The 288,358-nt window shown below is 41.9% G+C and overlaps 4 protein-coding genes, 1 non-coding gene and 2 pseudogenes across 10 annotated transcripts; 2 read left to right on the top strand and 5 right to left on the bottom strand.

Annotated features, from left to right (window-relative positions):
• Nucleotides 1-24,628: 24,628 nt before the first annotated feature.
• Nucleotides 24,629-25,442, bottom strand: LOC136315054 (calmodulin-like; annotated as a pseudogene).
• Nucleotides 25,443-58,048: 32,606 nt separating this feature from the next.
• LOC136315100 (zinc finger and SCAN domain-containing protein 4-like) lies at nucleotides 58,049-59,220 on the bottom strand (annotated as a pseudogene).
• Nucleotides 59,221-67,226: 8,006 nt separating this feature from the next.
• YES1 (YES proto-oncogene 1, Src family tyrosine kinase) lies at nucleotides 67,227-143,564 on the top strand. Of its 3 annotated transcripts, XM_066246291.1 has the most exons (13): nucleotides 67,227-67,466; nucleotides 87,735-87,896; nucleotides 118,062-118,333; nucleotides 121,825-121,924; nucleotides 125,059-125,157; nucleotides 126,841-126,944; nucleotides 127,048-127,197; nucleotides 129,228-129,383; nucleotides 129,955-130,134; nucleotides 136,177-136,253; nucleotides 137,236-137,389; nucleotides 140,730-140,861; nucleotides 141,709-143,564. In XM_066246291.1, the coding sequence occupies exons 2-13, from the start codon at nucleotides 87,871-87,873 to the stop codon at nucleotides 141,915-141,917; spliced, it is 1,659 nt and encodes a 552-aa protein (XP_066102388.1). In that variant the 5' UTR covers nucleotides 67,227-67,466; nucleotides 87,735-87,870; the 3' UTR covers nucleotides 141,918-143,564. The 3 variants fall into 3 exon arrangements, with proteins under 3 accessions (XP_066102388.1, XP_066102389.1, XP_066102390.1); XM_066246292.1 differs by lacking the exon at nucleotides 87,735-87,896; XM_066246293.1 differs by lacking the exons at nucleotides 67,227-67,466; nucleotides 87,735-87,896 and adding an exon at nucleotides 103,005-103,141.
• A 10,552-nt stretch (nucleotides 143,565-154,116) lies between these two features.
• On the top strand, nucleotides 154,117-204,785 carry ENOSF1 (enolase superfamily member 1). Its single transcript, XM_066247181.1, is given in 20 exon segments — nucleotides 154,117-154,218; nucleotides 165,509-165,620; nucleotides 171,172-171,287; nucleotides 174,161-174,247; nucleotides 174,576-174,602; nucleotides 176,948-177,026; nucleotides 177,141-177,185; nucleotides 185,408-185,489; nucleotides 186,422-186,469; nucleotides 189,643-189,730; nucleotides 195,579-195,713; nucleotides 199,958-200,002; nucleotides 201,011-201,104; nucleotides 201,107-201,151; nucleotides 201,404-201,457; nucleotides 201,460-201,511; nucleotides 203,861-203,880; nucleotides 203,883-203,941; nucleotides 204,678-204,708; nucleotides 204,711-204,785. Coding segments are annotated over 20 exon segments (1,371 nt in total). The 5' UTR covers nucleotides 154,117-154,134; the 3' UTR covers nucleotides 204,779-204,785.
• A 777-nt stretch (nucleotides 204,786-205,562) lies between these two features.
• Nucleotides 205,563-215,517, bottom strand: TYMS (thymidylate synthetase). The gene is made up of 7 exons (XM_066247182.1): nucleotides 215,176-215,517; nucleotides 213,063-213,136; nucleotides 211,468-211,642; nucleotides 208,543-208,644; nucleotides 207,676-207,851; nucleotides 207,245-207,316; nucleotides 205,563-206,126 (listed from the first exon to the last, which is right to left on the bottom strand). The coding sequence occupies exons 1-7, from the start codon at nucleotides 215,372-215,374 to the stop codon at nucleotides 205,989-205,991; spliced, it is 936 nt and encodes a 311-aa protein (XP_066103279.1). The 5' UTR covers nucleotides 215,375-215,517; the 3' UTR covers nucleotides 205,563-205,988.
• A 10,341-nt stretch (nucleotides 215,518-225,858) lies between these two features.
• On the bottom strand, nucleotides 225,859-278,678 carry CLUL1 (clusterin like 1). 4 transcript variants are annotated; one of them, XM_066247598.1, is made up of 9 exons: nucleotides 278,613-278,678; nucleotides 277,224-277,342; nucleotides 275,290-275,438; nucleotides 268,260-268,427; nucleotides 265,648-266,080; nucleotides 251,292-251,429; nucleotides 248,012-248,226; nucleotides 240,075-240,260; nucleotides 225,859-228,963 (listed from the first exon to the last, which is right to left on the bottom strand). In XM_066247598.1, the coding sequence occupies exons 2-8, from the start codon at nucleotides 277,327-277,329 to the stop codon at nucleotides 240,081-240,083; spliced, it is 1,389 nt and encodes a 462-aa protein (XP_066103695.1). In that variant the 5' UTR covers nucleotides 277,330-277,342; nucleotides 278,613-278,678; the 3' UTR covers nucleotides 225,859-228,963; nucleotides 240,075-240,080. The 4 variants fall into 4 exon arrangements, with proteins under 4 accessions (XP_066103695.1, XP_066103696.1, XP_066103697.1 ...); XM_066247599.1 differs by lacking the exon at nucleotides 225,859-228,963 and adding an exon at nucleotides 234,228-234,684; XM_066247600.1 differs by lacking the exon at nucleotides 225,859-228,963 and adding an exon at nucleotides 235,290-235,391.
• Nucleotides 231,998-232,126, bottom strand: LOC136315819 (small nucleolar RNA SNORA31). Its single transcript, XR_010727598.1, has one exon. It is a non-coding gene; the product is annotated as a small nucleolar RNA SNORA31 (small nucleolar RNA).
• Nucleotides 278,679-288,358: the final 9,680 nt, after the last annotated feature.

Here is a 288,358-nt window from a genome sequence, read left to right as displayed (position 1 = left end):
ACACATGATGGAGAAAAGAAAGCCTCTTCAATAAATGGTGCTGGGAAAATTGGAAAGCCACATGCAAAAAAAAAAAAAAATGAAACTTGACTCCAGTTTGTCCCCCTGCATAAAAATTAATTCTAAATGACCTAAATATAAGATCCAAAACAATAAATTACACAGAAGAAAACATAGGTACTAAGCTCATGGACCTTGGCCTTAGAGAATAATTTATGAATTTGACCCCAAAGGCAAGGGAAGTAAAGGTAACAATAAATGAATGGGACTATAGCAAACTAAAAAGCTTCTGCACAGCAAAAGAAACTGACAACAAAACAAATAGGCAGTCAACTAAATGGGAGATAATATTTGCAAACAACAGCTTTGATAAGAGGTTAATATTCAAAATATATAAAGAGCTCACAAAGCTCAGCAACAAACAAGCAAAAAATACAATTAAAAAATGGGGAGATGACCTAAACAGACACTTCTCCCAGGAGGACATACAAATGGCCAACAGATATATGAAAAGATGCTCATCTTCACTAGCTATTCAAGAAATGCAAATCAAAACTACAATGAGATACCGCCTCACACCTGTTAGATTGGCTTTTGTCCACAGGACAGGTAATAACAAGTGTTGGAGAGGCTGCAGAGAATAAGGAACCCTCATTCACTGCTGGTGGGAATGCAAATTAGTACAACCAGTATGGAAGAAAGTATGGTGGTTCCTCAAAAATTTAAGACTAGAATTACCCAGACTTTAATTTAAATTTAAGAATAGAATATGACCCAGCAAACCCTCTACTGGGTATCTACCCCCAAAACTTGAAAACATTGGTGCATAAAGACACATGTACCTTCATGTTTATCACAGCATTGTTCACAGTGGCCAAAACATGGAAACAACCAAAGTATCCCTCGATAAGAGGATTGGATAAAAAGGATGTAGTGCATATATACAATGTGAAATGAGTAAATCAGAAAAAGCTAAGAACTGTATGATTTCACACATACTGGTAGGTGGGATATAAAACTGAGACTCATGGACATAGATAAAATAAAGTGGTTACCAGGGGGAAGGAAGTGTGGGGGAGGAGAATGGAGGATGTAGGGGGAAAGGTATAAAGAAGAATAAATATAAGGTGACAGAGAATGATTTGACTTTGGGAGATGGGTATACAACATAATCAACAGTTCAAACGGTATAGAAATGTTTACCTGAAACCTATGTAGTCTTATTGATCAATGTCACCGTGTTAAAGTTAGTTTTCTAAGTAAAATTAAAAATAAAAAAAGAACAAACTAACTTAGTTTTCAAATTTTTCAGCAAAGTCATTTCACCTGGAAGCATCCACATATGATTGTCATGTTGAGGCAAGATTTGTTTAAATGATGTTTTATCCCCCCCAGTAATGAATCTTCTATTATGTTTTTAAGATGGAATGTTATTAAACAATTTTATTTTTAACATGAGCATTGGGTAATATATCATAGGATCCGATGTTGAACATGTTTTCTTTCCTCTAAAGTTTACTGATGAATTTGATTTTTCTGAAAATCCAGCAATTCATGGGTTTATGGTGAGCTCAGTATATTTTTTACAGTGGGCTCTATACTTATAGGTACTTAGAATAAAAGACAGAACATACATTTATTATTTCAAGTGTACCATATATATCATCCAAACTGGTTTCTAAGTTTATGATAACACTAGTGCATATTTTTTCATATTGAGAAATAATCTTTATAACCATTTTTTTATTTCCATAGTTAGGTCATTTATAAATTCTTAGCAGCATTAAACCAATTCAGTTCCTAGAAGTTTCCTAAGATATTTATTCTAAATTGCTACTTTCAGCCAAAAGGTCTTTTAACACATCATCCTGATAAGCAAGCTGAGCAAATTCAGAAAGCATGGCATTTAGTTTAATCTCTCCATAAAAAGGCTTATTATCTCTGTTATGAAAATGAAAGTGTTTCTCACTTAACCCAGGAACAGGCCTGCCCCATCCTTACTGCCACTGCATCACTCACAATATTAACTCTCACTTTGAAAAATTGTATTCATTACATTACTAAATGAGAAAACAGAAAATGAATCACCAAAAAATGATACTTTAATGCATAATTTATGGTTCTACAAATAAATGAAACACTCCTTGTGCCTCAGGTACATGAATTTCAAGCACAAATATCAACAAATTTCCTAACTTGGGTTCATATTTGAAGTAATAATCATGAGGATTCTATAGATAACATGCTCAAAATACCTCCCCAAAAGAATAGTGAAATTACTTTTCCTGTTAAAAATTCTATAATTTCTCTTCCTTCTTCTAGCCACTATTAAAAATAACTAATTTAAATTTTTATAAAATAACTCAAATCTAATTTTCCAAAGCTCCTAAAGAGGTTAAAAAAGCATATTCAACTTTGAATATACTTTACTTAATTTTATTTATTGATTGATCTGAGAGAGAGAGAGAGAGAGAGAGAAACATCTATTCATTGTTCCACTTATTTATGTATTCATTGTTGATTCTATTATTATTATTATTATTATTATTATTATTATTATTTTCTGAGTGAGAGGAGGGGAAATAAAGAGACAGACTCCCACATGTGCCCCAACCGGATCCATCAGGCAACCCTCATCTGGGGCTGATGCTCTGCCCTTCTGGGGCCATGCTCGCAACCGACCTACTTTTAGTACCCGAGGTGGAGGCTACACAAAGCCAACCTCAGAGCCTGGGCTGATGTGCTCAAACCAGTCAAGCCACGGCTGTGGGAGGGGAAGAGAGAGAGAGAGAGAGAGAGAGAAAAGGGAGAGGAAGGGGTGGAGTGTTGTGGACCGTTAATGGCAAAAAGCCATTAACGATTCGAGGCTTGGCAGGGGGCTAAGTTCTACCCCCTCCATCTCCATATTTGGCTTTGATGCTGAGTGTTTGCACCCACTCCACTTCCTTCCTTGGGTTGCAGGAAGCAATATACATACCCTTCCTCTGACTCTGTTTGTTTCAGATGTTTGTAGATTTCACTAATGTATCCTGTTTTTGCCTTGGGAGAGTTCCTGTCTTAGCCTTTGATGTGCAACTTTGTATCAGGGTCCTTGATTTGCATAGGTTCATATAATAAAGCGAACTGGGGCTGTGAGGCACTCAGATGCTGCCAGGCAGTTTGAGGAGTCCTCCCGGTCCCATCGGTTTTGTTCTGACAAAGTGTGTTTCCTTAATTCCGCACCGTTATTTGGAAGCTGCGCTGGTCCACGGCAAGTGGCGCCCGAACAGGGACTTGAGTACGAGGAAACTAAAACTGAAGGAAGGTAACGGAACTCCCCAAAGTGAAGTGCGCACAGTGAGTAAAGAAAGTTTTTGGGGAAAGTGTAGTTGGGAGTAAAAGAATATGGGACAGATAGGGTCAAAAATAAGGGACCTTTTTGTAAAAATGTTTCCATATGAAGACAAATCATTGTCTGAAGAGTATCAGGGTAAGCCGGAAACAGAGGGATGTGAATATGAGGATAACTTGAAGTCTGAGGATGACAGGGGGGATGAAAAATCCGTGGCTATGGCTGCCTTAGCCGCGAGGCCTCCACTGCCCTCAGCTCCTTCCTACATTCAACCCTCTGCTCCTCCGTTCCCTTATCAGGCTGATTCCATAGTCTATAGCTCAAAATCTGGGAAATCTCCTCTCCAACAATCTATAGACCAGGCTCGAAATATAGGGGAAACAATAGATGGCTTTGCCTGTTTTCCTATTGTGGAAAGACAGGATGATACAGGGAGACTAGTGTGAGAACATGAACCTGTACCTTTTAAAACTCTGAAAGAGCTTAAACTTGCTTGTGTTCAGTATGGGCCTACTGCCCCTTTTTCACTTGGTTTATTAGATACTATTAGGGAAAAGGCTCTTCCCCCAAATGACTGGAAGGTGATTGCTTGTGCTTGGCTCTCTGGGGGTGATTATTTGTTGTGGAAGTCAAACTTTCATGAAAAGGCTATAGAGCTGGATGAGAAAAATCAGCAAGAGGAGGTTGCTGTTACTGTAGATATGTTAACTGGAGAAGGACAGTATGCCCATACGGCAACTCAATTAGAGTATCGACCAGCTATTTATGATATAATTAATCAGCTAGCCACACAGGCATGGAAATGCCTGCCTATTCCAGGGACCAAACCAGAAGAATTTGGTAAAATTAGGCAGGGTGCAGACGAGCGATTTCAAGACTTTGTCTCACGGCTAATTCAAGCAGTTGAAAGAATAGTAGGGGATAAAAATGTGGCAAAGGTTTTAATAAAACAACTAGCCTATGAAAATGCTAATTCTGCTTGTCAGGCTGCACTTCGGCCTCACCGCAAGAAGGGAGACAGAGAGGATTATATTAGAATATGCGCCGATGTTGGGCCTTCATACATGCAAGGTCTTGCCTTTACCACAGGTAATAAGGCAAGATTTCCAGGACAAAACTTTGATAAAGGACAGAACAAGCGAAGGAAGGAAGGTCAGGGAAGTACTTTTGCCCATGGAAACTGTTTTCAATGCGGGGGTTCGAGGCATTTTGCTAAAAATTGCCCTGCTTTCCCCGGATATTGGTCTCTGCCTCTCCCTCAAGGACAGCCAGCTCTTAAGGCTCCAGACCTCTGCCCACTTTGTAGACAAGGGAAACATTGGAAGAATAAGGGGAGGCCTAAATGTACTACTGCAGGGCAGGGAAACAGACAATGGGGCCCTCTCCGGCCCCATCAAACAATAGGGGCAATGTCAGTGTTTCCTCAGCAAATTCAGATTCCAGCAGGCCAAACATTGCCCAACTATCCCAGGCAACAACAGGCAGTACAGGACTGGACCTCAGTCCCACCTCCCAATTCGTATTGACTCCAGAGATGGGACCTCAAGCCATACCCACTGGAATTTTTGGGCCACTTCCCAGTAACACAGTAGGAATCTTGTTAGGCAAAAGTAGTTTAACTATGAGGGAATTCTTTGTTCTTCCTGGAGTGTTAGACTCTGATTATACAGGGGAAATTAAAGTAATGGCTCACACTTTGAGGAATATAGTCACTATCTCCCCTGATATGAAAATTGCTCAATTAATCCTTTTACCTCTTTTAAGACAAGGCCAAACCCTGCTAAAGGGACCCCAAGAGAATCAAAGATTTGGCTCCACTGATACTGCCTATTGGATTCAAAAAATAGGCCAGGAACGCCCTGAAATGGAACTAACAATACAAGGGCGTAAATTTAAAGGGCTTTTAGATACTGGGGCTGATGTATCTGTTATTGCAAAGCTACATTGGCCTCCTTCCTGGCCCACTCATGCAGCAGCCACAGAATTACAAGGTATAGGGCAGAGTAAATCCCCTCAACAAAGTTCTAGTTTTTTTACAATGGAAGATAAAGAAGGTCATTCTGGACTTTTTCAGCCTTATGTGCTCCCTGGATTGCCAGTTAATTTGTGGGGTAGAGATGTTTTGGAAAATATGGGGGCATTGCTAGTCAGTCCTAATAGTTTAGTTAGCACTCAAATGCTTGATCAGGGATTTTTGCCCACTAAGGGTCTAGGGAAAGAACAGCGAGGAATTCTCACCCCCATAGAAGTGGCACCCAATACCAGAAGGCATGGATTAGGATATCAAAAATTTAGCATAGGGGCCTTGGTAGCTCCTGCTACCCCAATAATGCACTGTGCAGACCCAATTACTTGGAAATCAGATAATCCTGTATGGGTAGACCAATGGCCCCTTTCTCAGGAGAAACTTAGGGCAGCTGCTCAATTGGTACAGGAACAGCTACAGCTTGGGCACACTGAACCATCTAATAGTCCATGGAATACGCCTATATTTGTTATTAAAAAGAAATCAGGAGACTGGAGGCTATTACAAGATTTGAGAGCAATAAATAAGACTATGGAAATTATGGGTCCTCTCCAGCTAGGACTTCCTTCTCCTACTGCCATTCCATGGAACTATCACCTTATAGTTGTTGATTTGAAGGATTGCTTTTTTACTATTCCTTTAAGCCCTCATGATTGCAAGCGTTTTGCATTCAGTGTTCCTTCACTTAATTTTCAGGCTCCCATGGAGTGATACCAGTGGAGAGTTTTGCCTCAAGGTATGGCTAATAGTCCTACCTTGTGCCAAAAATATGTTGCTCAAGCCATCTCTCCAGTACGAAGGCAACACCCTAAGGCATACATAATTCATTATATGGATGATATTCTTATTGCTCATCCAGATAAAGACACTGTGTTGACCATTTTGCAACAACTAGAATATTCTCTGAAAAAATCAGGACTTTATATAGCTCCTGAAAAGGTACAGCAATCTTTACCTTTTTCTTATTTAGGACAAATTATGGAGGGACAACAAATTCGCCCACAGAAAATAGAAATCAGGACAGATCATTTGCAAACTTTAAACGATTTCCAGAAACTGTTAGGAGACATTAATTGGCTTAGACCTTCCTTGAAATTAACTACTGGAGAACTAAAGCCACTTTTTGATATTCTTAGAGGCTCAGCTGAACCAGCTTCTCCTCGGCTACTTACACCTGCGGGACAACAAGCTTTAAAGCTTGTAGAAAAGGCCTTGCAGCAAGCACAACTAAAATGCATAAATCCTGAGGAATCAATTGCCCTACTAATATGTCCCTCAAGTTACACTCCAACAGGACTATTGTGGCAAGCTTCAGGTCCTATTGAATGGATTCATTTAGCTGTTACTCCTAAGAAAGTTTTATCTCCATATTTTGATCTTGTTGCCTCCTTGATTATCAAGGGGCGTAGGCGACTCTTGCAGCTTATAGGTTTTGAGCCACAGACTATTGTTGTTCCTTTTTCAAAGGATCAACAACAATGGCTCTGGGAAACTTCCACAAAATGGCAAATCGCTTTTGCAAATTTTACAGGCCAAATTGATTCTCACTACCCAGCTGATAAAATAGTTCAATTTTCATTAATTATTACCTTTATATTTCCTAAGACAATTGTTAATGAGCCCATTCCTGAAGCACCTACAATCTTTTTTTTTTTTTTTTTTTTTTTTTCATTTTTCTGAAGCTGGAAACAGGGAGAGACAGTCAGACAGACTCCCGCATGCGCCCGACTGGGATCCACCCGGCACGCCCACCATGGGGCGACGCTCTGCCCACCAGGGGGTGATGCTCTGCCCATCCTGGGCGTCGCCATGTTGCGACCAGAGCCACTCTAGCGCCTGGGGCAGAGGCCAAGGAGCCATCCCCAGCGCCCGGGCCATCTTTGCTCCAATGGAGCCTTGGCTGCGGGAGGGGAAGAGAGAGACAGAGAGGAAGGCGCGGCGGAGGGGTGGAGAAGCAAATGGGCGCTTCTCCTATGTGCCCTGGCCGGGAATCGAACCCAGGTCCTCCGCACGCTAGGCCGACGCTCTACCACTGAGCCAACCGGCCAGGGCAAGCACCTACAATCTTTACTGACGGATCCAACTCAGGAATAGCAGGCTTAATAATCAATGGACAGCTTTATACTGAAACAGTCACCTTAAAATCAGCCCAAAGAGTAGAATTACATGCCATTATCATGGCTTTTCAGCATTTGCCATACTCCTCCTTTAATTTATATACAGACAGCAGATATTTACTTATGGTTGTTTCCACTATAGAGACTGCTGTCTTAGGGACAACTGCTGATGAGGAACTATTTCAGCAGTTCCTCCTTCTTCAAAGACTTGTACATCAACATACAGCTCCGTGTTTTATAGGACATATTCGAGCTCACTCCATGCTCCCTGGAGCTTTAGCGCAAGGGAATGCCCTTGTTGATCAAGCTACCCAAAAGAAAATTATTGGAGCAACCATGACAGATCAAGCAATTCAGTCTCATACTATCCACCACCAGAATGCTACAACCCTGCGTAAACAGTTTCAACTTTCTCGGGAAGCAGCACGGCAGATTGTTAAATCTTGTCCAAGGTGCCCTATATTACAATCTGTCCCTTCGTTTGGAATTAACCCTCGAGGACTCCTACCGGGGCAACTTTGGCAAATGGATGTTACTCATATACCTTCATTTGGCAAACAATCCTTTGTCCACGTTACAGTAGATACTTATTCTGGATTTATAGTAGCCTCTGCCAGAACAGGAGAGGCTGCTAAACATGTTATAGCTCATTGCTTGTATGCATTTTCTATTATTGGACTTCCTAAACTGATTAAAACTGACAACGCTCCTGCATATGTAGGAAAAGCATTTACTACATTTTGTCAGACCTTTGGACTTGACCTAAGGACGGGAATTCCTTACAATCCCCAGGGTCAAGGCATTGTAGAGCGTGCACATCAAACACTTAAAAACCAATTGGAAAAAATTAAAAAAGGGGAATTATACCCTCAAACTCCTGCAAATCTTCTTTGTCATGCTCTTTTCACTTTAAATTTTTTGAATACTGATGTACAGGGTCATTCAGCAGCAGAGAGACTCTGGAACCCTGCAAGGAAAGCCTTCCCTGAAGTGCGATGGAGGGACCCACTCACAGGAATCTGGCAAGGGCCAGACCCTCTTCTCTTATGGGGCCGAGGATATGTGTGTGTTTTTCCTAGGTCTGCTGAAGCTCCTCGGTGGATCCCTGAATGACTGGTGAGACACCATGATTCTAGATGAGAGACCCACTTTACAAGAGCAATTGCATAAGACTTACTATGCTCTCTTCCCTTTCTCAATTATTATCTAATTTTTTTAATGTTTTAGATCATTTTATTTTCCTGATCCATTGCTTGAAAAGAGGGCGAAAGGGGGGCCTGATTTGGGTATTGCTGAATAGAAATCTCATACGGCCGTCTTGAGATTTTTCGAGAGAGATCTCTGTTTAGTATATATCCTTATTACGTTCCTATTAAGATAGCCCTACTTAAGATCAAGCAGGCCATAGTTTAATCTCTAACACCCGGGTTTCACTCTTGATTTCGTGATTGTATGTGAAGTCTTTGTATAATGTCTAAGTGTTTTTGTTTATAAGGCCTGAATTAAGTCCTTACATGAAAAGTAATGATGATAATACTTTTGGAAGTGCCGGCTGTAGTATTGAAAACAAAACGGGAATAATTTCATTTCCCTATATAAATATAATTTTGTTTGGAATAAGTAGAGCACGCTCATTTTGGATCCAAAAGACTTGCTGGTTTGGCCAGGCTGCTCCAGGCCGCAAGTGAAAGGCTTGAAGCAGCATAGATTTACATAATAAAGGTGTAAAGATTTTTTTGCTGTAGAAGAATAATGAAGATCACAATGGGATTTTTCAGTTTTGATATGTACTCTCTAAAATGCCTGTTAATTAATGTTAAGGGGGTGTTTTGATAAGTGTGGGAATGTTGTTTGGAGGTGCTTTTACTCTATTTTTGTTAAAAGTTAACAAAGTCAAAAATTTCTTGCAATAGAAGTCAAAATATTGTAAAGTGTGATTCAATTGTAAATAATATAAAAAGAAAGGGGGGGGAGTCATGTCCTGGAGCTCCTGCAGGTATACCCTGTTACGCTTTTTACTTCAAACAGTTTATCTTGAATGCTGATGTACAAGAGATGCCCAAATTTTTGTCCCGCAAACTACTACCCTTTTTTTACTTTTATTTGATTCCAGCTAATGACACTGTTTTGTTCTTTTCTGAATAGCTCCAGATATATAGGCAGATAGGGACTCTCAAGCCCCTCAGCGAGATCTTCTGAGCATGGCTTTTAAGGTACCAAGAGGCCGAAAAAGCCCAAAGGAGATCAGGTAAAATACTAGCTCTTAGCATACGCCCTCAGAGGCTCCAACGCTCCAACTAGAACTTCATCAGGGCCCTGCTTCAATAGTGGAAAGGATGGTCATTTAAGCCAAAGCCTGCCAGGCTTACATGCCTTTGCTGTGAGGACGAAGGGACACACTGGAAGGTAGGCTTCCCCCTCACTCCTCCAAGGGAGGGTTCAGTCTCTTCCAGCCCTGCTCCAGCCACCTGTGACCTAACCTTGCCCAGAATACTGGGATTTGCCACTGAAGGCTAAAAGGTGCCCAGGGCCTTTGGCCCCATCTTCGACACTGTGGACGAGCCTGGGGTATTTCTTCCAAGTAGCTGGTAGACTGGTCTCATTTACACAAGGGTCATTTAACTAGGTCTTGCCTGAATATTCAGGTTTTTTATTCTTCCCTCGAAGATCTCTGTTGTGGGTATTGATAGTCCTGTTTTCTGCTGCTTTGATTAATATATAGTCTTTCTTTTATTCCTCCTGCCTCAATGCCCCACTCATAGTTTAGGCTAGGACCTACTCCTAATTCAGAGCTCCTTTTTTCCTTTTTTTGCCAATTTACAAATTTACCTCTGCCACCCAGCTTAGTGTATCCCAAGGTTCTCCTCACCACTCCATGGCTGTAAAGCTCCAGTATAGGACCCCTGGGTTCATCTTTCCAGTTTAAAGAAAAGGGAAGCTCCGTCTTCATGCGTGCTGCAGATGGCTTTTCCAGTCTACCTGGGTCATTGCCAGCTGGGAAGCAGCGGTCATTGGGACTTTGACGCTAACTGCAGAGTGTGGAAGTGTGACGGCAATTCCAGTGCCATGAGGACTTCTCCTGAATGTGGACTTTTCCTGGACTCCTGCTCCTGTGACAATTTTTGATGGACTGAACTGGGGTTGAGTTGCATTTGCAGAGATTTGGAATGGTGTTGGTGCCAACTTGGACTTGGTGAACACTTTAAGGACATTACTCTTTGATAGATTCTTGTTGTATTAGCTTAAAGAGTTTGCTTAAAGGCTTTGATCACTGTGATGTATTGGTATACTTGTTTTGGGTATCTGTTAGCATTGGCTATACTAATTTTGTGTTTGTTTTGTATTTTTTCCATCTGCCTCCAAATTAGAAAATCAGATGAGTGCAAATCTCAGCACAAATTAAAAAGAAAAGGGGGATATGTTGTGGACCGTTAATGGCAAAAAGCCATTAACGATTCGAGGCTTGGCAGGGGGCTAAGTTCTACCCCCTCCATCTCCATATTTGGCTTTGATGCTGAGTGTTTGCACCCACTCCACTTCCTTCCTTGGGTTGCAGGAAGCAATATACATACCCTTCCTCTGACTCTGTTTGTTTCAGATGTTTGTAGATTTCACTAATGTATCCTGTTTTTGCCTTGGGAGAGTTCCTGTCTTAGCCTTTGATGTGCAACTTTGTATCAGGGTCCTTGATTTGCATAGGTCCATATAATAAAGCGAACTGGGGCTGTGAGGCACTCAGATGCTGCCAGGCAGTTTGAGGAGTCCTCCCAGTCACATCGGTTTTGTTCTGACAAAGTGTGTTTCCTTAATTCTGCACCGTTATTTGGAAGCTGCGCTGGTCCGCGGCAGTGGAGAAGCAGATGGTCACTTCCCCTGTGTGCCCTGACCAAGAATAGAACCCGGGACATTCACACACCAGGCCAACACTCTACTACTGAGCAAACCGGCCAGGGCTCATTGGTTGATTTTTGTATGTGCCCTGACTGGGAATTGAACCCAAACCCTTAGCATATCGGGACAATGCTCTAATCAACTGAGCTACAAGCATATTTAACTTTGAATGAGAAAACCTAATAAAAAGTTATTCATCTGTATAATTAAAGGGCAACCAAATGTCTGACACAAGCTCGCTCTTGGCTCCAGCTGTCAGTCCTACCCTGAAAATAGGGCACAAAGACCTTGACTTTATCCTAATCCTAATCCTCCTGACTTTACTGGGGGGTCCTTTGCAAATATTCTTACTCCATTCTGTTCAGTACTGCACTTTCTCAAAGGGCCCAGACAATAACAGTTAAGAAAGTCTGATATGTATTCTTTATAAATACAAATGTGTTTATGGAATAGACAGAAAACCTGTTGTGGGTTAACTAGCAAGAAGAAATTTTATATAAGGAGAATTCTGAGATGGCCCCAAGATTCCTGCTGTGCATGCTCTGTACAATTTCCTCCTCTTGGTGTTGGTGTGAATTGTGACTACAATGGGATTATTCTCATGACTATATTATATCACATAACAGAAGGGATTTTGCAGATGTAATTAAGGTCACTCATCAGTTGGCTTTGAGTTAAGCCATTTTAGGTGACCCTGGCCTAATCTGACAAACTTTTTTTTTTTTTGTATTTTTCTGAAGCTGGAAACAGGGAGAGACAGTCAGACAGACTCTCGCATGCGCCCGACCGGGATCCACCCGGCAAGCCCACCAGGGGCGACGCTCTGCTGCGACCAGAGCCACTCTAGCGCCTGGGGCAGAGGCCAAGGAGCCATCCCCAGCGCCCAGGCCATCTCTGCTCCAATGGAGCCTCAGCTGCGGGAAGGGAAGAGAGAGACAGAGAGGAAGGAGAGGGGGAGGGGTGGAGAAGCAGATGGGCACTTCTCCTGTGTGCCCTGGCTGGGAATCAAACCCGGGACTTCTGCAAGCCAGGCCGACGCTCTACCACTGAGCCAACCAGCCAGGGCTAATCTGATAAACTTTTTAAAATCACTAGACAAGAGTCCCAGATACCCTACCCTGCTGGGCTAGGTTCCACAGGGGGAAGGAAGAGAGGCTTAGAGCATAGACATTCACAGTGTGAGTTCCTTGGAGCTTATTGTTGGGACCGGTTGAGATTCTTAGCCACCTTCTAGAGCAGGGGTCCCCAAACTACGGGCCATGGACTGCATGCGGCCCCCTGAGGCCATTTATCCGGCCCCCACTGCACTTCTGGAAGGGGCACCTCTTTCATTGGTGGTCAGTGAGAGGAGCATAGTTCCCATTGAAATACTGGTCAGTTTGTTGATTTAAATTTACTTGTTCTTTATTTTAAATATTGTATTTGTTCCCGTTTTGTTTTTTTTACTTTAAAATAAGATATGTGCAGTGTGCATAGGGATTTGTTCATAGTTTTTTTTATAGTCCGGCCCTCCAACAGTCTGAGGGACAGTGAACTGGCCCCCTGTGTAAAAAGTTTGGGGACCCCTGTTCTAGAGGGTGCACAATCAATGGAAGACTCTCTCAATCTTCTACCCTGAGACCAGGGACTCCCCAGCTGAAAGAACTTCTGCAGAGGGGACTGTTGACCCCACACAATCTGTACCTGCTGCTCACCTCGCTAGGGAGAAATAGAATTGGAGTATCCAGCAGTGCCTGAGGGATTAGGCTTTGGAGTAAGGACCACTTTCCCCATACTGAGCTCCTGACCAAGAGACCCACTAACATTGTCATCTTGATCTCAGCTGCCCTAACCCACTAAGCTTGCAAATTGTGAAGGGGTTAGTGGGGTAAAACCAGTCTGTGCCCACTCTATAGTCTTTCTTTTTATTTCTTTTTTTTTCTTTCTTTTTTTTATTATTCAGTGAGAGGAGGGGAGGCAGAGAGACAGACTCTGCATGCACCCCAACCAAGATCCAGCCAGAAAGCCCACTAGGGGTGATGCTCTGCGTATCTGGGGCATTGCTCTGTTGCTCAAACCAAGCTCTTCTTAGCACTTGAGGCAGAGGCCAAGGAGCCATCCTCAGTGCCCAGGGCCAAATTGCTTCAATCAAGCCATGGCTGCAGGAGGGGAAGAGAGACAGAGAGAGAAGCAAGAGGGTGAGGAGTGGAGAAGCAGATGGGTGCTTCTCCTGTGTGCTTGGACCAGGAATCTAACCCAGGACATCCACACACCAGGCTAATACTCTATCACTGAGCCAACTGGCCAGGGCCTCTAAGGAAGGCTCTGCACAAAGACCAGGCAGCTGCAAGAGGAGGTGGAACAGCTGAAAAGTGGAGGCAAATCTTAAGGAACTTGGGTTCTTTTACAGAGCAGCTGTCAGCTCTAAGCAGGAAGAAGCTGATCCTTATACACAGGTTGGCCCCCACACACACACATCCAGGCACAGAAAACACAAACACTAACAGGAAACAGAGCAGTATCTGCAGACAGGTAGCCCACGGTGAGTTACAAACAACATCTGACATCAACATCAACTCGTGGCCTGACCTGTGGTGGCGCAGTGGATAAAGTGTTGACCTGGAAATGCTGAAGTCGCCGGTTCGAAACCCTGGGCTCGCCTGGTCAAGACACATATGGGAGTTGATGCTTCCAGCTCCTCCCCCCTTCTCTCTCTCTCTGTCTCTCCTCTCTCTCTCTCCCTCTGTCTCTCCCTCTCCTCTCTAAAATGAATAAAAAATAAATAAATAAATAAATAAATAAATAAATAAATAAATATCAACCTGTACCCAAACCCCACCCAAGAGGACCCAGGTGCAACACAACTAGTAGTAGGTGGCAGACCACACCAAAGACTTAACTAGCCACACAAGTGGCATGCCCAAAGGAGGAGTCCAGCAGGAACCAGACACTGCTGAGAATAACTATGCCCCATTAGACAGACACTGCACAATGTCTAATACATGGGATCAACCCTTACAGCCAGCCAGCCTAGACAGTTAACTCCACTCCATGGAGGGCTAACAGCATTCAAGACTCACATAGAGAGAGTAACATAACCCTCAAGAAATATTCATAGAGCAAGGAGCTCACGTGGCCTGGAGATTACTACCACTGAACCCATCTTCCTCATAAAGACATCACAACAAATTTGGGAGTCAGAAAAGAGCTACCTAATATACAGACAAAATGGGCAAAGAAATATGACCCAAATGAATCAACAAGAGAAATTCCCAGAAAAAAAAGAATTAAATGAAATGGAAGTAAACAAGCTACCAGATGCAAAATTTAAAATAATGGTTATCAGGAAGTGTGTTATCTCTCTCCTTTACTTGATACAAGTAAACAAAACTACCTTGAGACAGCCACATCTCTTTTTTTTTTTTTGAAGATTTTATTTACTGATTTGAGAGAGAGAGAAAAGGGGGGTTAGAGGAGTGGTAAGCATCAACTCATAATTGCTTCTCATACCTGACCAGGAAAGCCCAGGGATTTTGAACCAGTGACCTCAGCATTCCAAGTCAATGCTCTATCCACTATGCCACCACAGGTCAGGCACATCTCATTTTCTAATTCCAAAGGTGAACCCTTGGAATTCAGCAAAACTATACTGCAGTCTCCTTGCCCTCCAAATGAGACAAACTTGAGCTTCATGTTTTATACTGTTTCCTAGTTCCCTGGGTAGGAGTAAGCACACTCATTGACTTATTTTTCTTCTCTGTCTCACATCTACATCCCCTACCAGTATTTCCTGAAATTATTTCCCATCTCAGCAACTTACACTTGAATCTTCATCCTGGTTCTTCTTCTGGGGAAATCCAAATGAAGACACTAGAGAAGATTTACGACAAAACTAACAGGATCAGCATCGCAACCCTCACTGGCACAGACCCCTTCGTGGGCCTGGAAACAGCCCGGTCAAAGTATTCACACCATTATATGTTTTTGTAAAGTTCACCACAAAAGTAATTTTGTTTTTATTTTCATAATGAATGCTCCAAATGTGAATAAGCTCCTAGCCTCATAAAACTTGGGCACACCCCTGATTATCCAATATTCCATGTATACTGTTCACTTGTTTATCATTATTTTCTTCCCTTACTAAATGTAAGCTCCAAGTGGGCAGGAATTTGGACCACTTTGTCCACTCCTGAATCCCCAGGACATTTATCAATGCCAAGCACATAGTAGATACCAATAATTTTTGTTGATAAATGAGTAAATCCCAAAATAACAAAGCTCTGTACTGTTTCCATCTCTCTGCATCTGCTCTATCCTCTGATTAGGATACCTTCTGCTCTCCCTTCAGTGAATACCCCTTCAAGACCTATCCTAAATATCCCAGAACGGTATGGGTAAAAGTGCAGACATGAACTTAGGGACACAGGTAGAGCCACCCAAATGCCTACTTTCCTCCCAAGGTATAATTTCTCCTATGTGCCCATTTTAATTTTTCATTTAAAAATTTTCACACACACAGGCAATAGAAATAGCACCATAAATAATCATATATCTGCTACTTAAATACAATTGTTAACTTTTCACAATATCATGTCACCAATCTGTATTTTTATTTAATTAGATATCAATTTTAGTATCATAAAATAACTCAATACGTCTCATGATTAGGGAGTTGGCTGAGCATTTCTTCTGCTGGTGTCACCTGAGCTTGCTCTTATGGCTGCAGTCACTGGGCTGAAGGTTCAACATGAACTCACAACCAGGTGCCATGGTTTGAGCTGGCCTTTGGCTGGATGCCTCAATTCTCCACACAGTCTCAGGGCAGGGTTCTGTAGCTGCCAGGTCTTGAACTCTAGGCTCACACAACATTACTTCTGCTATATTCTTTTTGAAATCAGTTTTACGGGGGTATAATTTGTATATTACAAAATTCACTGCTTTTAAGTATGTATCTTAATTATTTTTAGTAAATATATGGAGTTGTGCAGCTATCACCATAATCCAGTTTTAGAATATTTTTTTATCCCCAAAAGTTTCCCTCATGACATTTGTATCAAATTTCCATTTCTATCCCCCAGTCCCTGACAACCAATAACCTGCTTACCATCTCTATAGAGTTGCCATTTCTGGACATTTTGGATCGGTGGAATCACATAATATGCAGTCTGTTACATCTGGCTTCTTTTACTTAGCATATCTTTTAGTTTCATTCATGTTGTAATGAAAGAGGAGAAACCAGAAGAATGCAGGAGAGGGGGCCTGCAGTGTCTGTGATCTTACACTCAAACCAGTGACCTCAGGCTTTCAGACTAAGGGAGGAAGAGCTGACCGAGAAAGTTTGAAAAGTAACAAACCACAGCTATAGCCCCTTTATCAGTTCTCTGAAATAAACTTGCAGCATCAGCAAGAAAAATAGAATATGTGAATAGTCAAGGACAGACAGTCCAAACCTCCCCTTTTAACCCTTCCTCTCCCGGAGACACAAAAGTCATGTAGGTCTGCAGACAAAGAAGTCAAAAAAATCAGGCACTTGTCACATGAAAACTAAAGCTATAAAGGTATATAAGATTCAGAAAAACTAACTTTGGGGAGCTCATGCTTGGTGCTACTAGCATCATGTGCTCCGTCAGCTACTAATAAATTCTTCTTCCTCCATCAAGTTGTCTGGACATCTATTATCCTCCGTTTGTAGGCCATTTTCTGCTGCAGTAACACGAGACAGTAGTTCGTCTCTTTTTATGGCTGAGTGACATTTCATTGGCTAGATCACATTTTGTTCATCCATTCACCAGTTGATGTGGATTTTTTCCAGTTTGGGGTTATTACACATAATGCTGCCTTGAATGTTCATATATGAGTCCTTGTGTGGATATATATTCTCTTGGGTAGATACCTAGGAATGGAATTACTGAATCACATAGTAAATTTACAATTCACTTGTTAACTGTTCTCCAAAGCGGCTGCCCGTTTTCACATGCCCCCCGCTAATGACTGCTGACCCAGCTCTGTGCATCCTTCCATCACTTTTAGTCCACCTCTCCCATGATTTCCATGAAACTTGGTTTTATAAGAGGCCTGATCAGTTGTACTGTACAATTTCCCACATTCTAAATTTCACTTTGTTTCTTTATGATATTGTTTAAATTGTATCTCTAACTACTATATTTCCAGGAACTAGAAGTCAGAGCAAAAGATTTTATTACATTCAGTTTAACATTTTGATAAGTGGTAAAATTTTCAATAGCATATTGCATAGATCAGAAAGCACATAATGTCTGATTGTCCTACATTAGTAATTTTTAAAATTGATCACTATGTTGGGATGCTGAAAGCATATCTATTCATTTTTTTATTTACTTTTTTAGATTTTATTTATTCATTTTTATTAGGGAGAGAGGGGGGGAGATAGAGAGAGAACAGGGGGAGGAGCAGGAAGCATCAACTCCCTTATGTGCCTTGACCAGGCAAGCCCAGGGTTTTGAACCTGCGACCTCAGCATTCCAGGTCGACACTTTATCCACTGTGCCACCACAGGTCAGGCCCAGATCTATTCTTTTTTTTTTTTCCTTTGTATTTTTCTGAAGCTGGAAACAGGGAGAGACAGACAGACTCCCGCATGCGCCCGACCGGGATCCACCCGGCATGCCCACCAGGGGCCACGCTCTGCCCACCAGGGGGTGATGCTCTGCCCCTCCGGGGCATCGCTCTGCGGCGACCAGAGCCACTCTAGCGCCTGGGGCAGAGGCCAAGGAGCCATCCCCAGCACCCGGGCCATCTTTGCTCCAATGGAGCCTTGGCTGCGGGAGGGGAAGAGAGAGACAGAGAGGAAGGAGGAGGGGGGTGGAGAAGCAAATGGGTGCTTCTCCTATGTGCCCTGGCTGGGAATCGAACCCGGGTCCCCCGCACACCAGGCCGACACTCTACCGCTGAGCCAACCGGCCAGGGCGATCTATTCATTTTTAAAGGTATCTTTGCCCTTGGCAGTTAGCAAGTAATCATGGGCTAATTCTATGCCTATAGTCAAAAAGGTTAATTGGGAGGAAATGTAGCTAACTTACAAAATATTAAAACACAATTAAAATTTTAAATGTAATATTATAAATAACAATATGTGTACTTATCATCTGAAATGAATTAAGCAGTATAATTGAACACTCATTTGGCCATGAGTTTTCTAGTAACCAAAACAATAAAGCAAGGATGTTTAGTAAGAGAATTTCCAAATAGAGCACATAAATATTTCTGTAGAGGCAAACTGGCTCCAGCAGGCATTTCTCACAGGGATGTTTATATAAATACATTGAACAATGTAGTGTGTAATTATTTTAATGAGGGTGAAAGCCCACATGTTGGTATACCTTGACGGAAGAACCAGACTTCTATATCTAAATAAAAAGATATAAAGTCTTCCTCCATCAAAAATCCAATTTTACGAGACAGACCCTTAACAGTGAGAAAAGAAAGGGACACCTGTCATTCCTTCAAGTTTAATTAAAGCAGCCCTAGGAATTGATAGATATGTGTATTCCAAACTGCCCTCTTGATGTTCTGCTTATCTGTCAGACCTCACCCTTACTGGACTATCACCCCTGAGACAGAGGAATGCCAAAAAGCTGACAAGGAGGGGCTCCGGACATACCAGGACTTTTGATTCAACACCACATGCTCGAAATTCTTCTTGACCCCATATAATTTGTCCCCCAAGCTTGTACTGGTGCTCTTTTCCCCAGAGAAGTTCCCGGCAGGGTTCCTTTCTTTCTTTCAATAAAGCCTGTTACTCTGGTCTTTTCGGACTCCCATGGATTCCAACAGGAATTAGTAAAATGACAAGTTAACTTAACAGTATTGTTTTGTTACTGTTATAAAGGTGTTTCTAAGAGAACTATGAACACACACACACAAGCACATGGTCAAGAACATCGTTTTCTGATCACCTAATATAATACAGTCAAATAGAGACACTGGAAGAAGAGATAAACATAACTGCCACCAATCTTTTTTCACATTCTTCCTTTCTTTCTGTCTCTCTCTCCCTTATCAGATTTTACAAGCAAACATATGGCAAGTCTTGAATGACAATCAATTCATACTGACAAATGACTGAAATGCTAGTTTTCTGTGTTGTTGAGGGGAAGAAAATACATACGTTTTAGATCCCAGACATGCAGATGGTATAGCTAAAAGTGTGGGGAAATTTTCGGAACTTCATTTTTATCCTTGCCAGAAACAGAGCATATACTACTTTCTCAGGGAAGCTACCAAAACCATGTAATTTTTTCTCAAAAAAAAAAAAACAGCTTTGGCCTGACCAGGCGGTGGCGCAGTGGATAGAGCATCGGACTGGGATGCAGAGGACCCAGGTTTGAGACCTCGAGGTCACCAGCTTGAGCGCGGGCTCATCTGGTTTGAGCAAGGCTCACCAGCTTGGACCCAAGGTCGCTGGCTCGAGCAAGGGGTTCTTCAGTCTGCTGAAGGCACACAGTCAGGGCACATATGAGGAAGAGATCAATGAACAACTAAGGTGTCGCAACAAAAAACTAATGATTGATGCTTCTCATCTCCCTCTGTTCCTGTCTGTCTGTCCCTATCTATCCCTCTCTCTGACTCTCTCTCTGTCTCTGTAAAAAAAAAAAAAAAAAAAAAAAACAGCTTTGGATCTACTCATAAATTAAAAAAGAAAAAAAAGTGCTTTGTGATAAATCCATATCATCAAACATGGAGGAAAATGCTTTGTTTTTTTAAGTGCCTAAAGTGTCATCTTTGGAGTCCAGAAAACCATTTTAATTCCAATTCTAGTACCTAATAATTACCATTATTCCCCATGTATAAGATACACCCTTTTTAAAAAAATTTGAGGTCTAAAAACTAGGTGCATCTTATACAGTAATTATAGATCTTTTTACTTGCATTTCCCGCTTTTTCACGCTTGTTTTTGCGCTCATTGTTGAAGACAGTGATTCGTCATCAGACACAGATGAGGACAAAGCTAATGGATGGGAGTTTTGACAGTGATGAGGAGTTGTATGAATTTTATGATAAATAAAACTTGAGTTCAGTAACTTTATGTAATACATTGTCTTTTCAAATTTCGGGCCCCAAAATTAAGGAGTGCCTTATACATGGGGAAATATTGTAAATAGCCCTGGAAAAGTTACTGTCTCAGAGCTTCATCTTCCATGTCAGGAATAATACCCATCTCTCAAAGTTGTTTTGAATAAAGGAAATGTATATAAAGTGTTCAGCATAGTGTAAGCACCTCACAGATGGCAGCTACTATTGATGATGAATGTGCTTGAGGGTCAGCTTCCCCCCTTCTCCAGCTACTCCCCTTTTCAGCCCCTTCTTTCCACAGCTCTCTTTTCTGCAGAACCCTCTTCCTCTGTGCACCCCAGCTCCTTTGGGCCAGCTGACGGACAGAATATGTGCAGTGGGAAGAAACACAGAAGGGAAGGCAGTGGCTCTTTGTTCGTAGCTGCACAATCCCTCCACATAGATTCTGTTAAAAACGGGTCTGGAGAAAGGCTTAGGCCAGAGGGTAGAGTGGAGCTTCTTGCCTGGTTCACCTGCCATTCCCAGAGTAGCTGGAATTATTGCCTCCCAAGGAAAGACCAATCCAAAACGCATTCGTGCCTGGCCAGGCAGTGGCACAGTGAATAGAGCGTCGGACTGGGGTGCAAAGGACCCAGGTTTGAAACCCTGAGGTTTCCAGCTTAAGTGCAAGCTCACCAGCTTGAGCGTGGAGTTGCTTCTTGAGTGTGGAATCATAGGCATGACTCCATGGTCGCTAGCTTGAGCCCAAAGGTCACTGGCTTGAGCCTAAGGCCACTGGCTTGAGCAAGGGGTCATTGGCTTGGCTGGAGCCTGCCACTCCCCCATCAAGGCACATATGAGATAGCAATCAATGAACAACTAAGGGGCCACAATGAGAATTGATGCTTCTCATCTCTCTTCTTCCTGTCTTTCTGTTTGTATATGTCCCTCTGTCTCTTTCACAAAAAGAAATAAAAACTAAAAATAAATTTTAAAAAAAAACACATTCCCTGGTAAGCATTTGAGATCTCACTCCCAACTATAAGTCCTCATATTGGTTCAGATAAACTCTTATAAAAATTGTCCATGGGTTTAGACATTTTTTACATTGACAGAATTTACCATATCCTTGACAAGATTATTATTTGAACTTATCCTTAGAATTATTCTAGGCAAGTTCTCTGGCTAATTTGGGATTTTTTTAAAGCTTTTTATTAAAACTGAGGTAAAATTCACATATCACATTAATTTTAGGTGTACAACATCATGATCTGATATTTGTATATATTGTGAAATGATCACAGCAACAAGTCTAATTAACATTGTAGGGACAAAGAAATCTTCCTCTATCCTCAAGGTTCTAATAATCAAGTGGACATGAGACAGATTAGCAAGAGAAAATAACCAAATTTAAGGCATACATATATAAGGGAACCCTGCATGCATGAAAGAGTCAGAGACCCCATTTGATCTTGGTGTATAATCATTTTAATGCATTGATGAATCTAGTTTGTTAGTATTTAGTTGAGGATTTTAGCATTATGTTCATCAGGGATATTGGCTTATAATTTTCTTTCTTTATAGTGTCTTTATCTGGTTTTGAAATTAGGATAATGCCAGCCTCATAAAAAGAGCTGGGAGTCCTCCCTCTTAAATATTTCAGAAAAGTTTGAGAATGATAGATGTTAGTTCTTCTTTGAATGTTTGGTAAAATTCACCTGTGAAGCCATCTGGTCCAAGACTTTTGTTTTGGGGGAGCTTTCTTTTATAACTTTAATTTCACTAGTTGTAATTTGTCTATTCAGATTCTCTGATTCTTCCTAATTCAGATTTGGAAGATTGTATGTTTCTAGGATTTATCCATTTTGTCCAGATTGTCCAATTTGTTGGCATATATACTGCTCACAAAAATTAGAGAATATTTCAAAATGAATATGAAGCTATAAAATAGCTCCTAATCTTTGGCACTGCTCCACTATGCCATAAATTTTGGGTTCTTTTTTTCTCATTTCATTTGTTTCAAGGTATCTTTTGATGTCTTCCTTGGTTTCATTGTTAATCCATTCATTGTTTAGTAACATGTTATTTAGCCTCCATGTCTTCATGTGTTTTTCAGTTTTTTTCTTGTGATTGATTTCTAATTTCATACCATTATGATCAGAGAAGATGTTTGATAGGCTTTCAATCTTCTTAAATTTATTGATATTTGTTTTGTGTCCTACATGTGGTCTATTCTAGAAAATATTATATGTGCACTTAAGAATAATGTATATTCTGCTGCTTTAGGGTGAAATGCTCTAAACCAATCTACTAAATCCATCACTTCCAGTGGTCATTTAAGGCCACCATTTTCTTCTTGAATGTCTGTCTAGAAGATCTATCCACTAACATCAATGGGGTGTTAAAATCCCCTATGGCCCTTGCCGGTTTGCTCAGTGGTAGAGTGTCGGCCTGGCGTGTGGGAGTCCCGGGTTCAATTCCCAGCCAGGGCACACAGGAGAAGCACCCATTTGCTTCTCCACCCCTCCCCCTCTCCTTCCTCTCTGTCTCTCTCTTCCCCTCCCACAGCTAAGGCTCCATCAGAGCAGAGTTGGCCCGGGCACTGAGATGGCTCTGTGGCCTCTGCCTCAGGTGCTAGAATGGCTCTGGTTGCGACAGAGCAATGCCCTAGATGGGCGGAGCATCGCCCCCTGGTGGGCATGCCTGCAACAGAGCAACACCCCAGGTGGGCGGAGCATCGCCCCCTGGTGGGCATGCCTGCGACAGAGCAACACCCCAGATGGGCAGAGCATCGCCCCCTGGTGGGCATGCTGGGTGGATTCTGGTTGGGCACATGCGGGAGTCTGTCTGACTGCCTCCGTGTTTCCAACTTCAGAAAAATACAAACAAAAAAAAATCCCCTGACTATTACTGTCAGTCTTTCCCATTATATCCATCAAAATTTCTTTACAAGAGATTAGGATTTCCAGGCAAGATGGGTATAGGTAAACACAATACTCAGCTTCTCACAAAACCACCTCAAAACTGTAACTAAATACCAGAACAACCATCATTCAGAACTGGCTGAAACCTTGCTGAGTGGAAGTCCTAGAACTAGAGAATTAAAGAAGAAGCCACATTGAGACTGGTAGGAGGGGCGGAGATTTGGAATGGACTGGTCCCACACCCATGTGTGCCAAATAAAAATCAGTAAGGAATCTTAGCTATAGAGGTTCCCCCTTGAAGAGCAAGGGATCCCAGCTGCACATCAGGACCCAATACCAGGGATCCAGTGCCAGGAAGAGAAGTCTCAGTAGCACAACTTTTAAGTGTATATTGTTGATTGTTCATAGTCCATGCAATTATAACTCTGCATTTCAACAACATGCTGACACTCTTAAAGAAAACCACTTTTAAAAAGGTATAATCCAGGCCCCGGCCGATTGGCTCAGTGGTAGAGCGTTGGCCTGATGTGCAAGAGTCCCAGGTTCAATTCCCAGCCAGGGCACACAGGAGAGGCGTCCATCTGCTTCTCCACCCCTCCCCCTCTTCTTCCTCTCTGTCTCTTTCTTCCCCTCCTGCAGCTAAGGCTCCATTGGAGCAAGGTTAGCCCGGGAGCTGGGGATAGCTCTGTGGCCTCTGCCTCAGGCGCTAGAATAGCTCTGGTTGTGACAGAGCTACGTCCCAGATGGGTGGAGCATCACCCCCTGGTGGGCGTGCTGGGTGGATCCCAGTTGGGCGCATGTGGGAGTCTGTCTGACTGCCTCCCTGTTTCCAACTTCAGAAAAATACAAAAAAAAAAAAAAAAAAAAAAAAAAAAAAGGTATAATCCAGATGTTTCCCCATTTGGCCAACTCTGTCTAAGTTTAAATGTGCAAAGAGGATTAGATATATCCAGAGTAACCCACATGCAACATGATTCTTGATCAGTTTTCTTAAAAAAGTTTCAGGACAGTGATAGTAAGATAAGGAAAGAAAACATGGAGAAATAAAGTCTTAATTACTGTACATGCTATTTTTTTACCATAGAAGAAACATTTTACAGATTAGTTACAAAGAAAAGGAAAATAAATGATTTATACAAGAAATTTAACCTAGGCTTGACCTGTGCAGCACAGTGGATAAAGCATCGACCTGGAACGCTGAGGTCGCTAGTTCAAAACCCTTGGCTTGCCTGATCAAGACACATATGGGAGTTGGTGCTTCCTGCTCTTCTCCCTTTTTCTCTCCTCTCTCTAAAATAAATTGAGATTTAAAAAAAGAAAGAAATTTAACCTATTCAGTACAACGGCTCCACCTTGCTGTCACCATTTGTCCAAATTCTTCATACTTTACTTGACCATCACCATCAATATCTGCTTCCCTGATCATTTCATCAACCTCTTTATCTGTTAACTTCTTCTCTCCAACGCTTGTCATCACATGATTAAGCTCTGCTGCACTGCCTGACCAGGTGGTGGCGCAGTGGATAAAGCGTCAGACTGGGACGCAGAGGACTCAGCTTAGAAACCCCAAGGTCACGGCCTGAGTGCGGGTTCATCTGGTTTGAGCAAGGTACACCAGCTTGAGCCCAAGGTTGCTGGCTTGAGCATGGGGTCACTCCGTCTGCTGCAGCCCCCAGTGAAGGCACATGTGAGAAAGCAATCAATGAACAACTAAGGTGCCACAACAAAGAATTGATGTTTCTCATCTCTCTCCCTTCCTGTCTGTCTGTCCCTATCTGTCCCTCTCACTGTCTTTCTCTCTTTGTCTCTGTTACAAATTTTAAAAAAAATCTCTGCTGCACTAAGATTAGTATTAATAATAAGAATGCCATTGCCTTTCTTATCAACCACACAGATGCTTCTCTATTTTCTTCTTCACTATCTGTGTCTTTCAACTTTATTGCTATCATTGTCAGAAATCCCTGGAAGTCAATTGTACCATTACCATCAGCATCCAGTAACCTGCTTCTGTGTGGGATTCTACCCAAGAGACTTCATTACAGTGTCCAGTTCTTCTGTTGTTATAGTTTCATCATCATCCTTATCAAATAGTGAAAAACTTCTTTGAATTCTACAATCTGCTCTTCAGTCAGTTGGTCAGCCATGCTGCAAGTGCTACCTACCAGTCTCTGAGACACAACCACACAACCACTCAGCTGGCTTGCTCCACTCAGATTCCAATATGTACTTCTTAATCCCTTCGCCTTTTTCACCCCGCCCCAAGCACCCTCCCCTCTGTCAACTGTCATTCTGCTCTCACATCCGCGAGTCTATTTCTATTTTGTTTGCTTGTTTTTTTGTTTTGTTCTTTAGATCCCACATATAAGTGAAATCATATAGTGTTTATATTACTTTGTCTGACTTATTATACTTAGCATAATGCCCCTAGGTCCATCTATGCTATTGCAAATGATAAGATTTTATTCATGACCCTGGCCAGTGGCTCAGTGCATAGAGCATCGGCCCAGCGTATGGACGTCCTGGGTTTGATTCCAGTCAGGGCACACAGAAGAAGCAACCACCTGTCTCTCCCCTCCCTCCCCTTCCCTCTTCTCTCCCTCTTCCACTTCCACAGTCAGTGGCTCAATTGGTTCAAGCAGGGCCCCGAGTGCTGAGGATGGCTCCGTTGGAGTGCATCAGCCTCAGGCACTAAAAATAGCTTGGTACTCGAGCATAGGCCTTTGATGGGGTTGCCAGGTGGATCCTGGTTGGGGTGCATGTGGGAGTCTGCCTCACATATTTCTTCATAAATAAAATGACCCTAAATGTAAAGGAATAGGAGCTCTTCTGAACAATTTTTGAAACTAGTTCTTTAGTCTGAAGCTTTGCTGAAACAGACAATACACACAAGTAGGATTTAGCCTAGGAAGTGGGTGGGTATATGCAGCCCAAAACTGGAGTCACAGGTCTCATTCCTCAAGGGTTCAAGGATTAGCACAATGGCAGAAAATCTCCCTCTGACTTCTGCTCTGTTTTCATTTTACTGTATTTGTTTCCCAACAGCCTTTGTTTCAGGCACCCTCTCCACCTACGGGTAGGAAATTTATAATCCAAGGCCATTCCCAGAAGCTTTTTTTTTTTTTTTTTTTTTCCCCAGAAGCTTTTGATCCAGTAACCTTCTAAAATTGTACCTGGATCTCAAATATTACTAATCAGTCATTTTAAAAACACTTTAGGGACAAAGAAGCCATTGCAGCTCGTTGTAAAGTGGCCTTGACTTTATTTCAGCTCAAAAGTGCAGTGACATGACCAGCACACCACGGAGCAGTTTTACCGCTATCCTGGGAAGCTCATGAGATCGGCCTGAATATGAAGATGGGGTCATTTTCAAGGTCACTGCTTAAATAAAGAAACATCGAATTGAGGTAAGCAGATCCCAAGTAAGTTTTGACTGTTATTGGCCTTCCTTCTCTTTCCAACAGGCTGAGCATGTCATAAATTATTCACATGTGTTGAGTTATTCAGGTTGCCACAATGAGATGCTGGCTACTGCTCCATATCCAGTTTATCCTCAATTTATTCTAACAAAAGAGCACTCTTGGCCCTGCAGGGTAAAGTGTCATGGATCGTGTGTATATCCCAAGTTCCAATTCCAGTCAGGGCACATAGGAGAAGCAACTGTTTACTTCTCCACCCTTCCCTCTGCCCCTCCTCTCTCTCTCTCTCTCTCTCATTCTTACCCTCCCACAGCCATGGTTTGCTTGGTTCCAGCTCATCGACATGGGCGCTGAGGAGGGCTTTGTGGGGCCTCCAACTCAGGTGCTAAGAAAATCTGGTTGTGAACAGAGCCCCAGATGCGCAGAGCATTCGCCCCAGACGGGGGTTAGTGGGATCCGTGGGGGAACACATGCGGGAATCTGTCTCTCTGTCTCCCCAACTCTCACTTGGAAAAAAAAGAAGAAGAAAAAGAGCACTCTTGATCCCTGTCCTTGAAGAGATTTTTCTGTATATAAATAAAAGCCCAACTAGAAAGCTTCCTGGGTCTCTGGGTCTTCAGTCTAGCCTAGCCCGTTGACGGCACTATCCGCTTCTACCACAAGGTGGCGCAGGCAAACCTCCAAAAACGCCACACGGGGCTCTATGCTGTTTAATCCCAGCCCTCAGAGAGCCAGCAGGAGGGGATGTTAGAACTCCATGGGTCAGTCATCTTCTAGTGCAGCCCACTGGTTTCACAAATAAGAAAACTGAGACCCAAAGAAAGTAAGCGACCCAGCCGAAACCACGCGGCTGCTTTGGCTAGGGCAGGATCAAAGTCCATGTTTCCACATTGTCAATTCCCGTTTTAGGGATGTATGGGGGGGGAGCTTGAAATTTATTGAGTCCCTACTAAGTGCCAGACACTGTGATTGTTTGTACACATTATCTCATTTAATCCTTAGAACAACTTTATAAAGTAGGTGTTTTTAATTCTCAATTCAATCCCAAATTCATCCCACCGAAGGGCAGTGTGTTTCAAACCAAAACAAACAAGCAGGCAAACCACAAAGAAAACCTTTATTTTCCAACAAAATTTTACAAAAAATAAATACTTCTTCCTCCCCTCTACACCTTTTTCCCCCAACTCTTCCTTGTGTAAACCAATGCAAATAAAGACTCTGGTTGAAAGAATTATCCCTGAGGCGTCTTTGAAGAACCACCAGACTGGATGAGTTTGAAAGCAGTTGATAGGGTGAAATACACTTTGAAGCAGGAGCCCTAAAACGTGACTATCCTGTTGAATTTCTCCCTCAAGCCCTAGCTCTCTCTCCGGCTGCATTCCTACCTCCTTACAGCCACTAATCTCTTGGACCTTTGCCTGGATGATTCCTTCCTTTGCCTCCTCCTGCTTCTGAATGCCAATGAACTCCTAACTGATTTGAAACTCTCTTCAGCTCCTGTCGGCATCTTTTCCCATTCCCCTCATCGGGGATCCTGCCATCAAGCCTTATCCTCGCCTCCACAGTTGTTAACAAATCTGAGTTCTTACTGTGTGCCAGGTGCTGGCTTAAGAACATTACCGCAGTAACTCATTCTGTCACAATAACCCTACAGAGCAGAAAATAGTATTTAAAGATCCCCACTGACAGATTAGAAATCTGAAGCATAACGGTCACAGGGCAGGGAAATGACAGAGCCTGAATTTGAGACTCAGCAATCTGGCCCCAAAGCCTGTGTTGTTAATCCCCAAAGCTGAGGCCTCCCACGAGTTTGCCTGCAGCTTTGCTAAGAAAATTGCAACTAGCAGATATCCAGTCTCTCAGTTGGCATCCTTTTTTTAATCTAATTTATCTGCATCTCCACTCATCCTGAAGCCTTTCCCTTTCTTTCTTTCTTTCTTTCTTCCTCCCTCCCTCCCTCCTTTCTTCCCTTCCTTCCTTCCTTCCTTCCTTCCTTCCTTCCTTCCTTCCTTTCCTTCCTTCCTTCCTTCCTTCTTTCCTTCCTTCCTTCCTTTCCCTCCTTCCTTCCTTCTCTTTCTTTCTTTTTTTTAATTAAGTGAGCAGATGAGAGGGGGCAAGGAGGCAGAAAGACAGACTCCCACATGTGCACTGTTGGTCAAATAAGTTTGTAAATATGATATATAGGTTTGCTCGCTTATAGTTTGCATTGGGTGTGGGGGACAGACTGTAAGCAGGCAGGGTTTTATACCCTAAGGCTTAGTCTTAAAACTTAGTTTAAAACTTAGTTTTAAGACTAAGCCTTTCCCATCCTAAGTGACTTTGTATCAGAGACTTCCTTGTTTGTATATTGGATTAAAGGTTTTGATTTCTACACTATAAAATGGGGCAGACCGGGAGCTTGCTCTCTCTCGGTTCCTGAGATTAGCATTAGAGAGGAGAGTAGAGAAAGGCCAGGTGGAGGAGGGAAGCAGCCAAGATGGTGGAGTGCTGAAGGAGAAGCCAGTTTGTGCAGGGAGAAGGAGATGGGGAACAGAGGTGCATAAGGCTGGCAAGGTAGAAAACTTTGATTCTAGGAAACTCGGATAAGTCAGTGGCTTTCGGAGCCCTGAATGGAAAGAGAAGTGTTTTCCCAGTGTGTGTATTTCTTGCCCGCCAGGTGCAAGCTAGGATAAAGATGATAGCCCACCAGTTCTTGGCTCCGTTGTTTCATTACCATCTATCCAAATCAAAAGTGAACCGCACGGGCCAGGCAGCTGTGATGGTGGCCGTGGCTACTGGCCATACATGCCCCAACCAGGTGTTGTAAAGCACCTAATCCACAATTCCATGGGTGTTTGTAGAGGCACATAGTCCAAATAAGTTTTTGAAAAGTTTTATTAAAGGAGGAAATGTATTAAGTATGCTGGCCGCATATGGCTGACACAGGGCAACAGACCCAAATTGTGCAGACCCCCAAAATAGTTCAGGGGCTGTTCATATACTCCTAATTTAACATGGGAAGGGAGAAAACCTGACATCACGGCAAAAGTTTATACCTTTTGTTTAGAGATGCATACATTAACTACATGCTTTCAGAGGGGAGGGGTAGTTTCCATAGGGACAAATGCCTGTAAATGGTTCATCAGTATAAGAAAAGATTTTAATTTAATCTTTTTCTTCCTGTACCTGGCTAGCTATTCACGCTTTTCTCCATAGGTATGTGGGAAGGTCAGAGAATCCAAGTCTCCTTCCTCTTCTGCATTTACAACACAATGCCATCAGCCATTTTAGTTTTATGCTAATCACACAAGTACAGAGAGGTCATCCACAAATCCTTTCTGTATGCCCAGCTCAAATCAACAAAATGTTCTTTAAGCTTCCTAAAATATTAATATTAGTTCTGTAGCTTTTGGCACTTTACAACACAGGTATCTACCCTGCCAGCCCCCTACCCAGAGATGCTCTGGCCATCTGAGGCTACAGCTTGGTTGCTCCACAACCAAGCTATTTTAGCACCTGAGGCAAGGCCATGGAGTCATCCTTAGTGCCCAGGGCCAACTTGCTGGAACCATTCTGAGATAAGAAAGCCCCTTTTACTAAGAGGCTGAAAAGGCATTTTATGATTTAGGCCAAGCATTCAAAGGGATTTTGTAAATAGGATTTTTATACTTGTATGTGATTTACACCAGCTCAAGATGGCTGATCGCATTCCTGCTCAGGAAGGGCTGTTATATAGTAAATGGAGAGGTTTTCCTACTAGAAGGTTTTGAATGAAAGAAGGAAGGAGACTCGGACCCCCTTCCTTCCCCACACCTGTGAGGAAGAAGGTAAACAGTCAGGAATGTGAGAGGAGGAAGGGAGATTTGAGTAGCCCTTTCCTCTCCCCTTTCTTTCTCCTTAATGGGCAATTTACAAACACTTTTCCTCTGACATCATGTAAGCCCCCTCCCATCCTGAAATTGTGTGATTGACATATGTACCTCTAGACAAAGGAATCATGAAATCCATATATGTGAACTTGTGTTCTGTAAAGAGTATATAAGATGTAAGAAATCTAATTTCAGGGAGCATGTGTCTTTGGAGCCACAGGCCCTGCGTGCTCTGCCAGCTTTAATAAATTCTCTTTTTCCTCTTATACAGTTGTCTGAGTGTCTGTCCTCTATTAGATTGCTTTCCTGCAACAATTTGAGCCATGGCTCTGGGAAGAAGAAAGAGAAGGGGGAGGGAGAGGGGTAGAGAAGCAGGTGGTTATTTCTCCTGTGTGTCCTGACCAGGCATCAAGTGGAGAACGCTCTACCACTGAGCCAACCAGACAGGGCGGCCTTCCCCTTTCTATCCATAAATTTGATCCTGATTTCTCCAATGTCCCAGAAGACTTTGTAAAGCCACGGCCACCATCACAGCCGCCTGGCCCGTGCAGGTTCGCATTTGATTCAGACAGACAGTAATGAAACAACAGAGCTAAGAACTGGTGGGCCATTAGCTTTAATCCTAGCTTGCACCCAGTGAGCAAGAAATACACACACTGGGAAAACACTTTCCTTTCCATTCAGGGCTTCCAAAGCCACTGACTTATCCAAGTTTCCTAGAATCAAAGGTTTTTAACCTCAGCAGCCTTATTCACCTCTGTTCCCCATTTCCTTCTCTCTACACAAACTGCACAAACTGGCTTCTCCTTCAGCACTCCGCCATCTTGGCTGCTTGTCCTCTCCTCCACCTGGCCTTTCTCTACTCTCCTCTTTAATGCTAATCTCAGGAACCGAGAGAGAGCAAGCCCCCGGTCTGCCCAATTTTATAGTGTAGAAATCAAAACCTTTAATCCAATATACAAACAAGGAAGTCTCTGATACAAAGTCACTTATCTGAGGCATGATAGGATTCCTCATAAGAGTGCACCATCCCTATCATGCAACAGTCAAGGGTGTGGGGAAAAGCTTAGTCCTAAAACTAAGCCTAAGGCTATAACAACAGCCTGTAAGCAAACTATAAGCGAGCCAACTTATATATCATATTTACAAACTTATTTGACCAACAGACTTGTTCCACCAATTATCCTTCCTTATCACTCTAGTGAAACAGCTCTGTCAAGGCTTCTGATGAAAATTTGTTTGGCTAACCCATTGCTGCTAGGAGTCCTCTTCCTTCTAACCCTCTTGCAAGGCATTTTTTTGGTATTGCCACTCTGCTAGCCTTCAGCCTCTCTTTCATTAAGTTATAGGACTCTATTCTCTTCTGGTCCTCTCCTTCCACAGCAGGTGTTCGCACTTTTTTTTTTTTAATGCAGAAGTTTGGCCCTCTACCTCAGACCACATGACTCAGAATCTCTCATTTTGGGGCCCAGACATTTGTACTTTTTCAAAGCTCTTCAGGTGATTTTGCTGCACAGCCAGCATAAGAACTAGAGCTCTTAGCCAGCCAGACATGGCCGGTGACATGCATGATCCCACTCGTGCTGTATCCAAATAGTCAAAATAGTGGAGACAGAGAGTGGAACAGGGGTTACCAGGGAGCATGCAGGCTCCATGCCACCACTATTTCCTTTGCCTGCAATGTCTTATCCTGCCTTCCTGCCTGATGAATCCCAACCCCTCTCTGGGGCTCAGCTCAGGGCTGGCGCTGGGCTGAGTGGGCACTGCATTCTCGCTCTCTCCTTAGCAGCCTCAATTGTTCCATGGCTGCAGCTCTTCCAGGCTTATTATTCAGTCCCAATCTATCCCCAGCCCTGGCAGTGCTCCTGACTTCTCACTCAAATTCATGTTTCCCACCGGCTGTCTTCCATGAGACACCCTCTGTCCTCTGGTATCTCAAACCCAACATGTCCAAAACTTGAGTTATTTATCATTTTCTTTCCTTCTAACCAGCTTTTTCTCCTGTGTTTTATGTTTCAAAAACTAGCATCATCATGTGTTGTATGTATCAAATACTTAGAAGGGTGTCTAGTAGCTACTGTGATTATGCAAAGGTTAGTAATATTATTAGCAAGAGAATTATAATAGAAATATGAGCCTGACCTGGTGGTGGCACAATGGATAGAGCAGTGGACCGGGACACAGAGGACTCAAGTTCGAAACCCTGAGGTTGCCAGCTTGAGGGTGGGTTCATCTGGTTTGAGCAAGGCTTACCAGCTTGAGCCCAAGGTCACTGGCTTGAACAAGGGGTCACTCAATCTGCTGTGGCTTTCCGGTCAAGGCACATATGAGAAAGCTATCACTGAACAACTAAGGAGATGCAATGAAGAATTGATGCTTCTCATCTCTCTCCCTTCCTGTCTGTCTGTCCCTATCTGTCCCCCTCTACACACACACACACACACACACACACACACACACCATATATATATATGATAGCCCTGGCCAGATAGCTCAGTTTATTGGAGCATCTTCAAGCACAGAGATTGCTGGTTCGATCCCTGGTCAGGGTATACACATGCAGCAATAGATCAATGTTCCTGTTTTTCTCTCCCTTCCTCTCTCTAAATCAATAAAATAAACATTAAAAAAAGAAATATGATAAAGACATTTAGAAACACGGTAAAACTGGTGATAAAGTGCCTACCACTCCACAGCATCTCCATACTTAAAATAAGTTTTAAGAAATCAATCTTTTAGCAAATCAAGGTAGAAAAGGGAAATTTTAGTAATGTAACTGGAGGCCAAATTCTGTAATTGATTATTCCCAGAGCACCACTAGGTACAGTAAAAAACTTTTTTTAAAAAGTGGAACTTTGCCTGACCAGGCAGTGGTACAGGGGAGAGAGCCTTGGCCTGGGACGCTGAAGACCCAGGTTCGGAACCCGAGGTCACCAGCTTGAGTGCGGGCTCATCCAGCTTGAAGGCATACTCACCAGCTTGAGCACAGAGTCACCAGCTTGAGTGGGGGATTACAGACATGACCCAAGGGTCGCTGGCTTGAAGCCCAAGGTCACTGGCTTGAGCAAGGGGTCACTGGCTTGGCCAGAGTTCCCCAGTCAAGGCACATAATGAGATAGCAATCAATGAACAACAAAGGTCCTACAACTATAAGTTGATTCTTCTCATCTCTCTCCCTTCCTGTCTGTCTATCCTTGTTCATTCCTCCTTCTCTCTCTCTCTCTCTCTCTCTCTCTCTCAATCTCTCACTAAAAATAAATAAATAAATAAATAAATAAATAAATAAAGTGGAATTTTGCCTGACCTGTGGTGGCACAGTAGATAGAATGACAAGCTGAAATGCCAAGGTCACCGTCCAAAACCCTGGCCTTGCCCAGTCAAGGCACATATAACAAGCAACCAATGAACAGCTAGAGTGAAGCAATTACTTCTAGTACCCCCCATCCTCTATAAAATCAATAAATAAAATCTCTTTCAAAAAATATTAAAAAGTGGAGCTTTGCCAAAAAGTGTAATGAAAAGAAGAAATTGTAACATATATATATATATGATATATATATATATCAGCTATATATACTAAGAAGACACAGACAATTGTGGATTGAGCACTTTGATGTTTCTCTAAGATGTTCTATAGATTATAGAAGACTTTCAAAATATCTATTAAGATTAACTGACTAAAGAGGCATACAGATCAATGGAATAGAACAGAGAACCCAGAAATAAATTCATGCCTTTATGGTCAGTTGATATTTGACAAAAGAGGTAAGAGCATACAATGAAGTAAAGACAATCTCTTTAATAAATGGTGATGGGAAAATTGGACAGGTACATGCAAAATAAATAAATAAAAATAGACCACCAACTTACACCATTCACAAAAATAAACTCAAAATGGATAAAAGATTTAAATGTAAGCTGAAAAACCATAAACATCTTGGAAGAAAACATAGGCAGTAAACTCTCCGATATCTCTCGCAGCAATATTTTTGCCAATTTATCTCCACAAGCAAGTGAAATAAAGAACAAGATAAACAAACGAGACTATATCAAACTGAAAAGCTTATGCACAGCAAAAGACACCATTAACAAAATAAAAAGACAACCTACACAATGGGAGAACATATTCACCAATACGTCTAATAAGGGGTTAATAACCAAAATGTATAAAGAACTTCTAAAATTCAACACCAGGAAGGTAAACAATCCAATTAAAAAATGGGCAAAACCTGGCCGGTTGGCTCAGTGGTGGAGCATCGGCCTGGCGTGCGGGGGTCCCAGGTTCAATTCCTGGCCAGGGCACACAGGAGAGGCGCCCATCTGCCTCTCCACCCCTCCCCCTCTCCTTCCTCTCTGTCTATCTCTTCCCCTCCCGCAGCCGAGGCTCCATTGGAGCAAGGATGGCCCGGCGCTGGGGATGGTTCCTTGGCCTCTGCCCCAGGCGCTGGAGTGGCTCTGGTTGCGGCAGAGCGACGCCCTGGAGGGGCAGAGCATCGCCCCCTGGTGGGCGTGCCGGGTGGATCCTGGTCGGGCACATGCGGGAGTCTGTCTGGCTGTCTCTCCCCGTTTCCAGCTTCGGAAAGATACAAAAAAAAAAAAAAAAAAAAAAAATGGGCAAACGAGGGCCCTGGCCAGTTGGCTCAGTGATAGAGCGTTGGCCCAGTGTGTGGAAGTCCCAGGTTCAATTCCCGGTCAGAGCACACAAGAGAAGTGCCCATCTGCTTCTCCACCCATCTCCCTCTTCTTCCTTTCTATCTCTCTCTTCCCCTCCCGCAGCCAAGGCTCCACTGAATCAAAGTTGGCCTGGGCACTGAGGACGGCTCCATGGCCTCTGCCTCAGGCACTAGAATGACTCCGGCCTCAACAGAGCAACGCCCCAGATGAGCAGAGCATCATCCCTTGGTGGACATGCCAGGTGGATCCCAGTCGGGTGTATATGGGAGTCTGTCTGACTGCTTCCCTGCTTCTAACTTCAAAAAAATATGCCTGACCAGGTGGTGGCGCAGTGGATAAAGCATCAGACTGGGATGCAGAGGACCCAGGTTCGAGATCCCGAGGTCTCGAACAATATATACAATATATACAATTATATATATTGTATATATAGATAATACAAACGTGGGCTCATCTGGTTTGAGGAAAAAACTCACTAGCTTGAATCCAGCAAGGGGTTACTTGGCCTGCTGAAGGCCCGCGGTCAAGGCACATATGAGAAAGCACTCAATGAACAACTAAGGAGTCCCAATGAAAAACTGATGATTGATGCTTCTCATCTCTCTCCCTCCCTTTCTATCCCTCTCTCTGACTCACTCTCTGTCTCTGTAAAAAATAAATAAATAAATGAAAGAAGAAAAAAAAATGGGCAAAAGAACTGAATAGACACTTCTCCAAAAGAGGACATACAGATGGCCAATAGGCATATGAATAAAATGTTCAACATCACTAATCATCAGAGAAATACAAATTAAATCCACAATGAGATATCACCTCACACCAGTCAGAATGGCGCTCAGTAACAAAACAACACATAAGTGCTGGTGAGAGTGTGGAGGAAAGGGAACCATCCTGTACTGCTGGTGAGAATGCAGACTTATGCAGCCACTGTGGAAAACAGTATGGCGTTTCCTAAAAAATTAAAAACAGAACTGCCTTTTGACCTAGCTATCCCACTTTTAGGAATATATCCTAAGAGTACCAAATCACTGATTCAAAAGAAGATATGCACCCCATGTTTATTGCAGCATTGTTTACAATAGCCAAGATCTGGAAACAGCCCAAGTGTCCGTCAGTGGACAAGTAGATAAAAATATACATATAATGATAAATATAAACAATGGAAGAGTACACAGCCATGAAAAAAGAAGGATATCTTATCTTTTGCGATGGCATGGATGGTCCTGGAGATTATTATGCCAAGTGAAATAAGCCAGGCAAAGACAAAGATTATATGATCTCACTTATATGTGAAATCTAATGAACAAAGTGAACTGAGGAACGGAATAGAGATAGAGGCAGGGTCACAGGAAGCAGAGGGACAGCTGTCAGAGGGAAGGGGGAGAAGGGGATGGGATCAAAGAAGGTGAAGGGATTAGTAAAATTACATATACATAACACATAGATACAGATAACAGGACAGCAAATCCCAGAGGGAAGGGGGGAGGGAGTTAGGTGGAGGGGGGCAAAGGGGATATAATGGGGAACACAAGGGTGGGAGTGAGGGTGTTATATTGAGTGGGACTCTTAAATCCATGTTAACACAAAAAAATTAAATTAATAAAAAAAATTTTTAAGGTTAAAAAAAGCTTAACTGATTAAACAAAATAAATGTAATTTTATTCCAAAGATAAAACAACATGAATAAATAAACAAAATGGGAATATACAAACAATGAAATATTATTCAACCTTAAAAAGGAATGAAATTCTGACAATGCTGCAACATGGATGAACCTTGAAGACATTATGTTAAGTGAAATAAGCCAGACATAAAGGGACAAACACAGTATTATCCCACCTCTGTGAGGTAACTCAAGTAGTCACATTCATAGTGACAGAAGATAGAATGGTGGTTCTCAGGGGCTAGGGGCATAGGGAGAGAGGAATGGGAGTTAGTGTTTAATGGATACAGAGTTTCATTTCAGGAAGATAAAAAAAGTTTCAGAGATGGATAATTGTGATGATTGCACAATGATGTCAATGTATTTAATGCCACTGAACTGACACCTAAAAATGGTTAAGGTGGTAAATTTTATGTTAAGATCCATTGAGTTCAACAGTTAATAGATAACTATAAAAGCTTCCGTAAGTATAAATATTATATATATAATACAAGGGTGCAGCAAAAGTAGGTTTGCAGCTGCAAAACACATTTATTCTTTTATTATTATTATGTAGTAATTATTGTATGATTTTCCATATAAACAGCTGTAAACCTACCCCATCCTGTAAACCTGCTCCACCCTGTATTTCCCTAGTCATAGATATAATTTGTAAACTTTCACAAATATATGCGATATACTTCTGGAGAATGGATTATCAGTAAGGAGAACAGTTTGGGGAACAGCATTCAAATATATCCAACTTAAAGTTGGAAAGAAATAATTAAAAATAAAATTGTAACTTACATCTAAGAAATAGATGCAGGAGGTGGATAGTTCTCTTAAAGAACAGGGAAATAAGGGACACTCTATTTTAATATAAAAGTCAGAACAGAAATTGGTACAAATTTGTACATATGGTACAAATATGTTTCTACACTTCTGCCATTATACAGATCGATATTTAATTTTGGGTGTTGGGTGTCATATGAAAAAATGAAGAATTATGAACATTAAAATTGCTATTGTACTGACCTGTGGTGGCGCAGTGGATAAAGTGTCGACCTGGAAATGCTGAGGTCGCCGGTTCGAAACCCTGGGCTTGCCTGGTCAAGGCACATATGGGAGTTGATGCTTCCAGCTCCTCCCCCCTTCTCTCTCTCTGTCTCTCCTCTCTCTCTCTCTCTCTCTCTCTCTCTCTCTCTCCCCCTCTCCTCTCTAAAAAAAATGAATAAATAAATAAAAATTAAAAAAAAATTGCTATTGTAGTCTCTTTCTAATTGAATACCCCTTCTACTAGAAAACTTCAAATCAATAATGTTTCCCAAAATAATAAAGTTAGAATGTCCAATATGTTCTTCCACAGCTGCTCTTATAGAAGAAGCCTTAGTCGAAGCAGTTCGTGTCCCCAAAACATTCCTGTGCTTCTCCACGTTCTCCAGGCTCCCTTGTTTTTGGGCTGGAGCCATGTGACTAGTTCTGGCCAGTAAGAAGTAGCAGGGTAGCATGTGTCAGTTGAAAACCAGTGGCTGAAGCAGTTGAAAGCCAGTGTGACTCATCCATCTACAGCAGGGGTCCCCAAACTACAGCCCCCTGAGGCCATTTATTGCCCCACCACCACACTTCCAGAAGGGGCACCTCTTTCATTGGTGGTCAGTGAGAGGAGCACATTAACCATCTCATTAGCCAAAAGCAGGCCCATAGTTCCCATTGAAATAATGGTCACTTTGTTGATTTAAATTTACTTGTTCTTTATTTTAAATATTGTATTTGTTCCCATTTTGTTTTTTTACTTTAAAATAAGATATGTTCAGTGTGCATAGGGATTTGTTCATAGTTTTTGTGTGGTGTGTGTGTGTGTTTTTTAAATACTGCTTTTTATTTATTCATTTTTGAGAGGGAGAGAGAGAGAGAGAGAGAGAGATAAAGGGGAAGGAGCAGGAAGCATCAACTCCCAAATGTGCCTTGACCAGACAAGTGCAGGGTTTTGAACAGGCGACCTCAGTGTTCCAGGTCGACACTTTATCCACTGTGCCACCACAGGTCAGTGTTCATAGTTTTTTTTATAGTCCGGCCCTCCAACGGTCTGAGGGACAGTGAACTGGCCCCTGTGTAAAAAGTTTGGGGACTCCTGATCTACAGTATTTCCCTTCCTGGTGACTTTGGCAGGTTAGAAGGGAATAGAGTTGACAAAATACAGGAAGTCCAGAGCCCCCTCCCCCTCAAGGTTGCTTGTACACAGACACAGCAGCAGCCTGCATGACCTTCTGAGAAATAAAGTTTTGTTTTTTAAGCCAATGAGATTTGGAGGTTTAATGGTTATCATAACATAGCCACACACACTAGCAGAGTGTGGGTAACCTATGGATGATAAAGTGGGAATCATTAGTTTCCTTACTCATTGGAAGAGTTAGTTTTAAACTCCAAAGTAGCCTTCATGTAAAACTACGAACGCTAGAGGGCACAATAGTTCTGTGGAAAACCTTGGTCTTTATTGTAAGTGAAGCGAGGTATGGAATCTTTGTAAATCTGTTAGCTTCATTTTGCCATTTGAGATCATTAAATTAAAACAGGATTTACAACACTTTAACACCAAGCCAATAAATTCTAAAAACACCTAATACATATGTATATATATATATATTAACAAACATGAATACTTACATCAGGAAACTGGCAGGAGTGTTCTCTGAGTTTGCTTTCCATTTGTTTTTGTTTTTGCTTTTTTTTTCTTCAGATAGGCCTGTCTACTGGCAATGGCTGTCAGACCATGCATCCATACATACTCTAACCTGATCACTTGAGAAGGCTGAAGTTTCCAGGGTCTCATTAAAAAGGCAACCAGATGTTCCAAACATCAAGCTGAGACAGGAAGCTCCCCACCCATTGCAAATGTCATGCTGAGTTCTGAGCAGACTTCCTTTTCCTGTTTCCTTTTTCCCCTCTCTCTAATTTTTTTCTTCAAAGTCTATTCAAAAGCTGCTGCCAAAACTGTCTTCCTCTATTGTTGTTCTGATGACATCATTCCCTTCCCTAGCCGCCCTTGTCTCATGGTCAGTTTGTCTTCGTTTCCTCGGACTGCCTCTGTCCCTGCCTCTATGTTGTTTTCCCCTTATACCTGCTTCTTGTCACCAATTGCCACACAGGGTTGCCATTTCTGATGTCTCACTCTTGAGGTATCTATTCATCTGTACTTTGAACAGAGAGAGTATTCCCATTCCTCTATCCCAGACTTTTCCAGGTCTCTTCCAAATCAACTTCTTGTATATATTCATTGCTCTAGAACATATTAAGCATCTTCTACAGGTATGGCATTGTTCTGGGTACCGTAAGAGAGGGTATAATAGAAGTAAAAGACATGATTGTTAAACTCAAAATTACCAGGAAGCCATTCAGTTTGGGGCTTTGGGAAACCAACTGGAATTTAGTCCTCTTTAGAGACTGAAGAAATAGGAGAAAATTATTCAATGATGTCAAGTAACTACACCATCAGAGTGGCAGACTTGGGGTAATTCTAATTATTTCATCATCTTATCAAGATTATTACTTCAATTAAAAAAAGATTTGAGTCTTAAATTGGCCTTAAGGATATGAATCCTACACCAAATTACAAAAATTCTTATTTTCAATGCACATCTCAGTCCTTTAAAAATACTTTTTGAGTGAGTTTAAGACAATACAGTAAATAGTATCATATCAACAGGAAAAACTGCACCATAGAAAAAGGCAGTTGTATCAAACCCAAGACTCTAACTTTAATATGAGGAAAGCTAATATCTAGAGTATATGATATTATTTAGTGAACCAAATCCAAAAGTATAAAATAAGTTATTGTGATTATAATCTCCTGGTGTTGATGCAATATATACAAGATCCATTTTGTATTTTCATTCATGTAAAATTTTGAGATTTTAACATGGGCTAGATACTGCCTAACAATCACATGTATTTAAAAAAACACTTCTTAACTGACAAACTTGCTGGTATGTTTTACTTAGGAGTTTGGAATTCAGTCTAATTAGATATGGTATATTAGAAAGTATATTGAGCTGGCCTGGCCTGTGGTGGTACAGTGGATAAAGCGTCAACCTGGAACACTGAGATCGCCGGTTTGAAACCCTGGGCTTGCTTGGTCAAGGTACATATGGAAGTTGATGCTTCCTGCTTTCCCTTACCCTCTTCTATTTCTCTCTCTCTCTTTCCTCTCTAAAATGAATAATAATAAAGAAGAGTATACTAAGTTAAAAGTTTCTAGTTCAGTCATTAATGTGATACCTGGTGCTTGATAAATTAGTCTGAATCTCTTGTTCCTCACTTTCCTCACTTGTAAAATGGGGATAGTGACATCTACTTACCCACTTATCCACTTTTTAAGATTGTTGTAGGAATCAAATGTGACAGTATATTCAAATAATTTGAAAAGTATAAAGTGCCCTGGCCAGTTGGCTCAGCGGTAGAGTGTTGGCCAGGCTTGTGGAAGTCCTGGGTTTGATTCCTGGTCAGGGCACACAGGAGAAGTGACCATCTGCTTCTCCAACCTTCCCCCTGCCCCCTTCTTTCTCTTGCTCTCCCCATCCCACAGCCATGGCTCATTTGAGCAAGTTGGCCCCTGGTGCTGAGGATAGCACTATGACCTCCACCTCAGGCACTAAAATAGGTTGGTTGCCAAGCTACAGAGCAACAGCCCCAGATGGGCAGAGCATCCCCAAGTAGGGGGCTTGCCAGGTGGATCTTGGTTGAGGCACATGTTGGGAGTCTGTCTCTCTGCCTCCCTGCCTCTCATTTAATAAGAAAAAAAAAGTATAAAGTATTAGTCGGCATAAGGCATTATTATTATATTTATGCCATTGAGATTTAAAGATGCTGTAATACAAACAAATTATATTTAAGATCTACCGGAAAGTTCTGTTCGTTTCTATCACAAGTTTCAACACATAAGCACATGTTTATTTGGCACATGTGTGCCTCTCTATTTTTATCACTTAATGTATACATACTGACGTAGCAAATTAACTAAAACAAAGTTGATTCACGTTAGTCTTATATGTGAAGCGATAGTGTACCCATGGCTACTGATAAAGTTCATTTACGCCACTGTAATTTTTACGAATTTCAACAAGGAAGAAATGCTACAGAAGCATGTCTATTCCATCCACCATATTCCCTGGACTTAGCACCCTCCAACTATCACTTGATTTTGTCCTTACAAAATTTTTTGAAGGGCAAAAAATTCAAAAATGAAGAAGATATCAAACAAGCACTGGTTCAATTTTTCGCATCAAAAGATAAAACATGCCTGAACAGGCGGTGGCACAGTGGATAGAGCGTTGGACTGGGATGCGGAGGACCGAGGTTCAAGACCCCGAGGTCGCCAGCTTGAGTGCAGGCTCATCTGGTTTGAGCAAAAGCTCACCAGCTTGGACCCAAGGTCGCTGGCTCGAGCAAAGGGTTACTCAGTCTGCTGTACCCCCACGGTCAAGGCACATACGAGAAAGCAATCAATGAACAACTAAGGTGTCGCAATGCGCAACGAAAAACTAATGATTGATGCTTCTCATCTCTCCGTTCCTGTCTGTCTGTCCCTGTCTATCCCTCTCTCTGACTCTCTGTCTCTGTAAAAAAAAAAAAAAAAAGATAAAACATTTTTCAAAAATGGGATATACAAATTGCCCTCACGCTGGCAAGAAATCATTAATAATAATGGCAATTATATTATTTAATAAAGTTTATTGACGGTAAGAAAAATTTGTATTTTGTTTTATTCCAAAAACGGACAGAACTTTCCTGTAGACCTTATACTTTATTGATTGAACCAACTAAAAGTTCACATCATCTTTAGTTGTTTATGAAAACTATCTTAGACTTACAAGTTTACAAGGCAACATAATTAACAAATATTAAGTAAATGAAATGATCTGCTTCTGCTATTAGAACTTCTCCAAATGTTTCATTTCAAATCAAGTTAATATTTATGCATAAGAAAAAAACCAATTATTTGCAAAAGTTGTATATTCTTAGGATTACAGAATTCAAATATCTTAAGATATTTTTTCCTGACAATAATATTAAGTATTCTTAAATTTTTTATCATTAAATTAAGCATTAAACTAGGAATTAAAAGGTAGAAATATAAATAAAGAGCACCTGCCATGGAAGAGCATTATTATTTTACTTGAGTGCTTAAAATTAACATCATAACTTGATATTTAAAATGAATATTTATGTGATATAATCAAATAAATAGTAGTGGTATGCCACATTTATTAAATTTTTATTAATATTTCTTATTAGACATAATAACCTAAAAATAACCCACAGTGAGAGGTAACAGGCATTTATTTGAGATTTTAAAAATAGTTATTCAAGAGGCACTGTAGAAGAAAGGCATTTCTATTGGCACAGATAAGCTAACTTAATGATGTTAATTCTAAGCAATAATTTTAATTTTCACTCCGTCGTCATTAGTCCTGTAGTCATAATATCTCCTTTCCTGTTATCCTTTCAAACATTTCTTTGAGACACAGTGTTACTTTCGGCTCAATTCAAAGTTTTGGGTTGTTGTTTTTTTAAAGATTAAAAAAAAATTGTTTTGTTTTGTTTTAAGAGAGGAGAAAGAAAGAAAGGGGCAGAGGAGGAGCAGGAAGCATCAATTGGCAGCTGCTTCTCGTATGTGCTTTGACTAAGCAAGCTCCGGGTTTTGAACTTGCAATGTCAGCATTCCAGGTCAACGCTTTATCCATTGTGCCACCACAGCCCAGGCCAGTCAAGGTTTATTTTACCTCATTTTAACATCCCAAAGGGGCCTGACCTGTGGTGGCGCAGTGGATGAAGCGTTGACCTGGAAAGGATGAGGTCGCCGGTTCGAAACCCTGGGCTTGCCTGGTCAAGGCACATATGGGAGTTGATGCTTCCAGCTCCTCCCTACCTTCTCTTTCTGTCTCTCTCTCCTCTCTCTCTCCCTCTGTGTCTCTCTCCCTTTCTCTCTCCTCTCTAAAATGAATAAATAAAATAAAATAAAAAAAAGAATCTATTAACATTCCAAAGGTTTGAGGCATAGTATGTGCAAGACAGTTCTGGGATGGCAGCTCTGACTCCATTGTATAGTAGCTCCATTTCCTTTTTTTTAAGTAGTAGCCAATTTTTATTCCCAATTTATAGATAAACTGTCACTAAGAGAAGTAACATTATTTTCATACATCTGGTAACTGGAATTTGAACCTAAGAAGAGGTTTGACCTTGAGTAATTCACTTAATGAATGAATTAAATTCATTCATTCAACAAATATAGAGAATGCCTTTTCTGTTCCAAGCCCTGAAAGCACTGATGCAGGCATTCTGAAGGTCTGGAGACCCGAAGGTCTGCAACGCACTGTGGGTTCTTAGCTTTGCCCTCGAAGCAATTCAAATATGACCCTGCATAGAGTTTAAAGTGAAAGAGAGTTTATTAGTGAAGCAGTGAGACAGAGAATGGCTACTCCACAGACAGCGCCTCTCGAGTGGGATTTACTTCTTTACTGAGGCTCATTTAATCAAAGTGTAGGGCATTCAGTAAGGGGCAAGAATATTCAGGATTCTTCTGCAAGAAGAGTGGAGACTTCTTGGAAGAGTCCTGTCAGCCATGTTGTGTCCATATGCTAATACATTACAATGAGTGTATAATGACGCAGGGGTAACTGTAAGATGAAATTAGTTGCCATGTTGGATTGAGCTGGTCTTTTGTGAGTTCTAAGCCATAAATCAATTTAGGGATCAGTCTAATTATTTCTTTGATCTGTAACCTTTATCAGTTTGGCACCATACCCTATCTCAGTACTGTGTGCGAGATAAAGGCCCCACCCTTAAAAATTCAGCAGAATAAGAGCTGGAGGCGTTTGACAAAAGAATTCATGTTCACAAGAGTTGTAAATGTTGAGACTGGGTCAGGGGGACAGCAAACACATAATATGGTTTACAGAGATGTGTTGTAGAACTGGGCGCCTAAAACATAATTATGTTAACCAGCGTCACCCCAATAAAATCAATTTTTAAGAAAGATGTAAATGTTGGATTATCAGACATCTTTATCTCCTAATCTGCCCTAACACAAACCCTGTACAGTGGTACCTTGAGATATGAGTTTAATTCATTCTGTAACCAAGCTCGTAAGTCAGTCAACTCGTACATCAAACAAATTTCTCCCATTTAAAATAACTGAAATAGATTTAATTCATTCCAGCCCTGTGAAACATCCCCAAACCATCCAAAATTATGAAAAGACATATTTTTAATTAAGAAACACACATGTATACTTTACTAATGCATAAAAAATATATGAAATAAAAGAAAAAAGTGTTATTTAATACTGTATGTATTCTTTTTTTTTAATAAATTTTTATTAATGGTAATGGGATGACATTAATAAATCAGGGTACATATATTCAAAGAAAACATGTCTAGGTTATTTTGTCATTAAATTATGTTGCATACACCTCGCCCAAAGTCAGATTGTCCTCCGCCACCCTCTATCTAGTTCTCTGTGCCCTTCCCCCTCCCCCTAACTCTCTCTCTCCCTCCCTCCCATGTCCTCCCTCCCCCCACCCCTGGTAACCACCACACTCTTGTCCATGTCTCTTAGTCTCGTTTTTATGTTCCACCAATGTATGGAATCATGTAGTTCTTGTTTTTTTCTGATTTACTTATTTCACTCCGTATAATGTTATCAAGATCCCACCATTTTGCTGTAAATGATCTGATGTTATCATTTCTTATGGCTGAGTAGTATTCCATAGTGTATATGTGCCACATCTTCTTTATCCAGTCTTCTATTGAAGGGCTTTTTGGTTGTTTCCATGTCCTGGCCACTGTGAACAGTGCTGCAATGAACATGGGGCTACATGTGTCTTTACGTATCAATGTTTCTGAGGTTTTGGGGTATACTGTATGTATTCTTACCTTGGAGACAGACGAGTGTGGCTAACAGAGGTGAATGGCAGAGGAGGAGGGAGGGAGGAAGGGATGCAGGCACTGTAGACATGTAAACTAAAACTGCACTTTCTTAACACTAAATGTAAACTAAAACTGCATTTTCTTGACTTTAAACAAAACTATAACTGCACTTTCTTTACTTAAAATGAAACCACAAAAACTTAATTGTAAAAAAAATGCATTTTCTTAACTTTAAACTTAACCTAAGCTAAACATTATGTATTTTTAATTTAATCATCACCTGTTTTTGCCTTTTTGGCTGCACTTTCAGCACTTTCACTTACAGGACTTTCGAATAAAAATCTATCCAAAGAGGTTTGCTTTTGCCTGCCTTTTAAATATGTTACGGGGCCCTGGCCGGTTGGCTCAGCGGTATAGTGTCGGCCTAGCGTGCGGAGGACCCGGGTTCGATTCCCGGCAAGGGCACACAGGAGAAGCACCCATTTGCTTCTCCACCCCTCCGCCGCACTTTCCTCTCTGTCTCTCTCTTTCCCTCCCGCAGCCAAGGCTCCATTGGAGCAAAGATGGCCCAGGCGCTGGGGATGGCTCTGTGGCCTCTGCCTCAGGCGCTAGAGTGGCTCTGGTCGCAACATGGCAACGCTCAGGATGGGCAGAGCATCGCCCCCTGGTGGGCAGAGCATCGCCCCTGGTGGGCGTGCTGGGTGGATCCCAGTTGGGCGCATGTGGGAGTCTGTCTGACTGTCTCTCCCTGTTTCCAGCTTCAGAAAAATGAAAAATAAATAAATAAATAAATATATATGTTACGGAAATGTGACAAACAAGTGTCATTAAAAAGTGCTGAAGCACAACCAGTTGAAACTTTTTCTGGGTGTTTCTTTTCAAGGAAACTTGGAAGCTTCTCCCACATTGCCAGCATGTCTATAATTTCAGTTGTAGAAATCACTTCCTCTGACTCTACGTCTTCCTCACTACTAATCTCTTGCAGAAGCTCCATATGTTGCATCATCTGTAGCTCCTTCAACTCCTGAGTTGAGAGTTCCTCCTCTTGTTCCTCGATGAGCTCATTTACGTCACCCTCATCTACCTCCAGACCCATCGATTTTCTGAGGGACACAGTCTCCTCCAACACTTCTACCTCGGTCTGGTCTCTGGTTCGAATCCTTCGAAGTCTCTGTCTGCAACAACATCAGGCCATAACTTTTCCATACCGAGTTCAAGGTTATTCTTGTAACCTCTTGCCATGCCAAGTCAATAATGCATAAACATATCACGATGTTGTAGTGATCTTTCCAAAACTCTCGAAGGGTTAGAATTGTATTCTCAGTCACCTCAAAGCAGCGGCAGAACAAGTGCTTTGTGTAAAGCTTTTTAAAGTTAGAAATGACCTGCTGATCCACAGGTTGCAAGATTAAAGTTATGTTGGGTGGGAGGTAAAGGACGTTCACGAATTCGAACTCATTGAGAAAGTCATCTTCAAGACCAGGTGGGCGGGCTGGAGCATTTTCAAGGATTAGTAATGCTTTCATTGGGAGTTTATTTTCTTGAAGATATTTCTTCACTGCAGGACCAAAGACGAGATTTACCCATTCAATAAAAAACTGCCGTGTAACCCATGCCCTAGCATTGGCGCCACATAACCTGCAGTTTTTCTTGAGAATCTTGTGAGTCTTAAAGGCTCGAAGATTTTCAGAATGATTCACTAGCAGTGGCTTTACTTTACAGTCACTGCTAGCATTTGCACACAATGCAAGGGTCAGACGGTCCTTTATGGGTTTATGGCCTGGCAGCTTCTTCTCCTCTGTGGTGATGAAAGTCCTATAGGGCATTTTCCCCCAAAACAATCCTGTTTCATCACAGTTGAACACTTGTTGGGGAATGTAGCCTTCCTTTGTGATAAGCACAGCAAAATGTGCGATGTACTCCTCAGCTGCCTTAACGTCAGCACTCGCGGCTTCACCATGCCTCACCTCCGAGTGGATGCCAGATCTCTTCTTGAAATTTTCAAACCAGCTGTGACTTGCCTTAAACGTATCTTCTGCTGCCTCTTTCGGGGTTAATGGTTCTTTCTTCTTCAAGTCGCCGTAAATAATACGTGCCTTTTCGCATATCACAGTCTCCGTCACTGTATCTTCTGCCAGCTCTCTTTCACCCACACCAGCAGAAGCTTCTCCATTTCTTCGTGGATATTTGTCCTTAATTGGGGCAGAATTGTAGTTCCTTTCACTGGATTTGCACTTTTGATGGCATCCTTTTTTTTAAGGATGGTACAAATTGTAGATGTATTGCGGTTGTACAGCCTTGCCAGTTCAATCACTAGTACACCACGCTCATGTTTTTCTATTATTTCTTGATTTACTTCTATCGACATCATTCTCTTCTTCTCACCACTGTCCTTTACACTCACTTTCTTCGGTCCCATGATAGCACACAAAAAAAGTTAGTAAAAAATGCAAAAATGATGCAAGAATGAGTACAGCGCACGAGATTCGACTTGATTCTGTGGGTAACACTGAGAAAGAACAAGATGCTGGTGTTGTGCTGCCAATACTGGACCCATGCGCCAACACGCCGACTAGCCACAGCTTCCCGAATCACAACTCGTATCTCGGAATTTCACTTGGATCTCAAACAAAAATACAGACGGGCCCTGGCCGGTTGGCTCAGTGGTAGAGCGTCGGTCTGGTGCGTAGAAGTCCCGGGTTCGATTCCCGGCCAGGGCACACAGGAGAAGCGCCCATTTGCTTCTCCACCCCTCCCCCTCTCCTTCCTCTCTGTCTCTTCCCCTCCCGCAGTTGAGGCTCCATTGGAGCAAAGATGGCCCCGGCTCGGAGGATGGCTCCTTGGCCTCTGCCCCAGGCGCTAGAGTGGCTCTGGTCGCGACAGAGCCATGCCCCGGAGGGGCAGAGCATCGCCCCCTGGTGGGCAGAGCGTCACCCCCTGGTGGGCGTGCCGGGTGGATCCCAGTCGGGTGCATGCGGGAGTCTGTCTGACTGTCTCTCCCGGTTTCTAGCTTCAGAAAAAAAAAAAAATACAGACGGAGTTGCAGCTCATATCTGAAGAGAAAAAAATTGTATGTTGGTCTGCTCATATCTCAAGGTACCACTGTACTGCTGACAGTAAACTCTGGTGGTCTGAGGGCAACCCCTCTTGCCTCGTGCGCAGAGACAGGGTAAGTATGGGGTGGGGACCCAGTTTTCACAGAGAGGATGAAGCAGTTGTATAGCAAGAAGCAAGGATATGAGATAGTAGGTCCCCAAAGCTGAGACTCTAGTTGCGTTGTGCCACATGTAAGACCCCAAACCTAGAACGGAGCTGGCACGTTGATCCCTCTGTTACTGAACTCAAAGGATTCACTGCTTGGAGTGTTCTATTCAAGAACAAGACATGGTTGTTACAGGTAGTTTTATTTACTTGCAGCAAATAAAGGAGATGGGATTTACATCCAAAACTCTGTCCCTCAGAATGGAAGTTTAGCCATTGCTATATATGTTATTTGGTTAACTATACTTTGATATCTTCTTTGCAGTCGGCTGCACTTCACTTGTTGAGTTCCTGTCGAGTTTATCCTATATACAGCTGCATCTACAAAAGGCTGTCCTACATTTAGCAAAAAAATAGCATTTAGTGAGAACTGCCCAGAACTTTAGACCTTTGTCCTGTCTTAACACCTTCTGCATCCCCAGGGAAGTTATTGTTTTTATTTATTTTATTTTATTTTATTTTTTTACAGAGGCAGAGATAGACAGGGACAGACAGACAGGAACAGAGAGAGATGAGAAGCATCAATCATTAGTTTCTCGTTGCACGTTGCGACTTCTTAGTTGTTCATTGATTGCTTTCTCATATGTGCCTTGACCGTGGGCCTTCAGCAGACCGAGTAACCACCCCTTGCTGGAGCCAGCGACCTTGGATCCAAGCTGGTGAGCTTTTTGCTCAAACCAGATGAGCCCGTGCTCAAGTTGGCGACCTTGGGGTCTCGAACCTGGATCCTTCTGCATCCCAGTCTGACACTTTATCTACTGTGCCACCGCCTGGTCAGGCAGTTGTTGCTTTTAAATCACAGTATAGGCCCTGGCCGGTTGGCTCAGCGGTAGAGCGTTGGCCTGGCGTGCAGGGGACCCGGGTTTGATTCCGGGCCAGGGCACATAGGAGAAGCGCCCATTTGCTTCTCCACCCCCCCTCCTTCCTCTCTGTCTCTCTCTTCCCCTCCCGCAGCCAAGGCTCCATTGGAGCAAAGATGGCCCAGGCGCTGGAGATGGCTCCTTGGCCTCTGCCCCAGGCGCTAGAGTGGCTCTGGTCGCGGTAGAGCGACCCCCCCCCGGAGGGGCAGAGCATCACGCCCTGGTGGGCAGAGCATCGCCCCTGGTGGGCGTGCCGGGTGGATCCCGGTCGGGCGCATGCGGGAGTCTGTCTGACCGTCTCTCCCCATTTCCAGCTTTAGAAAAAATACAAAAAAAATAAATTTTAAAAATAAATAAATAAATAAATAAATCACAGCATAGTACACATTCTTTCTCCCAGAGCACTAACTCAGTCCTCATAATTCTCAATACAACAATTCAGGCAGCAAACACCTAAAATTAGTCTTATATGATATTGAAACCCATTTGCTATAGCTTTGTAATTTCCACCCAAGACACGTATTTGCAGTTTCTATAGCCATTACGAAGTGTTTGACCTTTACTTTTCTGATATATTAAACTGATATGTAGTCATAATTTATCAGTGTCTCTGACATTGGGTTTAAACACCACCATTTAAAATTGCTACCAGATTGCTACTTCCTGGAAATCTTTACAACTGGGTTATGAAAAGTAGACCATAACTTTGCTTGAAGGCAAGAAGTTAAAGTTAGAATGTTTACCTACATCAAAGGTTTAGAAAAGAAACCATAAATCAGTCATGCTTTTATCTTTTAAGTTAACTGATGTCAGGTCATGAAATATAAACAGTTGGTAGTAAAGAACTTTTTATTAGTAGATATTTTGCAAGCTAACATGGCTGGGGTTTAAAGAAATATGTTTAGAATAAACCTTTTTTTTCTTTTTTTTAGAGAGAGAGGAGAGTGTATAGAGAAAGAGAGAGAATGTGAGGGTGGAAGGAGCGGGAAGCATCAGCTCGTAGTAGTTGCTTCTCCTATGTGCCCTGACTGGGCAAGCCGGGGGTTTCTAACTGGCATCCTCAGCATTCCAGACACTTTATCCACTGCGCCATCACAGGTCAGGCTAAATCGTTGCTTTTGAAAACCTGTCTAATTCTCTTTTTTAATTTTTTTTAATTTATTTTTTATTTTTATTTTTTTACAGAGGCAGAGAGTGAGTCAGAGAGAGGGATAGACAGAGACAGACAGGAATGGAGAGCGATGAAAAGCATCAATCATCAGTTTTTCATTGCGCGTTGCAACACCTTAGTTGTTCATTGATTGCTCTCTCATATGTGCCTTGACTGCGGGCCTTCAGCAGACTGAGTAACCCCTTGCTGGAGCCAGCGACCTTGGGTTCAAGCTGGTGGGCTTTTGCTCAAACCAGATGAACCTGCGCTCAAGCTGGCGACCTCGGGGTCTCGAACCTGGGTCCTCTGCATCCCAGTCCGACACTCTATCCACTGTGCCACTGCCTAGTCAGACTAATTCTCTTTTTTAAAGCTAAACCTTTTTGTATTTTCAGTGGAATAGAATAGATCATTATTATTCAGTGATATAGGTCACATATATATGTAAACAAATTAAAATCTGACCAGATCTTGTTATGTAGTGTAAATCATAATGCATTTAATTCTTTAGCAGTGTGTACTATGTTTCTTTGACTTGTGTATGAACAGGAATTAGGATTACTTGATACAGTTACCTAATTTGTCTTCCTTCTCTTACCAGAAGGAAGGCACCAGGGAGTCTCCCCTATTGGCCAAGATGATGCAGGCAGAGGTCTTGCACAAGCGCACCAACATCCAGAAAGATGAATGGATAGGTCCTGAGCTCGCCAAAAGCTAGAAAAATGAATGGACAGGGCCCTGATTTCCAAAAGCTAGAAGGATTAATGGACAAGTCCTGAGCACCAAAAGCTAGCAAGATAATAGGGTAAGGGGGAAAACCCTCCCTTCCTTATCCCTGCAGAAAGAGTGGGCTTTAGCAGGAAGAGGGTATGGTGTTTGAGAGATGAGTCTACCATTCTCCCAGGTCACGGCACCTAAATAAACCTCTTCCCTTTGCACCAGCATTTGTCTTACAAGCTTGGTTTTTGTTGCAACAGATAGCCGAAGCTGCATTTTGGCAACCCAGATGGACAGTGTGGACCTCGACAAGTCCCGGAGGTTCTAGGCTGGGGTCTCAGCTGCCTGAGAGTTTTTGTGCTTGTTTGTTTTTAGAGAGAGAGAGAGAGAGAGAGAGAGAGAGAGACAGGGGTGGGAGGATGGGGAATGAGAAGCATCAACTCATAGTTGCTTTATTTTAGTTGTTATTGATTGCTTCTCAGATGTGCCTTGACCGCGAGCCAGTGACCCCTTGCTCAAGCCAGTAACCTTGGGCTCAAGCCAGGGACCTTTGGGCTCAAGCCAGTGACCCGGGGATCATATGGATGATCCCATGCTGAAGTTGAGTACCCCACTCTCTAGCCGGAGACCTTGGAGTTTCAAACCAGGGCCCTCAGCATCCCAGGCCAGCTCTCAATCCACTGCACCACCACTGGTCAGACTACCAAAACCTTTTCTAGGGCATTTCCCTGCACTCCTTCTCAAGGCGTCAGGCACCTGAAATGCTTGGCTAGGGAAAGGAAATGGGTTTCTGGGGAGTAGACAAACTCCAAGACTGGGTAAGTCAAACCAGCATGCATACTGCAGGTCCTCTATCACTGCCACTTGGGTCCAGTTAGTACCACTTGCAGTACTAGTTAGTAGAATATCTCTGCCACTCGGGCTTTGTTTCATTTGGGTCTGGTCAGGACAGCTTATTGGTTGGCAGAGATAAGACTTGCTTGAGAGCGCTCGTTTGGACTACTGGAATTATGGATCCAAATTTTGTTTATGTGCTCCCATTTTGTCTGGGGTCTTTCTGTGGCTATGGTTTTGTGTCTTTATTTTCATGCCATCAGGGGTTGCTCTGTTTTTACTCTTGAAGGGAGCCCACTGGGCCAGATTTTAGCAGATTGGTCTATGTACAGCTATGATCCAATGACTAAGAAGAATTGGTTTTCTATTATAAAACTGCTTATCCTGTGTGTAGTTTTTAGACTGTGGAGATAAATGGCCCCTAAATGGCTGCCTGAATTACCACACCACCATATACTTGGAACTGTTTAGCCAACAGTCAAGGAAATGGGACGGAATTCCTTTATGTCCACGTGTTTATGTCTTTACGCAATAAGGATTCAGTTAAAAAAAAAAGGGGGGGGGGACAGCCTAAAGATTCAGAAAAGGGAATTGCCTGACCCGTGATGGCCCAGTGGATAAAGCGTCGACCTGGAAATGCTGAGGTCGCCGGTTCGAAACCCTGGGCTTGCCTGGTCAAGGCACATATGGGAGATGATGCTTCCAGCTCCTCCCCCCCTTCTCTCTCTCTGTCTCTCCTCTCTCTCTCTCTCTCTCTCTCTCTCTCTCCCTCTCTCTCTGTCTCTCTCTCCCTCTCCTCTCTAAAAAAAAATTGAATAAATAAAAAGTAAATTTAAAGAAAAAAAAGAAAAGGGAATTGGCTTCAAAACTCTTTCCTGATAGGAAGACACAGGTAAATGAGGAGATGAGTCTCTTTAATGCCCTGAACCCAGGGGACCCAGGATTAACAGCAAGATACCCTTGAAATAAGGCCCAGAGGGGTATGAAGAAAGAATGGTTTCCTCCTCGAAGACCCGTCAGGGTACCAAATTTGGCTGGGGTATATCCCTACCCGAAGCAGGACAATTCCCTTTGAAACAATATCATAGGTGGAATGAACCAGGAAGGCCAGCCCACATGCTACTACTGGGCCCAAGCTCCATTTACCACAGATTTACTGAATTGGAAGAATTCCAAGCCCTCAGAAAATGGCAGATCTTATCACTTTCATTTTTGCCACTCACCATTCAAACTGGGCAGACATGTGGGTTCTCCTGGCAGATGAAAGGCGGCTAGTCATAAATGAGGCTAGTGAAGAGGCTCATCACCTCCATCAAGAGAATTCCAGTGGGACCCCAAAGCCAGCCAGGATGATTCCTTGACAGAGCCTAACTAGGACCTGAATGACAAAGGACCTGGCCTTCCTAGAACATTACAAAAGATGCATATTGAAATGGTTTAAGAAGGGGGTGTCTAAACAAAAGAGCCTGAATATGATACAGGCTGTTCAACAGAAACAAATAAAGATCCTTCTGAATTTTCAGAAAGGAGCTATCAGGCCTATCCAAAGTACACTAATGTGGCCTGACCTGTGGTGGTGCAGTGGATAAAGCGTCGACCTGGAAATGCTGAGGTCACTGGGTCACTGGTTTAAAACCCTGGGCTTGCCTGGTCAAGGCACATATGGGAGTTGATGCTTCCAGCTCCTCCCCCCTTCTCTCTCTCTGTCTCTCTCTCCTCTCTCTCCCTCTCTGTCTCTCTCTCCTCTCTAAAAATGAATAAATAAATTAAAAAAAAAATTTTTTAATTAAAAAAATAATAGCCTGACCTGTGGTGGCGCAGTGGATAAAGCGTCGACCTGGAAATGCTGAGGTCGCCAGTTCGAAACCCTGGGCTTGCCTGGTCAAGGCACATATGGGAGTGGATGCTTCCAGCTCCTCCCCCTTCTCTCTCTCTCTCTCTCTCTCTCTCTCTCTCTCTCCTCTCTAAAAATGAATAAATAAAATAATTTAAAAAAAATAATAATAAAGTACACTAATGTTGACCCATAGGCACCAGAAAGTGTCCAGATAGTAAACAGGACTTTTATTGGGCAAAGTGCCCCAGCTATCAGAAGGAAACTCCAATGTTCAGGTGGAGCATTGGGAATAAATCCCTCCCAGCTGGTGGACATCACCTTTAAAGTTTATCATGGCCGGGAAACAAGGATATTAAAACAGGCCACCATTTTCTGAGAAACAATGGGGATACCAGAGAGAGAGGTGAGACCTGAAAGGAAAAGGAAAAATTCACTAGGCACCGATCAATGCACCTATTGCAAAGAGATAGGCCATTGGAGGAAGGACTGCCCAGAACTCAAAAAAGAAAAATAACGCCTGACTAGGTGGCACAGTGGTAGCAGGGGTCTCCAAACTTTTTACACAGGGGGCCAGTTCACTGTCCCTCAGACCACTGGAGGGCTGCCAAATACAGTGCTCCTCTCACTGACCACCAATGAAAGAGGTGCCCCTTCCAGAAATGCAGTGGGGGCTGGATAAATGGCCTCAGGGGGCCGCATTGCGGCCCGCGGGCCGTAGTTTGGGGACGTCTGGTAGAGCATCAGACTGGGATGTGGAGGACCCAGGTTGGAGATCCCGAACTCACCAGCTTGAGCCCAAGGTCGGTGGCTTGAGCAAGGAGTCACTTGGTCTGCTATAGCCCCCGGTCAAGGCACATTTGAGAAATCAATCAACGAACAACTAAGGAACCACAACGAAGAATTGATGTTTCTCATCCCTCTCCCTTCCTGTCTGTCTGTCCCTATCTGTCCCTCTCTCTTTCTGACTCTCTCTGTCTCTCCCACAAAAAAAAAAAAAAGAAAAATAACAAGAATAGAAACCCTCTCTGAAAAATTTTAGAAAGGAATGCAGCTGTGATGTCGGTTACTGAAGTGACCAGACAATACAAAACCAGGCATTCCTTCAACCTCTAGAAAACCAGCTTGAAGATCAAAAATTTCCTCATAGTTTGCTCTATATGCCAGACTGTCCCATTTCATTGTTGGGCTGAGATTTACTTTGTAAACTGCATGCACAAATAACTTTTTCCCCTGAGAAGCAGCAAATATGTTCAGGAGTCTCAGAAGAACATGCTCTCCAGCTCCAGGTGCTCCTGACTTGCCTGGAAGGACCTGGAGATAAACCCTTCCCTGAAGCTCACAGGAATCAAGTCTTGGATCCACTACATAGGGATAAGGCAGGTGCCCCTGGAGGAGGACTCCGACCTTGCTGCTGCTGTTGATACTGCAAGGGAAAGCTGAACCTGCACTCCTGAAGGCATTTAAAATTTTCTTCTGGGAAGGGACAGTGCCTCCCAAAGCTAAGTGACAATGTTACTTTTTATTTTACTATATATTTTTTGACAGTTGCTATAGTTTATGCCCATGTTTGGACTGATAAAGTCTTTGTCTGCATTTCCCAGAGAGGGGTTTCCTTGGCAAACTTTTCCCACTGGTGGGTATGCCACCCAAAGACCCGCTCAAGATTAGATCGTGGGTATTCTTTAGTCTTTCCAGTTTCGGATTTCACCACAATTCCCCTGCATTACTAGGCATACCCGTCCCTAAATACTTGATTGTCTGCAGAATAGGTCTCAGTTTGGAAGCCCATCTGCAACACTGCCTGTGAAATATGAAGCAGTCTAGCAGCATCGCTTGTTCAGCAGTGCCATCCTCTAGACACCATGTGCATCGCCTTCTAAAGACAACAATCCTTCTCCTTCATGTAGACTTCTCTCCATTCTTTTTTTCCCCTCTCCATTCTTTTTTTTTTAAAAAATTTAATTGCTTTTTAGTTTATTCATTTTTAGAGAGAAGAGAGAGAGGAGAGAGAGAGACAGGGGGGAGGAGCTGGAAGCATCAACTCCCATATGTGCCTTGACCAGGCAAGCCCAGGGTTTTGAACCGGCGACCTCAGCATTTCCAGGTCGACGCTTTATCCACTGCGCCACCACAGGTCAGGCCCCCCTCTCCATTCTTAACCCCCTTCTTCCTACAGTGGATAGCAAGGATTTCTGGACCCAGGGATAGGTAAGACTACACCCCTTGACAGCAGGAAAGAACTATGGAAGATGAGACCTCCATCCATGTACTCAGAGTTTTGAAGGGGGTAAGTGCTACCATAGACAGTGACATGAGGGAGTCTTCCCATTGGCCAAGAAGGCTCCAGGCGAGTACACAAGTGCGCCAAAAGCTAGAAAGATGAACAGATAGGGTCTGAGCATGCCAAAATCTAGAAAGATGCTAGCAAGATAATTGGATAGGAAAAAAATAACCCTCGCCTGACCTGTGGTGTGGCACAGTGGATAAAGCATTGACCTGGAATGCTGAGGTCTCCGGTTCAAAATCCCAGGCTTGCCTAGGTCAAGGCATATATGAGAAGCAACTACTATGAGTTGAGGCTTCCCGGTCTCTCCCACCCCCTGCCCTTTCTCTTCTCCTCTCTCTCTAAAATCAATCAGTAAAATCTTAAAAAACCAACACCCTTACCTCCCTATACCCATAGGAACTGTGAGCTTGAGCATGAAGGAGGTATAGTCCACCATTCTCCAGGTCAGGACACCTGAATAGACCTCTTCCCTTTGGCACCAGCATTTGTCTTACAAACTTGGCTTTCATTGTGGCAGGCAGCTGGACCTGCGTTTCAGGTATGGCATAACATAGCAACAAATACAGTACTCACACACATTAGGGGATCAGGCAGATACTCCAGTACTTCCAACCTTTGTTGTTTTTTTTTTTGTTCTGTTTTTTTTTTTTTTTTTTTTTTTTACAGGGACAGAGAGGTAGATAGGGACAGACAGACAGGAATGGAGAGAGATGAGAAGCATCAATCATCAGTTTTCCGTTGTGACACCGTAGTTGTTCACTGATTGCTTTCTCATATGTACCATGACCGCAGGCCTTCAGCAGACTGAGCAACCCCCTGTTTGAGCCAGTGACCCTGGGTCCACGCTAGTGAGCTTTTTGCCCAAGCCAGATGAGCCCGCGCTCAAGCGGGCAACCCTGGGGTCTCGAACCTGGGTCCTTTTGCATCCCAGTCCGACGCTCTATCCACTGCGCCACCGCCTGGTCAGGCGCTTCCAGCCTTTTGTATAGTGCATTTTCACAATGAAATAAAAGTTGGTTTTGCATCATTTGCATAACCAAACAACTTTCTTTGACTTGTCATTTGCTTTTCTGATGTTTAATAAAAAAAATGTAAATGCTTTTTTTTATCACTTCATATTTATTTTGAAATATCCCCTAATGTTTGTGAGCAGTATATTTAACATAAGATCCATGCTTTGACAAAACATTTTAGGTCATCTGAATGAATGAACAAAATTTGTAATGTAGAACTAGGATCAATAGTAACAACAATGGCTATTTTTTCTTGAGCCCTCACCATCCAGGTGCTTTACCTACATCATTCAATCAAACCTCATAATTCTGGGGTTGGTAGAACTATCTTCATTTACAGATTGAATTCCTTAGAGTTCGGAGAGGTTAAATATTGAAAGTCATTGTGATTATAGAAAATAAATTATTTTAAAGTATTTTCAATGGCCATGTGAAACAGCATCTATTTGTCCAAATTCTGATACTTTGGTGTACAAAACAGAAATTCTCTGCCCTCTTTGCCCTTTTTAAATTTATATTTTAATGAGGGGGACAATAAAGGGAAAATATACTGAGGAAATTATAAAGTATGTTCTTAATAGAGAAGTACTATATAAATATACATAGACATATTTATATGCATTATGTCGAGGAAGCTTCTGGTGTGGAAGAAGCATGTCTGAAGGCAGGTCTCTGGTGCATCCTCAGATGACGGTGGCAGGTGGATGACTGGTGGTAGCATCTCTGGCACACGGAACACACATAGGGCTTCTTGCCCGTATAGATTCTCTCATGAGCCAAGGCTGGTTCTATGGCTGAAGGACTGGCACACAAGGCTGGGTCTGAAAGACATTTTTCCTGCCTGAATCTTTGATGCATGTGTAGGTCTGAGGCCTGGAAGAAGCCTTTGTCACACAAGGCGCAAATAAGTGTCCTCTTATTATTGTGTCTTCCCTGATGGACTTTTACTGAGAGAAATGCCTAAAGACCTTGGGACACTTCTCACGTTGGTACGACTTTTGGGCTCAGTGGAATCTTTCTTAAGTGTCCCCCACGTGTGGTTTCTTGCATTGCTTCATTGGGTAGGAAGAGGCTCAGGGGTGACCTTGGGTAGGCCTGGAGAGAAACACTGGTCCCACGTCCATAAGATCTTGGACCCTTCCTGGGACTTAGAGGTACCTAGAATTGTTCTTCTGGATCTGAGTGGATGCTGTTAAGAAATACCTCCCCCTTCAGACTAGGACAGTTCTCTCCCTAGATAATGAGTAGGGAAGGGATTTAATTGCCTTGACTAGTAATGCTAGTCATTTAATAGTTTTCAAAGAAATGTTGCCACCATTTTCTTTATTTTCATCTCCTTGTCCTGTTTGTAGGGAAGTATTCTGGGGAGTCCAGGAAGGTGTCCCAATGTTTACCTCTTTTGGGGGATCCTATTGACAAATGTTTAGTTAGGTGAACAATGACTTCTCTTAAGGGCATATTCTCAAAATAGGGCTTCCTTTCCTTGTAGGAGACAGAACCAGTGGGATGAACTTAGTGTGACTAGTGACATACAAGTTTTCTGGCCATTTATTTTCTAATGTACCATTCGTTTCACAATTACTAAGTGCCAGGCAAATTATCAGTACTTTATATCATCATAACTAATCCCTCACAACAAGCCTAAAATTTAGGTATTATTGAAGTTAGAATCTGCTGAGAGTCAGAAATAGTCTTTTGTGATGAACATCCATTTCAATTTGTACCAAATAAAAAGATAAAAAATAAAATTCTAACAGGATGAAAAAATTGAGACAGCAAGGCTACTATTTCCAAGTTTGGGTGGTGTAACAGGTGGCATTACGATTTTAATCTGAATCTCTTTCATAATCATTTTCCTTTTTTGCGTCCTCAAATAAAAAAAGGTGCTCCCAGCCCTGCAGTCTTCTCAAAGAGCTCAGCTCCTTAACCATATGTAAATAAGTTTCAAGGCCATGGCTGGTTGCCCAGCAGGTGGTAGTCCCGGCTATGATTCCTGGTCAGGGCACACAGGAGAAGCAATCATCTGCTTCTCCCCCCCCCCCCTTTTTCCCCTCCCACAGCCATGGCTCAAATGGTTTGAGCAATTTGGCCCCAGGCACTGACGATGACTCGATGATCTCACCTCAGGTGTTGAAATACAGTGTGTCTGTAAAGTCATGGTGCACTTTTGACCAGTCACAGGAAAGCAACACAAGACGATAGAAATGTGAAATCTGCACCAAATAAAAGGAAAACCCTCCCAGTTTCTGTAGGATGATGTGGCAGCATGTGCACATGTGCAGATGATGACGTAACACCGTGTATACAGTGGAGCAGCCCACGGCCATGCCAGTCGAGATGTGGACGGTACAGAGGAAAGTTCAGTGTGTTCTGTGGCTCGCTAAATTCGAATCCGTGACCAAAGTGCAACGTGAATATTGGCGCATTTATGACGAAGCGCCACCACATAGGAATAACATTACTTGGTGGGATGAGCAGTTGAAGGAAACCGGCAGTTTGGTGGAGAAACCCCATTCTGGTAGGCCATCAGTCAGTGACGAGTCTGTAGAGGCTATACGGGATAGCTACCTAAGAAGCCCTAAAAAAATATGTGCGTGAGCCTGACCTGTGGTGGCACAGTGGATGAAGCGTTCAACCTGGAATACTGAGGTTGCTGGTTCAAAACCCTGTGCTTGCCCAGTCAAGGCACATACAGCAACCAAGAAACAATTAAAATGAAACAATTATGAGTTTATACTTCTCATAATACTCCCCACCCCACCATAAAATTCATAAATAAAATCTCTTTTAAAAAAAAAATCTGTGCGTGAGCCCACATTGAACTGCACTGAATAGGTATGAAACTGGAAGAGTTTTCCTTTTATTTAGTGCAGATTTCACATTTCTAACGTCTTTTGTTGCTTTCCTGTGACTGGTCAAAAGTGCGCCATGACTTTACGGGCACACTGTAGCTTGTTCAGAACAACAGAGCAGCAGCCCCAGATGGGCAGAGCTTCACCCCTTAATGGGCTTGCCGGGTGGATCCCTGTCAGGGCACATGTAGGAGCCTGCCTCTCTGCCTCCCTGCCTCCCCCCCCCCCACTAAATAAATAAATAAATAAATAAATAAATTTCAACTGCAAATTGTATATGGCTTAGACATTTTTTCAAAGTTAGAATTTAATTATTGATTATAGATTAGAATCCTTACTGTTGAAGTAAGAAACATCCAAACCTGTAGAGAATTTTGATAATTTTATTTGAGCCAAACTGATGACTATTGCTGGGAAGCAAAATCTCAGCGGATTGGGAAAACACTCTGGATGGCAGTTCTGCAGTTTATCTAATAACAGTACAATCGAAGGTGGAGAAGTAAGGAAGGTTACAGTAAATCCACTGGTGGAAGATTAAGGGGGCAGGAGAAAGCATAGCAGGTAAATCTCTGGGATTGGATAACTAGTAAAATAGAGGACATATACTCCTTTTACATTGGTGGGTACAAGATAGTTAAAAACATTAATAGCACACAGATATGGTACTTGAGAGACAGATAGCAATGAGGAGTTCTGTAGTCTCTTGCTCTGATGTGCTGGTTATATCCAAAGGGGTCTGGAAAAGGCGATTACTCTGACATTTCAATCGTTTATTATCTTAGATGCAAAAAGACAACAGACAGGCTCAGTTATGATAAAGACTGACCTTTGTCAAGGAAGCTACAGGCCTAGGATGTGACTATTCCTTCCCCTTGACTCACTATTAGTTAGGAATTTCTATGTTTAGACCATCCTGTGTGGTTACTTTTGGTCTCTGAGTTTGTAAGGTCTGTTACGCAGGCCTCCCCTGAGTGTGAGCGTGTCAGGTTTATTCTTTGAACCCCTTTTCATCTACATTACATAATAGAGTACTTTTGCATACTTGTCATGAACAGAAAATATTTAATCTCAGTAATAGATGTTGATTAATTTCCTTATAATGATATTATCAACAAATAACACCAATTTCATAACATTAGAAACAAACTATTATATTTGTAACTTATTTGATCTTAGTTTACCACTTGAAAACTGAAAATATTTTACACAAAATTTTCACTATCAAGTATTTTCTTCACTGTGTAACTTAACTTATGAAAAATCAGAACAATGAAAATGAGAGAAAAGTGAAGAAACAAAATGGAGTTACCATAGCTGATAAAATTACTTAAATCAGAGTAGGCTGAAACAGGAGGAATTTATTTTACCGTAACTAGCCTGAGGACTTAGACTCTTGCATAATGCCTGGAGTTATCAATCCTACAGATAACCCTCTGGAGAACTTAGAGAAGAATGTTCTTGTAGGCAGAGCAGCAGATATCTGGAGGATCACCATATCAGACCATTCTAGAAGCTAAAAATGCAGGACTGATTCTTCTTATGAATGTACTTTTTACTGTAAGAACTCTCAACTTTTTTCTTTGGAACACTGTGTATATTACCTGGTACTGTTGACAGGTTTGCAAATCTTAAGACCCCTGAATAAAACTTTGTCATTTTATTCTAGGAAGGCCTCCTGAGTCATTTACTCTCCGTCAATGAAATGAATTGATTTTCCAGTTTCTCTTACTGAGTCAACAGTGGTAATCCTACTGTTACTCACGTAATGCTTACTGAACTGAGTCTAACAAAGAAGCATAAGAATATATCCTTTTAGAAGCTATGTAAAGATTAATAAGAGCTCATCTTCAGTAAATGCTAATAAAGAGCAGAGAAAATAACATATTTGGAAATTTAGATTAAAGGGCAATATTAGTAGGCTGAGGCAGTTGAAAGAGCTTTGAAAAGTTAGTGGGACATAATTGGGAAAGACAATTTCATAAAAGCATTTATCTAAGAGAAAGTGCTAGCTTAGGCAGTTTCAGAGCCCAAAATATCTCTGAAGGTAAAATGCTAAATGAATGCCACAAGTACATATAAGTAAGACGCAGGAACTAAGTAATGGTTCTCATTTGCAAGGAAAGAGATGGTTTTTACTAAATTCAAACTGAAAAAGAATTTAATGGGGTTCAGAGAACTGACAGGAAGATTGGTGGAGCAGGCTCAGGCAGGAACCAAGGCAGGCGAGTAGAGGCCAGGTTCTGCCACAGGGATACAGGCTTAGATACAGGCACCATCAGCACAGAACACTTGTTGGCTGCTGCCGCTAGACTCCCCTACCCTGGACAGTCACCAGGGCCTCTCAACTCCACCTAAGCCACCATGAATAATCTGAGTGACTTTTGTGTCATTCCCTTAAAATTCAAAATTCCTGGGAGTAGCAGAACTCAGACCATAGGGCTACAATCTAGCTATTGGTAGAGGATAAATTCTCAGAAAAGAGGAACTTGGGTTAAACAAACACCTTCAAAAGGTGCTATATTCTGCTAGGGCAGAGAGCATGTGAGAAGATGCTTGAGTATCATCCAGCTTAGAAACTGCTGTCCCAGAACAGAATGAGAAACCAAGCTAAGAGTATGAAAGTTTCAATTTATGGGTAAAATTACCAAGGAATAGGCAAATAGATACAATGAAGAGATAGAACTGAAATCAAGGACTTAGCCAGATAAAACTGGCTTGGGACCAAATTGCAGAACCAGAAAGAATTGAAGATATGACCGCAAAGGAGTTTTCAACAGCAAACACTAGACTTCCAAAATATAGTACAGGAAGCCCAGGCCAGTAGTTCAGTTGGTTAAGAGGGTCGTCCCAAAACAACAAATTTGCAGGTTCAATCTCCAGTCAGGGCACATATGGGAAGCAACCAATGAATGCAGGACTGGGTGAAACAAATGAATGTTTCTCTCCCTCCTCCCCTTTCTCTCTTCCTCTCTCTCTCTGAAAATCAACCAATAATAATAATAATAATAATAATAAATGTTAAGCCCTGGCTAGATAGCTCAGTTGGTTGGAGTGGTCCCAGAGCACAGAGGTTGCCAGTTCTATTCCCCAGTCAGAGCACATTAAGGAGCAGCTTCATGTTCCTGGTCTCTCTCCCTGCTTCTCTCAAAAAGAAAAAAGTCCTGGAGCTAGGGAGGCATACCAAGCACATGTGAAAGTCTAAGATTGGAGACCAGATATCCATAAGCTTAGCGGACACTAGAGATAGTGCCCTGGCTGGATAGCTCAGTTGGTGAAAGCTCATCCAGAAGCAGAGAGGTTGCAGGTTTGATCCCTGGTCAGACACACACAGAAACAGATGTTTCTCTCTCTCTCTCTCCCTTCCTTTCTAGCTAAAATCAATAATTAAATAATAATAATAATGAAAACTAGAGAGTGCAACAAAAATGAGCAAAAAGATGGGCTGTATTTGCCAAAATTCATTTAAGATTGCCATTTGTCATACGTATTAATTGTAGGATATGTCCTTATACATCCAACAAATTGGTTGTGTTAGACAGTCCTTGCCCTTGAGAAAGAAGTAAAAACTATAAGTATCAGCCCTTTTGCGTGATCCTCCAAACCTTTGCTTAGAGAGGTCCTTATATTCTTGCTCTGTGGTCTTACCAGCAGTTTTGGCCAGGTGTGGTAGGGGGGAAGGCTACCCTGGTGCAGATACCTTTAGGCACTGAGGGGTGTGAGGAGACCCAGGCTTTGAATGGTCACAAGTCTGGCTAGGCTTGTTGGGGGTCTGGTGTGGTAGTGGGATGGTTGAGAGCAGAGACCAGTGTGTGCACCCTGTGTAGGACTGCAGGCTTTCTAGTTACCAGAAAGAGGAAATCATCATCACAATCTCAGTGATGAAAGGAGCAGCAGCCGATTACTGACAGCAGATAGGAGAGGTTTATCCTAAACACAAACATTTTCTGGCAAAATCACATGTTCCAGGATTAAAGCAAATATGCCAGAGCTCAACTCTAGGTTTTGCAAACTTTCAAAAAGTTGTAAGCATTAAAATGATGTATTTCACTTTTGTAAGGACAACTTGTTCCATTCCTTTTGTTTGTTTCAAGCTTTCCCGAGGCTTTGTCACCCTGCTGATTCCCCCAGGGATTCCAAAGCTTCGGTTCTTTACCACTCTTTAACACATACATCCCAGACCTCAATGCTGTGATGCCGCGTGGGACTAACATGGGTGTGCTTCTTTCGTCCATTTCTTGATGAACAGATTTCCACTTAAAAGCAATTACCAAACTCAGCAAGACTTTAAGACTTTCTCTAGGTTTTGTTTGTTTGGTGTTTTCCATGTCCCTGGAAATAAGTGAGCCATGGAGTCTAAGACTGAAAAGTCTCCAGGTTGTTTACAGACTGAAGTTTGGGATTGCACAATGAATATTCAAAAAAAAAAAAGAAAAAAAAAGAAAAAAGAAAACAGGGAATGAGGTAATGAAAAGAATCAAAATGAAACTGGAGAGAACTCTTGATGATGAGTGAACATAACCTATAGCACGTAGGAGAGATTTTGATAGCTTCTCCTATTATTATTTTTTTAAACTATTTGCTTATTTATTTATTTACTTCAAGTAAGAGGAGGGGAGATAGAGAGACATACTCTTTCCTGCATGCACCCTGACCAGGATCCACCTGCCAACCCATCTGGGGCTGATGCTCTAATCAACCGAGCTATCCTCAACACCTAAGGCTGACGCTAGAACTATTCGAGCCACTGGCCATCAGAAAGAAGGGGGAGAGAAGGAGATGGTCACTTCTGTGTGCTCTGACTGGGAATTGAACCCAGAAGGTCCATACGTGGGCGGACACTCGCTATCCACTGAGCAAACTGGCCAGGGTTCTGCTTATTTTTTAATCTTTAAAATTTATTGATTTCAGAGAGAGAGAAACATTGACTTTTGTTGTTCCACTTATTTATGCATTCATTGGTTGACTCTTCTCTGTGCCCTGTAGGGATCGAACCCTGGCATATAGGGACCATGCTTTAACCAACGGAGGTACCTGGCCAGGGCCCACCCTATCCCACCTTTAAAACTATACATGGAACATCTTCAAAGCTACTTCACCCTTAAACTGGGGTCGAGTTAATGAGTATTATAGTTGATTTTTTGAGGCCGAGTTTAGAACAAAATATTAGGTTCTAGTTATTAGTTTGGAAAAGACACAGCCCAAGGGGTTTATTTTCTAGTAAAAAAAAAAAAGGCTGAATATAAATCTACAAGAAAATTTTAATGTCCAAGACAGACAATGGCAAGTGGAGTTTTAGGAACTAAATCAAATAAAGCATCTTCCTATGTTATGTGTACCTTTTCATTAACCTGAAAGCCTGTGCCTTCCTTTGGTTCATTTAGTGAGCTGAAGAAAAGTATCTTCAAGTCTATATATGCATTTCTTGAGTTTCTACAATACCACAACACTGACAGATAACGATTATACTATTTCTTATCTGTGTAAGATGACTGAATTGCGCTTAAATACCACAAAGGAAACCAACAGTACCACATTAACAGTTCTGATAACCCCACCAAAGAGGAAATAAAAAGAGGAAGTTAATCTCCGAGTGTGGCAGAGCAGAAGTGATTTCAGCAGAAAAGCCTCAATAATCAGCCTGTTCCGATTTGACTAACCCTCATCTTTATAAATTTCCTTCTGGATTCTGTCCCTTCTCCAGCGACTGGATGTGGGTGTGTGTGTGTGTGTGTGTGTGTGTGTGTCTTGGATTCACGTAAGCAGGATTCTAGTTCTGTCTGCCGCATTTCCAGGGTCGCAGCTTCCGTCCCCATAGCTGTTAAACAGGATAGTAACTGCCCCAGTTCCCTCCCTGGGATGTTGCCAGGATCGTGTCCAAGATAAGCCAAACCTACCATCACCGGGACCGTCGCCAACAAAAGTCAGCTTCGGCTCCCTCTCCCGACAAGGCTGGTCAACAGGAAGCTCCTGGGGTTGGGACAAACACGGAAGGAGGCCGGACGCGAGTGTTTTTCGACGGCGGTCAGGCGGGAGAACAGGGTGTTAATAACGGCCCCCCACCCCTCGTCTCACCAGCTGAGCCGAGATTTTACTATCAGCGACAATGGGTGCGGAAGCGGGGTACGCAAGCAAACTGCCCACCACGAAACCTCAACCCTGTCCTCCCCCACAAAAACAAACGAAGCCCCAGAGCCCTGGGCACTAGAGAGCAGGGCGAAGGGAAAGGGGAAAGACCGAAGCGATGGGATCTGCACCCCCAGTTCCAACTCCCGCGGCGGCCGAGCCCCGGCCGCAGGGTCCGCGGGTGGGGAGCGGCGCTGTGGGTCTGCTCTCCGCGTGCAGAAGAGCCTCCTCTTCACGCCCCCTCAGCCAGCGCCGCCTCGGGAATCCGCCCCGGACCCCGCCGCCATGTTGGGTCGAGAAAAGTGACTTGGCTTCGCCACCTAGGTCGACCACGACAGGGAGGTCGGCCGCCCCAGCGCGCGCGCGAGCGCCGGAAGGCTGGGGGCGCCGGGAGCTCGGGGGGCGCGGCGCAAGTTCCGGTGAGCGGCCGGCCGCGCGCAGGTAGAGGCAGCCCCGCCCCGCCCCCGCGCGGGGGGCGGGGCCAGGAGTGAGGGCGGGCGCGGCGGTGAGAGGTGGCGAGCGAGGGCCGCGGGTGGGGGAGCCCGGGAACTCCCTCCTCCCGTAGTAACGAGTTGGGGGACCGGTGTGCCGTGGTCGCCACGCCGGGCGCCCGAGACCAGGAGGTGGAAGTAGGGGGAGGGCGTCGCGGTCCTCGCCTCCGCCCGCCGCCCCCTCCCCACGCCCCGAGCCGCAGCGGCAGCGACCCATGTGAGCGCGACCCGAGGGCAGGTGAGTACCCGACGGAGCCCGCGGGCGCAGGCGGTCGGTCCCGGCCGGGCAGTGCTAGGCCCCGGCGCCCGCCTGCGCCCCAGGCGCCGCCGCTCCCAGCCCCCGCCGGCTCCGAGTCGGGAAGTTGAGGAGAAACTTCTCCCCTCCCCCGACCCGGCCCGTCCGGCGGGCGTGTCTCCTTCCCGGAGCAACCTGCTCGGCCCCTGACTCGGTCTCCGCCCAGCCCCTTCCTTCCCGGTCCCGTCCGGGTCCGACTTAAGGTCCTGGGAGCGTTCGGACCGCCCCCCCCCCAGTCCCGTGGCCGCAGGGCGAGGCGGGGGCGAAGCGGGGTTTTACTTTGGCTCGCACCCCGAAGCTAGCGGCGCGGGCAGCCGCCCCTCTGTCCCGGAGGTTGGGGATCCAAGTGTTGACTTAAGCCGGTGGCAGCTGCGCTGGGCGAGCGGACCGGGGTGTGCGTGTGGGGCGACTGAGGGAGCCTCTCGCTATACTTGGTTGATTGAAAACCACAACATGTTAAAGTTTTCCTTTGTTTTGTGTTGGGGGTTGGGAAATATGCCATTCAGCATCCACTTTCACAGTGTTATGCCACTCCACGTCCCATTTGGTTCGATTCTCTGTCCACATGTGTTACAGACAATTTTGTTTGCAAGTGTGTTTTTCTTCTCGGTAATTGCTTCCAGCTCTTGCTGGGGCATGGGGCAGCGTTGTTTTGAGAAGCTCTGCGAAAATCAAGTCCGATGTAGGGACTGCTTTAATTTCGTTTTGTTGTGAGTGGGACCCAACATTCAGATTTGGTTGAATTATTTCCTGCATAATTAGTTGAAACAGGCTTGGAAGAATCCACTAACAGTTTATGTTATCAAAGAAATGAAAAGCCTCTAGTGAAATCACAACTTTATATTTATGCCCTTTATTATGTATATATGTTCCACCGATGTGTTTTCACATAGATGCTTTCACATATGCGTTTACATGATTGTGGTATATTTGTGCATTATAACTGTAGGATTACAGCGCTGAAGTTGCCTTGATAATTCTAAGTGTATTTAAACCATCTTGTTAAATTTCTCATATTAAATTACACACTAAGGAAAATATTACTAAATGTATGCACTTGACTGTGCATTTAAGGTAAGTATGTGGTAAATCTAGTGCTTAGCACACAGTGAACAGGAAACATTTTGAATGGAGAGGTAATGAAGGAGCCCCTGTATTAGAAGCCAAGCATCTTGTATACATCATATATGATTTTCATATATTGTTCTGTTAGGAAGTTGTTTTTCACTATATCATACATTTGTTTTGTTTTGCTAATATATGAGACCCCTGCCGTAGTTGACATTTAAGAAAAAGAAGTTTCAAATTGCGTTTGATCTGAATCTGAATACAAGACAGTTCATATCCATGTTTCCAGAATAAAAGATAAAAGGGGTTCTTAAAATATGTACTCTGCTATAACAACCATAATGTTATATTAACTTTAATTTTGCAATATGTTTTTACTGACTTCATAAACCACAAAATTGACGACTTTCTGTTCAACTGAAAGTGAAATTACAGCGTTGACCTATCTTCTGGTATAGGTGGAATGTCTTATGGCTGAAGTATAATACACTGCTTACAAAAATTAGGGGATCAGGGAACATGCAGATAGTCCAGTTCTTTCAGCCTTTTGTATAGTGCATTTTCACCAATGAAATAAAAGTTGGTTTTGCATCTTATTTGCATAATCGAACAACTTTCTTTGACTTGTCCGTTTGCTTTTCTAATGTTCTTGTTTAATAAAAAAAATCATGCTGCTTTTTTTAAATCGCTTCATACTCATTTTGAAATATCCCCTAGTTTTTGTGAGCAGTATATTAATACACAGTTTAAGGATTTTTTTAAAATTCAGTAAATTCTCAAGCTGCAAAATCAATGTCCATGCAAATAAATCTCCTTCGTAGTATGTAATGTTAGAAGAATAAATATTCTAAAAGAATAGCAATGATCCAATATAAGGGAAATATTACCAGCCCATAGAGTAAGAGTTGTTTGATACAAAGTTCAACTTTGCATCTTTTTAGGCAGTAAATAATTTATTAATGTGAGTAATTTTTCTTTTTAATTATATTTAACTCTCAATGTCATTTTCAGTGTAGACATCATTTATTACATCCTATTAGTGTTATACTAAAACGAAGCCTAATATAAAAAAATGTTTAAAGAGCAATACTAAACTCTTTCTAAGAATGCAAACTTGAGTAATAAAAACTACGTTAAAAAAAAAAGCCTTCAAGGAAGTGATTTCTACAAAAGTAAAGCTATGGGAGGAGAGAGGAAGTTGTGATTGGGACCCAGCTTCTTAACTGGTGGCAAAGGTCTTTTAACCTGGTGGTGGTTACAAAGGTGTTGTCCTTAGTAATCATTAAGCCATACATATGGTCTATGTGCTTTTCTGCGTCTGTGTTGAAGTTTAGATAAAATGTTTTTTTCTTTTTAAAGAAGCCTGTGTATAATGTACTATATTAGGTACTTAAATAAAGAACTTAACATTTGGTGACTGACTTTAGAATACTGCTTGGATTGTCCTTTGCAAACAGGATTAGACCTATTAAATAATAATTATCATATATATCAGCTAGTACATGTAACTACTTTGACATATAAGTAATATGTTAATATTTTGAGGGAAGACACCAGGTTTTTACTAACTTTAAATCCTCTTCACCTTTTATATTGTAAGTATAAATTAGTAGGTAATCAAAATACCATTATGTTTATTAAACTAATTCATACAGTTCAGTCATTATGTTTAAAATATACTCTATTTTACAGAATATTATGTAACACAAGAGTTGAAACTCAAAATTAACTATGGCATCAAGGTCAAGTCTTGACTTTTAATCCATTTTCAGTTTTCTGGAACAGTAATTCTTTAGATCAGTAATTTCAGCCTTAGTTTGGATATTCTTAAAGATGTCATGAAATTTTGAGCATAAAATATGTTTTTGTTTACTTAAATTTTTGAAGATGTGTAATATTTTCCTAAAGGAAGAGTATGTTTTGTTTCAAAAGAAAGCAAATGACAGTATGGCGTTAGAGTTTCAAAAATACTGAGCATTATGCTACTTTTCTTGCTTTATGTAATAGTTGCTGTTTTAGTTGTTCATTGCTTTGCATTTCATAATATAGTTGAAAAAGAGATCACATCTGTGCCAAATTCTTTTTTTCTTATGAAATTTTTAAATTAAAATTTTTATTGGTTTTAGAGAGTGTGAAAGGGAGAGAAACATTGTTTTGTTGTTCTGCTTATTTATGCATTCATTGGTTGAATCTTGTATATGCCTTGACTGGGAATCGAACCCACAACCTTGATGTATCAGAATGATGCTCCTAACCAGGTGAGCTATCCAACAAGAGTTATGCCAAGTTCTTATATCACAGACTTTCAGTCATGTTATAAAGGTGATGTTCGTGGTGCTGGTTTTGTTAACATGAATATTTATAGGAAGTTTTAGTTAGGATCTTCCATTGTTCAGAACCCTATATGACTTAGGTCACTTTCAGTTTATATTTAAATAGGTCTTTAATACAAGTACAAGTTCCTCTAGCAAAGTATAACTGTCTTTCTTTAAAGGAAATAATCTGTTCCTATTAAACTATCTTGGTATCTTATTGCTTGTGTGTATGGCGGTTTGTGTGTGGCTATGGCAGGGTGTGTATTATCTCTTTTCTTCCTCTCAGCTGCTTCAGTGCCACAATTAGACTGAGTATTGCTCAGCTGCAGCTGCTGGGTGATTATGAACCATCTAGCTCCTGTCTAAACTCAGGCAGATTTAGCAAAAGGAGCTCTAGTAACAGCAGCGGGTGAGACACAAGAGCCAGTGCTGCTGCCAATATAATTTTAACATGTCTGTATGCCAAGTAATCGTTGGCTGTAGCAGCACCCCTGTTGTCTTGGAATTAGCAGACTTGATGGTAACATATCTTGGTCTGGATTGGGTTTACCTGGTGTTACTCTTTTAAGATCTTGAAGCTCACTCCTGGAAAGAGGGTAATTTCAGAGTACAGGAGGATCTGTCAATGAGGTGCTGCTGGACTGTTACAATCTGTGCCCAGGATAGCAGTGCCCTTTGAGTTTGCCTTGTTTGAATATAGATAGGAAACATATACCGTATACTTCATGCTCTTTAAGCTGTGTCTCTTAGAAGTGCTGCTGCTGTTACTCTTGTTTGGGGGTAGCAGGAGAGCTTATGGAGCAGTTTCTTTGGACTCCCTACTACGTATTTCCCAGGAAGCGGAAGACCTTCAAGAGATCTGGAACTATTAATAGCTGAGGATGGCACATTACCTTGTGGCTATCAGAATTTTGCAAGTAGGAACCCTAGGTTTTTTTTTCCTGTTGTTCTTTCTTTATTCCTGAGGTGTGAGAAGATGGACATCAATAAACACAGATACAGTATCATCTCAAGCCCCAAACTGGAAGATGCCATAGGCCATTTTTGCTGCTTCTATAATGTGCTGAGTTTATAAACATGCCAACCAAAGAACTGCAGCATCTTGTCCTCTTTTAGCACAACTGTTGGAAAATCTACAAAGACAATGCCTATACTAATCTTGTCTCTGAAACTTGGCCGTTCAGGATATGGCTAATTTTGAATGGAGGATATAGAGTATTAGGAAAAGCAGCACTCTGACTTGTATAATCAGAAGGAAGCAAGAGATACAGAAGACTGTACTCCTGAACATTAATGGATATACCTTGTCATTATGGTGCATGCTTAGCAATACATTAGTGTATTGACTCCCTTCTTTGTGCTCCCACAAAACTTCGATGTAAAAGCGCATTTCTCCTTGAATTACAAATTTTTCTTTCCATGACAGGTATACTTGATCTAGTACCCACTGTGGCAAAAAACATTTATATGAATCTTTAAGAACTGTCCTCAGTAGAATAAAGACTCAATACTTTTCTTATTGTATACCAGAATGTGGTTCTGCATATATTTACTTTTTTTTCTATTTAGATTTTATTCATTTTAGAGAGAGGAGACAGGGAGGGACAGAGAGACAGAGAGAAAGAGAAGGGGGGAGGAGCAGGAAGCATCAACTCCCGTATGTGCCTTGACTAGGCAAGCCCGGGGTTTTGAACCAGCGACCTCAGCATTCCAGATCAACGCTTTACCCACTGCGCCACCACAGGTCAGGCGGTTCTGCATATATTTATATGACTTTATATATACAGCTTTCTTCCACACACAAGCACCTCTACTAATATTTTAAAAACTAGCTTAGTGCTTTTTATAAACGAATGTTAAATCAAAATTCTTTAGATTTTTTTTTACCCTCAAACTTTTGTTTTAGAAAATGATTTTATGCCTAATCAGGCAGTGGCGCACTGCATAGAGTGTCGACCTGGGACACTAAGGACCCAGGTTTGAAACCGCCAGGTCGCCAGCTTGAGCACAAGGTCACCAGCTTGAACATGAGATCACAGACATGACCTCATGGTCTGGCTGGATTCCAAAGGCCGCTGGCTTGAGCAAAGGGTCACTGGCTCAGCTGGAGCCCCCTGGTCAAGACACATAAGAGAAAGCAGTGAACAACTAAGGCACCACAATTATGAGCTGATGCTTCTCAAAATCTCTCTCCCTTCCTGTTTGTCTCTGTCTCTGTCTCACTAAAAAAAAAGAAAAGAAAATGATTTATAAAACTGTTTAAACACTTGCAAATGTGAAGTTAAAGGCTATTTTAATAAGGTTTATTTTTTTAAATGAGTTCACTGTATTTAGTGAATATAGAAAGCCCTAGCTATGCAAAAAAAACAAAAACAAAAAACACACCTAGATTTTTTAAAAATACATTTGGCATCCTGTCATGTTACTAGTGACAATCAATATTATATCTTATGTCCATATCTTCCAAGGACAAGAAGGAAAAGAAGTTATTAGGGGTGAGGGACAGAAACAGGAAAGTCCTGATCACTGAAACTTAAAGATTGTCTGGTTTCAGCTTCTATTCCTAGTAGTATGTAAACTCGAGGTTTTCTTAACCTACAGAGGCAGGTCACTTAATTTTTTAATACAACTTTCAGTTGTTTTAGTATTAATTAGAAATTGGGTGGGTTGGAGAAAGTTGGTGGCTTTTGCTGTATAAGTAAATACATATAATTGTTCCATGGCAAGTTTATTAATTTCTAAATTTTATTCTGATGTAGTTAGTATTTTATGGATGTTTACTTTAAAAATAATAGGCATTTAAAAAGGAGTAGAGAAGGCAACTGTAGTGTAATAAGAAAAATTCTAAAAGGTAGAAGACCATCTGTATTTTAATTCTTTTTTTTTTTTTTTTTTACTGAGAGAGAGTCAGAAAGAGAGATAGACAGGGACAGACAGACAGGAACGGAGAGATGAGAAGCATCAATCATTAGTTTTTCATTGCGCGTTGCAACTTCTTAGTTGTTCATTGATTGCTTTCTCGTATGTGCCTTGACCGCGGGCCTTCAGCAGACCGAGTAACCCCTTGCCGGAGCCAGCGACCTTGGGTCCAAGCTGGTGAGCTTTTTTGCTCAAACCAGATGAGCCCGCACTCAAGCTGGCGACCTCGGGGTCTCAAACCTGGGTCCTTCCACATCCCAGTCCAACGCTCTATCTACTGCGTCACCTCCTGGTCAGGCTGTATTTTGATTCTGACAAGAGCATATGAAGCAATGAAATATCCCAATTGATTGATTGATTGATTGATTTTTTTACAGAGAGAGAGAGGAATAGACAGGGACAGACAGGAATGGAGAGATGAGAAGCATCAATCATTAGTTTTTCGTTGCGCATTGTGATACTTCAGTTGTTCATTGATTCTTTCTCATATGTGCCTTGACCAGGGGCCTTCAGCAGACTGAGTAACCCCTTGCTCAAGCCAGCGACCTTGGGCTCAAGCTGGTGAGCTTTGCTCAAACCTGATGAGCCTGCAGTCAAGCTGGCGACCTCAGGGTCTCAAACCCGGATCCTCTGCGTCCCAGTTCGAAGCTCTATCCACTGCGCCACCGCCTGGTCAGGCTAGGCAGGCAGATTTGATCTGATGTTTTCCTAGATATTAATTCATTACACAAGTGTTTGTGGCTCACATACACAGGCTCCACAACACCTATGTAGAAGTTTTACTATTAGAAGACATATTTGAAAGCAAGGCTTTTAAAAAACATCAAAATCCCTTGCCAGCTGGCTCAGTGGATAAAGGGTCATCCCAGCACCCTCAAGGTCTCAGGTTCAATCCTTCCCTGGTCAGGGCACATAGGAGAAGCAACTAATGAGTTGCTAAACTAAAAATGAAAAAACTAAATGTAGCAACTACAGTAGTTGATCTCTCTCCCTCCTTCCCTTCCTTCTTCCCCTCCCTCTGTATCCTTCCCTCTCTCCCTTTCCCCCTCTCCCCCTCCTTCCTTTCCTCTTTCCCTTTCTCTCTCTCCCTCTCCCTCCCTCTCCCTCCCTTTCTTCCTCTCTCCCTTCTCCTATTTCTCTCTCCCTTCCTCTTTCTTTCAAATCAATGGAAAATAAATTTTTAAAAATTCAAATTAATTTTGCAGTAATATTAGAAAAACAAGATTTGATTATTCATTGAAGCAGATAGTTGTGATATCACTTAACAGTAATAACTATTTGCTAGCTTTGCCACATTGTAACAGGAAAATATCCACATTCACATTTTAATTGATAAAAGTGTATAATTGTCATGTATATTTTTCTTAACATATGTCCGTGAATACTTAGAGTAAGCATGGGCAATTGAAAATGGTTAGCTTTTTTAAGGTTTGCAAAATAATTTTGTAAAAACTAAAACTATAAGTAGATTGTATTCCCAAAGTTTGTCAAACATTTATTTGAAAATCAAAGTCTTTTCTCAGAAAAAGTTTTTTCTATGAAGTTAAGCTTTGGGTTAGATTTCTAGGTAGCCCTTTAGAGTTTACCCTCAAAAACCTAACAAGCATAACTGTTTCAGTGGTAAATGTGTTCTAATTGGTTTTCAGGTTTTGTTTTGTTTGTTCTTTAGAATCTGCTGCCTGACCAGGCAGTGGCGATGTGGATAGATCATTGGCCTGGAACTCTGAGGACCCAGGTTTGAAACCCCGAGGTCTCTGTCTTCAGTACAAGCTCACCAGCTTGAGCAACGGGGTCACAATTTTAAATGTAGGATCATAGACATGACCTCATGGTCACTGGGTTTAGCCCAAAGGTTGCTGGCTTGAAGTGCAGGGTTGCTATCTTGAGCAAGGGGTCACTGGCTAGGCTGGAGTCGCTCTGGTCAAGGCCCGTATGAGAAAACAATCAATGAACAGCTAAGATGCTGCAATTATGAGTTGATGCTTCTCATTTCTCTCCCTTCCTCTGTCCCTGTCTGTCTCTCTCTTAAAAAAAAAAAAAAGAATCTGCTGAGCTCTTGAACAGATGATATTTGGCCTACTTGATGCTGTGATTCTACAGTGTGTAGCCTTTCCTGTCGCCATCCCTCCCTGCCTTCCTAGTTCCTCACTCTAAAAATCTCCATTAGGAGTTCTCTTTTGGGATGCTAGGACTCTCACAATGAGGTGTTGCTTTTAAGCTGAATTTAAGTACAGAAGCTTCCCTACTTTCTCCCACCTGCTTACTAGACACTGAAGCCTGCCTCCTACTCTAATCCTATACAACAGTGTGAGGAATGGGGAAGCTTTAAAAGATTAGTAATGGGAAACAAAAATGGGGAAAGTAGAGAAGGGCTAGGGAAAAAGTGGAATGGATGGAATATGGAATTTGTAATTTTTCCTTTTGTGTCCTTTTTTCTATTTCTCATCTACTTCACTCCTTTTAGGTGTTAGGGAAGAAAACCTGTTCTGTGATAGGTGGTATGGTACACATTCATATGCATCATCAGGTTAACTTAAATCTTTAAAATGCCTTTTCAAAATACACAGAGTCTGACCAGGTGGTAGCACAGTGGATAGAGCATCGGACTGCGATGCAGAGGACCCAGGTTTGAAATGCCGAGGTCACCGGCTTAAGCAAGGGGCCACTCGCTCTGCTGTAGCCCCCCAGTCAAGGCACATAAGAGAAAACAATCATTGAACAACTAAGGAGACAAAGGAGCTGCAATGCAGAATTGATGCTTCTCATCTCTTCCCTTCCTGTCTGTCTGCCCCTATCTGTCCCTCTCTCTGTCTCTCTTCTGTCACAAAAAACAAAACAAAAAAACCCCAGAAAAATCGTGGGTGAGTTAGATGTTTATTATAGCTTAAAAGACTGAAGATCAGAAAGTATGTGTAATTTGTCAAGGTCATATGACTAAATGATTGAAGAACTGAATTTGAATCTAAGGCTAACTGACAGCAAGCCTGTTCCATATAAGACAACTTCCTTAGGAATAAGAACAATGATAAAATGGGGATTTATCCTTTTCCTCCAACCTTTTGTATTGGAGCTGAGAATTTTCGGCCACTTACACTTTTCTTTTTTAGTGGGAATAGCTTTCTGGTACATATTTTTTAATAGGTATCAAGGTCAGGTATTGTATGAACTGAAAAAGAAGGGTTATTACACTAACTAAACTAGTAAATGCTGTCCTTTTGTAGGTTTGGGTAAGTATACACTGTATATACATACCATATTTCCCCATGTGTAAGACACACCTTTTTTCGAAATAATTGGGGTCTAAACACTGGATGCATCTTATACAATGGTTGTAGATTTTTTTTTACATCATTTCCCTCTTTTTTGCGTTTGCTTTTGTGTTCATTGTTGTAGATGAATACAACAATGAGTTCAGGCCCTGGCTGGTTGGCTCAGCGGTAGAGCGTCGGCCTGGCGTGCAGGAGTCCCAGGTTCGATTCCGGGCCAGGGCACACAGGAGAGGCGCCCATTTGCTTCTCCACCCCTCCCCTTCTCCTTCCTCTCTATCTCTCTCTTCCCCTCCCGCAGCAAGGCTCCATTGGAGCAAGGATGGCCCGGGCGCAGGGGATGGCTCTGTGGCCTCTGCCTCAGGCTCTGGAATGACTCTGGACTCAACAGAGCGAAGCCCCAAAGGGGCGGAGCATCGCCCCCTGGTGGGCGTGCGGGGATCCCGGTCGGCGCATGTGGGAGTCTGTCTGACTGCCTCTCCGTTTCCAGCTTCGGAAAGGTGAAAAAAAAAAATTGAGTTCAATAACTTTATGTAATACATTTTTTTTTCAAATTTCAGGCCCTGAAATTAAGATGCGTCTTATACATGGGGAAATACGGTAGTCTCCCAATCCCCTTGCTCAATTCTGTGTCTTCTTGCTCAAAAGCTAGCTCAAACTTCTGTACAATACTGTTTTCATTTCTACTAATTACATCATTTATTCCTAGATGAGTTAGGAGGAATAGATGGAAGGTCTGCATTGGCTATATGGTCCATTGTCACATTTCATACTCATGCTATAGAAAGCACACTTTCTAATTTGCCCTGTCAGTAGGAAGGAATTTCCTATACTTTGTTACTGACTCACCCAACTATTTAATGCTTCACTTCCTTCTGGAGGAAACAGTAGGTTTCTTCCATTCCTATAAATCAGGGGTCGGGAACCTTTTTGGCCGAGAGAGCCGTGAACGCCACATATTTAAAAATGTAATTCCATAAGAGCCATACAACGACCCGTGTACGTTACGCATTATCTGATAAAAATTTGGTGTTGTCCTGGAGGACAGCTGTAATTGGCTCCAGCCACCCACAACCATGAACATGAGTGGTAGGAAATGAATGGATTGTAATACATGAGACTTTTATTTTTTATATATTTTTTTGTATTTTTCTGAAGCTGGAAACCGGGAGAGACGGTCAGACAGACTCCCGCATGCGCCCGACCGGGATCCACCCGGCACGCCCACCAGGGGCCACGCTCTGCCCACCAGGGGGCGATGCTCTGCCCCTCTGGGGCATCGCTCCGCCGAGACCAGAGCCACTCTAGCGCCTAGGGCAGAGGCCAAGGAGCCATCCCCAACGCTCGGGCCATCTTGGCTGCGGGAGGGGAAGAGAGAGACAGAGAGGAAGGGGGGGGGTGGAGAAGCAAATGGGCGTTTCTCCTATGTGCCCTGGCCGGGAATCGAACCCCGGTCCCCTGCACGCCAGGCCGACGCTGTACCGCTGAGCCAACCGGCCAGGGCTAACATTATTTTTTTTTATTAAAGATTTGTCTGTGAGCCAGATGGCAGCCATCAAAAGAGCCACATCTGGCTCACGAGCCATAGGTTCCCGACCCCTGCTATAAAATCATTGTTACATGAAATTCTTCATCCTCTGGATGAAAAGCCTCATCTAAAGCTCCAAATGGAACTTTTGTTTCCTACTCTTGTCACTGCATCATGCTTCATTGACAGTGATTTCCTTCACTGTGTTAGAAGCTTTTTCTTCTTGGTTTTCTTTTATTTTTTTCAGTTGTATCTAAGAATGTACCGTTTGTCCTCTCTAATAAGCTGAAGCATTGTTTTCTAGTGGGAATATTAGCTTGATTTTGTAGCATTATTATCCCATATAGAATATCTACAGTACTGCCTCTTCACACATCAGTCCAACAATTCTGTCATTACCCATGTTTACTGAGTCTACAAAAAAGGTTGACACATACCTTTAAAACTGTTGTGCTAAGTCTAAATGATGGGAATGCCTACTTAAATGTAAGTTTCATGAGGGCTGTGATCTTTGTTTCAGTTACAAAAGTTATTCCAAATATCTGGAATAATTGCACATAGTAGGCACTTGATAAATATTTTTAAATGTAAGAAAGTGTAACAATCTGTTGGTAGTGTTTATCTACCACGGGCATGAAAAAAGGAATGTCAACAAATAAATAGCTAGCTCCTCACTAAGAACTCTTGAAGTAACCATAGATGCTTTTGACTCAAGACTCTTTGGAATGGCAGGCCTAATGCTAAACTGGTGGCATCAACACTTTGGATGAATTCACATAAACCTTCTACTTTAATATGATGGAAATACTGAGGTTTTTTTTAAGAATTTTTAAAAATTATTTTTTTTTTTACAGAGACAGAGTGAGTCAGAGGGATAGACAGGGACAGACAGACAGGAACGGAGAGAGATGAGAAGCATCAATCATTAGTTTTTCATTGCGCATTGCAACACCTTAGTTGTTCATTGATTGCTTTCTCATATGTGCCTTGACCGCGGGCCTTCAGCAAACCGAGTAACCCCTTGCTGGAGCCAGCGACCTTGGGTTCAAGCTGGTGGGATTTTGCTCAAACCAGATGAGCCCGCACTCAAGCTGGCGACCTTGGGGTCTCGAACCTGGGTCCTTCCACATCCCAGTCCAACGCTCTATCCACTGTGCCACTGCCTGGTCAGGCAAAATACTGAGTTTTGATTTGACAGTGACTTGTAAATGTTAAAGAGCAGTAAGGAAAGTACATATTTAAGAGGGTTCCTTTTTTTTTTTTTCCTTCAGTGAGAGGAGTGGAGGCAGAGAGACAGAATCCTGCATGCTCCTCCAACCAGGATCCACTTGGCAAGGCCTATAGGGGGTGATGTTCTGCCCATCTGGGGTATTGTTTCATTGCTCAGCAATTGAGCTCTTCTTAGTGCCTGAGGCAGAGGCCATGGAGCCATCCTCAGCACCTGGGGCCAACTCACTCTAATTGAGCCATGGCTGCAGGAGGAGAGGAAGTGGGGGAAATGGAGAAGCAGATGGGCGCTTCTTCTGTGTGCCCTGACCTGCAATTGAACCTGGGACATCCACATGCCAGACTGGTGCTCTACCACTGAGCCAACCGGCCAGGGTTTCTTTTCTGTATATATTATTCTCTAAATATATCTCCAGCAATCACGCTTCTTAAAAACTCTGGCACACATCAGTTCTTACATGGTATTGATGTAAACAAGTCATATGGATATACCTGGTTGTAAGTAGGGTTGGGAAAATAGTGTTTGGCGGGGCAGCTGCTATCCAGTGACAACCATAGAAGGGGAGGATGACTTTTTTGTGGAAAAGTAGCCATCTCTTTCACAGAAGGGAAGAGGAGGTAACCTAATAGTTAAATAAGTTAGACATATACTGTATTTTTCCACATATAAGATGCTCACATGTATAAGACGCACCTTAATTTTGGGGCCCAAAATTCGAAAAAAAAATGTATTACATAAAGTTGTTGTACTCAAGTTTTTGTTTGTTTTTTATAGGGACAGAGAGAGAGTCAGAAAGAAGGATAGATAGGGACAGATAGACAGGAAGGGAGAGAGATGAGAAGCATCAGTTTTTTGTTGCGACACCTTAGTTGTTCATTGATTGCTTTCTCATCTGTGCCTTGACCGCGGGCCTTCAGGAGACCAAGTAACCCCTTGCTTGAACCAGTGACCTTGGGTCCAAGCTGGTGAGCTCTTTTTGCTCAAGCCAGATGAGCCCACACTCAAGCTGGAGACCTCGGGTTCTTGAACCTGGGTCCTTCCACATCCTAGTCTGACGCTCTATTCACTGTGCCACTGCCTGGTCAGGCGAACTCAAGTTTTATTCATCATAAAATTCATACAACTCCTCATTGTCAACACTCCCATCCATTAGCTTGTCCTCATCTGTATCTGATGACAACAAATCACTGTCTTCATATATTGCCTCGTCCTCAGTTCCACCTATGGCATTTGAAATGCCACACTTCTTAAATGACTTGACAATGATCTCAATCTTGATACTATCCCAGGATCTTTTCACTCAGGTACAAACTTCTATAGTTGATTTCTTCTCTCTTCCTGCTAGTGTCAGATTGTCCCTAAATAAGTAAAAAAATCTACAACAGTGAGCGCAAAAACAAGTGCAGAAAAGCGGTAAATGCAAGTAAAAAAATCTGCAACCACTGTATAAGATGCACCCAGTTTTTAGACCCCAAATTTTTCAAAAAGGGGCGCATCTTATACATAGGGAAATACAGTATATGGAAATACACCATTTGATTGTATAAATATGGTTAGACTATTTATTTGAACAGTGTGGACATAGGTAGTATCTTCTTTTAAGGCAACAATATCTGAACATAAAATGTCAGATATTCCGACACCTTCTGGGAATTTGTGTTTTATAAGCAGAATATCTGGAAAAGTTTAATTTCGTAAAGGAAGCTTAGAGATATTTGCTATTTAAAATAGACATGTCTCCAAAGTAGGCATACCAATAGCCAACAGACACATGAAAAGATTGTCATTATCATTAATCATCAGGGAAATGCAAATTAAAATGACAATGAAATATCACCTTACACTTGGCAGAATGGCTATTATCAAAATAAGAAATAAACTTCAATGTTGTTGAGGATGTGGAGTAAAGGGAACCCTCATACACTGTTGATGAGATTGTAAATTGGTGCAGCCACTATGGTAAACAGTGTGGAGGTTCCTAAAATAATTCAAAATAGAACTACCATATAATCACAATTCCACTTCTGTATTTATCTACAGAAATAACAAATGCTATTTTTAAAAGATATATGCACCACAATGTTCATTGCAGCATTATTTACAGTAGCCAAGATACAGAAGCAACCTACGTGTCCATCAACAGTTGAATGGGATAAGAAGATGTGGCATATGTCTATACAATGGAATATTATTCGGCCATAAAAAGAATGAAACTTTGCCATTTGCAACAACATGGATGGATCTAGAGGGTATAATGCTAAGTGAAATAACTCAGAGAAAGACAAATTCTGTATGATTTCACTTATATGTGGAATCTGAAGGACAATGCAAACAAGCAAAACCAAACAAATTCATAGAGACAGAACAAATTGATAGTTGACAGAGTGGAGGTGCTTTGGGGATTAGGCAAAAACGGTAAAGGGGATCAAGAAGTCCCAAATTTCAGTTATAAAATAAGTCACAGGGATGTGAGTAGTAGGGAGTATAGTCAATGATATTGTAATAACTATGTACAGTGACAGAAGGTTCTTAGACTTGTGATCACTTTGTAAGGTATATAGATGTCCAGCACACTGTTGTACACCTAAAATTAATATAGTATGTCTGAAATTAATGTAGTATGTCAACTATACTTTTAATATAAAAAAAGATCTAACTACCACCACCAACAACAAATTATTTCCTATTTTGAACTAAATTAGGACAAATAGAAAAAAGATAGTGATATGTAAATTTTAGAACCTTTGGAGATAGGAATCATATTGTCTTGGGTTTGTATTAAAAGTAACAAGAAAGGTAATTCTGGACTTTGAGATGTGTATCCTGTACTTAAGGAAACATATTAGAAAACCGGTAAGAACCTATGGTTTAAGATTCTAATGGACAGCCTGACCTATGGCAGTGAAGTGAATAAAGTATCAACCTGAAATGCTGAGGTCGCTGGTTCAAAACACTGGGCTTGCCCAGTCAAGGCACACAAGAGAAGCAACTATAGTACTACTGTTGATGCTTCCTGCTCCTCCCACACTTTTTCTTTCTCTCTTCTCTCTCAAAAAAAAATCCAAAAAAAAAAAAAAAAATCAAAGATTCTAATAGACAATATGCTACCTAAAAAAATGTCTAAAATTTCCTCATACATTTTATTATTAAAAGCTTGGGAAGCATTTTTAAGGAAGGGAGTCAGGGTAGAATGGGGATTGTAGTATCTGTATTTCTATATCACCGTTAGTGATTGGGAAAAGACAATAATTAGCCATATGAAAGAATTTGGTAGGGATAGTGGCAGGTGGAAATTATGATGGCACTAAAGCCCACCCCTTCGTCAGATCTCATACCTTCCTTCACACCCTCTTAGCCGCTCCTACTGTGGCTTAGTTTCTGTTTACTTTTTTTGTTGTTTTCGGTTTTTTGGTGGAGGGCTAACTAGTAGAACTTAAGTCAAAAGGAGGAATGTGTAGTAAAGGTCAGGTAGAAGAGAGGGTGAAGAACCTCTTTGGATATTGTCAGAGGATGAGTAGGATTTTCAGTGATTGATGCTTAGTAGGAAAACCTAATGAAAACATAAATGATTTTTAGAGATAAGCTTACATCTAGAGGTAAGAAGGAAGCCACAGATCCATAACTTAGGAAAGTTGAAATAGTATATAACAGGGAACATCTAGTATGTCTTCTTTTTATCTCCTAATTGCTGTACAAGAGGATGCTCTTTAAGTTAGAAAACCTCTAAAATAGAATAAGAAAATAAATAGTAAGAGAGCATATAGCTGTCATTGAGTTTAACATTTGGGTCTAGAAGAATTCTATCTGAAGGCTCTGAAAGACATTTCTGATATTCCCAGGCCTCACCAGTAATAGAAAAATCATGGAGACAGGTAGACATCTCAAAAAAAGTAGTAAATAATGCCTTAGAATAACAGTTTTCAACCGGTATGCCATAAAGAATTTTTAAAACATGCAATACCTGATATTTAGTCAGGGGCACTGACCTCTTTTCCCTTAGATTGTCAAATAAAAAATGCCAACAGCCAACATAACAGTAGTTGTCTGGTGTGAATAATCAAAATTATACTTTTTTTTTTGTCATATTGGCAGAAAGTACTGTATACTCACAAAAATTGGGATATTTCAAAATACACTTTCAGGATCAGGGAACTTGCAGATACTCTATTACTTTCAGCCTTTTGTATTGCATTTTCACCAATGAAATAAAAGTTGGTTTTGCATCTCATTTGCATAATTGAACAACTTTCTTTGACTTGTCGTTTGCTTTTCTGATGTTCTTGTTTAATAAAAAAAATCGAGTCCTTTTTTTTAATCGCTTCACATTCATTTTGAAATATCCCCTAATATTTGTGAGCAGTGTATATTTTGGGGTGTGCCGCAAAGTTTTAGTAGTTTGTGTTCCATGAGATGAAAACGATTGAAAATCACTGCCTTAGAACATGAATTTTAATATAAGCAGACACTGAAAGTTGCTTTTGATTTCTGACAGAATTCTATAACAGTTTATTAATTACCATTTATAAATAGTTAGAAAGTTATAAGGAACTAATTTTTAATAGCCAGCAGTGCTTTATTGAATCTTCGAACCACCTGGGCTGTTGGTGTAAATGCTGGGTTTAGATGATCTATCAGTGTTACTACCTTCCTGTGCTGAGTGGTCGGGCCTGATGAGCTTAGTTTTCTTCTAACAGTAAGGGTCAGTGATTCCTTTTCTACTTTTTTTGTTTTGTTTTAGTTTTTAAGTCCTCTAATCATTGGCATGGTGAACATTGCTTTATCTTTTTGATGATATTCAGAACCAGGGATGTTAACAGGTTCAGAGCCCTTTTTTGTATTTTCAGATTTTTTAAAAGGATGATTGAAATTTATAAGCATACCTTTTTATCCCAAAATATCTGCAAACGTTTGTTTTTGTTATATATATGATAAAGATACCTTAAAATTACTGTTTGCTTTTCAATTGAAGGCTACTATGCATTTTTCTATGTTGTGAACTGCTTGATCAGAACCTTTGCCACCTTGCTATTAGGTTTATTTTCTTACAGATTTTTCTTTTTTTTTATGTTACAAACAATTTTCTCCATATCTCTGCTTGTCTTTATTTTATCTGATATTTTCCTTTTATTTTAAAAAAGTATAAATATTTTTCTTTTATAACTTCTGGATTTTGTGTTTTAAGAATACTTTTAATAGCTAAAAATCATTTTAAAAATGCTGTTTACATGTTTTTGTTTTGATTTATATTGCAGCTAATTTAGCTGTTTACTCTGGAATTAATGTTTACTCTTTTTTCTTTAGATGATATAGTTCACCTGTGCTATTTATTAAATCTAACATTTTCCACTGATTCAAAATGCCACGGTTAGCATTTACAGATTCTTTTATTCTCTGGCCTGTTTCTAGGCTCTCTTTCGTTTTTCGTTGGTGCTATGTGGTGGTGGTGGTGGTGGTGGTGGTGATTTTGTTTCACTTTGGTGCTATGTGGTGGTGGTGGTGGTGGTGGTAGTGGTGGTGATGATGATGATTTTGTTTCACTTTGGTGCTATGTGGTGGTGGTGGTGGTAGTGGTGGTGATGATGATGATTTTGTTTCACTTGGTGCTAGGTGGTGGTGGTGATGATGATGATGATTTTGTTTCACTTTGGTGCTATGTGGTGGTGGTGGTGGTGGTGGTGGTGGTGATGGTGATGATTTTGTTTCACTTTGGTGCTATGTAGTGGTGGTGGTGGTGGTGGTAGTGGTGGTGATGATGATGATTTTGTTTCACTTTGGTGCTATGTGGTGGTGGTGATGATGATGATGATTTTGTTTCACTTTGGTGCTATGTGGTGGTGGTGGTGGTGGTGGTGGTGGTGATGGTGATGATTTTGTTTCACTTTGGTGCTATGTAGTGGTGGTGGTAGTGGTGGTGATGATGATGATTTTGTTTCACTTTGGTGCTATGTGGAGGTGGTGGTGGTGGTGGTAGTGGTGGTGGTGATGATGATGATGAAGAAGAAGAAGAAGAAGAAGAAGAAGATCGTGCTATGTGGTGATGGTAACAGTAACGACCAGATAACAATAGAAAAAGGAGCAGCTAATGTGTATTGAGTATTGCCTGCTTGCCAGTTAAAGAGTGATATATTTCACCTGACCTGTGGTGCCGCAGTGGATATATTGTGGAACTGGAATGCTGAGGTCATGAGTTCAAAACTCCAGGCTTGCCTGGTCAAAGCACATATGAGAAGTAACTATGAGTTGATGCTTCCTGCTCCTTCCCATCCTCCCCCGCCTTTCTCTCTCTCTCTCAAATCAATAAATTTTAAAATGTGATGCATTTCAGGCAAGGTCACCTTAAAAGAAGTTAAGGGGTTTTATCAGGTTGGTTTTCTCACTGGTGCTGACCAGGAAATTTGAGACTGATTAGTTTAAAATTCCAATCCTGGGGGGAAGCTGAAGATGGTGGGACTTAGCAAAAATGACTCCAGGTAGTGCAGTGGATAAAGTGTTGACCTGGAATGTTGAGATCACTGGTTTGAAGCCCTGGGCTTGCCCAGTCAAGGCACATGTGACAATCAGTGAACAACTAAAGTGAAGTAACTATGAGTTGAAACTTCTCCGCTCCGTCCTCTCTCTGTCGTCAGTAAATAAAATTTAAAAAAACCCAAAAATCTCGTGTACCATTTTTTTTAGGTATTATATAGCATATATTCTATTGTCAATACTTATGGTAAACAACATGAGTAAATTCTCTCAAGTGAGAAGTAATTTATGTATGTAAATTATGCATGTAAATTTATAGGTAACTTGCTTCATGGAATTTTTTTTTATAAATAAATTTTTATTTTAATGGGGTGACATCAATAAATCAGGGTACATATATTCAAAGAAAACATTTCCAGGTTATCTTGTCATTTAATTCTGTTGCATACCCATCACCCAAAGAGAGATCGTCCTCCGTCACCCTCTATCCAGTTTTCTTTGTACCCCTCCCCCTCCCCCTCCTTCCCTTCCCCCACCCCCCGTAACCACCACACTCCTGTCCATGTCTCTTAGTCTCGTTTTTATGTCCCACCAATGTATGGAATCCTGTAGTTCTTGTTTTTTTCTGATTCACTTATTTCACTCCACACAATGTTATCAAGATTCCACCATTCTGCTGTAAGTGATCCGATGTCATCATTTCTTCTAGCTGACTAGTATACCATGGTGTATATGTGCCCCATCTTCTTTATCCAGTCTTCTATTTTTTTTTACAGTGATTAAAAGCCTTTAAGCAAACTCTTGGCCAATACAGCAAGAATCCATAAAAGAGTAGTGTCCTTAACATGTTCACCAAGTCCAAGTTGGCCCCATCACCATGTCAAATCCCTGAAAAATGCAACCCAACCACAGTTCAGTCTGTTAGGAGCTGTCACAGGGAGCAGGAGTCCAGGAAAAGTCCACATCCAGGAAAAGTCCACATGGCACTGGAGTTGTCACCATTCTATACTTTGCAGCTCATGTCCAAGTCCCAATGACCGCTGCTTCTAGCTGGTAATGATTCAGGTAGACTGGTGAAAAGCCATTTGCAGCATGCGTGGATATGGAGCTTCTGTTCTCCTCTGCCAGTCTCGGTGTGGCTTTTTCAGTGTTCCTTGGTTGAAGAGTCCTCTTAGTTTTCGCTTCATGGAATTTTAAATACCTATTTCCCAAATAGGTACTATTATAAAATGAGGGCCTTAACAATACAACAAAGGTTGATATAGTTGACTTCAACAAACTTTTTTCTATATTTGGCTCTGAGCAAGCAAACAGCTAATAGTGCTGTAACATTCTGTTGGGTAAAAGCACAAAATAGTATCAGAATCACAAAATTCTTAATCTGTTGAGGGTTTTTTTAAAGATTTTATTTATTTATTTTAGAGAGAGGAGAGAGAGATGAGGAGAAGGAGAGAATGGTTAGCATCAACTCGTAGTTTCTTCTTATATGTGCCTTGAGTGTATGCCTTGACTGAGCAATCCCAAGGCTTCGAACCGGCAACCTCATCACTACAGATTGATGCCTTATCCACTGTGCCACCACAGGTAGGCCTGTTGAGTTTTAATACAGTTTTCCACAGAATATTGTGGAAATTTTCACTCTTATATATGATAAAACTTAATCAAATGTGTTCTTTTAATTTTTAATAAGACTTTAAAATTTTTACTTTTATATACACATAATTGTTATACACATGTTTTAAAAGGACAGAAACAAGGAACAGTTCTGAAATATTGTGCCAAGGTCTGGCTTGAATTCTTAGGATGTGCTAAGGAACTGGAGACTAAGTATGTAAAAGTCTCCGCCTCTAATGAAAGGTAGAAAGAAAGAAAAACATCAGCTTTGATTAAAAACTTTGTCTCCTCTTAATGTGACAGCTTCAATGGACTAGAATAAAACCATTCACGCTATTTTCACATTAAGTTTTTACTCCAGAAAACCAAAGCAAGCAAATTCATATTTTTTGGAGATTCATATTATAATGGAATAAAATCCTTGAGAACATATACATATATATTTGATTTTTTAAATTTAGATGTGGTCCTTGGAGCTCAATAAAAATTTAATATGTACCAAACCCTGTTTTCCATGCCTTTTTATTTATTCAAGTATCTATAAAAGTTCTCAGCTATTTCCAAGATGAAATGTAACAGTTAATAAGTAATAAGTAATGCAGGAAACTGATATTAATTGTTGCCACCCTAAATTGATAATTTCAGAAATGGTCAACATGCATTTTGTCTTAGTCATGGAGCTGCTGTTTTCTTGTCACCCACCTTATATATATGGACATTTTGAGGCTAGAGCAATTGTTGAAGTTGTAAGTATTCTGAAGTTGTCACAGCTTAGAGGAGATGTAGATAACTAGTAAATTAATTTGATATGTTAACTTACTATAGATTAAATTTATTTTGTCTTTTCCCACTCCATTCAGTTAAAGAAGCCAGGTTCATATATTAATTTGTTGACTTAATATTTATCTTTTAGGTCAAGTCGTAAATATTGATGGGTAAAAGGATTTGTAATTCAATTCTTTAATTCAACCTTTAAAAAACACTGCATCTATTCTAGGCAGGTACCATGTAAGGAGGTGAAGAGAAAACTGTCCTCTCTTGCTTATCAATTAAATATACTACTTTTAAAATAGCATAAGAGAAATCTTGTATAGGAGTTTAAAGTTCAGTGACAGATCAGAAGAAGAGAGAAATGCACATTCAGAAAAGGCTTGGTGGGATCAAACTTTGAGTAGGTTTTGAAGGATAAATATAATGGGCATTCCAGAGTAGCTGATAATATAAACAAAGATACAAAGAAGATGCTTCCTGGTTATAGTCAATAGGTGTGTGTTAAGTATAGGAATAAGGGTCAGTCATATACCTTAAAAGTGGTGGCTCTCAAACTTCACTGTGGCTCATGAGATGTCTATTATATAGGCTCCTAAATTCTACCTCCAGAAATTATAATTCAGTAAGCTCGGACTGAGAGCCAGGAGTCTTCATTTGTAATAAATACCTCAAGCTGTTAGAGACATATTTCTATAACTTGAAGCTTTAAAAGGTGTTCAGTTTGACACAGTAGAACCACTGGAACTCTGGAGTCTTAACTGTCTCACTTGTTGTATGACCTTGGATGAGTTACTTAACCCTCTGTGTGTCAGGTCCTGCATCTGTAAATGAGGAAAGTAACAGTAATTGGTTTTCAGAGTATTTTGAAAATTAAGTGAGATAATACATTTTAAGTGCTAAACACAGTAGCTATACTGTTATAACTGCTCAGTAAGTGTTAGGTGTTGTTTTTGTAGTTATTATTGCCATCTAATTAAAATAAATGTAAATAAATAATTCATTTCATTAGTTGTTTACATGCTTAACCAGACTATCTCTTGGTATATTACTTTGAGTTTAGTTACTTTACTCACTTATTCATCAAAACATTTTATTTATTTATTTTTTAATTTTTCTGAAGTTGGAAATGGGGAGGCAGACAGACTCCCGCATGCGCCTGACCGGGATCCACCCGCATACCCACCAGGGGGCGATGCTCTGCCCCTCTGGGACGTTGCTCTGTCGCAACCAGAGCCATTCTAGCTCCTGAGGCAGAGGCCACGGAGCCATCCTCAGCACCCGGACCAACTTTGCTCCAATGTAGCCTTGGCTGCAGGAGGGGAAGAGAGAGACAGAGAGGAAGGAGGAGGGAGGGGTGGAGAAGCAGATGGGCGCTTCTCCTGTGTGCCCTGGCTGGGAATCGAACCCGGGACTCCTGCACGCCAGGTCAGCACTCTACCACTGAGCCAACCGGCCAGGGCTTCATCAAAACATTTTGAAATGTAGTGAATGCACAATATTAGATATATAAAATATGAATGTCATAACTACTTGTTTTCAATTTGCTCACATTGATTTTTGTTTTAATAATAACTATATAGTTAGCGAATTCAATACTTTTTTTGGCTTTGTTTTTGTTTTGAGAAAGAGAGAGACAGGGAGGGAGAGAGACACACAGGAGCATTGAGCTGCTCCTATATGTGTCCTAACCAAGGAATTGAACTTGCAACCTTCACACTCCAAAATGATGCTCCAGTCATCCGAGCTGTCGGCCAGGGCTTAATTTTTATTGATTTTAGAGAGACATGGGGAGGGGGAAAGAAAGCATTCATTTGTTGTTCCACTTAGTTGTTCATTCTTTGGTTGCCTCCCATGTGTGCCCTGACCAGGGATCAAGCCCACAACCTTATTTCAGGACAATGCTCTTAACCAACTGTTTTAACCATTCTGGGCTCAATACTTTTCTATTCGGGGCAAAACAATAGATTACATTTTATTTGAATGAATTTTAATTCACTTTTTCTTTAAAGTAAGAGGCAGGAGGCAGAGAGACAGACTCCCGCATGCGCCCCGACTGGGATCCACCTGGCAAGACCCGTGCCAGGCATTGCTCTGCCCATCTAGGGCAGCTGCTCTGTGGGGCCACCAAGCCATTCTCAGCGCCCTAGACCAACTTGCTCAAACCAAGCCATGGCTGTGGGAGGGGGAGGAGAGAGAGAGAGACAGGGCAGGGGTGGAGAAGCAGATGGTTGCTTCTTCTGTGTGCTATGACTAGGAATCGAACTAGGGATTTTCACATGCCCAGTCACCGCTCCACTGCTAACCAACTGGCCAGGGCCAAAAAGGTATACTTTTGAAAACATTTAAAAAGCACATTTAAATTTTTCTTTAAAAATTTCTTTTTAGCCTGACCAGGACGTTGCGAAGTGGATAGAGCATTGGCCTGGGGTGCTGAGGACCCAGGTTTGAAACCCTGAGGTCACCAGCATGAGTGCAGACTCGTCTGTCTCAAGTGCAGGCTAACTATCTTGAGTGCAGGGTCACAACTTGAGCATGGGATCATAGACATGATCCATAGTCACTGGATTGAGCCCAAGGTTGCTGGCTTGAGCAAGGGGTCACTTGTTCTACCGGAGCCCCACCCGGTAGGCATGAGAAAGCAATCAATGAACAACTAAAACCAAAATGAAGAATTGACACTTCTCATCTCTCTCCCTTCCAGTCTGTCTCTCACTAAAAAAAAAAACCAAAAACCTTTCTAGAGGGAAATTTGACAGTATATATCACAATTTTCAAAAAGCAAACTTTAACTTGCTTATAGAAATTTTTTACATAGAAATATTCATATATAGTCAGTTCTCATTATTTGTAGTAGTTATGTCAGCAAGTCACTTATGAACACTGAATTAGTGAATACTGAACCATTATACCTAGACAAAAGCAAGGTCGGGTTTCTGCAAGCCTCCAGTCACAACAGTTTGGTCAGTTGTCCAATACATAATTTTGTTTTATTTGTCCTCCGCATCCCAGTCCAACGCTCTATCCACTGCGCCACTGCCTGGTCAGGCGCGGGGGGGACCATTTTAAACAGTCACATCACCAACGAAAAGCACAAAAGTACAAGAGAAAAAAGAAGTGGTATTAGATATATAGATCGTAGGAAGGACACATGTTTACAGTATGAGAGCTTTGTTTGACCTGAGCTGAGGGTGTGTGGATCTAGCAACTCAGATTTTTTCACAGCTTTGTGCAAATGACCATAAAAATGCCATGACCATTGATTTGGGGGCGGGAGGAGGGATTTACAAATAAATGTTAACAAGCTAATTTGCAAATGCAGAATCATGATAATGAAGATTTGTTAATGATATTCTTATATAGTGAATGTTGCAAAATGTCTTCTGGGCTAAATATGAAAACATGGTGCATATGAGGCTCTCAAAGAAATTCATTATGCAGGTAGCATAGAATAAATACAAGATGAAAGGAAAGAGATGAGCCAAGAAAGGGAATGAAGCAAATCATGTAGGGCCTTCTATTTCATATTAAAGAGTTTGGACTTCATACTGGGAGCAAGAGGGGACAAGGACATTGAAGCCCCTTAATCAGATTTTCTTTTTAGAGAAAACAAACATGGCCCTGGCCAGTTGGCTCAGTAGGAGAGCATCTGCCCAGCCTGTGGGTGGATGTCTCAGGTTCAATTCCCAGTCAGGGCACACAGGGGAAGTGCCCATCTTCTTCTCCACCCCTTCCCCTCTCACTTCTCTCTCTCTTCTCCTCCTCAAGTCATGGCTCAATTGGAGTGAGTTGACCCCGGGCACTGAGGATGGCTCCATGATCTCTGCCTCCAGAGCTGAGAAGAGCTCAATGCCCCAGCTGGGCAGAGCATCGCCCCTTAGTAGGCTTGCCAGTGGATCCTGGTTGAGGCGCATGTGGAAGTCTGTATCTGCGGCCCCTTCTCTCGTTGAATAATAGTAAAAAAGAACACAAACGCTCTTCACCCTAGAGAAAAGACTAGAGAAACTGTAACACTAGAGGCATAGAAATCAGTTAAGAAAGCCTTTTCAATAATCCAAACAATAGATTATTAGTAATCAAAGGTAGTAATTAGTTGAGAAAGAAGTGGAAGAATTTTGGAAATTATAGGGTGATATGATCAGGTCTTAGTGACTGACTACATATATGGGGCATGGGAGGGTTAGGAGTTAGGAATGACTCTCAGGTTTCTGATTGAGGCAGCAAAGTAGATGGGAGCCCTGTACTTACCATTCACTGAGACATGGGTGTCAGAGAAGAAAGAATAGATTTTGACAGGAAAGTAAATTTGAGGTTCCTTGAAGATGTTCTAGTGCAGGAGTAGGGAACCTATGGCTTACGAGCCAGATGTGGCTCTTTTGATGGCTGCATCTGGCTCGCAGACAAATCTTTAATTTTAAAAAGTAATAACGTTAAAAATATAAAACATTCTCATGTATTACAATCCATTCATTTTCTACCACTCATGTTCATGGTTGCAGGTGGCTGGAGCCAATCACAGCTGTCCTCTGGGACAACACCAAATTTTTATTGGATAATGCTTAACGTACATGGGTCGTTGTGTGGCTCTCACGGAATTACGTTTTAAAATATGTAGCATTCATGGCTCTCTCAGCCAAAAAGTTTCCCAACCCCTGTTCTAGTGAATGCCCAGTATAGATAGCTGCATCAGCTTAAAGAGACTCCTGTAGTGAGTGGATATTTTGCCAAAATGAGATCCTTCATCTTCAACTTTTATGTTTCTGGAAGAGAATGCCTGTAGATATCTAATAAGGTGATATTTTAAAAAGTCTAAGAAACTTCGCCCAATTTAAAAAGTAAAATCATGTTCTCTTCCAACAAATTGCTAGAAGGTATTGCTTGTCTTTGCCATTCTGTTGTGTAATTACCATTATTCTGTAGACTTTTATTTTTAGAAGAAAAACAGGCCTATTTAAAGGTAAAATTGGTATTTTATCTTTTTATGTAGTAGAGTTCTATTGGCATTGGTTTTAAATTAAACAGAAGCTAAGAAAATTGAGTAATAAACATTTAAGAACCTAGTGCATACCAAAACAATATATTTTTTTATTAATGACAGGATAGAATTTTTGTTATGAAAGGTAAAAATTAAAATATATATAGTATTTGGCAGTACAAACTTCGAAGCAGTTATTGTAAAACTTTGTATTAGCCTGACCTGAGATGGTGCAGTGGATAAAGTGTCAACCTGGAAAGCAGAGATCGCTGTTTCGAAACCTCAGACTTGCCTGGTCAAGGCATGTATAGGAGTTGATACTTCCTTCTCCTCCCCTGCCCCCTTCTGTCTCTCTCTAAAATGAATAAGTAAAAAAATATAAATAAATAAAGCTTTGTGTTAAACTCAATAAAACCAAAATAAACTATTTACTTCATGTTGTAATATAACATATTGCTTGAGAAAGGATATTAAGTAGCAAAATAACCTAGAAAGAACTGTTTAAAAATAAATGGTTATAACCTTTTTATACATCTAAATTTTTTTTAATTAGGTCTTTTATAAGTGGAAAAAATAAAGTTTTAAAAATACATAATCTGTGCAAAGTATAGTTAAATTCTTGGATACCAATCAAAACTTATTAAAATTTTTTTTCTTATTTCTATTACTAGAAATATTGAGTGTGAAAAATAAGAATATAGTTTCTGCTAATTACTGAGAAAAGGCTAATGGTGTAACAGAATAAAATAACCTGCACAAAGGTATAAAAAAACAGAAAGGTTCCTAGTCTCAGAGCTGTAACAGATTAAACTGATTGACTTCTTGCCTTGCTTCCCTACTCATCTCTAGCCATGCTCCCCATCACGTGACTTTTTTTAAAAAAAATTATTTATTTATTTTTTACAGAGACAGAGAGTGAATCAGAGAGGGATAGACAGGGACAGACAGACAGGAACGGAGAGAGATAAAAAGCATCAATCATTAGTTTTTCATTGCGCGTTGCAACACCTTAGTTGTTCATTGATTGCTCTCTCATACATGCCCTGACTGTCGGCCTTCAGCAGACTTTAGTAACCCCTTGCTGGAGCCAGCGACCTTGGGTTCAAGCTGGTGGGCTCTTGCTCAAACCAAATGAGCCCGCCCTCAAGCTGGCGACCTCAGGGTCTCGAACCTGGGTCCTCTGCATCCCAGTCCAACGCTCTATCCACTGCGCCACCGCCTGGTCAGGCTTATTTTGGTTTTTGAAACACTTGATTATTCCTTGTTTGTTGCTCCTATTGCCAAAAGCTTCCTCGCCTCAAATATTCTGTATTAATTTCATGTTTGGAGTTGTGTATTTGATTTATATAAGTTAAACTTTTAAGTTTTAAATTTGTTGGCTAGTTGGTTCAGTGGTAGAGCGTTGGTTGGCCTGGTCTATGGAAATTTTGGGTTTGATTCCCGGTCAGGGCACAACACAGGAGAAGCAGCCATCTGCTTCTCTATTTCCCCTCCCCTTCTCTCTCTCCCTCCCTCCTTCTCTCTCTTCCCCTCCTGCAGCCATGGCTCGGTTGGAACAAGTTGCCCCGAGCACTGAGGATGGCTCCATGGCCTTGCCTCAGGTGCTAAAACAGAGTAGTGGCCCCAGATGGGCAGAGCATCGCCTGGTAGGGGACTTGCCAGGTGGATCCCAGTCGGGGCACATGCAGAATCTGTCTCTGCCTCCCCTCCTCTCATTTAATATAAATAAACAAATAAACTAAAACATACATTAAAACTTGAGAGATTGTTACAGCAGAAGTATGGTAGAAATAAATAGCACTGGAATTTGGGAAAAATCATAGAGCTTTGGGTTAGTATTATAAATTAGTATTTCTAAAAATGTGTGTATGCATCTTATTTCTTCTGCTATTTCATCTTAAAGAGTTCTGAAAAACAAAACAAAAAACCTGAAGGAATACATACATTATTAGAGAAATAGTTGTATGGTATATTTTTAAGGTTTAAAACCCTAACTAAAGATCCATAACAGTGTCAGAGGAGTATTTAATTGACACAAGACTTGAAAGTAATATCTAATTGTTTATTGTAATTTGCAGGTCAAAAATCTTGATAAAGGTAAAGTGTAAAAATCTGAGGATAAAAATTATTAAAATAGGTATAAAATCAGTTTATTTTTTCAAGAGGTGACTGAATTTGTATGGGAAATGATGCTTAATAACTATTCTACAAATGCCTATCTACAAACTTTTTAATAATTGCCTATAGTGGCCAAAAGTAATTGACTTTTACCTGGGATTTTCATAATTCAGATCTATTCTATGTTGGCGAGCTACTGCACCTCCCCAGCCTTTTCTATATAGTCTCTCTCTTGTTTGTTGTACAGAAAATGGTCTTATGTAGAGGGAACCTCTGGGCTTTATGTGTTGGGTAGTTTGGAGAAGCCAGTTGGAGCTTGGCAGGCACTTGCTGAATCTGAGGCACTAGTCTGCGTGCTTGGAGTGGCACCTGACAGGGAGGCCAGGTGCCTGCAGTGACACCCTGTTTGTTGTCCTGCTTACTCCATTTGTTAGGAGATAAAAGTTCCCAGGCAGTGTAGTAGAGAACACTGCGGTGATCTTACAGATAGGCCAACACAGGAGAAAACACTCCTGCCTGCCCTATGGAAGTGGAGGGAATCAGAAACAATGCTGCTCACCTGCTTCTCTGACCCAGCTAGATCCTGCAGTTCCAGGAGAGCTTCTGTGAATCAACTTTACCTGAACCCCACCTAAGAGCACCCAGAACCAACATAACCAGCAGATGGTGACAGACTGCTGCAATGCTAGACTTAACTAGCCACACAAGCAATTTCCCCAAAGGAAGAGTACTGCAGACCCTACTAAGAATAACTATTCCCTGTAGGACACTGCACAGCATTTAATACACATGGTCAAAATTAACCTTTAGAGTCAGCCAGCATGAAGGGTTAACTCTACCCACAAAAGGACTAGCAGCATTCAAGACTCACATACAAAAGGATAACTATAACTCTCAAGAAACATTCTTAGAGCAAGGAGCTCAGGTGGCATTGAGGTTAGTACTACTAAGCCCACCTTCCTCATAAAGACATCACAACAAACTTAGGAGTCAGAGCAGATCTACCTAATATACAGACAAAATGGGCAAAGTAATATGCCCCAAATGAATCAGCAAGAGAAATCCCCAGAAAAGTAATTGAGTGAAATAGAAGTAACCAAACTAACAGACACAGAGTTTAAAGTAATGGCTATTAGAATGCTCAAGGCTCTTAGAGTAAGAATGAATGATCAGAGAACTTAGTAAGCATTAAAAAGGACACTGAAACCATAAGAAAAGAACCATTCAGAAATGGCAAATACAATATCTGAAATGAAAACTGCACTAGAAGGAACCAATAGCAGGTTGGACAAAGCAGAGGATTGAATCAGCAAAATAGAGGACAAGATAAACATAAACATAGAAGCAGAGCAGCAAAAAGAAAAGAGGCTCAAAACGGCTGAGGAAACGCTAAAAGACCTCTGTGACAACATGAAGAGAAACAACATTTGCATGTTAGGGGTTCCTGAAGGAGAAGAGAATGAACAAAGGGTAGAGAACTTTTTGAAGAAATCATAGCAGAAAATTTCCCTAACTTGATGAAGAAAAATGTCACACCAGTTCAAGAAGCACAGAGAGTCCCATTAAAGATGAACTCAAAGAGGCCTACACCAAGACACATCATAATTAAAATACCAAATATAAGAAACAAAGAATATTAAAAACTGCAAGAGAAAAGCAATTAATTAGTTACAAAGGAGCCTCCATAAAGCTAACATCTGACTTCTCAACAGAAACTCTTCCTGCCAGAAGGGTTTGGCAAAAAATACTTCAAGTGATGCAAAATAAGAACCTACAACCAACACTACTCTATCCAGCAAAGCTATCATTTAAAATCGAAGGAGAAATAAAGAGCTTCCCAGACATTAAGAAAGTCTTAAAGAGTTCATTACCACCCATCCAGTACTGCAAGAAATGTTAAAGGGCCTTCTATAGGAAGAGGAAAGAAAAAAAATAAAAAGAAAGGGGATTATAGGTTTAAAGAATAAAATGATAATAAGTATATATCAATAATAACCTTAAATGTAAATGGGTAAATGCTCCATTCAGAAGACATTGGGTAGCTGCATGGACTTGAAAACAAGGCCCATATATATGCTGTCTCCAAGAGGCACACTCCAGAACAAAAAATACACATAGACTAAAAGTTAAGGGATGGAAAAAATATTTCATGGAAATGGAAATAAGAAAAAAAAGCTGGGATAGCAATACTTATATCTGACAAAATAGCCTAGAAAACAAAGTCTATAGTAAGGGACAAAGAAGATCACTACATAATGATAAAGAGAACAATCCAGCAAGAGGATATAACCATTGTAAATATTTATGCACCCAATATTGGAGTACCTAAATAGATAAAATAGATTTTGATAGACATAAAGGAAAAGATCAACAGGAATACAATAATAGCAGGGGATTTAACACCCCATTAACATCAATTGATAGATCCTCCACACACAAAAATCAAAGAAATAGTGGCCTTAAATGACACGCTAGATAACTGATTGGTATCTTTAGAATGTTTCACCCCCTAGAAGTAGAATATACATTCTTTTCAAGTGCTTATGGTACATTTTCTAGGATAGACCATATGTTAGGACACAAAACAAGTCTCAATAAATTTATAGATTGAAATCATATCTGGCAACTTCTCTGACCACAATGGCATGAGACTAGAAATCAACTATCAATACAATTGAGAAATTGTAAAATAGACAAACACTTGGAAGCTAAATAGAATGTTATTAAATAAAATGGATTAACATTGAAATCAAGAAAAATCAAAAATTTCTTTGACACAAATGGAAATGAACATACAACAACCCAAGATTTATGGGACACAGTGAAAGCAGTCCTGAGAGAGGAGTTCATAGCACTACAGCCATACCTTAAGAAGCAAGAAAATCTGAAATAAATGATCTAACCCTGCACCTAAGAACACCAGAAAAATAACAAACTAAAAGCCTGGAGGAAGTAGAAGGAAGGAAATAATAGATCAGAGTGAAAATAAATGACATAAAGGCTAAAATAAAAAATACAAAAGTTCATTGAAACCAAGAGCTGGGTCTTTAAAAAGGTAAACAAAATTGATAAACCTTTAACCAGACTCAACAAGAAAGAGAGAGGACCCAAGAAAAATAAAATTGGAAATGAAAGAGTTAAAGTAACAACTGATATCACAGAAATACAAAACTCCCAGCAAACCAAAGTCCTTTATCAGATGGCTTCTCTGGTGAGTTTTGCCAAACATTCAAAGAACTCAACCTAACCTTCTCAAACTATTAGAAAAAATTCAAGAGGAAGGAAGATTCCTGAGCTCATTTTACGAGGCCAGCATTATCTTAACTCCAAAACCAGATAAAGGCACTACAAAGAAAGAAAATTATAGGCTAACATCTCTGATGAACATGGATGCTAAAATCCTCAACAAAATAGTAGTAAACCGGATCCAGCAATACATTAAAAAGATCATACACCATGATTAAGTGGTTTTATTTCGAGTATGCAAGGTTGGTACAATATCCATAAACCAATAAATATATCCCACAAAGACAAAATGAAGGAGAAAAACAACAGGATCATAGTAATAATACAGAAAAAGCATTTGGTAAAATTTAGCACCTATTTATGATAATAACTCTCAGGAAAGTGGGAATAGAGGAGGCATACATCAATGTAATAAAGACCATATATGACAAACCCACAGCCATCATACTCAATGAATAAAAACTATAAGCATTTCCCTTAGTATCGGGAACAAGACAGGGATATCCACTTTCACCACTCTTACTGAACAAAGTACAATAAATCCTAGCCATAACAATGAGACAAGAAAAAAGGAATCTAAAATGGAAAAAAGTAAAACTGTCATTATTTGCAGAATGCATAGTACAATACACAGAGAACAATAGATTCCACCAAAAAAACTGCTAGAACCAACAAATGAATTCAGTAATGTAGCAGGATAAAAAATAAACATCCAGAAATCCATTGCATTTTTAGATTTTTTTTTTTTTCTGAAGCTGGAAACGAGGAGAGAGTCAGACAGACTCCCGCATGCGCCCCACCGGGATCCACCCGGCACGCCCACCAGGGGCCAGCTCTGCCCACCAGGGGGCGATGCTCTGCCCCTCTGGGGGCGTCGCTCTGCTGCGACCAGAGCCACTCTAGCGCCTGGGGCAGAGCCCAAGGAGCCATCCCCAGCGCCCAGGCCATCTTTGCTCCAATGGAGCCTTGGCTCCAGGAGGGGAAGAGAGAGACAGAGAGGAAGGAGGGGGGGGGGTGGAGAAGCAAATGAGCGCTTCTCCTATGTGCCCTGGCCGGGAATCGAACCCTGGTCCCCCGCACGCCAGGCCGATGCTCTACCGCTGAGCCAACCGGCCAGGGCCCAGAAATCCGTTGCATTTTTATACACTAATAATGAGAAGGAAACTAAGACAGTAATCTTATTCACAATTGCATTACAAAAAGTACGTAGAAATAAATTTAACCAAGGATGTAAAAGACCTGCACTTGGGAAATTATAAAACATTGAAGAAAGACATTCAACAAGACACAAGTAAGTGGAAACTTAATTTGTGTTCATACATAGGAAGAATTAACATAATTAAAATGTTGATATTGCTCAGAGCAATCTGTAGAGTCAATACCATTTCACAGAACTAGAACAAACATTCAAATTATTTATATGGAATCACAAAAGATCCTGAATACAGCAACAGCAATCTTGATAATGAAGAACAGAGTTGGGGCAATCACGCTACCTGATATCAAACTGTGCTACATGGCATTCGCAGGCATATAAATCAATAGGACAGAATAGAGAACCCTGAAATACCATATTTCCTCATGTATAAGACACTCCCATGTATAAGACGCACCTTAATTTTAGGGCTCAAAATTTGAAAAAAAAATTACATAAAGTTATTGAACTCAAGTTTTCTTCATCTACAACGAGTGCAAAAACAAGTGAGAAAAAGCAGGAAATGTAAGAAAAAATCTACAACCACTGTATAAGACACACCCAGTTTTTAGACCCCAAATTTTTCAAAAAAGGTTCTTCTTATATACATGGGGAAATATGATAATCCCACACCTTTATAGTCAATATTTGACAAGGAGGCAAAATAATGCAATGGGGTTAAAACAGTCTATTCAATAAATGGTTTTGGGAATATTGGACAGATACATACAAAAAAATGAAACTAGACCACCTACTTAAAGCATACACAAGACTAAATCCAAAATGAATTAAAAACTTAAATGTTAGACTCAAAACCATAAAAAGCCTAAAAGGAAACAGGCAATAAAAACTCAGACATTTCTCTTAGCAATATTTTTTCAGATATACTCGGGCAAGGGAAATGAGAGAAAATATTAAAATCATGGGACTACATCAAATGAAAAAGGTTTTGCATAGCAAAGGAAACCATCAACAAAATGAAAAGACCACCCACAGAACAAGAGAACATACTTCACCCATATATATGGTAAGGGATTAATAACCAAAATTTAAAAAACTTCTAAAACTCGACACCAAAGGAACAAAACAATCCACTTAAATGGGCAGAGGACCTGAATAGACACTTTTCTAAAGAGGACATACAGATGGCATATATATATATATATGAAAAGATGCTCAGTGTCACTAATCATCAGAGAAATGCAAATTAAAACCATAATGAAATATCACTTCACACCTGTCAGAATAGCTATCATCAATAAGTCAACAAACAATAAGTGTGAGGATGTGGAGAAAAGGGAACCCTGGTACACTGCTGGTGGGAATGCAGATGGTGCAGCCACTATGGAAAGCAGTATCGAGTTACCTCAAAACATTAAAAGTAGAACTGCCTTATGACCCTGGGTTTCCACTTATGGGAATTTATCAAAAGAAACCCAAAACACTATTTTGAAACACTGTATGATCTTCTATGTTAACTGAAGCGTTATTTACAATAGCCAATGTGTGGAAGCATCTGAAGTGTCCATCAGTTGATGAATGGATAAAAAGGCGATGGTACATTTACACAATGGAATACTACTCAGCTTTAAAGAAAAGAAGGAAATCTCACTGTTTGCAAAGCATGGATGGATCTGGAGAGTATTATGCTAAGTGAGATAAGCCAGTCAGGGAAAGATAAGTACAAGATTTCACTCATGTGGAGTCGAATGAACAAAGTGAACTAACAAACAAACCAACATTCATGGAGAGACAGCAGGCTGACAGCTGTGGACCTGGGGGAAGGGTAGGGAGATAAAGGGATTAGCAAAATAGAAAAAAAAAAGAATAATAATTTACAGGGATAAGAATGTAGAGACTGCTGGGGGCAAGGTGATGGGGGGAGAAGTATAAAATGAAGACTTGGTGAATACACAGTACAGTGTACAGATGATTTATAAAATTGTGCACCTGAAACCTGTATAATTTTATTAACCAGCGTCACCCCAATATGTTCAGTAAAAATGGGAAAATGTGAATAATATAGTTCTTTTTGTTTGTTTGAAGTATTTTATGATTTAATACATTTTTAGAATAGTATGGTGGGAATAAAGAGGCAGACTTTCAGGAAGAAAATGGCTAATAATATTGAATACCAAAACAAAGTCAAGTGACATTTAAACTGGTTTTTAAAAGCCAGCTGATCAGTTACCAAGAGCTCACTGTTAACTTTGGCAAGAGCATTTCTTTTTTTTTTTTTCATTTTAATTTTTAAATTATTGTGTTGACATGGTTTCAAAAGTCCCACTCAATATAACACCCTCTACCCACTGATTCATGTCCCCCCTTCCCCATGCAAAGTCTCTTTCCATCCCTGCTTCACACCTTTTGTCCCCCCACCCCCTACCTCCATGCTCCCTTTCCCTCTTGGAATTGCTACCCTGTTGTCTGTATCTATGTGTTATGTTGTTGGTCAAATAAGTTTGTAAATATGATATATATGTTTGCTCGCTTATAGTTAGCATTGGGTGTGGGGGACAGGCTGTAAGCAGGCAGGGTTGTTATAGCCTAAGACTTAGTTTTAAGACTAAGCTTTTCCCCACACTCTTGACTGTTGCATGATGTGGGGTGGTGCACTCTCATGAGTAATCCCTTTATGCCTCAGATAAGTGACTTTGTATCACAGACTTGTCATTTGTATATTGGATTAAAGGCTATAAAGGAGAGCAGAGAAAGCCCACGTGGAGGAGATGAGAAGCAGCCAAGATGGTGGAGTGCTGAAGGAGAAGCCAGTTTGTGCAGAGAGAAGATCCTGAGATGGGGAACAGAGGTGATGTGAAGCTAGTGGCTGCAGCCACCATCACAGCCGCCTAGGCCATGCGGGCTCACATTGGATTCGGACAGATAGTAATGAAACAACGGAGCCAGGAACTGGTGGGCCATTATTTTTAATCCTAGCTTGCACCTGGCGGGCAAGTAAAAACACACTGGGCTCCAAAACCCACTTATGCGGTGCTCACAAAGCTACTGACTTACCCGAGTTTTCTAGAATCAAAGGTTTCTAGCTCACCAGCCTTATTCACCTCTGTTCCCCATGTCCTTCCTTCTCCCTGCACAAACTCTGCACTGACTTCTCCTTCAGCACTCCGCCATCTTGGCTGCTTCTCCTGGCCTCCTCCATGTGGCCTCTCTCTGCTCTCCTCTCTGCTCCCTCTTCTAATGCTAATCTCAGGAACTGAGAGAGAGGAAGCTCTGGGTTTGCCCCACTTTATAATGTAGAAATCAAAACCTTTAATCCAATATACAAAATAGGGAAGTCTCTAATACAAAGTCACCTATCGGAGGCATGATGGGATTGCACCACCCCACATCAAAAAGGGTGGGAAAGGCTTAGTCCTAAAACCAAGCCCCAGGCTACAAGGATCCTGCCTGCTCACAGCCCACCCCTAACACACATTAATATCACCTGGGCGACAAACTTCCATATGGGCAGCACCATCTTTAACAAAGTGAGCATAATATATTTTATCTGCCCAACAGGTGAATAAATCTGGTGAGGTAGAAACTTTTGATTCTAGGAACCTCGGATAAGTCAGTGGTTTTGGGAGCTCAGAATGGAAAGGGAAGTGTTTTCCCACTGTGTGTATTTCTCACCTGCCGAGTGTGAGCTAGGATTAAAGGTAATGGCCCACCAGTTCTTGGCTTTGTTGTTTTATTACCATCTGTTCGAATCAAATGTGAATCTGCACAGGCCAGGAGGCTGTGATGGTGTCTGTGGCTACTAGCCATACATATGTATATATGATTTTAGCTAATCCCTTCACCTTCTTTGATCCTGCTTCCTCCTTCCTTCCAACAGCTGTTTTCTGTGACCTTGCCTCTGTTTCTATTTTGTTCCTCAGTGTATTGTGTTCATTTAGATTCCACATATAAGTGAGATCACACAGTATTTGTCTTACTCAACCTGGCTTATTTCACTTAGCATAATAATCTTCAGGTTCATCCCAGCCATCACAAAACGTAAGATTTCCTTTTTCACGGTCACATAGAATATCATTGTGTAGCACCGCTTTTTAATCCACTCATCCACTGATGGACATTTTGGCTGTTCCAGATCTTGGCTTTTGTAAACAATGCTGCAGTGAACATGGGGATGCATAACTTGTTTTGTTTTATTTATTTATTTATTTATTTTTTGTATTTTTCCGAAGCTGGAAACGGGGAGAGACAGTCAGACTCCCGCATGCGCCCAACCAGGATCCACCTGGCACGCCCACCAGGGGGCAACGCTCTGCCCACCAGGGGGCGATGCTCTGCCCCTCCGGGGGGGGGGGTCGCTCTGCCGTGACCAGAGCCACCCCAGCGCCCGGGGCAGAGGCCAAGGAGCCATCTCCAGCACCCGGGCCATCCCTGCTCCAATGGAGCCTCGGCTGCGGGAGGGGAAGAGAGAGTCAGAGAGGAAGAAGAGGGGGAGGGGTGGAGAAGCAGATGGGCGCCTCTCCCGTGTGCCCTGGCCGGGAATCGAACCTGGGACCCCCGCACGCCAGGTCGACACTCCACCACTGAGCCAAGCGGCCAGGGCCGCATAACTTGTTTTGAATTGGTGTTTTGCGATTCTTAGGATATATTTCTAGAAGTGGGATAACTGGGTGTTGGGCAGATAAAATGTATTATGCTCACTTTGTTAAAGATGGCGCCACTGCCCACGTGGAGGCCGTTGCCCAAGTGATATTAATGTGTGTCTCTGTGGATCGTTGCAGCCTGGGGCTTGGTTTTGGGATTAAGCCTGTCCCACCCCTTTTGGTGTGAGGTGGTACAATCCTATCATGCCTCATAGAAGTGACTTTGTATTAGAGACTTCCCTGTTATGTATATTGGATTAAGGGTTTGGATTTCTACACTATAAAATGGGGACAGAAGGAGAGTTTGCCCTCTTGGTTCCTGAGATTATCATTAGAAGAGAGAGCAGAGGAGAGCAGAGAAAGGCCACGTGGAGGAGGCCAGGAGAAGCAGCCAAGATGGCGGAGTGCTGAGTGAGATGCCAGTTTGTGTAGAGTTTGTATTTGGGATAAGGAAGGAGATGGGGAACAGAGGTGAATAAGTCTGGTGAGCTAGAAAACTTTGATTCTAGGAAACTCGGATAAGTCAGTAGCTTTGTGAGCACTGAATGTGACTGGGTTTTGGAGCCCAGTGTGTATTTTTACTTGCCCGCCGGGTGCAAACTAGAATTAAAGACTATGGCCCACCAGTTTGTGGCTCCGTTGTTTCTTTACCGACTGTCCGAATCCAATGCGAACCTGCATGTGCCAGGAGGCGGCTGTGATAATGGCTCTGGTGGCTCTGGCCATGGTTTCTGGCTTTACACTGGGTCATAAGGCAGTTCCATTTTTAATCTTTTCAGGAAATGGCATACAATTCTCTACAGTGGCTGCACCAGTCTGCATTCCCACCAGCCATTTAGGAGGGTTCACTTTTCTCCACACCCTCGCCAGCACTTGTGTGTTGATTTGTTCATGAAAGCCATTCTGGCAGGTGTGAGGTTCTATCTCATTGTGGTTTAATTTGCATTTCTCTAATGATTAGTGACGTTGAGCATTTTTTCATATGCCTGTTGGCCATCTGTATGTCCTCTTTGGAGAAGTGTCTATTCAGATCCACTGCCCATTTTTAATTGGATTGTTTATCTTCCTGTTGTTGAGTTGTATAAGTTCTTCATAAATTTTGGTTACTAACCCCTTATCAGATGTATCAGCGAATATGTTCTCCCATTCGGTAGGTTGTCTTTTTATTTTTTTATTATTATTATTTTTTTTACAGAGACAGAGAGGGATAGAGAGGGATAGACAGACTAGAACGGAGAGAGATGAGAAGCATCAGTCATCAGTTTTTTGTTGTGACACCTTAGTTGTTCATTAATTGCTTTCTCATATGTGCCTTGACCGTGGGCCTTCAGCAGACCGGGTAACCCCTTGCTCAAGCCAGCAACCTTGGGTCCAAGCTGGTGAGCTTTGCTCAAACCAGATGAGCCCGTGCTCAAGCTGGCGACCTCGGGGTCTCAAACCTGGGTTCTTCGCATCCCAGTCCGACACTCTATCCACTGTGCCACGGCCTGGTCAGGCCGTCTTTTTATTTTGTTAATGGTGTTTTTTCCTGTTTAAAAGCTTTTTAGTTTGAAATAATCCTGTTTGTTTATTTCGTCCTTTATTTCACTTGCCTGAGGACATATATTGGCAAAAATATTGCTATGAGAGATGTTTGAAAGTCTACTGTCTATGTTTTCTTTCAAGATTTTAATGATTTCACAACTTACATATAAGTCTTTTATTCATTTTTTTAATTTTTGTGAATGGTGTAAGTTGGTAGTCTAGTTTCATTTTTTTGCACATACCTGTCCAATTTTTCCAACATTTATTAAAGAGACTGTCTTTATTCCATTGTATACTCTTGCCTTCTTTGTCAAATATTAATTGACTGTAAAGGCATGGATTTATTTCTGGGTTCTCTGTTTTGTTCCATTGTTCTGTATGCCTGTTCTTATGCTATTAAAGGCTGTTTTGATCACAGTGACCTTGTAGTATAACTTGATATCAGGAAGTGTGCTGCTTTTGACTTTGTTGTTCATTTTCAAGATTGCTGAGGCTATTTGGGTTCTTTTTTGGTTCCATATAAATTTTTGGAATATTTTTTCTAGATCTGTGAAGTATGCCATTGATATTTTAATAGGAATTGCATTGAATCTGTAGATTGCTTTGAGTAGTATGGACATTTTGATGTTAATTCTTCTTATCTATGAACATGGTAGATGCTTCTGTTTGTATCTTCCTCAGTTTCTTTTTTCAGTGTCTTGTAATTTTCTGAGTACAAATCTTTTACCTTATTGATCAAATTTATTCCTAGGTACTTTATTATTTTTGTTGTTGCAGTAGTGAATGGGGTTGTTTCTTAATTTCTCTTTCTTTTTTTTTTTTTTTTAGGTGAGAGGAAGGGAGATAGTGAGGCAGGCTTCTGTATGCACCCGGACCAGGATCCACCTGGCAACCCCATTTTGGGTCAGTGCTCAGGTACTGAGTTATTTTTAGCACCCGAAGCTGTTGTACTCCAATGGAGTTATCCTCAGCACCCAGGGTCATGCTCAAACCAGTCGAGCCACTGGCTGCAGGAGGGGAAAAGGGAGCAAAGGAGGTAGTGGGGAGAAGCAGATGGTCACTTCTGTCTTTCTGACCAGGAATCAAACCCAGAACGCCCATATGCAAGGGCAGTGCTTTATCCACTGAGCCATCGGCCAGAGCCTTAATTTCTCTTTTTGACAGTTCATTATTGGTGTATAAAAATGCCAGTGATTCCTGAATATTATTTTATATCATGCCACTTTGCCAGATTCATTTTTTAGATTTAGTAGTTTTTTGGCTGAGACTTTAGGGTTTTCTATGTACAGTATCATTTTGTCAGCAAATAATGACTATTTTACTAATCCTTTTCCAATTTGGAGACCTTTTATTTCTTCTTGTCTGATTGCTGTGGCTAGAACTTCTAGTACTCTGTAGAGTAAGAGTGGTGAAAGGGGACACTCCTGTCTTGTTCCTGATCTTAAGGGAATTGCTGTTAATTTTTGCCTATTGAGTATGATGTTGGCTGTCCATTTGTCATATATGGCCCTTATTTTGTTGAGGTATGTTCCCCGTATTCCCACTTTGCTGAGTTTTTATCATAGATGGTTGCTGGATTTTATCAAATGCTTTTTCTGCATCTATTGATATGATCATGTGATTTTTATCCTTCATTTTGTTTATGTGATGAATCATGTTTATTGATTTGCAAATATTGTACCAGCTTTGCCTCCCTGAAATAAATCCCACTTGATCATGATGTATGATTTTTTTTAATGTATTGCTGGATTCAGTTTGCTAATATTTTGTTGAGAAGTTTAGCATCTATGTTCTTCTGGGATATAGGCCTAGAGCTTTCTTTGTAGTGTCTTTACCTGGTTTTGAAATTAGGATAATGCTTGTCTCGTAAAATGAGCTTGGAAGTCCTACCTCCTCTTGGATTTTTGGGGGGATAGCTTGAGGATAGGTGTTAGTTCTTTGAATGTCTGGTAAAAAATTATTTTTACTTTTATTTTCATGAAATACTGATTTTTATTCTTTTACTGTTCTGAGGTTGAGTTCTTATAGACAGCATATATATGGGTCTCGTTTCCTTTTTTTTTTTAGCAAGAGAGAGAGAGACAAGGACAGACAGACAGCAAGGGAGAGTGATAAGAAATATCAGTTCTTTGTTGTGGCACTTTAGTTGTTCATTTATTGCTTTCTCGTGTGCCTTAACGGGGGGCCTCCAGCCAAGCCAGTAATGCCTTGCTGAAGCCAGCAACCTTGGGCTTCAAGCCAGAGACCTTAGGCTCAAGCCAGTGACCTATGGGGTCATATCTATGACCCCATGCTCAAGCCCGCAACCTCGGAGTTTCAAATCTGGGGCCTCAGCATCCCAGACTGATGCTCTATCCACTGTGCTACCTGCCTGGTCAGGCTTGTTTTCTTATCTATTCAGCTACCCTTTTTTTTTTTTTTTTTAGAAATTAAGTTTAATGGGGTGACAATAAGAGTACGTAAATTTCAGGTAAACATTTCTATAGTATATGAATTGTTGATTGGGTTGTGTGCCCGTCACCCAAGGTCAGATCATTTTCCATTACTGTATATTTGTCTTATATATTTTTTTTTAGATTTTATGTATTCATTTTTAGAGAGAGACAGAGAGAGAAAGGGAGAGAGAAGTGGGAGGATCAGGAAGCATCAACTCCCATATGTGCCTTGACCAGGCAAGCCCAGGATTTCAAACTGGCGACCTCAGCATAACAGGTCAAGGCTTTATCCACTGCGCCACCACAGGTCAGGCAGTCTTATGTCTTTTGATTGGAGTATGTAAGTCACTTACATTTAAAGTATTTATCGAGCCTGACCAGGCGGTGGCGCAGTGGATAGAACATCAGACTGGGATGCGGAAGACCCAGGTTCGAGACCCCGAGGTTGCCAGTTTGAGCGCAGGCTCATCTGGCTTGAGCAAAAAAAAAAAAAAAAGCTCTCCAGCTTGGACCCAAGGTCGCTGGCTCGAGCAAGGGGTTATTCAGTCTGCTGAAGGCCCACGGTCAAGGCACATATGAGAAAGCAATCAAGGAACAACTAAGGTGTTGCAATGTACAACGAAAAACTAATGATTGATGCCTCTCATCTCTCCGTCTCTGTCTATCCCTCACTCTGACTCTCTCTGTCTCTGTAAAAATAATAATAATAATAATAATAATAATAAAGTATTTATCAATAGGTACATATTGCCAATTTATTCTTTTAACCATGTTCCTCTGGGTTTTTTTATTTCTTCTGCTTTTTTTAAAAAGGTGTCTTTTTAAAGCAGGCTCTTTAACATGTCTTGTAATACTGGTTGGTAATAATAAACTCCTTTAGCTTTTTTCTTATCTGAGAAGACCTTTATTTCTTCCTCGATTTTATTTTACTCTATTTTAGTTTTTATTGATTGCTTTTAGAGAGACAGAGGAAGAGAGAGATAGAGAAGCATTCATTTTTTTGTTCCACTTAGTTGTACACTCTTTGGTTGCCTCCCTGACCAGGGAGGGATTGAAGTCGCAACCTTACTGTTTCAGGATGACACTGTAAGTGGCCAGGGCCTCCTTCAATTTTAAATGATAGCCTTGGTGGGTAAAGTAGTCTTGGTTGTAGGTTCTTGTTTTCATGACTTTGAATATTTTATGCTAATCCCTTCTGGCCTGAAATGCTTCTGTTCAGAAATCAGCTGATAGTCCTATGGGAGCTCTCTCTAGGTAACTGTCTTTCTCTCGTGGCTTTTAATTTCTCTCTTTGTCTTTAACGTTTGCCAATTTAACACTGATGGTCCTCTTTGGGTCCATCTTGTTTGGGACTCTGCATTTCTTGGACTTGTGTATCTTTTACAATCACCAGATTAGGGAATTTTTAGGTCATTATTTCTTCACTGGGTTCTCGATCCCTTGCTTGCTCTTTTTTCTGGTACCCTTGTTTTGGGGATATTGTTATGCTTCACGTTATCCCAAAGGTCCCTTAAAAACTGTATTTCATTTAAAAAAATTTTTTTTTCTTTTTGCTGCTGTGATTCAGTATGTTCTGCTACCCTGTCTTCTAAATTGCTCATCAACCTACTGTTTAATCCTTCCAGTGTATTCTTTATCTCAGATGTTATCATCTTCATTTCTGACTTGTCATTTTTTATGGTTTATATGTTCTTTTTCATGCTGTTAAACATCTTTATAACCATTACTTTGAACTGTTTATTTGATAAGTTGCTTGCCTCTATTTTATTTAGCTCTTTATTCTGGAGATTTCTCCTGTTCTTTCATTTGAAACCTGTTAGGTTTTTTTCCCCCCATTTTGGCTTCCTCTTTGTGTTTGTTTCTGTGTATTAGATAGTTCTTCTTTGACTCCCAGACTTTGCAGGGTGGCATTATGAAGTAGGTGTCTCTTGGGGTCTGATGTTAGTCTCCTTGATCACGGTGATCTCTGTGCTCCAGGAATGTACCTTGTATGGGTTATGTGGGCCTTCCTGTTGTAATTGTGTCTTGATTGATAATGGCCCATTTGTGCATAGTATCCACCCTCAGGCTGGCTGACTGTGAGGCTCAATCCCAACTATGTAGTGCAAACTGTATTGCTGTCTACACAAAGCGGCATTTGCCTTAGCAGTGTCTGGTGCCTGCTGAGGTCTCCCTTTGGGTATGCTGCTTATGAAGTTTATTGGATTTTGCTCTGCTTTTGTCTGAAGCTGGCCATTGGGTAGGTATGTTGGTTCTGGACTTCTTGGGAAGTACTCTGATGCAGGCCAGTGTGAGACTGCCTGTGACTGGCCTTTGGCAACCTTTTTGTAGTTACAAGCAATCAACAATTTATGGCTCCCTCTGCTGCACATGGGTTTATCGCTGCCTCTGCTAAGTTGGGTGTGCATTGGAAGCACCAAACTCACATCAAGACTGGCTTTTACCAGCACCAGGCCTGGGGCAGATTATCAAAGGTCCGTAGGCATTACAACATCTGCCTTGTCTGCCTCTGCTTGCAAGCTACCTGTTAGGTTCAGTCACTGAAAGAGCTTCTGGCTGGACTTCTCAACAGGTCATAAGCTCTACAGGGTGATGGAAGAGAGAATTCAAAAAATGGAGCAATTATTTTCCCCCAGGCTGATGCCACATAGAATGTAGTGCTCCACCCAAAAAAGATGCTGTCTGTGCTATGGGAGAATGACTCAGCATAGGGATCCTGGCGGCTGTCCTTTCGGCTTCTTCCCCAGAGCCACAAACTCCAGACGCCCCTCTTGTGACTGGTCTGCTCTACCCTCTCACTGCCATAGCCCGGGGTGAGTGGCTGTGAACAAAATGTTATTCATTGGCTCTTTATGAGGGTGCCGGTGTCTCTAGCGGACTCCAGTGTCTCCCTGGTGGACAGAAACCCTGTTGCTTTTCACAGCCAGATGTTATATTGGCACCTTTTCTTGGCTATGGTGCCAAGATATCCCTCCAGAACCTCAACTGCAGCTCATGGGTGTGGGCCCAACTCTTCACATCTCTGCCCTTCCTACCTAGATGAGGCTTATTCTATAAATCTTGGTTATAAGACTTCTCTTCAGCTAGTCTTCAGTTGATTATTCAGGATAATTGTTCTATAACTTAGTTCTAATTCCAGTTTGGTCTTGGGAGGAAGTGAGTGTAGTTTATACCTGCTCTGCCACCATCTTGGATCCCACATTTACCTACATTTAACACATTAATATTTTCTCCATTTGTTTTACATTCCTTTTATAAAAAAAAAAATGCCACAGGTATATTTGGAACTCTTCCCCACAGATTCCACTGTCTTTAAATTGATTATCTTTTCCAGCCATGTTTTTTTTTTAATAAAATTTTTAATATTTTATTTTTCAGCATTATTCAATAACATTTGTTGAGCACTTTTTTGGACTAGTCAAATGCATGTCATTTTCCAATGCGTCTCAGACAACAGAATTTTTTTTTTTTACAGGGACAGAGAGAGGGATAGATAGGGACAGACAGACAGAAACGGAGAGAGATGAGAAGCATCAATCATCAGTTCTTCCTTGCGACACCTTAGTTGTTCATTGATTGCTTTCTCATATGTGCCCTGACCGGGGGCCTTCAGCAGACCGAGTAACTCCTTGCTGGAGCCAGCGACCTTGGGTTCAAGCTGGTGAGCTTTTTGCTCAAGCCAGATGAGCCCGCGCTCAAGCTTGCGACCTTGGGGTCTCGAACCTGGGTCCTTCCGCATCCCAGTCCGACGCTCTATCCATTGTGCCACCGCCTGGTCAGGCTTTTCCAGCCATGTTTTTATATTTACAAAAATACTCTCAACTCAAATTGCTACTTCTTAATTTCTTTGCCTGTCTTTCCTTATATGTAGTTGTCCTATAGATTGACATCCCTTTGATTCTGTACCTTGGGTGAGTTTTATTATCTCTCAAAGATGTGCTTAAACTTCGAAAATATTTTGGTTTCATCTTTTTTTGGTTTGTGCCTTTTTCTAACTTTTAAACTTACTAGCAATCCCTGGAATTCTCAACAGGATTCCCCCACAGGCACCTAAAACTAACATCTGAAACTGAACTCATTGGTCCAGAAAAACCTGTTTTTCTCTTCTCTTCCTCAGTTACAGTATGTCTTTCCTCTCAGTTAAAACTAGAAATTTTGGGTTTATCTAGCCCTTAACAAACATAGTAACTACTTTTAAAGTGTTCAGTGAAATACCAGGGAGTGAATACAGTCTTTACAAAATTTTCTTCCCAAGCACTCAAGGCAGAGCCAGCAACTTCTGTTGCATTCCCATGATTCTATACATCCTTTCACTCTTAACATTTTTTTTTACTCTAGCATTTTCCATGTTTTACAATACTGTGTTCATTTTCTACACTGATTTGTAGCCTTAAATAAAGAAAAGGGACCATTTCTTACAGTCCTCACCTTCCTTTGTAATACCCAATAAATGTTATTAATTACATATATACATGTATATGTGTATATATATCTATATACATATATACATAATTATATATATACATATGTCTCTCTCTCTCTCTCTCTCTCTGCCTGACCAGGTGGTGGCAAAATGGATAGAGCATCGGACTGGGATGCAGAATACCCAGGTTCGAAACCCTGAGGTCACCAGCTTTAGTGAAAGCTCATCCGGCTTGAGCAAGGCTCACCAGTTTGAGTGTGGGGTCGCTGGCTTGAGTGTGGGATCATAGATATGACCCCATGGTCACTGACTTGAGCAAAGAGTCACTCAGTCTGCTGTAGCCCCCCCCCCAACCCCACCCAGTCAAGGCACATATGAGAAAGCAATCAATGAACGACTGAGAAGCCGCAATGGAGAATTGATGCTTCTTATCTCTCTCCCTTCCTGCCTATCTGTCTCTATCCCTCTCTCTGTCTCTGTCACAAAAATAAATTTTATATATATATATAAATAAAATTATATATATTTTCCCACAAAACTTTCCCACAAAAGTGTTTTAAATGTTACATTTCTAAAACAGTCCATAAAAATCTGTGTAACTCATTGACTTTAAAATGTAAATCACTTCCAGTGTTTATTTTTTATTTTATTTTTTTATTATTATTATTTTTTTTTTTTTTCTGAAGCTGGAAACGGGTAGAGATAGTCATGCGCCCTACTGGGATCCACCCGGCACGCCCACCAGGGGCAACGCTCTGCCCACCAGGGGGCAATGCTCTGCCCCTCCGGGGCGGGGCGTCACTCTGCCACGACCAGAGCAACTCTAGTGCCTGGGCAGAGGCCAAGGAGCCATCCCGAGCGCCCGGGCCATCTTTGCTCCAATGGAGCCTTGACTGCGGGAGGGGAAGAGAGAGACAGAGAGGAAAGAGGGGGGGGGGGGTAGAGAAGCAAATGGGCGCTTCTCCTATGTGCCCTGGCCGGGAACTTTCAGTGTTTATAATAATGCTTCTCAAGGAGGTGAGCAGCAGTGATACACAGAATGTCTTCTGTATATTGATACTGGGACTAGAATAAAAATGGTGTTTTCTCCTGGTGCTATTAGAAAGTGTAAGTGGGTTGTGAAAAGCTGGACTAATAACTCTGGATTAAGAGAAAAAGGCTAGAGGACAGGTTAAGAGTAGTAATGGAAAAGTGGTAGGGTAAAGCAGAAAAAAGGTGTGACTTTTGAAGGAACCAGAAGTTAGGAGTGGTGACTTGCAGAGCGAAAGGCCTAGGAGCAAGGATCCTGACTGGACAAAAAGGTGAACAGAAGTGATTATGGAAGCTGGTAATGGATATAGGGTTTGGGTGAATAATGATAATAACCTGTGATATAAATTGATGTATTTTAATTGGCATGTTATCAAATTTAAAATAATGCAGTTACTGGTTTTCATAAATCTTTTCGCCATCCAACTACTGTTTATTCCAAGGTTAATTTATGCCATTGTTAATGTTCTATTAATATTTAGACTTTGGATATAGGTAATTTTGAAAATTCTTTATGGATTTTTAAGTATTTTTGTATTTAACATTTTTTAGATATAGATTTTTTATTATAATTCACCCTTCAACTTTGAGTGTTGAGTCAAAAGTTGTCAATCTGAAACCTTTTACATTTTCATGTATTAGAAGACTGGGAAGGTTGAACATATCTTCATATGCTAATAGGCCTTTTGTATTTCATTTGTGAATTGTCTCGTAATAGTCTTCTCTATTTTTCTGAGGGGTTACTTTTTTTCATATGTAAGAAGAATTTTAAGAACATCGACCAGTTTTCATATGTGTACCTTTATGTGTGTGTTGTGAGCAAATAAGAGCATGTGCAAGCACAAGTGCTTTCCCCTTTATCTTTTTAGCTTCACTTAAGAGTGTTTGTCTGGCTCTAGCCAGGTGGCTCAGTGATAGAGTGTCAGCCTGACTTGTGGATGTCCCAGGTTTGATTCCTGGTCAGGGCACACAGGAGAAGTGAACATCTGCTTCTCCACCCCTCCCCACCTTCCTTCTCTCTATCTCGCTCTTCTCCTCCGGCAACCATGGCTTAATTGGAGCAAGTTGGCCCCAGGCGCTGAAGATGGTTCCTTGGCCTCACCTCAGGTGCTAAAATAAAATAGCTCAGTTGCCAAGCAACAGAGCAACAGCCCCAGATGGGCAGAGCATCGCCCCAATAGGGGGCTTGCCAGGTGGATCCTGGTCAGGTGCATGTGAGAGTGTAGCATTCTGCCTCTCCTCTTCTCCCTTTAAAAAAAAAAAAGTTTGTCTTCACCCCTGCTCCCAAACAGAAAGTACATGATCATATGTCCATTAATCTTTTCTTTTAAGGTTTCTTCTGCTTTTACATTCTGGTTTAATAGACTTTTCCAACACTAAGTTATTAAATGACTTATCTTTTGTTGTTTCTAACACTTTTAGAAGTAATTGCCTTTTGTATGTTTGGCTTACAGTTTTCTCATAGTGTTTTCAATAGATAATTAGATTTCCAGTCCCAGTCATGTTTCAGTGCTGTGCTTAACCGTCACAATCTCAGAATATACCCATTTAAGATAGCTGAAAACCTTTCAACTCAGAGGTTCTGAGACTTTCTATTTTAATATTTATAGCTGCATTTTAAATTAGTGTTACATGGCCGAGGTTGTCTTTTACAATTTAGGAGGCAGTCATCTTATCACTCACCTAATTTCCTTTTGAATGCCATAGAAGAAGGGAAAAACTGTCATATAACAGTGACTATTTTTTTTTAAGAGAGAGAGAGAAATAGGGGATGTAGGAAACATCAACTCACAGTAGTTGCTTCCCATATGTTCCTCGACCTGGGAAACCCAAGGTTTCGAACCAGTGACCTTAGCATTCCAGGTCAATGCTTTATCCACTGTGCCACCACAGGTCAGGCTAACAATAACTTTTAAAAGTAAGTGAATTAATGGAATCTCCATTAGTGTCTCTTCAGGAAGTAAAAAATATAATGGAGATTTTGTAATATTATTAAACTTGCTATATGTATGTCCCATTGGTAGACTGTATAGTGTGTAAGAGATGAGTAACTCTTGCCTTTTTTTTTTTAAAGATTTTATTTATTCATTTTTAGAGAGAAAGGGGGGTGGAAGAGCAGGAAGCATCAATTCCCATATGAGCCTTGACCAGGCAAGCCCAGGGTTTTGAACCAGCGACCTCAGCATTCCAGGTCGACGCGTTATCCACTGCGCCACCACAGGTCAGGCAGTAACTCTTGCTTTTAAGAAATGCCTGACCTGTAGTGGTGCAGTGGATAACGCGTCGACCTGGAATGCTGAGGTCGCCAGTTCAGAACGCCAGGACTTGCCTGGTCAAGGCACATATGAGAAGCAGCTATTATGATTGATACTTCCTGCCCCCTGACTCTCTCTCTCTCTCTCTCTCTCTCTCTCCCCCCCACTCTCTCTAAAAATAAATAAATAAATAAATAAATAAATAAATAAATAACATCTTTACAAAAAGAAATAACGTGAAAGTTCATACAAAAATTTTCCCCAAAGACATTGGAAATTTTAAAGAAAAATATATTTTACCAATTATTAAGAGAGCCTAAATGGAAAAGTAACATTTGGGATCCTCATCAGAGAATGGATAAAGTTTAGCAGGTAGAGATATGCGGAGAGTATTATGGACAGAGACACTTTGGGGATGAAAAAGCCCACAAAAATGGGAAAACATAGGGCACAGGTATTGGGGAAATAGGTTTTTTTTTGTGGCATGCATAAAATAAGTATGAGGAAAAATTAGGAGATGAAGTTGGAAGGATAGATTGGGGTCAGATTTGGTAAGCATTGAGTGGTGTCCGTCGATAAGGAAGGGGAAGGATATGGAGCCACACTGTCCAGCATGGGAGCCATTAGCTACAGACAGCTGTGGAGTGCTTGAAACATGCCTGGTCCAAATTGAGATGTACTGTAAGCTTAAGATTTCCAAGGTTTAGTACAAAAAAAGAACATAAAACATCTCATTAAAAACTTGTATGTTATATTGAAAATTTTTTATGCATTGGATTAAATAAAATATATTATTAAAATTAAATTTACTTTTTATTTTAATATGGCTCCTAGAAAATTTAAAATGATACTGTGGCTCAGATTATATTTCTAATTTTTTAAAAATTTTATTTATTGATTTCAGAGACGGGGGGAGGGAAGCGGGGAGAGAGAGAGACAGGAACATTGATCTGTTTCTGTAGGTACCCTGATCAGGGATCGAACTGGCTACCTGTGCATTGGGACAGTGCTGTAACCAACCAAGCTATACGGCCAAGGCCTCAGATTATATTTCTATTATATGGTGCTAGGACCGGTAGGAGTATAACCAGTATTTGCTAGTAGTACCTACTATGTGCCAGATATTAATCTAAAACTTGTAATAAACTTGAGTTAATTTAAGTAGAAAACCTTATGAAGTAGGTGTTATTATTTTTCTTTTTCAAATAACTGAAGTACAGAGAGGTTAAGCAACATACCTAAATCGCTCTGCTAGTAAGTAGAAAGCCAGGATTCAAACTTAAGTCTCCCTGGCTCCAAAGCCTGTAGTTTTTCCTACACACTGTGGCATGTTGTCTTTGGGCCCTTAAAAGTGGTTGAGCTAGAGAATGATATAATTGGAATGATGCTTTGGCAGATAATGACGGGAAGAGACTTCATTTTTAGCTGTCCAGTTTTTATTTTTGTTTTGTTCATGTAACTTTTTGCAGGAGAAAAATGCTTTGTTTAAATTTAACTTTTGAATTGCATCTTGAGTATCCTTTATGTTAACTATTTCTCAAAGTATTTACCTTATTACTTTTGTAGATTGATAATGGGCTGCATTAAAAGTAAAGAAAACAAAAGTCCAGCAATTAAATACAGAGCAGAAAACATTCCAGAACCCATCAGTACAAGCGTCAGCCATTATGGAGCAGAACACACTGCAGCGACACCGTCATCTTCAGCGAAGGGAACATCTGTTAATTTTAGCAGTCTCTCAGTGACACCATTTGGAGGATCCTCAGGGGTGACACCTTTTGGAGGAGCATCTTCCTCATTCTCAGTGGTGCCAAGTTCATATCCTGCTGGTTTAACAGGTGAGATTTAAATGGACAATTCTGTTCTAAGTTTGAGAAAGTGACCTTGGGCAATACATACATAAGGTTTGCCTGCTGTAAGGAAAATAACTTACGGGGGGACTTTTTAAATGTTTATATGGCCTGACCAGACAGGGGCACAGTGGATAGAGCATTGGACTGGGTCACAGAGGACCCAGGTTCGAAACCCTGAGGTAGCCAGCTTGAGCGCGGCTCATCTGGTTTAAGCAAGGCTCACCAGCGTGAGCCCTAGGTCGCTGGCTTGAGCAAGGGGTTACTCGGTCTGCTGTAGCCCCCCGGTCTAGGCACATATGAGAAAGCAATCAGTGAACAACTAGGGTGCTGCAATGAAGAGTTGATGCTTCTCATCTCTCTCCCTTCCTGTCTTGTCTGTCCCTATCTGTCCCTTTCTCTGTCTCTGTCACACACAAAAAAAGTTTATGTGAAAATTAAAGTCTAACATAAAAATTAAAGTAATTTATTGTATACATGGAAATATTTTAGGTAAATCTGAAGATAATATGATGATAATTATGTACTTACACCATTAAGTATTTTACTAATTCATTTTTCAAATAATTTTTGAGTACCTATTGTGTGGCTGTCACTGGGTATATAATGATTTAAAACAATATAAAATATAGCATAGGAAATATAGTCATAATTATGTATGGTGTCAGATGGACTAGACTTACTGGTGTGATCACTTCATGAAGTATGTAAATGTCCAATCACTATGTTATATACCCAAAACTAATGCAATATTATATGTCAGCTCTAATTGAAAAATAAATTAAAACATACCTCTTCCTCAAGAATATTGCAATTTCTCAGGATTGTATAGTGCTATCCACTATTAAAGTATAATAGTAATTACTTAATGAATGTTAATTAAATGGCAAAGTGGTAATAATACAATTTTTCTGTTAGGTACTAGTGATTTAAAAGAGAAACATTCTGAGGCTCAGAGTTTAAATGATTTTTTTTTTCAGAGTCACAGATAATAAGCAGGAAAGCCTAGATTTAATATCCTATTCCAGAACTCCATTTATTATTTATATCTTAATATCCTTTCAAGAACAGTAATAAGTGAAAGCTGGCAACCTTTAATGGAACCAGAAATGCTCTTTAAAAAGTAGTTAGAAACTTTAAAAAGATGGGGAATTCTTTTATGAAGGGTCCCATCTCAGGATGCTTTTGGCTTAAATAACAAAACACAACTGGCTTAAAAGGTAGAATGAGCTCCAGGATTCCATGATTCAGCAGTTCCTTGATGTTATCAACAACTCAAGTTTCTTTGCTCTCTCTTGCAGCCCTTAGAGTGTCCACTTGATCTTTAGACTTGACAAAACAATTGTCAGCATCAAACTGAGTCACATTTGTCTCTTCTAACACAAAATGGGGACAAAAGAGGAATAGTGTCCAGAAGAATGCCACAAACTAATTTGTTGAATTGTTCATGTGGGGAGTTATGGACCTCAAAGAGTCCATTACAATCTAATTCCAACCCCCTAACTCTAAATACTTCAGGAATCATTGGCCATGATAGTGTTTCACAGTCATCAGCAAAAGTTTATATTATCTTCAGGGTTATATATCATATTTGGGAAAGATGGTAATCCAAAATGATTAAAATAGATATTGATACCTGACATACTTTAGTTGCCTAAATTAGTTTATTTATATGAGCAGTGTAGTCTGATCATGGATATTAATTTATTAATAAATATGGAGTGTCTATGTGCCAAGTATGGAGAGTTGTTAGCAAGAGAAACAAGGTTTCTACCATAATGGAGTTTACAGTATAGTGAGGTTGGACAAATTATGTAAGTAATTAAACAGAATGATTAGTAGTTCTTGAATGCTATGCAAAAACTAACCAGAAGATTGGTGAAGGCCCTTTAGATCAGTGGTCCCAACCTTTTTTGGGCCACGGACCAGTCTAATGTCAGAAAATATTTTCACGGACTGGCCTTTAGGGTGGGACGGATAAATGTATCACGCGACCGAGACAAGTGTCAAGAGTGAGTCTTAGACGAATGTTACAAAGGGAATCTGGTCATTTTAAAAAAATAAAACATCGTTCAGACTTAAATATAAATAAAACGGAAGTAATTTAAGTTATTTATTCTTTCTCTGTGGACCAGTACCAAATGGCCCACGGACCGGTACCAGTCCACGGCCCGGGGGTTGGGGACCACTGCTTTAGATGATCAAGAAAAGGAATCTTGAGAGGAAATCATTTGAACTGAGGTTTGATTAATGAGAATAATCTAAACATAATGCAGAACTGGGAAAAGAGCATTCTAGGCAGAGAGAGTAACAAGTACAGAGTTTAGGAGGTACACAAGGATTTGGCTGTTTTTGAGGGCTACTGAGGAAACCATATTTGCAGAGGGTAGAATTGTATAATTTGTGATTAAAGAGTCAAGATTACTCAGGCTGTCATAGACTCTGGTAAGAAGTTTAGGTTTTATTCAAAGTCAGAAAAAAGCTGTTGAAAACATTTCAGCTAAGGATTTTCACGATTGGATTTCCTTTTTAAAGAAACGAATTCTTCATGAGTTTCTGTATGGAGAATGGACGTACAGAGGCAGATACAAAGTGAGTTAGTAGGGTACTATTCTCAGAAGTCCCAGTGAGAGACAACAAGGATTAGGTGGCAGCAGTAGAAATGGAAAAGAAGGTATATTAGAAGTAGAACCAATAGTCTGGGTACCTGATTGATAATGCCATTTGCTTATGTAGGGAAGACTTGGGTAACAGGTTAGAGGAGAAAAAATCAACACCTTTGTTTTGTACATAATAAGTTTTAAATGCTTGTTAGACATTCAAGTAGACATGTCAAAAAAGTAGTAAGTAAAATATGACTGGAAACCAGATATATGAGATAATCTGTTTTATTATTTGCTTGCAGACAGTGGTTTGTCTATTTCAGTGTGCTAATCTCTTAAGCATCTGCACACAGTGCTATGTATGACAGTTATTTTTGGAATTTATAATATCAGCCATGCCATTTAATTGCTGAGAAAACATGTTTTTATATTTGAATATTAAATATAATAAGTTAACCTACTAAAACCCTAGTTATTTCTGTTAATGATTAGTCTTAAGGATCAAAATGTTCACTCATTGTAAGAAGTTTAGGTGCATTGAAGTGGTTTATAGTAGTCATTAATGCCTTTTCTGCTAAAGAAGTAATTGACCTTTGACTGTCTTTCAAGCCAGAGATGTTGCTACTACTAATCAAAGTTAAATTTGTTTCTCTGGGTCTGTAGAATTTTAGAATTTGTAGACTACTTTCATAGAAGGTCTTAAAAGAGCATCTTATTAACTTGAAAATGTCAGCTGCCCAAATCTCCAACTTTTCAAAATAGATTTTGGAGACCAGGAAAACAAATACTTAAGCATTTTTGTTCACTGTGATTTTTTATTTCTCTTTGGTTAATTTGTCCATATTATTTACTTTGTTTCTTTTTTTACTCCAATAGGTGGTGTTACTATATTTGTGGCCTTATATGATTATGAAGCTAGAACTACAGAAGACCTTTCATTTAAGAAGGGTGAAAGATTTCAAATAATTAACAATACGTAAGTGTTGTAATAGAGAAATACTGACAGTAACCTAGTCTTTACACTGAAACCACTGAGCTAGTTGATGATTCAGAGATGAGAGTAGTGGGTGTAGATCCCTGCCCAGTGGGTTGGACAATGCATTTCTTTTCTTTAGACATGTGGCAGGACACTACTGAGGTAGTGAGAAGTTATACTTCTGCAAATTGTGCTGTTGTGATTCTGCCATAAACAGCAGAGATTTAATAATGAAGAATGAGGGAGTACTATATATAAGTACATTACTTTAAAAAAATTATTTAGCCTGACCAGGCGGTGGCGCAGTGGATAGAGCGTCGGACTGGGATGCTGAAGACCCAGGTTCGAGACCCCGAGGTCGCCAGCTTGAGCATGGGCTCATCTGGCTTGAGCAAAAAAGCTCACCAGCTTGGACCCAAGATCACTGGCTCGAGCAAGGGGTTACTTAGTCTGCTGAAGGCCCGCGGTCAAGGCACATATGAGAAAGCAATCAATGAACAACTAAAGTGATGCAACGAAAAACTAATGATTGATGCTTCTCATCTCTCTGTTTCTGTCTGTCTGTCCCTGTCTATCCCTCTCTCTGACTCTCTCTGTCTCTGTAAATAAAAATTTAAAAATATATATATTTAAAAAAAACTTTATAAAGAATTCTGATGATTTAAAGATCTTAATCTGTTTCTCTTTAAAAAAAAAAAAAGGAGTAGGGAAAGGCTAGGTAAGGAACTCCTGCAGTCTCAAACTGACCAGATAAGGTTGCTTTTTGTTTATCTGACTCTTGGCCTCTTTATCATTTAGTGACCTACCATAGAAAATCCAATGCTAGCTATGGAAAATAGATTCCAGAATTTCATTAACAAGCACAGCAGCCACTTTTTAACTTCTTAAAATATATTTGTGGTCTTTTTGTTTTCAGTCTTTTTCTTCCATCCTTATTCTCATTTGCTACCAGTTATTGTTCCAGATCATAAAATATGTTAATGTCTCTGCTTTAAAATCTTCCAATAGCTGCCAGTAGCTGTCAAGATAAAAGAAAAAAATGACAATAGTAGACATTATTCACTGAGCTTCTTCCCCTTTCTCACTCTACTGCTTAACCATCTGAATTACTTATAATTTTATGAATATACTTTGGTTTCTCACTTTCTTCATGCCTTCATGTACATGATTTCTTTTCTCTGGAATGTGACTTCTTGTCTCTCTATTTTTTCCCCTTTATCTGGCCCACCCAACTTATCCTTCAAAATGTGTATTCCTGTGTCCTTTATCAAGGAAGCCTTTCTTAACATTCTTCCTCTCCTGCCTGGCTCAGTCCCTACCGCCTCCTGACTGTCTCTAACATATCCACATAGCATTCTATGTAGACTTCAATCATAGCTGCCATTGCAATTTTGAATTATAATTTATCACTTGCTTATCATTCTGTTAGATCAGTGCTTCTCAAGCTGGGGCAAAATCACCCAGGGCACATTTAGCAATATCTGGAGACTTTTTGGTTGTTAACAATCAGGTTGTCAGCTTGCTCCTAATGTCATCTGGTGGGTAGAGGCCAGGGTTATTGTTCAGCATTATGTAATATACGGTTAATGTCTTCACAGCAAACAGTTATCTAGCCTGAAGTATTAGTAGTGCTGAGGTTGAGAAATTCTACTCTAGGCTGTGAGTTTCTGGAGAGTAAGGGCATTTTCTTCTTTTTTCTTTCTTTTTAATTTTTTTGTTGAATTTATTGGGTCGACATTGGTTAAATTATATAGGTTTTATATAGGTTTCAGTTGTACAGTTTTATAACACATCATCTGTATATTGTATTTACTGTGTGTTCACCATCCCAAGTCCAGTCTCTTTCCATCACTATTTCCCCTTTACTCTCTCCTTAGGACTGTCTTTTTACTCCTGTTTTTAGCATACCTTATCATAGAATCTGTCTCTTAAGGAGTAGTCAGTAAATGTTGGAATCGATGAATAGGGTCAGATGCAAAGTTTTCAGTTTGTATATCTGAAAGTGCTTAATATATACTAGGAAACTACAAACCAAGTAAGTATATGAATTTATAAATATTTAAATTTCCAAATGATTTTTTATTTCATTTTCTAGAAAGCAAATGTACCTCAAGCTTGCATTTATAAAATTTCAACTTAGATAAAATATTTTCAGTACTTCTCTGGTAAAGCAAAATATGCATTTAATCTTTGGTAGTAGAACCTATATATGTATTTTTTTTATTAGAGACATAATATTTGCTCCTTTCACATTAATTTTGGGAAAGTCAAGGCTTATATATTACATATTACATCTAGTTTTTGTGTTCTGAGTTGCTTTTATTCTTATTTGGATATTTATGGATAACATTTTTATATGTATTTTAAGAATTAAATTTGTTATTGCCCATTTATAATATTTTGGTTATAGGAGTTCTAGGACATTATAATTCTATGCACTGTTAAAAAGAAATAAAAATGAGCTACTGATACATGCTACAACATAGATGAACCTTGAAAAATCAGTCAAAAAGATCACATATTGTATGATTGCATTTATATGAAATGTCCACAGTAGATATATTCATAGAAAGAGAAAACAGATCAGTTGGTTGGCAGTGGAGGATATGGAAGAGGAGGGGAACAGAAATGACTCTTAATGGATATGAGGTATCTTTTGGGGATAACGAAGATGTTATAAAATAGATTTTGGTATGGTTGTACAACTCAATATATTAAAACCCACTAAATTGTATGTCTTAATTAGAGAAATTTTATGGTATGCAAATTATATCTTGTTAAAGTCTTTATAAAAGAAAACATTTACTGAAAACTGAATAATTTGAAAAGTTTACCTCCCAAATTATTTTTATTCAGTATAGTTTATTGTCTTAGATTGAGTTATATAGAAAAGTGATCTTTTAACTAAAAGCATAATCTTTTTGTTTTGGTTTGGAGCAGAAATGCATTTGTACTTTTTGCATAGCTTTATTCACTTCATATAATCTATTTTTTAATGTTATTCTTTCTGTTGATTCTTGATCAAATGAGTGTATGAATAAAAAATGGAATTATATCTCTTCTCTATTTCAGATACAAAATCCTGTCTTGAGCAGTAATCTGCCTTGTGGTAACTGTTGTTTTATGTGTTGCAGGGAAGGAGACTGGTGGGAAGCAAGATCAATTGCTACAGGAAAGAATGGCTATATCCCTAGCAATTATGTAGCCCCTGCAGATTCCATTCAGGCAGAGGAGTATGGCGCTACTTCATATTTTATTAATTGTTTGGATGTTAAAAATGTCTTAATGCACATTCTACTTAGCCACAACTTTACACACAATTACGTATCAGTCTTAATACAGCTAATGTATCATATTAATAGGGCATATTACTTGAAACTTAATAATTAATGCCATAGTACTTGGTTACAGTAGGATCATAAATGAATCTGCATTAACAGAACTGTATTGTTAATGCCTTTATCTTTCCACTTAAAAAGTATTAACATTTTTTTGTATTTTGAGACATCTCTCACTTCAAAAATACTACCTTCAATTGGTAATATTATATCAATGTTAATTTGTTGACTTAATGTGCTTGTTCCTATGTAGGAGAGTATCTTTGTCTTTTAGGAAGTACATATTGATGGATTTAAAGGTAATGATTATGTTTGCAACTTACTCTCATTCAGTTCAGAAAAAATATGCACACACAGGGAGAGGGAGAATATAACAAAACTACTAAATGTTAACAGTTAGGAAAGCTGGTGAAAGGTATATGGGACTTCTGTCTACTATTCTTGCATCTTTTAAAAAGTTTACCTTCAATGACATTACTTTAGATCAAACCAGGTTTACTTGGGATCTATAAATGCTACTGCATTTTAATATAATATGCTTAACACAGTTCCTTGCACATAGTAGATATTCATTCTGTCGGTGTTTGCTTTTATTAATAATACGATGTTTGTCTTCATAACTCCCTGTTCTGCTTTGGCATGCTTTATTCTGTTCTTTTGTCTTTTTTTCCACTATTCTGAGTTCTTTCATGGCAGAAACTCATTTTTATTCACAAAACTGTATTAAATCAAGCCTACACTAATTTAGAGTTCCTAATTTGTATATGGCTCATTTGCATTTTACTGAATACAGATGATCACACTGTTGTAAGAGAACCACTTTTATTCTTCTTAGTATTTCCCTCTATCACTCATTGACAGGCTCAGTCATTGATGTCCTTCCTTCTATTTATTGATTTTAGAGAGAAGAGGGAGAGAGAGAAAGGGTGTTGTTAATGGCAGGAGGAGTGGGAAGCATCAACTTAAAAGTAGTTGCTTCTTGTATGTGCCTTGACTGGGCAAGTCTGGGGTTTTGAGCCAGTGACCTGAGTGTTCCAGGTTGAGGGCCTACCCAGTATGCCAGTACAGGTCAGGCTATTCCACTATGTTTTGGGGTTTGTTTTTTTTTTGTATTTTTCTGAAGTTGGAAACAGGGAGGCAGTCAGACTCCCGCATGCGCCTGACCTGGATCCACCTGGCACGCCCACCAGGGGGCAATGCTCTGTTGCAACCAGAGCCATTCTAGCACCTGAGGCAGAGGCCACAGAGCCATCCTCAGCGCTCGGGCCAACTTTGCTCCAATGGAGCCTTGGCTGCGGGAGGGGAAGAGAGAGACAGAGAGGAAGGAGAGGGGGAGGGGTGGAGAAGCAGATGGGCGCTTCTCCTGTGTGCCCTGGCCGGGAATCGAACCCAGGACTCCTGCACGCCAGGCCGACGCTCTACCACTGAGCCAACCGGCCAGGGCTCTACTATGTTTTTAAGATGTGTTCTGTAGCTGTTTTTGTCATTCTCCCTGTCCCACTCCATTCTTATTAATATTTATATATAATTTTTCTTACCCTTACACCTTTCTAACTAAGAACACTATTTTTTTTCCAGATGGTATTTTGGCAAAATGGGAAGAAAAGATGCTGAAAGATTACTTCTGAATCCTGGAAATCAACGAGGTATTTTTTTAGTAAGAGAAAGTGAAACTACTAAAGGTATGAATAATGTTATGTTACTATGACTGTAAAAATCTTCTAGGCAGTATTTAGAGGAAGGTATAGTAAAAGGTTTCGTCTCTCCCTGCCCCGCCCCTCGCAGGTGCTTATTCCCTCTCCATTCGTGATTGGGATGAGGTAAGGGGTGACAATGTGAAACACTACAAAATTAGGAAACTTGACAATGGTGGATACTATATCACAACTAGAGCACAATTTGAGACTCTGCAGAAATTGGTAAAACACTACACAGGTATGTGAATATTTCAAAACTGAAAATTATTTTCTCATATTGTATTTTATGAGGACAGAACCCATGTCTTCATATCCCTTAAGGTTTAGGATGCTACTTTACACACAGTATATCCTCACTGGATGTCTGTTATACTCTGATGTCTATATAAAATGAGGAACAGGTAGCACTTGTTACCTGAATTAGGTTCTTAACGTGATGTGTTAAAATCAGCTTATTATCATTTAAGTCTTTATATCTTACTGATATAGTGTTTACATTAGGGTTCCATTTCATGACGGCTACATACGAAGATTGTGGCACTAAATTAAAAAGCAAGAACAAATATTTTATTTAAAAACACTTATTAAGAAGGTAAATAAATATTTAAAAGAAAGGCTATATGAGATAATATTTTGCTTTACTGTCTACTTCATGGGTTGGAATACATAAACAGTGTAGTATAAACCAGACAGATTTATTTATTAAATAAACCCAATGAAGATGCATTTTTCTTTCCTGGAAAATTAACTTACAGCAATTTTAAACATTCTTCAGTTTTACTAGGACCTTTGAAAAGTATTTAATATTAGGGTCTTATATCTCAAAGTTTTTCTTTACCAATTTGATACTTAAATGCATCTGAAAGTCTTTAAATGACTAATTCTAGGGGAGGGGAAGTTCCATGGCAATTTCTTCTTCAATGGCTGTTAGCTGCAAACAGTCTGATATCAAGCTGCAGTGTTGGCAAAAGTCAAATATGTTGGCAAATAGTGACATCAAATGTAATTGCACTTGTTAGAATGTGGGTTTGATGGTCACTTGTTGAGAATGGGAGGGAACATTTTTTATTTACAATAATAAGATAGGTAGTAAGAAGAAGGATTATATAAGCTGGCTTCACAAGGCAAGTTATTATGAAATTTAGGTTTTCCTGTTTTTGTGACTCCCTTATTTATTTTTATTTTTTACTTTTTGTGTGTGTGTGTGGCAGAGACAGAGAGGGGGACAGACAGACAGGAACGGAGAGATAATGAGAAACACCAACTCTTCATTGTGGTTCTTTAGTTGTTCATTGATTGATTTTTCATATATGCCTTGACTGGGGGGGGCCACAGCAGACCGAGTGACCCCTTGCTCAAGCCAGCGACCTTGGGCTCATGCTGGTGAGCCTTGTTCAAACCAGATGAGCCCGCACTCAAGCTGGGGATCTTGGGGTCTCGAACCTGGGTTCTCCATATCCCAGTTTGACGTTCTATCCATTGCACTACCGCCTGGTCAGGCGTGACTCCCTTATTTAAAAATCAGTCCCCATCTGACCTGAGCATGAGCTTACCAGCTTGAGCACGGGGTCACTGGCTGGAGCATGGGATCATAGACATGACCCAATGGTCACTGTCTTGAGCCCAGAGGTCCCTGACTGGAACTCTCCACTCAAGGCACATATGAGAAAGCAGTGAATTAACAATTAAGGTGCCACAACAAAGAATTGATGCTTTCATCTCTCTCCCTTCCTATCTGTCTGTCCTTGTTTGTTTGTCTGTCTGTCTCTCTTTTGCTAAAAAGAAAATCAGTTCCCTAAAAGAAGTTTTCCTTGATTTTTGGCATGCCTCTTATAATAGTGGGTTTTAGAAATAACAAGTAATGGTAGCATTTTTTCTGGAGAGAAATAAGTAGAGTAGTCAAAAGCAGAACTTTGGAGGCAGCTAGACCTGGGGTTTGAATCCCATTTTCATCACTTAACTGGGTGACCTTAAGAAAGATGCCTAATTTTTTAAGAGATATTTATATGAGATCTGTAAAGTGCTGAATTAGCACTGTAGCTGGCACATAAGTATTCAATAAAAAACTTTAAATATATTAACAAAATGTGTCATTTCTTGTGTTTTGCTTCTTACATACAATTCCCTTATTGTTTGTACTTTTATTTTAAATTTTTTTTTAACAATATTTTTTGTTTTGTATAATTTAAACTTTTTAAAACATAGATATACTACATGTACCTTAATTTTTGTAATTTATTTTACAATATAGTTTATTCATTTATCTAGAACATGCTGATGGCTTATGCCATAAACTAACAACTGTATGTCCAACTGTGAAACCTCAGACTCAAGGTTTAGCAAAAGATGCTTGGGAAATCCCACGAGAATCTTTGCGGTTAGAAGTTAAACTAGGACAAGGATGTTTTGGTGAAGTATGGATGGGTAAGAAGAATTTTTGTGTTTTGTTTTGTTTTTCAAATTGTTTAGCCTTAGATCAAAATGCCACAATTTATGATAAGATATGTTGAAATAGCCTGACCAGGCGGTGGCGCAGTGGATAGAGCGTCAGACTGGGATGCAGAGGACCCAGGTTCGAGGCCCCAAGGTTGCCAACCTGAGCACAGGCTCATCTGGTTTGAGCAAAAGCCCACCAGCTTGAACCCAAGGTCGCTGGCTCCAGCAAGGGGTTACTTAGTCTGCTGAAGGCCCACAGTCAAGGCACATATGAAAAAGCAATCAGTGAACAACTAAGGTGTTGCAACGCGCAATGAAAAATTAATAATTGATGCTTCTCATCTCTCTCCATTCCTGTCTGTCTGTCCCTGTCTATCCCTCCCTCTGATTCACTCTCTGTCTCTATAAAAATAAATAAATAAGTAAATAAAATAAATAAAAATAAACTATTTAAAAAAAAAGATATGTTGAAATATTAGAGGTAACTACTGCTCATTGAAGTTTGGTGTGAATTCTTTACAAATAAATACAGATTAAGATAGTAAAATTGTTTCTCTAGGAACATGGAATGGAACCACAAAAGTAGCAATCAAAACACTAAAACCAGGTACAATGATGCCAGAAGCTTTTCTTCAAGAAGCTCAGATAATGAAAAAATTGCGACATGATAAACTTGTTCCACTCTATGCTGTTGTTTCTGAAGAGCCAATTTACATTGTCACTGAATTTATGTCAAAAGGTATGTGTATATTAGTTTCTCTTAGGGTATTCATATTAATAAAATTTTAAAAACAAGTCTTTATATTTTTATGCATACATATTTTGTATAATGTTTACTAATTTAAGATTTTTATGTAGACATTTGAAAGGAAAAAATTTGACATTTTGTTTAATGGAAAAGTTAGTGATTAGCTCCAGTTACTCCAAAGAATAGTACAGAGTTTAAAAGGAAAATAAACAGGCTGAATTTATTTTGAAAGTAAATAGTTCTTTATTCCATTTGGCTAGAGGACATGGAATAGCTAGGAAAGTGAAAAAGAATGTATTTGTAAAAAAATTTAAAATGTAATCAGAAAGATTTACTACTGGTACTAAAGCAAAGAAATCAGATAAAGAAATTAGTTTTATTTCATTTAAGTATAAATGTAATCTTCATACTCAGGACTCCTAGAAACTTGCTTTTATCACTACTGTCAACTGAAATGTCTCCATTTTCCCAAACCCCAGACCCCAAGGTAGGATTTTTAATTACAGGGTTGGTTAGGGCAGGAGAAGGAGAAGTGAAAGTCATTGCTCTTCCTTTTTTTCTCCTTTGCATAATGGGATTTAGTCATAAGATATGCTGATAGGCTCACTTTTTACCCTCTTGAATTTAATCTGCACTTTTTTTTACTCTTTAACAAGTTCCTCATCCATATTAATAGTGATTTTGTCATTCTTCTTCAGTAGTCCATCTTGGCCAAAAATGAAGTTTCATCTAGTGGTGACAGGGTCAACTACAAGCTACACATTTGCTATGGGAAATGTTCCCCCTAAAAGGGACAGAAGAACCAAAAGGTTAAAAGAACTGATATAGCCTACTAATTGATAGCTAAAACATACCTAAAGCCCCAAAGCCCCACTTTTTGGAAGGAAGCTGTCCTGCAAACCACTGCCAAATATCCCATTTCAGGGTGAATTATATGCACTAGAAAGGGAAGGAGAAAAAGAGACAACAAAGAGGAAATTTAAATTGAGATATTGATAACCTAAGACTAGAATGGAGGGAAAGCTAATGGTCCAACAACTTTATACATTGATTTTAAGAATTATTTGTTATGGAGAACATAGTAGCAATCTGTGCTGTCAGGCTGCTGGGTTAGGATTATTTCTAGGTGGGAGATTGAGAATGTAAGATCACAAATGTCCCGTCTAGTTTTTAGAACTTGGTAATTCCCCATCTTGTTAATCAGTTACTCAGCATTTGGCCCCATACTCTATCCAACTCATTGACTCAAGGGCTTCCACATAAATCACTTTTCTGGCTTCTTACTTTCATGAGTTTATTCATGTTATTTCCTTCACCTGGAATTTGGCTTCCTTATCTTTTGACCAGTCCAGCAACTATACTTTCTTCAGATTGTACCTAAGTCCTAGAAGCCTTCCACTAATATTCCAGTGTGTCATAATCATTATATCCTCTGAAATTTTTATAGTCGTACTACTCTAGAAATTATTGACAACCAAAATGTATTGAATGCTTCTAATATATAAGGCACTCTGCTATTTATCATAAGGTATCAAAGAAGTAAAGACAAATAATTTAGATTAAATTTTGAGAGAAAAGACCTAAATAAAATTCTGAAGAGTTAATTTTCAGTATGAAAGTAAATAAATTTACTATAAACAAACAAAACTACAGGCCAGAGCAGTGAATTTCAGTAAGTATAATAGAAATTGAGGAAGAGGTCACATTAAGGCTGGGATAAATTGAGAAAAATTAATAGAAAAGACAAGTCTTGAACTGCCATTTAGGATTATGAAGGATATGGATGTGTAAAGGGAATAGCTAAGAGGATTGAGGAAATGGGAAACAGAACCATAGCTTGGGGAAGGTACAGAAGTAGTAGAAGAAACTAGTTGGAAATAAGAGTAGAGGAGTATATCAAACAAGCTTAAAGATTACTTTGAATTGATTTCACTGTTGTTTATTGACTCACTGTCAGAGTCATGAGTGAACTCCAGAGGGTCTGTGAACTTCCTCTGAAGTTATGTGCCATATTTTGCCTACTTATTTATGTTTTCTAGAAAGAGAGTTTGTATTTTTTATCAGATTCTCTTAGGAACTAAAAAATGTTAAGGACCCACTGATAAGAGCCAAAATGTTCTGTGATGAATGAATATTATAAAGAAACACTTGAAGGGGGTGGGTTTTTTTTGAGATTGGTTAGATACCAAAGAAGAAATATCAGAATGATACAAATTCTGATCCTGGATTTCTATGCTCTGCAGCTGTTTCTGTTTTAGCACTTAACTGTTTTTACACTGAACGATGTATTGATCAAAGAACTGTATCTTCTGCTGCTTTCTATATATATACTCTGCATTGTCATGTATTTATGTGACATTAGTTTGTCTTGCTGGCTGAGAAAAAAGAAGTGTCCCTTCCTCTGGTTAAGGACAGTTTCTTTACTGCGTTCTTGATACTTCTTGTTCTTTCCTTACATTGCTCCCCAACATCTGCTTTTCACTTACTATACTTTTTTGCTTCCCTTCACAGCCAAGGTTTTTTATAAAGCAGAAATACACCTACTCTTCACTTCCTAACCAGCCATTTATTTTTAAGTTATTCAAGTTTATTTAATGTCAAGAGTTTTCAGTGTTTTTTTTATATTATGGAGTACATATTTTAAATATACAAAGAGTACTATAACAACTATGTTCCTACCATTCATATTTAACTGTTTACATTTTTCTATATTTGCATCAGATCTTTCTACTAAGGAAAAAACACAGTAATGATCTAATTGAACCCTGGTTTTACCCCTCCTTGAGACCCATTCTCCTTTGAGCCCTTCTTTTTAGCCCCTGTGGACTCATTTCCCTTCAGAGGTAACTCAGTGTTGAAGTTGGTGTTTACCTTTCCCATCTGTGTTTTATGTGTTGATACACTTTTACTAACATATATTTACCTGTTAATAGTATTTTTATGTTTTTAACTTATATAGATCTGACTAGCTTTATTTTCATTCAATATATGTTAAGATTTATTCACATGGATTAGAGAAAATCTAATTCTTATACTTGAAACTATTGGATAGAATTTCCGAGTAAACACTAGGATGCTTTTCATTTTTTGCCAATACAGTATATAGACAGTACTATAGGGAATATTTTTCTATTTGCTTCCTTTTGCACATATGCAAGCATCTGTAGTACATTGAATGGCAACAGCATTAACATCACCTGCAAACTTGTTAGAAATGGAGACTCTGGGGATGGGACCCAGCTATCCTCACTTCCCCAACCTCTTATGTCAGTGGTTCTCAAAGTGTGCGCCAGGGCGCACTGGTGCACCCTAGAAGATTTCCAGGTGCGCCCTATTGTATTCCAGAGAAATATGTGCCTGTTGGGGACCAAACAACCAACAGGGTTTTGGGAGTTTTGATTTTTGGGGGACAGAGGTGTGGGGAATTGGCTGTAAGCTGACAGTCTGCCCAACTCCCCACCTCACTTGCCTGATTAGGTTGCAAAAGGCTGTTAAGCTGGGGTGCTGGATTGTTTATACTACCCCCATGTTCCCTGGAAAGACTGGAGGCAAGTTTCTTGTATCCTTTGTTTGGTGTAAAGTTAAGATGATATGTATGGTGGTTTTCTGCACTCAACACAATTAAGAGTGAAAAGAGAGGAATTCTTCAATGTATTGACGAGGAAATGAGAGTTTGCCTTTCAAATATATGCCCAAACATTGAAGAAATCGCTAGGACACATCAGGCTCATGTTTCTCATAAACACAAGAATGAAAAACCTTAACACATTCATGCCAGGACCTGCCAAATTTTCTAAATCTTACAAAGAATGTATCTATATATATAAAAAGATAACTTTTTTGTCGTTTTTATTATTTTTAACCCCTTTTTTACGAATTCTAAAAAGCATAACAATAAATGCAACATAAAAATGTTTTTTAATGTCAATAAATTTAATTTTGTCGTATTTATTTCATGTAATTACTGTAAAAGCACGCTTGGACTTTATATTTTTTCTTTAATATTTGACTTAATTATTATAACATATTTCTCAGAAATTTGTATATAGTGCACCTACAATTATTTGTAGGATTTTAAATGTGCCCCGACTTCAAAAAGTTTGAGAACCACTGCCTTATGTAATAATAGTCTATTGATGGTTGTTGATCCTGTTTTTTAAATCTCTGATAATTTGCCCTTTTTACCATTTCCACTATCATTGTTAGATATTAGCATAATAGTCTCTCTTTTCTAGACTGTTGCAGGAAATTTAATCTTATTTCTTTTATGTGCTTTAGCCCAATTTCATTCTTTGTATTACTGTTGGAGTATTGTTTTTTTCAGCATAAATCTGGTATTCTCAGCAGAAAATTTCATGTAAAAAGGATAAAATCTCTTTATATAGGTACATTGCCTTCTGTGTTCTGCCTCTTTCCTTCTGTATCCTCTTTCTCATGTTTGAGTCCTGTGTTCTTCCATAGGAAGAACTGTTTTCAGCTCCCTCAACTTCCTGTGCTGTTTTATGCATTACAGACTTTGTACTTGTTACTTCCTCTTGGAATTCCCTGTTTACTCCCATTCTTCCTTTAAGATGTGTCTTCTTTGTGAAGCCTTTTCTGATTTCTCCATAGAATTAACTCTATCCATTGAGTCTCCACTGTAGTATTTACAATAACTTTTATCACACCTACTGTACAGTATTTGTTTGCATATATTTTATAAATCTCTGCTTTCATACTTGATCAAGATCTTTTCAAGGGCAGGGACTATGACTTATTTATCTTTATATCCTCTATACCCTTTTACAATGCCTCACATGTAGTAGACCCTTAGTAAATATTTGAATGGGCAGATAAATGGACAAACGCAGTAACGTGTTCCCCTTTCAATAAATAGACCAGAAGAAATATAGATATCCTCTGTTTTTTATTTTTTATAAATGAGTCGAAGTCATAGTTTCCCTTGTTTCATAATCCTGTCACATAGAAAGAGCATTCTTTGTCTTGTTTTATTTTACATTAACTTTGAAATACTTTTAAATTTACAGAAAAGTTTCAAAAATAATACAAAGAATTCCTGTATACATTTCAGCCAGATTTGTCAATTGTTAACTCAATATGTCATCAGTATATAAAGTACAAAAGGTTTTATTCTGAACCATTTGAGAGTACATTGCAGATATTATACTCCCTTTACCTCTAAATATGTCAGTGTTTGTCTCCTATAGACAAGAACATTGTCTTATATGACCACAGTGTAATGATCAAATTCAGGAACTGTTACATGGGTACAATTCTACCTAATACCAGTCCATATTTAGATTGTACCAGTCATTTCAATGATGACTTTAATTATAGCAATTTTTCCTTGATCCAGTATCCACTCCATGGTCAGGAATTTCTTTTAGTTGTAATTTTTCTTTGGTCTCCTTTAATCTGAGATAGTCTCTCAGCCCTTCTTGTCTTTCATAATGTTATTTTCTAAGAGAACAGTACTGTTGTTTTATCAAATGTGTCTTAATTTGGGTTTATCTGGTATTTTCTCCTGTTTGATTTGCTGTACATGGTAAATTTGTAACCAGTAATAGAGGAGTAGCAGTTCGACTTTTCCTTTATAGCCTTTCTCTGTGCTGTTATTCGTAGTATTTTGCTGTTCCATGATAACTTCTGCTAAAATTGAAAGTAGTTAGACTAACACTGCCACTTAGATTTAGTTTTAAATACCCCAAAATATTCCCAGCTGTCTGAGCTCTTGATTCAGATTGACTTAAAAATATATAAGTCTCTAATACTACTTTCTGAGTCACAATTGGAACTGTTGATCTTGATCAAAGTGAGGAAGGAATGCCTGTAATCTAGTGAGATTATCGCCTCTTCCTTTTTTTCATGTTATCAAGAGAAGTAATTTTTCAATTTAGGGACCTCTTCTGGAATCGTAAACATAATTATTTATAAATTCTAAGGCTGCAAAAAATATTAAAGAAAAGCTGGAGTTTTATATCATGATGTGATTTGTGTGCTTATTTTTCATAAATGTCTTGCTGTCTCTTATAGGGAGTTTATTAGATTTCCTGAAGGAGGGAGATGGAAAGTATTTGAAGCTCCCACAGTTGGTTGATATGGCTGCTCAGGTACTTGTATATCTGTACTTGTATTATCAATTTGAATTGGAAGTATGTGTTAAAAATATATATAAAATAGGCCCTGGCTGGGTAGCTCAGTTGGTTAGAGCATCATCCTGATGTGCCAAGGTTGCAGGTTTGATCCCCAGTCGTGGCACCTATCAGTGTTTCTCTATCTCTCCCCTCTCTCTCAAAAAATCAATCAGCCAGTCATTTTTCTTTTTAATGTAAAATAATTTTAGTAAAATACTATTATTTACAGAATAAAATCATGGAATTTTAGAGCTGGAAAAGCACTAAAGATAATCCAATCTGATCTCTGTTATAGATAACATAGTATCTGAAGACAAAAGGTATCTAAAATTTAGGTAACATTAGTAGTAGAACCAGGTATATAACTATTATATGTATAATAATGTAATATTATTATACTTCTGTCCTGGAATATACAGCCTTTCAGAAACTTACATATCCAAAAATATAAAATCTATGTGTGTTTATATTTTAACAGACAAAGTTTAAGACAGTGAATGATTGCTATTCCAAAGGAAATGGTACCTTTGGAAATCTACAGTATAGGATGAAATTTAGAGAAACTTTATACTAAGAAACTGTACATGTGAAATTTCAGCATATGCCAAGCCTAGGTCATGTTCTTGAGTTCAAGGCTCATAAATTCTATAGTAGAGGTTAGCAAACTATTGTTATAAAGGGCCAGATAAATGTTTTAGTCTTTGGGCTACATACATCTCTTTTGTTTCTTTCCCCTTCCCTTCTTTCCTCTTCCTCCTCTCTTTCTTGTTTTTTCCCTTTGTCCCTCCCTGTCCTCTTCCTCAATTACAGTGTTTCCTATTTTTCCTACTATCTGCTAGATTTTACCATTACCATCATCTCCTTTCTAAATATATGATTTTTCAGTGATCTTAATATTAACCAAAATTATTTTATCCCTCCTTTTCTTTATATCATGTTGGGTTTTTTTCTTTCCAAGATCGCTGATGGTATGGCATATATTGAAAGAATGAACTATATTCACCGAGATCTTCGGGCTGCTAATATTCTTGTAGGAGAAAATCTTGTGTGCAAAATAGCAGATTTTGGTTTAGCAAGGTTAATTGAAGACAATGAATATACAGCAAGACAAGGTAAATTTATTCTTTAATAAAGGCTTGTAACCTAATGTTCAACAGATTTAATTACCATTCTTTTGAATGTGCAGGATTTTACAGAATAAGAAGAGCTTATAGATCCTCTCTGAAGTGTCAAAGAAATATTGATTTTATTCATAAAATTATATACAGTGTGTGATACCATAGCTTTCTGATAGTTGTTTCTCCAAGGAAGAACTTGACTGTATATACTTTGCATTGTAAATAAAGTTCCCTTTACACTCTCTTTACACTCCTCTTTATACTTCTTTTGGCATACCAACAAATAAACATTTTAAATTTCCTTTTGTAACAAACTTCAGAAGCATCCAGGTTTTACTCACCAAGGACCAGAAAAAGGTATATTTGAAGCTAATAGATTAAGTACCATATAATTTTTAATAGCATATAATTTTATAAAGGTTTTAGAAACAATTTGTATGCCAAATTTATAGTAAGTCTTTGTTATGTATAAAGTTGTGATAAAATATATTGAACAATTGACCGTAAAGAGTGAGGGAAGAGAACTTGTGGAAATTAACATACGTAGGTTGATTCTTCTATTTGACATCCACCTTTCTAAACTCTCATTCATTACACACTTAATAAACACACACACATAATATAAATATATATATATATGTAAAGAGTGTGGAGTTTCTTATTTTAATTTCATCTTTTATTAGCCCAGAGATTTCAAATAAGTTATCAAACCATTTTGACTGAGCCTCAGTTTCTTCACTTATAAAAATTAAACGGATTCGATAGTAATATTTACATTTCAAGATTGTTGTGAAACTAATGAAGGCAATGTATAGTGCCTGGCATTATCTAAGATAGTAGATGCTCAATAAATATTAGAGGTTACATTAAAAATTTTTTTTTAGATTTTATTTACTTATTTTAGAGGAGGAGGGAAGAACAGGAAGTATCAACTCATAGTAGTTGCTTCTTGTATATAGCTTGACTGGGTAAGCCCAGGGTTTCAAACCGTCGACTTTAGTATTCCAGGTCAATGTTTTATCCACTCTGCACCACAGGTCAGGCTAGAGCTTGCATTTTAAGGGGCAAGGTAGACCTATATATAAATAACTGTAAAGCAAGCTATTGTATAATTACTGTCAGAAGAGTAAATGGGAAACACTAAGGGAAAGCAGAGAAAACAGGAAAGACTTCACAGAGGTGATGGCTTAAGAGCAGGGTCTTATAGAATGTCACTTAGACAGAGATTAAGTATGGTCCAGTACAGATCACCATAAAGGCTGTCCATTCTGCATGAAACCTTCAGCTGCCCTTCTTAACCTACAAAAACAATGCCTTATCATTCACCATAATCTCAGAATAAAGGACATACTTGTAAATTAATAATTTTAGCTCTGTGAATTGATATATTATCCTTTCTCTCTTTTTTTAAATTTTTTAAATTTATTTGTTTATTTTGTGACAGAGACAGAGAGAGGAACAGACAGTGGAAGGGAGAGAGATGAGAAGCATCAGTTCTTTGTTGTGGCTCCTTAGTTTCTCAGTGATTGCTTTCTCATATGTGCCTTGACCGGGGGGCTACAGCAGACCGAGTGACCCCTTGCTCAAGCCAGCAACCTTGGGTTCAAGCTGGTGAGCCTTGCTCAAACCAGATGATCCCACACTCAAACTGGCGACATCGGGATCTTGAACCTGGGTCCTCTACGTCCCAGTCCAACGCTCTATCCAATGAGTCACCGCCTGATCAGGCTTTCTCTTTTTTTTTTTTTTTAAACAGACTATGTGACCTTTTGTCAGTGGCTGTGTAGGCACACAACTCTTGGGAACTGTTGTCTTTGGGGTTTTTTTATGTTTATTTTCTTAATTTGAGAGAAAAGCAAACATCGATCTGTTAATGTACGTGGGATTGAACTGGCAACCTTTGTGCTTTGGAATGATGTTCTAACCAACCGAGCTATCTGGCCAGGGAGGGAACTTTTGTCTAAACCGCAAGTTCTTAACCAGCGGTGATCTCTGCCCCCAAGGGAACATTTGGCGATATCATTATATTGAGATGTCTTAGGGACTGTTACCACTGGGAGGCTGCTACTGGCATCTGTATAGGCCAGGCATACTGCTCAACATCCTGTAATGTGGAAGCTAACCCCACCAAAGAATTAGCTAGCCCAAATGCTGGTAGTGCTAGGTTGAGAAATCCTGCATTCAGCACAATGCTTTCTTTTCACCTCCATACTTTTGTGTATGTAGTTCCTTCCAGCTAGAGTATCTTCTTCTATATTCCTTACCTATAAAAATTCTAACCATTCTTTAAAGCTTAACTTAGTTGCCCCTTCCTAATGCAACCTTATGTGATTGTACTATTGAAAATGATAATTTATTTAAACATCTAAAAAACTATTTTACAACACTATATAGTACATGCATATAGAAATAACTTGAAGTTTTTAAGATACCTATAATTGCCACTATAAGTATATAAGCTGCACAAAGGCTATGTTTTTCTCTCCCGTAACAATGATCATAATGTCTTAGGCATAAAAAGCATACAGTAGATATTTGAATAAATTAATACAGGCTTTTGAAAATGATAGTACAATAAAATTTTCTTGAGAGATACGATAAAATGAAAAGGTTATGGTAGAAAAACCAACAGAATATGCCCTTTTCAACCAATGGTTACTTATAACTACTAAGTGATAAGACAATTAAAAGTTATAGGTCCTATTATACATATTTTTGATTGCTTCTTTTTTTTTTTTTTTAACAGAGACAGAGAAAGGGACAGACAGGGACAGACAGACAGGAATGGAGAGAGATGAGAAGCATCAATCATCAGTTTTTCGTTGCGACACCTTAGTTGTTCATTGATTGCTTTCTCATATGTGCCTTGACCGTGGGCCTTCAGCAGACCGAGTAACCCCTTGCTCAAGCCAGCAACCTTGGGTCCAAGCTGGTGAGCTTTGCTCAAACCAGATGAGCCTGCGCTCAAGCTGGCCACCTCAGGGCCTCGAACCTTGTTCCTCCGCATCCCAGTCCAACGCTCTATCCACTGCGCCACCGCCTGGTCAGGCTGATTACTTCTTATTGGAGTTTCTACCTCTGTTTTTTTTTAATGGTTTTCTGTACCCACCAACAATATCATTGAATATCTTATCAGGAATATCTTATCAGGAAGAAATGTGATTTATTTTAATACAAATTTTAAATATTGAAAAATGTTTCCCATGTATTTTGTACTTCTGAAGAACTTACACTGATGGCACATACAGTAAAGATATTGACAGAAAATTGGCCCCCTCTATGCTATATTTACACAAACAGATTTTTAAAAACAAGATTGTCAATACTGTTTTAGGTGCAAAATTTCCAATCAAATGGACAGCTCCTGAGGCTGCACTATATGGTCGATTTACAATAAAGTCTGATGTGTGGTCATTTGGAATTCTACAAACGGAACTGGTAACAAAGGGCAGAGTGCCATATCCTGGTAAGGTTACATTTTATTAACTCTTTGTTATCCCGTTAGTGACTTTAACTGGAGTTTATTAGGAGCAGAAATGTAAGGAGCAAGGCGTTTTTCTTCTTTCTTTGTCTCTCTTTTCTTTCCTCCCTCCCTCCCTCTTTACATTGACATTGGCTACCGAGTCACATGAGATGTGCCCACATTCACCTCAGCTTTCTCCCTTAGGGCATTTTCCAAAAGCCTTTTATCTCTACTGTTTTCTCAGATGATAAACTTCTTAAATATCCTGGATCACCTTCCCCATGCCCCAACGCCCTCTCCCAGGCCCTTTCTTCAAGTTATGATAACACAGGGTGAGCTGTGGATGAGGGTGAGCATTACAAAGGAATACAAGAACTGTGTATTAACTTGAAGAAGCTACGTGGTATATTTGGCAAAACCGGAACTAGAACGCTTTCTTCTGAATTCCTATCTGAATATTTTTTTCAGATACTGTCTTGCCATTGTTCCTCATTAGCCCAAGTTTGGTAATTAATAAGTGTTAATATCAAGACCTAAATTTTCATTAATCAGTTGGACTTGGTTTTTGAAGATCTTACTGTTGAAAGGAAGATTTTAGGTGGAATGAAAAAATTAGACATTCTGAAATGGTCTTGTATTTTCTAAGCTCTTTGATATATTTTGACATTGGAAATTTATTTTTTTTGTTAAAATAATCATTTCACTAAGTAAACCTAACTATAAATTTAAGGCATACAGCCTTAATGGTTTGATGTGCATATATATTATGAAATGATTACCACAATAGGTTCAATGTATGCTAGTGGCCTTTGTTGTCACTGTTTTTGACTGTCTGAATCTTGCGTGTTAGGAATGGTGAACCGGGAAGTGCTGGAACAGGTGGAACGAGGATATAGGATGCCTTGCCCTCAGGGCTGTCCGGAATCCCTACATGAGTTGATGAATCTCTGTTGGAAGAAGGACCCTGATGAAAGACCAACGTTTGAGTATATCCAGTCCTTCTTGGAGGACTACTTCACTGCTACAGAGCCACAGTACCAGCCAGGAGAAAATTTATAATCCAAGTAGCCATTTTATATGCACAAACCTGCCAAAACATGGAGACTTGATAGACTTCCTCACTTACATACAGGAATCAAAAGAAGAAAATCTTCACTCTGCATGTTTTTAATGGTAAACTGGAATTTCATATATGGTTGCACAAAACCCGGTGGTTGTTGTTTTTGTTCCGAGTGTTAATTATATAGTACCAACATGGATTTTCCAACGTATTTCAGGGTCCAAAGAAAGTATAGCTAAGATATTGATGACAGTATGAGTGATAACATGACAGTGAAGTCACTTCCTTTTTTTTTTTATTCCCAAAAATCAGAATTGTTAAGAGAAAATTATCACTCTAGACAAAACTTGGGAGGTGTGAACAGTTACACCATAATAAAAATCTAAAATCAAGGAACTTCAGGGGACCAAATGATTCCATTCCATTTTTTCATTCTTTTTGCAGTCTTCATTCTCAAAAGTTTTTTCTAAGTAGAAGTTTATATGCAGTTTTAATATATGCCTCCCTTGGATGGAAATGAGCAAGATTTTTAGAAGCAAAGAGGAATATAAACATCTAAAACTTGATTAAATGTTAGACAACAGCAGTGGGATTTGAAAGTATAATACACTATGTTAATACTCAAACTCATGGAACTGGAAAGCTCAGTTTAGTATAATGAAGGTAAGTAGAAAGTGAGTTGATATTTTAAAAGTGTGCATTGATATTTTTAAAAGGCAATATAATTGAAATTATACTATCCAATCTAAGGGGAAATCTTTTAATCTTTAGAATAGCATGAAAATATTAAGTCCCAGCATTGAAATACATATTGTGAGATATTGCTAAATATGTACTTACGGTGATGGGTGCCACAAATGTAAAATATCACTAGATCAGGGACTTGAATGCACTTTTGCTCTTGTTGCATATAGACTAACAGAAGAAAATGTATTTAAAAGAAATATGAGAAAAGAGAAATGTGAATGTTTTACAGATAGAAGAATGGAATATTAGTTTAATGTTGATTTATGGAGTGACAAATGGCTTTGCTGGCACTCAAAGCTTCTCACATCTATTTTTTGAGATTTCAAGAGTTTTAAGTTATGACTATAAGATTAATCTAATCATAAACACTAAATAGACAGTTATAGCCTCAAAGAAAGTAAATTAAGGCATCCCACTCATTCCAGTGATACAGCTGTTATGTAAAACATTTTTAAAACTCCAATTTTCAAATCCATGTTTGAATCCACATTCATTTTTTAAATATACTTAAGGGTGATGAATTTTTTTCCCTTTTAGAATTTAGTTGTATTAGAGAGGAAAACTTATTTAGAATAATAATGGTAGTGAAAAAAGAGGATAGTTTTTGCCCATTTAAGGTACAGAAGTGCAACATACAAAATAAGACTGATTTTTATGACTAACTCAGAAATTCCAAAATACAAATTTGAATAGCAACATTACTGGCTTAGGAATCCAACAAAGAAACTGAATCTGACAAATAAAAGTCTGGTGTTTGTCTTAAAATATTCTTTTATAGTCACACTCTAAATAAAGCACTACATCGGGTCCCCATATTTTAGGAATATAATTTTTTTTAGCTACCATCACTTACTTGATCATTAAATTTAACACTCTGTGCCATGGTATCTATGCTGAAATTCAAACCATTTAAAAATGTGACAGATGAACTTCATGCGCATTGTGGTGGTTTCTTATGTTTACGTAACCTGCTTAGTATTGAATTCCTCTTCCAAGAGGATCTTCCTGTGAAGACTGCCATCAACTTTTACCCTTAGTGTCTGTACCCTGTTACATCAGATTTTTAAGGGCTTCATGTGAACTATGGTATAATTTTTCTAGCATTTAAAAAAGGATAACAGAATTATATGTTTATGTACTAATTCTGTTCAGAAAAATAAGCCAGGAAAAGTTGATGGTATTCATTAGGTTTTAACTGAAGGGAGCTGTTCTTTATCAAGTGTATAGTAAGGACATAATACTAATTCAGTGTGTACTCAGTTCACATGGTTATGTATTTTTAAATTGCCAAGAAAAATAAATAGCTTTGTACATTTGAAGATCTTTTCCAATACCTTTTCACCCTCTGTATCTTAATAGGGAACTTAACCATAACCAAAAAAAAAAAAAGTTGGTAAAAACAACCTTCTAGCACAAATGCTTTTTAAAATAAATAATGGTAGCCTAAAACTTAATATTTTTATAAAGTATTATATTGTTTTCTGGATAACTGAAATAAAAACTCATTGAATATACCCATTTATCTTTTGCCACTATTCATACTTTCTCATCAGATTTTTATTTGGTTATAACTCTTGAACAGAGTTAAATCAATTCTTTATTAAGTTCACCACATTAATGAGCTCATTCTGTATGGTTTATTTTCCATGTCAAGTGAGTGACATTATTTTCACAAGTTAATTTTAAAAGATTGTACCAGCAACTACAGGTAATTTACAGAGTGATTTGAATTAAGCTATTCAGAGAGAGTCTGTGTTGACGAATATAAAATGGAATAACCACTTTTGATCATAAGGGATTTAATTTTCTAAAACTGAAAAAATACATGAGCCTTATTTCAGTATGTTTTAACTTCTATAAGTATAATGAAAATAGTTATACTAAGTTATGAATGGCCAAAAGCATTTGTTGTTATCTAAAATTATTAACTTTGCTTTTTCCTAGTGATCTCAAGACGAGTGACATTTAAATTTTTTTTAATTTTATTTTTTTTAGAGAGACAGAGAGAGGGATAGATAGGGACAGACAGACAGGAATGGAGAGAGAAGAGAAGCATCAATCATCAGTTTTTCGTTGCGACACCTTAGTTGTTCATTGATTGCTTTCTCATATGTGCCTAGACCACGAGCCTTCAGCAGACCGAGTAACCCCTTGCTGGAGCCAGCGACCTTGGGTCCAAGCTGGTGAGCTTTGCTCAAACCAGATGAGCCCACGTTCAAGCTGGCGACCTCGGGGTCTCGAACCTGGGTCCTTCCGCATCCCAGTCTGATGCTCTATCCACTGCGCCACCACCTGGTCAGGCAGACGAGTGACATTTAATTGAACACATAATTTAGTAAACATTTATTAAATTTTTTTTACGGTATAGCAGTAGTGCCTCAATATTTTCCTAGTTTACTAGTCGCCATTTAATTTTGCATGTAATTATTTAACATTTCAGTTGTACATTTGTATGTTGTCAAATCTTTTTTTTTGTTTAAAAAGTCTTTTGCATCCCCAAATTAAATATTTATCTGTGTTTAATTTTGTTTTTCTTTTTTTACATTTCTCTTTATTTGGAAGTTACATGGGTAATAAATATGAAGGGTCTAAAATAATTTTTTTTCCCCGCATAGTTAATTTTCCCAGCACTATTTACTGGTTAATTCATTTCACCCATTGGTTTGGGTTATTTCTCTTGTTTACATATATATCTCCACCCATCTATTTTGTCTGATTAATTTGCATTTGCCATTCTTCCAACAGTACAACAGTTAATTACTAAAATTACTAATCACTTGATTTTAATAATTTTTTTATAAATTTTTATTTTAATGGGGTGACATCAATAAATCAGGGTACAATATATTCAAAGAAAACTTGTCCAGGTTATCTTGTCATTCAATTCTGTTGCATACCCATCGCCCAAAGTCAGATTGTCCTCTGTCACCTTCTATCTAGTTTTCTTTGTGCCCCTCCCCCACCCCCTTCCCCTCTCTCTTCTTCCCTCCCCCCGCCCCCCGTAACCACCACACTCCTGTCCATGTCTCTTAATCTCGTTTTTATGTCCCACCAATGTATGGAATCCTGCAGTTCTTGTTTTTTTTCTGATTTACTTATTTCACTCCGTATAATGTTATCAAGATCCCACCATTTTGTTGTAAGTGATCTGATGTCATCATTTCTTATGGCTGAATAGTATATACCATGGTGTATATGTGCCACATCTTCTTTATCCAGTCTTCTATTTTTTTTTACAGTGATTAAAGCCTTTAAGCAAACTCTTGGCCAATACAGCAAGAATCCATAAAAGAATAGTGTCCTTAACATGTTCACCAAGTCCAAGTTGGCCCCAACACCATGCCAAATCCCTGAAAAATGCAACCCAACCCCAGTTCAGTCTGTTAGGAGCTGTCACAAGGAGCAGGAGTCCAGGAAAAGTCCACATCCAGGAAAAGTCCGCATGGCACTGGAATCGTTGTCACAATTCTATACTTTGCAGCTCACGTCCAAGTCCAAATGACCGCTGCTTCTAGCTGGTAATGATTCAGGAAGATGATTTTAATAATTTAGAAGCAAGTTGCCTTTGATACCCCCCCCCTCTTTTTTTTTTTTTTTACAGAGGCAGAGATAGGGACAGACAGACAGGAACGGAGAGAGATGAGAAGCATCAATCATCAGTTTCTCGTTGCGCGTTGCGACTTCTTAGTTGTTCATTGATTGCTTTCTCACATGTGCCTTGACCGGGGGCCTTCAGCAGACCGAGTAACCCCCTGCTGGAGCCAGCGACCTTGGGTCTAAGCTGGTGAGCTCTTTGCTCAAGCCAGATGAGCCCGTGCTCAAGCTGGCGACCTCGGGGTCTTGAACCTGGGTCCGCATCCCAGTCCGACGCTCTATCCACTGCGCCACCACCTGGTTGCCCCCCCCTTTTTTAAATCTTGATATTCCCTCAAATTCTTGGTAAAGTTTAGAGTTTATTTTTCTTTTCTTTTTTTAAATGAGGAGGTGAGATAGTGAGACAGACTTTCGCATGCGCCCCAACCAGCATCTACCTGGCAACCCCTTTATAGGGCCATGCTTGAGTCTAATCGACCAAGCTATCCTCAGCGCCTGAGGCCAACGCTTGAACCAATCAAGCCACTGTCTGGGAGAGGCGAAGAGGAATAGAAGGGGGAGAGAGAAGGGCAAAGAAGCAGATGGTGTGTCTCGTGTGCCTTGACAGGGGATCGAACCCGAGGTGTCCATACGCTGGGCCGATGCTCTATCCACTGAGTAGCCGGCCAGGTCCAGACTTTATTTTTCATAGTCCCAAGAATTTCAAATGAGATTTTGAATAAGATTGCATTATGCCTATATATTAATTTGTTAAGAATTAACATTTTTCAGATCAGTCTCCCCACCAATTTATGTAAATCTTCATTTATATCTCTTAGTAAAGATCTCCAAGACTTTTTTCTATGGAATTGGAAGATGAGCCTCATCTCTTTGATGATACTGCTCTAAAAATGCCATCTCAATGCTGCTAGAGACCAGGTCCCCACATTGTTACAAAAGGAACCAACATGCAGGGATATGGAAGAGGGTGTGCCCCAATAAACAGCATTTATTTTCTTAAAATCAGCTCCTCCCCTGCCCTTCCTCCAGTTTTTCCCGTTTTTTAATTTTTTTTTAAATTTTTTTTACAGAGAGAGGGACAGACAGACAAGAACGGAGAGAGATGAGAAGCATCAATTACCAGTTTTTCGTTGTGACACCTTAGTTGTTCATTGATTGCTTTCTCATATGTGCCTTGACCGTGGGCCTTCAGCAGACTGAGTAACCCCTTGCTCGAGCCAGCAACCTTGGGTCCAAGCTGGTGAACTTTGCTCAAACCAGATGCTCAAGCTGGCAACCTTGGGGTCTCAAACCTGGGTCCTCTGCATCCCAGTCTGACGCTGTATCCACTGCGCCACCGCCTGGTCAGGCCCTTTTTTTTTATTTTTAACAAGATAGAGGGACAGACAGAAAGGGAGAGAGATGAGAAGCATCAACTTGTTGCAGCACCTTAGTTCATTGATTGCTTTCTCATATGTGCCCTGACTTGAGGTCTCCAGCCAAGCCAGTGACCAAGACCTTGCTCAAGCCAGCATCCATGTGGTCATGTCTATGATCCCACACTCAAGCTGGATGAGCCTGCACTCAAGTTGGCAACCTTGAGGTTTTGAACCTGGATCTTCAGCATCCTAGGCTGACACTCTTATCCACTGTGCCACTGCCTGGTCAGGCCAGTTTTTCCTTTTTTGTTTAAATGACAAGTTGAGTTTCTGTCACCACAACCAGAGTCCTGATTAACACTCAAATTGTCAATACTTCTGATTAAAATAAAAAGCACGTGCTGTTATTATTCTTTTGCCCCTCCACATCCGCACTCTGCCGGAAGGTCAGCCTGCCCTTGTCTGTGAGTTCTCACTCTCTGGACTTATTGGGTTAAACCAATGAGGCACATTAGCAGAAGAACAGAGGAACCTGAAAAAGAGATCAAGATGTTTATCCCCATGGTTCCTTCCCTGTGAGGTTGGGCTAACTCCTTACCCAATGAGTCCTTTCAGTATGGCTTCCTCTCTCCCTTGGGGACTGGTAACAGCTCTCATTTTTATCTTTTCTGCCTTAGGGATGTTTCTAGCAACTAGTTACTGCATTAATTCTTGTGGCTCCCTATCCTGCCAGCCCTCCTCTATTTATCTTAATTTGAGTGTGCCATCTGTTTCCAGTTGGGACCCTAACCGATATCTGTCACACTACCAATAGCCATTTCAGTAGAAAATAGGAGAAACATCAAATGACACTTGACACAGAACAGTAAAATTTTTGGTATAATGTCAACATACAATATTGTATTAAATGTAAAATTACCATAAGAGCTCATTTGCCATGGAGAGAGCATAACAAATTTTAAGAATATTCAAAACTGGAATGAATCTTTAGAGTTTTTCAATTAAATTTCTATTTTTCAAAACTGGTTAACCACATGTGGTAAAACTCCTTTTAACAGAATTAGTTGTAACACCCCAACTCAAAAATGTAATGAATCATTCAATTCATGAATTGGATAAAACAGGAATAGGAATGAGGGAGTGAAAGTGCTGAGCTAAATAAAAGAGGAAAAGGAAGAAAAGGAAATATCCAGAAAATTAACACAATGGCAGCTAAGAAGTTAAATAAACTGTGAAAGTTACTGAGTAGTAGGAATGACCTACAGACTTTAAAGAAGCAGATGTCTAATATTCAATTGTAAGATGCTTGTTCAGCTCCCTGTAACCAACCTTGCTTCAAATCTGCTGCACACAGGCTTGAGTCGGTGGCATTTAGAGAAGTAAAAGGATTAGGGTAATGTCCAGAAGGGTTGACAAGATTCAAGAAGAGAGGTGGATTTCACACACTTCAAATGCAGTGAGGAAATAATTCAAATACAGAAACTGAATTGAGTGAGTGGAAGGAAAAAATGTCCGCCATGTGCTTCCAGAGGTAATGGGAGAGATGCCAGATTTCCCACATACAAGAGGTTGTGATTCAGTTCAGCTTCACTGACATCTTTTTTTTTTAATTTATTTTTTTTTAATTTATTCATTTTAGAGAGGAGAAAGAGGAGGGAGGGAGAGAGAGAGAGGAGAGAGAGACGGGGGAGGAGCTGGAAGTATCAACTCCCATATGTGCCTTGACCAGGCAAACCCAGGGTTTTGAACCGGCGACCTCAGCATTTCCAGATCGATGCTTTATCCACTGCACCACCACAGGTCAGGCTTCACTGACATCTTAAAAATCAAGTTAACATTGACAGGGGAGCCCAAAAGTTAGACATTTGGCTTCAGTAATAATAGCTTTTAGTTGTAATCAATAGGATACTAAGGGTTGCTAGACTAGTTAATGTATACCTGTAGTGTAGACAATAGGTTACAGGAAAGAAAATCTGTTTTCATCCTGCAACTTGTCTTAAAAAGCAAATAGCTTGACTCATGAACAGTGTGATCGCTGCTTTATGTTCCTGTAAGAAATGTAAGGGATTACTTTACAGATGAGTTCCCAGGAACACAGGACTCCAGTACTTTAGGGATAAGATCTAGAACATCTACCATTGCTGATGTCAACCAAATATCCTGAACTCTCTGGAGCAGGGGTCTCAAACTCGCGGCCCGCAGACTAATCCACGAAGTTCAAAATATTTTGGATAAAATTAAGTAAGCCTAGGGGCCTACTTGTATTTTTCATTTCTCTAGCATCCTAGCTAGATACTAGCTTAGTTAACAGCAGTTGTGATGCGAACTACAGTTTCTGGTCGTTTTGTGACACTGAAAAGTGTTGCGTAACAGTTGCCTTTTGTAGACCTAGTGCGGCCAGCCAAACGGCTGTGATCTTGCTCTGCGGCCCACATGCTGAGTTGAGTTTGAGACCCCTGCTCTGGAGGATATTCCTGCACACCGGATCCCCCAACCTACTATCCTAACCTACATCCTGTTAATTGACTGCATGCTCAGTAACAAATTACCGACTTTCCCAAAGATAAACTGACCAGTCCACTTCAACTGGTAAGGCAGTTTTTCGGACGTTAGTCCACTGTATTCTCCAGTTGACGATCTTGATTAAAGATGCTCTTCTACCCTGTCCCTCATCAGTTGGCTAAAAGGGCAATGGGCAACACAAATCCCATCTTCTGGTAACAACGTGAACAAGCTGGAGGACTTGGAGAATTAATCCAAAGTAAAATATTGCCTCCAGCCTAAATGGTGATAGGGATGAGCAAAAGCAAAACTTTGCACTTGACAGAGGATTGACAGTGATCCTAGTAGAAAACAATTATGCCAAGTGGTATGTCCCTTCAAGGTTATAAAATTGCTACTCACTTATAATTACACAATTTCCATGGAAAGCCTTGGTCTCCTAAAATTGAGAAAATATATTGTGAAATTAACAAGCTAAATGCATGCTTTTATGTTCCTATCCCATTGCTCCTGAAAGGATCGAGACCTGTTGTTGGTTTGTCTGTTTTTGTAATTCTTACCATTGCTAGAAAATTAGAAAGGGTAGCATCAGTCTAGCAGAAATTCTTGGAACCTGAGGAAACCCAGTCCAAAACAAATACGAAAGAAAATTCTTGAAGAGTTTTTAAAGTGTAGTTTCAGAGAATTCAAACTCAATGAATAAAAAGGAAGACCCAGAGCTACATTTTTGTTTCTGTTTGTTTGTTTTTTATAGAGACAGAGTCAGAGAGAGGTGTAGATAGGGACAGACAGGAATGGAGAGAGATAAGAAGCATCAATCATCAGTTTTTCGTTGCGACACCTTAGATGTTCATTGATTGCTTTCTCATGTGTGCCTTGACCGCGGTCCTTCAGCGGACCAAGTAACCCCTTGCTCGAGCCAGTGACCTTGGGTCCAAGCTGGTGAGCTTTTGCTCAAACCAGATGAACCTGCACTCAAGCTGGCAACCTCGGGGTCTTGGGGTCTTGAACCTAGGTCCTTCCGCATCCCAGTCTGATGCTCTATCCACTGAGCCACCGCCTGGTCAGGCTACATTTTTGTTTATGTATTATTTACATATAATAAAATTCACCATTAAGTTCACAATTAGAACCTGACTGGTAGTGGCACAGTGGATGGTGCTCTGACTCGATTTGAATCCCCGAGGTCACAGGTTTGAGCATGGGACCATCAACATGATCCCAAGGTCACTGGCTTAGCTTGAGCCCCCAGTCAAGGCACATACGAGAAGCAGTCAATAAACAAGTGAACGCAACTACGAATTGATGCTTCTCATCTCTCTCCTACTCCCTCTCTCCCTTCTCATCTCTCTCTTAGGAACCAAAAAGTACACAATTAGATGAGTTTTGACAGATGTATGCAGTCATGAGACCATTAACAAAATCATGATGTAGAACTGGCAAGAAAAAATTCTGAGATGTCTTTAAGTTAAATTTCAGTAGACTGGAGGTTAGAAGGAAGATACAAGGGAAGATAATTATCAGCCATGGCTGAAACAAAATTGCCTGCATTCCTGAATGTATGTGGAAACTGAATTAATTTGCCCGAGCTATTTCCGCAATTATCTAGAAAGAGGAGTGGACCGTCAGATTTCACCACATCCTTATGCGTGAACTTTTTGAACTGTTGCCCACAACCACTCTAGCAGCAAGTACTTCTCTTCCTTAGGGACTATTTACCTATCCAGGAACTTTTCCTAATTCACCTTTTCCTGCTACCCCACCCCCACCCCCAATTTATGGCCAATGTAAATTCTTTCAAAACAGCTTACATCCCCCCCCCCCCCCCCCAAGCTAACTGCATGAAAGAGCCCTGTTACTTCCAGGATCGTGGACGTGTTTGTGTTCATCTAGCCCTGCTACTGGTTTAGACTGTATGCCCCAGGACCTGGTCCTTTTTCTGGCTAGCATATAGCTCAATAAGCCCTTTCTTTTAGAACAAATTTCCATCTCGAAGATTTTTACTTAACAGAACTTTTCCATCATTCCGAAATTTCCTTGTGCCTTTTACAGTCAGTCCCCTCCATTCATTCCTGACCATGGCAGACACGTGAATGTTTCCTGTCACTATAATTTACATTTCTAGAATTTCATACAAGTGGAATCATACAGTACGTAGCTCCTTGTGCCTGGCCTCTTTTACACAATGCTTTTGAGATTCACTTTTTTTGTGGCTCAGAAATATTCCATTATATGAATGTACCACAACCTGGATGTACCATTGTATGGTTTACCACTAGGACATTTGGGTTGTTTCCAGTTTGGGGCTATCATACATAAAGCTGCTATGAACATTCAAGTACAAGTTTTACTGTGAACACAGGCTTTAAATTCTCTTGGGAAAACACCTAGGAGGACAATTACTGAATTCTATGGTAATGTATATTTAACTTTCTAAGAAACTGGCAACCTCTTTTCCAAAGAAGCTGCACTATTTTCAAGTCCCATCAGCAATGTATGAGAGCACCAGTTGCTTCCTATCTTTGTCAATACTTAGTATTGTCAGTTATTTTATTTTTAGCCATTCTGGTGTATGGTAGCATCTCACTGAAATTTTACTGAAACTTTTCTAGTGACTAATAATGCTAAAGTATTATGAGTTTATTTTGAATTTATATATCTTCTCTGGTAGAGAGTATTAAAATCTTTTACTCATTTTTTGTATCACCTTGTTTTCTCATTATTGAGTTGTTATTCTTTCAATATTCTCGATAAAAGTACTTTGTTAGATATGTGTTTTGCAAATAGTTATCTCCTAATCTTCAGTTTGTTTTTTCATTTCCTTAATGGTGGCTATCAAAGAGAAAACATTTTTCATCTTGATGAAGTCAAATTTATAATTTTTTTCATTTTATGGTTCATGATTTTTATGTCATAAGAAAATGTCTTACCAAAATCCACAGATTTCTCCTGTTTTCTGTAGATGTTTGATAATTTTAGCTCTCACATTTAGCTCTCTATTTCAAGATAATTGTGTTTGACGTAAGGTAAGGGCCAGGGTGGTGTTTTGTTTTGTTTTTTTTCACATGAATATTCAATTACTCCAGCACCATTTGTTGAAACGACTTCATCTTTTTTATGCATTGAATTTCCTTAGCACCTTTGAAAAAAATCTGTTGACTATGTATATGTGGGTCTATTTCAGGACCCTTCTGTTTCATTGATCTACATGTCTATCATTATGCCGGTATCATATTGACTTGATTAGTTTTATGGTAAGTCTTAAAATCAGGTAGTTTTAAGTTCTTCATTCTTTTTCAAGATCTTTAACCTATTTTAGATTTTAAATTTCTATATGAATTTTTAAAACTTCCCAATTACTTCAAAAAATTTTAAAACTTCCCAATTACTGGAATTCTGAGATTGCATCAAATCTATAGTTCAGTTTGGAAAGAATTGATTTCTTAATGAATTTGCCAATTTAAGAATATAAAATTTATCTACCTTAAGTCATTTAATTTTTGTTCACAATGTTTGATAATTTTCAATGTAATTTATTAAATTTTTTCTTAAATATTTCGTATTTTGATCCAATTTTAAGACGTGTCACTTTCTAATTTCGACTTTGAATTTTTAATTACTAGTATATCGAGTGTAATCGATGTTTATTGATCGAATATCCTTCAAACTTACTAACCCCATTATTCTAGTAACATTTTTTTGTAAATTCTACAAAGACAGTTTTCTACAAAGACAATGTCACCCAAAAATAAGGATTACTTCTTCCTTTCCAACGTTGACATCCTTGCAAACGCTGCAAAAATGTGACTAGGTCCAGGGGAGCCAAAAGCCGGACCAGCAGCTTTGGTAGGAAGGGTCTTGAAGTTCACGTGCGTTGCCCCGCCCCCAGACCGCGCAGCCAATCAGCACCCGTTGTGCTGGGCTCTGCCTCCGCCCCACCTTCCGCAGCCTTCCGCTGCAACCACGGGTCTTTATCCGAGTTTGCAACGGGAGCGACTCTGGGACTAGCGGCGACATGTTATGCGGCAGGATCTCCCAGCTCTCGGTCCATGACGTGCGTTTAGCCACGTCACTTGGGGGCCACGGCCCTGACGCCATGGTAAGTGCTGCCCAAGCTCTGGGTGCCCTCTCCCCTACCTATCCCAGGGCTCGCTTAGGCCTGGGAGCCCAGCAAGTCGCAGGGAAGTACCCAACTTTGCAAGAGTTTCGTAAAGGAGAGGCAAGAACAGAGAGTAAAAGTATACAGAAACTTTCCACCCCTCTAGATTTTTTCTTATTTTCATTTTATTTCTTGCTGGCGTTTAATATTTCCTGCTTTTACATTTATGACTTGCATTTTGCTGGAAATGGTAGAATAGGCAACAAAAGCAAAATGGTTTTATTAGGGCTCCACCAATAAAACCTTAGAATATAACACTGGCTGCTTCTTTACTGAGAACTTGTAGGGGTCCTTGGTGCTGGGCATTTTGGTGGGGATCCTGATTATGCCACAGCTTGCTGCTGTGTGACCTGAAGAAGACCCTACCCTCTCTGGGGCGCTTGAGCCCGTTTATGAAATGAAAGAGTCACAGTCTGGCTGGGAAGCCAGACAAAGAAGCTCCTTCCAACTCTTGAGTCAAGTGAGAGGGGCCCTCATGACTAGCTAAATATATGGTTAGAAAGGACTTGTCACTGCGAAGAATTATGCAAATACCAGTCTTTAGAAATACTGGAAAGGCACAGACTTTGACACTGAGGGGCGTTTTGCTTACCAAGAGGGCCCCCTGCTTCCTGCCCCCACCGTCTAGTGCAGTGGTTCCCAAATATATGTGCAGGCTCTCCTTGAGCTCTGTCACCCACGGAATTCTCACTGCCTCACTTGGTCCACTGGTGAGATGACTACACAGAAAAACAAAGTTGCATGGGTCTGAATGTGTGAACCCACGCTGGGAAGTGAAAAACATTCATGTTACAATAATAGTGACTTGTCACCTGAGCAGAGGGAAGAGAATGGGTCCCTGAGGACTCTAATTCACACTATAATGTTGTGCTTCTTAAGTGGGTGGAGAGCATAGTGATGTTCATTACCTAACCTATGCTGTTTGTGTACCTGAAATATACTGCTCACAAGAATTAGGGGATATTTCAAAATGCATATGAAGTGATAAAATATACCCCCTTAATTTTTGTGAGCAGTATATTTGATAAAAATAGGCCTCTCGCCCTGGCCAGTTGGCTCAGTGGTAGAGCGTCGGCCTGGTGTGCAGGAGCCCTGGGTTCGATTCCTGGCCAAGGCACACAGGAGAAGCGCCTATCTGCTTCTCCATCCCTCCCCCTCTTCTTCCTCTCTGTCTCTCTCTTCCCCTCCCGCAGCCAAGGCTCCATTGGAGCAAAGTTGGCCTGGGCGCTGAGGATGTCTCTGTGGCCTCTGCCTTAGGTGCTAGAATGGCTCTGGTTGCAACAGAGTGACGCCCCAGATGGGCAAAGCATCGCCCCTGGTGGGCATATGAGGTGGTTCCCGGTCAGGCACATGCCAGAGTCTGTCTGACTGCCTCCTTGTTTCCAACTTCAGAAAAATTAAAAAGAAAAAGAAAAAAAAATAGGCCTCTCCTTAAAAAACACTATTGAAGTCAAGTTTTTACATTTAAAAGAATGTCCTTTATTCTGAGATTAACTTCTTCCTGCCTTTTAAAAACCTATGTGTCTTTTCTTATATGGTATTTGTTGGAATCCATGGGAATCCGAAAAGACCAGAGTAACAGGCTTTATTGAAAGGAAAAAAGGAACCCTGCCGGGCACTTCTCCCAGGGAGAAGAGCACCAGTACAAGCTAGGGGGACGAATTTATAGGGTAAAAGGAGAGTCTCGATCGAGTGGGTGTTGAATCAAAAGTCCCAGTATGTCCGGAATGCTCCTCCTTGAGGGGCTTGCCAGCTTCTTGGAATTCCTCTGCCTCAGGGGTGATAGTCCAGTATGGGTGAGGTCTGACAGGTAAGCAGAACATCAAGACGGCAGTTTGATGTTCACATATCTATCATTTCTCAACTCTGTGGTTACATATAAAAGAAAGACAGTTATTAATTTTATAATATACAGTGAGGGGTGACGAGGAGAAAAAGGAGAAAAACATAGAAAATTATTGCTTCTTCTGGAGAAAACTCAAGAAAAGAACCTTGCCAAGCCAAGTCTCTCATCCAGTTAAGGAGGTCAATTTCCATGCTGTAAGGTCTGAATCAGGCGATGTCTTAAAAAATTTTGCGAGGTAATAATTGTGAATTGCTTGCTGCGAGTGCTGAGTGGACAGAGTGACATGGTGATACATGGTCTCCTGGATGAGCCTCATGAGACGTGCTGGTCTGGTTCTTCTCAAATGGGAGGACATGTGGAGATTTTTAGAGACAGGGAACTTATTGGTGTAAGTTTTTAGAAGGACTGAATATGTGTGGTTTAAAAGGAAGGGGGTTTGCCCGCCCTGGCCGGTTGGCTCAGCGGTAGAGTGTCGGCCTGGCGTGCGGGAGACCCGGGTTTGATTCCCAGCCAGGGCACATAGGAGAAGCGCCCATTTGCTTCTCCACCCGCCCCCCTCCTTCCTCTCTGTCTCTCTCTTCCCCTCCTGCAGCCAAGGCTCCATTGGAGCAAAGATGGCCCGGGCGCTGGGGATGGCTCCTTGGCCTCTGCCCCAGGCGCTAGAATGGCTCTGGTCGTGGCAGAGCGACCCCCCGGAGGGGCAGAGCATCGCCCCCTGGTGGGCAGAGCGTTGCCCCTGGTGGGCGTGCCGGGTGGATCCCTGTCGGGTGCATGCAGGAGTCTGTCTGACTGTCTCTCCCCGTTTCCAGCTTCAGAAAAATACAAAATAATAATAATAATAAATAAAAGGAAGGGGGTTTGGAGAACATTCAGGAGGGAACTTCTTTGGCCAAGGGGCAGCTTCTTCCTGCTGTCATCCCTACCTATTTGATATTTCCCTCGTGAAGTTCTCCTTGGGGTATTGGGGAATAGGAGTGTAGGAGCATTTGAGTGTAGGTAATCCTAGAGATTTCTCTCATCCGGGCCTGTAGGAACTTGATAAAGAAGGGGGCAAGTATTTGGAGATCAGGAATGCAGAGATAAGGAGAGTTGTATAGCAGGGTTGAAAATTCTTCCATGTTAAAGTTAGAGATATTCTTTCCTGGCAGCCCCGAAGAGAGCAGTTAGCTTGAGCTAAAAGAAATGTTTCATGTCCGTTTGTAGGCTCTTCTTCAGCCAAGAAGACCCAGCGATCTTGTCCCCTTACTATGTGAAGGGTAAAAAGACTGATAAGCGTTAAGAGGTGAATACTATTCATTCTCCTAGTTTTTCAGGGATATGGGAGAGCTTTAGGGTTAGGGGACCTGTAGGGGTTGAAAGATAGGATTTAGGAGGTTTGCTGATATAGGATTTCAGATTTTTCTGTTTCACGAGGGCAGGTTTCAGGGTTGGTGCATAGGGTTAGGTAGATTTTTCCAATTTTCTGATTGGTGAAGGTCTGCATGTGGTTCTGTAAGAAACTAGTGAACAAACATAAGAGGCAGGGTTCAAAAGTTAGAAAAATAAATAGGAGAGTGAGTGGACCAACTAAAGGCAATAGTCAAGACACCCAGTTTGTGCGAAACCACTGATTCCATGACTTGGTTTGTTTTTTACAAATTCGCTGTGCTTCAGAGAAGAGAGAGAGAATGAGTAGGAATAAGACAGGGAAGTAGCCAGTCCCTCTACTCCTAGACCTATTTTTGTAGAGATTTCTAAAGCAACAAGAAGAGGGATTATCTGTACAGCTCGTTTGGTCCTTAGATTGATGGGTAATGTACTAGGAATTGAAAGAGGCTCATGGGGTGGGATTAGGTTAATATTTGGGGTGAGATAGACTAGGGTACAGGTTTCTGTCCAATTAGTAGGGGGAGACATATAGGTGTTGGTCCCACACAAGTAGAAAGCCCCTGATTGGTTGAGGCAGGCTGAGAGGTGAATAGAGAATAGAAGAACAAAGGGTCGGTTTCGTTTCTCTGTTTCTGAGCTTCAGATGGTCAGGGTGGAGGAAAGAGTCACCCTTAGCAGCAGTGGGAGTTGTCAGGATCACGGTGTGTGGACCTGTCCACGTGAAAGTCAGTCCTTGGGTGATGTAATGCTGGAAGCGCCTCTTGGACAGTCTTTGAACAGTTTGCTGAGTAACCTGTAAATCCTGCAAGTACTTAGGGAAAGGGTGGTTACATTTTTATACTTTGCAGTTAGAGTTTAAGTCTTAGTGACCACTGCTTCTAGCTGGAATTAGCAGCAGGTCCCAGCCTACAATAGGCATGGGGCATTGAGATAAGAGGAATAAAAGGAGATACTATACATTAAATAAAGCAGCAAAATCAGACTGTCAATACCCACAGTAGAGATCTTCGAGGGATAAATAAAACTCAAATATTCAGGCAAGGCATAGATGGCCCTTGTGTTTACAAGAAATGAGATGAGCTTATCTGCTACTTGGAAGAAATACCTTAGGCTCATGAACTATGTCCTTGGGCCTTCAGTGGCAGTTCCCAGCATGCTGGGCAAGGTCAGGTCACAGGTAGCTGGAGCAGGGCTAGAAGAGACTGAACCCTCCCTCCATGGAGCAAGGGGGCAGCTTACCTTCTCGTATCCCTCTTTCCACAGCAATGATGTGTCCCTTGATGGAGCTGGGAAGCCTAGCAGGCTTCAGTTCAATGACCTTTCTTTCCACTCTGGAGCAGAGCCCTGATGGAATCCTATGAAGCCCTTTAGGGTACTGGAGCCTTTAAGAACATATGTCAAAAGCTGGTATTTCTGACTTCTTTTGGGCCTTATTTGCCTTTTCTGTTACTTCCTTGGCCATTATAGACCTTAAAAGCCATACTCAGAAGATCTTACTGAGGGGCTTGACTAAGAGAGCAAAATTGGGAATTCAGTGTCTAAAGAAGCCTATTAGATTGAGGAAAGAAAGGATTTGATTTGCGGTGGTAGGTGGTTGGAGACTGCGGAGGGTCTGAGTTAGATCTAGGGTGAGACTTCCGGTGGTGGGGTTTAAGGCGATGCCTAGATAGACTACAGACTGAGAGTGAAGTTGAGCCTTAGCAGAAAAGACACGATATCCCTTTACAGCAAGGAAGTTAAAAAGGGTGGTGGTGTGTCTCCTTGAGGCAGGCAGGGAGGGGCTGCAGAGGAGTAGGTTATCTACATAATGTAAGAGAGTACTAGTTTTGAGATTGCATGCTGCTAAATCCTGAGCCTGCTGAAACAGGTGTGGGCTGTTTTTGATCCCCTGGGGTAAGACAGTCCATGTAAGTTGCTGGGCTGCATTAGTGTCCGGGTAAAGGCAAACAGAAAGTAAAAGGGTGTAGAGGAATGGTAAAGAAGGCTTTCTTGAGGTTTAGGATTGTGAAGTGAGTGGTGTCTGAGGGAATGTGTGACAGTAACTTGTAGAGATTAGTGACTACTGGATGGAGGGGAATTATTGCCTCATTGATTAGGTGTAAGGCTTGTATGAGGCGATAAGCCCCTGAAGATTTTCAAACAGGAAGGATGGGGGTATTGCAGGGAGAGTCGTGGGGATGAGTAAGCCTGGTTTAAGAGGTAGGTAATTATTGGTTTAAGGCCTTAGAAACAGACACAGTTACACATTAAACAAAGACTTCATGTATAAATTATGAATTAAAGAATTTAAATGAGCATGCTTTGCTTGTTTCAATTAAAATTATACTAGAGATATTTTCTGACAAAGAGACAAAACAGATTGTTCACTCACATAGCTCAATAGACAATTCTGCTTTTTTAAGCTTTTCGAGATGGCAGGGAGTTGTCAGCATAGAGGGGAGGAAGAGAGAAAGCAGACAGATGGACAGTGTGAGCAGCTGGATGGAAAAGAAGGAGGGTCAGAATCTGCAGGAGGAGAAGGTGGTGGCACCATGTGGTCAGAGGAGTCAAAAAGATTTGGAGCTCTGAGGAGAGGGAAGAGGACGAGGGGTAGTGGAAGGCAGAGTCAGTCTCTGAGGAGGGGGAAGGATGAGGAAGAAGAAAAAGAGACAGAGCTGCCAGTCTGTAAGGAGGAAGGAGGGGTTTAAGAACACAGTGGAGAAGGGAGGGGCCCCTGGCCAGCAGGGGAGGAGAAAAGATAAAATGGTATTTGCAGGTGAATGAGAAACAGGATTTAGCGAAGAGAGGGGAGGGGGCTCTTGGAGAGAAGAGACTCAAGCGAAAGAGATCTGCAGAGGGACCAGAGAGGGGTCCCGAGAGAGGGGCGCCCCTGGGGGTCAGGCAGGAGAAGGAGAGAGTTGGGGGTCCGTGGAGAAGGAAAGATTAGAAGCAGAGGTTTTAGGTGAGGTTTCTCTGGCCAAAAACGGCCTGCATGTAGAACAAGCGGCACAGAAATTAAGGACAGGAGCAAAAGTAAAAGGAAGCCTGCACATAAGGAAGTTCTGATGCCCTCCTCATCTGGTGGCAGAAATTGTCAAGATCTCTTAGGATATTGTAATGGTAGTAGAAAGCAACCTAGCTAGGCATCTAGACTTTTGAGGAAGCCTGTAGAAGCTAGCCGCCTGGAGTAGAAACCTCCCAAACTGTGAACCTCAGAGAGTAAGGTGAGTGCCGAAGGTGTAGAGGAGTAGTCTCTGAGGCCTGGATTGGGAGGAGCCCATGTTCCGAGGGGAGCCTGGCTGGACTGTTTGGACTGAGAGGAGCCCACAGTAGAGGAGACTGGTGAGAGAAGGGGCGTCCCCGCCTTCAGTCACAGTTCTGAGAGGAGAAAATCTCCGTAGAAAGAGAGTCTCAGACAAGAGGTCGTCACCCCAAGGCCAAGATCTTGGTACGTAGGAGAGGGGCCTGGGTAGGTGCGCCTAGACTTTTGTAGAAGTCCATAAAGGAGTAGAGGCAGACCACTCGTAGATATGGGGTCCAAAGTCAAAACTCCAACCAGGAAGGGGTGTTTTGGAGAGAAATTTGGAGGCCAACCAGGAAAGGGGAAAGGAGAAACTCCTTACCTTTCTGATCCGGCAGGGATTTAGGACAGGGTTAGACTTTCAGCCAATCAACCTACAATTACACGTCCAAACAGAATCAGGAAGTAAGCCCAGGACGAGCTGCTGCTGCCCATTGCTTCCCTGGTTGTAAGTTTGGACGGCAAAGAGGGATCGTCCAGGCAGTTAGTACCCTGTCCCGGGTTTCTGCACCAAATGTTGGAATCCATGGGAGTCTGAAAGACCAGAGTAACAGGCTTTATTGAAAGGAAGAAAGGAACCCTGCCAGGCACTTCTCCCAGGGAGAAGAGCCTCAGTACAAGCTAGGGGGACGAATTTATAGGGTAAAAGGAGAGTACCGAGCAAGTGGGTGTTGAATCAAAAGTCCCGGTATGTCCGGAATGCTCCTCCTTGGGGGCCTTGCCAGCTTCTTGGAATTCCTCTGCCTCAGGGGCGATAGTCCAGTAAGGGTGAGGTCTGACAGGTAAGCGGAACATCAAGAGGGCAGTTTGGAATTCACATATCTATCAATATTATGGTAAATGACTTTAAAAAAACCCACCTCAGTTGTTAATCTTTGGTGGATCACCAAATAAGTGAAATTTTACTGGCTTGTAAAATCTAAGCACCTGACCCTCTGAGGTAGGGGTCAGGAACCTATGGCTCAGGAGGCAGATGTGGCTCTTTTGATGGCTGCATCTGGCTTGCAGACAAATCTTTAATAAAAATAATAATAACATTAAAAATATAAAACAGCCTGACCAGGCAGTGACTCAGTGGATAGAGCGTCGGACCGGGATGCAGAGGACCCAGGTTCGAGACCCCGAGGTCGCCAGCTTGAGCGCAGGCTTATCTGGGTTGAGCAAAAGCCCACCAGCTTGAACCCAAGGTCACTGGCTCCAACAAGGGGTTACTCAGTCTGCTGAAGGCCTGCGGTCAAGGCACATATGAGAAAGCAATCAATGAACAACTAAGGTGTTGCAACGCGCAATGAAAAACTAATGATTGATGCTTCTCATCTCTCTCCATTCCTGTCTGTCTGTCCCTGTCTATCCCTCTCTCTGACTCACTATCTCTGTAAAAAATAAAAAAATAATAATAATAAAATAAAAAATATAAAACATTCTCATGTATTACAATCCATTCATTTCCTACCGCTCATGTTCATGGTTGCGGGTGGCTGGAGCCAATCACAGCTGTCCTCCGGGACAACACCAAACTTTTATTGGATAATGTGTAACATACACGGGTCATTGTATGGCTCTCAATGAGAATGGAATTACATTTTAAAATATGTGGCGTTCATGGCTTGCTCAGCCAAAAAGGTTCCCAACCACTGCTCTGAGATATACCATCTCAGTCTCTCCCAGCCTAGGTTTTTCTCATCTGTATAATGATATCCACTTCATACATGTAAATGAGATGCCTGTGGAGAGCCTGGCACAGAGAAAGTCATCATTAAGTGTTGGCTCTAACTAGTATTTACATATTAGCAAACCAAAGCAGAATAGGCTCTGACCTAGGCTTTCTTCTACTTTGAAGTTGTGAAGTGTTAAAGTGGCCTGCTTTACTGTAGAATGGAGTTTCTCTGCTTCTGAGTGGTCTGTGACTTCTAGGTCAGGAAGGATTATCTGACCCATATTGCAAGTTCATAAATCCTTAAGTACTTATCTCCTGGAGATATGGGTGTGTGTGTGTGTGTGTGTGTATGTGTGTGTGTGCGCGCGCGCGCATACGCTTATTCTCAAGTACCTTCTTAGTAGATAGAATGTGCTGCTCTGCAGTTCTTGGTGGTGCTGCCATAACACGCGTGCTTGCTTCCTGTGCCTTCGTGGTCTGCTGGACTCAGCACTTAGCAGCAGAGTGAGCTGCTGATGGAATCAGACAATTCTCCCAGAGCTCTCTCATTTTAAAAAAATTCTTGAGTCTCTCTCTTCTTTCTTCTGTATCATCTCTGGTTCCCTGTCTTTTTTTTTTTTTTTTTTTGCATTTTTCTAAAGCTGGAAACAGGGAGAGACAGTCAGACAGACTCCCACATGTGCCCGACCAGGATCCACCCGGCACGCCCACCATGGGGCGATGCTCTGCCCACCAGGGGGCGATGCTCTGCCCATCCTGGGCGTCGCCATGTTGCGACCAGAGCCACTCTAGCGCCTGAGGCAGAGGCCACAGAGCCATCCCCAGCACCCGGGCCATCTTTGCTCCAATGGAGCCTTGGCTGCGGGAGGGGAAGAGAGAGACAGAGAGGAAGGAGGGGGGGGTGGAGAAGCAAATGGGTGCTTCTCCTGTGTGCCCTGGCCGGGAATCGAACCCGGGTCCTCCGCACGCTAGGCTGACGCTCTACCGCTGAGCCAACCGGCCAGGGCCTGGTTCCCTGTCTTTGATGTCACTGATTCTGGCCTCTATCTGGCCTGTTCTATTAGCTAAAGTTGCTAGCTCTTTTTTCTATTCATGTATTGAGTTCTTCATTTCTGTTTTTAAAGTTTCAGTCTCCTTGGTGAGGTACTTGTTTTGTTTTCTGAGCTCATTAAGTTGCCTATCAGTGTTTTTTTGCACCTTGTTGAGTATTTTCAGAACTTCAATTTTGAATTCTCTGTTGCATAACTCCAAGGTTTCCATGTTATTGAATTGCTTTCTGGAGATATTTCATTTTCTTTCTGAGTGCGTCACTTTCTTGGGTATCCACAGTATTCGGTCCTTTTTCTGCCTTGAGGGCATTTGATAATAGTATTGTTAAGAAATCAAGCAAAAAAAAAGAAAAAGAAAAATTAATTAATTAAAAAGATAAAACTGAAAAGAAAATTAAAGTATAAATATAATAAAAGAAAAAAAGGCCCTGGCCGGTTGGCTCAGCAGTAGAGCGTCGGCCTGGCATGAGGGGGACCCGGGTTCGATTCCTGGCCAGGGCACATAGGAGAGGCGCCCATTTGCTTCTTCACCCCCCCCTCCTTCCTCTCTGTCTCTCTCTTCCCCTCCCGCAGCCAAGGCTCCATTGGAGCAAAGATGGCCCGGGCGCTGGGGATGGCTCCTTGGCCTCTGCCCCAGGCGCTGGAGTGGCTCTGGTCGCGGCAGAGCGGCACCCCCTGGTGGGCAGAGCGTTGCCCCTGGTGGGCGTGCCGGGTGGATCCCGGTCGGGCGCATGCGGGAGTCTGACTGTCTCTCCCCGTTTCCAGCTTCAGAAAAATACAAAAAAATAATAATAATAAATAAATAAAAGAAAAAAAACACAAAATAAAGAACAAAAACAAAACAACAAAGAAAAACTAGAAAAAATTAGAAGAAAAGGAAAATCCCCCCCAAAAAAACTTCTAAGCAAAAAGTGGCTTTTCTATTTTTTTCCAGTAAGTGGCTCTGGATAGAAATTTTAGCTCTGTGGAATTCCCAGGCTAATCTCTGCTAGAAGTGGCTCTTGTGAGACGGAGGTGGGGCTGCAGTCGCAATGATGAGTTGGGGCTTGTTGTGAGGGCTTTATGGTGTTAGCCATGGTGAGCTCAGGCCTCTGGGTGCTCCTCCCTGTGACCCAGTAGACCAGGGACCAGACACTGAGCATCTCTGTTCCTCAAGGGAAAGAGTGGTCCTGTAGAGCTAGCTGTGGGGTATGTCTCTGCCACTCTCCATACCCACAAAGGGAGGGAGGTGGCATTTGGGAGACTGGGGGCCACACGTTGTATTTTTTGTCCAAGTGCAGCCTGCCAGCAGACCATGGGAACACTGGCAGTGACCCCTAGTTCTGCCGCTGCTTTGGTTCAGTATCACACCAAATTCCCCCCAATCTCTCCTTTCCTCCTGGCAGAAGGAGACCCAGTCACTCTGGGTTTCTCCTCTCTCTGGAACCCTGGTGGACAAAAACCCAGACAGTCCAGGTTTCTCACCCCTCCAGAGCCCACCACAGGTGTTTTTAATCTCCCACCTCACTTCTCAATCCTTCCCACCTTTTAGTCCATTCACTGCACTGATTCTCTCAGACAAGCCTGCCAGCCCAGCTGGGGTGATAGCTATTTAATTTGTTGAAATTTCAAGGGGAGAGATCGTGGTATCTCACGCTGCCATTACTTTGGCGTCATCTCCTGATTCTGTTTTGATAGAAAACATGCTCAAGTGTATGGTTCTTCTATTCTCAGTGATGTCGTCGTCAGGTGTCAGATTTCTTATGTGTTGTTGTGGGGTGGGGGTGGGGCGTTTTCTTGGCAGCACACAGACCCTGACTACTCAGCTGCACACAGGCCCTGACTACTCAGCTGCACACAGACCCTGACTACTCAGCTGCACACAGGCCCTGACTACTCAGCTGCACACAGACCCTGACTACTCAGCTGCACACAGACCCTGACTACTCAGCTGCACACAGGCCCTGACTACTCAGCTGCACACAGACCCTGACTACTCAGCTGCACACAGACCCTGACTACTCAGCTGCACACAGGCCCTGACTACTCAGCTGCACACAGGCCCTGACTACTCAGCTGCCTATGTCGTCTTAGAGACTGATGCAGAAGATGGACTCAAGGGGTATGGAATCACTGTCACGCTGGGAAAAGGCACTGAAGTTGGCGAATTGAACATTCTCTTAAGGTTCTAGAATGCTAAAATTTTACTTAGATTCCAGTTCTCACCTTATTTTTCTCTGTATTTACTGCTCAACATGAGTGAAAACAATCTTTCATGCTTTCTTTATTTCATTGGGAGAAACTAAAGAATGGCAGAATTTGGCCCCTCCCCTTGTAGTCATGGATAGGTGGAGAGAAAATCCTTGAATCTCAGTTTCTCTGCAGAGCGTGAGGCCCTCAACTAGGTGAGTGACTGAGGAACATGAGAGGGCCGATGTGCCCTCACATAGCAGGGCTTATTGTGATGTGCACAGTGAGGCTACCAACTTTTCAAAATACTACACACTGAGTTGCTTTCAAGTCCGTTGTTCGTCATGCAGAAAAAAAGGTCTTTGGGCCAGCCCAGTTTCTGAGCTCTCACCTGGAAAGAGCAGATCGTGTAGGATGCATGGTGAGCCATGAGTCTGTCGTTCTTCTCTCAGAGCCTGTCGGGAGCTCAGTGGTGGTCTTCAGCCCCTCGTTTTTCAGAGATAAGGAAATTGAAGTCCAGACAGTTGTTCAGCTAGTCACACTGAACCCCCTGACTGCCCAAATCACTTTCTGTCCGGAACATTTAAATACAGGTTATTTGGGGTTTTTCTCCCAATGCATAATTCATGCACAGGATACAAAATTCAAGAAGTACAAAAAAATTATCTTTGCAAGATCAATTTCAATGGATCATTGGGGCTGAAGCCAAATTATGATAGGTTCAAGAGTCAGGGTTCGGGAAGGGAGGACACCGATTATCTATATTTGGTTGTGATTCTCCCCTGGATTTTTATTTGCACTGTCAGCGGTCTCTTAGTTGCAGAATCAGTCTTGCCCCACTGAAAGGTTTTAATATTGCTGAGCAGGTAATAGAAGAGATAGAGTTTGTGTAAAAGCGAAGAGGAACTTTCTTGAACATCCAGGGGGTACCACCAAGGTGGCCGCTGTCCCAGCTCTCCACAAAGCTAGCATTCTGTCATGCCCTCAGCCAGGCCTTCTACAAACTTCTCTTGAGCATTCCTGTGCACTTTGCCAGGCACCAGAAATAATAATCTTAAAAAGAGAAAGGAGACAGTTATGCAGGTAAGGACAAGGAATGCCCAGACTTCTCAAGGTGACACACATAAAGAACATAATAGTGCAATGTGAGAAGAACTATTTTTTAAAAGTGGGTACAAGTGAATTGATTGTGCAGGAGGATCAGGAATGGCTTCAGAGGGTAGGTGAAGCTTTGAGATGAACCTTGATGGGAGACAGGAATTTGCCCAGTAGAAGGAGATTCAACATTGATTCCCTGTCCCCTTCTTCATTAAGTCAATGGTTTATAGTTAATATTTTCCCCAAGGCACTGACTGTTGACCATGATAGGTTTGCGAGCTGTGTTTCAGCCTCTCCTGTGATTTTACTTGTCTCTGGTCTGAGTTGAGCACTTTATGAAGCTGCTTTTTCCATACCACAGCCATACAGGGCAACCCAGAAAAGTTGCATAAAACTGAGCAAAGTTACGAAATATGTTACTGGCTATTGTACCTACTCTCTGTTAACCCCTGTCCTGACAGGCATCTCAGGTGTGGTAAATTAATTTCCATCTCTTTATGACTTCAATAAGTAGCTCTTTTGTGGTGATGTTATTGGTTTCTGCCTTTTTCAGACCACAATATAACAGAATCCATTTTAACTTTAACCTTGCTACATATATCAGGTGACTCACTGCGGTCTCAGTGAATGTGTTACAGAGTGTTCGCATTAAAGAAAAAAAAAAATCCCATTAGCTCATCACTGTTTTCCTGCAGCCTTTATCAGATTACTTACCTAATCACTCTTTTATGATCCAAAAAAAGAAAAAAAGAAAGAAAGAAAGGGAGGGAAGGGAAGGGAAGGGAAGGGAAGGGAAGGGGAGGGAGGGAGGGAGGAAGGAAAGAAGGAAAGAAAGAAAAGAAAGGAAGGAAGGAAGGAAGGAAGGAAGGAAGGAAGGAAAGAAGGAAGGAAAGAGGAAGGAAGAAAGAAGGAAGGAAGGAAAGAAAGAAAGAAAGAAAGAAAGAAAGAAAGAAAGAAAGAAAGAAAGAAAGAAAGAAAGAAAGAAAGAAAGAAAGAAAGAAAGAAAGAAAGAAAGAAAGAAAGGAAAGGAAGGGAGGGAGGGAGAAAGGAAGGAAGGAAGGAAAGAGAGAGAGAGGGGAGGGAGGGAGGGAGGGAAGGAAGGAAGGAAGGAAGGAAGGGAGGAGAGAAAGAAAGAGAAGGAAAGAGAGAGAGAGAGAAAGAAAGAGAAAGAAAGAAAGAAAGAAAGAAAGAAAGAAAGAAAGAAAGAAAGAAAGAAAGAAAGAAAGAAAGAAAAAAAAAAACAGTCTTTCCTCATTACCATGAAGAGAGTGCTTATGAGGGCAGGGGGGCAGGGGAGTTGTAGTTGTTTTCTTAATGTATAAAATAGACAATATATTGTAGTTGTTGTTTTTAAGGTAGGAAAAGAAAAAGAGAAAGAATGTTTAAAGAGACCAAAGACAGCCTGAAGGGCTCACACCAGCTCTCAGGCTCAGGCACCCATGGTTATCCCCAGGCCTTACTAACTTGTCCTTCTCATGGCAGAGGGTCCCAGAATTGAGCCCTGGGTGGATGGAGTACAGGAAAGAATGCTTGGATTTAGTCAGCAAAAAGCTGCCTTCAAGGGCCAGTTTTTTTCCAGATGAATTTTCCAGCTATGGCATCCAACATTCAAAGCTGAAGTAGACTTTTTCTCCACACTAAAATCAGACCACCACAATCAGCATTTCTATCGAATGCACCAAACTTATTTAACTTCTGGCACTGGCCACAGTTTGAGCAAGGAAAATCCATGTACTATAGAGTAGGGATTTTCAACTGGTGTGCCACAAGAATTTAAAAAATAAAACATGCAGTATCTGACTATTTAGTCAGGGGCACTCACATCGTTTACTTTAGATTGTCAAATAAAGAAATGACAACAGCCAACACAATAACCATCTTGTGTGAATGAGTCAAAATTACTGTCAGAGCAGCAAAAAAAAAAAAAGAATTTTGGTGTGCTGCAGAATTTTAGTTATTAGTTTATGTATGCCCTGAGATGAAAGAAGTTGGGAGTCGCTGCTATAGATGAACATGTTAGTGTTGCTTGTGCATCTCTCAGAGCTGTAAAAGATGAGACCATCCTTAACTTTAGATAACTGCACTTGCCCTTGTAACACAAACCAGAGGTATGCTTCATTCACTGATTTCAAGCAACCATTTCATCAGTGAGATGAAGGTTTGATGTTGATAATTATACACCGCTCTCTGAGTTGCTGACTTACTCTTCAGATGGCTTTAATCCAGCCATCAAGGACTGAGGAGGATTCTGTCTTCTCACAACTCTAGGGTGTGAATATCTGAGCTATAATGATTCTGTATCTCATTAACAAAAGCCCTAGAGAACACAGGATGGTTGGTTCAGCCTTAAATGCTCCATAAGAGAGCAAGTACATTATCATCTGAGATCTGTTTCACTCAGAGGCCAGGCGTGTTTTAAGAGCATGTTTCAGATTCTTTCAAAGGTCTTTCTCCTAGGATATGATTGATATAGTAAAACTGCACCTCAGCAGCTATCCTAGGCTCTGGCCAGTTGGCTCAGCGTTAAAGCAGCAGCCTGGTGTGTGGAAGTCCTGGGTTCATTCCCGGTCAGGGTACACAGGAGAAGCAACCATCTGATTTTCCACCCCTCTCCCTTCCCTCTCTTCCCCACCCCTCCCACAGCCATGGCTCATCCAAGCAAGTTGGCCCCAGGTGCTGAGAATGGCACCATGGCCTCACTTCAAGCGCTAAAATAGCTTGGTTGCTGAACAACAGAGCAACAGCCCTAGATGGACAGAGCACTGCTCCCTAGTAGGCTTGCCAGGTGGATCCCTGTTAGGACACATGTCTGTCTCTCTGCCTCCCTGCCTCTCACTTAATAAACACACACACACACACACACACACACACACACGAAAAACAACAACAACAAAAAAAACAGCCATCCTATTAAGTGACCTGACAACTTTAATATTGAAGTAATGGCAACACCAAACAACAAATTTATCAGATTTTTTTCTAATAAGTTAATTGTTTTGGGGATATGTTGATGATTTGATTATTTTGGCCATTTATACATAGACCAAGTATTTTATAGACTGAGCAAAGGATGGACAGAATACCAATTTCCCTTCAATTTGTTACTTATTTTTCATCTGTAATAACAAAATAAAGCCTTTTTAAATAAAAAACATCAAAAATAAATAATTGATGGTAATGCTGACTCAAATTAAGTTTAACCTTCCAATTATTCACAGAAAATGTGTATTATAAGTAACTCAACAGTAAATAACTTAATGTTTATGACTAGTGTTTTCATGTACTTTCTTTATTATTATTATTTTATTTTTAGTGAGAGAGAGAGTCAGGGACAGACAGACAGGAAGGGAGAGAGATGAGAAGCATCAGCTCATAGTTGCGGCACCTTAGTTGTTCATTGATTGCTTTCTCACATGTGCCTTGATTGTGGAGCTCCAGCAGAGCGAGTGACCCCTTGCTCAAGTCACCACCCTTGGACTCAAGCCAGTGACCTTGGGCTGCAAGCCAGAGACCTTTGGACTCAAGCCAGTGACCATGGGGTTATGTCTATGATCCCACGCTCAAGCCTGTGACCTCGCACTCAAACTGGTGAGCCTGCGCTCAAGCCAGATGAGCCTGTGCTCAAGCTGGCAACATCAGGGTTTTCTCAGCATCCCTGGCCAGTGCTCTATCCACTGTACTACCACCTGGAAAGGCATGTTTTCATGTACTTTAACATTTTGCATGTAAGCTAATTGCAAATTTATTTTATTTCACCTTTAATACTATGTTATCTTGTGAATTCAAGATATTTTCTATACTTGACAATAATGAAAAGGAATTTTTTTAAAATTCTGTAAGTTAGTCTTATTCCTTTGGAACAATGAACTAGCAAAGTTTGGTTTTGGAGCTGGCTGTCGGGACACTTCACAAAGTGAACAAGAAAATATTTTGGGAACATGATTTAAATGTTTACATGTAAAGTCTGTTTTCCACATGACAACCAATCAAAATGTGTTTTCTTGACTCAGAAATTAACTTCAGTACACAAATTAACAGCTGTTCTACCTGTGTGATATCACTATGATAACCACAGAAACCATATGTGGGGCAATTTATAAAAACATATACCTTTTATATTTAAAATTATTTTCATAAAAAGCTAACATTAGTTTGTTTGAGGTAGTTGCATGTCTTAATTTGTTGACCTCATACCAAAACATACACACGAATTAAATCCTCTTTTAAATTATTTTTATTTATTTATTCATTTTAGAGAAGAGAGAAAGAGAGAGAGAGAGAGAGCTAGAGAGAGAGAAGGAGGGGAGGAGCAGGAAGCATCAACCCCCATATGTGCCTTGACCAGCAAGCCCAGGGTTTTGAACTGGCAACCTCAGCATTCCAGGTCGACATTTGATCCACTGCGGAATTAAATCCTCTTTTACAGTCACCTGTGCTGTGAATGCCCTAGCCCACCATGTGCTTAATAAGGACCTTGTGGAGATTGTTGGTGACTTCAGAGGCTTCTACAGGCAGCTCACGAGTGATGGGCAGCTCAGATGGGTAAGGGGTCTATTATGTAAAATGCTTCCATAAATAATGCTATTAAGGTCTAAGATGTTCTTTGATTGTGAAAAATGTGAAAATAGAGACAGGTTTCCAATTTTAAAGTAAAATATTTTAGTTAGATAAATTAGGACTTGAACCATTTAGACAATCAGTGTTTTAAGGTAACTGATTCCTTTCTGTAAGACTTGAATCTGGAATTTGTATTCTGATAACTGTCTCTGCCCTTCTTGGCTTCCTGCCCACTCCCTGAATGGGAAGAAGTGGTCTAGACCCTGGATTAAGCATGGAATGGACAACCTTTCTGGGGGAGAGATAATGTAAGTAGTATTGGGTTCAGGACAGAAATGCAAGCGAACACAGAGACCAGAGCACCTTTTGTGTGTATAGATCTATTTGAACCTTAAGTTCAAGTCATGAAAAGAAGTGAACTTCCCAGAGAAAGGATTCTGTCACATTAAGATCGGTCCTGTAACCAGGTACTTGCCCTTGCCTCCTAACGCGGGCTCTGTCTCTGTCCATGAATAGAGGAGAAAGGTACAATAGAATACCCTTTCACACTGCTTCAGATTTCATTTGCAAATTCTGCAAAGTTAAGCTTGATTTTAAAGGCTTCCTCTTGAAGAAGCTCCCAGTGGCCAAATCTGGGACAATTCGAGCATCAGAATAAATATGGTAGCAATGGCTTGTAATACATTGAATAACATTGGAGTCCATGAATCCATTAAGATAGTAAACAAACAACTAGGGAAAGCTTGTCATTACAATAGAATACAAACTGGTATAAAAAGAAGGAGGCCTGAAGTTGCTGGTTCAAAACCCTGGGCTTGCCTGGCCAGGGCACATATGGGAGTTGATGCTTCCTGCTCCTCCCCCCTTCTCTCTCTCTCTCTTTCTCTCTCTCTCTCTCTCTTCTCTATAATGAATAAATAAAATCTAAAAAAAAAAAAAAAAAAAAGGAGGCCTGACCTGTGGTGGTGCCGTGGATAAAGCATTGACCTAGAACACTGAGGTCACCAGTTCAAAACCCTGGGCTTACCTGGTCAAGGTACATATGGGAGTTGATGCTTCCTGCTCCTCCCCTCTTCTCTCTTCTCTCCCTCTCTCCTCTCTATAAAATGAATAAATAAAAATCTTTAAAAAAATATTTTTAAAGAATGATAACATTAGACAATCACCATATTATAACCATGATAACTATAATTGTCTGAAGCAAGAACATTTCAGTGCTAAAACTTTGAGGGTAATATTAATCTCCTTACTTAGATAGGAAACATGGCAGCTTCATAGTGCAACAGTTTAAGGAGCACTAACTTATCCAGGCACTAAAGGTTAAAAGACCTAACAGAAAAACAAATGGCAACATCACTTATGTAGAATTTATGCCCAAAATGTACAGACTGAATCTACTCATGAAGGAACTCCAGATGAACTCAGATGGAGGTACACTGTACACATCAACTGGCCTGTACACTGTAACAATGTCAATAGCATTTTTTAAATAAAAAGAAAAAATTGTTCTGGATACAAACAGACTAAAGAGACATGACAGCTAAAAGCAATATGTGAATAAAATAAAGTACATTATTGGGACAATTGATAAGCTTTGATTATGAGCTGCCTTTTAGGTAATAGAATTCTATCAGTGTTCTAGTCCCTGAATTTGATTGTTGTGCCCTGGTTATGTAACAGAAATATCCCTGTTTTTAGGAACTACACACTGAAATGTTTAGGATTAAAGGAGCGTGATATCTGCAACTTGGTCTCAAATACTTCTATAAAAAATTTTTCATTATATTATATTTTATTTATCTGTATAAATATACAAATAATCTGTGTACATATACAGATAAATAAAATATATATTTATAAAATATATATGTACAGGGTCAGGCAAAGTAGGTTTACAGTTGTGAATATGCAAAACGTAGAGTTAAAATGAGTTAAATTCTTGCATTATTGTATTATTTTGAACATATGAACAACTGTAAGCCTACTTTTGCCAACCACCCTGTGTGTGTGTGTATGTGTGTGTGTGTGTGTGTGTGTACACAGAGAGAAAGAGAAGAAATATATTTATACAGGAGGGTTTTTGTTTTTTTTTAAAGTTTTTTTTTTAATTTATTCATTTTTAGAGAGGAGAGAGAAAGAGAGAGAGAAGGGGGGAGGAGCTGGAAGCATCAACTCCCATATGTGCCTTGACCAGGCAAGCCCAGGGTTTCGAACCGGCGACCTCAGCATTTCCAGGTCGACGCTTTATCCACTACACCACCACAGGTCAGGCCTATAGGAGGGTTTTTTGCACCATTGTTACAACTCTTCTGTAGATTAGTCACTATTAAAAAAAAAAAAAAAAAAAAAAAAAAACAAACCCTGCCTGACCAGGCAGTGGCGCAGTGGATAGAGTGTCGGACTGGGATGCGGAGGACCCAGGTTCGAGATCCGGAGGTCACCAGCTTGAGTGCGGGCTCATCTGGTTTGAGCAAAAGCTCACCAGCTTGGACCCAAGGTCGCTGGCTCGAGCAAGGGGTTACTTGGTCTGCTGAAGGCCCACGGTCAAGGCACATATGAGAAAGCAATCAATGAACAATTAATGTCACAGTGCGCAACGAAAAACTGATGATTGATGCTTCTCATCTCTCTCCGTTCCTGTCTGTCTGTCCCTGTCTCTGACTCTCTCTCTCTGTCTCTGTAAAAAAAAAAAAAAAAAAAAAAAAATTTAAAAAAAAATTAAAAAAAGAAAAAAATCCTTAGCATTTTAAGTGAATATCCATGGCTGCCTTTTAATTCTTGAAATGTGACCCTGGCTAAGAAACCTAAATATCTCTTTTATTTCTAAGATGCGCTTATGTGTTTTACTTTCTAACCAGATCTGTCCTGAGAAAGGTGTTGTGCATCGGGCTACAGCGGCTATTCTCAGTGCTGTGTGGGACCTGTGGGCCAAGCAGGAGGGAAAGGCAACGGCCCAGCAGCATGTCTGTGGAACAGCACAGTGTGTGCAGAGGAATCAACACTCCTCTGTGAGCAGCCTGAAAGGCAAATACTTCACAGGCCTTGCAGGCAACAGAGGCAGCTGTTGGATTTTTTTCTCCCTTAGAGATGTTGGCCGTAGATAAGAGATTGTCACAGCAGGTTAGAAAGGGCTGAGAAAAGTGGGGGCAGCAAATGTTAGGAGGCAACATTTGAGACCAGTGGGCCGGTGAGCAGGGGTTTGTTAGCGGGACTTTGCATTTACGTTCATACTTGACACACATGTTTTATACATCTTTTCTTTTTTTCTTCAAGCCTCTGTGGAAGTTACTTGTTGACATGGTAAGTAAATTCTTTCACATTATTATTGTTTCTGTACATGAAATGGATTTCATGGATTATTTGCCTTTCAATAATCAGTAAATATACTCAGGATTGTCCAGGGATCACTAGTGATGATAAAACATTAAACCAGTAACATCTGATATTTAAGTAACAGTTGTGTCCCCTACAAGCAGGGTGGCCCTGTGGGAAGCACTGAGTTAGGTCACCACCTGCCAGCCCCCCAACGTGGAGCTTTCACATATAATGCAAACTCTCGGAGCCTCCATTTCTAATGATGAAAAAAGGGATTATCATGACTTCTCTGGGTACCTGATAGAATTAGTTCAAAGACCAAATGAGAAAAGTGCTTTACAAACCCTAAAGAGCAAGATATTATTAAGATGTTATTCGGTCACTTTGACTTTGAAAGAAAGTGACAGATGAGATTATTGTGTCTCTGCTGTATGATTCCAGCTGGGCATGAACCAAACACTGAATTCAAAACATCCACACGTCGCTCTCCTTTCTCCTCCACCTGGCTGTCTGTAGCAGGGATGAGCACTTGCAGCATCAGGCAGACCTGGCTGGGTGACCTTGGGCATATTACTTCAACTCTCTTGAGCGTCAGCTGCCTCAGGGTGATGCCTAGAATGGTCCCTAAATTCTCGTAGTTAACAAATGAAGGCACTATTTCTTATTTGGCATTACAATTACGGAGGAAAAAGAACACCATGGCCTTGAAGATTGTTGGTCCCTTCTCTGGGGAAAGTGAAGACAGGAAGATATCACGCCATTTCTCCACGTGGCCATGGGTGGCATGAGGGCACCATCTGAAGGGGAAGCACAGGGACCTCTGGAGCCCCCTCTGGCTCAAGGTCAGCTTTTCAGAGGGTTTCAGGAGGAGGCCCCCAAAACTGAATGACCTGAGGTGCCTGCGATCCCAGCTGTGGACGTGCCTGTTCCGGTTTCAGTGCCCATCCTATTTTTTCTATTATTGATTTTAGGGAGAGAGGAAGGGAGAGAGAGAGAAACATTGGCTGGTTGTTTGGCTTACTTATGCATTCATTGATTAATTTTTTTGTGTGTGTATTTTTCTGAAGCTGGAAACGGGGAGAGACAGTCAGACAGACTCCCGCATGCGCCCGACCGGGATCCACCCGGCACGCCCACCAGGGCGACACTCTGCCCACCAGGGGGCGATGCTCTGCCCCTCCAGGGCGTCACTCTGCCAAGACCAGAGCCACTCTAGCGCCTGGGGCAGAGGCCAAGGAGCCATCCCCAGCGCCCAGGCCATCTTTGCTCCAATGGAGCCTTGGCTGCGGGAGGGGAAGAGAGAGACAGAGAAGAAGGAGGGGGGAGGAGTGGAGAAGCAAATGGGCGCTTCTCCTATGTGCCCTGGCCAGGAATCGAACCTGGGTCCCCCACACGCCAGGCCGACGCTCTACCGCTGAGCCAACCGGCCAGGGCCTCATTGATTAATTTTTTGCATGTGCCCAGACCAGGGATTGAACCCACAACCTAGGAATATTGGGACGCTGCTCTTAACCAACTGAGTTACCTTGTCAGGGCATCCAGTACTCTTAAAAGAAGCAGAATCTCAGCACTGAAAGAGCTTTTATGATTTTTAACAGTTATAATGGAGTAATATCGGTCACAGAAAACCTGAGTGCTTCCCATGTGACTGTTAATTGGGACTGAGGGAGGTCTCAGCCAGAGGGCTAGCTGACTCTCTGCCTCCTGGTGCAGCCCAAGCCCTGAGCCTGCAGAAGGGAAGGGTATGGAGAAGAGGAGAGGACAGCCAGTGATGATCCAGGTACTCAGCTCCCTGGGCACTCTCACATTTAATCTGTTCCGGTCAGGGGAGTGAATTGTCCCTATTTGACAGCAGAGGAAATTGCCCAAGGTCATGCTGCTAATAGTGCACACAGAGCGGACCCTGAGTGGCCTGGCTCTGAGACCAGCCCTCTTTCTTCTCCCTCTAAGCTGCTCCAATATCATGCTCAGCCCTGAAGTGGGGAGCAGTGACATGTAAAGTGACATCATACACGCTTCTATCCATTTAACGGGTGCTGAGTGATTGCCTCATGCCCTGCCCTCTTTTCAGAAGCCTGGAATAGGGAGCTTAGGTTTTGAGGGAAAGGAGAGGCAGGGAGGGAGTGAGGGTCAGTTGGAGCACAAGGGACTAAGGATTACATCAGGAGGTGGCGATGACCCCTGAAGGACTCTACACCAAGGGATGAGAGAATCAAACAATGTCTTTTCCTGAAAAGGATAATCCCTATGTGTCAGTGTAAGCAGATTCTTAGAAACACAATCCACTTGTGAATTGCTTCAAGCCTTTTGCCCTCCTGTCCCACTGCCAGGACCCCAGGACGCTGCTATTCTGCATAGATTTCAGGTACATCACCAATGTCACCAATGTCACTGAGGAGGAAGCCCACAGTGAGTCATGTTCAGGGGATGGAACTGAAGCATTCTGGTACATGTTGATGTGTAAAGAACATAGTGTATGAAACATTTGTTGTGTAAGAGACTGATGTTTTTATTTTTTTCCAGAAATAATGCAGAAAAGTCAAGTTGGTTTAAAAAAAAAAAAAAGAGGTGGGTTGTGAGGAAATTCCCTTCATTATTTTTGTTATCATGGCTTATTTTTTTTTTTTTATTTTATATATAATTTTATTTTTTTAATGGGGTGACATCAATAAATCAGGATACATATATTGAAAGATACCCACCACCCAAAGTCAGATTGTCCTCTGTCACCTTCCATCTTGTTTTCTTTGTGCCCCTCCCACCCCCTATCCCTCTCCCATTCCCCCCTCCCCCCCGTAACCACCACACTCTTATCAATGTCTCTTAGTTTCACTATTATGTCCCACCTACGTATGGAATAATACAGTTGCTGTTTTTTTCTGATTTACTTATTTCGCTTCGTATCATGTTATCAAGATCCCACCATTTTGCTGTAAATGTTCCGATGTCATCATTTCTTATGGCTGAGTAGTATTCCATAGTGTATATGTGCCACATCTTCTTTATCCAGTCATCTATTGATGGGCTTTTTGGTTGTTTCCATGTCCTGGCCACTGTGAACAATGCTGCAATAAACATGGGGCTGCATGTGTCTTTACGTATCAATGTTTCTGAGTTTTGGGGATATATACCCAGTAGAGGGATTGCTGGGTCATAAGGTAGTTCTATTTTCAGTTTTTTGAGGAACCACCATACTTTCTTCCATAATGGTTGTACTACTTTACATTCCCACCAACAGTGTATGAGGGTTCCTTTTTCTCCACAGCCTCTCCAACATTTGCTATTACCTGACTTGCTAATAACAGCTAATCGAACAGGTGTGAGGTGGTATCTCATTGCCGTTTTGATTTGCATTTCTCTAATAGCTAAAGAAGATGAGCATCTTTTCATATATCTGTTGGCCATTTGTATTTCTTCCTGGGAGAAGTGTCTATTCATATCCTCTTCCCATTTTTTTATTGGATTGTTTGTTTGTTTGTTGTTGAGTTTTATGAGTTCTTTGTATATTTTGGATATTAGGCCCTTATCTGAGCTGTTGTTTGAAAATATCATTTCCCATTTAGTTGGCTTTCTGTTTATTTTGTTATCAGTTTCCCTTGCTGAGCAAAAACTTCTTAGTCTGATGTAGTCCCATTCATTAATTTTTGCCTTCACTTCTCTTGCCATTGGAGTCAAATTCATAAAATGCTCTTTAAAACCCAGGTCCATGAGTTGAGTACCTATGTCTTCTTCTATGTACTTAATTGTTTCAGGTCTTATGTTTAGATCTTTGATCCATTTTGAGTTAATTTTTGTACAGGGGGAGAGACTGTAGTCCAGTTTCATTCTTTTGCATGTGGCTTTCCAGTTTTCCCAGCACCATTTATTGAAGAGGCTTTCTTTTCTCCATTGTGTGTTGTTGGCCCCTTTATCAAAAATTATTTGACTATATATATGTGGTTTTATTTCTGGACTTTCTATTCTGTTCCATTGGTCTGAGTGTCTATTTTTCTGCCAATACCATGCTGTTTTGATTGTCGTGGCCCTATAATAGAGTTTGAAGTCAGGTATTGTTATGCCCCCAGCTTCATTCTTTTTCTTTAGGATTGCTTTGGCTATTCGGGGTTTTTTATAGTTCCATATAAATCTGATGATTTTTTGCTCTATTTCTTTAAAAAATGTCATTGGAATTTTGATGGGAATTGCATTAAATTTGTATATTGCTTTGGGTAATATAGCCATCTTGATTATATTTATTCTTCCTAGCCAAGAACAAGGTATATTCTTCCATCTCATTATATCTTTTTCGATTTCCCTTAACAATGGTTTATAGTTTTCATTATATAAGTCCTTTACATTCTTTGTTATGTTTATTCCTAAGTATTTTATTTTTTTTGTTGCAATCGTGAAGGGGATTATTCTTTTGAGTTCCTTCTCAGTTGTTTCATTGTTGGCATATAGAAAGGCTATTGACTTCTGTATGTTAATTTTGTATCCTGCGACCTTACTGTATTGGCTTATTGTTTCTAGTAGTCTTTTTGTGGATTCTTTGGGGTTTTCGATGTATAGGATCATATCATCTGCAAAAAGTGATACCTTTACTTCTTCTTTTCCGATATGGATGCCTTTTATTTCTTTGTCTTGTCTGATTGCTCTGGCTAGAACCTCTAGTACCACATTAAATAAGAGTGGAGAGAGTGGACAACCCTGTCTTGTTCCTGATTAAAGGGGGAAAGCCTTCAGTTTAGTGCCATTTAATATGATGTTAGCTGATGGTTTATCATATATGGCCTTTATCATGTTGAGATATTTTCCTTCTATACCCATTTTGTTGAGAGTCTTAAACATAAAATTGTGTTGTATTTTATCGAAAGCCTTTTCTGTGTCTATTGATAAGATCATGTGGTTTTTGTTCTTTGTTTTGTTGATATGGTGTATTACATTAACCGTTTTACGTATGTTGAACCATCCTTGAGATTCTGGGATGAATCCCACTTGATCATGATGTATTATTTTTTTAATATGTTGTTGTATTCGATTTGCTAGTATTTTGTTTAGTATTTTAGCATCTGTATTCATTAGAGATATTGGTCTGTAGTTTTCTTTTTTTGTGCCATCCTTGCCTGGTTTTGGTATGAGGGTTATGTTGGCCTCATAAAATGTGTTTGGAAGTATTGCTTCTTCTTCAATTTTTTGGAAGACTTTGAGTAGAATAGGAACCAAGTCTTCTTTGAATGTTTGATAAAATTCGCTGGTATAGCCGTCAGGGCCTGGACTTTTATTTTTGGGGAGGTTTTTAATGGTTTTTTCTATTTCTTCTCTACTGATAGGTCTGTTTAGGCTTTCTGCTTCTTCTTGACTCAGTCTAGGAAGGTTGTATTGTTCTAGGAATTTATCCATTTCTTCTAGGTTGTTGAATTTAGTGGCATAAAGTTTTTCATAGTATTCTACAATAATTCTTTGTATATCTACGGTGTCCGTGGTGATTTCTCCTCTTTCATTTTGTATTTTGTTTATATGAGTTCTTTCTCTTTTTTCCTTGGTAAGTCTTGCCAAGGGTTTGTCAATTTTGTTGATCTTTTCAAAGAACCAGCTCCTTGTTCTATTAATTTTTTCTATAGTTTTTCTGTTCTCTAATTCATTTATTTCTGCTCTGATTTTTATTATCTCCTTTCTTCGGCTGGTTTTGGGTTGTCTTTGTTCTTCTTTTTCTAGTTCCTTAAGGTGGGAAGTTAAGTGGTTCACTTGGGCTCTCTCTTGTTTGTTCATATATGCCTGAAGCGATATGAACTTCCCTCTTATCACTGCTTTTGCTGCATCCCATAGATTCTGATATGTCGTATTGTCATTTTCATTAGTCTGTATATATCTTTTGATCTCTGCACTTATTTCTTCTTTGACCCATTCATTTTTTAAAAGTATGTTGTTTAGTTTCCACATTTTTGTGGGATTTTTTTCCTCTTTTTTGCAGTTGAATTCTAGTTTCAAGGCTTTATGATCAGAAAATATGCTTGGTACAACTTCAATTTTTCTGAATTTGCTGATATTGTTTTTGTGGCCCAACATATGGTCAATTCTTGAGAATGATCCATGTACACTGGAGAAAAATGTATACTCAGTCACTTTGGGATGAAATGTCCTGTAGATGTCTATCATATCCAGGTGCTCTAGTGTTTTGTTTAAGGCCACTATGTCTTTGTTGATTCTCTGTTTGGATGACCGATCTAGAGCCGTCAGCGGTGTATTGAGGTCTCCAAGTATGATTGTATTTTTGTCAGTTTTTGTTTTAAGATCAATAAGTAGCTGTCTTATATATTTTGGTGCTCCTTGGTTTGGTGCATATATATTAAGAATTGTTATGTCTTCTTGATTCAGTGTCCCCTTAGCCATTATGAAATGGCCATTTTTGTCTCTAAGTACTTTTCCTGTCTTGTAGTCAGCATTATCCGATATGAGTATTGCTACACCTGCTTTTTTTTGGATGTTATTTGCTTGGAGTATTGTTTTCCAGCCTTTCACTTTGAATTTGTTTTTATCCTTGTTACTTAGATGAGTTTCCTGTAGGCAGCATACAGTTGGATTTTCTTTTTTAATCCATTCTGCTACTCTGTGCCTTTTTATTGGTGAGTTTAATCCATTTACATTTAGTGTAATTATTGATACTTGTGAGTTCCCTATTGCCATTTTATATCTTGCTTTCTGTTAGTTTTGTGTCTTGTTTGATCCTTCTCTTTCGTTTTTCTATCTTTTGTTTTTATTTGGTTGTATTCCATACATATTTCCTCTGTTGCTATCTTTTTTATCTCATGTGCTTCTGTGGTGGTTTTTTCAATGGTGGTTACCTTTGAGTAATGAAAAGGGCCCCTACCCTGTTCATTGTAGCGAACTATTTTGTGAGTACTTTTGCACTCCATCGTCCTTTGCTACTGTTAATCTCCGTCTTCTCCCCCTCTTTCTTTTTGTTGTTGTCACAGTTTAAATTTGGTTTTATTGTGTTCTTCTTGGAGCTTTTACTTGTGGCTCTGTTTTTTTTTGTTCTTTGTATCTGATTGGAGAACCCCCTTTAGTAATTCCTGGAGTGGGGGTTTTCTGATGATAAATTCCCTCATCTTTTCTGTATCCGTGAATGTTTTTATTTCTCCTTCATATTTGAAGGATAGCTTTGATGGGTATAGTATTAGTGGCTGAAAGTTCCTCTCTTTCAGGACTTTAAATATTGGGGTCCACTCTCTTCTAGCTTGTAGAGTTTCTGCTGAGAAATCTGATGATAATCTAATGGGCCTTCCTTTATATGTTGTATTCTTCTTTTCCCTGGCTGCCTTGAGAATTTTTTCTTTGCTGTTGGTTTGTGTCAATTTCATTATGATATGCCTTGGAGTAGGTTTGTTGGGGTTAAGAAAACTTGGAGTTCTGTTTGCTTCTTGAACTTGAGGCTTTAGTTCTTTCCACAGGCTTGGGAAGTTCTCATCAATTATTTGTTTAAGTATGTTCTCCATTCCATTTTCTCTCTCTTCTCCCTCTGATATACCTATTATTCTTATGTTATTCTTTTTGATGGAGTCAGATAATTCTTGTAGGGCTATCTCATTTTTTTTAATTTTTGAGTCTCTTTCTTCTTCTCTCTGTTGTGCCTCAAGTTGCTTGTCTTCTATTTCACTAATCCTCTCTTCTATCTGACCTGTTCTATTAGCTAAGCTTGTTACTTCGTTTTTCAGCTCGTGAATTGAGTTTTTCATCTCTGTTTGATTTGTTTTTATAGTTTCAATTTCCTTGGACATATATTCTTTGTGTTCATGGAGTTGTTTTCTGATTTCCCTATATTGCCTTTCTGTGTTTTCTTGTATATCTCGGAGGATTTTTAGGATTTCTATCTTGAATTCTCTGTCATTTAGCTCCAAGGTTTCCAATATATTAAATTTTTTCTCCATAGATTTTTCCTCATCTAGCTGTGTTACCTCTCTTTCTTTTGTATCCATGATATTCGATTTTCTCTTCCTTAATGGCATCTGAGGGTGGTTTTGTTGATAGTATTAATGAGATTTAATAAAGAATAAAAAGTTAAAAAAAATAAAAAAATAACAAATCGAAAAGAGTTGTTTTTTTTAAAAAAAATTAATAATGAGATAAAGAAAAATAAAATAAAATAAAAATTTTTAAAAAAGGAAATTATTCCCCCCCTCTTTTTTTCCTCTCCTCTCCTCTCCCCTCTTTCTTGAGAAAATCTTGTGGTGGACTGTGAGTTATAACAAACAATGCCTGTGATGGAGGGCCTGAATTGGGGAAAAGTAATAAAGGGGCAAAAAAGAGAGAAAGAAAAAAAAAAAAAAAAAAAAAAAGGAAAAAAAATAAAAGAAAAAAAAGAAAAAAAAAAGAGCGTATGGACCCACAAAAAGCAAATAAGGAAAAAATTTGGGTCAAGAATAAAATGATTTGCTTTTAGGTGTTGGTTTTCTAAGAGTTATGATGAGAGGAATAAGAGGAAAATGGAAAAATGGGGGGACAAATTAAAAACTTACTATTGTATTTAGTGGAACAAGAACTAGATAATATGGAGAGCCAGGGATGGGAGCACTGCTAGTGAGTTAAAAAGGTGAAGTAAAAACCCCCCAAAATGCCACAAACATAGGTTTGAGTCCCAGATAAGATAATTTGTTTGTTAGTGAGGTTTGAATGAGAGGAGATGTAAAGGAGAAAGGAAGAAACTAATATAGAGGGAGAAAAGAAAGAGAGAGAGAGAAAAAAAGAGGGAACCACTAAAAGAAGAAGAAAGAAAGGAGAGAGAGAGAGAGAGTTAAGGGTTTTGGAGTGCAACCCTCATAGAGAGAAAGGAAGAGAAGAGAAATGATAATGGGAGATGTAACACTTATGGGTAGTGTAGTTCAAGGAGAGGAGAGAGTAAGACCGGTAGAGAGTTAATCGGCCAAATTGGAGGAAGAAAAAAAAGTCTCAAGAATGAAGATAAGAGAAACAAACGAACAAATATAATAAAATGGGATAGGTTATAAAGTCTGCAGATTATTCTTGATTTTGAGAGGTTATCTTCTTGCTTTTTCTTTTCTCTCCCTCTTCCTGGTCGGTGACTCTGTACCCCGGGTTCTGCCCCTTTGGCACGCTCAGGTAGAGGTTTGCAGTTGATAAGTCTCTATGGCAATGTCATGTATTGTGCTTTATTCTCGTTGGGAGTCGAGGCTCATTAGCATTTATAGGCTCCGACAGTGAGAGAGTCCGTGTTCCTGGAGCCTTTCTCCTAGTCTTTCCTTCCTCAATTAGTAGCCTGATAGTCCAGGTATGGGGTTGCTGCTGCCTCTGCCTGGATAGTAAGAGGCTCAAATTGCTGGCAACTCCCCACTCTATTTCCACTCAGCACAGGGCTCTGGGTAAGGCTCAGTCAGTCAGAGCTGCTAGCATAATCAGGCGGGCTTTCCGCCCACTCGAAGACCTCTGGCTCTGCCACTCTATCCGGTAACACAAGCGGGCGCCCACTTCCGGGGCGCTTGGAGGAAACTCTCACTCACTGTCTGCAACCAGGATATCCGGCCAGCAGTCTCACGCTCTGAGTGAAACCCCCAACCGCAGGGAAAAGTTGCAGCGTTGGAATTGAGTCTCGCTCCGTCCCCGTGTGCGGCTTTTGCAAGGCGCTGGGGCGGCCCGAGATTCCGCTTTGGCCCACACAAAGGCCCCTGACTCTGCCCCTCTGTGCGATAACACGGGCACGCACTGCGGAGGCACTCGGAGGAATCGCTCACTCCTTATCTGCGCGCGCAAACCAGGATATGAGGCCGGCCGCGGTTCCCTCTGAGTGAAACAGCCTCCAGCACGGAAAATCTCCACCGTTGGGATTAGTTCTCACTCCCTCCCGTGCGTGGCTTTACCAGGGCGCTGGGGCTGCCCAGAGACTCTGCCCTCAGCCCACAGAAAGGCCTCTGACCCTGCCTCTCCGTGGGGCAACACGGGCACCCACTTCCGCGGCTTAGGAAGAAATCTCTCTTCCACTAACTGCGCACCGACCAGGAGACCGTGTAAAATGGCCGCTCCGCTTGTCTTTCTTTGTTTGGGTTTGGCGCGAGTGTTAGCTTGTATTGCCCGGGTTGCCACAGGATCAGATTTTCCTCGGCTTGGATCTCTGAGCCACAGCCTGGTTCGGCCGTTTTTGCTGCGGGGGCCTGGATCTATTCACCCCCTTTGCCCGCCTCAGTTTCTATATTCACAGTTACCAGAGAAAGCCGCCCTGTTTAGGTTAGTGAGGAAGGCGGAGCATTTCTTACTCCCTATTTCCTTCGGGGTTTGGTTATATATTTAGCCAATTTTTCACTCAATCATACCTTTGGGTGTATTGCGAAGAATCTGGAAGCTCCAAGTATAGGTTTTTCTGTTTCTGGTTGAAGATCTTGTTGAGTTTTGGGGGAGATTTATCGGTATCGCTTCCTACTCCGCCATTACTCTCTCATGGCTTATTTTTTAGTGTCTCTGCCCTTTGGGGCTTCACATTGTCCTCCCGAATGTCTCATGCCCAGCAGCCAGGTGCTCCAGGAAGAGGCCTCCTGAGTATGACTGCAGGAAGGCCCTGGGCTAGTGGTCAGTCCTAGAGGGTATCCTAACCACCTCTATTCCACACTTCCCACACACCCCCAGCCCCCACTTCCTACTGACATTCTCAGAATGTGTGTGATCCTAAACGTGGCCAGGGGCTGCAGGGGTGGGGTACGCGATCAGAAGGAGATTCTCTGAGGGGTAGCAGTTTAGCTACAGGCAGTCTGATTCTGAAGGCTCCTGGAAAGAGCAGTGTGTTGACAGGTACTGTGTTTCCACAGAAGAGCAAATGCTAATGCATGGCTACCCTGCCTACACCACATCATATGCCTGGCCGGGGTACTCGGACGACACGCCGAAGCAGGAGGGCATTTGAGCCTGCTTGGGTAGACAGGTTTTATGTTCCAGGCTTTCTGGAAGAGTTTTCATATTTTCTTGTTAGCCTTTCTAAATCCTGTGGCTCCAAGGCCTCATTCTGGAAGTACTTATACTCAGACAGAAGCAACGCCATTCACATTGTGGACACAGGACTCTGTGGCCAGTGGCTCTCACCTTGGGTTCTGAAAGGTGAGAGCCTAGGATTTGATTGCCAGGCAGAGAGCAGCGTAACATTGTACACTGTCATACATCAGGCTGAGCTTCAGTTTCCTCACTGTGAAATAGGGAAATAATCTCTTATCTCACGGGTAGTAGTGAGGATTCAGAAAAATGCTCTAAGTTGTGCAGCAAGTGACACAGTCACTGTATGACTGCCGTGTCACTTTCCTATCATATTGTCCTCATCCACAGCTGAGAGGAGAGACTAGACGCAGGGGTCCCCAAACTTTTTACACCAGGGGCCAGTTCACTGTCCCTCAGACCGTTGGAGGGCCGCCACATACAGTGCTCCTCTCACTGACCACCAATGAAAGAGGTACCCCTTCCTGAAGTGAGGCGGGGGCCTGGATAAATAGCGTCAGGGGGCTGCATGCGGCCCGCGGGCCGTAGTTTGGGGATGCCTGGTGTACCTCACTCTTACATGTATTAGTTCTGTGGATGCCACAGAATATCACAGCTTTAAAAAGGGATATAAATGCGCCATTCTCCCTTCAGCAGTGTTGTTACAATTAAAGAAATGTTCCCATAGAGATGAGTAAAGAAAGTCACCCTGCAAGTACAAAGACTTATGCTTGTGGGCTAAGCTGTTTCTGCTGAGTTCCAACAACACATGGCTGTTCCTCTGGTTCCCGCCGTGAGAGCAGAGCAGAAGTGACTGGGTGCTCATTAGACCAAGAACACTTTCCAGTGTTGGGTCGGCTGTGCTCCTCTCCCCGCAGCTCTGCACTGAAGGGCAGCTGGACCAGGTAACTTATTTGTGTGAGAATGAACTTGACTCTTCCTCTTGGCAGCATGAGAGGCTCAGCAATAGAGAGGAGCCAGGATCAAAAGGCTCTAAGAAGGCCACAATCCTTCAGGAGCAGTCCAGTGTGTAGGGATACGTAAGAGACATTTCAGCCTAGGCAAGGCTCTTTTCCCAAAGATAAGATGTGGACACTGATTAGAATCATAGGACATCAGAATTGAAAGAGACATTGGAGGGGAGGTTACTGGTTTCGAGCAGCATTCAGTGTAAGCAGATTCTTAGAAATCCACTCGACTGTATCAGTAACAGGTGTTGATTCAGCTTTTACTTGGAAACCTCCGGAAGTAGTGAGCTTAACTGTTGAAGGAATTTTTGCATTGTTGGAGGGCTTCAAGTGTTAGAAAGAGCTTCAGCCCTGGCCAGTTGGCTCAGCGGTAGAGCATCGGCCTGGCGTGCGGGGGACCCAGGTTCCATTCCCGACCAGGGCACATAGGAGAAGCGCCCATTTGCTTCTCCACCCCCCCCTCCTTCCTCTCTGTCTCTCTCTTCCCCTCCCGCAGCCAAGGCTCCATTGGAGCAAAGATGGCCCGGGCGCTGGGGATGGTTCCTTGGCCTCTGCCCCAGGCGCTAGAGTGGCTCTGGTCGCAGCAGAGCGACGCCCCCTGGTGGGCAGAGTGTCGCCCCTGGTGGGCAGAGCGACGCCCCCTGGTGGGTAGAGCGACGCCCCCTGGTGGGCAGAGCGTCACCCCTGGTGGGCAGAGCGCCGCCCCCTGGTGGGCAGAGCGACGCCCCCTGGTGGGCAGAGCGTTGCCCCTAGTGGGCATGCTGGGTGGATCCCGGTCGGGCGCATGCGGGAGTCTGTCTGACTGTCTCTCCCCGTTTCCAGCTTCAGAAAAATCAAAAAAAAAAAAAAAAGAAAGAGCTTCAGTGTCCTTTGTTTCCATATAACCTCTAGTCACTGGTCCCAAATCTTCACAGAGTTCCCAAGAGCCAGGCCCCCATGCAGCCCTTCTCTGCCCCGGGCCCATGTCCTCTCCGGACTAACCATCTGTGCTTCTTTCCTGTCTCCCTCCATTGTGGTTATGGAGCCCTCAGCATCCCACGGTCTTCCTCTGGATAAGCTGATTGTCAGTGGCCCTGAATCCTAACAGTGCAGGGCACAGTGGGACCACCATCACTTGACCTAGTAACTCTAAGTCCATCAGTACAGCTCAAGGTGGCTTGTTTGCCGGGATAACTCACTAGGATTTACATGACTCTCGGTCAGTCTGGTTGCCTGGCCTCCTGCTGCTCCAAGTGTGGCCTGTGGAGCAGGCGCTCCAGCATCCCCTGGAGCTGGTCAGAAGTGCTGACCCTCGGGCCTCTCCCCAGACCTGCTGTGTGGGAACCTGCATTTTAACAGGACCCCTGGGTGATGTTGTGTTTGAGAGGGCTGAATTCTTGTGAATTCCTCAGCTAAACACAGGGTAGGGGAGTGAGAACTCAAAGCAGGCAGCATGATGGCGGTGTAAAGAGGCTTAGAGATGTGCTGGATTTGGGATCAAATCTTACTCTTTCCCTCATTGCCTGCAAGTACTTGCTGTGTGATCATGGGCAAATCGCTTAACTTCTCTGAACCTCAAGTTCTCTCTCTATAAGTAGGGAATAGTACGGACTCATACTTCTCAAACTTGCTGTGTCTGAAAAAGACCAGCACAGTCAGTCTTCACAGCAGGTGCTCAGTCAGTGCCGGGACTGTTCCTCTCGGCATGTACCCAGGAAAGGCCGGAGCCTTCACGGCTGGTGAATCAGAGAAGGCTGAGGAAGGACTGCTCTGACCTCCCATTGCAGGAAGCCCACAGCCAGAACTGCAGCGCCCACCTGGGACAGAAGCGTGTTCAGTGCCGAGAGGAGGGGAGAGAAGGGCAGCAGAGGCCAAGAGTGTGTTGTTCTGCAAGGGGGTTTTGTTGGCACAGAGCGTGGGTATCATCATGGAAAGTACAGGGAGGACCGCAGGTTCTGTCTGGAGTGGAAGCCGTGATGTTGAGTGTGCAGGGCAGAGAGGCAGGTGAGCAAGTGGTGGTAGCATCTCTCCCACCTGGCATTGTCACACTCAGGCCAACCACGCCTCTCCTGACAAACAGAACAGCTGCGCAAAGTCATGTGGAACAGTGTGGAGGCCCAAGTCTGGACAGTAGTTGGGTGTCGGCACAGATTAAGGAAGCTCCTGAAGTAGCTGCTACCTGTGACATAAAGGAACCCTCTGCTGCACCCTAGTTATGTGACCAAGTAACTGAAACCCCGAACCTCAGGCCCCTGAGCCAGAGGGTTCCTGTGGCCGACCTCTCAATGAGGTGACTTAGGATGACTCATTCTTATAAAGGAGCATGCAGACGGGTATTTTATCAACTATTCCCTTTCATTCAGGATATAACAGGTTGGCCCACCCAGCCCCCTTCCCAGTCCTCTGCTCGTCTTCAAGTCTGTGGCCTTTTTGTTCTTAATTCTTTTTCATGGCACAGCAGAAACTCAATGTTACTAAAGATCTAACTGGACCCTGGCCGGTTGGCTCAGTGGTAGAGCATCAGCCTGGCGTGCGGGAGTCCCGGGTTCGATTCCCGGCCAGGGCACACAGGAGAAATGCCCATCTGCTTCTCCACCCCTCCCCCTCTCCTTCCTCTCTGTCTCTCTCTTCCCCTCCCACAGCCGAGGCTCCATTGGAGCAAAGTTTGCCCGGGCGCTGAGGATGGCTCTGTGGCCTCTGCCTCAAGTGCTAGAATGGCTCTGATTGTGGCAGAGCGACGCCCCAAGATGGGCAGAGCATCGCCCCCTGGTGGGCATGCTGGGTGGATCCCAGTCGGGTGCATGCGGGAGTCTGTCTGACTGCCTCCCCATTTCCAACTTAAGCAAAATACAAAAAATTAAAAAAAAAAAAATGATCTAACTGCTCTCTCAAGTTTCTTAACTTTATGTCAGCAGGTAATGTACAGTCATTGGCCCGGGTAATGAGTTGAGCAATACTGTCTGCAGGGTTGTTGTCTAAGTGATTTGTCTGAGGATTGATAGGGAAAGAGTAAGAAGTGATGAGAAAATGTGATCTGTGAATTATTGACAGAGACAGTCACTTCTGCAGAAAATCCAAGTATCTTTGACCAGAAAGGGAACATAAACTATCAAACCAAATTGATGTTACAGGTTTAAGGTAAAAGTTGGTGCTGATCTCTAGGATGACATCCGTAGATGCCAACGCATCAGAAATGTGATTGGACCTGAGAAGACTTTGGTAAATATCCTCTCCTCCTGTTGAGAAATAAGAAGCCTCACAGGAAGCCTTTGTCCAGGGCCAAACTACAACTCATTAAAGCAAGGATTAAAGAGTAGTGTGGCCTGACCAGGCTGTGGTGCAGTGAGTAGAGCATTGGGCTGGGATGCAGAGGATCCAATTTCGAAACCACAAGGTCACCGGCTTGAGTGTGGGTTCATCTGGCTTGAATCCAGGGTCACCACCTTGAGCATGGGACCATAGACATGACCCCATGGTTGCTGGCTTGAAGCCCAAGGACACTAGCTTGAGCAAGGGGTTACTCACTCTGCTGTAGCCCCCCAGTCAAGGCACATATGAGAAAGCAATCAATGAACAACTAAGGTGCCGCAACAAAGAAATGATGCTTCTCATCTCTCTCCTTTCCTGTCTGTCTGTCCCTATCTGTCTCTCTCTCTGGCTCTCTCTCTCTCTTTCTCACTAAAAAACAAAACAAAACAAAAAAACTAGGAATTTTAAAACTAAATGCCAGAAGTACCACTTTATGGTCTTGTTACAGTAGCTGAACTCTTTAAAAAACAAACAGCTGAGGGGGCTGATAGTTAAAAAATTTTAATTCTGGCCCTGGCCGGTTGGCTCAGCGGTAGAGCGTCGGCCTAGCGTGTGGAGGACCCGGGTTCGATTCCGGCCAGGGCACACAGGAGAAGCGCCCATTTGCTTCTCCACCCCTCCGCCGCGCTTTCCTCTCTGTCTCTCTCTTCCCCTCCCGCAGCCAAGGCTCCATTGGAGCAAAGATGGCCCGGGTGCTGGGGATGGCTCTGTGGCCTCTGCCTCAGGCGCTAGAGTGGCTCTGGTCGCAACATGGCGACCCCCAGGATGGGCAGAGCATCGCCCCCTGGTGGGCAGAGCTTCGCCCCATGGTGGGCGTGCTGGGTGATCCCGGTTGGGCGCATGCGGGAGTCTGTCTGACTGTCTCTCCCTGTTTCCAACTTCAGAAAAATGCAAAAAAAAAAAAAAAAAAAAAAAAAAAATTTAATTCTGCAGAACTAGTTAAGATCAGTATTAGGGATTGTTCCTTCTTGCTAACATGTATATACCTGAGCAAAAGGTCTTCCATTGGTGCCCTGATGTGTCAATCATTTAATATCCCTTCTTAAGAAGTCCACTCTACACATAGTTTATCAGGTAAGCAGGTCTTAGGGAACCATTGTTGAAGAAATGCTGGAATTTTTAGATAAACAAAAGGACAATATTCCTAACTATGTAGTTTTGAAACCATTACTTATTATGTGTAAAATATTTTCATAAAAGGAAGTCACAGTAAGATGTTTTTATGAAGTTTTTGAGATGTTTTTCCTAAGTTAAAATCAAAGTTTGGAGTCCTTGACCTAGGATCAGATGTCTTATTATTATACATGAATTAATGCTACTTTTGTCTTATGAGGTCATACTCATCCAAATTGTTTATAATAATTGATTCTGGGTGTACTGTCCTCTGGTTCTCATAGGGTCCCATAGGCACTCTTACTGCATCGCACATCTGCTAGAGCAGCGATTTTCAACTGGTGTGCTGCCAGGATTTTTAAAACATGCAACACCTAACTATTTAGTCAGGACCACTGACTTCTTTTTTCTTAGATTGTCAAATAAAAAAATGACAACAGCCAACACAACGTTAGCTGTCTGGTGTAAATGCCCTGTTTGAACTTTAAATACCTCGGTCATATAATAGATTTGCATCTTATTGGTCGCATCACCTAATAAGGTTTGTCTGGTTGGTTACACTGGGGAACAAAATATTTGTTACATCCACAAAAACACTTGTTCTTACCTAATTCGAGTGGGCTGATCTCAAATCTGACATTAGTTTTTCTCTGTAAGCTAGTTTTTTTGCAATTCAAGATTTTAGGTTTTCATCTTATTGTAAAATTTTCAACATTTAGTTTAACATAATGAAGTAGAATGTCTTCTTGGGCATCATCTTTGTGAAAATATAATAATTTATATAATGTAGTAAATACACTAATATACTAAAAGATATGATTGCATCAGAATTTGTCTACAGTTTCAAAATAGAACATATTAAAACACTTATTTTAATCATAAAATTTGTGCAAAACTTATTTAAATTCTATTCAGACAAAAATTTGCGTTTGTAGCTCTTGCGTTTGTGTCCTTGTTGAGGACAATCTCGTTTGATGCTCCAGCAGTAGTCTGCTCATCGTAACAGCTCCAAGATTTTCGGGAAACTTATCAAGGTGACTGTTCAGGAAGTGAATCTTAATGCTCATGTTACATCCAATGTCATGGAAAGCCAACAGCATCCTTTGAACCAGAAGTTCATAGTTTTCTGCTTTTTTGTTGCCAAGGAAGTTCTTTGTAACTGCCACAAAAGACTGCCATGCTGCTTTCTCCTCCTTATTCATCTTTGTGGCAAATTCTTCATCACATATGAGGATTCAAATTTGAGGTCCATCAAATACACCTGCTTTTATCTTCTCAAAAGACAAGGCAGGAAAAGCAGAAATCATATGTTGAAAGCATTCACTTTCTCTATTCAAAGCCTGAACAAACTGCTTCATTAAGCCAAGTTTGATGTGAAGTGGGGGAAAAATGATCCTGTCTCAATTAACTACAGGTTCATTCACAATAATTTGTGTCTCTACTTCCAGAGCTTCACGTTTCGGCCACTCCTTCTGTGTCCAGTGTTTCTCCCGAGCTCGGCTGTCTCACAAACACAGAAAGCAAGGATACTTCGTGAAACCTCTCTGTTGTCCTAGCAGGAAATTTACCATTTTAAGATCCACACAAGCCTGACCAGGCGGTGGCACAGTGGATAGAGCGTCAGACTGGGATGTGGAGGACCCAGGTTCGAGCCCCCGAGCTTGCTAGCTTGAGTGCAGGCTCATCTGGTTTGAGCAAAGCTCACCAGCTTGAACCCAAGGTCGCTGGCTCGAGCAAGGGGTTACTCAGTCTGCTGAAGGCCCACGGTCAAGGCACATATGAGAAAGCAATCAATGAACAACTAAGGTGTCGCAATGAAAAACTGATGATTGATGCTTCTCATCTCTCTCCGTTCCTGTCTGTCCCTGTCTATCCCTCTCTCTGACTCTCTGTCTCTGTAAAACAAAAAAAACACACACACAAATGATCCAGTTATGATCCTCATACTTCAGAAAATCGAGGACAATTTTTTTTTTTTTTGAGGACAATTTTTATGCCATTCTTACTAAATCACTCAGTTCAGGTTGGCTAAACTGCTGAGTGGTTAATGACTGCTTGGCATCAGAAGAAGACCCTTCAGATTCTACAACCATTGCCTCATGCATCTTATAAAAATACACTTGATCACCATGTTCACTTTTTTTGTCCTTAGAAGCAATAAAACCTTTGAAAGCTGGAACCGGGAGTGTCTCAGAGTGTGGGATAGGTCGTATTGCTGAAGGAATATTAGGATATGTGATCATATGCCATTTTTTCTTGCTGATGCCCTTTGTATGGATCAGACAGAAATAACAGTCACTGCCGTGGTCCTTAGGTTCACGCCAAACCATGGGAATACCAAAAGGTATTCCTTTGCGTTTTTCTTTAGTCCAGTCACGAAGCATTTCCTCACAATTATGACACACAATATGAGGAGCCCAATTCTTGTCTTGATCACCAAGGGGAACTTGAAAATAGGCAATATATGCATGCATCACAAATGATGAAATATTGCACCTTTGACGTTGAAGTGTGTAACAGCCACATATATAACAGAAGGTGTCAGGACTATTCTTACATTTACACCTACTCGAAGAAGCCATGATTCAATCTTAAAACAAAATAAGAGGGTGTTTTTATCAGATAATAATTTTTCACATTTAAAAACAACTACAATTATGTAAAAGTGATGTTTGTAAAACATTAATTGCCTTGTAGTAATGTTCAATCCAAGAGTCGTTGCCCTTTTACTCCAGTTTAAAAACCAATGCATGCCATTAACTGTAACAAAAAAGAAATTAAAATTGCATAAAAACTAGAGCATGCACCAAAAAACAGATTTCAGATTTGGAATCAGTGATACAGAAATATATAGAAACAGTTCTAAAACCTCATGCAACAGAGAATGAAAAAAAAAATTGTTCCCCAGTGATTGGTACCTAAAATCCTTATATACAAGTATAGGCACCAGAGTTTTTAAAAAGAAGGTACCTTGAGAACATTATGCTGAGTGAAATAAGTAAATCAGAAAAAGTTAAGAACTATATGATTTCACACATAAGTGGGATATAAAACTGAGACTTATGAACATAGATAAAAGTAAAGTGGTTACCAGGGGGAGGAGATTAAAGAGGGGCAAATATACGATGACAGAAAATGATCTGACTTGGGGCATACAATGCAATCAACATGAAATGTTCATCTGGAACCTATGTACTCTTTTTTTTTTTTTTTTTTTTTTTACAGAGACAGAGTCAGAGAGAGGGACAGACAGACAGGAACAGAGAGATGAGAAGCATCAATCATCAGTTTTTCATTGTGACACCTTAGTTCATTGATTGCTTTCTCATATGTGCCTTGACTGGGGGCCTTCAGCAGACCGAGTAACCCCTTGCTCGAGCCAGCAACCTTGGGTCTAAGCTGGTGAGCTTTGCTCAAACCAGATGAGCCTGCGCTCAAGCTGGCAACCTTGGGGTCTCGAACCTGGGTCCTCCGCATCCCAGTCTGACGCTCTATCCACTGCGCCACCACCTGGTCAGGCCCTATGTACTCTTGATCAGTGTCATCCCAATAAATTTCATTTCTAAATAAAATAAAAATAAACATACACAAAGTCACTTTGGAACAAAAAGGGTAGATAATTACTATTATTATATTTTTGTAAAACAAATAAAATTATGTCTATTTCTTGTCAGATCGGCAAAAAATATATTTTTGGTGTGCTGCAGAATTTTAGTAATTAGTTCATATGTGCCATAAGATGAAAGAGGTTAAAAATCGCTGTACTAGGGATAGCTGTCTCTGTCTCTTCTGAAGCGAGATAATGTCGGGGGCAGAGGGGCCCTTTGTTAGTGTCTGCACACCCAGCACCTGACTTATAGGCAGGATCTCTGCACAGAGCTAGGTTCCTTGGAGTAAAAGGCCTAGACTTGAACTCACCATTTACTTGACTTAAGATTCATGGGCAAGTTACTTCTCTGCATGTCAGTTTTCTTATCTGTACAATGGGTTAATACGAACTGCCTTGTAGAGTTATTATAAATATTAAATGGGACAAAATGAGTAAAATTTCTGGTGGCATAGGTGCTAAATTAATGGTGGTGTTTGGGTTATTTATTGTACCAGTCACATGGAAGGCAATAGTTAATAAACTCAGTATTGGCTGTGCATAATTCACACTGTGATAAAGCAGTTCCTACAATGAACAATGCAACAAAAATGTTTTCATGTGGCATCTAAATGCAGACTGAGTCAGAGCTCCGGGCCAGCGAGTACAGGACACCTTCTGGCCATCTCCTCCAAAGACAGTACAGTGAGCCCTCACATAATGTCAATAGGTTCTGCAACCTTAAGCAAAATGATATATAACAAAACCAGTTTTATCATAGGCTCATTGATACAGACAAGATCTAAGTTCCTACGGCATCTTATAACATTATAACATTAAGTAGGACTTGCAGTATCTAGAGCCAAAAATCTGGCCTCTGTGGCTCCTCTTTGGCACCCTTTGTTATGGCTGTGTGCTGGTCCTTCAAAGAGGAAATGTCAGGTGCCCCAGGGGCGACTTGCCAAGCACCCAGTGGCAGAGTGACAGCGTTTCCTCCCTGGGAGCCACAGCCCAGGTCAGCACCCGGCAGACCTCACTGCTAAGGCTCTCTCCGTACAGATGCTGGACGCCAGCCAGCACTGGGATGTGCCCGAGGCAATGGAGTGGAAGTCAAAACGGGCTGAGTTCAAGCCATTGTGGATTGAGGAGCCAACCTCCCCTGATGACATTCTGGGACATGCCACTATCTCCAAGGTAGAAAAACTGCAACTGCTGCTGTTCTGTCATTTCCATATATATGTTGTTGTTGTTTTCATTTTTCTGAAGCTGGAAACAGGGAGAGACAGTCAGACAGACTCCCGCATGCGCCCGACCGGGATCCACCCGGCACGCCCACCAGGGGCGACGCTCTGCCCACCAGGGGGCGATGCTCTGCCCATCCTGGGCGTCGCCATGTTGTGACCAGAGCCACTCTAGCACCTGAGGCAGAGGCCACAGAGCCATCCCCAGCACCCGGGCCATTTTTTGCTCCAATGGAGCCTCGGCTGCGGGAGGGGAAGAGAGAGACAGAGAGGAAAGTGCGGCGGAGGGGTGGAGAAGCAAATGGGCGCTTCTCCTGTGTGCCCTGGCCGGGAATCAAACCCCGGCTCCTCCTCACGCTAGGCCGACGCTCTACCACTGAGCCAACCAGCCAGGGCTCCATATATTTTTTGGTTGGTTTTCCAGAGTGGTCACAACAGATCCTAAAGTTTCTTTGCCTATCCCCCTTTACTTTTCTTGATGAAATAGTGGAAATAATTGTTACTTGTAACAAGTACTGGAATTACAGGCCTGACATTCGTTTGTTCACTACAGTTTATGCACTGCCCTTATTTCTATTTATTTTAGAGAAAGTAAATGACTGCAAGCTGAAAGGCTACCAGCCATCCTGTCGACATTAACAGACATGGTTCTCATGCTTTGTAAATATAGAAATCTGTCTGGTATTAAAATATTTTACTCACCCAGAATGAAAAAAAATTATGTAGATTCCTCTAGAATCTAGATGACTCAGAAGGGAAGGCTTGCTTGGCTATGTCAAGGTCAGACCTCCCCAAGAGACAAGACTGCCTGTCTGTTTCCTCACACCAGGGCTCTTCTGCAAACCCACCCTATTTGGGGGCTGGCCTCTCTCCTTTTCAGGTTTAGGAAGAACCTGAATGGACCGAGCCTCTGAGAAACACCCCCATCTCTCAGGCAGGAAGTCTCCTATTAACCCAGCTTACAGCACTGATGTATAAAACCACAGTGCCAACTGGGTTATCTAGAAAGCACGTTTACTCCTAGGAGCTCTAGGTTTTAGTATTCTCTGACCAGAGCAAGCTCTGTGAGTAGCCATAGCCAACCAAAGGCTGCTGGACGAGTGAGTAATCAGGGCAGGAACTGGTTATGGGGTTTGAACAGGTGGTGACATCAGATTAAGACAACCCAGCATTGCAGTGACACTGCTTCTGCCCAGCTGTGTCAGTCTGCAGCCTCCACAGGTAATGCTTGTACAGCTGGTGACACGCACCTCTGACCCCGTTTTCATCCAATAACCCTTTCCCACCTCCCTGTGCTGCTGGATTAGTACGTTCATTGGGCTTGGAGGCCAGTTCCACCCGCCTGGGAGCCTAGGGACTGTCTTTTCTCTTTGAGGTGACTTGACATTGCTCTACTGTCCCCCTTTAGGTGTTGCTCTTAAATTTTTCCCTCTGAGGAGAGTCTTAGTCCCAAGTTCATTATGTACCTACCTGAGGTCACAGGTTCTACTGGGGTGTGGGGACTATATATTTCAGTAAATCAACGTATGATCTCTGTATGTTGGAAATTCTACAAAAACCTATAGAGAGGAATGGCCTCCACTTTCCTTATCTTACAGCCTGGCTGGAGAGAGAGAACTAAGATCCATGAAACAGGTGGAACCCAGGGCCCTGAGTGCTTCGGGCACGAGAGGAAGGCCACTTGAAGGGAGACATGGCTGCGGGCTGGGCAGAGGAGCCAGCCTCGTGGAGCTGACGGAGCTGACGCTGTAAGGAGAGCTGCAGTGCAGGTGCGGGGGGCTGGAGCGGGAGCCATGGGGTAACCACAGCCTTTGATTTCAACACAGTGGAAGCCTTCTGAGGGATCATTCCCAACTGAGCACCTGCTGAGGGTCCCTGGATAAGCAAGACCTTTGCCTTGGGGTTCTTGTGGCATAGCTGTGTCCTAGTGGCTGTCAGCTTGTCCAAACAGGGACCAGAACCCCTGCCACCTGGAGTGTCTCCTCAGAAGCCAGAAGCTCTTCTGGGCTTCGACCCTCCAGGTTTTGTTGAGGTTGGGGAGGCCAACCCCTCAGGTGCTCGGGAGGCACCTAGAGAAGAGGGGAAGAGGAGCCAAGGTTAGGGGGAGGCTGGGAGAGCCAGCACTGGGGCTGTGGGGGGACACAGTGGAATGGGAGTGCACGGTGGGGCTTTGGAGGAGGCTAGCAAGGGGCCTGGTGAGGGTCCACCTGCTCAGATGCAGCTGAGCACAGTGAGGCATCAAGGTCCTTGAATGAGAGAATGGGAATAAAGATGATTTCACTGGTGACAACATGTAGGAGAGATGAGGACTGGGCAGAGAGAAAGTGGAGGCGGGATAGGGGCCAAGAGGCTTTGCATTAAGGAGGTAGAGGGCAGCTAGGATAGGGTAGGCTCAGGAAGTATTTAAAAGAAGAAATAACCTCAGAAACATTGATACGTGAAGACACATGTAGCCCCATGTTCATTGCAGCACTGTTCACAGTGGCCAAGACATGGAAACAACCAAAAAGCCCTTCAATAGAAGACTGGATAAAGAAGATGTGGCACATATACACTATGGAATACTACTCAGCCATAAGAAATGATGACATCAGATCATTTACAGCAAAATGGTGGGATCTTGATAACATTATAAGGAGTGAAATAAGCAAATCAGAAAAAAACAAGAAATACATGATTCCATACATTGGTGGAACATAAAAATGAGACTAAGAGACATGGACAAGAGTGTGGTGGTTACCAAGGGTGGGGGGGGGAGGGAGGACATGGGAGGGAGGGAGGGAGAGAGTTAGGGGGAGGGGGAGGGGCACAGAGAACTAGATAGAGGGTGACGGAGGACAATCTGACTTTGGGCGAGGGGTGTGCAACATAATTTGATGACAAAATAACCTAGACATGTTTTCTTTGAATATATGTACCCTGATTTATTAATGTCATCCCATTACCATTAATAAAAATTTATTAAAAAAAAAAAAAAGAAGAAATAAAGTTTGGTACCTATTCAGTCAAGAACTCTGCTTTAAAGGTGGTAAATGATTAAGTCAAATGGCTTTTCCCTCTACCACTCGTCCTTCCTCCCCATTTCTGTTTTCCTCTGAGATAAAGAACTAAGTCTACTGAAATCAGGAGTTTCAGGAGCCGGAGGCTATTAGCACTAGGTGGCACCTCATCGACCAGCCGCTCTAACTCCTGACCTGTGGGTAGTCTGTGACTCGCCCAAGTCCTATTGGAGGAAGGCAAATAGTGGGAATGGAGACACCTCGCTCCTAAATGAAGACTTTTCCTACAGGAAAGTCAGCATATCTAGTGATTCAGATGCCTCCTCTGGCTGTGGAGTCAGCTGAGATTTCAAGCCGCCCTGCTCCAGAACTTTTTAGGCTTTGTGATCCAGGACTGACTCTGCCCCTTTCTCATCTGTGATATGGGGATCATGATGGCTCCTGTCCCAGTGGATGGTGATGAGGAATCAGTTCAGTTGGGGTTTTGCGCAGGGCTGGATTATTAAGAGCCCAGAAAGTGTTAGCCATTAGTGTCATTGATACTGTTCCCTAAACTGTGGAATGGCCAAGCCAGGAGAAACCAGAAATGCCTGAGAGGAGCATGTGGCTCTGCAGTCCTAGTGGGGGGTAGGGGGGTGCTAGAGCCCAGGTGGTGGGAAGTAAAGCAGCTTCAGGGGGGGAGGACAGGAAGAGCACCATCACTAGAAGATTCCAGCACCCATCTCACCAAATGAGCCCAACCTGTAAAGTCGGATCTGTGGCCACCCACTGAGCTTGAAGGGACAGGGTTCTAGAATAGCCACTGAAGGCAGATCATCAGGGAGACAACACAATGGGAATAAAGGAAATGACCTATAAGGAGGAGTCAGCTGGAGGCTGAACCCTTCAAGTCTGTGACGAGCCACTGCTGAGTGGCTGTGTCCTCTCCCAGTTCCACAGCACTGCCCAGGCTCCAGAGAGAATCTGCATAGCCAGGAAAGGAGTGAATGGCAGCAGGACAATGTTATCTTCTGTGGAGACACACACAGCCCCTCCTGTGTGCACACGACTGCCTCACACCATGCCACGCCACGCCACGGGCGTTTCTTTCTTCAGCTCTGAACAAACACTAAATAGTTAAATAGCTCTAAATTTTTAAACACTAAATTTTCAGTTCGAAAACTTAGGAAAATAATACCTGTTTCCTTTTATTTTATAGGCATTGGCCCCATTAGGCATTGGAGTTGCCACGGGAGAACAGCAAGTGACATCTCCTTGGGGTCAGCCCACACTGGCCACTTACTGAGCACATCATATGTAAGGCTGTATCACATGCTGTATTTTGAGATGGGAAACTTTCATAATCTTAGAAATTGGGTCATTTTACAGCACTTCATTAGAGTTGAGTCAGATACAGCCCAAAGTTTCTGGATTGTTCTGTGATTCATATGACTAAGGTCATTTATCCCTTTCAAAGTGTCTAATGGAAATTTATAAGGCAGCAACTTAAAACTCACTATTCCAAGGGCATGAAATGCACTGTGTGGGTCTAAGAAAGCCAGCTTCCAGATTGAGTAAACATTGCGTTCACTGTCTGTGCTTACAAACCAAGCAAAAGCGACTGCCAAGACCTGCAGCAACCAGCCCACGAGCAGAGCAGGGAGAGGGAGCAGGCTCTTGCTTCTCCTAGCGCAAGGAGCAGTGCTGCTCTGCTCCGGTTTTGTTCTGCTCTCCGTGCCATCTGCTCATCACCGTCACCGTACTTCACCTGATGCTTCACTTCACTGTGACAGCTATTTGTTAATAGATGGCTAGCAGTGTGCCTTTGCATGACTCACTGTTCCACCAGCATTTATAGAGTGAGCGGAAGGTCCCCACCTGGACTATCAGGGCTCACCCCGTGCCAAGTGAGAACAAAGAGTAAATACAGCCCAGGCTTCCTGAAGGTCACTGATGAGTGACTTGTAATTGGCATGTTGCCAGGCTTAATTAAGAGCTCCTCAAGGCCAAGTCGGATTCTTCTGTTGGTTTCATTGTAATTTTATTTCCAGGGCCACAATAGAGTGATATTTATTTATTTTATTCATTTTTAGAGAGGAGAGAGACAGAGAGGGAGAGAGAGGAGAGAGAGACAGAGAGAGAGAAGGGGGGAGGAGCAGGAAGCATCAACTCCCATATGTGCCTTGACCAGGCAAGCCCAGGGTTTCAAACCGGCGACCTCAGCATTTCCAGGTCGACGCTTTATTCACTGCGCCACCACAGGTCAGGCTAGACTCTAGCCGCTAGAGTGATATTTAAGCAGCTCCTACAGGCGAAAGGACTGCAGTTTCTCCAGATTGACAGCTGCAGGCTGGAAAGTGTTGATGAGATCTCTCAGTGCTGCTGATGGCCAAAAAGTTAAAGTAAGGGTGCAGCAGCTTGCAGACCAGACCTCCATCCGCCACCCGCGAGACACCTGTGCTTGCCTCTGTGGTTTGCCATTTTTATTTTTTTCTAACTCTTTAAAGGCTTAATCAGGTAATCTTTGATGATTTTCATCCTGGAATTTCATCCCTAAACATTAATGAATGACAGTCCCTCACAGGCAATAAGAGAAACCACAGGTTCTCACCCTTCCCCTGTCTGCCCTGCTCATGGCGTTCAGTAAAACCTGCCTTCGTTTTAGTTCCCGTCTGCCCCCATGCTGGTGGAGTTGGCCTCTGTGAATTGGTACAGCACCTGACTATTTTGACTTCCTATCAGTCTCTGCAAGCCTTACAAACAGGAGAGTACTGTGGCATTAACTTCAGTAGCGCCCCCCAGTCCAGGCCAGATCTTTCCGTCCTGCTTTCGTGAGCAGAGGGATTAAGGACCCTGCCCACTGGCACATCCTGTGGCTCAAAGGCCAAGTTGGTTTTGCTTCCCCTTCCTCACATGGGGCAGTAACAAGGAGACCCAACAGTGAATAATCACTTTTTTTTTCAGTTCTTGGCAGCTGAGTCACTTTGTAAGTACATGGAAGTGGGGGAGAAGGTGAGTTTTCAACCAGAGGAAATCAGAACTCCTTCCTCAACCAGCACCTGTTTCTGACTTTCTAAAGCCCCACTTCCACCATAGGTATATGCTCTGCGCTGCCCAACCTCCTGTTCCTAACACTAGTCTTCCTCCCCGATCTGGTCTCATCATTACTGTTTAGTTCCATCTGATTTCTCAACATGCCCCAGGTGAGCTTTATATTAAGACACTATTCTTCTAGTCATCTGCACACATACAGATTATGCTTTCTTTCCTCCTGGAATTAAATGTGGTGTTGCAGGAAGATCATGAGGTAGAAGCGGAAAAGCACGCATGGTAAAGGTGAGTGCGAAGTTTAGGGTTGTGAGAGGGGAACGGGACCTGTAAGTGTGTCTAGGGGCTCAATTATACAGCACTGCTTTCTTTCTCAGGCTGGGTAGTGAGTAGGCACATGCTGTTTTAATATGCCTTAAGTATTGTAAACTCTAAAAAATAGGTTTTTCTGGCCCTGGCTGGTTGGCTCAGCGGTAGAGCGTCGGCCTAGCGTGCGGAGGACCCGGGTTCGATTCCCGGCCAGGGCACACAGGAGAAGCGCACATTTGCTTCTCCACCCCTCCGCCGCGCTTTCCTCTCTGTCTCTCTCTTCCCCTCCCGCAGCCAAGGCTCCATTGGAGCAAAGATGGCCCGGGCGCTGGGGATGGCCCAGGCGCTAGAGTGGCTCTGGTCGCAACATGGCGACGCCCAGGATGGGCAGAGCGTCGCCCCTGGTGGGCGTGCCGGGTGGATCCCGGTCGGGCGCATGCGGGAGTCTGTCTGACTGTCTCTCCCTGTTTCCAGCTTCAGAAAAATGAAAAAAAAAAAAAAAAAATAGGTTTTTCTGTTTTTGCCCTTCATTTCAGTTCCTGAAGGCAGTACCAAGGGGTGTTGCATCAACTTTGAAAGGCTCTGTAGGTCCTGAGGGATGAGAAATAGAGGGTCAGCCCTGAGCTACTGTGCACTGACTGCCCAGGAATGTCACTGTGCAAGTAGAGAGCCACCAGACAGATACTGTGCTCACACCCCAACACCTCTGCTTGGTAGTTTTCTGTGTGGAACGCTGTTCTCTGTTCCTTGTTCCAAGGCTTACTCTCTCCCATGGGACTGGTTCTTCATTTATTTGTAGGTTATACGTAGCAAACAGTATAGTGATGACTTAGTACCTATGTCCACTGAAACCATGAGGCCCTCTCTTGCCAGTTCCTGTGTGTCCGCTGCACAGGGCGCATGCCTGCCCCTCACAGCAGCTGTTCATTAGCTGAGACAAATTAGGCTGCAGGGGCCCTGGCCGGTTGGCTCAGCGGTGGAGCGTCGGCCTGGCGTGCAGGAGTCCTGGGTTCGATTCCCGGCCAGGGCACACAGGAGAAGCGCCCATCTGCTTCTCTACCCTTCCCCCTCTCCTTCCTCTGTCTCTCTCTTCCCCTCCCGCAGCCGAGGCTCCATTGGAGCAAGGATGGCCCGGGCACTGGGGATGGCTCTGTGGCCTCTGCCTCAGGCGCTAGCTAGAGTGGCTCTGGATGCGACAGAGCGATGCCCCAGAGGGGCAGAACACCGCCCCCTGGTGGGCATGCCGGGTGGATCCCGGTCAGGCGCTTGCGGGAGTCTGTCGGACTGCCTCCCCGTTTCCAGCTTCGGAAAAATGAAAAAAAAAAAAAAAAGTTAGGCTGCAGGGTGAGGCTACTTCCCCCAGGTCACAAAACTAGATAGTGGCTGACAGGAAATATGAACACATTGGTCTGATCCTAAAATCTGTGTTCTTCTAAGTTGTGTGTATAGCTGGGACCCCACTTGGTGATTTTAATCTATTCACCTAACTTTTGGCTAACGGCACCCCAATAAGGCCAGATCCTTACTGATTCTTCTTGGGGTCGCAAAACCTTAATTAAGAGACTTCACAGTTCATTTCATCCAAGCCTCCACAGTTTATTTCAGACAAGAACCTGAGGCACAGAGGTCGAGGGAATCGTTCTCATCAGCCAAGCCTTGCCACGTCTGCCCTTTCTTCATCGCGGCGCCACCCTTTCTGCGGTAACAGTCCTAGTGAATCATCTACCGTAAGGCGTTACTGCCCCACCTTCTTCCTTCCTCCTAGGATGTGCGAATATGCTGACCACTTCACGCACATTTCAAGTATCCTGTGATAATCAAGAATGCTTCCTACATGCCTCCTAAGGTGAGCCTGGGCAGGAAGGCCTTCCGGAGCAAGCCACTGCTGTGCTGGTTCTCATGAGCTAGACCCTAGAGCACAAAGCTTCGACTCCTTGCAGTTTATTTTCATATCTAGAAACAAAGGGCTCTTTAGTCCACATGAAATTCCCAAGGCCTGCCGGTCAGGGTCTGAGGTGAAGTTGCCCTGACAAGGATTCCTCGCCAGATGAGACCTTAAAACGTGCACTCCTTGTGCGAAAAACCTAAACAACAATCTGGCACAACTAGCAGGTTAGTCAACTGACAAGTTTTATTTTATTTTATTTATTCATGAGAGAGAGAGAGAGAGAGGGAGAGAAGGGGGGAGGAGCAGGAAGCATCAACTCCAGCTTTTCCAGGTCGACGCTTTATCCACTGCGCCACCACAGGTCAGGCAACTGACAAGTTTTGACTGCAGTTGTGTTATTTGGGCCATTTGTTCTCAATACATTCAAGAGGTCAGGCCTCATCTTCACAAATAGGTTGGGTTATCAGAAGAAGTTTGATTTGTTCACTAATCCTGGGAAACAGCCAATTAGTTTGTCCCTCTCCTCCATTTCAAACAACCAGAAAATTTAAAAAATATTAATTCACTTGCCTCTGGCTTAGATTTAAAAGCATTTCTAGGAGCAGCAGTAATGTATAAATGTTTTCTGTTCCAGGTGGTGGTTTTTAACACTGCTCTTTTTTTTTTTTTTTTTTTTTTTTTTGGCCTCTGATAGGAAGCTGGGTATTCAACAGAAATGAAGGAAGAATTGTGAAGAATCACCAGTATCCAGATGGGGAAGTCTGGAAGAAACTCCTCGCTGCTCAAGGGAGTTAGTGTTCAGCTCTCACACCCATTTCTTTTTTAACTGAAAGGGCTTAAAATTTCTTGGGTATGGTTTTACAAAAATAGGGAAAGAAAATCATCCTACCAATGAAAACAAAATCAGCTGAAAGTCATGTTAGCCTCAGGAATCAGCTCAGTAATTATTACTTGATTCTTTTAGCAAATAAACGCTCTCCTACTTAATCCTTAAACAAACTTACAGTTAACTAACTCCAGGTCCAGGAAGATGTTCTTATTTCTACCAAGTGCTGGTACCCAGACATTAAAGAGTACTTGGAAAATAAGCAGCATGTTGCATAATTTGTTGGAACAATTCCTTATTCTTTTTATTTAACATTTGTCATAAATTAGCAGGATAAAAATAGGTCTGCAGTACCACGGGGTATCTGGTATGCAGCAAGGATAAAAAGATTCCACGGATTAGCCCTGAAGTGGGTTAGCACCTTTTCCCCAGCTTAGTCTAACCACATTACAGAATTCACACCATACTGAAACTATTGAGGGCGAGCTGCTGTTTCATATACTATTTACAACCCTTAAGGAAAAAAACCCCTCTATCCTAAGTAATTTTAATAATAAAATGAAGCTAGAATTAGATAAATCATAGGAAATTGGAAAAATATAGCCAGCATTTCTAAAATATATTCTAACCTTCTCAATATAGCACTTTTATTTAGGAGGGTTCAGTTCCTCTATTTTAGGCAGGAACTGTGCAGAATGGCAATAGAGAATTAGAAACAAAAGACCCAGATGAATGCAGAACACTTTATCATAACAATGTATAAAACAAAACTTTAATGTTCATAACCACACATTATCATAACTGATGCTATTCAGCTTGCTCAAATTGGAATAGCTCCTAATACTTGAAGAAATTTGCGACCCTTTATGCAAATGAGGAGTTGAAATGTATGTGTATGTTTGCATATATAAATTTTTACTCCCCTTACTCTATTCATAGTCTCAGCATTTTCATACAGCCTCATTGAGGTAACCAAACACAAGGCTTTTTATTACTAAGAGAAGCAGCAGTTAAATTTGCCAGTGGCAACAGCCTTAGGTTAATGAGTAGTAACTAACTCATTACCAACTGATTTCTGACCCAGTTCCTTCTTCCAGAGCAAAAAGAACTTTCACCTCAGCATTCAGTCCAACCCCTAAAGACTGACAGTATCCTTTAAACAACTCCTTTAAAAGCACTCTAAACGGCCATTTCCATTTTAATAGTCGGATGAGGATTATACCCTTCAATCTGAAAGTCTTCAGTTTTGAAGTCATCAATTGTCTCAACTCTTCGAAGGATTTTGAGCTTCGGGAAAGGCCTTGGTTCTCGCTGAAGCTAAAAAGAACACAAGACCATTATTTTGCTGTATCTAGGCTACTGCTTCAATTCAGTTCCACACATCCCTTCATGAAACAAGCACACAGTATTTTATCAACAAGCATCTTTCAGGAGTAATACTGTAGATACCTTTTCCCTGGTTCTGCAGAACTGGTGGAGCAAAACTAACCAATTCTCTCACACGCATGAAGAGTGGAGGGTATCTGGAGGAGTCATTCGTTGTCGGGAGCCTTGTGGTTCACCATGTTAGTTTTTATGATTGACTGCTCTTTGTAAATTTAGTGAGGGGACATGATCTTTTACTTTTGTATCTGTAACTCACAGTAGGCGTTCTGAATGGTTACGTGAGTCCTGTTATCCCCATCTGTCAACTATCCCTGGCAGAATGGATGAGGAAAGAGGACGTCTGTTGACAATTGACAGAAAGGGAAGCAAGCCAGGGTTCCTGGGGTGAGTACTGGCGATTAGGGTGTGGACACAGGTCCCAACCTCATGTGACTGTCTGGCACGACAGGAGCAGAGCCAGAGAAGCATCTGGATAAACCCTGAAGTCGTCCTCTGATCAGAGCAGACACATCTGCTCAGAGGAGAAACTTCCCACACCTGGAGGGAATCTGGAAGAGCCTAAAAGGGTTTGGGCTTGAAATTTTTATTCTTGGGGCTCATTGTGCAGACACTCTTTATTGTCATTTCAATTCGTTTCTTGGCTGCTATAATTTACGGATTTGAACAGATTTTTGATCAAGTTCAGACCTAAATAATGTATTTAGCATAAACTTAAAAAAACATTTGCATTTAAATTCCTCAAGTAAAAATACAAGTTGAAATGCTACCTCGGGGAGGTCCCAAAGTCCCCGTTCTGAATGTGTTTCTCCCCCTGATCCTTGTCCTAAGCCCCCCACATCACTGTCACGTTAGGTGCCTGCAGTTGTTGAGGGATGTATCTGCCTTGTCGCCATCCACTGTCCCCACTACCTGTCCCTAAACTGAAGCTGCAAGTCACCTTATCTCAGTCATAGCATGGAGAACAATGCCTATTACAGGAGAGATGTTCTATACACCAATCTTTCAAGAGAAGGGACCAATTTTCACGGTGTGACACATAGGATTCTTACCTGTATTTTCAGCGGCTCAATGTGATTCAGGTAAATGTGTGCATCTCCCAAAGTGTGTACAAAGTCACCTGGCTGAAGCACGCAGGAGGAAGCAAAAACAGTGTGTGTCTTAGTTTTAATTCCTTTAAAACACATCACTTAAAAACACATTGTGGACAGTACGCAGACATCTCAAAGCTTTTCAGAAAATAAAATTTAACCAGTCTGCTTTTAAGCAAAATTAAATCATAAAAGTTATCTTAACCTCTAAACTTTTTCATATAGACCATATAAACCTCTAAACTTTTCATATAGTTCTAAAATGAAGTTCCACAGTGAGTCAGTTCATTTATTTAGTCAGAATCCTGTGCACTTGGTTTTTTCACGTTAAAGAATCTAAGAGCTCAGCACTTTAGGCTAGCAATAACTGTTCCTTCCCAAGAGTAGCCCACCTTCAGGCCAGTGATGTGCGCGATCATGTAGGTGAGCAGGGAGTAGCTGGCGATGTTGAAGGGCACACCCAGGCCCATGTCTGCTGACCTCTGGTACAGCTGGCAGGACAGCTCGCCATTCACCACATAGAACTGGCAAAGGGCATGGCATGGAGGTAGGGCCATGAGAGGCAGATCTGAGGAGCCAGCACACAGGGAATGAGGGGCGGGGGTTTTCAACACCACTGTTGGCAAAGTAAAACAGGAGCAAAACATACTCCAACTCCTAGGATGGAGGTCATGAGAAAGCCACCGAGCCACAGTGACCCCCATGACCAAAAGCAGACTGTTCCAGTCTCAGGGATGGCACAAGCCAACAGAGACCCATCCATTGACAGGAGCCTCTGTGCTGTATGTTTACAACTGAAGCAACACTCTCCCATCCACGCTGAAATTCAATATTTGCAGGAGCCATAGGCACATCTTACATCTTACTGTATTCCAAGTCTCTATTATAATGGTAATTATTCCACTCTGGGTCTTTCTTACATGTTGGGAAAGTTTAATTTTATAATACTGTTGTTAAAAAATATTAATATCAATGTGGAAGGGACCTGAAACTTTATCTGCCCCAATTTAAAATGTTAAAATTTTATATTTTTATGGGCAATTTAAAGTCCTTTATGGAATAAGTATGAACAGACAAACTAAGGTCATATGGGTCCAATCCCATCCTCTGAAGGAGAAATGGGGCCAAGTGTAACTCCCCCAGGGTCCCCCAAGCGGAGTGGGGCTGCCTCCCACTGGGGCTCCTGCTCATGGCCAAGTTGCCTCCCTTTGTGCTAACTGTACGTTAGGACATAAGAGGATGAGCAGGAGGCTTTCAACCTTTTGGGTTCCAAGCACACAGGATGATTCTTCTGTCGTCAGGGTTGGTTTTGATCGTGTCAATCACCTTTTGAAGTTGGTCTACTCCGTGACCTGAATAATCTGTAGAATTGTCAAGAGAGAAGATGTGCACACATTAATCACAGCAGCTCATGAGATGGCCTTATAGGTTGGTCATCTCTCAAACTGTCCCTCCACAGGCCCCCTTGGCTCATGGTTACAAGATATCCAGTGCACTCTATAAATTTTCAGGTCTTCAAGGCCTTGTCTAGGCTCCTAGGTCTGTCCTCTGGAGCCATAACAAAGTCTATTTCCATGGAAAGTCCTTGAAATATGTGGTTGGTCACGGTGTCACTTCTCCTCATCCCCAATTTCAAGTTTCTTTTAGTGGTGCCAAAGGACTTAGTCTCTATACCCATCAACCAATTTTTTTTTTTTTTTTTTTTTTTTTTTGCAAGAGAGAGGGACAGGAGAGAGATGAGAAGCATTAACTCATAGTTGCATCACTTTAGTTGTTCACTGATTGCTTCTCATATGTGCCTTGACCAAGGGGCTCCTGCTGAGCCAGTGACCTTTGGGCTCTAGCCAACAACCATGGCATCATTTTGACGATCCCATGCTCAAGCCAGTGACCTTGGAGTTTTGAACCTGGGACTTAAGAGTCCCAGGTTTGCCTGACCAGGCGGTGGCGCAGTGGATGGAATGTCGGACTGGGATGTGGAGGACCCAGGTTCGAGACCTCGAGGTTGCCAGCTTGAGCACGGGCTCATCTGGTTTGAGCAAAGCTCACCAGCTTGGACCCAAGATCGCTGGCTTGAGCAAGGGGTTACTCGGTCTGCTGAAGGCCCACGGTCAAAGCACATATGACAAAGCAATCAATGAAAAACTAAGGTGTTGCGATGAAAAACTGATGATTGATGCTTCTCATCTCTCCGTTCCTGTCTGTCTGTCCCTATGTATCCCTCTGACTCTGTCTCTGTAAAAAAAAAAAAAAGAGTCCCAGGTTTGAGCTCTAACCACTGCGCCAGCACTGGTCAGACCCATCAACTACTCTTATCATGCTTCATTGATATGATCTAGTTTATACATGTCACAGAAAGTAAACAGAATACACAATTCCATACACATTAACAACTAACAGAAGACTGGATTCCTTTCAATGACCTTGACAGTATCCAACACTTCCACCTAAAATTACAACTTAGCCAGTAAACACCTATGCATCTGTAAACATCAGAAAACCTCTATAATTATTATACCACTTTGTATCTTCACGCTGTTATAATCCAGTAGTTTGTTCTCTCTCTCTCTCTCTCTTTCTTTTTTAGGTGAGGAGGGAAAGATAGTGAGGCAGACTCCCACATGTGCCCCAGCTGGGATCCTCCAGCAACCCAGTCTGGGGCCAATGCTCAAGTACCAAGCTATTTTTAATTCCTGAGGCTGATGTGCTCAGACCAACTGAGCCACTGGTTGTGGGACAGGAAGAGGGAGAAGCTGGGGAGAGGAAGGGAGAAAGAAGGGATGATCTCTTCTCCTGTGTGCCCTGACCAGGAATAGAACCTGAGACATCCATATACCAGGCTGACATTCTATCCACTGAGAAACCGGCTAGGGCCCAGATGTTTTCATCTTCCTAAACCGAGACTTCACACCTGTAACATTAATTCCTCATATCACCCGCCCCCCAGCCCCTGGCTATCACCATTCTATGTCTATGAATTTGCCTATGCCAGGAATGCACAGCACTTTCAAACTTAACAAAGTTGCCAACATTCAAAAGATCTCAAGATTGTACATAAAACACAGATTTTAGGCTTTTATTGATGAGTTATGATAATATCAGGCCCACATCCCTCTACAGGCTGATGAGACGTGACTGTCCCCTTTAGGAGACTCGTGCTCTCCGGGTGGCAGGTCTGCTCCCAGCTAGCAGACTTACTTTCTGCACATACACACGGACACACACACACTGAGGGACACATTTGCTTTTGTAACCTCTAACCTCAGGATCCGTGGGCCAGGGCAGAGAACCAGGGCTGGACTCGGCAAGTGATGCCACCAAGTGACAGAGGAAAGTGGCTATCAGTAGTTTCATCTTCTTCCACCCAGCAGGGTGGGGAGCAGAGGGTGACCGGGGAAATGAACTATCATCAGTGCCACCTACAGTGTGATGGGCAGCTCAGTCTTGAAAAGGGAGAGCAAAGCCCCTGCAAGGCAATGGCTGGATGTTTAGTCTCCCGATGAACTTCCTACCTTATTCCCTAACACCGTGACCAACTGTGTCACAATTTTTTTATTTTTTTAATTTTTATTATTATTTTTTCTGTATTTTTTCTGAAGCCGGAAACGGGGAGAGACAGACAGACTCCTGCATGCGCCCGACCGGGATCCACCCAGCACGCCCACCAGGGGGCGACGCTCTGCCCCTCCGGGGCGTCGCTCTGTTGCGACCAGAGCCACTCTAGCACCTGGGGCAGAGGCCGAGGAGCCATCCCCAGCGCCCGGGCCATCTTTGCTCCAGTGGAGCCTCGGCTGCGGGAGGGGAAGAGAGAGACAGAGAGGAAGGAGAGGGGGAGGGGTGGAGAAGCAAATGGGCGCTTCTCCTGTGTGCCCTGGCCAGGAATCGAACCCAGGACTTCTGCACGCCAGGCCGACGCTCTACCACTGAGCCAACCGGCCAGGGCCAACTGTGTCACTATTTGCTGATGAAACAAGGTACAGAAAGTGCCAAGCACCCAATAATGCTAATCACCAGGAGTGTGAGCTGACCCCAGTGAGGTGTGATTCCTGAACCTCAAACAGCTATAACAAGCTTAAAGTTATACATCAGCTTCCCAAACACTGGCTTCTTAACACCCACACTTTAGGTGAAACCATGGAGCTAATACGGGCACTCAGGAATTTGAGGCAGTACTTTCTCCTCACCTGAATCCATATCTTGGTACTCTGCCCCAAAATGTCTCCACTGAAAGCCATAAACAGGGCCTAAATCCCCTTCTTTTCTGTTGAAGAATCCCAGGTGGTCCAGGAAGCCACGGGACCCGTTGGCATCCCAGATTTTCACTCCCTTGGATGCCAGTTCTTTAGCATTGGTGGATCCCTTGAAGAGATGGGAGAACAGAGCTGGTGAATTCACTCACCTAGGAGCCTTTGGAGCCACTGGGGCCCATCCCTCAAGAGCCCCCTCCAGGCCAGCAACAGGCACTCGGCACATCCCTGCACAGCCTGTCAATTTTCAAGCAGGCTGGTCCCAGCCCAACTTTGGAGGACCTCCAGGTCAGTCTGATCTCTTCTCTGGAACCACTCTCTCAAACCTCTTTTCCTGTTCCCCTCAACTAAAGTTTCTAGACTAAACACGTCCCAAGTCCGTCAAGTATTCTCACTCCGTCTAGCAGTTTTGTCTCTTAACCAAATGTGTTCTGTGTCCAAGTGTGACACCCAGAATGAATTGATTGCCTCACGTGCAATCCATTGAGCGTACTTTATTTTTATTTTATTTTTTTGTGGCAGAGACAGATAGGGACAGACAGACAGGAAGGAAGAGAGATGAGAAGCATCAATTCTTCATTGCAGCACCTTAGTTGTTCACTGATTGCTTTCCCATTTGTGCCTTGACCACGGGCCTTCAGCAGACCGAGTAACCCCTTGCTCAAGCCAGTGACCTTGGGTCCAAGCTGGTGAGCTATGCTCAAACCAGATGAGCCCACGCTCAAGCTGGCGACCTCGAGGTCTCGAACCTAGGTCCTCCACATCCCAGTCCGATGCTCTATCCACTGCGCCACCGTCTGGTCAGGCCATTGAGCGTTCTTTTTTATTTTTATTTTTTTGTATTTTTCTGAAGCTGGAAACGGGGAGAGACAGTCAGACAGACTCCCGCATGTGCCCGACCGGGATCCACCCGGCACGCCCACCAGGGGGCAATGCTCTGCCCCTCCAGGCGTCGCTCTGTTGCGACCAGAGCCACTCTAGCGCCTGAGGCAGAGGCCAAGGAGCCATCCCCAGCGGGAGGGGAAGAGAGAGACAGAGAGGAAGGAGAGGGGGAGGGGTGGAGAAGCAGATGGGCGCTTCTCCTGTGCCCTGGCCGGGAATCGAACCTGGGACTTCTGCACGCCAGGCCGACGCTCTACCACTGAACCAACTGACCAGGGCCATTGAGCGTTCTTTAGATCTGGTATATAGAATATTTCTATTAATTGCCCTAATCAGTACTAGCTTTTCAGGCGAATGGATCTGTCACGTGCTTTATATGTACCACTATCAAATTACATTTACCCCAACCTATACTTGCACAGTTAAGTGTTGTTCATTGTTTTTGTTTTTGCCAAGTATAAGACTATGTTTATTTCTCTTATATTTTGTCTTATTAGATTTGGCTCTTGTCATTCTAACCTGTATCCAGATTGTGTGTTCACTTCAAGGACAGACCCCTGGTGTCTTCAGGTATGATGTACCATAAAGGTAACAAGCAAGGCTATAGTGCCACGCAACCTGGGCTCAGTGCTCTAACTTCCCTGCTTTACCTTGATAAACCACAGCAATTCTTCCAAAACACCCTTCCAGAATACACGCTTGGTTGTCAGCAGAGGAAATTCATCTGCAAAACAGTTTGGAAATAGTTTGCCACATAATTTCAAGATGGCAAAATAGCACACATGCCATCTAACTTTCTCTATGGAAGAAAAATGCCCCAGGACATGTTGCCCTGGAGTGACCACAGAAGCCACTGGAAAACTGTGACTCCTGCCAAGTGCAGGCCGGGATCAGGGTGGAGCTCCCATGCTGCAGTGCAAGTCAGTGGCACAATTCAGACGGAGACCACCCTTCTGAGCCCCGTACTCAGCAGACATAGGAGTTCCACACAGTTAGATGGGACAAGGGCAGGGATGCCTGTAGGAACAGGGAAAATGCACCCACCCACTACCGTTAGTGAGACTCCTTCACAGAGATGTGACCACGACACACAAAGTGTGGCCCTTGGACAAAGCCTGGAGGCTCCCAGGGTTAGTCCATGATTGTCCTGCTGGGCAAAACTTTCTCAGGATCCAGGAATAGTAGATATCACACTGGCCCAAACTGAAGAATAGTTTTTAAACTATGCAAAGTAAATTAACATCTATGTTTTAAGTGAACCAAAGACAGTAACTCTTTAAACACCTTATCTACCTGATCCTATTTAATCTTCAAAACAACCCTCCTTGAGGCACCTTTATGATCTATATCCATTTTATAGGCACAAGAATCGGATACAGGTTTGTAACAAGAAACAGAACAATAAAAATGTAAAAGTTTATCTCTATTCAGTTGTATAGTTGACATTCAGGTAACAAGAGTACATGTTTTCAAGCACCTACTTTCATCGTTGTTGCCCCAACATTATTTCCTTTATTTCAAATACATGGGGAAGCTGAAGACAGAGAGGTTAAGTAACCTGCCCAAGGTCTAAGCCAGGGGTCCCCAAACTTTTTACACAGGGGGCCAGTTCACTGTCCCTCAGACCACTGGAGGGCCGGACTATAAAAAAACTATGAACAAATCCTTACTGCACTTATTTTATTTTAAAGTAAAAAAACAAAACGGGAACAAATACAATATTTAAAATAAAGAACAAGTAAATTTAAATCAACAAACTGACCAGTATTTCAATGGGAACTATGCTCCTCTCACTGACCACCAATGAAAGAGGTGCCCCTTCTGAAAGTGCGGTGGGGGCCGGATAAATGGCCTCAGGGGGCCGCATGCAGGCCGTAGTTTGGGGACCCCTGGTCTAAGCAGAGGAGCTGGAGTGAAAACTAGGTCTGTGGCTCACTGGAGGCCACTGCTCTTGGACTGCAGGAGGGTGGTCCCCTTTGCTCAACAAACCTACCAGAGCTGCCCAAGATCTGACGTTTTCCACTGAAGGCTCTAGGATGCGGTGGGCTGCAGTTTCACACCCGACCACCGCGAATCTGCTTTTTCCGTCATGAGTCTACCCCTCAAACCTACCCTCCACACCAGTATCCTGTGCCCACCCCCCAGCGCCCCTGTTTCCTGAAAGCCTGACCCCGGTACCCCCCAAGGGGATACTTCATCCCAGGAGCCCTACTGTTTTAAAGGAAAATACGAGTAGGAATGTCTGCTCGGACCATCGAGTTGGTTTCAAGGTTTAAGAGGAAAGCTGGTTCGTGGGCCTGAATGGGAAAACTATGAGGAACGGTAAATTCCAGCCGCCGCCTCTTAGTTCACTCTTTCTTCCGGCCGTCGTTGCCCAGCCCACAAAATATTGGCTCCAATTTTGAAAAACTTCGCGAGGCGGGAACAGGCGACACAGGGAGGGGAGGGGCGAGAGCAGGGACGAGCCCAGGCAGGTCCTCCTCTCCCAGTCCAGTCCCGGGCAAATTCTACTGGGTCGTACCCGCTGGCGGGGGACAACATAACAAGGTATTAGGAGCACAGGCCCAGGGGTCGGGAGAACCCGCGTGGTTCTACCTCCCAGCTGTCACCTCTGTCTGTGTGACCCAACGCAAATCAGCTCTCTAACCCAAGCCTCAGTTTCGACGTCTGCAAAGGGAGTCTAGGGATGCTTCCCCCATCCACGGGGCCGGCGCCTCCCCAGCGGAGCTGAAGGCCCACCGCCCCCGGCGCGGCCGCGGTCACCTCTCAGGCTGTAGCGCGCCTGCATGCCGAACACCGACAGCGTGCCGGTGCCGGTGCGGTCACCCTTCTGGAAGCCATAACGGAGGATGTGCTCGATCTGCCCCAGGTACTGCAGCTCCCCGTGGGGCCGCGGCTCTGCGCTCAGCTCCTGCGCGGCGGGCGGCGGCGGGCACGGCAGCTCAGAGCCGGAGGTAGGCATGGCGCGGGCGCAGCTGCGGGCACCGGGACAACGGTGGGAGAGGCGGCCACACCTCCTCTAAAAACCTCTTTTTTCGCAGACCACGGTAGGAATGGCAGCCAGACTTCTTTTAAGCACCTCTTTTCCCGCCGCGACCCGGCGACTCCGCCTCTTCCTGGGCGTTGATGTCGGATTCTCCAGGAACTCCGGGACCCCGCGCCTGGCGCGTCCGGGTAGCGCGCAGAGCTGGGGGCGGGGCCGGTGTCTCCGAGGAATGCGCTGACCCCGGGGTTCCTACTGATTTAATAGTTCTTGGAAGTTACGAACCTTAGGTCTAGAAAGCAGCCCTAATACACGTGTCTTGGTACTCTGGCTGAGAAAGGCCGCTCTAGTTGGAAAGTTTCGCGTCATTTACTGATCAAGGAGAGCTTGGAACAGTCTCCGCGTATTGTTATAATCTATAAACAAAACGCTGGTGTTAGAGCTGTGTGTTCTTACAATTGAAGGAGGCGTGCTAACAGGTGGTTTGCATTTCCATATTCTCCCCATTCACTGAAGGCTGGCATTTTGAGTGAGTAGAATAAGGCAGCTTTTTTTTTGCATTTTTCTGAAGCTGGAAACGGAGAGACAGACAGACAGACTCCCGCATGCGCCCGACCGGGATCCACCCGGCACGCCCACCAGGGGGCGATGCTCTGCCCCTCCGGGGCGTCGCTCTGTCGGGACCAGAGCCACTCTAGCGCCTGAGGCAGAGGCCAAGGAGCCATCCCCAGCGCTGGGGCCATCCTTGCTCCAATGGAGCCTCGGCTGCGGGAGGGGAAGACAGAGACAGAGGAAGGAGAGGGGGAGGGGTGGAGAAGCAGATGGGCGCTTCTCCTGTGTGCCCTGGCCGGGAATCGAACCTGGGACCCCTGAACGCCAGGCCGACGCTCTACCACTGAGCCAACCGGCCAGGGCCTAAGGCAGCTTTTTTACACGATTAATGACAGACATTTTCAAGTTTTTAATACCAAAAATTTAAATTTTAGTGAAATGTTTATAATATAAACACTGGTGGTGGGAACTATTTGGTAATAAATTTAAAGTGTACTAATACATGTATTGTACATGCAACAAGCAATCTTTTGAATCAACAAGCATTTATGGAGCACTTAGTAGATGCTCAATAATTTCTCATCTGGGATTATGAAGAATAAGATGTGGGCTCTGTCTGAAACATTAAACACTACTGTGGGGAAAACAGCTGCGTTAGGCTTGCTCCTGGTTTAGTGGCTGCAAGCACTTTGCCTGACTAGTGCATGAGCACCTACAGCTTATAGTCTCTGTAAGCCTAGGGGCTGGGTGTTTTTTACAGCCCTGTGAGAAGAGACCCAGCATCAATGACAACGTAAACTGGAACCAGCACTGGAGAAGGAGACTGATAGGTTCAAGAGCTGCAGTGTGAGATGCAGGCTGAGCACCAATGGCGCCTGGAACTGGAACGGTCTCTGCAGAAAGAAGTACAGGTTCGCAAGCTGCATTTTGCCCTGGAAGTTGAACGTTGGCAGTGACGGTTTTTGGAGAAACAACTGTGAGTTCAAGAGCTTGAGTCTCAGCTTCAGGCTGAGAGCCAGCAGCTGCAGAAGCCAAAATGGTCTCCAAAGAAGAAATAGCATCCGTGTCAGTGGAGTGGCTGTGAGTTGGCAGGAGCAGGCGTTTCCAACTCCTCCTCTTCTGAGGAGGAGGTTCAGGCTGAAACTGCCATCTGCAGACTCAGAGCCTGGCTGGTGGTTGAAGAGAAGGTAAAACTCAGCAGCCAAGAGTTGCTCAGGGGCAGGTGCAACCCCCTCCACAGGTAGTGGAGCACTCTGTGGTCTGCCCTACACCCAGGCAGAGCTGATGGAGTAGGGGGCAAAATTCAGGCAGAACCCCACCGAGCCCCTGGCAACCTGGTTGCTGCATTGAGACATAGGGGTGAGTGGCATCATGCTCTCCAGAACAGAGATGGAGAAATTGGCTATCATTACCATGCACTCCTCCCTGAGGCAGCATCTTCAGAGCTGCCATGACAACCCAGGAAACCATACCCTATTAAAATGGGTGATGGCTGCCATTTGGACGGTCTGGAAGAATGCTGGGGACTTGCCAGGGGTAGTGAGTTGGTGGCAGTCCTATAGTGAGCTGTCTCAGGTCCTTCAGAAACTAGGTATGAAGAATGCTGCCTTTAACCCAAGGTCCCAGGGGCCAGATGGGGAAGTGTTTACAGCAGGCATGAGGGACCTAATTCTCTGTAGCACCCAGTCAGCCCTTTTTGGGTCACTAGTGGCTATCTTGAGTCCCTATGTGAGGCAGCCCACCAGCATGGTTACATAAATGGTAGCAGATTTTGGAAAGCTAGAGGCAGCATAGAATCATAAGGCTGGGAGGGCTGCTGCCCATGTTGTCCCCCTCACTAGCAAGAGAAATGGGCATGTCAAGGTTACCCAAACACAGATGTGGGTAGATTTGATTGTGGCTGGGGCAGATAGGGAGAAATTAGATGGAAAGCCTAATAAAGGTTTTTGGAGCTTTGGCAGTAGCTTAAACCAGAACAGAGGTTCCAGCCGCTGAGGCAAACGACCCTAGCAGCTACCAATAAAACTCCTGGTATGCAGACAGCATGGTTACAAGATTGTATGATGGAGACAGCTAAGGGAGAGGAGGATCCCCAAGGCCCGCTGTTCCAGTTTGAATAGGGGAAAGGCCGAGGGACCCGTCTAACAGGGATGGGTGGAGACCAGAGGCCTCATGTGAAACTGGCAATCTGCTGGTCCCCTTCTTATGTACAATAGGTGTTGGCCTTGGTGGGTACAGGTACAGAATGTTCCCTCCTCTATGAGAACCCAGAATGGTTTGCTGGGACCCCAGTGGCCATTGACGGGTATGGGGGCCAAACTGTTCAAGTGAAGCCAATAACTATTCCATTGGAGATAGGAAGACTGCCTCCTAAGCCATATAAGGTGTATGTATCTCCTATTCCTGAATATATTTTGAGGGTAGATGTCTTACAAGGGCTGTGGTTGGAAACCACAGCCAGGGAGTTCCGGCTGAGAGTCTGGGTTGTAAAGGTAGTGTTGCAGGGACACGCAGCGCATTTCCCCTTCAATTACCTGTTCCCCTGTGTGTGACTAGCACAAAGCAGTACCACCTGCCAGGCAGTTATAAAGAAATCACAGGGACAGTCCTCAAACTAGAAAAAGTGAGGATCATCCAGCCATTGCACTGTGCGCAAACCAGACAGAACCAGGTGAATGACAGTAGATTACAGAAACTTAATAAAGTTGTTGTTCCCCCTTTGCACACTGCTATTCCCTCGATAGCTAACCTGATGGATAGACTAAGCCATGAGTTGGGGACATACCACTTTGTGGCAGATTTGGCTAATGCCTTTTTCTCTATTGACATAGCTGCAGAGAGTCAACCAATTTGCCTTCCTTTGGGAAGGGCAGCAATGGACTGTTACAGTATTACCCCAAGGCTATTTGCATAGCCCCACCTTGTGTCATGGGCTGGTGGCTGCTGACCTGGCTAAATGCAAACAGCCAGAGGCAGTTCGCATGTACCATTATATTGATGATGGTTCAGAAAGTGACAATCGTATCCATTTCACTGGTTCTATGGTGAAGCAGTGGGCTCAAGATCTGGGTGGACTAGGTTCCCTATCACCCACAGGTCACTGGTATCATTGAGCAGTATAAAAACTCTTAAAGTGGGGACTACGACAGGAGGGGGGCACCAGTTCCCTTACTGGATGGACTCGCCACTTGTGGACAGTACTCTGGATTTTAAACTAGGGTTTTTTTGTTTGTTTGTTTGTTTGTTTTTTGTATTTTTCTGAAGCTAGAAACGGGGAGAGACAGTCAGACAGACTCCCGCATGCGCCCGACTGGGATCCACCCGGCACGCCCACCAGGGGCGACACTCTGCCCACCAGGGGGTGATGCTCTTCCCCTCCGGGGCGTCGCTCTGCCGCGACCAGAGCCACTCTAGTGCCTGGGGCAGAGGCCAAGGAGCCATCCCCAGCGCCCGGGCCATCTTTGCTCCAATGGAGCTTTGGCTGAGGGAGGGGAAGAGAGAGACAGAGAGGGGGTGGAGAAGCAAATGGGCGCTTCTCCTATGTGCCCTGGCCGGGAATCGAACCCGGGTCCCCAGCACGCCAGGCCGACGCTCTACCGCTGAGCCAACCGGCCAGGGCTAGGTTTTTTTTTGTTTGTTTGTTTTTTAATTTCTTTTTATTTTATTTATTTATTCCATTTTAGAGAGAGAAGAGAGAGGGAAAGGGAAAAGCAGGAAGAATCAACTCCCATATGTGCCTTGACCAGGCAAGCCCAGGGTTTCGAACTGGCGACCTCAGCATTCCAGGTTGACACTTTATCCACTGCACTACCACGGGTCAGGCAGTACTCTGGATTTTAAATGAGAGACATTGACAGAGGGGCCCAGCTCCCATGGAGGCCCTCCTGCATTGGGCAGCTACTCTTAGTCAGTTGCAGATATGCACCAAAGATGCTTTACTCCAGTCGGGCTTTGGACAGCAGGGCAACATGTTCCTGCCTGCCCCAACAGCCTTCCTTAAAGGCCAATGGCTTCAATGGACTTGGCCCTGGTCTGTACAGGCCTCCACATACACTGGTGGCCTTGTTGGCACCATGGGGTAAGGGGTTAGAGGTGGACCTCCAGTTAACTCTCTGGGCAACTGGCATCTGGCCGTCTAAGATAGAAGTGTATTATCCCTTGAGTGCTCAGGGAGACAGCATTATGAAGGGCACCTTTGTAATTTCTTTATGGCCAACAATGAGTTCTTTCATTTTATTATAGAACAAGCAGATCCTGGTGCACAGGCCAATAAGGTATGGTATGCCTGCCCAGGGTGGCCTCTGGTGCCAGCTACTGTGCTGTTTGCAAAACTCTGGCCTGTATCCTGCCAGAAGGGAATGATTTGCCTCTCTTGGTACCTCTGACCACTCTATCATTTTTGCCCATAACTTGTACTTTGTAATTCTGTTGCTGTAGTCTGTACTGTTTGTTTATGCAATGTACCTCACTCCTCACACAGGGAACATCACAGAAGATACCTGTTGTGTGGATTATGAGGGGAGCAACCCTAATGGGGTGGAATGTTGGGAAAACAGCTGTGTTAGGCTTGTTCACTGGTTTACCGGCTGCAAGCACTTTGCTTGACTAGTGCATGAGCACGTGGCAGCACCCCATGTGGATAGTCTATGTAAGGCTGTGGGAGCTTTCCATCAGGGGTGATTCTCCCAGATCACTCTGCTACCACTGCAAGGTGGGGTTTTCCTGATCCTTTGCCCTTCACTGCAAAAAGCAGGTTTTTCTTTGTTTATTCGCTCACCTGTCTTTGTGAGCCTCCAATAAATGGGTAATGGCGCAATGCTTCCTGGCTGTGCAGTTCCTCTACTGTCTGCCCAGATTCGATGTTAATCTGCCTGGCTGCAACTACCAGTATTACAACTATATCTTGCCATTCAATAAAGTCCATTTTGGTTTTTTTTTTTTTGTTTATAATCTCAAGTTTATTTTCTGTGCAAGTGTAATTGGACCTCGAATGCAAGTTTTTGAGTCTCAATGTCATAGAAATGAGCACTGAATTCAGTACAAGATGAAGCAGCGTTTATTGAAAAGAGCTGTTGCACAAGGGAATCAACCAGAAAAGGGAAGCGGAGTTCCCTGAGGGGCTCTTGTGGGTGGCTGTAGGGACTGGGAACGCTGAGGTCAATTGTCTCATGATCATAATCCCACTGCTATTGACCCCAAGGTTGTCACAAGATGTTTTCCATGGTCAGTAGACCACCCAAAGTGCCTATAAAATAATGCTTGTGTAAACATTCAGGTTATTATTTAATTGACAACAATTTTTGCAGAAAATGATGTTGTGGGGCAGCCATGTTAGGCTTGCTCACAGGTTTACCAGCTGCAAGCACTTTGATTAGTGCATGAGCACGTGGCAGAGGCATGTGTGCTTAGCTTATATAAGGCTATGGGTCCTTCCCCTGGGCTGTGGTTCTCCCAGATCACTCTCCCACCACCGTGAGGTGCAGTTTTCCTTGCTCCCTTGCCGTTAACTGTGAATAGCAGATATTCCTTTGTTTATCAGCTCTTTCACTTTTGTTGTTTATGTGCTCGCCTGTCCTTGCTTGCCTCCAATAAATAGGTATGGCCCTACGCTTTCCGGCTCCACACTTCCTCTACCATCTGTCCGAATGCAGTGTGGACCTGCCTGGCCTCAGCCACCAGCATTTCAGATGTTAAGAAAGATGTTATCAGATATTCTTTTCTTTAAGGTAACTACGGTATTTAATTGAAAGCAAGGAGTTGTGTTAGGCAGTTAGACATAAGCAGAGCAGGGACTATAGGCCAGGCACAGAAAGCCCCCAGTGCCTAGCAACAAGCAAAACTGAGAAAACAAGGACCTCCCCCAGGGTAACCTTTTGCTACCCTAGTTTGTTGCTGCTCATGCAGTTTAGACCCTCTAATTTCATATTGCTGGTCATGCGGTTCAGACCCTGCCTGGATCTTTCCTTTCCTAGCATGTTGGTAGTCATGTGGGTGAGAGCCCCTTAGAGGGGGGAATAAACAAGGGGACAAGAGAATAGCCCCTAAGCATTAAGCCCTCAGGACAATGAGGTTCTGACCTGCATCAAGTACATCTAGCCCTCAACTGTGTTTCAGCTTCAGGCTCCAGAAAAGCAGCAAAACCAGACAAGCAATGCCACAGCTGACTTCAGGACCAGCTGCATTGACAAATAACCCGTGCCCTTGTGCCAACCAATCAGTGGAGACCAAGACCCTAATAGGACACACCTGGAGAGCTGATGAATATTCTATTGAGATCCTCCCTTGGGTCCACCCCTAAAATCTCTACCTATTAAAGCCCTTAGGAGAGAGGACCCAGCCCTCTTGGGCTCTCCCCTGTCCAGAGCCTTCCTGAGCCTCCCTTTCCTGTCTTCCTCTTCTTCCCCCTACCCCCAGGCACACTTTCCTTGCCTCACTCTTTCTCCTAAGCTTCAAGGGACACCACAAAACTTGCAACCAGGGGAGCAGTGAGTTAATACCCTTCCCAGTGAGCCAAAGCAGCCCCGCTGGGCTCATTTCTTTCCTATAACATTTCTGGAAAGCCCCACCTAGACTCCCTCTTGTTGCTTCTTTTATCCTAGGCCTTTCCTTGATTCAGTGCCCCCAACACTAATAAATGTCCTCTCAAAATCCCTGGACTTGTGTTGTGAAATCTTTTCTATGAAGTCAAGAACCCACACACCAGCAGCAGGCCCTAGCCAGCCCCCCACTGGGCCAGGTTCCCTTTCCCATAACAGAGTCATAGGCCTGTAAGATGAAGTTCTTTTGGTCAAGATGGAGTCCAGGCCTGACTAGGCGGTGGCGCAGTGGATAGAGTGTCAGACTGGGATGCCAAGGACCCAGGTTCGAGACCCTGAGGTCGCCAGCTTGAGTGCGGGCTCATCTGGTTTGAGCAAAAGCTCACCAGCTTGAACCCAAGGTCCCTGGCTCAAGTGAGGGGTTACTCAGTCTGCTGAAGGCCCGCAGTCAAGGCGCATATGAGAAAGCAATCAATGAACAGCTAAGGTGTCGCAATGCGCAACGAAAAACTAATGATTGATGCTTCTCATCTCTCTGTTCCTGTCTGTCCCTGTCTATCCCTTTCTCTGACTCTCTCTCTCTCTGTTTAAAAAAAAAAAAAAAAAAAAAGATGGAGTCCAGTGAGTGTAACCCCTATACTACTAACTCACAAGTTTCTGGATTTTTTCTGCTAACATGCACTTCTCAAATTCAAGGCTAACATTTTTGTAATGGAAAAACACATTCTGGAAGGAGGCAACTCTCATCTGCAGCTCTAACGAGTGTGGGTGAAAAAGGGACCTCACACTGAACCTGACAAGCTCAGGGAAAGCCTGCATAGTGGCCTTGCAAACTCAGAGGCCTAAAGTAACCACACAGGATGGTCTGAAATTAAAACTTTAACTAAAAAGCAATTCATGGTGGGTAGTCCTGTCTTTAGAAGGTATTTTTCTCTAATAAAGGTCAATGCTTACCTTAATCTAGCCCAGGGGTCCCCAAACTTTTTACACAGGGGGCCAGTTCACTGTCCCTCAGACCGTTGGAGGGCCAGACTATAAAAAAAAATATGAACAAATCCCTATGCACACTGCACATATCTTATTTTAAAGTAAAAAAACAAAATGAGAACAAATACAATATTTAAAATAAAGAACAAGTAAATTTAAATCAACAAACTGACCAGTATTTCAATGGGAACTATGCTCCTTTTACCGACCACCAACGAAAGAGGTGCCCCTTCCAGAAGTGCGGTGGGGGCCGGATAAATGGCCTCAGGGGACCGCATGCGGCCCGCGGCTGTAGTTTGGGGACCCCTGATCTAGCCTGTCATCTTTTGTATCTACAGTAAAGTACCTGATAACATGCAGGTAATCTTTTCCTGCTTCTCTTGGGGCAGGCATCCCACCAGAGCAAGAGCCAACAAACCCCTTCATTGTTATTGTTATCATGTTCCTTGCTAACTGGTAACTATCTTGTTCCTGCCTATGTAAAAGAAGTTACAGTATCTGCATTTTTACTTTTTATCCAATCCTGAAGATTTCCCCACTTGGTTTTCTCCCGCCTCTCAGATCTATCACCAGTCAATCTCATGTAACCCCCTTATGGTTCCCCTTTGATTTTGATGTATTATATAAAGTAAATGGTGAAACCGCCATTTTCCGGAGCACTTTCTCAATCCATTGAGACTTTGCTTCTCAGCAATTGTTGACAATTTGGCTCAGATAAACTCATAAAAATCTTACAGGTTTGAAAATTTCTTATGTCAACACTAGTCTGTTCTGCAAAAACAATGCTGCATGCCTTTATGTGGCACAAAGCCTATGCAACATTAAGTTGAATCCCAAAGACAATTGACTAAATACTGAGTCATTTAGGTTAATTGGAGAGAGAGGAAAAAAACCAAAAACCCTAAGAACAGACTAAGGAAGTGTTTCAGGCAACATGTCACAATCTTCATAGTTGGAAAGCCCATGTGTAGGGCCAGTGACTGCTGCCATCGTGGCCACACACATGCAGGTTCTCATTGAATTCGGACAGACAGTAAAGAAACAGTGGAGCCAAAAAATGGTGGGCCATTCTGTTTAATAAAGACTCGCACCAGCCGATGAGCAAACAGGCAGGGAAAACACTACCCTTCTGTGTGTTTTTTTTTAATTTTTTTCACTTTTTTTAAAAAATTGATTTATTCATTTTTTTAGAGAGGAGAGAGAGAGACAAAGAGAGAAAGCAAGGAGAGAGAGAAGGGGGGGAGGAGCTGGAAGCATCAACTCCCATATGTGCCTTGACCAGGCAAGCCCAGGGTTTCAAACTGGCAACCTCAGCATTCCCAGGTCTACGCTTTATCCACTGCACCACCACAGGTCAGGCCAACACTTCCCTTTTGTAAAGCCAGTAGCCGTGACCACCATCACAGCTGCCTGGCCCGTGCAGGTTCTCATTTGATTTGGATAGACGGCAATGAAACAACGGAGCCAAGAACTGGTGGGTCATTACTTTTTATCCTAGCTCGCACCCGGCGGGCGAGAAAATACACACAGTGAGAAAACACTTCCATTTCAGTGCTCACAAAGCCACTGACTCATCTGAGTATTCCTAGAATCAAAGGTTTCTACCTTACTAGCCTTATTCACCTCTGTTCCCCATCTCCTTCTCTCTGCACAAACTGCCTTCTCCTTCAGCACTCTGCCATCTTGGCTGCCTCTCTTCTGAAATTTCAGGAACTGTGAGAGAGAGCCCCTGGTCTCCCTTATTTTATAGTGTAGAAATTAGTTTTTAAGCCAGTATACAAATAAGGAAGTCTCTAATACAAAGCCACTTATCTGAGGCATAAATGGGATTCCTCATAAGATGCACCACCCCACATCATGCAACAGTCAAGGGTGTGGGAAAAAGTTTAGTGTTGAGAAGATCTTAGTATTAAAAGGGTGGGAAAGGCTTAGTCTTAAAACTAAGCCTTACACCAGTAGTAGTCAACCTGGTCCCTACCGCCCACTAGTGGACGTTCCAGCTTTCATGGTGGGCAGTAGCGGAGCAACCGAAGTATAAATAAAAAGATAGATTTAACTATAGTAAGTTGTTTTATAAAGATTTATTCTGCCAAACTTAGCAAAAATCCGACATAAAGTACTTGGTAAGTAATTATTATTATATGCTTTAACTTGCTATAACTCTGCTTTATAAATTTTATAAAGTAAATTTACTTCCCTATTTTATAAATCACCATTACTGTGGAACCGGTGGGCGGTTAGAAAATTTTACCACTAACAGAGATACAAAAGTGGGCGGTAGGTATAAAAAGGTTGACTACCCCTGCCTTAGGCTATAACAACCCTGCCTGCTTACAGCCTGTCCCCCACACCCAATGCAAACTATAAGCAAGCAAATATATACATCATATTTGCAAACTTATTTGACCCACACCTTTTCATTCAGAGCTCTCAAAGCTCTGATACATTCTCTGGCTTCACAACCAGGAGAATCTTCTCTGATTCCTCTTAGAATCAAAGGCCCCCACAAGCATCAGTAGGGCTCCCAAAGCCCCTCAGCTCTCTGGTTCCCCATCTGCACACCTTCTCTCTCTCTTTGCAAAACTGGCTTCCTCTTCAGCACTCTGCATTCTCTCTGCTTTCTCACTCTGCAAATGTTAAATCCTAGCGAGAAAGACTACAGCAGACCCAAAGTAAATTTTATAAGTTTTACTGCAGACCTGCACAGGGACTGCAGGCAACCCATGCAAGGGAGCACTGCAGCCCCCCCCAAACCTGCGCAGGGACTGCAGGTAACCCACACAGGGGAACACTGCAGCCCCCCAAACCTGCACAGGGACTGCAGGTAACCCACACAGGGGAACACTGCAGCCCCCCAAACCTGCGCAGGGACTGCAGGCAACCCACGCCTCTGAAGAGACTGGAGCACTGCAGCCCCAAGCTTCTAAAATGGCTCCTTTTTATAGGGTGGCTATCTAGGATGAGCAAGCATTATACAGAAGCTGATGTGGCTGTTAGCTATTGGCTAGGGAGGTTGTGCGCAGTTACGCGGGGGTGGGGGGTATTGCTCAGTGGAGAATTTCAAACATAAACTTCTGATAAGGGTCTCTGACTCATCTGAACTCTTTGTTCTCGGCGTCACAGGGGCCCTTGTCGGCACTCCCTGTTCCTTCAGTAGTTACACTCTTGGCAGCCCCAGCATATCAGTACTCCTTGAATCTAACATTCCCCCATCTCTTTTGGACATAAATCAAACCCTTGATTCTTCATCAGTGGGGAGAATGGTATAAGGCTGGGGCTCATGAGAATTTTCTACTTTAGCTGTAGCTATAAGATAATTAGGTCAGGGGTCCTCCCTAGTATGTGCTGGCACGCTGATAGTGTGCCCTTAGTACTACAAGCTTTACGGACTAATTTCTTTCTGCCTTGTATTTTTCTTCTCTGTACTAACTTCTTACAACTTGCACAAACTTACATAACTTACATAAACCTTCTGCAACTTACATAAACCTTCAACTTTTATGAACTTTCTTTATAACTAGCTTTCACAATAACTTACTTTTTCCTTTTCTTTCAAAAGTATTTCTATACCTTATACCTTCTATTATCAAAACTATACAATTCCTTTCTAGTCAAAACTCTTGATTTTTAAAAACCTTAACCTTCAGTGAGGACTAAATCAGTAATAAGTAATCCTCTTTTAAAGATTGCTTTTGGGAGGTGTCCTTTTCCTAAGTAGCCTATTGGACACATGACCAATATTCATAGATTATTCTATAGTGGTAGCTATGAGCACATATATAATTTTCATTTACCTTATAGCTTCTCTCTCAGCCAAGGGACTTACACCCCCTTTCTGTATGACTCATAGCAGTGCATGCATCAAACCTTAAGATGACTTACTTGGCTTTCCTTTACCTTAGTTTCCCTCCCTCCCCAAAGTCTCCATGCGTGGACCAGTTAACTTCTGGTTTGTGGCTGAAGCAGGGCATGCTGTCCTTCTCAGGGTCAGCTTACAAGAGTTGGCAGGGTCAGTCTTCGCTGTCCACAAAGGTGTCTTTGCTGGGACTGCAAGCTTCAGCTGGCTGCGGTGGACCCAGGTGGGTATGCCTTCTACCTTGGCAGTAGTGGGAGTGGTCAGGTTCATGGTGTCTGGACCTGTCTAGGTGGGAGTCAGTCCTTGGGTGGTGTACTGCTAGAAGTGCCTCTTGGACAGTCTTTGAACAGTTTGCTGAGTAACCTATAAATCCTGCAAGTACTTAGGGAAAGGGTGTTACATTTCTACACTTTGCAGTTAGAGTTTAAGTCCTCGTGACCACTGCTTCTAGCTAGAATTAGCAGCAGGACCCAGCCTATAATAGGCATGGGGCATTGAGATAAGAGAAATAAAGGAGATACTAAACATTAAATAAAGTAATAAAATCAGACTGTCAATACCCACAGTAGAGATCTTTGAGGGATAAATAAAACTTAAATATTCAAGCAAGGCATAGTAGATGGCCCTTGTGTTTACAAGAAATGAGATGAGCTTATCTGCTACTTGGAAGAAATACCTTAGGCTCGTGAACGATGTCCTTGGGCCTTTAGTGGCAATTCCCAGCACGCTGGGCAAGGTCAGGTCACAGGTAGCTGGAGCAGGGCTAGAAGAGACTGAACCCTCCCTCCATGGAGCAAAGGGGCAGCTTACCTTCTTATGTCCCTCTTTCCACAGGACAGTTGTGTCAACCGGTGGGGCCGGGAAGCCTGGCAGGCTTCAGTTCAATGACCTTTCTTTCCACTCTAGAACAGGGCCTTGATGACATGCTATGAAGCGCCTTAGGGCGCTGGAGCCAAAAGTTGGTATTTCCCGACTTCTTTTAGGCCTTATTTGCCTTTTCTGTTACTTCCTTGGTTATTATAGACCTTAAAAGCCATGCTCAGAAGATCTCACTGAGGGGCTTGACTAAGAGAGCAAAATTGGGAATACAACAACAGATCCTTGGTACAAAAAGGAAGTCTTTGTACTTGACAGACTATACAATTCTATTATGGCTAAAGCAGTGGGTTTAGAAGGGGCCGTATTCCCTAAATCTTCTCCTCAGGTCTGGCTCCAGATAGGAGGCGGGGATTCCCCGGAGCCAAAGCAGAAGAGGGCAGGGGCTGTAGCAATGTGATGATAACCTCTAGCTTACTGCACTGTTATCTTTTGCCTGACTAAGCAGTGGCTCAGCCCTTGAGCCGGTGCCCAAGGGGGAGGGGCAAGTGCCTGAAACTGTGAGGGGAGCTTGCCACTTCTCCTGCAGCCAGCTGCAGCCTGGCTGCCTTTTCTTTCTCTACCTCTGCTGCTATACTGGGCTGCATACTGACCATGCCACCTGCCTGCAGGTGGGTGCTGGTGATAGTACGCTAGACTCTCTATGTTTTCTATGGGTCTAGCAATCCTTGGTTTGGCCAGTCTGCTCTTAAGTTGGCCATTCTAGTTCACAAAGAGTCCGCAACGTGGCGGAATCAACAGGGGTCCCGTAGTCTCGTGCCCTGCGAGAGAAATCAGAAAAGTTATCAAGCAAGTACTGAAGAGGCGTTAGGGCAGCAGATTTCCCCTGACCTATGGCCCTTGACTCTCGAAGGAATCCTGTGAGGAAACAATGGGCAAAGCAGACAAACAAACCAAATATGCACACAAAACAAACAAAACTTCTAAACCAAAACCAAAGGGAGAAGGCAGCGTCCTGCGTTCCCTGACCTACCTGGTGGGGAGAAATCAGGTGGCGTCCCACCTGCTCCACTACACCCTTTTCTAACCAGAGCTCTGTTTCCAAATATTCAAAGAGGAAGCTTCCTTACAAACAGTCTCGAGACTCCAAATGTTTCGAATCAGCCAAATTCAGTTTTCAAACGGCAACTGCCGGAGGCTGGCCAGCTACCAACGTCTGCTGCAGCCCACTCCGTGAGGAGGGGTCTTACACGGCCTATCTCGCTGGGGCCTCCATCTGTTACATCCTAGCGAGAAAGACTACAGCAGACCCAAAGTAAATTTTATAAGTTTTACTGCAGACCTGCACAGGGACTGCAGGCAACCCATGCAAGGGAGCACTGCAGCCCCCCCAAACCTGCACAGGGACTGCAGGTAACCCACACAGGGGAACACTGCAGCCCCCCAAACCTGCACAGGGACTGCAGGTAACCCACACAGGGGAACACTGCAGCCCCCAAACCTGTGCAGGGACTGCAGGCAACCCACGCCTCCGAAGAGACTGGAGCACTGCAGCCCCAAGTTCAAAATGACTCCTTTTTATAGGGTGGCTATCTAGGATGAGCAACCATCATACAGAAGCTGATGTGGCTGTTAGCTATTGGCTAGGGAGGTCATGCGCAGTTATGGGGGGGGATTGCTCAGTGGAGAATTTCAAACATAAACTTCTGATAAGGGTCTCTGACTCATCTGAACTCTTTGTTCTCAGCGTCACAGGGGCCCTTGTCGGCACTCCCTGTTCCTTCAGTAGTTACACTCTTGGCAGCCCCGAGCATATCAGTACTCCTTGAATCTAACACAAACATGGCTTCTTTCTTCCTCTTCTCCTTCAAAAACTACCTGGACCCACAAACATTAGCAAAACAATAGCCCTTCCCAAGCAGGAAGAAAATTCGCAATTTCATAGACCACATATACATATACCTGGCACTTCTCAGTGCCATTTTGTAACAATAAAAGTGAGTAAACTCAAAAAAATACAAATTTTACAAACTCATTTGCCAATACCATGTTTTGCTGTTTGGTTACTATATGAGTGCTCACAAAGGCCACAGTACACTGAAATACACTGGATTATAGAACAGCAAATATTTTCAATCTATTTAACCTATCACAATACCAGATTGGCCTTTCCTAGGTTGACATAGATTCATTCTACCCCTCCCCTTACACATCCCTCCCACACACACAATAGTTTTTGTTTTTTAAAAAAAACGTGTTTTATTTATTTATTTGGGGGTGGGGGGAGAGGCAAGGAGGGAGGAGCAGGAGGCATCAACTCCCATATGTGCGTTGACCAGGCAAGCCCAGGGTTTTGAACCAGTGACCTCAGCATTCCAGGTCGACGCTTTTATCCACTGCACCACCACAGGTCAGGCCTACAATAGTTTTTTAAAAGTTTTTTTTTTATCTTTTTTGGGAATGGTGGCCCTCCTGTGTTGTGATGTACTGTTTGGATAAGATGGGTGGCAGTGGGCTGTCTCCAGATGTGTGGGCATGTTGATGATCGTTTTGGAAGAGACATGTTTGGTTAGAGAACCTGAACTCAGAAAACAGGCTTTAGAGGGAGAGGAATGAACACTCATGTTGTCTGCACTAGCTGGAGAGTGCCCTGGCTATAGGAAAATAAGTGCTACTCGGAGGCACAGTCCTGGTGAGACAGGAACTGCGGAGCACTTCGCTGGCAGGATTACCCTGCCTGTTATTGCAGGGTTTCAATACGCCTTCAGAAAGCCAACTAAATGCAGGCATTCCCCCAGCTCCACACTTACCAAAGAGTGTCTTCTCACATTTCCAACCATAGGAGGACCCCAGGCTAAAAATATCACAGATAACCCAGTAGCAAGTTACCTTCTGGGTTTAGTTTCCTTCTGTTATTATTATTATTTTTTTTTTCATTTTTCTGAAGCTGGAAACAGGGAGAGACAGTCAGACAGACTCCCGCATGCGCCCCGACTGGGATCCACCTGACATGCCCACCATGGGGCGACGCTCTGCCCACCAGGGGGCGATGCTCTGCCCATCCTGGGCGTCGCCATGTTGCGACCAGAGCCACTCTAGCGCCTGAGGCAGAGGCCACAGAGCCATCCCCAGCGCCCGGGCCATCTTTGCTCCAATGGAGCCTTGGCTGCGGGAGAGGAAGAGAGAGACAGAGAGGAAAGCGTGGCGGAGGGGTGGAGAAGCAAATGGGCGCTTCTCCTGTGTGCCCTGGCCAGGAATCGAACCCGGGTCCTCCGCACGCTAGGCCGATGCTCTACCGCTGAGCCAACCGGCCAGGGCCCTTCTGTTATTTTTTTTTTAATTTTATTTATTCATTTTTAGAGAGGAGAGAGAGAGGGAGACAGAGAGAGAGGAGAGAGAGACAGGGGGGAGGAGCAGGAAGCATCAACTCCCATATGTGCCTTGACCGGGCAAGCCCAGGGTTTTGAACCGGCAACCTCAGCGTTTACAGATTGACGCTTTATCCACTGTGCTACCACAGGTCAGGCCCCTTCTGTTATTTTGAAGTGAGTTTAACTGTGCTGGCAGAATATCCATTGTACCGCAGGTTAATCTCCAGACACAATGATAGGGGAGCCCAAAAGTTAAAAAATTGGGTTCAGCAACAGTAGCTTTTCAGGTGAAATGAATAGGAGCTATGTAAGGGTTAGGAAATAGTTAATCTGCTTGCTATTCTCTCTTAATGGTTCCTTGGCCTTTACTTTGAAAGGTAATGAAAAGTTTACCTTTGTAGGAAAGTCAGGGAAATTTTACACTGGGGAGGGACCTACCAATTAGAGGAGTTTATTTTTATTTATTTATTTTTTTGTCTTCTGCAGATGTAGTCCCCTATTCAATCTGCGCTGCCACGAAAACAGACAGAAAGCGCAGGGATTCTTTCTTTTGCATCCTTGTGCAAACCAAAGCAACAACATCAGATTGTTCAAGGTCTATCAGTGGATGCAGCAATGAGGGGAGTTTAAATCACAAAAGTTGTTTATGAAAGCCCAGCCACATGATCTACTGTGAAAAGTCGAGGCCTGTAAATTAATTAGAAAGTTAGCCCACCGATCTTTAATCTTTACTTTGTATCCTAAGAAACAGGGAATATTTTCACAGATAATTCCCAGAGGCAGATGGTCCCAGAGGCGCCAGGTCCCAGCTGTCCTGAAGAGTTACCAAGGACACCAGATAGGATCGTGCTGATGGGGCCGGTGTTACATAAAAAGAACTTGCAGAGGAGACATTCCTGCAGCCGAACCCCCACCTCTTGCATATTGTTACATGACTCTCTGCACTGACTTTTCCCTTTTTTTCTTTTGCTCCTGAAACCTTATATTATAAAAACTGCCGGCACCAGGAGAGTGTTAAGGCAGTTAATTTTGGACAGGAGTCACCTGTCTTCTCAAGTTGCTGCAATTTGGTGATGCATCTTATACCTACTTGGTCCTCATCTCTTTTTATTGGCATTAAGGTGGCAGGTAACCCTGAATCCAGATTTGTTTTCTGTTTACAAGAGTAGGCTCCACTGCTCATGTGGAGATTCCACTTCTACTGTGGTACTTGGGGGTCTTGGTTTAATGATAATAGAGAATGGTTTCTTTCTTCTTCTTTTTTTAAATTTATTTATTTTTTACAGAGACAGAGAGTGAGTCAGAGAGAGGGACAGACAGGGACAGACAGACAGGAATGGAGAGAGATGAGAAGCATCAATCATTAGTTTTTTTTTCATTGCGTGTTGCAACACCTTAGTTGTTCATTGATTGCTTTCTCATATGTGCCTTGACCCCGGGCCTTCAGCAGACTGAGTAACCCCTTGCTGAAGCCAGCAAACTTGGGCTCAAGCTGGTGGAATTTTGCTCAAACCAGATCAGCCCGCGCTCTGCTGGCGACCTCGGGGTCTCGAACCTGGGTCCTCTGCGTCCCAGTCCGACGCTCTATCCACTGCGCCACCGCCTGGTCAGGCGAGAATGGTTTCTTTCTGGGTAGCTGCTCCATAAATGTAGGATACAGTGAATGATCTTCCCAGGAAGCATATTCATTCATTTATTCATCCAACAAACGTTTATATCAAGTGTCTACCACCTGTCAAAAAAACACAGATAAGCCTGACCAGGAGGTGGCACAGTGGATAGAGCAACGGCCTGGCATGCTGAGGACCCAGGCTCGAAACCCCAAGGTTGCCAGTTTGAGCATGGGCTCACCAGCTTGAGTATGGGACCATAGACATGACCCCCATGGTCACTGGCTTGAAGCCCAAGGTCACTGGCTTGAGCAAGTGGTTACTCGCTTGGCTAGAGCCCTCTAATCAAGGCACCAAGGAGAAAGCAACCAGTGAACAACTAAGGTGCTGCAACTATGAGTTGGTACTTCTAATCTCTCTCCCTTCTTTTCTGTTTGTCCCCCCCTCTCCCTCCCTTTCTCTAAAATAATAAAATAAATAAAATTTGAATAAAAAAGGAAATTCTGACATATGTGAACATATAAATAAACCTTGAGAACATTATGCTAAGTGAAATAAGCCAGTCACAAAAAGGCAAATACTGTATGATTTCATTTATATGAGTTACCTAGAGTAGTCAAATTCACTGAGACAGAAAGTAGAATGATGGTTGCAGAAGGCTGGGAAAAGAGAAGAATGGGGAGTATTGTTTAATGAATACAGAGTTTCAGTTTGAGAAGATGAAAAAGTTGGGGAGATGTATGGTGGTGATGGCTGTGAATATACTTAATGTCATTGACCTGTATACTAAAAATAGTTAAAATAGTAAATTTTGTTATGTATGTTTTACCACACCAAAAAAACAAAACAAAACAAAAAATCCTACAGGAAGCTATAGGTCTTTACCAAACAAAAGCATGAATTACAGATTTTTTTTTCCAAAAAGTCAATTATTATACATTAAATTCAAAAGCAAAGTGGAAGAAGAATTTTTTGTTAATTAGAAAGTAGGATATATCAGAATATTTATATATAAATATATATAAAGAATGTATCATAGAATACAATAATATGTACATTTGATTTTTTGAAAAGAAATTTTTATTGTAATGATTTGAACTGCCATTCAACATAAGAAAATTAACAGTACTTCATAACATATAATTGACATACATTCCTGCAACTACATTTGTTGTATTATCTTATTTATTTCAGGATTTGCAGGTCTCAGCTGAACAGGTAATCCTACTTACAGGGTATAGAATGCATCAGCTCTTCTTACCTTTTTTTAAAAAAAGCAGTAGTCAAAATATTAATAAATTACTTATAAACTGAGCATATTTTTTGTTGAAATAAAAGGCAAAATGAATAATATAATAAATATTGTTAGCTTTTGAAAAAATTACCTGGCCTGTGGTGGCGCAGTGGATAAAGCATCGACCTGGAAATGCTGAGGTCGCTGGTTCGAAGCCCTGGGCTTGCCTCGTCAGGGCACATATGGGAGTTGATGCTTCCAGCTCCTCCCCCCTGTCTCTCTCTCCTCTCTCTCCTCTCTCTCTCTCTCTGTCTCTCTCTCTCCTCTCTAAAAAATAAATAAATAAAATAAAATAAAAAATTAAAAAGATTTGTTTAAAAAAAAAAAAGAAAAAATTAACACAGCAAAATAATAGAAAACCCATATATATGGATATTTTGAACAGCACTATTTGAAGGGATTTTCACAGTTCTCCTGGTTTGATAAACTTCTATGATGGACCCTGCCTCTGGTGTAAAACGAAACTGTCTATTCTATACTCTACATATACACAGTGTTTGTTCATTAAACTTCCTTTTTTTTTTTTTTTTCATTTTTTAAGAGAGGAGAAGGAGAGACAGAGAGAGAAAGAGGAGAGTCAGAGAGAGAAGAGAGGGAGGAGCTAGAAGCATCAACTCCCATATGTGCCTTGACCAGGCAAGCCCAGGGTTTCGAACCGGTGACCCCAGCATTTCCAGGTCGACGCTTTATCCACTGCGCCACCACAGGTCAGGCAAATACAGTTGTTTTCTTCATTTCTTTTTTTTTAAGTTTATTTTTTTATTTATTCATTTTTAGAGAGGAGAGAGAGGGGGAGAGAGAGAGACAGAGAGGAGAGAGGAGGAGCTGGAAGCATCAACTCCCATATGTGCCTTGACCAGGCAAGCCCAGGGTTTCGAACCGGCGACCTCAGCATTTCCAGGTCGATGCTTTATCCACTGCGCTACCACAGGTCAAGCTGTTCATTAAACTTCTGTTGCTTGTGATTGTTGACCCTGAGAGGGAATGTATCTGCTAAGAAGGACTCCCATGGGTAATTGGGCCCAAATTTCTACCTAGAATTTAGCAGCCATTGCACAGAGACCTCTCAAGCACACTGCATATCAGGGAGGCATAGACTGAGCAGCCAAGCCTCCTGCACTATGTTCTGCAGTCTGAGCTGACCCATATAAAGGAGTTCCTGGAATCCTATTTCAACCAATGGGCTGAGATCTGCTCTGTACAATTGGAACTGAAAAGCTACATCTTCACTTGCATCATTACTGACCAATCCATAACAATCAGGATGCACAATTTCAACCAGTCAGGACACTGCTATTTCGACCAACCAACTATACAAATATGAATTCCTAATTTGCATCACAATGGAGCAATCAGAGACTACATGGGCACTTTCTCTATATAAGGGCCATTCCTTTATGTCTAAAAAGCACACTTTTGGTTTACACCTGGGATTGTATTTCTCTGGTTCACAAACTGTTCAACTGAATTAAGTTTCTCTCTTTACTGCACATTAGTCTGGGGACTCAGACTCCTGTTGGCATTGGATCGGTGACCTTTTTTTTTCTGTTTTCATTTATTTTTTTAATTGAATTTATTGGGGAGACACTAGTTAACATTATTATCCTGGTTTAAGGTGCCAAATTCTATAGCACAAATTTATACAACAGATTGTGTGTTTACCCTTCAAGTCAAATCTTTGACCATCACTATTTATTCCTCTATATACTCTTCTACCATCTCAACTCCCCCATAATCACCACTCTTGTTCATGTCTATACATTTTTTTATCCTTTTTTGCTCAACCCCTCACTCCCCTTGCTCAGCCCCCCCCAAAAGCTGTCAACCTGCTTTTATTTTTGCTGACACAACCTATTCTTTTGTTCAACAAAAGAATAAGCCTTTCATGATGATCATGTAGGTAAAAACAATCAACAAACGCATATTAAATGTTTGGGATGTACAAGACATTCTGGTGCAGCCTGTAACTGTTGATCCCACTCCTGGCAGCTGTGAAAGTTCAGAATATGGAAATAAAACACTTCTTCAAGCCAATCAGGGAAGTCAGGGAAGGAAGCTAGATTACTTGAGAATTCCAGAAGAGGGTTCTAGATATCTGCTCCACCATATAAAATTGGAATCCGTGTGATAGATACGTGAATTCCAAACTGCTCTCTTGATGTTCCGCTTATCTGTCAGACCTCGCCCTTTCTGGACTATCACCCCTGAGACAGAGGAATTCCAAGAAGCTGGTCGACCTGCCCCAAGAAGGAGCATTCCAGAAAGCTGAAATCCTCAAAGCATAAAAGGGAACATACCAGGACTTTTGCCTCAGTATCCCCTCAGGCTCTCCCAAACACTATATAACTCGCCCCTAGTCTGTAACCGGTGCTCTTCTCCCTGGGAGAAGTGCTGGGCAGGGTTCCTTTCTTCCTTTTAATAAAGCTTGTTACTCTGGTCTTTCGGACTCCCATGGATTCCAACACCATGTTTTAGCAAGCTACATACTTGCAGCTAGGGCACCTAACAAACATTTACGTGATTACAGATGATGTGGTAATTCTTTCCCCCCATCTTTTCTGTTATTTTCCTTAGTATTTTTCTAAGGTCTCACTGTTGGCAGGTTCGAGACCCTGATGCATTGAGCTAATCAGTACACTGACAAGTCTTATCCACTGTATTGAATAGGATGCACAAAAGAAGAAATTAAGTTAGTAAGCGAACTTGGAAGAATGTTCATTCTTTTGAATAATCAAAAACACAAGTTATAACAGTAAGATAAAAATTTTCATTTATTAGTCAAGTTTTTCAAATTAAAATGCTAATTAGAATATGAGAAAGTGGTATGTCAGACATTAGTGCTATCAAATTTGGCAAGAAAAATAAAATGTTACCTTTAGACAAATAATTCCATATTTTGGAATGTATTTAAGAAAATCAGTGGAAAAAATGTGAATAAGAAAAAATAAGATGATAATAGTGGCTTTGTTAAAATGGTGGAATTATGGATAATTTTTGTCTCCTAAATTTTTGGAATTCATGATTTTTTTTTACTTTTAGAATCTAAAAACTATAAAGTAAAAAGAAAATTAAGATCACCTTTGTGAAAGGTTATCTTGTGAGCCTTATTAGTAAATAACATGCTCAATATCTCATATCTTATTTTCCATTGTTATTATACCTTGATCATCACAAAAATCAGCGAACAGATGATTTTACTGAAAATCTTTTTATTTGCATAGAAGTGCATAAAGTCAATACCTATTTGGGCATTAGCACATTATTTCCTATAGAGTTTGAGCCCCAGGTATCGTTGTCTGGCTTTCCCTTTAATTTTTTCAATGAGACAGTGTTTTCCATTTCTTTTAGCTGAGTTGGTCTCAGCTAAACTCATACAGGTGGGAGGTTCCTAGACAGAGACAGCACAAAGGCCCCTACTGGGAGAAATGGGTTTAATAGGACTTGTCAACATTCCTAATACCAAAACACTCCACTCCTTCTTGCCTTGTACGCTCACAAATTCCCCTTTGTTGGAATTTTTGAAATGGTTTCCCCTCCCACCTCCACATTTTTATTTGATGTGTGTGTGTGTGTGTGGGGGGGGGTTGTTTGTTTATTTCTTTAAGGAAGTAAGGTAGAGGGAAGGGTAGCAGGAAGGGAGGAAAGGAAAAGAGCAAAGGAGAGCAGACAGGAGGCCAGTGGGAAAGGACGAGAAAGAAAGGAAATATACTGAGAGAAATTTCTACACTTTGGGATCATGAAAGCACCTCTCCTCACCTTCCAGAGGCCCCACCCTTGGGCACTCATTGAATGCTTTGCTTTACTCTTCCCCGTATGTGTCTTTTACAATCCTGCACCCTGACTTGATAGAAAGCTCATTTGTGCTGAATTCATCACTTTCCCCTCCATAGTCCCTGCATCCATCCTGTTTTCACTTAGTAGATACTAAAGAGATAATGGTTGTTTGATATAAATTGAAAAAAGTTCTTAAAACACAGAGGTAAAGGTGAAGGCAGCAAATCCAGTAATATCTAGTTTAATTATACATAGATGGTGACCTACTAACAAGGTCCCTTATGAATTATAACTGAGAATTAAAATTTAATTATTCTTTAAGACTGATCATTATATCAAAGGAGAGTATTACACATGGTTTTAATTGTGCCACTAATATAGAAGATATTTAGATATAACCTACTTAACCATTCTCTTGTTTTTAGACATTTAGATTGTTTTTAATATTTTACTATTTGTATTTTTCTGAAGTTGGAAACAGGGAGGCAGTCAGACAGACTCCCGCATGCGCCCGTCCGGGATCCACCCGGCATGCCCACCAGGGGGCGATGCTCTGCCCATCTGGGGCGTCGCTCTACTGCAATCAGAGCCATTCTAGCACCTGAGGCAGAGGCCACAGAGCCATCCTTAGCGCCCGGGCAAACTTTGCTTTAATGGAGCCTTGGTTGCAGGAGGGGAAGAGAGAGATAGAGAGGAAGGAGAGGGGGAGGGGTGGAGAAGCAGATGGGCGCTTCTCCTGTGTGCCCTGGCCGGGAATCGAACCTGGGACTCCCCCACGCCAGGCCGACGCTCTACCACTGAGCTAACCAGGCAGAGCCAATATTTTACTATCTTAAATAATTTTGCAAATATAGATCTTGAGGTGGGGGAACTTTTAATCAAATTTAGATTTATTCCTTAGGATTGATTCCAGAAGTAGAATTATTATATCAAAAAGAAATTTTAATAAATCACAAAAAGCTAAGAATTATATAATTTTACACATAGGTGGGATATAAAACTGAGACTCATGGACATTGGTTACCAGGGGGAAGGGGGTGTGGGGGAGGGGAGAGGAGTAAAGAGGGACAAATAGCCTGGCCAGGCGATGGCGCAGTGGATAGAGCGTCGGACTGGGATGAGAAAGGACCTGGGTTCGAGACCCCAAGGTCGCCAGCTTGAGCGCGGGCTCATCTGGTTTGAGCGAAGGCTCGCCAGCTTGGACCCAGGGTTGCTGGCTTGAGCAAGGGGTTTCTTGGTCTGCTGAGGGCCCGCAGTCAAGGCACATGTGAGAAGGTAATCAATGAACAACTAAGGTGTTGCAACGAAAAACTGATGATTGATGCTTCTCATCTCTCTCTGTTCCTGTCTGTTTGTCCCTATCTATCCCTCTCTCTGACTCACTCTCTGTCTCTGTAAAAAAAAAAAAAAAAAAAAAAAGAGGGACAAATAAATGATGATGGAAAATTATTTGACTTTGGGTGATGGGTATACAACACAATCAATAGTTCAAATGCTATAGAAATGTTCACCTGAAACCTATGTACTCTTATTGATCAATGTCATCCCATTAAATTTAATTTTCTAAATAAAATTTTAATAAAAAGAAATTTTATGGCTCTTGACGTGCATAATCATGTAGCTTTTAAAAAAGGGAAAAAAACCAGTTTACATTCCTGCCGATAACATAAAATAATTCCCATTTTATCACATTCCTTTCAGGATTTCTTTTTTCAATTTTGCAAATTTAATAGGCAAAAAATGCTATTTTGTTAGTTTTCGTGCATTTATTATTAAAGTTGACATATTTTCCAGGTATTTTAAAATTAGTTTTGTTGTTTTTTTCATTTTATGAATCATCTATTTCTGTCAACAAAGCATTCCCAATCAGGCACTCTGCTTACCAAATTTTAAAAATGTTCCTTAAAAAGCTGTACAGCTTTTTTCAGCATATAGCTGATGAAGTTAGAATTCCCAGCACTTTCTTCAAGAGGGATCTTGAGAGTGACATTGGGGGAAGGCAGAATGGTTAAGTTTGCCATCTGTTCATCTTGTTTAGAAACATTTCCTTGGTGGACACCTGCAAATATCTGAGAAGAAGGATTAGAGAGTAAAAGATTACTACATACCCGAGTGCATTCAGGGTTAATTTAATACCACATTAGTCAGCCTAGGTTGTGTGGAGGTAACAAATTTGTCCCAACATTCCAGTGGCTTTGTTACTGGAGAGGAGACCTGGCCTTCGAGTCTGCCTAGCACTGGCTGGTCGTGTGTGGGTTCTAGAATCATGCAGGAGAGATTTCACAACACAAGTCCAGGTAATTTTTTTTTTTTTTTTGTATTTTTCTGAAGCTTGAAACGGGGAGAGACAGTCAGACAGACTCCCGCATGCGCCCCACCGGGATCCACCCGGCACGCCCACCAGGGGCGACGCTCTGCCCACCAGGGGGCGATGCTCTGTCCCTCTGGGGCATCGCTCTGTCGCTACCAGAGCCACTCTAGCGCCTGGGGCAGAGGCCAAGGAGCCATCCCCAGCGCCTGGGCCATCTTTGCTCCAATGGAGCCTCGGCTGCGGGAGGGGAAGAGAGAGACAGAGAGGAAGGAGAGGGGGAGGGGTGCAGAAGCAAATGGGCGCTTCTCCTGTGTGCCCTGGCCGGGAATCGAACCCGGGACCTCTGCACGCCAGGCCGATACTCTACCACTGAGCCAACCGCCCAGGGCCAAGTCCAGGTGATTTAGAAAGGACACTTATTAAAGCTGGGGACAGTGCTACAAGGAAGAACCTAGGACAGAAGAAGCAACAGGAGAGCCTGGGGGGGGGGGAGGGGCTCCTTTGGCTCTAGGAACCTTAAGAGAAAGAAGTGAGCCAAAGCAGGGCTGCGTCAGCCCACTGAAAAGTCAGAGAAAAGGGGTCCTTGGAGATAGGTTCAAGGGGGAAGCCCAGGAAGAGCTGCTGCTGCCCACTGATCCCCTCATTGCAAGTCTGTGGAGTCCCTTAGAGTTTAGGAGAAAGAGAGGGGCAAGAAAAATGCACCTGAGGCAAAGCAGGGGAGGAGGGAGAAGGCACAGCTGTGCTCCCAGGAGGGAGAACATACTGGGTTTTCTGTGCTAGTGAGGGGGGGGGGGAATCAATAGAGTATTTATCAGCTCTCCAGGTGTGTCCTTTTAGGGTCATGGTCTTACTGATTGGTCGGCACCAGGGATGTCAGCAGGGCAAGGGTCATTAGTCAATACAGCTGGTCCTGACGTCAGCCTTGGCATTGCTTATCTGGTTTTGCTGCTTTTCTGGGCCTAGAGCTGCAACACAACTGAGGACTATACTATCCGATGCAGGTCAGAACCTCATTGTCCTGGGGGCTTACTGCATAAGGCAGTGGTTCTCAACCTGTGGGTCGCGACCCCGGCGGGGGTCAAACGACCAAAACACAGGGGTCGCCAAAAGCCATCAGGCATTTTTGTTAACATTTCATTGGCCAGAACTTGCCACACGGCCCCACTTAACTGTAAGAGGAGCTGGAAAATGTGAGTGAGCAGATGGAATATTTGGTGAGTGCTACTGTCTATGCCACAAATATTAACATTATACTGAGTGAAATAAGTAAATCAGAAAAAACTAGGAACTATATGATTCCATACATAGGTGGGACATAAAAATAAGACTGAGGGACATGGACAAGAGTGTAGTGGTTACAGGGTGGGGGGGAGGAGGGAGAGGGGGTGGGGGGGAGGGAGGGGCACAAAGAAAACCAGATAGAAGGTGACGGAGGACAATTTGACTTTGGGTGATGGGTATACAATATAATTAAATGTCAAAATAACCTGGAGATGTTTTCTCTGAATCTATGTACCCTAATTAATCAATGTCACCCCATTAAAATTAATAATAAAGGAAAAAATACAAATAAAAAATAAAAAACCGCCTGACCTGTGGTGGCGCAGTGGGATAAAGCGTTGAACTGGGACGCTGAGGTTGCCTGTTCGATACCCTGGGCTTGCCTGGTCAAGGTACATATGGGAGTTGATGCTTCCTGCTCCTCCCCTTTCTCTCTCTCTCTCTCTCTCTCTCTCTCTCTCTCTCTCTCCTCTCTGAAAATTGAATAAAATCTTTAAAAAAAAAAACCCAAATAAACTTTCAAAATATTTTAAAATAAATTTCCTTAAAAAAAAAAACTAAACAAAAATATTTCAAAAACAAAGGTAAAAAACTGGTAATTTTGCCTGACCTGTGGTGGCGCAGTGGATAAAGCGTCAACCTGGAAACACTGAGGTTGCCAGTTCAAAACCCTGGGCTTGCCTGGTCAAGGCACATATGGGAGTTGATGCTTCCTGCTCCTCCCCCCTTCTCTCTCTCTCTCTCTCTCTCTCTCTCCTCTCTATAATGAATAAATAAAATCTTTAAAAAAAAACCCCAAAAAACTAAAAAAAAACCAAAACTGGTAATTTCTTAATTCTAGTTTATAAAGCAATAGCTAACATAGCTTTTCCTCTTTTCCTTTTGGAAAATATAACACATATAAAACCTGCATAAAGCATTTATGTCTAGTTTAACAAATTATATAGCTTACACCCATGTAACTACAACTCAAAGGAGTAACTTTTTTCACTATCTAGAATTTGTATATTTTTTTATGCAAAGGTCCTTTTTAGTGCTTGCTCTTTTATGACTTAGCACTTTTCCTTTTTACATGATGAATTAAGAGCTGTTTTGAGAAAAGTAACTTTTAAAGGCAAAGTGAGTAATTCACTGATTCTGGATAAATGCTGCTTCGGTTTGAATCCCCCATTGTACCATTTACTAGCTGTGTGACTTCAGACAAGTTGTTCAACTTCTCTGTGCCTCATTTTAAAATTTTTGAAAAGAGCCTGACTAGGCAGTGGTGCAGTGGATAGAGCGTCGAACTGGGATGCAGAAGACCCAGGTTCGAAACCCTAAGGTCGCTGGCTTGAGTGCAGGCTCATCTGGTTTGAGCAAGGCTCACCAGCTTGAGCCTAAGGTCGCTGGCTTGAGCAAGGGGTCATTCAGTCTGCTGTAGCCCCCTGGTCAAAGCACATATGAGAAAGCAATCAATGAACAACTAAGGTACCACAACAAAGAATTGATGCTTCTCATCTCTCTCCCTTCCTGTCTGTCTGTCCCTATCTGTCCCTCTCTCTGTCTCTGTCACACACACACAAAAAGAAATTTGAAAAGAGTAATACTTTAAGGGATCATTGAGGGTATTAAATGATCTGATATACAGTAGAAGTTCTTAAAACATTGCCTGACACATAGTAAGTGCTTGTTAGTGATGATTATTACAAAAATATATAATTGAAAATCATATTTATTTTATATGGAGGTTTTTATACTAAAGTACCTTTGTTATCAATACAAAGAATTTTAGATAAATCTGTCAGTGTTGCTCAGAGACACTACAATGGACGTAAATTGTAGCATAGAATGGAAAATATTGACTATGATAAAAACAGTTCGATCTTAGCTGTACCTTTGTCAGGATTGAAAGCACTGCTAAATTTTCTCTTCTCCAGCTGTTCTCTCATTAAACTAAAAGTCTATAATGTGAGGCTGATCAAATATATTGAATTATTTTGCCCTCCTAGGGTTTAATATAATGGAGTAATAGAATCAGAGAGTAAGTAGGGATTGGAGCAGTGGTTTCCAAAATATTTTTTTAATTAAAAAAGAATTTATTGATTTTCAGAGAGAGAGGAAGGAAGAGAGACAGAGAGAGAGAGGAAAACATCGATTCCGTTGTTCCGCTTACTCTGCTGTCATTTGTTGATTCTTGTATGTGCCTGACATACATATACATCTACACACATACTTATATACACATATAAATGCACATGTAATGGAAATAAAAATCCCATGACATATGCATATGATATCAAATGTCATGCACTGCAATATTTTCTCTTGTAGTCTGGACTATTCTGTTTTGTTGTTATTTCAGTGTGCTGGCTGTGACTCTCTAAGCTTATTTGTTAAACTACATGTGAGCCATAACCTTGCAGTTTGAAAGAGTGTAAAACATTAGGTTACAGAAAATCAATACATCAGATTCTCTAGAAGCAGAGCCTGAGTCTCTGACACAAGTAATTTATTAACTTGTGCCTTCAGTTGAAACTTCAGGTGAAACTTTTAAGGGGGTGAGACAAACAAGATTGAGAAGAGGAAGAAGCCAGTCAAGAATCTGGCTGTGGCCCTGGCCGGTTGGCTCAGCGGTAGAGCGTCGGCCTGGCGTGCGGAAGTCCCGGGTTTGATTTCTGGCCAGGGCACACAGGAGAGGCACCCATCTGCTTCTCCACCCCTCCCCCTCTCCTTCCTCTCTGTCTCTCTCTTCCCCTCCAGCAGCCAAGGCTCCATTGGAGCAAAAGATGGCCCGGGCGCTGGGGATGGCTCCTTGGCCTCTGCCCCAGGCGCTAGAGTGGCTCTGGTTGTGGTGGAGCGACGCCGGATGGGCAGAGCATCGCCCCCTGGTGGGCGTGCCGGGTGGATCCCGGTTGGGCGCATGCGGGAGTCTGTCTGACTGCCTCCCGGTTTCCAGCTTCAGAAATTTTAAAGAAAGAAAGAAAAAAAAATCTGGCCGTACATGACCTCTAGCCTCAGCTTGATCCTGCAGGGAGTTCTGGAGCATCTGCAGCCCCAAGGACAAACCTTTGGAGCAGGTTAGAGGGCAGAGCAGTTAGTCGCAGCAGCTGGAGCTGGGAGCTGGAGATCGGGATAGGCCACCAACATTGCATGCTGCCCCAAATATTGCAGCTTCAATTGCTCTGTCCAGTGATGGGGTTTTTTGTTCATTTGTTTGTTTGTTTTAGGTTTTATCTATTAATATTTAGAGAGAAGGGGGAGGAGTAGGGAGGAGCAGAAAGCATCAACTCCCATATGTTCCTTGACTAGGCAAGCCCAGGGTTTTGAACGGGTGACCTCAGCGTTCCAGGTTGTTGCTTTATCCCCAGCTGGCCAGTGATTTTTGTATCCTGGTCTTTTTAGGAACCTGTCAACACTGAGCTCGTCAGGAATCCCTAGCCTGGCACATTTGTTTAGTAATGTAATCTGTGTTACGGGGCAGGGTTGCTCAGGAAAGAAATTCAGCCACTGTAATATGTTATACAGATAACAAAGAACTTGGAGGAAGGAGTTACTGAGTGAATGTGAACAACAGCTGGTAAGTCCCTGGCAGTATGTTTTTATTTGAAGGTCAGTATATAAATATGTTTAATTTTCAAGGTGAGCCAGCAGCTTATTGTGTCAAAACTAGTAAGAGCTATGATTTATAGAGTTCTTGCTTTGTACAAAGAACCTATACTAATTTCTTTACAAATGCACTTTTACTTTTTAATTTTAATTTTTTATTTTTAGCAAGAGAGACAGAGAAAAACAGATAGGGACAGACAGGCAGGAAGGGAGAGAGATAAGTATCAATATTTGTTGCGGTTGCCTGACATGTGGTGGCGCAGTGGATAAAGCATCCACCTGGAATGCTGAGATTGCCAGTTCGAAACCCCGGGTTTGCCTGGTCAAGGCATGTACAAGAAGCAACTACTACTATGAGTAGATGCTTCCCACTCCTTCCCCCTTTTCTCTCCTCTTTAAAAAAAATGTCAATAAAATACATATTAAAAAAATATTTGTTGCAGCACGTTAGTTGTTCATTGATTGCTTCCTCAAGAATATGTGCCTTGATGGGGGCAGGGGGGTGCAGTTGAGCTAGTGACCCCTTGCTCAAGCCAGCGACCATGGGGTCATGTTTGTGATCCCACACTAAAGCCAGTTGACTCCATACTCAAGCTGGTGAGCCCACACTTAAGAAGAATGAGCCTACACTCAAGCTGATGATCTTGGGGTTTCAGACCTGGGTTCTCTGCATCCCAGGCAGACACTCTATGGTGACACTCAGTGGTGCCACTGTCTGGTCAGGTCAGATACACATTTTAAAGTAATTATTATTAGTCTTACTTTCCAGATAGAAAAACTGAGGCCTAGAAAGGTTGCAGAACTTTCCAAATTTACTCAACTGGCAAGTTTCAGAGTTAGCTTTTTTGTTGGAAAACCAGCTGTGTTCGGCTTGCTTGCTTATACTTTCTTTGCCTGATTAGTGTGTGAGCACATGGCAGCACCACGCGTGTATAGTCTATGTAAGGTTACGAGTGCTTGCCCTCACGGTAGATTGTGGATTGCCTGACTACCATTGAGAGGGTCTGTTTTGCTGTTTATTCGCCTGCTGCAGTGAGAAGTGGTTTTCCCTGCCTGTTTGTTCATCCATTGTTGGGAGATTCTATTAAATGGAATGGTCCAACACTTTCTGGCTCCACAATTTCTCTACTGTCTGCCCAAATTCAGTGTGGACTTGCCAGGCCTTGGCCACTGACATTACACTTTTGAACTCAAGTTGCTTAACAGGAAAGTCTTCTCTCTTAAGTCTATATTGATTAAGTCTCTTCAAGGTTACCTTTATCAACACTATAGCTCTAAGCAGAATTAGTTAGGCACCTCTGGATTAGAAAGTATTTTGTGCTTGAAATTGGTTTTCTTTGTTCAGTTTTTTGTTTTCTAAAGACTATGCACTATGGTCTGACCAGGTGGTGGTATAGTGGGTAGATCGTCAGCCTGGGACACTGAGGACCCAGATTCGAAATCCTGAGGTTTCTGGCTTGAATGTGGACTCACCGGCTTGAGCACAGGGTCGCTAGCTTGAACATGGGATCATAGACATGACCCTGTGGTCGCTGGCTTGGCCCCAGTCCAAACGTTGCTGGCTTGAAGCCCAAGGTCGCTGGCATGAGCAAGGGGTTACTGGCTCATCTGGAGTCCCTGGTCAAGGCATATTTGAGAAAGCAATCAATGAACAACTCAAGTGCCACAACTAAGTTGATGCTTCTCATCTCTCTCCCTTCCTGTCTGTCTGTCTCTCGCTTGTTAAAAAAAGAAAAAGAAAAAAAGCCTGACCAGGCAGTGGTGCAATGGGTTGAGAATCTGACCAGGATGCAGAGGACCCAGGTTTGAGAACCTGAGATTGCCAGCTTGAGCGCAGGCTCATCTGGTTTGAGCAAGGCTTACCAGCTTAGACCCAAGGTCATTGGCTTGAGCAAGGGGTTACTTGGTCTGCTGAAGGCCCGTGGTCAAGGCACATATGGGAAAGCAATCAGTGAACAACTAAAGTGCCACAACAAAAAACTGATGATTGCCCTGGCTGGTTGGCTCAGCAGTAGAGCGTCGGCCTGGCATGCGGGGGACCCGGGTTCGATTCCCGGCCAGAGCACATAGGAGAGGCGCCCATTTGCTTCTCCACTCCCCCTCCTTCCTCTCTGTCTCTCTCTTCCCCTCCCGCAGCCGAGGCTCCATTGGAGCAAAGATGGCCCGGGTGCTGGGGATGGCTCCTTGGCCTCTGCCCCAGGCGCTAGAGTGGCTCTGGTAGCAGCAGAGCGGTGCCCAGGAGGGACAGAGCATCACCCCTGGTGGGCAGAGCATCGCCCCTGGTGGGCGTGCCGGGTGGATCCCGGTCGGGTGCATGTGGGAATCTGTCTGACTGTCTCTCCCCGTTTCTAGCTTCAGAAAAATACAAAAAGAACCCCCCCAAAACCAAACAAAAAACCCCCTGATGATTGATGCTTCTCATCTCTCTCCATTCCTGTCTGTCTGTCCCTATCTATCCATCTCTATGACTCTCTGTCTCTGTTCAAAAACAAAATTAAGACCATGTTATATCAAGTCAGCCTGAGTATAATCACAATGGAAATATGAATCTCCTCCCACAGTTTTTTTTCAAATACACAAATTAACAGGAAAATCAATGTGTGCACATGTAATCTCCATATTTGTTCCTGGATCTTCCATTACCTTTATGGAATTGAAGATGTTTTCAGTTCCTAGAGTCTGGTTAGCCAGTTCAGTCACCCAGCCAAATTCCTCTCTTATCTTCTCCATCAGATATGTGGTGTCCTCCAAATGATGCTGAGTCACCTGGAGAATCTGCATGTACTGCTGACTGGATATGTTGACCAATTTAAGGGCCTCATCTACCTTTGTGTGTAGTTCAGGTATGTCAGGACAGTCTAGCAAAGAAGAAAATAATATGGTAAAGGAAAAGGTCCATGAAATTTGGAGTTGGGTGATGTGGGTTTAATTTTTAGCCCTTCAGTTTTTTCATTTCCAGCCTTTTGACCTCGAGTGAGTTTTCAATGAAGAGACACGGGCAGGAATGAAATGATGTGAAATGTCTGATCACATGGTACACATTACAGATTTTGTAACTGAGAATGAATTTGTTGTATTACCAATTTACTGATAGTAGGCTGACCAGCCATAAAATACAGCGTGTCCGTAAAGTCATGGTGCACTTTTGACCAGTCACAGGAAAGCAACAAAAGACGATAGAAATGTGAAATCTGCACCAAATAAAAGGAAAACTCTCCCAGTTTCTGTAGGATGATGTGGCAGCATGTGCGCATACGCAGATGATGATGTAACACCGTGTATACAGCAAAGCAGCCCACGGCCATGCCAGTCGAGATGTGGACGGTAGAGAGGAAAGTTCATTGTGTTCTGTGGCTCACTAAATTCGAATCCATGACCAAAGTGCAACGTGAATATCGGCGCATTTATAATGAAGTGCCACCACATAGGAATAACATACTCAGTGGGATAAGCAGTTGAAGGAAACCGGCAGTTTGATGGAGAAACCCTGTTCTGGTAGGCCATCAGTCAGTGACGAGTCTGTAGAGGTTATATGGGATAGCTACCTAAGGAGCCCTAAAAAATCTGTGCGTTAGCCCACATCGAACTGCACTGAATAGGTATGAAACTGGGAGACTTTTCCTTTTATTTGGTGCAGATTTCACATTTCTATCATCTTTTGTTGCTTTCCTGTGACCGGTCAAAAGTGCACCATGACTTTATGGACACACTGTATATTGGGAAATGATTCCTGCATTAGGTTATATCTCATATATTAGCTATATGAGATAATATCCACTATCTCTTATAGGCCCTGGCCGGTTGGCTCAGCGGTAGAGCATCGGCCTGGCGTGCAGGGGACCCGGGTTTAATTCCCGGCCAGGGCACATAGGAGAAGCGCCCATTTGCTTCTCCACCCCCCCTCCTTCCTCTCTGTCTCTCTCTTCCCCTCCCGCAGCCAAGGCTCCATTGGAGCAAAGATGGCCCGGGCGCTGGGGATGGCTCCTTGGCCTCTGCCCCAGGCGCTAGAGTGGCTCTGGTCATGGCAGAGCGACGCCCTGGAGGGGCAGAGCATCGCTCCCTGGTGGGTAGAGCGTCGCCCCTGGTGGGCGTGCCAGGTGGATCCCGGTCGGGCGCATGCAGGAGTCTGTCTGACTGTCTCTCCCCGTTTTCCAGCTTCAGAAAAATACAAAAAAAAAAAAAAAAAAATCCACTATCTCTTATAGATAAAATAAAAAGAAAATTCTCCTTGTGGTGAGACCTCTTAGGACCTACTCTTTTAACCACTTTTGCATATGTTATATAGCAGCAATGCTAACTAGTTATCTTGCTGTGCATTATATCCCCAGTACTTATTTATGGTGTCACTGGAAGTTTGTACCTTTTGACCACCTTCCTCTAGTCCCCTATCCTATCTTCTGTATTATTTTATGACAATCAGTGAGAGATTATTCACTAAAGCTTCTAACTGGATGAAAGGAAATTAATGATGAGATGTTTGAGTGGAACTATTTTTATAGGTGGTTAGTATATTAGTATACATATTTTTTTCTTATGAAAACTTGTTTCTGTATGCAATCTCACAACTGTGACTTAAAAAACAAATAATGAGCATTATTAATACCTCAGATATTTTATTTAATCCTCACAATACCCATATGAAGTAGCTATATTAATCCCATTTTCCAAACGATAAAACGCAGGTGCAAAGAGTCACCCCATTAGCTATTCAGAAGAAATAAGACCCTGCTGGCTCTAAGATAAAGGTCCAGTTTATTTTCAACCTCTTACTCCAAGCCCTTAGCCATGCTTTTTTAGAATTTTTTTTTTTTCCTTTAGGACTTTGGCAAGATTCAACACAGAAGCATTGAAATCAAAAGCTCTTCTTGGCTTTTGCAAGAAATTTTGTGTTCAGGCACAAGCGGGTGAGAGGGGCAACTTTAGTTACAGAAGTAAAGGGAGAAGAGGGAAGGGAGGAGGACAAGCAGAAGGGTCAGGTCAGGTGGAGAGAAGGAATTCTCTCCTGGGGATGGAAGGAAGGCCATGGTCAGATCAGGAGGGCAAAATCTGCATGGGGTTTGTGAGGATAAGCCACTTTCCATTTTTAAATACCAATTACTAATTAACCCACTAAGTGGAAGAAGTTAATGCTGCTTTCAAAAAGAAAAAAGGGCCCTGGCTGGTTGGCTCAGTGGTAGAGCGTCAGCCTGGCGTCCAGAAGTCCCGGGTTCGATTCCTGGCCAGGGCACACAGGAGAAGCGTCCATCTGCTTCTCCACCCTTCCCCCTCTCCTTCCTCTCTGTCTCTCTCTTCCCCTCCCGCAGCCAAGGCTCCATTGGAGCAAAGATGACCCGGGCACGGGGGATGGCTCCTTGGCCTCTGCCCCAGGCGCTAGAGTGGCTCTGGTCGCAACAGAGCGACGCCCCGGAGGGGCAGAGCATCGCCTCCCTGGGCAGAGCGTCGCCCCCTGGTGGGCGTGCAGGTGGATCCTGGTCGGGCGCATGCGGGAGTCTGTCTGACTGTCTCTCCCCATTTCCAGCTTCAGAAAAATACAAAAAAAAAAAACAAAAAAAGAAAAAAAGTTCACTTGGCTAAAACTGTGCTTACATAAAGGGGAGATTGCCCACGCTGGTTGGTTTCTTTTCTCTTTGCAGCAAGAAGGAAGGAGTTGTTCTAATTTGTTCATAGTTCTTTTTTGTAGACATTTGTGTTTGTTGGTTCTTCAACCATAAAAACTTTCACAGGAACAGGGAGAAAATTTTAAAAAGGGAAAAAAGTGATTTCACCCATTTTTGAATAACAAAATTTAATAGCCCACACTGAGCATCTCCAACTGGAAATGAGCTCTCAAAAACAAGTGTTTTGAATCCACGCTAGTAAGAATGAGATTTTGGACCTCTGACCAGAATACTATTGAAACCCTGAGAAAATAATGATTATTTACCTTCCCAGAGGTAATCCTGACATTTTTGGCATCTTGCATGAAATTGGAAACATTCTGACAAGTTTTGGTCAAGTTCTCCACACAGTCCTCTGTCTTGCACAGGTGTTGTCTTTGAACTCAGGCCTCCAGGGTCAGCGTCTGCAGGCAACACAGCATTTACATATAGTATTAAAGTCTGTACTTTATTATTTTTTTTTAGATTTTATTTACTCAGTAGAGATTTTAGAGAGAGGAGAAAGACAGAGAGAAAGAAGGGGTAGAGGAGCAGGAAGCATCAATTCCCCTATGTGCCTTGACCAGGCAAGCCCAGGGTTTCGAACCGGTGACCTCAGCGTTCCAGGTTGATGTTTTATCCACTGCACCACACAGGTCAGGCTAGAGTCTGTACTTCAAGGGAGTGGATATAATGCCATTTCTTTTTCTTTCCAGTGCTTTCCAAAATCTTTTCATATACTGAATCAGAGGAATGTATGATGGTGCAACCATTTGCTAAGACAATTTGACATGTATTAAAAGTTGCATATATCTTTAAGTCAGCAATCTCATTACTATCATTATTACTCACCATTATTAGTATACTCACTTTAGCCTTCCTCCAAAAAGAATTTTATTCTCTCGAAGGAACCATAAGGAATTATTAGTGGTAACTACCTTTTGAAGAGACACCTGATGGGGTAGGAGAGTGCAACTTTCATTAATTTTGTTCCTTTGCATATATAAATTATTTTAAATTTACTGTGTCTTCTTTTTATCATTATTATTTTTTAATTCAATGGAGTTAACTAAATAGACTCTAAGCCACTTTTCTCTTTGGACTTGATTTTTTTTAAATACTAATATTTTAATTTTTTAAGATATAATTGGGAAGTACATTTGGAGTTTCAACAGTATATAAAATGCCTGTTTCTTAAATTAAGAAACAGGTAGGGATTGATTTATTACTATTTTTTTGCATTTCATATATAGTATTATGAACAATGGGTTGAAGACTTAGAAAAACATCTAAAGCATGTTGACTTTTGAAAAAACTTTTTTTCTGGAAGAATTAATTATTCATAAAAAATGATGATATAAAATAGAAGTCTATTCAGCAGAACACTGACAGTTCCCAACTGCGTGGGGTTTTTTTTAGGTAGTTTTGTGTGCTTTTTGGCTTTGTTTTTTGTGTTTTTTTTATTAATTTTAATGGGGTGACATTGATAAATCAGAGTACATATGTTCAAAGAAAACATCTCCAGATTATACTGAGATTTGATTATGTTGCATACCCCTCACCCAAAGTCAAATTGTCTTCAGTCACCTTCTATCTGGTTTTCTTTGTGCCTCTCCCCTGCCCCCACCCCCTTCTCCCCTTCCTCCTCCTTCTCCCCCCCCCCCCTTCGTTACCATCACATTCTTGTCCATGTCTCTGAGTGTCATTTTTATGTCCCATTTATGTATGGAATCATATAGTTCTTAGTTTTTTTCTGATTTACTTATTTCACTCAGTATAATGTTATCAAGATCCATCCATGTTATTGTAAATGATCCGATGTCATAATTTCTTATGGCTGAGTAGTATTCCATGGTATATATGTACCAAAGCTTTTTAATCCACTTGTCCACTGACAGACACTTGGACTGTTTTCAGATCTTTGCTATTGTGAACAATGCTGCCATAAACATGGGGGTGCATTTCTCCTTTTGGAACAGTGCTATGGTGTTCTTAGGATATATTCCTAAAAGTGGGATAGCTGGGTCAAAAGGCAGTTCCATTTTTAATTTTTTGAGGAATCTCATACTGTTTTCCACAGTGGCTGCACCAGTCTGCATTCCCACCAGCAGTGCAGGAGGGTTCCCTTTTCTCCACATCCTTGCCAGCACTTATTCTGTGTTGTTTTGTTGATTAGTGCCATTCTGACTGGTGTGAGGTGATATCTCATTGTGGTTTTAATTTGCATTTCTCTAATGATTAGTGATGTTGAGCGTTTTTTCATATGCCTATTGGCTATCTGTATGTCCTTTTTGGAGAAGTGTCTATTCATTTCTTTTGCCCATTTTTTGATTGGATTGTTTGTCTTCCTGGTGTTGAGTTTTATAAGTTCTTTATAAATTTTGGTTATTAACCCCTTATCAGATGTATTGTCAAATATGTTCTCCCATTGTGTAGTTTGTCTTTTTATTCTGTTCTTATTGTCTTTAGCTGTGCAAAAGCTTTTTAGTTTGATATAGTCCCAAACTAAAAAGTTTGTTTATCCTGTCTTTTATTTCACTTGCCCGTGGAGATAAATCAGCAAATATATTGCTGTGAGAGATGTTGGAGAGCTTACTGCCTGTTTTCTTCTAAGATGCTTATGGTTTCATGGCTTACATTTAAGTCTTTTATCCATTTTGAGTTTATTTTTGTGAATGGTGTAAGCTGGTGGTCTAGTTTCATTTTTTTGCAGATAGATGTCCAATTTTCCCAACACCATTTATTAAAAGGGCTGTCTTTACTTCATTGTATGCTCTTACCTCCTTTGTCAAATATCAGTTGTCCATAAAGCTGTGGGTTTATTTCGGGGCTCTCTGTTCTGTTCCATTAATCTGTATGCCTGTTCTTATGCTAGTATGAGGCTGTTTTGAGTACAATGGCCTTGTAGTATAACTTGATATTGGGAAGTGTGATAGCTCCCACTTTATTCTTCCTTTTCAAGATTGCTGAGGCTATTCGTGTTCTTTTTTGGTTCCATATAAATTTTTGAAATATGTGTTCTATATCTTTGAAGTATGTCATTGGTATTTTAATTGGTATTGCATTGAATTTATAAATTGCTTTGGGTAATATAGAATTTTAATAATGTTTATTCTTCCTAACCATGATCATGGTATATGCTTCCACTTGTTTGTATCTTCCTTGATTTCTTTTATCAATGTTTTATAATTTTCTGAGTACAAGTCTTTAATCTCCTTGATTAAATTTACTCCTAAGAGCTTTATTTATTTACTTATTTATTTATTTTTTTGGTTGCAATAGTGAAGGGTATTGTTTTCTTAATTTCTCTTTCTGACAGTTCATTGTTGGTGTATAAAAATGCCTCTGATTTCTGAGTATTAATTTTATATCCTGCCACCTTGCTGAATTCATTTATCAGGTCCAGTAGTTTTTTGACTGAGACTTTAGGGTTTTCTATATATGGTATCATATCATCTGCAAATAATGATAGTTTTACTTCTTCTTTCCCAATTTGGATGCCTTTTATTTCTTCTTCTTGTCTGATTGCTGTGGCTAGGACTTCCAGGACTATGTTGAATAAGAGTGGTGAAAGGGGGTACCCCCGCCTTGTTCCTGATCTTAAGGGGATTGCTTTTAATTTTTGCCCATTGAGTATGATGTTGGCTGTGGGTTTGTCATAGATGGCCTTTATCATGTTGAGGTATGTTCCCTGTATTCCCACTTTGCTGAGAGTTTTGATCATGAATGGGTGCTGGATTTTATCAAATGCTTTTTCTGCATCTATTGAAATTATCATGTAGTTTTCCTCCTTCCTTTTGTTTATGTGATGAATCACACTGATTGATTTGCAAATATTGTACCAGCCTTGCCTTCCCAGAATACATCCCACTTCATCATGGTGTATGATTTTTTTCATATATTGCTGGATCTGGTTTGCTAATATTTTATTGAGGATTTTACCATCTATATTCATCAGGAATATTGGTCTATAATTTTCTTTCTTTGTGTTGTCTTTGCCTGGTTTTGGAATCAGAATTATGCTTGCCTTATAAAAGGATCTTGGAAGTCTTCCTTCTTCTTGAATTTTTTGAAATAGCTTGAGAAGGATAGAAGTTAGTTCTTCTTTGAATATTTGGTAGAATTCACTTGTGAAGCCATCAGACCCAAGACTTTTCTTTGTTGGGAGTTTTTTGATAACTGTTTCTATCTCATTTGGTGTAATCAGTCTGTTTAGGTATTCTGATTCTTCCAGATTGATTTTTGGAAGATTGTATGTTTCAAGGAATTTGTCCATTTCATCTAGGTTGTCTAGTTTTTTGGCATACAGTTCTTCATAGTATTTTCTTACAATATTTTGTATTTCTGTTGTGTCAGTTGTTATTTCTCCACTCTCATTTCTAATTTTAATTTTATTTATTTGAGTCCTCTCTCTCTTTCTTTTTTTTTTTTTTTTTTTTTTGTATTTTTCTGAAGCTGGAAACGGAGGCATTAGACAGACTCCCACATGTGCCTGACCGGGATCCACCCGGCACGCCCACCAGGGGGCAATGCTCTGCCCATCTGGTGCGTTGTTCTGTTGCAACCAGAGCTACTCTAGCGCCTTAGGCAGAGGCCACAGAGCCATCCTCAGTGCCTGGGCCAACTTTCCTCCAATGGAGCCTTGGCTGCAGGAGGGGAAGAGAGAAACAGAGAGGAAGGAGAGGGGGAAGGGTGGAGAAGCAGATGGGCACTTCTCCTGTGTGCCCTGGCCGGGAATCAAACCCGGGACTCCTGCATGCCAGGCTGACGCTCTTCCACTGAGCAAACCAGCCAGGGCCTCCTCTCTCCTTTTTTCTTGGTGAGTCTAGTTAAAGGTTCATCAATCTTGTTTACCTTTTCAGAGAACCAGTTCCTGGTTTCACTGATCCTCTGTATTGTTTCTTTAGTCTCTATGTCATTTATTTCTGCTCTGATCTTTATTATTTCCTTCCTTCTACTACTTCTGGGCTTTACTTGCTATTCATTTTCTAGTTCTTTTAGGTTCAGGGTTAAGTTGTTTATTTGAGCTTTTTATAGCTTCTTAAAGTATGCCTGTAGTGCTATGAACTTCCCTATCAGTACTGTTTTTGCTGCATCCCATAAATTTTGAGTTGTTGTATGCTCATTATCATTCGTTTCTAGAAATTTTTTTATTTCTTCTTTGATCTCATTGTTAATCCATTCGTTATTTAATACCATGCTATTTAGTTTCCATGTGTTGGAGAATTTTTGAGTTTTTCTGTTGTGGTTGATGTCTAGTTTCATGCCATTGTGATGAGAGAAAATGCTTGATATGATTTCAAGCTTCTTAAATTTGTTGAGACCGCTTTTGTGCCCTAAATTGTGGTCTATGCTAGAGCATGAGCACCTGAAAAGAATGTATATTCTGCTGCTTTAGTGTGAAAGGTTCTAAAGATGATCTATTAAATCCAGTTGATCTAGTGTGTCCTTTAAGTCTGCTGTTTCTTTGTTAATTTTCTTTCTTGAGGATCTATCTAGTGATGTTAGTGGGGTATTGAAATCCCCTACTATTATAGTATTGCTGTTGATCTCGCCCTTTAAGTCCATCAAAGTCTGCTTTATATATTCAGGTGCTCCTATATTAGGTGCGTAGATATTTATATGGTTATATCTTCCTGTTGGATTGCTCCCTTTATCATTATCTAGTGACCTTCTTTATCTCTTACTATAGCCTTTGTTTTAAACTCCATTTTGTCTGATATAAGTATTGCTACCCCAGCTTTTTTTCATTTCCATTTGCATGAAGTATTTTTTTCCATCATTTTACCTTCAGTCTATGTGCATCTTTTGTTTTTGTTGTGTCTCTTATAGACAGTATATGCACAGGTCCTGTTTTCTTATCCATGCAGCTACCCTATGTCTTTTGATTGGATCATTTAATTCATTTACATTTAAGGTTATTATTGATATGTAGTTGTTTATTGCCATTTTATTCTTTAAAGCTGTATTCCTCTTTTGCTGTATTCTTTTCCCACTTTGATCTGTTTACAACAGGCCCCTTAACATTTCCTGCAGCATTGGTTTGGTTGTAATGAATTCCTTGAGTTTTTTTGGTCCAGGAAGCTTTTTATTTTTCCTTCAATTTTAAATGATAGCTTTGCTGGATAAAGTAGTCTTGGTTGTAGGTTCTTGTTCTGCATTACTTTGAATAGTTTTTGCCATTCCCTTCTGGTCTCAAGTGTTTCTGTTGAGAAGTCGGATGTCATCCTTATGGGGGCTCCTTTGTAGGTGGTAGCCTTTTTTTCTCTAGCAGTTTTTAATATTTTCTCTTTGTCACTTAGCTTTGGTATTTTAATTATGATGTGTCTTGGTGTAGATTTCTTTGGGTTTCTCTCTAATGGAGTTCTTTGTGCTTCTTGAACTTGTGAGAGGTCTTTGTTGCATTAATTAGGGAAGTTTTCAGCTATGATATGATTGAACAAAGTCTTACTCCCTTGTTCTTTCTCTTTTTCTTCAGGAACCCCTATGATGTGGATCCTCTTTCTCTTCATGTTGTCACAGAGCTCTCTTAGAGTTTCCTCAGACTTTTTGAGTCTCTTTTCTTTTTTCTGCTCTGCTTCTTTGCCTTTGTTCAATTTTTCCTCCAACTCACTGATTCAATCCTCAGCTTCATCCATCCTGTTTATTATTCCTTCCATTATGGTCTTCATTTCTGATATTGTATTTGTGATCTCTGACTGATTCTTTTTTAATATTTCAATGTCCTTTTTTATACTTGCTATTTCTTTATTTAGGTGTTTGTAATGACCATCCATTGTTGTTCTAAGATCCCTAAGCGTCCTAACAATCATTATTTTAAACTCTGCATCTGGAAGTTTGGTTATTTCCATATCACTCAGTTCATTTCCTGGAGGTTTCTCTTGTGGTTTCATTTGGATTGCACTTCTCTGTCTTCTTATTATGTCTGTGTGTTTGGGTGTATTGTTTGTAGAGCTAGTTGAGTCTAGGCTTGGTGTTGTCTGCCTCCAATTTTCAATTGTGTTATTTCTAGGTCTTCTTGGGTTGACATCAGCTGTTATTTTTAATCCACTGTCGGATTTGGCTTTACTAGTAGAGCCTCTTTGAAGTCTTGATTTGTTTGTTTTCTTCTCAGTTTTCTTAACATGGTGGTAATCTTGTTTACTGATCTCAGCAGGGGCTTATTTGAAACTGTAACCAGGAATGTGGTGGGTGTAACCTGAGCCTCTGAAGGCCTGATCTGCCAGTTACTCTCTCTGGGGGCGGGGTGTTTTCTCATCTTCAGTAGAGGGAAGTGTATCGCAGATCTCCATGGAGACCTAAATTACTGCCTCTCCTCCCCACTTTGTTTTCAGCTGTGTCTTGTAGAGACATAGGAGCTGTAGAGATGTCTGGATATGGGTTATCGGGAACTACTTTAGTCTTTGTTGGGTGGAAGGATCAATCCCTTCCCCAGCTATGGCTGCCTCCAGCACTGGATAAGTCAGCTTCTCAGGTCATCTTATGCATTCCTCTGCCCCTCACTGTCTGTCTCTCTCTCTCACCCCTTTCCTTTTGGAAGACAAGTCAGCCCTTTCAACATACCTCGTTCCCAGGTCCCCAGGCAAGTGGCTGTGAGCAATATTTTCTGCTATTTTCCTTGGAGTGAGAGCCGTTCTGGGCTCTCAGCCTCACCCCCCCTTCCATTCCTGTAAGCAGGGGAGACCCACCGCTCCTCAGTGCTCCCAAGAAGGCTCGGTGTGGCTTCTTCTTTGCTCCTTGGTATTTTTTGTTTTTTTAAATTTTATTTATTTTTTTACAGAGACAGAGAGTGAGTCAGAGAGAGGGATAGACAGGGACAGACAGACAGGAACAGAGAGAGATGAGAAGCATCAATCATTAGTTTTTCATTGCGCGTTGCAACACCTTGGTTGTTCATTGATTGCTTTCTTATATGTACCTTGACCGCGGGCCTTCAGCAGACCGAGTAACCCTTTGCTGGAGCCAGTGACCTTGGGTTCAAGCTGGTGGGCTTCAAACCAGATGAGCCTGCACTCAAGCTCGTGACCTTGGGGTCTCGAACCCAGGTCCTCTGCATCCCAGTCCGACACTTTATCCACTGTGCCACCGCCTGGTCAGGCTGCTCCTCGGTTTTTGAGAGCTATTCTTGTAGTCCAGAGTTGGTTTTTCATGTTGATTATTCCTAAGTTAATTTGTAATCCAGTTTGGTGGTGTGAGCTGGGAGTCTGTGCATCTGCCTACTCTGCTGCATCTTCCCCAACTGCATGTTTTATATTTAAAACATTTATTATATTATTGATTTATAACCTGATGCTTTTGTTATATTTAATCCTTGACATTTAAAAATGAACCATTTCATTTTGAGATATGTTGTGCAGCCTGTTTCTTAAAAACCTCTGAAGCATTTGTTAGATCATATAGTGTGTAAGGCAACCGTCTTCTTCTTTGGATAGAAAGTCATTTTCTCTCAGCTCCCAGCTCTAGATTTAGTAGTATCTCCTCTTGCCCTCCAGGACCTCTGAATTCTACTGTAGAACTTATTTCTGCTTTATATACTGTTTACTTTCTTATTTTTGCTATGAGGCTCTGACTCCTTTGAGGGAAGGAATTTGGTCTTGTCATTTTAATCTTTTTATTTTTCCATACCTTCTGTCATTTTACTTACAATATGGTAATGTAATTGCCCACTGTCCTATCTGTTTTCCTTTCTCTGGACTGAGCTCCTAAAAGTCAGGTGTCACAATCATTTTGTCCTCCTTCTCCTGCTCTTCCTCCTCTGCCTCCTGCTCTTCCTCCTCCTCCTCCTCCTTCTCCTTCTACTTCTCCTTTTCCTCCTCCTTCTTTTTCTTCCTCTTCCTCTTCCTCTCCTCCTCCTCTTCGTCCTCTTCCTCTTCTCCTTCTTCCTCTTCTCCTTTTCTTCTTTTTCCTCTTCCTCTTTCTCTCCTCCTCCTGTTTCTCCTCCTCTTCCTTCTTATTTTCCTTCTTTGACTCTTTAAATTGATTGAGAGAGAGAGAGAGAGAGAGAGAGAGAGAGAAGTATCTTGTATCTACCCTGGCCAGGGATCAAACCTGCAACCTCGGCATATTGGGCTGATGTTGGGAAAATGCTGTAACCAATCATCTTATTTCTCACACCTAGATTAATACCTGGTATATAGATCAGGGAAAACAAACTTCAGGTCCCTATGACACCAATTCCACATTCTATAACCACAGCAGTGACCCATCAGCTCACTTCAGTCACATGATGACAGAGCCTCAGGACCCTTCTAGGCAGCTACTTCTGTCCAATGCCATCCCTGATATAAATTCTTTATTTTCCTTCCTGTCTCTGTTTCCCCCCATATGGGAAATTTAAGGTCAGCAAACACTCTAAATGTAGGATTGGAACCCAGATCTCCCAGCACACAGCACTATGTCAAGCTACACCACCACACAGTTTTATTGAACAAGATCTCACCTATTCTTTCCAGGGATTTATAAGGCAAGTAAAGGAAACATATAAAGCTATTTTATTCTCTTTCAACAAATTCAGGAACTCAGATCTTAAAGACCAAAGTAGAAAAGAAATTCTTCCATATGGAGACTATCATGAAATAACACACAATAAAATAAAAAATAGTATTAAATAAGATATTTTATGTGTTTATTATTGCCTCTTTCCTTTCAATAATATTTGTCATTCAGTTTTAGCTATTTTTCTAATTTTGCTTTTTAGGACGATCATGATAAAACCCATCTATGATGGTTGCCAGATACCAAGTACTCAGCAAATATTGGCCCTTGTACTTAACCAGAGATGTTAAATAGTTTCCTATTTTTATTGTAACAAATTACTGCAAATTTAGTGGTTTGAAGTAACACATTATCTTATAGTTCTGTGGGTCAGAAGTCTGAAATGGGTCTCACAGGGCTATAATTAATGTGTTGGCAGTGTGTTTTTCCCTAGAAACTCTAGGAAGGAATCCATTTCCATGCCTTTCCAGTTTCTGGAGGCCACCTGTATTCCTTGGCTCATGGCCCCTTCCTCTATATTCAGAGCCAACCAAGTAGGGCCAAGTCCTTCTCATGCTGCCATCTCTCTTGATTCTTTTCTGCTTCCTTTTTTTTCCTTTCTTTTTTTGTGACAGAGACAGAGAAAAAGAAAGGGGGGGGTACAGGTAGGGACAGACCAAAAGGGAGAGAGATGAGAAGCATCAGTTCTTCATTGTAGCACTTTAGTTGTTCATTGATTGCTTTTTCATACGTGCCTTGACTGGGGGTGGGGGGGCTACAACAGAGCTAGTGACCACTTGCTCAAGCCAGCAACCTTGGGCTTCAAGCTAGCGACCTTGGGCTTCAAGCCAGTGACCTATGGGCTCAAGCCAGCAACCATGGGGTCATGTCTACAATCCCGTGCTCAAGCTGGTGAACCTGCGCTCAAGCCGGATGATCCTGTGATCAGGCCAGCGACCTCCAGGTTTCGAACCTGGGTCTTCTGTGTCCCAGTCCAACACTCTATCCACTGCACCACCACCTGGTCAGACCAGGCCTGCCTATTTTTGATAAATAGTCCTCATGTGTTCATCTGAGAAGAGAATGTCTCCTCTATTGAACTTGCTGCATACCGTCTGGTAAGTGTAGGAGCATTGGAGAAAGAAGAGTATAAAGGTGTAACAGGCTCTTTTTGTTTGTTATTTTTTGTTTTTAAGCTTTGGATTTATAGGGGACCCTGGATCTCCAAGTTATCACCAAAGTGAAGGTGGTATGAGGGTCAGGGAGAGAGCGCTCATGAGCCAGCTGAGAGTAGGGGTTGGTCCCAAAGTGTCTGAATGAGGAGGAACCTCTGGAAGACTGGTGGAAACCCATATTCTGAGTTGGTAAGGGAGGAGGGAGTTATAGTGTTGGGAAATTGTTTAGATTTCAGTGGTCTGAGTTACTAGTACTTCTGTGCACATTTGAATGTAGCAGCATGTATATGATTGCTACACAATGTGAAAGAGAGGATCAGAGTGGGGCATAACTCAGTTTTAATGAACACATTCTGAAGATTATTTCAAGACAATAACTACTTAAAGCATCAGGCAAAAATTATTCAGTATCATCCCTGCGTTGATATATTGTCTACAGGGGGTCTCAGGTTATAACACAGTTTCCATTTCTACAACAGTGATATAACCTGAATTTTAGTGTAAATCGAAACACACTCTAGCTTAAGTCACTTACTTATCCTAACACAGTTGTAAAATCATAATCTAGAAAATAAAAACAGCCCTGGCCGGTTGGCTCAGTGGTAGAGTGTCAGCCTAGCATGCAGAAGTCCCGGGTTCGATTCCCGGCCAGGGCACACAGGAGAAGCGCCCATCTGCTTCTCCACCCCTCCCCCTCTCCTTCCTCTCTGTCTCTCTCTTCCCCTCCCGCAGCGAGGCTCCATTGGAGCAAAGATGGCCTGGGCGCTGGGGATGGCTCCTTGGCCTCTGCCCCAGGCGCTAGAGTGGCTCTGGTCGCGAAAGAGCGACGCCCCGGAGGGGCAGAGCATCGCCCCCTGGTGGGCAGAGCGTCGCCCCCTGGTGGGTGTGCCGGGTGGATCCCGGTCGGGCACATGCGGGAGTCTGTCTGACTCTCTCTCCCCGTTTCCAGCTTCAGAAAAATACAAGAAAATAAAAACACAATTAAGCCACAAAAAAGGAAAAGGACATAAATATACTGTACTGTACACTGAACTGTTGTATCAGAAAAAAATTAATCTAAAAAAATCCTTACCTTTATTCCTGTGGTTGGCTTGCACACTGGAAGGGGCACTGCAAGGTGGGAGAGAGTGACCTATTGGGAGGAGGAACCTGGAGAGGCAGGAGAACCTGTAGAAGGTGCTGGAGATACTGGGTCAGGTGAATCAGGGTTGCCTAAGGAACATGCAGGAGACACTGGAGATGATTCTACCTGTAGTACAGGTGTTTCATCTCCAGAAGCAGCTGATGTAGAGGGTACAGGATCTGTTGCAGGCCTCCCTGTCTTCTTAAAGAATTGTTCCAGGCTAGTCTAGAAGGTTGATGACTTCTCTTCCAAAATCTGCCTATAGCATTGCAAGGCATCCATAACAGCCGAAACATGTCTCAATTTTTTAAAGTTTTTATGGCAGTGAGCATCATAAACTCAAAACATCATATGTCAAGACTGCCATAACCCAAGGACCCCCTGTATTGCCCTATGCTTTTCCTGAGTATTTGGTGAACTTGGAATCTCATCATGGAATACCAGACAAAACACCTGACTTACCAGAAAAACCCACCAGACCCTGAAATAAAACCTAATGACAATTCCAGTAATGATAGCTGTTCTACTCATGGAACAATGGGATGGGAAGGATGTAATGCATTTTTTCCTGGCTTCAGTTTCTGACAGTGTGAGGTAACAGTAGATAGAAGCCTGCTATGCAATGTCGCAGCAATTTTGAGAATATGATTCAAATGTTGCCAACTTCAGCTGATATAATTGGAAAATAGTCAGCAAGAAGGAGCCCTTTTTCCCCTACATACAAAAATCTGTATATAATTAATATATACAATTTGATGAATTTGGAAATAAATATACACCCATGAAATTATCTTCACAAATCTATACCATAAAACTACCCATTATCTCCAAAAATGGCCTCCTGCCCTCATTATTATTATTGCCAAGAACTCTTAACGTAAGATCTACCCTTTTAGCAACTTTTTAAAGTATCCAAGAGTATTGTTAACTAAGGCACTATGTTATGCAGTAGATCTCAAGACTTAGTCATCCTACGTAACTGCAACTTTGCACCCTTGACCAACATCTCCCCATTTCTCCTTCCCTTCTGCGTCGGGCAACCACCATTCCACTCTCTGCTTCTGTGAGATTGACTACATATTTTAGATTCCTCACATAAGTGAGAGCATGTCCTTTTTGTCCTGTGTTTAGCCAATCTCACTTAGCATAATGTCCTCCAGGTTCATCCACATTGTCACAAATGACAGGATTTAAGAAGGAGCCCATGAGATTTCTCATGTCTGAGGGTAGCAGCTTTTTACTTGGCCTAGTGGTCAACAGGAAATCCAGCCAAGGAAAAGCAGATCCTGCAGTTGGCCCAAAGGCAACCCTCATTTCTGAGATGAATGAATGTAGAGTGGCATCCCAGCCACTGTACAGAAGGCCGAAGAAGCTATCTTCTTCTGCCTTGAAACATAAAGCAGAATTGTTCTTCCAATGGGAAATATTGAGACAAGCGCATGAGCGGTATTGGTAGAAGGCAATTATCTTTTACAGAAATTCCTATTTCTGTAGTTTTGGGTTTGTCTATGAGCATTTTCTGTGGTTTAGTGCATAAATATTATGATTGAAGGATTACAGTAGAGATGCAGAAAAGGCCATGGAGGGCACTAAACGTGACACTAGGCTTCTTCCCAAGCTGGGAGTGGAAGAGCCCAGACTGATTTTAAATAAGTTCCATGATGGTCCCGCAGAATAGAGCTCAACATCTATATGAGTTTTAATAAAAAAAGACAACCTTTTCCTTTCTTCAAAAGTTCTCAACCGCCTGACCTGTGGTGGCGCAGTGGATAAAGCGTCGACTTGGAAATGCTGAGGTCTCCAGTTCAAAACCCTGGGCTTGCCTGGTCAAGGCACATATGGGAGTTGATGCTTCCAGCTCCTCCCCCCTGTCTCTCTCTCCTCTCTCTGTCTCTGTCTCCTCTCTAAAATGAATAAATAAATAAATAAAAAGTTCTCATCCTACTAGCATGTTCTTTCTCACCTTTAATAATTTGCTTTTTTTGCCCTGGCCAGTTGGCTCAGTGGTAGAGTGTCGGCCTGGCGTGCAGAAGTCCCGGGTTTGATTCCCGGCCAGGGCACACAGGAGAAGCACCCATCTGCTTCTCCACCCCTCCCCCTCTCCTTCCTCTCTGTCTCTCTCTTCCCCTCTCACAGCCGAGGCTCCATTGGAGCAAAGATGGCCCGGGCGCTGGGGATAGCTCCTTGGCCTCTGCCCCAGGCACTAGAGTGTCTCTGGTCCCGGCAGAGCGATGCCCCGGAGGGGCAGAGCATCACCCCCTGGTGGGCAGAGCTTCGCCCCTGGTGGGCGTGCCAGGTGGATCCCAGTCGGGCGCATGCGGGAGTCTGTCTGACTGTCTCTCCCCGTTTCCAGCTTCAGAAAAATACAAAAAAAAATTTTTTTTTTGCTTTTTTTTAAAGTGAGAGTAGGGGAGATACAGAGACAGACTCCCGAATGGGGCCCACTTGCAACTGAGCTATTTTTAGCACCTGGGGTGGAGCCATGGCTGCAGGAGGTGAAGAGAGGGAGAGAGAGAGCGGAGGAGGGAGAAGGGGAGGAAAAGCAGATAGTTACCTCTCCTGTGTGCCCTGACCAGGAATTAAACTTGGGACTTCCACACACCGGGTTGATGCTCCATCGCTGACCCAACCAGCCAGGGCCAATAATTTGCTTTAATGACAGAACAGCCCCACAAAGCTCTTGACAATGATGGGAGAAGGATGGTGTTTGGCAGACTTTAAAACTTATAAGGGGCTCTAAAATTTTGATTATCCAGAAATTGTTATTCTCAGAAACATTGTACAATGAATTAAAAATGTCTACCATTCCCAAAGCTAAATAAAACGACTTTAGTATGAACATCTAAGTAAAAATAATCTCTTAATACTTACCTTTGTGTTGTTTTGGTAAATCTTCCATTGCAGTCAGCATCTCAGTGACTGTTGTACTGACACTTTGATAAATGGATAGGCTGAAATTACAAAATAGCTGGAAGAAGCTGGGAATGTCCCAGCTTTGCACAAGATCTGCTTTTTTTGTTCGATTTTTGAATGAAGCTAGAAAAACGTGAGGCTCAGTGAAGTCTGTATCTGACATGAAATATGACTGAAAAGCCTGGTCAAATCCTTCCTGCATCTGTCTGAAGACATTAAGACTCTTGTTAAAGAGAAATCTCACATCCACAGTCAGCTGGCTGAACATGTGTTCTATTTTGGTCATTTGGGCATCTTCCTCCATGACCTTTTCACTGACAGGGAGAGCTTTCTTATTATCTTCATGGAAAGGAAACAGAAATTGATATATCTTCCAAAAATACTGTTCAATCTGTAGGGTGGGGAACAGAAATAGATTAAGAACTTATTTTCTTTCAGGACTAATTTTTATTATAAATTTTAAAGTCAACTTATGGTGGTCATTCCACATCAAGAAAAATTCTGGGCAAACTAAGAATAGGTAATTGAATTTTAGATAATTTATTAACCCTCTTGTACTGGCTTGGACTTTTACTATGGAAATAAGATCTGAAATTCCTTTTTGCTTTATGCTTGCCTATCAAAGCCTAAAAAAACTCCAGTTTTCAATATTGTTGACCAGTCACGGGCTAGGTACTAGTGATAGCTGGCCTGCTGTGGTCCAAAAGGCACTGTGTAGATTGCCTGAAAACTATAAAGAAGGCCCTTGTCTTTCGTCTCTGTCTTAGCGTCTTAGTTCTCTCTTCTCCCTTCAGTAGAATATCATTAGTGTCTTTATGCTCTCTTCTCTCATCTCATCAAAATAGTCATACTGAACTGTAGATCAGGGGTCCCCAAACCCCAAACCCGCATGCGGCCCCCACTGCACTTCCAGAAGGGGCACCTCTTTCATTGGTGGTCAGTGAGAGGAGCATAGTTCCCATTGAAATACTGGTCAGTTTGTTGATTTAAATTTACTCGTTCTTTATTTTAAATATTGTATTTGTTTCCGTTTTGTTTTTTTACTTTAAAATAAGATATGTGCAATGTGCACAGGGATTTGTTCATATTTTTTTTATAGTCTGGCCCTCCAACAGTCTGAGGGACAGTGAACTGGCCCCCTGTGTAAAAAGTTTGGGGACCCCTGCTGTAGATGGTTAGTATAACAAAATGGGTTCTTAGGATGGTTACTCATTTGCAGCGATCAAAGCCCTTCTTGGTTGTAGTGAAAATAGTGAGGTTCTAATTATAGCATTCCCTACTCATTAGGCGAAGATTTTTCCAGCCGTCACATCATGTTCTACTTCATCTATGTGACATCTAAGTTTGTGCCGGCACATAGTTGCCCTTATATGAGAGTGATATGGCTACATTGCATGTTATAGAACACGTCAACTACCGGACATCACTGCTATAGCATCCCAGTGCTGTTCAAAGAATTCTCCAGAATTCTTAGAGGACTCATGTCTTTCTCACAAAGTGATCTGGGTGGATCATCTGCCTCTCCCTCTGCCAGCTTCTATTTATCTGAATCCATTTACAAAAACAAAACTTTAAAGCCCCCCCCAAAAATTTTCATAAAGCCACACAACTGGCACAAATAAGAATGGTCCCCAATCCTCCTGATTTCTAGCCAGTGCTTACTCCACCATATTCTGGTGTATTGGAGAGTGGCAATAAAAATAGAGCAGATGCAATTAACAGTGGAGGCAAATTAACTTGGTATCTGAATCATCCTAAGGGTTGCTCCCTCTGTAATCGGGTATGTCACTGCCAAGCCAGGAGCATCCTCTAATTAGTGCATGCTCTAGTACGAACTGGGAAATTCCACTTCATTTCATATTCAGCTCCCTTCTTGAAATTCAGGCCAATAGAGTAGGAGACTTTTATGGGGCAGAGCTCATTCTATTCAGGTCACCTCCCTCTGTGATTCCCTCTGCCCAGAAGATAGCCAAAGGGACAAAAAAGAAAACATGCCAGTCTTATAGGACACGCGTGGATGCCTAAAGGAGACATGAATCTGTGTGTGTGCATGCTGCCATAGGAGGGTAAGCCCATGGGAGGAGCGATTCAGGAGACAGAGAATGTCTTCAAATGTTGAACCTCCAGGGAAAACAATTTAAGTAGGTTGAAATCAGAGACTATAATATTATTATTATTCAGGATACAATTCAGCAAACATTTATTGGATCTCCATAATGCTTTAATAAAGATAAATGAGATATGGTCCCTGCCTTTAAAGAGCTTACAATCTAGTGGGAATGTGTTCACAAATAATAAATACAAGGCAACAAAAGCCAGGGTGTTTCTAAGAGAGGTACATACAATGTCATTAAAGGAAGGGACAGATACTGAATGGCTGTTCTGACTTGTAAATTGTATATACACAGGAGACTCATATATAAGCTTGAATGTTAGATTCTAGATTGAAAAAGGTCAATATTAGATCAGGCATCTCTATTCTAAATGTTAATATAGATTAATTTTTTTTAAAATAAGCTGAAGTAGGTACCTTGAAAACTATGAAATCTTAAGTTCTCTTATTCCCTTACCATATTTTTCACAGAGGACCAGCTAGGTTGGCAGGTGGTATAATATCTCATGCAGTCACTTTCTAGGCAAGACTTGCATTCGTCCCAAGAATCGGTCAAAGACTCCTGGCATAGCCCCTCTTCTTCTTCCAGATGTTCTTGAACTTCATTCATAAGTTTCAGGGCCTCCTAATTAAAAGTAAAGACAAACATCTTATTTGCATTTCATGACTCTATATATACCTTAGTTGATTTCACTCTTTAAAAATATGCATACTCTAAACTACTTCTTCATTTCTTCTTCAGGCCCCTAGCAGCTGACAGATCTACCCAAAAGAAAGCTTTCTCTTTGATTAAGAAAAGAACACTGATTGATCCTTATTGAAGACTGTGAAAATCTCATCCATCTGTTCATTTATTCATCCACTAGGTGTTTATTGAGTGCTTTCTATAGGACAGACATTAGATGAGCGTGAACCAACAATGAAGACACAGTCCCTATTCTGGGTAACGATTGTAATCAACCTGTTTACTTGTCTGTCTTTACATCTAACCCTTGAGGGATGTGGAAAGTAGTTATAAGACTTAGAATACATTTATGTCTTTAAGTTATGCTGTTTTTAATTTTTGTATGTTTATAACATTGTAAGAAAGTGCAATTCTTGTACCTATTTCAAATCAAATCTCCCTATTGATAATTCTAAGTGCAGAGATGCTGGGTTTTGAGCATCTTCGTTCTTCTGTTCTGTATTCCGAGCACTCCCCCTTGTGGTAACCTGCTGTACTTGGCCAGCTCCCGCGCTGGGTGGTAAGGAGCCCAGCAGAATGACAGTTTTTCTAAGAGCCTCAGCCCTGTCCCCTGAGCTCCTCCTAGACTGGCACCCCTGCTTAGATCCCTGTCCTCCTTACAAGTATGGACTTCTGAAGACAGTCTCCCTCCATGCCCAAGATGTAGTTCAGGGGAATTATGGGGTATAATGGACCCACCCGTAAGAAAACAGCCTCAGAGATAATGGTCGCTCCTTTAAGTGAAAACTACAGGAGGGAGCAAGGTTTCTGTACTTAAAACTAATTTAGTGTGTGTCTTCACCTAGTGGGAAAAAAATGATTCACCCTTTTCTGGCATATTAAGCCCAAAGAAACACCTGGGCACGGAAAATCTTCTGCATCTCCTTTGCTGGGCTTACAGTGTTCGGCTGTCCTCAGCGGGGTCCTGAGGCTAAGCCAGGTGGCATTTGCCATGTTCCACATGTGAAAATTGGCAGGACCCCTGCCTACCAACTATACCTTGTGATCCAGACAGGATTGTTTTTATCTCCTTGGGCTTTACAGAACAGTTCTGGATCCCTATATCCTCTGAAGAAAGGCTGCCTCCTCTTGACGGACAATACAGTACTATCACCCAGATTTTCTCAAGCCCCACTTTTAAATATTCTGCTCATTGTCATCATAATCATAAATCTCAGTATTTCCAATTCCAAACTACACTCACTGTGTTCTCTTGGGCAAATAGGAATGAAAGTGGGATCTACCTCTTAAGGTTTTTGTATTAAGTGAGATAAACAAGCAAGGCACCACACAAGTTATTTGTTGGATATCCTGATTTCCTTCTACTCACCTCAGGAGCATAACAAAAACCAATGTTAAACCACTTGTCCCAAGACTGCATAGTGAAAAGTTGCCATGAAGGAAGCAGATCTCCGGCTTAGGAATGCCCTGCCCATTCCTTCCATTTCCCCCTAAATGTCTCCCCGACTGACAGCTTATCAAAGTCCCGTACAGCCTGACCAGGCGGTTGCGCAGTGGATAGAGCATCGGATTGGGATGTGGAGGACCCAGGTTCGAGACCCCGAGGTCACCAGCTTGAGTGTGGGCTCATCTGGTTTGAGCAAAAGCTTATCAGCTTGGACCCAAGGTCTCTGGCTTGAGCAAGGGGTTACTTAGTCTGCTGAAGGCCCATGGTCAAAGCACATATGAGAAAACAATCAATGAACAACTAAAGTGTCGCGACGAAAAACTAGTGATTGATGCCTCTCATCTCTCTTCGTTCCTGTCTGTCTGTCCCTATCTATCCCTCTCTCTGAATCTCTCTCTGTCACTATAAAAAATAAAAAAATAAAATAAAATAAAAGTCCCATACAAACCTGCAGTGAGGGCAAATTATTTTAAGCCATTCTAGGGTCTTCCATTTTGGTAAGTTTCCAATGCTCCCACTAAACATTAATAGGGAGGGGCTGAGGAGGAGCACCGCAATGACATGGGGTCAACTGAGGACGGGTGGTGCTCTGGATGGGAGACAGGGAGGGGTGGTGCAGCTGCCCCTGATTTGCCAATTCATAGTTTGTTTAAAGTCCAGTGCTCACAAACATTAGGGCATATTTTATCACTTCCTATTCATTTTGAAATATCCCCTAATATTTGTGAGCAGTATATCTTCTATGCTAGATTTAAAGTAATAACTTTAAGGAGGGAGACGTAGGGTTAAACAGACTGTTGTTGTTTTTTTTTTTTGTTTTTTTTTTTTTTCATTTTTCTGAAGCTGGAAACAGGGAGAGACAGTCAGACAGACTCCCGCATGCGCCCGACCGGGATCCACCCGGCACGCCCACCATGGGGCGACGCTCTGCCCAGCAGGGGGCGATGCTCTGCCCATCCTGGGCGTCGCCATGTTGCGACCAGAGCCACTCTAGCGCCTGGGGCAGAGGCCAAGGAGCCATCCCCAGCGCCCGGGACATCTTTGCTCCAATGGAGCCTTGGCTGCGGGAGGGGAAGAGAGAGACAGAGAGGAAAGCGCGGCTGAGGGGTGGAGAAGCAAATGGGCGCTTCTCCTGTGTGCCCTGGCCGGGAATCGAACCCGGGTCCTCCGCATGCTAGGCCGACGCTCTACCGCTGAGCCAACCGGCCAGGGCCTGTTGTTTGGTTTTAATTAACTTTTTAATTGAGTGTTCAGAGCTTAAGAGTGTGACTCAATGAATTTTTATACAATGAGTATGTTTTGTTTTTGTTTTTTGTTTTTTTTTCTGAAGCTGGAAACGGGGAGAGACAGTCAGACAGACTCCTGCATGCACCCCACCGGGATCCACCTGGCATGCCCACCAGGGGGCGACGCTCTGCCCCTCCGGGGTGTCGCTCTTTCGCGACCAGAGCCACTCTAGCGCCTGGGGCAGAGGCCAAGGAGCCATCCCCAGCGCCCGGGCCATCTTTGCTCCAATGGAGCCTTGGCTGCGGGAGGGGAAGAGAGAGACAGAGAGGAAGGAGGGGGGGGGGTGGAGAAGCAAATGGGCGCTTCTCCTATGTGCCCTGGCCGGGAATCGAACCCGGGTCCCCCCGCACGCCAGGCCGACGCTCTACCGCTGAGCCAACCGGCCAGGGCCTACAATGAGTAGGTTTTTAAGAAAAATTAAAATTCTGAGTCCTAGGAGTGTTCAGGGCCAGAACTAAAACCAACACTCGCCTACGTGGCCCACCCTAGACTGGAGCATCCCTTTTCTAGTGCTACACCCGGGCTTGCCAGGGTGCTGGGGAGAGGGAGAAATGCAGGAAGCCCCTGGTTCCCTCTGGCAAAGCTCTAGCTGACTTTCTCTTTTGTATTCATGACAGTGTGTGGGGTTAACCTGTTCATTAACATATCAAGCCTCAGTTTCCTTATCTGTAAATGAAAGTAATGGTTTATCCAGATGTTGGAAGAATTACACGGGATAATATTTTATAAACGACGTGTGAATGTTATCTGGTGTCATTAGTCCCCATGGCTGGGCTTACAAGCCTACCAGGGAAGAATGTGGCTCAAGAGGCTTCCACATTTTCCTCATGGGAGTTACTTTTAATTTCCTAAAACTCTTTTGATTGCTGCCAAAAGGAAGGAAGGCTTTCAGCTGCTGGTCAGGTGATCTATATTCTTTGCTAGGGTCCCTACAGGTGTAGGTGTGTCCAAAACATCATCTAGTGTGGTGACAGGCTAACCACAGCTTTGCAGTCAGCTTGTCACACAATCCTGCCCCAACCGCTTACTGAACGCCCGGAGGCCACAGTGTTTGGAAGTGAAGAGAATTCCAGCAGCTATCTGAAACTTGGTGACCCAACTTTATAAGTGCCGGGAGGAAATATTAGAACTTCTAGTTGTATTTTAAAATTAAAAATCGACTCTGGGGAGGGAATACGGGGAGTTGTTTAATAGGTATAGAGTTTCAGATTTGCGAGATAGAAAGATTTCTGGAAATTGGCTGCCCAACCATGTTAATGTACTTAAAACTACTGAACTGTATATAATTAAGATGGTCAATTTTATATTATGTATACTTTACCACAATTTTAAAATGATTTAATGAAAACAAATTTTAAAAGTATTTACTCTCAGTGTTAGAATTTAAAATATTTTCCAAGTTCTGTTTGTTAAAGTTTTGATTTCTTCTTTGATTTAAGGGTAACATTGGAAATTTTTTTAAAAATTTTAATTGTTTTGAGTGTTATGTTAATGGTTAATGTTATCAAACTATGAGCCATGCAATGTCTACAATTCAGAAATGTATTGAGCTTTATAATTGTAACAATATGAACAATTTTTAACATCTTCCATGGACATTTGAATATAATGTGTATCCTCCATTGGTAAGATACATAGTTTGAAACACAGCTGTCAGGTAAAAATATTTGAATTAAAAAAAATGATTAAGCTGCCCTGGCCAGATAACTCAGTTGGTTAGAGTGTTGTCTTGAAGAGCAGAGGTTGCCAGTTCAATCCCCGGTCAGGGCACATACAAAAACAGATCAATGTTTCTCTCTCTCTCGCTCTCTCTCTCTCTCTCTCCCCCTTTCTCTCTTGCTAAAATCAATAAATTAAAAAAAATTTTAAATCTTTAAGAAATGGTTAGGCTGATGTACTATTTTATATACACTGGCGTTCTGTTGTGGTGCTTACGTCAGACCATTACATGAGGCCAGCAGCATGTGAGGACCCTGGGGAGGAGGGGCCTGCACATTCCAGAAGCTCTCTCTGCTCACTTACTGCCAATTGTAATGGATTGCGTTTAAGAGGACTCAGTGAAATGATGGTTTTTATTGTCTAGTTTTTACTAAACTAGCCCTCACTAAATGGATAGGAGGCAAAAAAGAAAAAAATACTAAGCAGATTATGAATAAGTTCAGCTCTGAAGGACAAGAAGCACATGGCAGAGCTGACATGTCATTCCGAGCCCTTTATTGGCTAGGTGACAGAGTAAAACTATGATGATCTAATCAGCTCTGGCAAGTGGCGAAAAGTTTCAAAGTATCTATTTTGATTATCTGAAATATGAACTTACATTCACCCTAGCTAATCACAAACCTTAGCCTTAGTCAGTGGTTCTCAAACTCTGTGAGGTCGGGGCGCATTTAAAATCCTACAAATAATTGTAGGCACACTATATACAAATTTCTGAGAACTATGTTATAATAATTAAGTCAAATATTAAAGAAAAAATATATAAAGTCCAAGCATGCTTTTATGGTAATTAAATGAAATAAATACAACAAAATTAAATTTACTCTGACATTAAAAAATATTTTTATGTTACATTTTTTGTTATGAGAATTTATAAAAAAGAGGGGTTAAAAATTAAAAAATGACAAAAATTATCTTTTCATGTATATAGATACATTCTTAGTAAGAGTTAGTAAATTTGGCAGGTCCTGGCGTGAATGTGTTAAGTTTTTTCATTCTTATGTTTTGAGAACCATGAGCCTGATGTGTCCTAGCGATTTCTTCAATGTTTGGGCATATATTTGAAAGGCAAACTCTCATTTCCTCATCAGTACATTGAAGAATTCCTCTCTTTTTACTCATAATTGTGTTGAGGGCAGAAAACCCCCACCATACATATCATCTTAACTTTACACCAAACAAAGGATAGAAGAACTTGCCTCCAGTCTTTCTGGGGAACATGGGGGGTAGTGTAAACAATCCAGCACCACAGCTTAACAGCCTTTTGCAACCTAATCAGGCAAGTGAGGTGGGGGGTTGGGCAGACTGTCAGCTTACATCCAGTTCCCCATACATCTGTCACCCCAAAATCAAAACTCCAAAAACCCTGTTGGTTTTTGATCCCTACAGGCACATATTTTTCTAGAATACTATAGGGCGCACCTGGAAATCTTCTAGGGTGCACCAGTGTGCCCTGGCGCACACTTTGAGAACTACTGGCCTAAGTATATTTTGTGCCTGGAGCTATTAATGGTAGTAACTCATGTTTCTAATTGATAAGTCAATTCATATGCATATGTTTGGAAGTAAATGCTATTTTGATAGCATATTACTTTAGTAATAGGGATAGGAGATCAAAAATCATTGAAGACCACTGGTCTAGGCAAAAACTCCATGAACACTTTTTACTAAATATTCTCACTCAGAAGGAACTAAGGATAAAGCATTTTTTAAAATGCAGCATTCCGCCTGACCAGGCAGTGGCGCAGTGGATAGAGCATCGGACTGGGATGCGGAGGACCCAGGTTCGAGACCCCAAGGTCACCAACTTGAGCGCGGGCTCATCTGGTTTGAGCAAAAGCTCACCAGCTTGGACCCAAGCTCGCTGGCTCGAACAAGGGGTTACTCGGTCTGCTGTAGCCCCACGGTCAAGGCACATATGAGAAAGCAATCAATGAACAACTAACGTGTCGCAATGCGCAACGAAAACTAATGATTGATGTTTCTCATCTCTCCGTTCCTGTCTGTCTGTCCCTGTCTATCTCTCTCTCTGACTCTCTCTCTGTCTCTGTAAAAAACAAACAAACAAACTAAAAAAAAAAAAAAAACTATAGAAAATGCAGCATTCCCAAACAGAGATGAATGAATCCCCAAAATTCCTGGGTTCAGAGCCCTGCAAACTCCTCTTCTACGAGGAATATGTTCTTTGAAGAAATTTAAAATTTCCTTCAAACTTTTCCGTCAATAAGGGCTGCTCTCCAAAAAATCCATTACTAGGGAAAATAAGTACTGTAATTCATCAATTGCCATAGTAAGTACATTATTTATTGTCTAGATATATTTAAGAACAGATATTATTTTCAATTACTGTACCTGTTTTTCTTCTCTGCATTTCTTCAGGGTTTTCATTAGACTGGTATGTTCCTCCTCTCTCCTTTCCATCATAATTTTCATCTTCTTCATACCAATCAAAGCCTTCTTCACCTCTTCATCAACATCTATCTCCCCAGCCTCAGCAAAACCTAAGAGATATGTTGCAGGTTTTTTTCTTTGAGATCTGATCAGATTACACTGTATCTGTATCTGCATCAAAATACAATGAATTCACTGATTTTTTTATGTCTCCTAAATAGAGGCTTAACTGTTCTTTTATAGCATCAAAATCTGAAAGCAGATGCTAATGAATTAGCTGTCAGCTGCCACATGGACCCAGCTGCCACATGGATAATACCTTCTGCTCCTCACTGCTGAGCTATACAAGTTAGAGTTCATTTAACCTCATTCTTGCCATTTTCCTTGGGGTCTGTTTTTTATTTTTAATTTTTTTTTTTTTTTGTATTTTTCTGAAGCTGGAAACAGGGAGGCAGTCAGACTCCCGCATGCAACCGACCGGGATCCACCTGTCACGCCCACCAGGGGGCGATGCTCTGCCCATCCAGGACATCGCTATGTCACGACCAGAGCCACTCTAGCACCTGGGGCAGAGGCCAAGGAGCCATCCCCAGCGCCTGGGCCATCTTTTGCTCCAATGGAGCCTCGGCTGCGGGAGGGGAAGAGAGAGACAGAGAGGAGGGAGAGGGGGAGGGGTGGAGAAGCAGATGGGTGCTTCTTCTGTGTGCCCTGGCTGGGGATCGAACCCGGAACTCCCGCACGCCAGGTCGACGCTCTACCACTGAGCCAACCGGCCAGGGCCCCTTGGGGTCTGTTTTTATTTATCCATTTTTTTTTAATTTTTTTAAATTTTTTTATTTTTTTTTATTTATTCATTTTTAGAGAGGAGAGAGAGAAGGCGAGAGAGAGACAGAGAGAGAAAGAGAGAGAGAAGGGGGGAGGAGCTGGAAGCATCAACTCCCATATGTGCCTTGACCAGGCAAGCCCAGGGTTTCGAACCGGCGACCTCAGCATTTTCAGGTCGACGCTTTATCCACTGTGCCACCACAGGTCAGGCTATTTATCCATTTTTTTTGTTCTTTCCCTTAAAGCTCCAGTGTATTTGTATTATAGAAAAATTCAAATTTTCTTCACAATTTACATTAAATACCCAACTGGGAACCTCAAGCTCAGTGAACAATTTTTTCTTCTCTCAACTTCCTTTACCTTCCCAGGAGGCAGTAAACCTAAAAAGTATCTCATAGAATGAAAGATTCTTTAATAACCTACTGGACATATTTTATATACCTTTAATAATCCCTTAGTGAATATAAAATTTATTGTCATTCCCTCCACAATAGCCAACACTTCTTCCTAAGGACCTTATTCTTGCCTCCAAATTTAACTATAATTCCCCCTCAAAGCAACATTTTAACTAACTTATTTTTCTAAGTGTTAAGTACTCGAAGCATATATATTATATATTAGCAAGCCAAGGTCAGAAGTTAATGAGCACAGACCAACCAGATTCAATGTCATTATAACCCATTCTCTCACTATCTCAAAAAGAACTGCACTTTAATTGTTTAAATTTTTCAAATGCTAGAAAAGAATTTCACTGTTCATTAAAACTGTGCTTAGAAGACACCAAACATCTGGATGATACCAAGAAATGCAGTCGAGAAGTTGGCAAGTTTTATCTGTGTGATAGCAAACATCTGGCTATAGGAATGTTCTCAGATACTCAATTGGAATTTTCTATTTTTACCCAGATGTTTGGCGTCCCTTCTACTTGGTATAAGTGCCTAGAGAACGTCTCACCGTGAAACAAGAGGGCCGTGATGAATACGGTTATCTCTCCTCTGTAGATCTGTCCGGGCCAGCAGGACATGCGAACATGCAAACAGGACAGGCACAGATAAAGAAACTAAACACACCTTTCAGGTTTCCCTGGATAGCAGTTTTGTCCTTCCAAGTAGGTGCACAGTGACAATCTTCCAACCACAGCAGATACACAATCAACACCGAGAGTGGCACCTTCATGTTCCCGCCGTTACTGCAAAGGAAAAACAAACCTGCATCAAATGCCTGCCATTAGGTTTGTTTCTGTTGGCATTGATTGAAAACACACGGTGATTCAAAGCATTTTTCTGTCAATTTTTCTTTATGACTTTAGATAATTCATAGACATAAGAAACCTGGAATATAAATTAAAAAAAAAAAAAGAGAGACAACCCAAGTCTCCAGTTTGTTTACATTCTTAATAACAGTCAAATAAAGCTATCATCTGAAGTACTTGAAATTCAGGGTAATGAATAGTATAGCTCACACCCCCATAGAATCCAAATTTCATTTTATTTCTTTTGTCAACATTAAACATCCCCAAACTCAAAATTAGTTAAAATATGCCAGAGAGATTTTTCCTTTCTCCAATTCTGAATCTTCAAATTAGTTTTCACATAGTGGTTAAATACTTTCTTTTTTTACAACTTTTTTTTTTTTTTTTTTTTTTTTTTTACACAGAGGCAGAGATAGACAGGGACAGACAGACAGGAACGGAGAGAGATGAGAAGCATCAATCATCAGTTTCTCGTTGCGCGTTGCGACTTCTTAGTTGTTCATTGATTGCTTTCTCACATGTGCCTTGACCACGGGCCTTCAGCAGACCGAGTAACCCCCTACTGGAGCCAGCGACCTTGAGTCTAAGCTGGTGAGCTCTTTGCTCAAGCCAGATAAGCCCGTGCTCAAGCTGGCGACCTCGGGGTCTCGAACCTGGGTCCTTCCGCATCCCAGTCCGACACTCTATCCACTGCGCCACCACCTGGTCAGGCCAACTATTTTTTTATGAAAGCAAAGCAACCTTACATATTTTCTCATACTTATAAAACCTATCAATATATATACATAGTTCACAGTATATGTTTTTCTTCTCCAATAATGAATTTTTTTTTAGTTTTAAGTTCATATACATTAATTATAAACATTTCAAAGGAAAATGTTTAAATCTTCACAAAGGAAAGTTAAATGAATTAAAACAACTGTATGCTTTAATAAATTAAATCTATAAAATGTTAGATTATCTTCATTCTTTCCAAAGGGCTATTTATCTGCTTTATGTATATTTGCTATTTTGGAAAAATGAAACTTCAATTACTTAATCAACATTTGAAATTTTAATCAATATTTTGAATGTTTTCTAATATAATAATAACACCAGTTCTAGTAGTTACAAAATTATCACATTTTACATACATCTACATCATGAACTAACTCTTCTATTTCTATTATGACCCTTTTAACCAAATGAAAGTCTTAAATATATTTACCACAAACTTCGTTTGCAGTAGCCCTCCAATGAGGTTACCACCAGCTCCTGGTATAATTTTTATCTGTGTCAGGGATTTAACCTTGTTCTATTAATTTGAAGACACAGTTCTTAATCCTATTAACCTAACATCTTTGAGATTAAGAGTTGGTAGGATATAGAAAAAAACGCTAGAGGGCGGGCTGTGCACATGATCAGGAACAATGACCTCTAGTTATTTTATTTTACACAAATGTTTTGATAGGACTCATTAAAGCCTTAAAAATATGTTTAAATTTGAAATTTATGATGTGTATATTCCTATATAGACAAATTAATTTTATTGGCAGCATATGAACAATATGAAAGAGAGATGTAAACTCTTAGATAAGACACTTTTGAAGATTATTTACATAGTTGTTTGGGTTTTTTTTACTATATGCAAACACATTTTAACCAAATAAAGTGATAAAATTTAGCACATAAAAATTCAATAGATAGGCCTGACCTGTGGTGGCGCAGTGGATAAAGCGTCGACCTGGAAATGCTGAGGTTGCCGGTTCGAAACCCTGGGCTTGTCTGGTCAAGGCACATATGGGAGTTGATGCTTCCAGCTCCTCCCCCCTTCTCTCTCTCTGTCTCTCTCTCCTGTCTCTCTCCTCTCTAAAAATGAATAAATAAAAAAAAAATTAAAAAAAAAATTCAATAGATAAATATTTCAAGCTCACTACAATTCGGTATTTGATTAGCTAAACTGGTAATGTGGCCCCTTAGTAATTTCTTTAAAAACAACTTAGTTTTGGCCCTGGCCAACTAGCTCAGCGGTAGAGCATTGGCCCAATGTGTGGTAGTTCTGGGTTCGATTCCCGGCCAGGTACACAGGAGAAGCGCCCATCTGCTTCTCTACCCTTCCTCCTCTCCTTTTTTTTCTGTCTCTTTCTTCTACTGCAGCCAAGGCTCCATTAGAGCAAAGTTGGCGTGAGTGCTGAGAATGGCTCCATGGACTCTGCCTCAGAAACTAGAATGACTCTGATTGCAACAAAGCAATGCCCCAGATGGGCAGAACATCGCCCCCTGGTGGGCATGCCAGGTGGATCCCGGTTGGGTGCATGCGGGAGTCTGTCTCTCTGCTTCCCCACTTCTCACTTCAGAAAAAAAAAAAAACACAACAAAACAACTTAGTTGTTAGTCACCATAGCCAGGTGTACAATCTAAAGCGATGGGTCTCTGTGGTTACTGAAATCGGAAGATTGTTTGGGTCACCTTTGAAGGTTTTGAGGGATTTGCCAATCCATACTTATTATGTGTTCAGTACTTTCTAAACAGGTTAGATCAACAGTTCTGAATTGGTTCACCTGCTTATCAAGGGCCCTTAAAAGTTGGTCCTTGTGTTTGAACAACCTATGGTCTGGAGTTTATGTCTGTTCCACTTGGGCACTGGGATGGCGCTTACAGGACACACTGAAGTCCAGCTCACACCCCATTTCAACTGTCTTGATTACCCACTAATTCTGTTTTAGTTGGAAACCTCTTAATGCTGTTAGAAAACAGAAAAGCTCGGCCCTGGCCGGTTGACTCAGCGGTAGAGCATTGGCCTGGCGTGCCGGGGACCCGGGTTTGATTCCCGGCCAGGGCACATAGGAGAGGCGCCCATTTGCTTCTCCACCCCCCCCTTCCTCTCTGTCTCTCTTCCCCTCCCACAGCCAATGCTGGAGCAAAGATGGCCCGGGCGCTGGGGATGGCTCCTTGGCCTCTGCCCCAGGCGCTAGAGTGGCTCTGGTCTCGGCAGAGCGATGCCCCAGAGGGGCAGAGCATCGCCCCCTGGTGGGCAGAGCGTCGCCTCTGGTGGGCGTGCTGGGTGGATCCCGGTCGGGCGCATGCGGGAGTCTGTCTGACTGTCTCTCCCTGTTTCCAGCTTCGGAAAAATACAGGGGAAAAAAAAAAAGGCTCAAAAGAAAACTTGAACTATTATTTTAAGTAGCCTACTATCAGTGTTGAGCGAATGCAACTCATACCTATAAACAGATGTGTCCTATCCTGCCGGGTGACTGAGTGGCCAGTGGAGGAAGCAGCACCGCTGGTATTTTTCTCAGGAAGACAGGATACTGTTCTGAAAAGGGCAGTAGTAGGAAATCACCCTGTGCAACTCGGGCCCTGAGAACTAGAGCTCAGGAGTTTGCTGTTGTCCAACTTTGGGTCCGTTTGAGGTCATTCGGGGCTGGCATCTGCAAGCTCTTTTTCCACAAACCCAAACATTGTTAAAAATAGAACCAGCCTGACATATGGTGGCTCAGTGGATAAAGCATCGACCTGGAATGCTGAGGTTGGCGGTTCGAAACCCCAGGTTTGCCTGGTCAAGGCACATGGGGAGTTGATGCTTCCTGCTCCTCCCTGCTCCCTCCCACTCTAAAATGAATAAATAAAATCTTAGAAAAAATAAAATGGAACTAGTTATTTAGGCAGTTCAGTGGCTTGTCCTCTAGTGGCAGGCAGACGTTTTCTGCAATCCATGTTCCCCCTTAAGTGTAATTTCTGAGAACAAAACTTCATTGCTTGACTGGTAACTAATTACTTTTTAAAATATCTTGACACTTTAAAAACAATAATTTCTTCCTCTAATTATTTCATGTTTTCACAACTGCCATTTTGTTTTTAAGATTAAGCAATGCTTATAAATCCAGTTACACTCATAATTATGACATCATTATATTCAAGATTTAATCAGATTATAAAATATTATAAATATCTAGTTGGTAACTAAGAAGACCTAGAAGCAAGGTCACTGTAGTTAAAATAAAGCAGCAGAAAGAGGCATGTGGTATCAACTGAGAAATAGAGGAGTCAGACTTCAAGATGTCAGGCTAAGTTGTTAAATTCAGGTTTGACCCGAGTTTCTTAGGTGTGTGGCATAATGGACTTGTTAATAAGTCACACCTGGTTAGATTTGCTTCCCTCCTTTTGCTATAGACCTGGCCATACATCCTCTGGGATTCCCACTGGGACATTTCCTTGGTAAAAAGCAGACCAGGAAGCTTGTACTACTTGTGCTGTTTCCTATGTGGTGCCTAACTCTAGCACACAATGTCATAGGGGATTTGCTGGTTGGATCCCGATCAGGGCGCATGCAGGGATCTGTTTCTCTGCCTCCCTGCTTCTCACTTAAAAAAAAAAAGCAATTAATTTCATTAGATCTATTTCTTTCCTTCCCTTTTCTTCCTTTCTCCTCCCTTCCTTTTCTTTCTTTTCTTCCTTCCTTCCTTCTTTATTCTCATTCATTCAGCCATTCATTTAACAAACTTAAAGGACATGATTCATATTAAAAAGTAAAATTTTAGAAGTAGAGCTGGCTAACTTACTGATAGAAAGAGGACCAATGGCGAAATATAAAGATCACTGTTTTACGATATCAGGTTCCATCAGAACCCCTGCCATTCTGTGCATTTTGATACTGTGTCCTTATTTAAAAATGAGAAGTGCCTGACCAGGCGGTGGCGCAGTGGATAGAGCATCGGACTGGGATGCAGAGGACCCAGGTTCGAGACCCCGAGGTCGCCAGCTTGAGCGCGGGCTCATCTGGCTTGAGCTAAAGCTCACCAGCTTGGACCCAAGGTCGCTGGCTTGAGCAAGGGGTTACTCAGTTTGCTGAAGGCCCGCAGTCAAGGCACATATGAGAAAGCAATCAGTGAACAACTAAAGTGCCACAACGAAAAATGGATGATTGATGCTTCTCATCTCTCTCCGTTCCTGTCTGTCTGTCCCTATCTATCCCTCTCTCTGACTCTCTCTGTCCCTGTAAAAAAATAAAAAAATAAAAATAAAAATGAGAAGTATTTAGAAAAAAATCTCAATTGTTACTCTCAGCTCTAAAGTTCTGTGATTATCATTTGCTTATTCTCAGCATGCTTCATCATTGTTTGAGTGTTATAAACGAGTTGAATTGATTTGTAAAATAAAACATTACAGTTACCTTATCTCTTTTATAAAATTGCTTTATAGGTCAATTTAGTTAATACAAATGAGACTGTTTCGCTGAGCCATAGCACAATGTAATTGGAAGTTAGATCAACACCTCTTTAAAAAATTCAGACTAAACTAAAATTATTATTTTAGGCTCATGTAACAGGAAGCAAATGTAAGCATTGAATCCAGATTTTTGAATCTTCCATGAAAAAGATGAAGCTTGAGTACAATATGAGGAAGTTATATCCCACTTAACCTCATCATGAAATCAGAGTTTATCTGTACAGAGAAGCACCACATAAATTTAATTATTGATCAGAATCTATATGAATACCAAATAGGTTCTTAAAATTTTCATTACACCCAACATACTACATTTCTTGCTTCCAATAGCTTATTCAGCAAATGTATCTTGGGCACCTACTGTGTTCCACACACTGAGGATATGGCAGGAGCCAAACAAGCTCTCTGCTCTCTGAGAGCTCTTGTTGCATTCCGGTGGGAGGGAAGTAATTTGGAAGGAGAGCTGCTCATTTGGAAGGTAGGGCAGATAAGGAAGACCTCTCTGAGGAAGGGGACCTCAAGCTATAAGACACCATTCCTGAAAGCAGGTCTGGCATTTTTTTATTATTATTTTTTATTAAATTTAATGCAGTGACATTGATAAATCAGGGTACATTTGTTGAGAGAAAATATCTCTAGATTATTTTGACATTTGATTGTGCTGTATACCCCTCCCGCAAAGTTAGATTGTCTTCTGTCACCTTCTATCTGGTTTTCTTTATGCCCCTCCCCTCCCCTAACCCCTCTCTCCTTCTTCACCCCATCCCCCCTCCCCCAACCCCCCGCCCCTGTTGCCATCACATTCTTGTTCATGTCTCTGAGTCTCATTTTTATGTCCCTTCTATGTATGGATTCATCTCAGTTTTTTTTTTTTCTGATTTACTTATTTCACTCCGTATAATGTTATCAAGGTCCATCCATGTTATTGTAAATGATCCGATGTCATCATTTCTTATGGCTGAGTAGTATTCCATAGTATATATGTACCAAAGTTTTTTAATCCACTCGTCCTCTGACGGACACTTGGGCTGTTTCCAGATCTTCGCTATTGTGAACAATGCTGCCACAAACATGCGGGTGCATTTCTCCTTCTCGAGCCCTTCTATGGTATCCTTGGGGTATATTCCTAAAAGTGGGATAGCTGGGTCAAAAGGCAGTTCGATTTTCAGTTTTTTGAGGAATCTCCATACTGTTTTCCACAGTGGCTGCACCAGTCTGCATTCCCACCAGCAGTGCAGGAGGGTTCCCTTTTCTCCACATCCTCGCCAGCACTTATTCTGTGTTGTTTTGTTGATAAGCGCCATTCTGACTGGTGTAAGGTGATATCTCATTGTGGTTTTAATTTGCATTTCTCTAATGATTAGTGATGTTGAGCATTTTTTCATATGCCTATTGGCCATCTGTATGTCCTCTTTGGAGAAGTGTCTATTCATCTCTTTTGCCCATTTTTGGATTGGGTTGTTTGTCTTCCTGGTGTTGAGTTTTACAAGTTCTTTATAAATTTTGGTTATTAACCCCTTATCAGACGTATTGTCAAATATGTTCTCCCATTGTGTAGTTTGTCTTTTTATTCTGTTCTTGTTGTCTTTAGCTGTGCAAAAGCTTTTTAGTTTGATATAGTCCCATTTGTTTATCCTGTCTTTTATTTCACTTCCCCGTGGAGATAAATCAGCAAATATATTGCTCCGAGAGATGTCGGAGAGCTTACTGCCTATGTTTTCTTCTAAGATGCTTATGGTTTCACGGCCTACATTCAAGTCTTTTATCCATTTTGAGTTTATTTTTGTGAGTGGTGTAAGCTGGTGATCTAGTTTCATTTTTTTTGCAGGTAGCTGTCCAATTTTCCCAACACCATTTGTTAAAGATGCTGTCTTTACTCCATTGTATTTCCTTACCTCCTTTGTGAAAGGGGGCACCCCTTTCACCACTCTTATTTAACATAGTCCTGGAAGTCCTAGCCACAGCAATCAGACAAGAAGAAGAAATAAAAGGCATTCAAGTTGGAAAAGAAGAAGTAAAACTATCATTATTTGCAGATGATATGATATTGTATATAGAAAACCCTAAAGTCTCAGTCAAAAAACTACTGGACCTGATAAATAAATTCAGCAAAGTGGCAGGATATAAAATCAATACTCAGAAATCAGAAGCATTTTTATACACCAACAATGAACAGTCAGAAAGAGAAATTAAGGAAACAATCCCCTTCACAATTACAACCAAAAAAATAAAGTACCTAGGAGTAAACTTAACCAAGGAGACTAAAGACTTGTACTCGGAAAATTACAAAACATTGATAAAAGAAATCAAGGAAGATACAAACAAGTGGAAGCATATACCGTGCTCATGGTTAGGAAGAATAAACATCATTAAAATGTCTATATTACCCAAAGCAATTTATAAATTCAATGCAATACCAATTAAAATACCAATGACATACTTCAAAGATATAGAACACATATTCCAAAAATTTATATGGAACCAAAAAAGGACACGAATAGCCTCAGCAATCTTAAAAAAGAAGAATAAAGTGGGAGGTATCACACTTCCTGATATCAAGTTATACTACAAGGCCATTGTGCTCAAAACAGCCTGGTACTGGCATAAGAACAGGCATATAGATCAATGGAACAGAACAGAGAACCCAGAAATAAACCCACAGTTTTATGGACAACTGATATCTGGCATTTTTAATTTTCAGGATCCAATGCAAAATTAAAAAGGCAGAGCTCTTCGTTCAAAAATTGTTAAGAATTTCAAGATGGCAACAGCTGAGCATTAAACCAATCGCTGGGCCTTTCTTTCGGAGCGTGAGGCACAGGTCACACATGCATGAAGCCAGCCCTGTATGAAGTACAAGGGTAGGAACAAACTTGACTTGTTTAAGGAACAGAAAATGGGCCAATAAAGTCGAGTGTAGTGAGAGGAAGGAGAAATATTTTAGATGAAGAGGCAGTATAGGCCATGCAATATAGCAGGGTAAGAAATTAACTTTTTTTTTTTTAAGTGAGATGCGATGATTGTAAAGGATGTCACAAAAGAAAATGATATAATCTGATTGACTGGTTTTGAAAGACCACTGTAGCTGCTGTGTGAACAACAGATTATAGGATAGTAAGGTAGGGGGGACCCTGTTTTTATCACCTCAATGGTGGCTCCTTGGGCAGAGTGAGAAGTGGCAGATTTGAGGTTTCTTTTGGAGGCAAGACTGAATTGTGAAGTAAAGAGTAGAATTAAGGATGACTGCTGGGTTTTTGCATGAGCTACAGGTGAATGATGGTGCTATTTTCTAAGGTGAGAGCAGCTGGGACACGTTGCTCTCACTCTTCTCCCATGGACTTTCCACCCAGGATTTCACTTCCACTGCCAATGGGAATTTTTGTTGCTAAAGGCATCAAGGAGCTACTGATGACTAAATCAACTACTGACATTCAACCCCTTCTCTTAGTTGTCTACCAGGGGCATTTGACAGAGTTGACTAGCAAATGTTTTGGGTTTGTTTTTTTTTTGTATTTTTCTGAAGTTGGAAACGGGGGAGAGACAGTCAGACAGACTCCCGCATGTGCCCAACCGGGATCCACCCGGCATGCCCACCAGGGGGCGATGCTCTGCCCATCTGGGGCGCTGCTCTGTTGCATCCAGAGCCATTCTAGTGCCTGAGGCAGAGACCATAGAGCCATCCTCAGTGCCTGGGCCAACTTTGCTCCAGTGGAGCCTCGGCTGCGGGAGGGGAAGAAAGAGACAGAGAGGAAGGAGAGGGGGAAGGGTGGAGAAGCAGATGGGTGCTTCTCCTGTGTGCCCTGGCCGGGAATCGAACCCAGGACTCCTGCACGCCAGGCCAACGCTCTACCACTGAGCCAACCGGCCAGGGTAGCAAATGTTTTTAAAAGCAGCCCATTGTTGGCGTTGGTGAGGCCATTCTCCCAGCGTTTTCCGCCTACCTCTCAGACTGCTCCTTTTTTTTTTTTTTTTTTTTTTTTTAGCAGGATGAGTTACCTTCCCTTCATTCTTTTAATTTTTTAATTTCACCCCATTCTCACTGGGGTTCTCCATCAACTAAATCTTCTTTTTCTTACCCATTCCAACCCCTCTGCAGGAAGAGGGTCATTTAGGACAGTAAGGAACCACAATTATGCCTTAAGACAGTGGTCCCCAACCTTTTTTGGGCCATGGACCGGTTTAATGTCAGAAAATATTTCACAGACCGGCCTTTAGGGTGGACAAATAAATGTATCACGTGACCGAGACAAGCGTCAAGAATGAGTCTTAGATGGATGTAACAGAGGGAATCTGGTCATTTTTTTAAAGATAAAACATCGTTCAGACTTAAATATAAATAAAAAGGAAATAATATAAGTTATTTATTCTTTCTCTGTGGACCGGTACCAAATGGCCCACGGACCGGTACCGGTCCACGGCCCTGGGGGTTGGGGACCACTGCCTTAAGAGGTAATCTACACTGGTAACAAGGGGGTTTAACTTGTAGGTGCTCCAGTCTGATGATGCAGGTAGCTGGGAACAGATTGCTGGGGTGAGCTGGGCTGGGACCCTGGAGAAAAGAAGGAAAGAAAAGTGTGAGGAAGATCAAGAAGGAAGGGAACAAGGCATGTGATGTGGACTCAGCACTGAGCGGAAGGTGATCTGAGAAGGGCAGTCAAGGGGCCTCTGGGTCCAGGCACAGTTCTGATTAGCTACAGATGAGAATGGGCTGAGACTGTTGGCTCACCCAACTCTGCAGGCCTTGATGGTTGGGCCACTTATTCGTTTCTTTAACAGAATTTGCTGAGGGCCTGCTGTGTGCTAGGCACTTCACAGACAGTAAACAGCTGCTCAGTCCTTGTCCTGACCCTTCTTTCCCTGCCCCACCCTAAATATTTGTATTCTTCAGAGTTTTATTCTTGGGGACAATGTCAAAGCACCCTCTTTGGGTGATGTGACACATAGCCACCCTTCCACTGACTGTCTCTCCAACTGCATGGCCCAAAGGGATTTCATTCAAGAGTTCTTTAATCCAGCTTTTTCTCCTCAAGCTCACCCTGCCATGGTCTCCCTGTCACCACATCCAGACATTTGGGAATCATCCCAGACTTCGCTTTTTCTTTCAGTCCAGTGGCTGACCCAAGCTGACTGCTGGACGATGTGTTGTATCTGGGTCTGTGGAATGTAGAGGCCCGTGAAAGTTAATAATGGCTTTAGAAGTGCTGAGCTCTGTTATTGAACAAGCTAAAACATGTAGAAATAGGTGAACCATCAGAGCAAACAACTGAAATGATACATAATTAAAAATCAAATTTTTGTTTAAATTCTAGCTACATTATTATGACCCTGGCAAATGAATTAATTGGGCTCTTAGTCTCCATGACAACAGGATGGGGAGAATACTGTAAATACATGGTGATAACTTTAGCTTATCCCAATGACCTATGGAGGAATAAGTCATTCTATCAGTTGCACAGTAACATTTTAGTCTCACTTTCTGATTCATATAGGCTAAGCAGTTACAAGTCTAAATTAAATAACAAAATACAAACAGGAGCATATACATAATATCAGAATATATCACTTGACTTGTTGAGTTTATCCAAGCAAATCAGACTTTTCCTATATGAAAAAAAATTCCGCTTACATAATGACTATAAATGTTTGTAAGAAGAGACAACACACTTAGAGTATTGTAATGGGAAAAGAAATTATGTACATATCTTATAGATAGATCAAGTTTCCTTACCAATGCTTTTTGAGTCA

The sequence above is a fragment of the Saccopteryx bilineata genome, chromosome 11, assembly GCF_036850765.1.
Source record: "Saccopteryx bilineata isolate mSacBil1 chromosome 11, mSacBil1_pri_phased_curated, whole genome shotgun sequence".
NCBI lineage: Eukaryota > Metazoa > Chordata > Mammalia > Chiroptera > Emballonuridae > Saccopteryx > Saccopteryx bilineata.
This window is presented reverse-complemented; position numbering and strand designations above follow the sequence as displayed.

Excerpts from the sequence above, each read along its gene's own strand:
- YES1 (XM_066246291.1), top strand. The coding sequence starts at position 87,871 with ATGCCTTATCCACTGTGCCACCACAG. Across the intron at positions 126,945-127,047 it reads AGAAAGTGAAACTACTAAAG|GTGCTTATTCCCTCTCCATT; the intron begins GTATGAATAATG and ends CGCCCCTCGCAG. Across the intron at positions 129,384-129,954 it reads TTTTGGTGAAGTATGGATGG|GAACATGGAATGGAACCACA; the intron begins GTAAGAAGAATT and ends TTGTTTCTCTAG.
- TYMS (XM_066247182.1), bottom strand. The coding sequence starts at position 215,374 with ATGCCTACCTCCGGCTCTGAGCTGCCGTGCCCGCCGCCGCCCGCCGCG. Across the intron at positions 208,645-211,467 it reads GTACCAAGATATGGATTCAG|ATTATTCAGGTCACGGAGTA; the intron begins GTGAGGAGAAAG and ends ACAATTCTACAG. Across the intron at positions 206,127-207,244 it reads TTGAGCCGCTGAAAATACAG|CTTCAGCGAGAACCAAGGCC; the intron begins GTAAGAATCCTA and ends TGTTCTTTTTAG.
- CLUL1 (XM_066247598.1), bottom strand. The coding sequence starts at position 277,329 with ATGAAGGTGCCACTCTCGGTGTTGATTGTGTATCTGCTGTGGTTGGAA. Across the intron at positions 275,439-277,223 it reads TATCCAGGGAAACCTGAAAG|GTTTTGCTGAGGCTGGGGAG; the intron begins GTGTGTTTAGTT and ends CATATCTCTTAG. Across the intron at positions 266,081-268,259 it reads GGTCCTCTGTGAAAAATATG|ATTGAACAGTATTTTTGGAA; the intron begins GTAAGGGAATAA and ends CCCACCCTACAG.